General features: G+C 42.9%; 3 protein-coding genes across 3 annotated transcripts in view; 1 reads left to right on the top strand and 2 right to left on the bottom strand.

Moving 5' to 3' along the window:
• Positions 1 to 26,991, bottom strand: part of HLTF (helicase like transcription factor) — a 46,506-nt gene extending 19,515 nt beyond the window's left edge. The window contains exons 1-13 of the mRNA XM_063441680.1: positions 26,843 to 26,991; positions 21,309 to 21,519; positions 17,140 to 17,306; positions 11,494 to 11,627; positions 8,819 to 8,892; positions 8,090 to 8,164; positions 5,783 to 5,974; positions 5,400 to 5,489; positions 3,728 to 3,809; positions 1,972 to 2,053; positions 908 to 987; positions 576 to 668; positions 28 to 125 (exon numbers count right to left, since the gene is read on the bottom strand). Of these exons, the coding sequence (XP_063297750.1) occupies positions 28 to 125; positions 576 to 668; positions 908 to 987; positions 1,972 to 2,053; positions 3,728 to 3,809; positions 5,400 to 5,489; positions 5,783 to 5,974; positions 8,090 to 8,164; positions 8,819 to 8,892; positions 11,494 to 11,627; positions 17,140 to 17,306; positions 21,309 to 21,519; positions 26,843 to 26,868 (1,404 nt within the window). The 5' untranslated portion in view covers positions 26,869 to 26,991. The remainder of the gene's footprint in view (positions 1 to 27; positions 126 to 575; positions 669 to 907; positions 988 to 1,971; positions 2,054 to 3,727; positions 3,810 to 5,399; positions 5,490 to 5,782; positions 5,975 to 8,089; positions 8,165 to 8,818; positions 8,893 to 11,493; positions 11,628 to 17,139; positions 17,307 to 21,308; positions 21,520 to 26,842) is intronic.
• A 16,840-nt stretch (positions 26,992 to 43,831) lies between these two features.
• Positions 43,832 to 80,155, top strand: HPS3 (HPS3 biogenesis of lysosomal organelles complex 2 subunit 1). Its single transcript, XM_063442477.1, has 18 exons — positions 43,832 to 44,038; positions 44,260 to 44,643; positions 47,385 to 47,870; positions 48,595 to 48,778; positions 49,794 to 49,879; positions 52,907 to 53,096; positions 53,483 to 53,564; positions 55,145 to 55,299; positions 59,546 to 59,654; positions 61,113 to 61,294; positions 61,707 to 61,881; positions 64,684 to 64,914; positions 67,450 to 67,635; positions 67,989 to 68,186; positions 72,018 to 72,122; positions 74,746 to 74,952; positions 79,202 to 79,292; positions 79,964 to 80,155. Exons 2-18 carry the CDS (start codon positions 44,427 to 44,429, stop codon positions 80,083 to 80,085), a joined length of 3,006 nt encoding a protein of 1,001 aa, XP_063298547.1. The 5' UTR covers positions 43,832 to 44,038; positions 44,260 to 44,426; the 3' UTR covers positions 80,086 to 80,155.
• A 227-nt stretch (positions 80,156 to 80,382) lies between these two features.
• LOC134586726 (ceruloplasmin-like) lies at positions 80,383 to 223,205 on the bottom strand. The gene is given in 20 exon segments (XM_063442482.1): positions 80,383 to 80,473; positions 82,798 to 82,954; positions 83,524 to 83,663; positions 93,083 to 93,302; positions 102,704 to 102,813; positions 116,650 to 116,778; positions 117,845 to 117,984; positions 134,104 to 134,308; positions 138,221 to 138,433; positions 139,495 to 139,639; positions 141,368 to 141,574; positions 143,104 to 143,273; positions 153,044 to 153,183; positions 153,443 to 153,617; positions 160,516 to 160,770; positions 166,472 to 166,642; positions 175,482 to 175,694; positions 187,308 to 187,552; positions 209,568 to 209,960; positions 223,132 to 223,205. Coding segments are annotated over 19 exon segments (3,240 nt in total). The 5' UTR covers positions 209,723 to 209,960; positions 223,132 to 223,205; the 3' UTR covers positions 80,383 to 80,423.
• Between the last annotated feature and the right edge of the window lie 3,992 nt (positions 223,206 to 227,197).

The following is a 227,197-nucleotide window of genomic DNA, read 5'->3' as shown; positions in this document are numbered from 1 at the left end:
CATGCTAAAAAAATTAATCATACTCACAATCCAGTTGCTTAATACAGATAATGGACATATTATCAATGTTGTTCTGGGTAGCTCCTCAGATGGACCGCTTGAAAGAGTTTTTGGGATAGTAGTTCCTGTTGGGTAAGGTCTTTTTTAGATACAGATATTCAATAGAGGCGGCAGAGAAAGTGCAAAGTAGATACATAGCAGCCCTATCTTTACCTCTGAACTGTAGAACATCCTAAAAGGCAACGCATTAAAATGGGTTAAATTAAAGGAAGACACTGCTGGGGATTAAATCCCATCCCATTTTAAAAAAAAACAGAAAGCTTAAATTCAATTGGCTTAATTTTTTATTGGGTGGTATGAAATCAATGTGGTCTTGAAAGTCAATAAGAATTCGCAGCTTGTCACATAATTTTAAAAACAATCTGTGCAGGCAGTTATATTTTACAAATATACATTTTAAATATAAAACAAAGGAAAATAATGTATTACCTTAACAGCTGATAATCTAACAAACACATAAATACTTGCAATCTTGTGATTGCACTATATTGCGATGTGATCATGCAACAAGATACCTTTGTTCTTTGATATTTTCTTCGTAATTGGAGTTCCCCCAAATAAAGCCATAGCAAACTGATTGTCGTCTTGAAGGCTACAAGCTGAAGAGGCTGAATAAAAGTGAAAGACAATAGTAACAATTATAGCACAGTAATGTAAAAAAACAAACAAAAAAAAACAAAACAGTCAGGCCTTGAGTCTTCTCATATTCCCACTGCAATGACCTGTACAGCACCAAAAGGTTTTGCCCGTTAAGTAACAGGTCATTCCGATTTTAGTGAATAGCCTTTGGAATACCCTAACACAAACCAGACATAGGTAATTTTTTGTTTTTCTGTTTGTCACTTACCTTTGATTTTTCGAGGTATCGACTCGCCACCATCTTCAGAATCACTGCTAAAAGTATACTTGACCTTTCTGTGCTGTTCCCTGGAGAAAATTAACAGCACATTAAATACACAAGAGATTTGTAATCCAAAATACTGAGGAATAGGGTGATTTGAAAATAAATAATATAATCATCTTTTAGGTCGTTTAAACCTAACCTAAAATAATATTGAATATAACAAACCAAAGAAAATTTATAGAATATGGGTGGACTGGCACTAGTTACACACGTTAGAGTGCAGCTACCCTAGTGTCTACAGTCACGCACAAGACACTAAATACAATATCACAAAAATACTTAATCCAGGGTGCGTTATCATGACTTTAAAAACGTACTTTAATTTTTTTATTGTACATAGTTACCAGCTTTTATATGAAGTAAGGCAGCATCAGAAAGTTACATTGTCTTGTTAAGTTTCCACAAGGATCTTGAAAATACATTGCAAGTCCTTTGCCAATAAATCACAGGCTTTTAAACTACATCACAGGTTGAAGGCTACAGAACGTCAAGTGCACTGGCTATGCTAAAATATGACAAACTAATCAGAAGTGTACCATCAGGTTTTGCCTGTCATAAGTATATCTCACTGTGTGTTGGTGTTTACTTTTGTGCACCCTGGATTTTGCATTTTTGGTAAAATAATATTGAGTTTCAAAATTGTCCAAAGGTTTGATTAACAGCCCCCAAACTGAGGATCTCTCTATCAGTGCTCATCATTAAAATAATAGTATAATAAAATTCTAGCCCTTGAAAGTGTCTGGTGAGAATTTGAAAGTTGAATATGTGTTATTGGGATTATGTTGTGAATACAATTGAAAACAGAAAAGAAATAAAAGCTCGTATGTGCTGATTGGAATCACCCTGTTATTGAATCTTTATTAAAAAAATATATAATAATAATAAATAAATAAAAAATATATATATATAATAATCTATAGCAATATAATAATTGTAATGATCAATTTCATTAATAGGCTATTGCTATTTTGTTTTTTTTATTTGAGGAAAGATATAAAATGTCCCACCTTTTAGGACGACTGCTTGACTTATCAGATGGGCATGGATCCATTTTGTCTCTCCTGCTCATAAGACTTTCATTTTTTCCTGCTTTAAAAGAAAAATATGTTTAATGTGGAAATATAGAGGCAAGACATGAAACCTACAATAGGGAGACATAAGAACAGAAGTGTATTACACTATCTTAAAGGGACAATCCACTGACCAAATAAAAAAATACAAATATCTGTATAGCACATATACATCAAAATAAAAACATGTATGCATTTAACTGTGTATTTATTTAATTGGGGATACAAATAAAAACAGCTTGCAAAAGCTGCAGATCTTTTGTCTGCTGTCTTTGCAAGTCCTCCCCTTCTTTCTCATCCAGGCTTTCTGCAACTGTCCTATCACACACTTCCCTATGCAGTTCAATGAGAAGTCTTTGCAAGGCAGGTGATAAAAGCAATTGCCTGTCTCTTGAGTTTAGCTCCACTGAGCTAAACAAACCAGGAAGTAACAAAACATTTTGTCTGCTTGAAAGACAGGGGAGTGTAACAAGGTTAACTTATACAAGTCAACATTTTTATTTAAATCTACACTTTTTTTTTTTTTTTTTTTTTTTTTTTTCATTTTACAAAAAGAGTACACACAAGTCACACATAAAGCACTTCAGAAAATGAAAGTGCTTTAGGGGTCCAGAGCATCCCTTTAACAAGACCTGAGTATGAAGAGAAGCACAGTTTGCCTGCAGAACAGCTTCAGTGCTGTCATGCAAGTCATGAATAGGATTCAGTGGTATGTAACACAGCAGAGCCTTCAGCTCCTTGAAGGAAAATTTAAAAAAGGTCTGGTGACTGGAGGAGAAATTTGCCTTCATATTGCTATTATAAAGCAACTTGAATTTGTTTTATAGTGTCTATGGAGAATATGTTTCATATCCTGTAAAATGGCTTAATACTGACAAAAAAGGTAAAGTAATCATAGGATCTAAAGATTCTCACTACAAAGATGCAGAATACAGATGAACTACCACATTTAAAAGGACATTCATTCAGAGCATCATAAACACTACAGGTTTTTGTAGTGGTTATATTGCTGCAAAGCTGTATCTAAAGACATACCTACAAAAATATTTAAAGGAATAGGGTCAGGAAAACAAACATGTATTCCTGACCCTTTAGTGTTAAAACCACCATTTAGGTTGCTTGTTAAAACTTACCTTATTTCCAGCGCTGATGCGCCTCCTTGGTGACATCACCATAGGAAAAGCATTGGATTGGCTGGAATCGGCAGAAAAGTCTTGAGGAAAATTCAAAGTCTTAATGCAGAGCGTGGAGACGCTGAGCGGCAGCACTGCCCCAGGAAGCACCTCCATTGGCCATCTCAGGAGTGGCCACTAGAGGTGTCCCTAGCTTATAAAAAAAGCAGGGAATGATTAAGCTATAGTTGTTCTGGTGACTATAGTGTCCCATTAAATGAACAATCTATGCACCACAAATACTTCAGTCCACTGGTGCGATCATGCCTAGTTGATTGTTCTGTGTGAAATCCTTTTTGAGCAGTGTAATACAAACTGAGGGTCCCTCCGCTGCTTGTGGCCTGGCCCCTGGCTCAAAATACAGTTACACTTCCACAGTAGTAATATAAATTCCATCCATTGGTGGACTGCATTAGTTGGCTGAGTGCATCAGCTGACATGCTCAGTCAATAAATACTATAAAAGATTGGCCAAAAGAAAAAGTAACATTAAATAGTATACATAATGAACAATTTAGATACGTGTATAAAAATTTTGTGCCTTACCTTTACTCTGCTTTTGAGACGGTACACATTCTCCATACATCTCACCACAATGACTTTCCTGAGCACAAATTATACAACAAAAATTGTCATTATTATTGTTTTTTTCTTTCCTTTTTACTCGTGGGGAAAGCATTGGATTGACTGAAATTGGCAAGGGGGCGGGGCCAGAAACAGTTTTGGCCAATCAAAATAAAGATGCAGTGAGGAAGATTCAGCGTCCCCATACAGAGTGTGGAGACGCTGAACGGCACTATGTCCTACTGTGCAGCACTGAGCCAGGAAGCACCTCCAGTGGCCACCTGAGGAGTGGCCATTTGGAGGTGTCCCTAGGGGCAATGTAAACACTGCCTTTTCTCTGAATGCCTGAAGGCAATGATTATACTCACCAGAACAACTACATAAAGCTGTAGTTGTTCTGGTGACTATAGTGTCCCTTTCGTGGAACATCCCAAACACCATAACCGCTACTGCCCACAGTAGAGGAAATGGTGCCCGGAGAGCCATTGCGGCATATAACTGTAAGTAGTCAAACCATTTTATCAGTTTGACAAATTACCTAGGTCCTACAAGAAGCTTTCAGCCAGTGAGTCTGGTTCTCTATGGTCTATGACGAGCTAACTGGATTCTCCTGTAGGAGAAGACTAGATGCAAAGGCTGTGGCAAAAGAAGGGCCCTGTGGGACCCAGATAAGTTACCAAACTCTACTAAAATAGTTTAACTACTTACCATGGGAAGGTCCAGGGCACTTCTGACACCATATAACCAAAAGTACGCAACAAACAAGGACTTCATATAATATTAAGACGCTGCTATATAGCCACTGATTTAACCATTCAATTATTCCAAACTACGGGAGCATATAGACATCCAGGAGACCCGGAGTTTAAGCGTATTGATTTTAAATGTATGATATATTTCTGTGTGTAATAAATTTAAAGTGTTTATAAACTTGTTCCGCTGAAATGTTGCTTACTCTGATCCTTAATTAAGCATGCCATGGACATACTTTGTGTGCCAAGACCTTTGTTTGTGCATGTAAGATCCATCTGGTTTGTCCAGTGTGCCACATTGCGGTACCTGTAGCAGACATATCACACGTACATTGCGATCAGAGCCAAGATTAAGGGCTCTGTCTCTAGTAAGTGCATCTAAATATATCTACACAAAAGATCTTGCTATATTTGGGATCACCTGCTCTATATTTGTTTTCTTTCTTTTTGTTCCTTGGAATATACATTTGATTTAAGTACATCTCTCAGCACTCTGCGGTGGTTATGGTGCTTGGATTGTTCATTTAAATTGTAATTCCCAATGGACAAAACTCAAACATCCAAAGGGTTAATGTATGCTTCCTTTTCATCTTTGATAGTGGCTATACTATAATATTAGCTTGTATGTTTTTTTCCTTGTTTACATGATAGCTACCAACTATAATCCTATACAATTGGGTTTATTTACTAAACCAGGATTTGTGGAAAATTGACCAGGGAAATGAACATTCTCCAATTACGTATTGAAGATTAAATAAAAAGTGAAAATGGTTTATTTATTTTTTAAAAAGGGGGGGGGGGGGAGGGGTTCTCCAAAGCTGCCCCTAAAAGTGCAAGAGAGCAATAAACACATAAAGCTATGTATAAACCTTACCAACCTTTTTAAGTTGTCTGCTTTTCCCAGTTGGAAATGGTTGTCCATTGTGAAAATTTGTAAGAATTAAGGCAATGACTGAAAGAGTTTTGCCCTAGAATGAAAGAAAATGATTAACATTTAATATTCGTAACATCAAGTACTGTTTTAGAGCAGGATTATGTGAAAGTTCTGGAAAAGTGTTTAAGATTGTAACAGAGGAAGAGGCAAAGGATGAGACAGCTGCACTTTGCAAATATGTCAGTCTACGCAGTAGAGCAAGCTATGTATAGATCTATTACATAAATGATGGATAGCATTGTATTAAGTCATTGAAGAATAAAGCACACAGGACGTCTGCCATCTATACTGCAGTAAATTACACATTAGTCAAACTAGAATATATACCAGGCCCATGTCATCTGCGAGAATTCCTCCTCTGATACTTTCAGGCTTTTCTTTTTCAGCAAAATTAGTAAGTGTGTTGTAATAGAATTTATTTCTTTGTTCCCAAAATGGTGGCAAGTCATTACTGTTCTCACGTGAAACCATCCAAGATAGAGCCTGCTTTTGATGGGGGAGTAAGACTGTCCCTACAGCCTGCACCAAAAAAAAAAGAAAATAATAATAATGATAAGGAATCCAATTATGCAGATAACAATATTTTTTTTTAATTTTTTTTTTTAAATTCTTTATTTTTGCGGTGCGTATATTGGTTACATGCATACATATGGTACCCCAACGACATTCCATATGCTGATTTCAAGACATTAGTAACAGTGGTGGGTAGATAAACAATGCACTTTTTGTTTTTGTTTGATGTTACATAAAAATATCAAGCTAATCGATGTCGCTATATGGTATAACATGCTAAGATTGCGTTTGATTTAACTAGTTGCACACCAGACTGTAGTTATGTTGCCATGACAGTAATCTAATACAATCTAAGGCATAGAGGTTGCTTAATACATTGAAACAGAGCTTAAAGACAGGGTTTCTTCAAGACAGGTTATCAACTAACTTAAACTGAGTACAGCTATGTAGAGTGGACTGAAGAGAACATATAAATGCTTGTTCCTATATTAGAATCATGAGTGGGTCATATAAACAGAAAATATAGCAGACATGGTGATTGCATAGTCAGGATATGTCTTGTGTAGTACTAAGTCCTGTGTCACACTTTTAAGGTGCAGCACAGAGGCATGCTAGTGGTACTTATCAGGTAACATCGAATGAACAGTAAGCATATGAGTCCCAAGACTAGGCAGTAGCTCAACATTTGCAGGCTCACACAATTGGCTAAGTAAGGTATGCTTAAGAAAATAAAAGAAAATAAAAGGAAAGCAAGTGCTTAAGAATCAACGTAAAACCAAAAGAAAGTCACGTGAGTAGGCAGGTGCGGTGCACCTCGTTCAGATTGCAGTGGTAGGTATGTCAAGCTCGTCTCATCTGTCGGCCACCCGGTGACAGGCAGTCCCCTTGTCGTGGTGTCTTCACCCAATGCCCTGGCTGGGCTCCGCTCGGTGATAGCCGCTTATGCTCACCATCTGGGCCATGCAGATGTCTAGGGGGTTGCTTTCTGGGTTCCACTCAGGGCCTCCTCCATGTTGCAGCCTGTCTCCCTGTAGATGAGGGTCAGGGTGTTGTGACATGTAGATTTTCTTTCCGGGGCTCGACGCCACCAAGGGACCCCTTCTGCTGTGCCTAGTTTGGATGGCTTGCCTGAAGCCTGTGTGTGAGTGACTCTGCTGCACGTGAGGCTTGCTCGCCTTCCGTGGTGTTGCACGGGTGTCCTGGTGCTGGGCCACCGGCCGCGTGTTCGGTCGCGGGTTCTGTGTGCACGGCTCAGTGCTGCGTGGCAGGGCGGGTTGGCGTAGCCTGTGCTCCAGCCGCTTCCAGAACTGTGCAAAGTGTCCGTTGATCCTTTCTAGGACATCAGATACAGCGTCTGTGGGGCTCTCAGTGCCTGCAGTGTCCGCCATCTTGGGCAAAGCTCTGCACTCGCCTTTTGCTTGCGAGGTCTGGTTTGAGTTGTCTCCGCTGGGTGGACCGGGATCTCCCCCGCCGGTCCAGAGGGGGGGGTAGCAGGGCTTGTCGTCTGAGCGTCTCTGGGTTGGGAGAGCGGCCGTCTCTCCCGCCCGTTGTTTGCCAGGCCTCACGGTCGGTCGTCGCGTCGGCGGGTCTCGAGTGGGTCTCTCACCCTCTCCCTGCATGCCCTCAGTTGCAGGCAGCCTGTGGGTGTATTTTGCCTTCGTTTTTGCCGTGAGACACTGCTGTAGGTCGCTTGTTACGGTATCGTTGAGCGGGAGCTCCTGAGAGACACGTCTTGCCGCCATGACGGTTAGGCCCCGCCCCCCGATAACAATATTTTTTAAAACAGTGAACAAATGCAATAAACACAGAAACCCCCCCACAAAATTGCAACTTAGATAACAAATATTAATGACAAGTACTACTGAGCTAGTTGGAGTATTCATCTCCACAATACTGAAACATGGTTCATTCCCAACACATAAACTAAGCATATTTCTCATCACAACCTCTTCAAACCCTTGAGGATGACAAGTTAAAAAAAAGGATTGTAATTAATAGGATAGGGGTAACATTGCAGAAGAGTTTTCGAACACTTTAACACTTTTCAATGAGCGGCATCTCAGAGGCTACAGACAGACAAATGTTAATAAACAACTTACTGCACCACAACTGCAAAATTACCTTTGATGGTTCTAACATTTTAGTTTTGTCATCTTCCTTCAGATCTTCAAACATTTTATCAAACTCAGTCTTCAGCTACAAATAAAGACAAAAGGTTTTCTTTAATCATGCAAATATTGAGCAGCATAATCATGGAATAAGATTGTGTTCTTTAATTGGTCCAAAGAATAAAAAAATAAAATAAAAAAATGCCTTTCAAATGCAGTAACTCTAAGCAACAGAAGCACTATAGCTATGTTATAAAATGCTTAATATTATCAAACATTAAAGGACCACTCCACTCGCTGAAGTGCTTTATGGGTGAGGAGTATTTTAACCATAGTTTATAAAAGTGCTGATATCTATGAGAATCCATCTCACAGCCAGGAACTTCTGCTTCTTCCTTTTGTCACTAATGGAAGTGGCAGGCTCGTTCTACTTGAGTGTGCATGCCTTATCTGTATACTTTTTTGTCTGAAGCTCTCCTCAATGTGCGTCTGAGGTCTGAGGATTCTCAATGAGAAGCCACTTATAGGCTATTTTCCCATGAAGTGATTGCTAGTCTCTTCCAGGAAAAAAAGGGGAGGGATTGCAAGGGCTGGGGGTAAAAGATATACCCCAATGAATACATACATGAAAAACGCATGCATGGATTGGGTGTATGTATACTAAACAGTGAATAATACTTGTTTTTTGCCCATTCAAGCTGTAGAGTGTCCATTTAACAATGTAATTTAGAATTAAGCACACCTGTTCAGTAGTCATTTGCACAGCTTGAAGACCTGGCGCTTTGAAACTTGGGCCAGATGCAAAAGCTGGTGAACCTTAAAAGAGTAAAACATAAAAATTAATCAGACTGTGTACAGTGTAATTCCAATCTGGGAATAATGCATGAAATACCATAGATGGTTAAATGGACTCAAACACATGTGACTTCCATGTAACATTTACTCATAAAATAATCCCATCTTAATACAGGGCTTTTGTTATATACATATGTAATATCTCAAATACAACAGCAACCAGGTTTAAGCTCTGACACCAAGTCTACAATACTGCAAATCTGGGACTGCCTCGAAACAGTAGGGGGTGGTGGTCTCTATTTCAGCATATAGGAATGGGGTATATAATTCATTTTAGAATCTATAGACAAGGAGTACTTCTTACTTATAAATTACACTGAACTAAATTAAAAACGCAACACTTTCGTTTTTTTCCCCTATTTTTCATGAGCTGAACTCAAAGAGCTAAGACTTTTTCAATGTACCCAAAAGGCCTATTTCTCTCAAATATTGTTCAAAAATCTGTGTTAGTGAGCACTTCTCCTTTGCCGAGATAATTCATTCACATCCCAGATGTGGTATATCAAGATGCTGATTAGACAGCATGATTATTGCACAGGTGTGCCTTAGGCTGGCCACAATAAAAGGTCACTCTAAAATGTGCAGTTTTACTGTATTGGCAGGATTTAGGGGGTGGGTACGAAAACCAGTCAGTATCTGGTGTGACCACTATTTGCCTCACGCAGTGCAACACATCTCCTTCGCATAGAGTTGATCAAGTTGTTGATTGTGGCCTGTGGTATGTTGGTCCACTCCACTTCAACGGCTGTGCGAAGTTGCTGGACATTGGCGGGACCTGGAACACACTGTCGTATACATAGAACAGAATGTGACGGCAGATAAGAACCATTTCGGCCCATATAGTCTGCCCAATTTTCTAAATACTTTCATTAGTCCCTGGCCTTATCTTATAGTTAGGATAGCCTTATGCATATCCGACGCATGCTTAAACTCCTTCACTGTGTAAACCTATACCATTTCAACTGGAAGGCTATTCCATGCATCCACTACCCTCTCAGTAGAGTTATACCTTCTGATATTTTTAAACCTTTGCCCCTCTAATTTAAGACTGTCCTCTTGTTGTGGTAGTTACATTATATCACTATTTAAAAAAAGGAAGTGTAGGGATTTGTAGGGGAGCAGTGTGTTTGCATGAGGAGACAGTGTGTGCGAGAAGGGTGCAGTGTGGGTGTGAGAGGGGGCAGTGTGTGTGTGCGAGGAGGGTAGTGTGTGTGTGTGGTGTAAGGGGGGTAGTGTGTGTGGTGTAAGGGGGGCAGTGTGTATATGTGTGTGTGAGGAGTGTAGTGTGTGCATAGGGTCTATGTTTTGTATAGGTGGGTGAGATGTGCAAATCCATCTTAATGTCTCCCACATAACGTTGCAAGCCCTGGTGGTCCAGTGATGGCACTTTCACTTTAGTCTGCAGCTCCTCCGGATGAAGGCAGACTCCACTGTCGTCGTCCGTGCACAGCACTGTATCAGGGCGTTGCCATGGTAATGTGCGGCAACTCTCCGACTGCTCGCTGGAGGAACACAGGGCCCCCCAGGCCCTTCTTTTCCTTTGCTGGAGCCAACGGTGAGGGAGATCTTTGCTCCCCTCATCGGCCTAAGAGGGCTTACAGCAAGGTTGAAAGAATCTCCCCAGTTGGCATGCGCATCTTGGGCATTTTCCGCAGAATCCACCACCACCCACCTGAAGTCCCGAATCGTCCACTAGTAGGCGGTAGGGATCAGGGTGTAGACTTGTTGTTGAGCCTAGTTTCACAACTCATGGTACGCATGCTCTAGGTCGTACGCGCACCTAAGGCAGGAGGCATGCCAAGGGCCACCTTAGTTCCCCCTCAGGAGACAGCCGGTGGAGTGAGAATGGAGGTGGAGAGGCAGTTGTACTGTTCACGATCTTCCAGCACTGTTCCCTCACTGAGAGCCTGGTTATTACGTGACTCCAGTGTGTCAGTAAGTTTGTCTGTCAGTGTGTGTCAAATCAGTGAGTGTGTGTAAGTTTCCTGTGTGTAAATGTGTGTGTCAGTGTCTTCTGTCTGTAAATGTGTATGTATGTGTCAGTGTCCTCTGTGTGCAAATGTGTATGTCAGTTTCCTGTGTGTGTAAATGTGTGTCAGTGTCCTCTGTGTGTAAATGTGCATGCGTCTGTCAGTGTCCTCCGTGTGTAAATGTGTGCGTGCCAGTTTCCTTTGTGTGTAAATGTTTGTGGTGTTAGTTTCCATTGTGTGTGTATATAGATGTGTCAGTGTACGCTGGGTGTAAATATGTGTGTTTCAGTATATTCTGTGAGTTAATGTGTCAGTGTCCCCTGTATCTAACTCTGTCAGTGTCTTGTATGTGTCAGTGTGGAGGTAAGAAGGTATTTGGAGGATAGAATATCAAAAGTATCTGTATTAGGTTAGTTTACAAAATTGCTCGTCAATGAGATTAATTATGTTGGACGATAACTAGAGACTCTGTCTTAGACTAATGACTAGTGAAGCTACAGAGAATATGAAAAGCATGAACATGTAGAATCTTTACCAAATCGTGGGCTTAGTTTTAGATATTTAACAGTCCATCTATTAACATAGTTCTTACTTGCAGGAAGAGGTCCAAGCTTATATCCATGGATTTTCATTCTGTCTAAAACTGCCTGTTTGTTTTCTGGTTTTCCCCAAAAATTCAGATTCACTGGCATAGTGAATGCATTATTGGCTCCATATGGCACCACCCTAAAAATACAACAAACTCACTCAACACAAAACAGATCAATTTCATAATTCTCATCATTTTATGACCATAGTGATAACATGGGAGAAACACAGAACATACACTTGTCAAGAGACAGATGTATCGAACTGAGTATCCCTGGAAAGGATAATGTAGTCTAGGAAGAATCTATTAGTACATATATTATGAAAGGGCTAAATATAGAAAAATTAGAAAGTAGATAGAAAGAACATTAACCCTGGATGATGATAATATATCATTCTTAGTCAAAGCAATATTGCAGACAGCTACTATGAGCTAGTTTGGGGTTAAGCCCCTGGAGTCTCCCTTTGGTACAGGGAGAGTTTGTCTCTACTGGTAACGCCAATTCTGTTTGGTGTTGTACAGTGGAGATTAACTTTCCTTTAAGATATATTTTTCATAGTGATAACATGGCAGATATGAGAAGATGAAGAAGGCAGGTCTGTCATTGTTACAATAAGCTAGTGCTTTAAAACTATACTGAAAATCGCCATAGGCATTGAACGGCTCCCTCCGCCAGGATGCTGAACGTTGAAGAGATTTTCCAACGGCACATGTGTAAATCTGTCAGGTATGCTAAATACACTTGTCCAGCATCCCCAGGGATAGGACACTGATTGGTTAGATCAGAGACCACCCGGGAGCGGTTTTGGCAAGCATAATAAAAAAGCAGGTAAATATGGAGAAAAAAAAAACCAATCATATTTTGCTTCATAAATCAAAAATTTGTTCTTTTCAGTCTGTAGAGTGAGGCAAGTTAAAGCTTTTGAACTACCTATATATTTCTAATGGTATATAACAAAATCAGATCTGATTAACTGTTAAACTAATCTGAACATTTATTATTATAAGTATGAATCTTCATCTGGTTGCAAACATGAACGATTATAACAAGTAGCAAGAATTAATATTTCCATTTAAAAATCATTACTTAAATTCAGTCTTGTTGACTAGTGGTTTAAATCAAATCTACTCTAGCGCTAGCTATAAAAAAAAATGCTTTTGTTAAACAGAGACTGATTACAAGAATAATGTGATCTTAAAGGGACTCTCCAGTGCCAGTAAAAAAATCAGTTTTCCTGGCACTGCAGGTCCCCTCTCCCTCCCACCTCCCATCCCCGGTTGCTGAAGGGGTCAAAACCCCTTCAGTGACGTACCAGAGGCAGCGACTATGTCCCTCGGCACTGCTTCTTGGTCCGCCCACGCTCCTCCCCATCACCACGTCAGCCGGCGGGGAAGACTGATCATGCCGAACGCGCATTAGACCTCCCCATAGGAAAGCATTGAAAATGCTTTCAATGCTTTCCTATGGGGATTTTAGCGACGCTGGAGGTCCTCACCTCACAAAATCTGTGCTATAATCCCGTAACTTACCTTTCTTTAATCGATTCCTCTTCTCTCCCTCTGTCAGGATCTGTTCTTCAGCAGGTGGGGGCCCTAAATAAAAATCGGGGGGCTATTGTCCCCCCCCACCCCTGAGTGGCGGGTGGGGGCCCTAAATAACAATATGGGGGGGGGAGGAACCTATTGTCCTCCCCCGCAGCCTCCACCCCTGAGCAGCAGGTGGGGGCCCTAAATGAAAATGTAGGGGGACAACGACCTATTGTCCTTCCCCTAGCCCCCACCCCTGAGCGGCGGGTGGGGGCCCTAAATAAAAAAAAGAGAGGGAGGGGGTGTGGCTACTGTCCCCCAGGCCCCCACCCATGAGCAGTGGGTGGGAGCCCCATGAGCAGTGGGTGGGAGCCCTAAATGAAACCCTGAGCGCCAAAGAAAAAAAAACAAAAAAAACCAGACGCTAAAAAATAATCCATCTTCACCCATGGAGCTTGAAATCCAACCAGAGTTCTCTGTGTCATTTTACACAGCGTGGGAAAGTTCTTTGGAATTTGGTTGGATTTCAAGCCTGTCAGAGAACTCTGATTGGTTGGCTTAAACCAACCAATCAGAGCGCTCTAAGCCTAATTGCAGGGCATGGAAAGGCTTTATAAGCCTTTCAGCTCTCTGCGGAGCTCATTCTGCGCCGTGCCCTCCATGGGTGAAGATGGATTATTTTCTAGCATCAGGATTCCTCCCCCCCCCCTCTTTTTTTTTTTGTGCTCCAGTTTTTTTTATTTTATATGTCCCCCCCCCCCCCTTATGGTTGTTATTTAGGGCCCCACCCGCCGCTTAGGGGTGGGGGCCAATAGGTCCCCCGTTCAGTTTAATAGCCCCCACTAACGAGGCACGGGAGAGGAGATACTAAGTAATTTTTACGGTCATCCGAGCTGAGCGGTTCCCGCTTAATCTGGCACTTATCGGGGTAATCCCATGACAAACACGGCACAGCCACACACCGGAGATAAGCCATCGTGACGAGGACACCCGGGGAACCGCCAGATACCTAAACCAAGCCTGTAATCCCCCAGGACCCGACAAAACAACATGAGGCCCACCGGAGATCGAGCAGTGGGGAGGCGGCCGCTCCCCACGCTGTCTGACCTGAACACAGAACCTCCCCTCCAACCCCCCCCCTATGGACTGATAGGGGTCATCTCGGTCCACATCAAGCGAACGAAGAAGCGACCACAGGCTGAACACACAGCCCGGCGACCCGCAGCACCGGGGCAGCCGAGCGCGTGGCCTACTCAAAATGGCGGCGGCAAACGCACCAGATGAGACGACAGAATGCCACACGACAGTGCTGGATTTCACAGCCAGGCTCAATGCAGTCTTCTGGGCAAAGCTGGAGCTTCGGGCATGGCAGCCCACTCCAAGCGCACACATGAGTACCGAGACACCCAAGCAACCTAGCTGCAAGCGAATTACCACTCAAATACACAGCGCCCCAAGATGGCACCGCAGACGCAAATGTCCTCTGCCTGTACGCAAACACGCGAGAGGGAAACGACCACCGGAGCGAAGCCGCAGGGCGCTGCGAACCCTCCACACACCTAGTAAACAGCCTCACTCTTCTTCCGAGCTGGGAGCTCACCAGGAGGTAGCTCTCCACCACCACCCATACACCCAGGGAGAAAGCCGGGACCCGGTGGAACCCTGGGCCCACGGCCCTGACGATGGGGCTAATGGACATGTGGTGCGGGCCCCCGCCAAAGCCTCGGGCCGAAGACGAAAGGCATTCGAGCGACCTGGACCTAGGAGGAAAATCGCAGCACAACGGGCCAAGCGACCGGCTGGCCTGAACAGGCAAACAGGAGAAGCTGGACAGTATCCCAACCAAGCGCGAGAACAAGGAAGTCTCCCCACACATCTCGGGGCTACAGAGGACTTCTCCCCACAACCTGATGGACTGACTCTCATTCCTAGCAACGCCATCCCACCCAGTGGGGTAGGCTGAGGGCCCAAGTTGATAACTGAAATGCCCATCACCCTGGACTCCTACAGATCGATGCAAGTGTAACATCCTTCCCACACTGATGTTAGATATACAAATGCCATGCATTAACCTCACCACATAATGTTTAACACAGCCTTAATAACTGTATGTTTCCTCAGCTGCCACTTATGTATAACTTAGGCTAAATAACATGTTACCCTATGACTATATTTTACACCAAGCCTGCTCTCAGGGAGTCTGACACCTTATGGCCCTCCTGGGGTATGTCATGACAGTGAACGGGGCATGTATGGCTACCTTAACCCTCACCTGTTTAGCACACTTGTCACTGGACAAATGTTCAACCCTTTACCAAACTGGCGCTGGATTCGCTAATGACATGCCAAGCCTTAGCCTCATTGCATACTACATAGCAAACATTTTAATGATCAAATGTTTTCCTAGTTCACCAGTTACGTATAACCTAGGCTAATTAACATGTTACACTACAATACTCTCTCACACTAACCCTGTTGACAGGGAGTCCGACACCTTGTGGCCTACCTGGGGAATGTCATCGCAGAGAGCTGGCAGGACTGGTTAACCTAACTCTCAACTGCTTAACAACATCGCCACTAGAGGAAGCTAGTCACGCTTGATCTGGCGTGAACACATACCCCATAGCGATAGCCTTCACGTATGAATACCCTCTGCATCCAGGTTATTAGGAGGACCGGAAAGTTAGGCTATTGCTCAACCACACCATACTACAAGGCACACTGTTCCCCATGTTACATGCCTGTTATAACCCTGGTCGTTGATCTGCCTTTAACACATTTACTGAACTGGATAGCATTGTTACACACAGTGGGACTGTAAAGCTTAACTCATACCTGGACTCTCTCAAACACACTTGTACTCATCTCCTTGTTCACAATCGTTGCCAGGGGCTTCATAATCTGTTGTATTTGTGCTATTTAACAGTATAAAATGTGCACTGTTCTTCTGTCACACTTTGGACACACATATAGTATACAATGCACTGCATAGCCTTGTTTATATTAGGAATGTACATTTCAGGGTTTCCTTCTTTATCACTCCTCTGACTACTCCTACCTGACGTGTTCATCTTGTTAAACCATGTAAACTATACGAGAACATAAGCTGTCGAAATATCGATCTCATTAACCTAAACATGAACTTGACAAGCACTGTTAAGCATCAATTCCTTTCTTTTCTTTATTTTATTTTAATTTACTTCAGTTCACCAAGCTTGTACCATTCTGTTGTTCAGATGACGTTTAAAAAAAAAATAAAAAATATGGCAGTCTTTCTTAGGAGTGTACTACATATCTTGTTATTATTAACCTGTGTTACCCCACAATGCCTCCTCTTTCTATTCTGTACCCCATAATGCACGTGCCATAATAAAAGAAAGATTTACAAAATAAGTAATTTTTACTTTGTATAAGTAAATTTGGCTGAAAGTTTGGTCTTTAAAGGGACACTACAGGCACCCAGACCACTTTTGCCCATTGGAGTGGTCTGGGTGCCCACTACTCTTAATCCTGCAAGTGTAATTATTGCAGTTTGTTATAAACTGCAATAATTACCTTGCAGGGTTAACTCCACCTTTAGTGGTTGTCTACTAGACAGCCACTAGAGGGCCCTTCCTCCTTCATAGCTCAGAAAACCTGTGCTAGAGCGTCGCTGGACGTCCTCACGCTATGTGAGGACCTCCAGCGTCGCTCAATTCCCCATAGGAAAGCTTTGAAAAGCATTTTTAATGCTTTCCTATGGGGATGCCGAGGAGGAGCGGATGCAGAGGAGGAGCGGCGACGTGGTACATGTCGCTGCCTCTGGTAAGTCACTGAAGGGGTTTTCACCCCTTCAGCAACCGGGGATTGGGGGATGGGAGGGAGAGGGGACCTGCAGTGCCAGGAAAACTGATTGTTTTTCTGGCACTGGAGTTTCCCTTTAAGGGGTTAAAAGAAATATAATATAGGTTTTTTCTTGCTAACAATCCAAATAGAGTTAAAATTGTGGTACAAAAATCCTTAATTTATATATTTTATAGCATTTTGTCTAGAAGTCTAAAAAATAAAAATAAAACACAGATTGTGAATGCAGACAAAAAACAATTGATTCATAGAGAATTCCAAAATGATCTTGCTACTTACCCTTCAACCCTTGCTAACTTACTGTCCATGATATATGACAGAGCAGCAGCCAGTTCTTTCTTAACGTGGCCAACTTGTTCACCATTGATATTATTAACTTTGACTGCATTTCGGTCGTATTGGTTGTTTGGTTCTCTCTGAAGTGCAACCATTTCATTGTTGTTTACCTGAAAAAATGTATATATATAAAAAAAAAAAAAAAAACCAGGTAAATTTCAAGGAACATAATTTTTTATTCAGTTAATCTTTCCTTAAAAATGAGGCTTATTTTCGGGGGATGTCTTATTTTCTGAGAAACACGGTAGCAGAACAATAGTGCATAGCAGAATTATGATAATGTTATACTATAAATATACAGTCTTTTGTTGTTACCGTTTGTTTTTTAAACATTTTTTTTCTATCTTCTATAAAAATTTAAAGTTACTATTCTATCTATTTTACCATTTATTCACAGTGTGTCTAGACTTAGCTCTGCTGTATTGAGTAACTAATTTCAGCAGAGAGTATGCCTCTGAAATAGTGGTAAGTTTACAGTTATTGTTAGGGATAGCATTAGCTTAGGGCAAGGTTTAATGCTGGGTTAAATTTAAGGCTGTTTTAGGGTTAGCGATAGTATTAGGGTAGGGATAGGATTCACATTAGAGCTGAGATTAGGGTAGGTGTCTGGTTGGATTTAGTGTAATCACGGGGTTATGGCTAGAGATGTATGGGGAGGAGTGAAGTAGAGTTTGCAGTAACTGCCAAAGATTAATTTAGATACTAGACATACAAGACATTTTACAGGATTGATACGTATTTTGAGTTCTTTTTCATGATGTGTAAAATTATCAGCAAAATTGTGGGAACAAAAATGAATTTTTTTCAATTTTGTTCCAATTCGTAACATTGTATTCCTTACTAAATGCAAAAAAGTGTGAAATAATTCCCCCTCTCCCTTCCCCCGAAACAAATTTTTAACATTTTATTTACTATTAAATGAACACTATAGGGTCAGGAACACAAGCATGTATTCTGACCCTATGCAGTTAAAACCACCATTTAGCTCCACTAGCCCCTACTTGCCCCCCTAAATATAGCAATATCTTACATTTATTCCAGTCTGCTGCTGGCTCTGTCACTGAACTGCTTGCTTGGCTGACATCATCAGAAGTGGTGTTCTGAGCCGATTACAATGCTTTCACAAAGTAAAGCATTGGGTTAGCTGAGCTTGTCAAGGAGGCAGAGCTAGCACAAGCCAAACACAGCCCTGGCCAACCAGCATGTCCTCACAGAGATTTATTGAATCAGTGCATCTCTATAAGGTAAGTTCAGTGTCTCCATGCAGAGGGTGGAGACACTGAATGGCAGGAAGAACCTCTAGTAGCCATATTCGGAGTGGCCAGTGGAGGTATCCCTAGGCTGTAGTGTATACACTGCATTTTCTCTGAAAAGACAGTGTTTACTGCAAAAAGGAAATGATTATACTCACCAGAACACGGCCCACGGCCAAAAAACAATGGGAAAAAGATCTTAACACTGTATTGACTGATAAGGACTGGTGCACACCTATGAAACTATTGAGAAAACATATACATTGTTTAAACTTAATCGAAACTTTTTTTAAAGTTTTTCATAGGTGGTATTTAGTACCAACGAGATTAGCTAAAATATCTATATCTAATTCCTTCCTATGTTGGAGATGCCATAAGCATGAAGGAGATATGCTACACATTTGGTGGAGTTGCCCAATAAACTTATGGGATTCAATATATTGCTTTCTAGAGTTTTTTAATATCAAGATCAAAAAATGCCCACATATAGGTTTACTCCATCTTAAGTGGGATAGACTCCCAAAAGATCAGTTAATATTGACTATCCATTCTTTTATAGCAGCGAAGATATTAATCGCAAGAACCTGGAAACAAACTGTTATACCTGACAGTAAACAATTTATAACTCAATTATTATTCCAGCTCGAAATGGAAAGAGGAGTTGCATATTCTAATAATGATAGAAAGTATATTCATCACTTTGATAACTTGATATCTAAGATTAAAGATCGTTTTAGTTGACTTGGCCATTTCTCTCTTTTCTTATCTCATCCAAGTATTGTTAAATGTTTGTTATGTCGATACCATCTGAGTAAAGTATACAATGTATTTTACTTATATTGTAATCATAAATGTATGTAGATGTATGTATATGTATTTGTGAATATCTTCCTTTTTTTTTTTTTTTAAGTCCAGTTTATTCATTCACAATTAGTGATGACCCGAACAGTTCGCCGGGAACCGTTCGCCGGCGAACACGCGCGATGTTCGGTCCGCCCCCTATTCGTCCTCATTGAGTAAACTTTGACCCTGTACCTCACAGTCAGCAGACACATTCCAGCCAATCAGTAGCAGACCCTCCCTCCCAGACCCTCCCACCTCCATGACGAATAGGGGGCGGACCGAACACGCTATGTTCGCCAGCGAACGGTTCCCGGCGAACTGTTCGGGACATCACTATTCACAATGCCATGCTCTCCCATAGATTTCCATAAGATTATTTTGAACAGTTTTTCTACCTAGATGATACCACATATGCTTGGATTTGCAGTTCAAAAACTGTTCTCATGTCTCTTCTTTACAGCAAAAATGTTATAAAATAAGTATACAAAGTTAAAAAAAAAAAAAAGTAATCAATCCCATTGCAAATCTGTGAACACAGACTCAACACCTAACCTTTTAAGTGCTAAATTTCAAGATGTTTAATGAATAGAACAAAGATTGTTTGGAGTGGAATAAATATACAAGAAGCTAAGTGTGAGGAGGGAGGGGCGAGAAGTAAAAATGAAAGTAAAACATTCTGAGCAGAATACAAATCTTGGGATCTTTACGTATATAATCTGATGTTTATCTTCTCACTCTTGAGAAGAAAATATAAGGAAGCATTAGAAAAGAGACATAGTTTGGGAACATATTAAATTGACACTATAGATGCCAGAACCACAATTGCTTAATGTAGTAATTCTGGACCACAGAGACTGTCCCTGCAGCCTCAGCAATGTAAATGCTGCCTTTGCCAAGCAAAGGGAGCGTCATACGCCATCTCTAGTAGATGTCACTCTGATGGCCACTAGAGGGTCTTCCTGATAGATTGATAATCACACCTGCAGAGGAGGAGTGGTCTGGGCAAGACATTTACATCTGTAGTGAAGAAAAGAGGTTGTAATGCAGAGTATAAAATCCTGAGCTGCATATTCTGACACAATGTAGTTGCCAGTCCCCCACTTACTTAGGCTGCTCTTCAATCACTATGAAAATGAAACTGCTGCCTCCAAACAGAACAGTGAGCATAAAGTTGCAGTTCACCCTCACCAGGCCTGAATTTCAACTTTCTTAGTGCAATTGTAAGACATTGGAGAAACAATGGAAAATCCTAGGCTTTAGAAGTAAAAATGTTTGACTGCTGAAATTTATCATTTCCCATGAGTGGATTTCCAATTCTTCTACGGAGAGGCCTTGGCAGCTCTGGAAGATGTTTTCATTCTATCTATTCACCAATGACCTTGCAGTATTGCATTTTGCTTCCAATGTTTTGGAGAATGTCCCTTGAGAAAGGCACTATTGCTGATACCGAAACGTTGGAGAAATTTTAATGCACATGTCTAGCCCTTTGAAACTTTATGTAAGTGAGTTCTCATTCTGTTTTTGGTGCATTTTATTATTTATAGCCTCTATCACTATCACGGATAGATTGTAGTATTGTATTGTAATTGTTTTGTATAATAAAGTTGTCTGATCAGTTAGAACTGAGGTGTGTGTTCTTTTGTATATAGATATATAGTGGTTTGGCATGACACAGATGCCTCTTTAGGATAGCACCTGGATAAGATTTATTCTGGCAACCTTTACCAATTTTTAGCCATTAGCATTATGTTTCATACATGTGTGACATGACTATGCAAATTTTATGTATTGAGCACTAGGAAGGTTCAAAGCTATGTTAGCTGGCACTTGCACAATGTTCTCCTTTTTTATAAATGTGCTAACAATTGTACTATTAGATTTTTTAAAAGTGTGCATACACATGTACATTTGTTTCAATCAGCACATCAAATTCAACACATAATTTCAGATAATCGGCACATTTGTATACGTTGCCACTGGTAACACCTTTATTATAATTATTTACAACATACATACCACTCCAGCGTAGTAACGCAAGCCAACAACATTCCCTCTCAATGATCCAAATAAAACTAAAGAATCGAAATCTTCCTCTGCAGATGTAGAGTCATCACTTAAAATTACATCATCTATCTCAAAATTCAAAAAGAAATCAGGAGAAGAAAGCAGAGAGGGGTTTCCAGTTCTTCTGTACTGTGCAGACTGCAAAAACCTCCAAGAAGAGCCACTGTGTAGATAAGAGAAAAAAAAAAGAGTCAACAGTCAAGAAAAATATATTAATATTTGTAAATCAGAATTTAGCTGAGAATATTGACCTGTTGCCTTCAGCCAATAAACTAGTTCTGCATTGCAAGGCTGAGCTCAATAGCGCTAACAGAAGCTCTAAAGTAGGAGTTTCCACCTATCTAAAGGAATAGTGGAGGGATGTGGCACCCATCGGAGCCCAGGTAAAAAGTCAAACTGCTCAAAAAAGGTTTGACAACTTACATTAGAGAGGGGTTCAAGGGCACCATAGCCAGTATAGCACACTTTAGTGGTTATGTTGCGATGAGTGTTCCTATAATAGGACATTGGGCACCAATAAATGTTTTGCACAATGCTGCACCATAAGCCTGCCTACTTAACCATGCCCCCCTCATGCCATAAAAAAGTATGCTGCCAGTCTCAGGCTCAACAGCACTGAGTGAGCGGTTGGTTTGTTTTTACAACCGGTTGCAGACAGAGAAACTGCAAACAGGTAGGGATATCCTTACTATTTGTTGTTCAGATCATTCGGTACTGTCAGTGGTTGAGCTGTGTGCTTACCATTTTAATAAGAAATAAGGGGGCGTGGCTAAATAGGCAGGCTTATGGTGCAGCATTCTGCAAAACATTCATTGGTGCCTGGAGTTTCCCTTTAATACCAAGTAAACTGGGATATTACCCTACCCTGGCTATGGGTCACAATTCTAAGGTCATGACCCACTAATACAATATAACGGTGTATATATATAGTGGGGGGGAATTCATTAATGGGGTGCAACATCATCCATAACAGCGCATGCGCATTAGACCTCCCCATAGGAAAACATTATTTAATGCTTTCCTATAGGAATTCCGGCGACGCTGGAGGTCCGCATAGTGTGAGGACGTCCAGCATCATTTGTTACACTTTTCTGTAGTACCTCTAGTGGCTGTCTGATAGACAGCCTCTAGAGGAGGACTTAACCCTGCAAGGTAATTATTGCAGTTTATAAAAACTGCAATAATTAAACTTGCAGGGTTAAGGGTGGTGGGAGTTTGCACCCAGATCACTCCAATGGGCAGAAGTGGTCTATTTACAATATTACATGCAATGACTATTCAGCTGGTCGCTCTTGTTAACAGATGTTCCTGAGGACCACTACATAGGCGGAGTCATCCCTCCATACAACTCTTATAATGATCACAACAATTGTCATTTAGTTACACAGAAAAAGAGAAAAAAAAACAAATTGTTAGATGGGCAAAGCAAGTCTAAATGAAAGAACTACAAAAGAACAAGTGGATGAGTTCATTCTGTACTATATCTTGTGAACACTCAGTGGATATCAAGGACAAAGCATCTGAACTGGAAAATTTATCTAACTCAGATATGCTTTCAGTTCAGATCCTTTGGCCTTGAATTTAAAATTCGCTTTGAACTCCACACAATTCTCACATTTCTATGTAACCCTGAGAGTGTCTGCTGTTTTCTTATGCAGCCATGGGACTATTTCCTTTCAAGCCCAATGGTGTTTATTTCGTGCCAATTCTGCTTTCAATTTAGAGGTAATTTCGTATTACATTATTTTTGTAAAAGATTTGTAAAGAATTTCCAATTTAAAAATTCAGCTAAAAGGGGTTCTATAGTGTTTGGAATACAAAGTTGTATTCCTAACACTCTAGTTCCCTCTGTTTTCTAAGAGGGTTTTGTCACATCATAGTCTCTAGAGGAGAGTTTACTACATAAACTGCCAATACTAGTTCAATATAACGATCAGGCGTAATAGAGAAAATGGCACAAAATTAAAGATATCAATTTATCTCTGGGTCAGTATAAACTGACTGAAAGTGTCTTAAAACACTTAATTCATTGTGTGGTTTCCTATCAGAGTTTACATATGAACCACAAAAGAAGTGAAAATGTCCACTAACTTGCAAAAGCCATCAAAAGTAATGTTGATTATCAATATATGTAAGGCAATATCTGAGATCATTAAATTAAATATATAAAATAATTTACCGGGATTATTTTAGACTTTCTACTTGTAGACAGAGGATGCACTAAACACCCATAATCATATTTTGACCCGAGGCCATTGAGCGGCCCTTTCCTTCATGCATATAGGTTTCTCCCATAAATATTGTATATATATTTTAAAAAGTGTTCCTCTGGTTTGGATTGTGGAATTCTGCACATTATAAAAATGGGGAAAATATTTACATAGGTCAGACTTCAGGGACAAGGTCTATGTACCAAAACTATGTTCCTTCAAACGAATGATTTTTCATCAAACCTGATCGACACAAAAAAAAAAAATCAGAATAGCGCATATCAGAAATACAAGTCTGGGTTAAATTCGGGCAATTTCACTGAATTTTACAAATTGTTGGTATAATGGGAGCTTTAAAGGATCACTATAGTGCCAGGAAAACAAGCTTGTTTTCCTGGAACTATATAGTCCTTGGGTACTCCCAACCCTTAGAGCCCCCTCCTGCTGGGCTGGAGGAGTTAAAAACCCTTCAGCCACTTACCTTAATCCAGCGCTGGTGACCGCTCCTCCCCCTCCGACGTCAGCTCCCAAGTGGAGCTGAATGCGCATGCGCGGGCAGAGGCGCGCGCATTCAAACTGCCCATTAGAAAGCATTACTTAATGCTTTCCTATGGACGTTCTGCGTGCTCAATGCAATTTTTGCATTAAGCGTTGCGGAAGCACCTCAAGCAGCTGTGAGAAAGACAGCCACTAGAGGCTGGATTAACCTTACAATGTAAACATAGAGTTTCTCTAATACCATGGTCCTGGGATTTAGTATCATGTAGTAGCTTGAGGGCAACTATTTTTACCCTGTGTCTTTTAGTGTAATAAAAGTCTATCACTGGTCCTGGGATGGAGGGAAGTAGAAGAAACTGAATATAATGTGTACTATGGTCCTGGGATTTAGCAAGTAGTGACTGGATATAATATATAATAGTGAATGGTCCTGGGATTTAGTAGCAGTGACTGGGTATAATATGTACCATGGTCCTGGGATTTAGTAGCAGTGACTGGGTATAATATGTACCATGGTCTTGGGATTTAGTAGCAGTGACTGGGTATAATATGTACCATGGTCCTGGGATTTAGTAATAGTGACTGGGTATAATATGTACCATGGTCCTGGGATTTAGTATTAGTGAATGGGTATAATATGTGCCATGGTCCTGGGATTTAGTAGCAGTGACTGGGTATAATATGTACCATGGTCCTGGGATTTAGTAGCAGTGACTGGGTATAATATGTACCATGGTCCTGGGATTTAGTAGTAATGAATGGGTATAATATGTACCATGGTCCTGTGATTTAGTAGCAGTGACTGGGTATAATATGTACCATGGTCCTGGGATTTAGTAGTAGTGACTGGGTATAATATGTACCATGGTCCTGGGATTTAGTAGGAGTGACTGGGTATAATATGTACCATGGTCCTGGGATTTAGAAAGTAGCAGTGACTGGGTATAATATGTACCATGGTCCTGGGATTTAGTAGCAGTGACTGGGTATAATATGTACCATGGTCCTGGGATTTAGTAACAGTGACTGGGTATAATATGTACCATGGTCCTGTGATTTAGTAGCAGTGACTGGGTATAATATGTACCATGGTCCTGGGATTTAGTAGGAGTGACTGAGTATAATATGTACCATGGTCCTGGGATTTAGTAGGAGTGATTGGGTATAATATGTACCATGGTCCTGGGATTTAGTAGGAGTGACTGGGTATAATATGTACCATGGTCCTGGGATTTAGAAGGAGTGACTGGGTATAATATGTACCATGGTCCTGGGATTTAGTAGCAGTGACGGGGTATAATATGTACCATAATCCTGGGATATAGTAGCAGTGACTGGGTATAATATGTACCATGGTCCTGTGATTTAGTAGCAGTGACTGGGTATAATATGTACCATGGTCCTGGGATTTAGTAGTAGTAGTGACTGGGTATAATATGTACCATGGTCCTGTGATTTAGTAGCAGTGACTGGGTATAATATGTACCATGGTCCTGGGATTTAGTAGCAGTGACTGGGTATAATATGTACCATGGTCCTGGGATTTAGTAGCAGTGACTGGGTATAATATGTACCATGGTCCTGGGATTTAGTAGCAGTGACTGGGTATAATATGTACCATGGTCCTGGGATTTAGTAATAGTAGTGACTGGGTATAATATGTACCATGGTCCTGTGATTTAGTAGCAGTGACTGGGTATAATATGTACCATGGTCCTGGGATTTAGTAGCAGTGACTGGGTATAATATGTACCATGGTTCTGGGATTTAGTAGCAGTGACTGGGTATAATATGTACCATGGTCCTGGGATTTAGTAGCAGTGACTGGGTATAATATGCACCATGGTCCTGGGATTTAGTAGCAGTGACTGGGTATAATGTGCACCATGGTCCTGGGATTTAGTATCAGTGACTGGGTATAATATGTACCATGGTCCTGGGATTTAGTAGCAGTGACTGGGTATAATATGTACCATGGTCCTGGGAATTAGTAGCAGTGACTGGGTATAATATGTACCATGGTCCTGGGATTTAGTAGCAGTGACTGGGTATAATATGTACCATGGTCCTGGGATTTAGTAGCAGTGACTGGGTATAATATGTACCATGGTCCTGTGATTTAGTAGCAGTGACTGGGTATAATATGTACCATGGTCCTGTGATTTAGTAGCAGTGACTGGGTATAATATGTACCATGGTCCTGTGATTTAGTAGCAGTGACTGGGTATAATATGTACCATGGTCCTGTGATTTAGTAGCAGTGACTGGGTATAATATGTACCATGGTCCTGGGATTTAGTAGCAGTGACTGGGTATAATATGCACCATGGTCCTGTGATTTAGTAGCAGTGACTGGGTATAATATGCACCATGGTCCTGGGATTTAGTAGCAGTGACTGGGTATAATATGCACCATGGTCCTGTGATTTAGTAGCAGTGACTGGGTATAATATGCACCATGGTCCTGGGATTTAGTAGCAGTGACTGGGTATAATATGTACCATGGTCCTGGGATTTAGTAGCAGTGACTGGGTATAATATGTACCATGGTCTTGTGATTTAGTAGCAGTGACTGGGTATAATATGTACCATGGTCCTGGGATTTAGTAGCAGTGACTGGGTATAATATGTACCATGGTCCTGGGATTTAGTAGCAGTGACTGGGTATAATATGTACCATGGTCCTGGGATTCAGTAGCAGTGACTGGTTACTGGGTATAGTATGTATGTGGGGTGGGGGAGTTATGTTGTCAGTAGTGGGCAGGGTTGACCCTTTACCTGGACATGCTGACCCTCCAGGACATGTTGCTGTTATAACGGGCTCTGCGAGCGGTTACTGAACGCTCGGCCTGGCAGACATCCCCGCAGCTCGTGCACGGCTGTCGGATTCGCGCCCCATGGGCTCAACCAACGGGAAGCCCTTCCGGGCTACACGGCTGGGATCGCCAGCCAATCAGAGCAGCGCAGATTGGCTACATGCCTGGGTTCAACAGCCAATCAGAGCAGCGCTGCATGGCGCTCGCCGCGTTCCTTGTTGTGGACATAGACATTCTATGTCTAGGGTTGTGGTGGTCGCGGTTTAGTGGAGCTGTGGTTGACAGCTGGGCAGAGAGCATGATGGGAGAGCAGCCTACTACTCCATAATAACCCGGGGACATACCCCTCCCCAAATACAGTAACCCTATTCACGGCGATATACTAAATAAATAACATCCACCCCATAAATATCAGCACTATAAAAACCAAGCTCTGTGTCACTCAGTGACCACTATTATCCCCTGGATTACCAGGACCCATACATTTCATACATTTCAGTGGCAGTGTGCTGCCGCCTGGGTCCAAGGTTTAAATGATGCTGCCCCTCTCCGCCCAACAAATCAAGCCCTCATCCAATTAATTATTATTATTTTTTCGTTGTAGTATTGTCTGAATGTAGAGGTGTGTTTGAACGCAGGAGTGTGTGTGTATGTAGTGTTTGTATGTAGAGGCGTGTTGGTATGTAGTGTTTGTGTTTAAATGTAGAGGTGTGTTGGTATGTAGTGTTTGTGTTTAAATGTAGAGGTGTGTTTGTATGTAGTGTTTGTGTTTAAATGTAGAGGTGTGTTTGTATGTAGTGTTTGTGTTTAAATGTAGAGGTGTGTTTGTATGTAGTGTTTGCGTTTAAATGTAAAGGTGTCTTTGTATGTAGTGTTTGTGTTTAAATGTAGAGGTGTGTTTGTATGTAGTGTTTGTGTTTAAATGTAGAGGTGTGTTTGTATGTAGTGTTTGCGTTTAAATGTAGAGGTGTGTTTGTATGTAGTGTTTGTGTTTAAATGTAGAGGTGTATTTGTATGTAATGTTGGTGATTGATTACAACAGTGTGTTTGTGCGGTATGTAGTGTGGGAGTTTGTTGGCAGTGGTGTGTTTGCATATTGCGTTGGTGTTTGATTGCATGTAGTGTTCTTACAGAAATAATAAGAAAACTATAGGGGAGACTAGGAGAAGATAAATTGTCCACACTTCTCAAGTCTTCCCTCTAAAGAAAGGGGGAGAGCAACCCTTGGTAAAGTTTAAAACGTCACTTTTAATAGATTATTTAAAATTCCCAAAACAGGGATGTTCAAAAAAATTATTATAATAATTGTCAAATAAATCTTAGTGCATACTGATTCACAATATTAGTATGCAGGTATAAAAAAATAAAAACTATAGCAATGGTTGGAAAGCAAAACAAAGAGAAATGAAAATAAATGTAAAGGTGTGGTGGAATCTCGGTAAAAATAAATTTAGTAGGCCGAGATTGTGGTGGAATCTCGGTAAAAATAAATTTAGTAGGCCGAGATTACCACGTGCCATGTGTACGTGCATATGCTGACGTATCGATCAGTTGGTTGCACGAGGCAAGATACGATCAGTAGTGTACGGAGCATGTGCAAGAATACAGGATGTAGTATTCCCCTCCTCCATTGTGCTGGACAGGCCATGCGGTCAAGCAGGAAGTTAATTCTTATTTGTATTGATTGGTCAAGAGAATGTGCGGGTGGAGCTTAATATGGGAGGAGTTATGTGCCTATATAAGGAGCCTGCACTATTGTCCGGGGCTCAGAACTTGCTGTATTTTGGTGACGTTAGTCCCTCTGAGTCCCGATCGGTGATCCAATAAAGAATCTCTTCCTTCCTGAAGAAACCTGTGTCCATCTCTCTGTGCTTCGCTTCCGTCAGTTTCTCCGGTATCAAGATTACCACGTGGCATGCGTACGTGCATATGCTGACGTATCGGTCGGTTGGTTGCACGTGGTAAGATACGATCAGTAGTGTACTGAGCATGTGCAAGAATACCGGATGTAGTATTCCCCTCCTCCATTGTGCTGGACAAGCCATGCGGTCAAGCAGGAAGTTAATTCTTATTTGTTTTGATTGGTTAAGAGAATGTGCGGGTGGAGCTTAATATGGGAGGAGTTATGTGCTTATATAAGGAGCCTGCACTATTGTCCGGGGCTCAGAACTTGTTGTATTTTGGTGACATTAGTCCCTCTGAGTCCCGATCGGTGAACCGAATAAAGAATCTCTTCCTTCCTGAAGAAACCTGTGTCCATCTCTCTGTGCTTGGCTTCCGTCAGTTTCTCCGGTATCATTTGGTGCATTGGCCGGGAAGCTCATCGTTCAACGGTAGCTGAGAAGCAGAGGCGTGAGACGGTCTATCTTTGCCCACGTTCTCTACGGCTGCACCCCTGAACTTCTGCGTGGACCTCCCTTCGTCTCGGCGCCACTGGTCTGTTGTCCAGGAGATCATCGGCCTCTACGTAGTAAGTGCTGGGGTGTCCCCGTCGATGAGTGTGAACTCAGGTTCAGGAACGAGGAGGTAAGACGACCGCTGTTTTAGACGGCGGACCCACTAGGGGTATACCGATTGTGCGGTAGGCCCATAAGGGGTTATTTGTGTACGGAATCTGCCCCCTCTGTCGGAGGGAAGGAGCGAAGGTGCACCGCTCAATTGAACGCTCTTTAGTAAGACCGTTTAATTTGGTTTGGAGTCAGGCGGGGTTCTGTGTAAATAGCCCTAGCCGGACACCGGTGTCTTGTCTAGACTAGCGTTCTAGGGTGTATATTACGTTCGCTAGGTCGGAGGGACCGGGAGACTAAGCGGCGTCTGTGTAAATTCGGTCCGCTAGCTCTCAACCTATCTTGGCTAAGTGGGAAGGCGTGTAAATTTGGAACCCACTAGACTTTTGATAGAGTAGATAGACTAAAAGGGTTCTGTTGTAAATTCCGCCCTCTAGTTCGCTATATGCGGTGCTTGGGCAGTGTGGCTAACCAAAACGGATGTAGATAGTTTTAGGTAGTCCATCAAGGTACTGGCCAATAGATTAGTTGGGATTCATGATTGATACTGGTGCTGAACATTCGGTGGTGACTGATCTGGTTGCTCCTCCATCTGGAAGAACTATCACCGTAATAGGAGCAACTGGAAGAAGTGCTGCAAAACCGGTTCTTAAAAGTCGACAATGTGCATTGGGAGGCCACGTAGTGAAACATCAATTCCTTTATATGCCTGAATGTCCAGTCCAATTGCTGGGACGTGATTTGCTATCAAAATTACAAGCGCAGATAACGTTCCTACCAAATGGAACAACATCCTTAAAGTTTAATGGACCTTCAGGTATTATGACATTATCTGTACCAAAGGAAGAAGAGTGGCGACTTTATACAGCGTTGACTAGCCAAAACCCTAAGAGTGATGAATCCTTATTCAACATACCAGGAGTTTGGGCAGAGAACAACCCACCAGGACTGGCCCGCAATATTCCACCCATTCGAATTGAACTAAAACTTGGGGTTTATCCAGTGAGCCTACGGCAATATCATATCCCGCAGAAGGCTAAGAAGAATATTCAATCCTATCTGGATAAGTTCATACGGTATGGTATCCTAAAATTCTGTACTTCCCCCTGGAACACCCCATTGCTGCCTGTTCAAAAGCCCGGTACAGATGAGTATCGCCCTGTGCAGGACTTGAGAGCAGTCAATGATGCGGTTGTAAGTATACACCCAGTTGTGCCCAATCCATATAACCTGCTTGCTTTAATTCCGGGCGGGGCTACCTATTTTACAGTCTTAGACCTCAAAGATGCCTTCTTTTGCCTCCGAATTGCTGCAGAAAGCCAATGTATCTTCGCTTTCCAATGGGAAAATGCTGTAACGGGCTCGAAACGCCAGACGACTTGGACAAGACTGCCCCAAGGGTTTAAAAATGTACCTACCCTATTTGGTTCAGCTTTAAGTCAAGACTTACTGGATTTCAAGTCCATCCCAGGAGAGTGTGTATTATTACAATATGTAGATGACTTGTTGATAGCCGCAGTCACAAGAGAAATATGTCAGCAAGCAACACATGATCTACTATACATTCTCTGGAAGGCAGGATACAAGGTGTCTAGGAAGAAGGCTCAGTTGTGTCTGCCAACTGTCAAATATCTGGGATTCCATATCTCTGAAGGTCAAAGAATAATGGGGCCAGAGAGAAAAGAAGCTGTGTGCCAAATACCAATACCCAAGAATAGAAGACAAGTGCGAGAATTCCTGGGGGCAGCAGGCTTCTGTAGGATATGGATTCCCAGTTATGCGATACTGGCGAAACCACTGTATGCATCTATCAAAGGTACAGAACACGACCCCTTCTTATGGACTCAAGAACAGCAAAAGGCATTTGAAGATGTGAAGAAGGCTTTGATGAGTGCCCCAGCATTAGGTCTACCTGATCACACACGACCATTCTACTTGTATGTACACGAGCAAAGAAGAATGGCTGTGGGAGTATTGAAACAGTACTTGGGATCATGGCAAAGACCTGTTGCCTATATGTTTAAGCAACTGGATGCAGTGGCCAGTGGTCTTCCACCTTGTCTAAGAGCCGTAGCTGCAGCCGCCCTGCTGGTAGCTGAAGCCGACAAACTCACTCTGGGTCAAGAACTTTATGTACGAGTCCTACACGCAGTACAGACGTTGTTGGATTACAAAGGTAATCATTGGTTCAGTAACAGCCGTATGACCAAGTATCAAGCAATGTTGTGTGAGAACCCAAGAGTGCATTTAGAAACTGTCAATACCTTAAATCCAGCTACCCTTTTGCCGCAACCTACTGAAAGTCAACACGATTGTTTGGAGGTGATGGATGAAGTATTTTCAAGTAGACCAGATCTTCGTGACTTTCCCATCCAGAACCCTGATGTCCAATATTATACAGACGGCAGTAGTTATGTGAAAGAAGGGATTCGCTATGCAGGATATGCAGTAACAACAATAGACAAGGTGATAGAAGCTCGGCCACTGTCAAAAGGAACATCAGCGCAAAAGGCAGAATTGATAGCACTAACACGAGCGTTACAATTGGCTGAAGGTTTAAGAGTGAACATCTACACGGACTCCAAGTATGCGTTTTTAACCACTCATGCCCACGGAGCTTTGTATAAAGAAAGAGGACTATTGAATTCAGAGGGCAAAGAAATCAAGTACGCAGCTGAAATACTACAACTATTGGAAGGAGTATGGGAACCAAAAGAAGTTGGTATTATACATTGTCGAGCGCATCTGAGAGGCGATGGTGATGTAACCAAAGGAAATCGGATGGCAGATAATGCAGCTAAGCGTGCCGCTGAATCAGGAAGACAGGAATATGTGGAACATATAGCTGCTCTTATACCGACTCCACTGTCTCAATGGACTCCAGTTTATACAGCTCAAGAAGAGGAGTGGTTAAAGACTGAACCTGGAAAGTACCTGGAGAACAAATGGTATCAGTTAGAAGATGGGAGAATAGTTATTCCAGCATCACTAGCGGTAGAAATTGTCCAAAACTATCACAACGGGACACATTCTGGAAGAGATAGTACAGAAGAATCTCTCAGAAAACATTTCTACATACCAAGATTGTCCAACTTAACTCAAGCCATTGTACGAAGATGTGTAACATGTGCTAAAAATAATGCAAGGCAAGGACCAGTAAAACCACCAGGAGTTCAGTATATGGGGGGACTCCCTATGTCTGATCTACAAATTGACTATATAGTTATGCCTAAATCTGGTGGACATCGCTACCTACTAGTAGTTGTGTGCACCTATTCAGGCTGGGTAGAAGCATGTCCTACTCGTACAGAGAAAGCAGGAGAAGTTGTGAGATTCCTGCTACGAGAAATAATACCCCGATATGGACTACCCTGCTCTATAGGATCGGACAATGGTCCAGCCTTTGTTCATCAGTGCCTACAACAACTGACTCATATGCTTGGTATTAAGTGGAGACTTCATACAGCATATAGACCTCAGAGTTCTGGTAAAGTAGAAAGAATGAATAGAACTATTAAGAATCAGTTGGCAAAGATGTGTCAGGAAACCCAACTTAAGTGGAACGTTCTTTTGCCTATAGCTCTGTTGCGTATTCGAAGTACAACTACCAGAAGGATGGGTCTCTCTCCTTTTCAAATCATGTATGGGCGTCTACCTCCCGTACTTGGTAACTTAAGGGGGTATTTGAGTCAGTTGGGAGAAGGAATTACCCGGCAGCAGGTTGTAGAGTTGGGTAAAACTATGGAGGAGGTACAGAAATGGGTACAAGATAGATTACCTGTGAATATTTATCCCCCTGTTCATAGTTATCATCCAGGAGACCAAGTGTGGATTAAAGAATGGAATAATATACCGTTAGGGCCTAAGTGGAGGGGTCCTTATGTTGTTCTTTTGTCTACCCCTACAGCAATAAAAGTGGCCGAAGTGACTCTGTGGATTCATCACTCCAGGGTTAAACCAGCAGCAGTAGATTCTTGGCAAGCTATAACAGATCCAGAGAATCCCTGCAAGATCCGGTTAAAGCGCACAACTCAGTCGGAGTGACGAGGAAACCTTGTGGATTACAAATTTTATTGTTTCAGAGATTGGTAAGTGAGTGTTTAGACGGCCATAATAAGGCCTGTCCGCTCACCAACGTGTTATTAAAAGTCAGGAAAGTCTCGAAGGGACCCCTGTGAAGACGAGCAGAACTCCATTCCCTGCAGCCCTTACACCCTGGAAGCTGAGGTGCCATCGCACGGACGAAGACTGAGGATGCAGCCGACGAAAGATGTGCTAATGATAATGTTTATTTATATGTCTTTTTATATTCAGGAAGGTAGAGGTACCGACACTCCTAGCTGTGAGGTTTGCATTAAGACTACAAGAACAGGTAATCATATTTCCCAGACCCTAATTTGGCATTCGCAATATGAGTGTAAAGGAGAGGTGTAGATACTTAAATATAGAGTATAGTGTATGCCATTTAGGAGTAGGAGAACCTAAGTGCTTCAATCCAGAGTATCAGGCCCGTACAATTTGGTTGACCCTCAGGAATGGAGATCCTCAGGGGACCCTAATAAATAAAACAGTATTAGAATCCGTACATTCTTCGGGTGTTCTGCTATTTGATGCATGTAAAGCGATATCAAGTGGTAGAAAGCCGTGGAATGTATGTGGGGATCTTAGATGGGAGAGAACGTATGGGTCTAATGATAAATATATTTGTCCCAGTAGTAAAAATAAGTATGTGAGTCCAAAATGCCCAAATAGAGAATATAATTTTTGCCCATATTGGTCTTGTGTGGGGTGGGCAACTTGGGGACAGACAGCAGACAAGGATATGATTGTTACTAAGTTGCCTACCAATCCATATTGTAAGTCTATGGAATGCAATCCAGTCCATATTCTTATAAATAATCCTGACCAATTCTTAGATAAATATGGTAACTTATTTGGATTTCAAATATATGGGACGGGTTTGGACCCTGGGACAATATTATTTATAGGGATAGAGACCGATACTGTAACCTCCCAGACTCATCAGGTATTCCATTCTTTTTATGAAGAGATGAGTGTAGATAACAAGATCCCCCATAACGCTAAAAACCTGTTCATAGATTTAGCTGAGAGTATTGCGGGTAGTCTTAATGTAACCAACTGCTATGTGTGTGGAGGTACTAACATGGGAGACCAATGGCCTTGGGAAGCAAAGGAGGTAATGTCCGGTTCTGAGGCAGTTGAACAATTAATATCGTCACAAGCCGATTATCAGATGAGTGTTAGAGGTAAATCTGAGTGGAGATTGAAAACCTCCATCATAGGTTATGTTTGCATAGCAAGGAAAGGAATGATGTTTAATACTTCTGTGGGAGAATTAACTTGTCTAGGGCAAAAAGCTTATGATGATGATACAAAGAATACAACTTGGTGGTCGGCTTCAAATGTCTCAGAACCATCTAACCCGTTTGCAAGATATGCCAATTTAAAGGATGTATGGTTTGATTTATCTATCACATCTAGTTGGAAAGCCCCAGCAAATTTGTACTGGATCTGTGGTAAGAAGGCCTATTCGGAGTTGCCACAGGACTGGGAAGGGGCATGTGTGTTAGGTATGCTCAAACCATCCTTCTTCTTGTTACCTATTGAAACAGGTGAGACTTTGGGAGTTAAAGTGTATGATGTGAATCATAGGAAGAAAAGGGGACCCATAGAGATAGGCGCTTGGGAAGATGATGAATGGCCTCCCCAGCGTATTATAGACTATTATGGGCCAGCCACTTGGGCAGAGGATGGTACTTTCGGATATATAACCCCAATTTATATGCTCAACCGCATTATAAGGTTACAGGCGGTGGTTGAGATAATTACTAATGAGACTTCACAAGCGCTCAATCTTCTAGCGAAGCATAATACCAGAATGAGGACAGCAGTGTACCAAAACAGATTAGCCTTGGATTACTTATTGGCAGTAGAGGGAGGTGTATGTGGGAAGTTTAACCTGAGCAATTGCTGTCTTCAAATAGATGATGAAGGACAAGCAATAGCTGAGCTTACTAGCCATATGGTTAAACTAGCGCATGTGCCTACTCAGGTATGGAAAGGGTATAATCCAAGTAGGTTTGGTAACTGGTATGAGCAGTTTGGATGGCTTAAAGGACCACTCTAGTGCCAGGAAAGCATACTCGTTTTCCTGGCACTAGAGTGCCCTGAGGGCTCTGGAAAGGGGAAAGGGGTTAAATCTTACCTTTTTCCAGTGCTGGGCGGAGAGATCTCCTCCTGCTCTCCTCCTCCGATCCTCCTCTTCTCCTCCCCGTCGGCTGAATGCGCACGCGCGGCAAGAGCTGCGCGCGCATTCAGCCGGTCACATAGGAAAGCATTCATAATGCTTTCCTATGGACGCTGGCGTGCTCTCACTGTGAAAATCACAGTGAGAAGCACGCAAGCGCCTCTAGCGGCTGTCAATGAGACAGCCACTAGAGGACATAGGGGGAAGGCTTAACCCATTCATAAACATAGCAGTTTCTCTGAAACTGCTATGTTTATGAAAAAATGGGTTAATCCTAGAAGGACCTGGCACCCAGACCACCTAATTAAGCTGAAGTGGTCTGGGTGCCTAGAGTGGTCCTTTAAGGCATTGGTAGGCGGAGTCATACTGATTTTAATGTTGTGTCTACTCCTGCCATGTCTTATTCCTTTAGTAGTTAGGTCTGTGCAAAGCCTGATAGAAAATATAGCAGAGAGGAAGGCTGCAGCACAGATAATGGCCATATATAAATATGAGGCTCTAGATCAGGGAGAACCAATGCAGGAAGAGGAGTGTTGAGGGATTCACATCATGGAAAAGTCTGGTCTGATTCATGGTAACCTGAGGTGTATGCAAACCAAGGTTAAGTGATGCCTCAAGTAATTGTGAAATATCAGAGGCATCAAAGGGGGGAATGTGGTGGAATCTCGGTAAAAATAAATTTAGTAGGCCGAGATTACCACGTGGCATGCGTACGTGCATATGCTGACGTATCGGTCGGTTGGTTGCACGTGGTAAGATACGATCAGTAGTGTACTGAGCATGTGCAAGAATACCGGATGTAGTATTCCCCTCCTCCATTGTGCTGGACAAGCCATGCGGTCAAGCAGGAAGTTAATTCTTATTTGTTTTGATTGGTTAAGAGAATGTGCGGGTGGAGCTTAATATGGGAGGAGTTATGTGCCTATATAAGGAGCCTGCACTATTGTCCGGGGCTCAGAACTTGTTGTATTTTGGTGACATTAGTCCCTCTGAGTCCCGATCGGTGAACCGAATAAAGAATCTCTTCCTTCCTGAAGAAACCTGTGTCCATCTCTCTGTGCTTGGCTTCCGTCAGTTTCTCCGGTATCAAAGGTAGGGATCCGTGTATCTATTAGTGGGAATAGGAGAGCCCGGGACAAGTCCACCAATCCTAACCAGCTATAGCCCTATCGTGCCTTCGAGGGCACCCCTTATCAGAAATCTAAGGCTCAAACTTCCTCCCACATCCCTCCTGAGGGACTTCCAAATGAAAAAGGAGAGTCCTGCTTTCAAACACCCTCAGCGACACATAGCTAATAATAAGACAAAGAAAAATAAATAAAAATAAAATAGAACAAAGTAAATATAATGGTGGCTGATATAATCTGATGGAGGTACCAGTATAATATCCCTAATATAATTGTCATCACTTGGCGAAACACGCATCGGGAATCATTGGTAGAGGTTTTGGCAGCAGGGGGAGTGCCCGTAATTACAGGTAATCCCCCTGCTGCCTGTAAAATGTAAAAAAAAGTTAAAAAACACAGTTTAAAATAAAACAATATGACATTTTATATATGATCTAAGTATATATATATATATATATATATATATATATATACACATACACACACACACATAGATACACATACACTGTCTAAGTGTATATTAATTATATATAGTAATTGTCAAGGTTAGGTTCCCCAACACGCTAACTATAGGACTAACAGGCAACCCAAGCTAGACGTATTACCGGTCCTTAAAGTGGCCGGACTTAAAGCGGCACTGTCATGCCGAACTTACCTTTCCTCAATCTCTTCCTCTTCTCCCCCTCTCTCGGGATCTGTTCTTCTTTTCTTCCATTCTTCTTTAGTTTTCTTTAAAATCACAAGACAAAGTAGGGACTCTGTCTTATGGAGGATTCCTCCGCTTGACCAGCTCTGACCAGCGGAGGAGCAAAGTGTGCTTCATTTCCGCTGGTCAGAGCAATTTTCCCATGATCCCTAGCTTTCCTCCCAGTTCCCACAATGCTTCCTGTCAGTATTGCCGAAAGTCCTGTCACTTAGACAGAACGCCGGCCAAACTGCCGAATTGCATCCTAACAGAATGAGAAGAGTTTCTCCATTGGTGTTAGGATGCAATTCGGTACTTTGTTCGTATCGGAATTTCATTCTAATGAATGAAACTCCGATCCTATTCATTGCTGTGGCTGCATCTTGCAGCCGCTTAGTAGATAACTCCCTAATTCCCACGGTATCAGGGAGCTATCTACTAAAAGGCTGAAAGACCTGAATTGGTCTTGAAGCCAAATGTACTAATACTAAGTAAAGATTACTTAGTATTAGTAAATAATATGCCCCTACTCGCTATACCGCGAGTAGGGGCATGTCTAGTAAGCAGTGAGCAGCCTGTGGCTGCTCACTGTAAAAAAAAACAAAAAAACACCTAATAACCCCCCCCCCCCCCGCGCGGGGGTTAAAGATGGGGGGGACCTACTGTCCTCCCCCCTGGCCCCCACCCCTGCGCGGTGGGTGGGGGCCCTAACAAAATAATAAGGGGGGGGACCTACTGTCCTCCCCCCCTGGCCCCCACCCCTGCGCGATGGGTGGGGGCCCTAACAAAATAATAAGGGGGGGGACCTACTGTCCTCCCCCCCTGGCCCCCACCCCTGCGCTGTGGGTGGGGGCCCTAATAAAATAATAAGGGGGGGGGGGACCTACTGTCCTCCCCCCCCTGGCCCCCACCCCTGCGCTGTGGGTGGGGGCCCTAATAAAATAATAAGGGGGGGGACCTACTGTCCTCCCCCCCTGGCCCCCACCCCTGCGCTGTGGGTGGGGGCCCTAATAAAATAATAAGGGGGGGGACCTACTGTCCTCCCCCCTGGCCCCCACCCCTGCGCTGTGGGTGGGGGCCCTAACAAAATAATAAGGGGGGGGACCTACTGTCCTCCCCCCCTGGCCCCCACCCCTGCGCTGTGGGTGGGGGCCCTAATAAAATAATAAGGGGGGGGGACCTACTGTCCTCCCCCCCTGGCCCCCACCCCTGCGCTGTGGGTGGGGGCCCTAATAAAATAATAAGGGGGGGGACCTACTGTCTTCCCCCCCTGCGCTGTGGGTGGGGGCCCTAATAAAATAATAAGGGGGGGGGGACCTACTGTCCTCCCCCCCTGGCCCCCACCCCTGCGCGGTGGGTGGGGGCCCTAATAAAATAATAAGGGGGGGACCTACTGTCCTCCCCCCCTGGCCCCCACCCCTGCGCGGTGGGTGGGGGCCCTAGTAAAATAATAAGGGGGGGGACCTACTGTCCTCCCCCCCTGGCCCCCACCCCTGCGCGGTGGGTGGGGGCCCTAATAAAATAATAAGGGGGGGGACCTACTGTCCTCCCCCCCTGGCCCCCACCCCTGCGCGGTGGGTGGGGGCCCTAATAAAATAATAAGGGGGGGGACCTACTGTCCTCCCCCCCTGGCCCCCACCCCTGCGCGGTGGGTGGGGGCCCTAATAAAATAATAAGGGGGGGGGACCTACTGTCCTCCCCCCCTGGCCCCCACCCCTGCGCTGTGGGTGAGGGCCCTAATAAAATAATAAGGGGGGGGGACCTACTGTCCTCCCCCCCTGGCCCCCACCCCTGCGCGGTGGGTGGGGGCCCTAATAAAATAATAGGGGGGGGACCTACTGTCCTCCCCCCCTGGCCCCCACCCCTGCGCGGTGGGTGGGGGCCCTAATAAAATAATAAGGGGGGGGGACCTACTGTCCTCCCCCCCTGGCCCCCACCCCTGCGCTGTGGGTGGGGGCCTTAATAAAATAATAAGGGGGGGGACCTACTGTCCTCCCCCCCTGGCTCCCACCCCTGAGCGGTGGGTGGGGGCCCTAAATGAACCCCCCCCCATCAAGGTGACTAGGGGTCCCAAGCCCCTAGTCACCCCCCCCCACCCAAAACATTCTATCCCCTACCTACCCCCCTCACCCTAAAAATAGTGAGGGGGGAATAAAATAACTAACCTGTAAAAAAAAAAAAATTAAACTTACCATTTGACGTCTTCTTTTTTCTAAATTCTTCTTTCTTCAGCCCCCAAAAAAGCCAAATAAAAATCCATCATACCCGTCGCACTTTAAAAAAAAAACAAAAAAAAACGAGCGCAAAAAAAAATTAATCCATGTTCACCCATGGAGGGCACGCCGCGTACTGAGCTCCGCAGGGCGGATCAAGGCTTATATAGCCTTGCCCCGCCCTGCAATTAGGCTTAGAACACACTGATTGGTTGGTTTAAGCCAATCAGAGTGCTCTGTGTCATTTTACACAGCGTGGGAAAATTCAAAAGAACTTTCCCACGCTGTGTAAAATGACAGATCACTGTGATTGGATGGTTTTCAAGCCATCCAATCACAGTGCTCTGTGTCATTTTACAAGCGTGGGAAAATTCCAAAGAACTTTCCCACGCTTGTAAAATGACACAGAGCACTGTGATAGGATGGATTTCAAGCCATCCAATCACAGTGCTCTGTGTCATTTTACAAGCGTGGGAAAATTCCAAAGAACTTTCCCACGCTTGTAAAATGACACAGAGCACTGTGATAGGATGGATTTCAAGCCATCCAATCACAGTGCTCTGTGTCATTTTACAAGCGTGGGAAAGTTCTTTGGAATTTTCCCACGCTTGTAAAATGACACAGAGCACTCTGATTGGCTTAAACCAACCAATCAGTGTGTTCTAAGCCTAATTGCAGGGCGGGGCAAGGCTATATAAGCCTTGACCCGCCCTGCGGAGCTCAGTACGCGGCGTGCCCTCCATGGGTGAACATGGATTAATTTTTTTTTTGCGCTCATTTTTTTTTTTTTTTTTTTTTTAAAGTGCGACGGGTATGATGGATTTTTATTTGGCCTTTTTGGGGGCTGAAGAAAGAAGAATTTAGAAAAAAGAAGACGTCAAATGGTAAGTTTAATTATTTTTTTTACAGGTTAGTTATTTTATTCCCCCCTCACTATTTTTAGGGTGAGGGCGGTAGGTAGGGGTTAGAATGTTTTGGGGTGGGGGGGGGGGGGTGACTAGGGGCTTGGGACCCCTAGTCACCTTGATGGGGGGGGGGTTCATTTAGGGCCCCCACCCACCGCTCAGGGGTGGGGGCCAGGGGGGAGGACAGTAGGTCCCCCCCTATCTTTATTTAGGGCCCCCACCCACCACGCAGGGGTGGGGGCCAGGGGGGAGGACAGTAGGTCCCCCCCCATATCTTTATTTAGGGCCCCCACCCACCGCTCAGGGGTGGGGGCCAGGGGGGGGAGGACAGTAGGTCCCCCCCCCTTATTATTTTATTAGGGCCCCCACCCACCGCGCAGGGGTGGGGGCCGGGGGGAGGACAGTAGGTCCCCCCCCCCTTATTATTTTATTAGGGCCCCCACCCACCGTGCAGGGGTGGGGGCCGGGGGGGAGGACAGTAGGTCCCCCCCTTATTGTTTTATTAGGGCCCCCACCCACCGCGCAGGAGTGGGGGCCGGGGGGAGGACAGTAGGTCCCCCCCCCTTATTGTTTTATTAGGGCCCCCACCCACCGCGCAGGGGTGGGGGCCGGGGGGGAGGACAGTAGGTCCCCCCCCCCTTATTATTTTATTAGTGCCCCCACCCACCGCGCAGGGTGGGGGCCAGGGGGGAGGACAGTAGGTCCCCCCCCCTTATTACCATTTATGTTTTTACAGTGAGCAGCCACAGGCTGCTCACTGTTTAGTGGACATGCCCCTACTCGCGGTATAGCGAGTAGGGGCATTGGGGAGATTTTAATCTCCCTTGTGCTATTATGGGGGTCATATTGACCCCCATAGAGTGAGGGGGGGACCTGGGGGGCTTATGAAGTGGTGGGGAGCACAGCTCCCCACCGCTTCTGTCTTTACATATTACAAGGAGGGAGCTGCACGTCGGTAGCTCCCTCCTTGTAATAAACTGATCGAACAAACGAACACTGATACTCAGTGTCAGTTTGTTCGTCTGATTTTTTCTATTCATTCATTCGTCTGTCTGATGAATGAATGAATAGGTGAAATTCCCGTTCGCATGTCCAGGTGTTTCACTGGGCATGTGCGGGAATCTCACAGTCTGTGTAGTGTGGGTAGATGACGTGTCCCATAGGGACTTCACCTACCCACACAAAGATGGCGGCGCCCTGAATAAAGATCGGGGCAGAAGATACAGATTTAAAAATAGGTAATCTGGGGGGCTTAGGGGCATTTGGGGGTGACTAGGGGGGCAATTGGATGTAGTGGAGGCGGGAGGGGGGTTAAAAAAAAAACGGGATTCGGCATGACAGTGCCGCTTTAATAAAAGTAAGGAGAGTAACAGAATAATCAGACGAGCCGAGGTCAGGGCAGGAGAAGGAAGAATAAACGAGAAACAAAGCCAAGGGTCAAGGAAGCCAGATAATATGGATAACCAGAGACAAGCCGAAGTCAGATACCAGGAAAACACACAAGTATACAGTACGCACTCTCGGGCTACAATAGACCAAGACAGGGCAAGGAAGTGATGTAGGAGGGAGGTATAAATAGGGCTAAGAGAGATCTGATAGGCTAGGGAAGAGAATAGGAGAGATTATAAAAGGGTTACCAGGATTCATGCAATATTGGTAGTATCGCTTTAAGAGTTCAGCGGCATGCCGCGCGTGCACTGTCAGTCGGAAGCCGGCAGAGCCTGGAGGAGCAGAGCGGACGGCGGGACCGGAGCAGCGTGGGCCGTGAGGAGGTATGACAGTACTATCAAAATACACATAGAATGATATTGATTAAAGGAGCACTATAGGGTCAGGAACACAAACATGTATTCCTGACCCTATAGGGTTAAAACCACCTTCTAGCCACCCTAGGCCCCTCATGCCTCTAAAAATAAAGTAAAATCTTACTTGAATTCAAGCCTGACACTGCATAGTTTGTCCATGTTTCCTTTAGACCTGCCCACTGCCTACTGACATCATCAGAAGTGGTGGCCTGAGCCAATCACAATGCTTCCCCACAGGATTGGCTGAGACTGTGAAGGAGGCAGATCAGGGCCAGAGCCAGCACAATTCAAACACAGCCATGGTCAATCAGTATCTTCTCATAGAGATTAATTGAATCAATGAATCTCTATGAGGAAAGTTCAGTGTCTGCATGCAGAGGGAGAAGATACTGAATGTTTGGATGCATTTTAGGCAGCCATGACCTAGGAAGGCTCTGAGGAGTGGCTAGTGAAGTTATCACTAGGCTGTAATGTAAACACTGCATTTTCTCTCTCAGTGTTTACAGCAAAAAGCCTGAAGGTAATGATTCTACTCACCAGAACACATTCAATAAGCTGTAGTTGTTCTGGTGACTATAGTGTCCCTTTAAATATATATATCACTATAATTATATATATATATATATATATATATATATATAAATAAAATATAAAATAAATAAATATGTAAATACATACAAGTAGCGTACTACCCGGAAGTAGCGTACTGACATCACCGTTCTGTTTCCTGTACCCGGCCGGACTGACAGGAAGGTGCACACTCAGTGTGCACCTTCCTATCACTCCGGCCGGGCACCGCGGACCGGAGTGCAGCTCGGTCACGCTACAGGGGAGGTGAGAAGCTGCAGCCGCCTGAGGCTCTTAAGAGAGCGCTCAGGCGGCTGCAGCATTTAAAGGGGCGGCCGGGCCCCCTGATGGCGGGCCCCCCTCCCGGCCGGGCCCTCGGACCATGTCCGAAGTGCCCGACCGGTCAGTCCGCCCCTGGTTAATGATAAATTAAAGCCCTGTTTCTCCTGAACAAAATGATATATAATAAGCGTGGGTGCACTTAATGTGACAGCGGTGAATGACGGGTGAACAGACATATAGCGCAAATTCCAGTTTTTGTTTACGTTTTGTTTTGATCAGAATGTGCACTATTGACTCCGTCCTGAAGGGGTTAAAGTCATAATACAATTCTCTATCAGCTCACACTTTGAGTTCAGCTATTTTGGTCTTAAATTTAAACTTCAGTATTAGCTTATCATAGTTCAATTCGCTATAGATAATGAAAGTAAAACCAGAGATGCAAGATAAATAGAGTATGACAATCAATACATATAATGTGATACATTATAACCAGTCCAGTTCTAGGAACAATGTAACCCTTCGAGCGGCAGAGTGCTACACAACTCCCTCTATTGAACTGCATAGGGATCTGTGAGCTCTGTAACAGACCTGCATTGCTGTCGGGGTAATCCCTCCTCGAACATGTGATCTACTAATGACTGTCACATGCTGCAGCAGGAAGTGAGGTCTGCCTGTCCTTCGCTGTGTAAACACAGGCAAACACACAGCACATAACATCAATCTCTATTTTATATCTTCATGAAGTAATGCACAGCATCCTCAGCCACTAAATCAGGAGAGCCAGGATTTGCTGTGTTCGGTATTTTCATTAATATCAATGTCATCTTTAATGTAGACTTGTTTTTTTTTTCTTTTATCTCATGTATTGTTGCCCATTAATCTGCTGTAGTGCAATGTTGTTGCATTTATTTGGCTCTTATGCTAATATACTGTTATTAATATTTACAATATTTTAGTTGTTTACTAATTATGTAATATTAATTATAATCATATTTTCATTTTTTTTTTAATTATATACAGAAGGCATTGCATCCTGGTATCAATTTACATGGGCGCCACTATCTGTTGGAGCAGAGAGCAGTACCTAGTGTGGCCAGATGATAACCCAGAGAATACAGAGATAATAATGATGTGAAGGCATTTGCTTTATTCCTTGTACATAAGTGGAACTAGCACAAGCAAAGAAAATGGTCCGCCTATACAACTGCCACCCATACGGCTCCCAGCGGATTGTGCCCACCAAGCAAGTGCCAGAGGTGTTCTGTTGTGGTGGAGACAGTGTGTTTGTGACCTGTGCTGGTGGGTGTAAAGTGGAAGTATTCACCGTATGTAAGGACTTATGCCAGCCTCTATGCAGCTTTAACACTCTGGGCAAAGTGCTTGACATGAAGTATTGCGATATTGGTAAGTTGGTAAAGCCATTTGAATAAGCAGCAGAAAATATAGGCCAGGTGAAGCAATGTACACAATTTGTAATTGCAAACTAGAAGTTGCAGATGCAGTCCTATTTATTAAACAATGCGCTTCTTTGGAAGTCTGCTGATGCACAGTACACTGCCTGTAATTACTCCTTATTTGCCTTACTTACATGCTGATGATTTTTGTCAGCAGAGTGCTAGATAATATAACAGTGGTACTTTTTTTTTTTTGTTTGCCTGCAAATGTGCATAATTGCATAGAGAGCTGTTTGTATGTGGAGGGGTGTGCACCAATTAGGATTTTCTATAAAAAGGGACAGTGTCCGTCCATAATTATTTGTAAAGTATTAAAAAGGTTTCTTCTCTCAACCAGGAATAGTGGAGATTTTAGAATTTGTTTAAATTGAGTTGTTTTCTATTTAGATTATTTTGACCCAATATTTGTAGGTTTCTTGTTAGTTCTTCACGTTTACCTGTTTAGCAGATAAGCAGCACAGCTATTGTTGCTGTACATTTAATTAAAATGAAGCAATGAGGATAAAGTGCAGACTGCCAATCTTGTTTTGATGGTATATACATCCACATTTACTAATGTTTTGTTTTTTCCTTTGTAGTCCTGCCAATTTTGGCAACTACGCAAAGTTCTATATTTGTTTATAAGTTGTGTAGTGTTTTACCATATATCTTATATATTTTTTTTTTTTATGTATTATTTTGTTTGCAAAGATTATTTTCATGCACAAGCATTAACAAAACTCTAATTGTGATATTTGCAAATGGAGGCTGTTGCCATTTAGTAGAAGGCATCAATGTCTGTAAGGCTGACAAATTGGAACATATTGATCAGACATGGCAAAAACATTATTTGTGTCAAAAGCCGCTATGCACATTTTGTAAGCAGGATGAAAGTAGTCATGAGCATTGTTGTGACCAGTGATATGTTGGGCTGAAAACTACCAAAGTAGCTAAAACTGTACAATACCTCTTGTATAGAAAGCACTATTTTTAATGGTCAAACAGACCAAGAATACTCAAGGATTTAAGTATTGAATTTCTAAAGTGTAATGTAAAGAGAGAACCATCCTCAGAATTCTAGAACAAACATTTATTGACCAATAAAAGGTGTATAGACTTTTACCAAGGTGAATGAACAATGACTGTGTGTAATTAGAAAGTGTATCTTGCATTTTTTTTCATTTAGGGTATATCTCTAATCTGTAGCCTTTGCAAACCTTCCCACCTTTCATCTCCTTGAGAATGTTTGTTTGTTTTCCTGGCACTGGAGAATCCCTTTAACAAGGCTACTTAAAATCACCTATCTTGGCAAATAAATATGGGGATTCCGTTCCACCATATGGCCTCTATGAGAAGTTGGCACAGTGTGATGTTTTGACGCGTATGTTCAATAGTCTCCCAATGATTTTCTATGGGTTAGCATTGGATTGGCTGAGATCGTTAAGATTAATGATCTCAGCCATAGAGGTGGTTCCAGCCTCGGCGTCACCCAGTACGGCGTGAGTAAAAACACCTTTTACATGTGATTGGATGGCCGCAGGTCACCTAAACATGCACACTCACTGACACGCACTCCCTGGCAGACACACACTCACTGACAGACACACTTACTGATTTGAGACACACACTGATACTGCAATACTCACACTCTCTCACAAATGATTACTTTTCTTAAAATTTCAATCAACCCAACCTTCCTACCTTTAGTAGAGCTGGAATGGATCAGCTTTCCTTGGGGTCCAGTGGGGTTGCTGTCATCTCCCGCCTCCAGGGTAGGACTAACGTGATAACCCAGCATCACTGGAGGACAAGGGAGCATAGCAGGGATATTACAGCTCCCTCGCCACCGCTGCCACACACTGTCATCCACCCGCCTACTTGAGCCCTCCGTGAGCCGACTGTCCGGCTCCAATTTTAGGCAGCTGGTCAGCTCCGGGGTGATTTGGTCTTTAATTATAATTCTTAGTTTTATGTGAGATGGTGGATTTACAAATTCCTTTTTATATGTCTTGTTTTTACTTCCCGTATTTGCACAAAGCAAACATGAACTACATGCAAAAAAAATCCTCTTTTTTTTCTCTAATATAGTTGTGTGTAAATGTACTTTTTAAGGTGGTTTACATCCCTAATAATAATAATAATATTTTCCAGGGAGAAGTTTATACAATAATGGATCTTCTTTTTTTTTTTTTTTTTTAATTGGCCATGATTTTCTTACTTGTTGGCTATATTGATCAAAATCACAAATAAACACTATATGCATTGACCTTATGGCAACATATTTTTTATTTTTATTTTTTTAAATATGGTTATACTCTAATAATGTCACTTATCTTCTGATCAACCTTATTTAAATGGTCACTATAGTCAGGAACACCAACGTGTATTCTTGACACTATATAGTTTTAAAACCAAAGTTTAGGTGTTTGGCCCCCTTACCTCGGGTTAGAATATAAATACATTTATGGATCAGCTGTGGGACAACAGTGGGGATCAAACCTGATCCCCACTGCCATCCCACAGACTTGCAAATTATTATTATTTTTTTTTAAACCAAAAATAATGTTATGAATTATGTTACTGTAAGCACTTTTGACATTTTATTTCTGTAATTGTATACCTGTCTGATACACACAGATTGTTTTTACTTATATTTTTGCTCTATTATTGCAATTGAACTTTTGTTTACATTTCAACATTTCTATTCATCAGGAGACTATTTGGTTACTATTGAATCAAAAAATAACATTTCTGCATTGAGGACATATGTGAATTGGCGATGTCAGGCCACTGTATCCTCCCGCATCAGTGTGCGAATGCTTGGAATTAGACTGGAGTCTTGTCATTCTGGATCAGCAAAGGATCAGATGGAAATCATAGAAATGCCTCTTTCTGACCCTCCATTATCCCTTGCTTGCTGTCCCATGCGTGGAGACCTTCTTGTTGGATGCAAGTCTAAACTTATCATCTTCAGCTTAAAGTACATGTCAGTCCGTGATGTACCAGTGTTAGACTTTGAGCGTTCGCTGATTTTACACGTTATGGGTATTATTCCGACACACATTACTTTTTGTGCTGGGTATATAGGCATCTCTGCAGACTTAGAAGTATTGTTAATTAAATTAATGCCTACACCATCTGAATCACCTGAAACTACATCTCCAAATCAAAAAGAACTGGAAACAGTACCTGACAAAGGTGATGATAATTTATATAAATTCTTTATTTTAGATTTTTCCGTATTTTTTTTTTTTCTCTTCTTGCAACGTTATAGGTGAATGATAATTTAAAGACTAAATTTCTTTACCTTCTTTGCCATTTCTACATAAGACAAGTTCTTTAGAGTGTTACGGCAAGCATCATAACAACTATTACATTACAGTTTAGTTTTAGTCATGTTTTAGTTATCTGAATAATTTTAGTCAACTAAAATTGTTAGTCCACAAAATTAACACTGGCAAGAAGACTGTCTCACTGCTGGGGAAATTAAATAAAATTTTTAATTAAACTGTGGGCGTCCCTGTATCGACATTTAAAAAAAAAAAAAAAAAAAAAAGCACTATAAATACTGTTATAAATAGTGGGGGGGGAAGGGGGTTATTTGAGTTTTGAAAATTCTAAAATCATCATTGAGAATAGTGGGACTCCCGTTTTACATTATTGCACAGCTTTTTGGAACAGAACGCTTTAATAAACTCCCCCAATGTTCTGAAGGCTGTTTTGGGTTTTTCACTAAACTGGAAGTCATCTAAAATTTTAGACAGGAAGTTTTGTAATTTTTTTTTTTATTTATTTTTTTTAGCTCGAATTGTGGCATCTTCTTCTCAATTTTTCATAATTCCCAGTTAGGCTAATGTTACAAATAGTTATTAAGCTCACGGGACTTTCACAGTGCACAAACATTTTGCGAACTCTGTTTCAGAGCCTAAGAATCCTCTTCCACTGCAGTCCCACCTGCGAGAACTGGATGATTTTGTAATGTGTCAAAGGCCTGTGGAACTGGTAGGCGAGGAATGTAAATCCTGCAGCGTTTTAGTGACCCCAGAATCAACCGGACTCTCCACAGACTTAACAAGACCTTCCCAAGTATATCACGTACTCTACAGGTAATCAATATGATATCCTAGCTAAAACAGAAGAGACTTTTTTTTGCCTTAAAATATGTATGTACTCCAAGTGTTGCAAGCAGCAGCATGTTACATAACACATGTATCACTTGTTATATTCTTATGACAGAGTTTAGCTTCATACATACCCATATTAATACGTTTTTGTTTTTATCAGCTGTCCATTTTCTTGTACTGTAAGGGCTTTTTAAATTTCTTAAACAACTTCGTAGCCAGGCAACATTTTCATCAGTCTCACTCTTTGCTTGGTCATACTCTCTCCCACCTTAAATATATCTCTGTCTCGAAAAATCGGTCGGAAAATCATGGAGTCACCTGAAATCATGGAATTTCAATATTTTGATTGGATTATAGCATCTAATTGAATTAAACCTCTATTTTCTATTGGCTTGATTTAGTTTCTTTAGAAGTAGAAGAGTAAGAATCTAACTTCCTGGTTTTGTTTATTTAATCTTTAGGTGCACAATGATTTTCTCCAAAACTGCCACCAGAAACTCTGGGCAGTAGTCCTCCCAAAAGTAGTTGTGGGCAGGCATGTTTTGGGATTTAGGGATCAGCGCCAGGGCAGGGTGCTTGTGGCCTGCACCTCCTGTGGGTGCAGGCCACAGTAATCTCTCCCTCGCGATCTGGTACTCACCAATGAGTCAGTGTGTAAACTAAGAATCCAAGTTGCTGCGCTCTGACTTATTGAGTGCTAGACTGTGACGGAGTGATGACTGTGGTCTGCACCTGCTGTCCTGCAGGACTGTGGGTGGCTAAGAACAATTATTTAATGCTAAACCGCTTTAAAAATGTTTTACATTGAATAGTGGGACAGTGCCAGGGGACTCCAGCTGCTATAATCAATTCAATGAGATGGAATGGTTATAGAGCCTAAAATGTGCCTTTAATTGTTTTTTTTTTGGTTACCGGTACTTTAAATTATGCAGTTCCCATCACAAAGCATCATAATCTACTGTCCTTTCTTAACTAATGACCCATGGCTTTTTTCTAGGCGGTTTGCTCCAGACTTTTCCGAAGGACTATCTGTTGAAAACACCAGATTGCATTCTTTGCAGCTGCTGCCCATATATAAAACCGGTAAGTATAAATGGTAAATAATATACTAATTGTCAGATTTGTGCAAAACTGTCTGGAATTCAAAGTCACTTTAAAATGTAAGGCAAACATACCTGAATTGGAAAAGTCTGTTATGCTTCCAGATCAGCTATTTGGAATTCTCAACAATTCTTAATTTAGTAAATAACACTTTTAGTTTATCAAGGAGTGCGATTTATATAGAAATGTGAACAAATAATCTCTTGCAGAGCAACAGCTTATCAAATCTTAGTTTTTTGTATTTTCTAAACTGTCACCCCTTTAAGTATATCCATATGTCCCACACATTTTCAATATATGTTAATGATGATCCCTGTTGGCGGCGTAGCCAACAGCCAACTGAAGCAGACGTGCATCACCAGAGCTCCGCATCCAAAAGCCTGAAAACCGCAAATTAACTGATTATAACTTAACTATAGCAACTTAAAATACAGCCCACGAGATGGGAAAGAAATCCAGACACCAGGGGGTCGTAAAACCGACGGGGACCCGTGATATCGGAGCACTTCTCCTCCGACCCGCCAAGGCCGCAGAAACTCCCGCGCCAAACCAAGATGGCGACTCGGCCTCAGGCTCCTACGGAGAACAGATCCTCGACGAACTAGATGAATTCCCCGGCACAGGGGGCCTACACAACATATCTTCAGATGAAGACAACGAATTGCCCTCCACTAAGGGAGACCTAAAAGCCCTCCTAAGCAATATCCGCTCCCTCTTTGCGGCCGACATGGCGGTCCTGAGAGAAGAGATCCACACCGTGGAGGGGCGAGTGAAAAAGACAGAGGTGGATTTGCAGGGCCTCCCCGCACGTTGCATACAATTAGAGGCTCAAAGCGCAGAGCTGCAGCGCACCCAGATCCTGCTCACCAACCGACTGGATGCGGTAGAGGACCGGCACATAAGCCGGAATGTAAAGATAAGAGGGGTCCCCAAAACAGTGACCCAGGATGACCTACAGGGATATATTGGATGACTCCTCACCCTCCTACTCACGCCACAGCAGGCGAAGATGGCCCTTACAGACGGGATATACCGAATCCCGAGGGCCACTAGAGCCCCAGTGGACTACCCGAGAGATATCATCCTTCAATTTCAAACACGGACAGGCCAAGCAACTCATGGCGGCGGTATTTAGGTGTAACCCCACCTTAGGCCACCTCTTTGAGTCAGCCAGCCTGTCATTCTTTCGGGACCTATCTAGGCCTACGCTGCTGTGGAGAGGCCTCTTCAAACCTCTGACAGCCACTCTCCGCCAAACCTCAATCCCATACCGCTGGGCATTCCCCAGAAGCTTAATTATCACACACAAGGGCGCAACAACACGGGTCACTGACCCCTCGGAAATAGACTTAGTACTGGCAGCTCTGGGCCTGCCGCCGCGACAGGAACAAGGTACAACCTAACAGAGGCCAAAGTCCCATCACACCTGGGATGTAGCAAACGTAAGACCGTTTCAACCCGCAAACACCAACGCCGCGCCCTCCACTGCTTATAAGGCGCAACGGGTAAACCGACACCAAGCAGACACTTGAGGGGACAGGTACCCGAACTACAACAAACCCCCAGGCAGGACTAATGAAAAGTTGTATTTAGATTTTTAATTATTGACTCTACCCCCCACCTCTTATGGACACGACTCCCTGACAAACTTTACAGTGCTCTAATCGCACCAAGAAACCACCACCAGCAGAAGATGGGCACAAGCCAACCGGACGCCCCTCGAACTTGGCAACATTGGAGGGCAGATGATCGAGACTACCCCCGCATCACCAACAATAACGCTACTATTAAGCATATACAGAAAACCGGTTATAATATCTGTCTTCTTGCCCATATCTTCAACCTGCGTTGAAACTCTTGTTTTGTTCTGGCACTAATGTAGCCCTGATTAGATACTAGAGGTATTTTTAAACTTATACGAAGTGGCAGTCTTATACCAGTCAAAAGTGACTGAGCGCCGCACACTTTATTGACTTAGCTAGGAAAGATCTAAAGTCAGTAAAGAGGTCTCATACACACAGCCCAATGGCCTGTGCTAGCATACACTGACAGCTAACAGGTACATTTCTATATTTAGCCACACTGCAAGGTCAACCTGGCCAACTGCAGACACAGTTAATATGAACAAAATTTATTAACCTTGACGAAGAACACAGTATTTAGGTGTAACCCCACCTTAGGTTTAAGACCGAGCAGAGCTTACCACCTTGTCAAATTGTGCATTTATGTATACCATTAATGTAAATACTACACTAACCGATGGGCCGGCGCTGTCACCCGCAGACACGTGCACGACATGGCGAAACCATCAGCCTATGGGCCTCCATGACATAGGTCTATAGAAAAAGACTCACTCATACCACACGCAGGCGCCGGCAACAACTAAACTGTACGCTAAAATAAGAGCACGAAGCAACCAAGCTAGCGTAACCAACCACGGTTACATCACATAACACATACTTACCACTACTCTGAGAAAAATGTTTAGACAAGCTTGTCACTTATATATAACGAAGGGCGCATTCAAACGCCATGACTTACTACTTGGAATTCAGGTAACACACTTTTATAGCAGCGATTGAGAATCCTGCAACATCTTACTTAACAAGATACAAAATTAACAAATTCACAGATCAACATAAGTCCTAGATTACTAAAAACTCCGATCGGCAGAAATGTAGAACGGTACACTGCTCTATGTTTATTCGCATGACTCATTATATAACAAAAAGTGCTGAGTTTAATTATGCCACTAAACTGTTTTTATATGTTACATGTGATTGCGTCTGTTCTGGCTATTGTGGCTACGCAGACACTGTTGTAATCCTTGCATGACAAAAATAAAGAATATATAAAAAAAAAAAATGCTCTGTGACATTGCTATATACTATTCTCTGCATCCTTGCTATACAAATTTGAACTTCTTATCACATTGTTTAAATATGCCAAGGCTGGATATTACACAATAATTGTTTTTTTCTTTACTTTTTTGAAAAAAAAAAAAAATAGGCTTTGTTATTGATTCCGAAGAAACCACTCCCCAAAAAGAACTGCTAAGCTTGTTCTGTTTCTTTTCATTGCCACATACCGGCTATTTATACACTGTGGCAAATGAGGTCAAACAGATCTCTGTCTATCGGTACCCTGAAAGATCTCAGCAGGCAGTTTTGACTCCACAGTTTCTCCATGTCATTACAAGGTACGTTGAATCATACATTTATTACTGTACCTTTTTAGATGTCTCGAGTTAAAACCCTGTCATGGGATTTCAAGCTTATGATTGGATAATCATTTAATTAAATTACATTAATATTTTCTCTTGCATTTTATTTAGTTTCTTTAGAAGCAGAAGAGTAAGGATCTAACTCCCTAACTATAGTTTTATTTAATCTTGAGGTAATCTTGCACAGCGGACACTAGAAATTCTGGGCTTTCCGCCCCATTGCCTTTAGTTGCTAAAGGGAACAGAAAGACCAGAGATCATTTGAAGTTAGAAAGTTGTCTGATACAAGATTGTGACCTGTTACTGTTGGAATAATCAAGTGATTCTTGCAATTCCAGTTATAAGTGTCCTCTTGTTTGCAGTAACAACTTGCAGTGCTTCACTGTAAGATGCAGTGCAGCTGCAGCCCGAGACGAAGACCCATACATTGATACCACTATGAAGGTATATTATTTTATTACTGTTTAATGATGATTAAGCTGGTCTGCCAAGGGTTATCTTTCTGTATATTTTCATGGCATGTTTGTTAAAAGTGCAAACCAGGCAACTACATAACTGTAATGCATTTAATATTTTTTGTTTCTCATTAACATGCTGGAGTTTTTGCACATAAATAAATATTTTGCAGAATGTACCATTGTGAGCCTGCCTCCATAGCCAAGGCTCCAATATTCAAAAAATAAGACTCAGTTATCAGTGTAAGTAAACCTATCCACCATTAGCAGTGCTATGTGCAATGCAGTCTGCGTTACAAGGAGAGGATACTGAAGCAGACACATAGTATGCAGGCGAATGTCCGGTGGCCCGCAATAGGCATGGGCTAAGGCTGACCGAGGAGATCAAACGATCTCCACAGCCTGTAGTGAGATCAAAGATCTTCCTCACATGTCATTCCATGCTAATGTGGGAGGATGGAGAGATTGAGCTGCTCTGATACTCCCCCCACTTTCCTCCCCCAAATTGGTTCCAACTGTAGGTAGCTGTTTGCACCTGCTGGGAGTGCAGACAAATCCACTTTTCCACTAGATTGCACTGGGTGTGCAGACATAGGGCTTTTTCACAATTTTTTTGTTTTGTTTTGTAATAAGCCCCTGCAGCTCCTGTGTCTCGTCACACGTTGGCCTCTACCCCACATACACTACTGCCTATAGTCCCCCACACACAACACTGCAAATGGCTGCATTCAGACACACAATACCACAAGAAGCCTACCCCCTCAAGTAGTCTCCCCAACACATGTAACCCCAAATGAGAAATCTCCACACAAACGCAGTCTCTTCACACACATACACAACACCACAGGTAGTCTACACCACACATGCAACATCACAAGCAGCTTTCAAACACATATAAAGTCATTTATGAACTGCACACACAAATATCTTACAGCCCAACACAATTTCCTACAGTTCAGAGTTGTAGAATAATGCAAGTATCCCTTTCTTATCCCATTCAAGGGTTGTTTGGATTCTTAATTGTATGTTGTACTTATGTATTTGTTGTAGAGAAGGGGGGAAAAAAACCACACACTTCTCTTGATGCATTCCGATTCAACTTTTGTTCAAGAATCATGGCAGCTATAGTGTCTTAGCAGGTGGAAAGCTATCTGTAATGTTTGTAATTGTTACAATTAGTAAATAAAATAATATTTTTCACTCCTCTTTCATGTTCCAATTCAATATAAATTCCTGCTAAAATACTGTATCTTTAGGTTATTTGCTGGTTGTAAATCTGCATCACAGGCATTCAGTGGTGTTATCTTTGCATACTCTTTTCCTAGTTTTTCCTACTTACAAGTTTGACCTATTTGCAGCAGACTCCACTAGTTATCAAAGTGACACTGCTGCCTTTATTACGCATAAATAAAGAATAGGTTCCAGTTATGGACAAATGCCTTTGATGATATTAATATTTGGTCTGTAACCATGCAAATAAAAGCTAATACATATTTGTGACTATACCTGTTACAGCTCTAGTGTCTAACTATCTCTCTTTTTTTTTTTTCTTCACCCCCCCCCCCCCAGACTTGCCCACCTGTAACACTTGATGTTTGTACGCTAAGAATGCAGCTCTTTATAGGACTTAAAGCCATTGACCATTTTAAAAACTATATTATTATCTTGACAAAAGCTGATATTGAGGATGTGACAGTGAAAGGAAAAAGCCCCAAAACAATGCAGTAAGTTGATTGCATTTATTTTCTTATAATGACAATTTTAAAAACATTTTTTATAATTCTTTCTTTTTGAGTGCATAGATATACAGAGAGACTTACTCAGCCACAATAGCCTTTGCAAGCACATAGTGTCACATATGGAACATTTACATGGCTTTGATAAAGTTGCACATTTTTGAATAGTAAGATTAATACAGGCTAGATATGTTTTTCCTGGTAGTTAAACTGCTTTTGGATTGCTTAGTTAGATAAACTGGACATGAGGAATATGTTAAGTAAAAGAGTAAACACAAGTAATAGAACATGAGTAGTATCACTGGGTGAGGAATTGCTTAAGGATGTGGGTTGCAAAAGTGAACATAAGGAGCAAAAAAAAGTTAGACAAAACGGCATGATGACTATAAGTGCTCATACAGCTATGGTAGTTGAACACGCAGGAGAGTCCCATAGGATGAACTGTGTGAGGGTCTTGGGTCTTAACTGATTGTCAACCTACACCCAAGGCAGGGAAGCATGAGTCCTTGGCACGAAGGGTTAGAAAGGTAGCAGCCCCAGAGTTGCAACGCCTGCCCATCCTCCCGCCCCGAACCTGTGTGCAGGCCTGCAACCTCAAGCCACGGACTTGGGACCTTTCATGAGCCAAGTCCTTACCTGCAAGGGTTAGATGGGAGTCCGGGTGGCTCGTCGCCGTCATATGCGAGTTGTCTTCCGTCCGTGTGGCCGGTGTTGTGGGGCTGTGCCCCTGTTGACTTTCAGCCCAGGGGAGACCGTCGCTAGTACCATCGGTGCTTTCTTGAAGTGAGTCACCCGTCCGGTCCTCCTCTTGCTTTTGGTGCGGCATAGCCCGTTGCCGTGCTTCTAGTGAGGCCTAGAAACAGTTGAAAACCTCACCCAGCCGTTGCATAAAAGGGATATTGGGGTCGGGATGGTTCAATCCGGTTTGCTGTGTTGCGAGCATCTGCGCCATCTTGCGTGGCCACACTGCAGGCAGGTGCTGTTTCCACTACTCACGGTGGTGCTTTGTGTGAGCCAGTGGGGTTTGGGATAACCCCCCACCGGAGCAAAGGGGGGGGGGGGGGGGGAGAACAGGACCACAAGGAGTACTGCTATGACACTGGTTCAAGTGGAACGGGAGATCGGCCGTTTTCCCCCGTCCATCTAGATAGCTAGACCCCGCTGTAACCTCCTTCAGAATTGCAGGATGTTAATGCTCTACTGTGTTGGACGTAGACAATACAATTCCCGTCACAGGATATATGTTCAGCTGCAGACTTTGTCAGTGTCTCATATATGTGGAGACCAAAAAATAGGAATATCCAGTAGTGCAATTTGTATATCAAAGAGCTCTTCGTAGCTCTGTAAATTGTGAGTGAGCTTTTGTTATAGACAAAAAGAGAAGGAAAATCCAAAGAGTAAAGGAGAAACTCCACACCCTTATGTAGGATAAACCTATCAAGGAAACCCCGTCCTAGATGTAATGCTAAAACTTAACCTTTAATAATGATAGCATAAAACAATATAAACACCAAAATAAAAAAATATATATTAAACAAAAAAATGGAAAATAGGAGTGCTACCACAAAAACTGTGTGGATATGGACAGTGAAAATAATAACAAAAATGCAAAAAACTGTCCAGTAGAACCACCTATATACAGAGATCAAAATCGTCAGATCTGGTGACTAGATGGGGAGGGGAAAGAGGAAACAGCCTGAGTAATCCTCTCGGTCCCTGAAAACAAATCCTAGGCTATCAGCCTAGAGGTTACAGGGTATCTGGTGCATAGGGAAACAAAGTTGCACTTGGAACTGGATGCATTCCAATACTGGGATAGTTGATCAAGCAACCCCCCCAGAAGAATAAACGGAGGAGACCACCCACATAGAGAAGTATCTGTATAGAACCAACTTCGGCTAAAACCCTCGCCCAGAATGTTAAATGAATCAAACTATCCCCTCCTAGTAAACCAACAGAGTCCCAGAACTAGTAAAAGAAACTAGACTGACTAAGATCTCCACGAGTGGAGCAGCACCTAGCTAGACTACCTAACGCGCGTTTCAGCGCTAAAATGCGCCTTCGTCAGAGGTAAATTGTTCGTCTAACCCCTAGCCGGCTCTTTTATATGTGACGAGCCGGCAGAATTAAGTGGGAGTGGCGGACCCGTGCGTGCCGAAAAACGGCGTTCTGACTAGTACCGCCTCCCTGGATGAGTCATTACAGTGATTGACAGGGTATGTAAATCCATCCCAAGTGGTACATCACCTAAACGCTCAACTGGAAATGAGCTAGGTGTCATGAAAATCGTTGGAAAAGAACTCCTAACACAACAATAAACTCATAAGTAGCTAAATGGATTAAGGTCCATTCATAAATCATGTCTAATGCTGACAAAGTTATGATGTGAATAAAGAGAACCAAATAAACATAACCTATTTGCTTATGAGTCTTAAAGTGACAAAATCTTTATCTTAATTCCAAAAGGGGGATAGAACTGAAAACATCCATATAATCAAATGATAACAAAAGTATTTACAGAAAATCATAAACTTTATGTACAGATTAAGAAAAAAAGCATTACTTGTGATGTAAGATAATGCTCTCAATGTAACTCATTTGTCAATGAAGGGAGTAAATGTAAACCCCTCATTTAATCCATTGGGGGCCAGTGTGTTACAATTGTAAATCCAAAAGGATTCTCTTCTGAGGAGGGTACGGTCCAAGTCTCCTCCTCTGCGACCCAATTGTACTTTTTCGACCCCTGCAAACTTTATACCTCTCGTGTCCCCCTGGTGGTGGTTTCTCATGTGTCTAGCGACCGGGGTATCTCTGAGGTTTCTGACTGAATGTATGTGTTCCATGATTCGCCTTTTAAAGGGGCGAATAGTTTTCCCCACATACCTAAGTCCACAGGTACAGGTCAGCAAATAAATGATGCCCTTCGTGTTGCAGTTAAAGAAGTGTGTAACCTGACATATTGAGTTATCAATCAGGTTTGGAAGGACTTTCGAGTCTTTCATTATATATTGGCAGGCCACACACCTGCCACATTTGTAGGTGCCCTGTACTGATAGCCAATTTGTGGTGGCACATTTGGAGGACAGATGGCTGGAAACGAGAACCTCTTTTAAGTTTTTGCCTCTTCTTACTATTCTGGGCGAGGGTTTTAGCCGAAGTTGGTTCTATACAGATGCTTCTCTATGTGGGTGGTCTCCTCCGTTTATTCTTCTGGGGGGGTTGCTTGATCAACTATCCCAGTATTGGAATGCATCCAGTTCCAAGTGCAACTTTGTTTCCCTATGCACCAGATACTCTGTAACCTCTAGGCTGATAGCCTAGGATTTGTTTTCAGGGACCGAGAGGATTACTCAGGCTGTTTCCTCTTTCCCCTCCCCATCTAGTCACCAGATCTGACGATTTTGATCTCTGTATATAGGTGGTTCTACTGGACAGTTTTTTGCATTTTTGTTATTATTTTCACTGTCCATATCCACACAGTTTTTGTGGTAGCACTCCTATTTTCCATTTTTTTGTTTAATATATATTTTTTTATTTTGGTGTTTATATTGTTTTATGCTATCATTATTAAAGGTTAAGTTTTAGCATTACATCTAGGACGGGGTTTCCTTGATAGGTTTATCCTACATAAGGGTGTGGAGTTTCTCCTTTACTCTTTGGATTTTCCTTCTCTTTTTGTCTTTCTACACGTATGTAAGGGTTACCCCCTTTTAGGATTCCCCTGACACACTAACAAGCTGGTTGCCTTTGGCCACTGACTTTTTTCTCTTTGAGCTTTTGTTATAGCACTCTACTTCACTGTGTTAAGAGACAATGAATTTTTTTCTTCCTTCCTCTTTGAGATATCATAAACTGTATAACAGCCAAAGATCCCATAAAAAAGTACGTATATATGATCTATATGTGACTCCACTTATGGGAATCCTTGACTGCTGCCTTTAAGTATATAGTGAGCACCTAATTTCTGTGTTTTTCTAATATAGCTCAAATTCTAAGTTTTGTTTTTAGGTTTTGCTTAAGGACAATTGCAAGCTGTAAAACAGATTTAAAAAAAAAAAAAAACAACATTTTTTTTTTTACCCATATCTCCCCCTCTCACACTTGCTATTATCCTAATAGAAATTCTATGATATTGCCAGGTTGTTCCTGGTGTGTTTTTGATCTTGTATTATAAAATAAGATACTTTGAACATACATAATTGAAAAAAACATTTTTTTTTTTACTTCCATTTAGTTCGTGGAAAAGTGGAAGTGTTAAAAACAAGACCTTACCAGAAACTGGGCCTGGTTGGAACCTATATGTCGTGAGCACAATGTCAACAATCCAAATCTACAATGAACTGGTATTCAGTAGTTTGTTTTTATTTGTGTTCAACTATATATCAATGTCAAAACATATGTGTATATGTGTAGAAAAATATCTATACGATTATACCTTTTTAAAATTTGACACTCAAATGTTTTTCTGAATAATATTGACTAAGTAAGCGAACCGTATAGGGTTTGCATATACACAATGGGCAAGACGGTCATACACAGTTATGTGTGTATTTGAAAATTGAGCCTTTATGGTTTAAGCACACCACTTGGGGGCCACCTGTTTTAATGAAGCTGGCAGGGCCACTTGAAGGTTAGGGCCCAGAGCCATTGCTGGCTGCATAAAACACAGCCACCCAGAGCTGTGTTTGGCTAATTTTAAACAGTGCAGCTCTCTGTCATCTTGCTCTGTAATAATAGGTGACGACGTATCCAATGCAAATACTTCAATGACTTTAAACTCGCACACTGACCATTACACAAAAACTATTTTACATCCAGAAACAAATAGGAAAGGAAATTGGTGAGCACTTGTAATCTAAGAAATGCAAAATATAGATCAAAAGTTAATTGCACTTAAATAATACTATCCCGATACATTGGACTGTTGGTTTTATCCCTTCAATGTAAAATATTACAGTTTTTGCATTGCAGTGTGAAATCCACCTCTAATTGTTGTCTACCTGACAGCCACTAGAAGCGCTTCTTCTTCCAGAGTAAAACTCGGTCTGGCAATCAAGTGCTGCTTATAACCGCATTTGATTGGAGGAGTGTGCCATTTTGCCACGCATGTGTATCTCCAACCCATTTCTTCTCTACCAATAGCATGCCTATGTTCTTGAAGACGGAGTGAATGGCTGGAAAGAGGCCAGTAACGCAAACGATGGACAGAAGGGAACTTCTGAAATAATTATAATTTTCAGAACTCTAAGATCATTTTAAACTTAACTAAATACTGTAGTGATTCAAAGAAACACCCTGCATTCACAGACACTTTGTGCATCCAGGCATTATCAGACAAACTCACACACTGCACAAACTCCTGAATTCATACACACTAATGCATGCATGCGTTTCAGATAGCCAGCTAACCAAAGATTTATATGTGAAAAAATACAATCTACGAAGTGATGATTGGAATCTTATGTTTTTTGTCTTTGTTTTTTTCTTTCTTTCTTTTAAAATCCATGAGGAACATTTACACATGGATGAATGGATGAAAAGCATGTCCTTTGTCAGCTTGGAAATAAAATGTATATCACCTTAAAGCTGAGAGTCAAAATGTTAATATGAGAAACATACCAGTATCTTCTACCAGACAGCTTTTTATCACCTTATGAATCAGACCTAGCTGGTTTGGCCACTGTTGGAGTATTCCCACCAGTGGACTCATATTGGGACCAGTAGCAGTCACTCCTACTTGAAATGAACAATAGGAATCAATGCGATGTCTAAAACAAATTATCTGCATGTGCTTTTCCTAGGTAGAGTATAGCAGGAGATATGATACGATGAAGACCCATGGCAGCATTCACCTTCTGAGTGAAGCTCATTTATTGGTGAGGGCATCTCTAATGGCTCCAAATGTAGATGAAATCACAGAGAAGGCTGAACTGATAGCCGCATTCAAAGACAGTTGTGCAAGTCTAGGTCAGTGCTTCAGCAGGTATGCATTACCCATGGGGTTTATATTGCCATGTTCTAAATTTTAACAATTCATAATATCTTTCCACAGTTGGTCACATTGTATGGATATTCATTTTTACAAAGGAAAAATATAGCAATGCACCTGGAAAACAGATTCTGAATCCCTCTTAAACTGGCACTTTGGACACACAATTTATTCTTGTCAATACTGAAACCTATATGCCCTTAAACTGTATGCAGTATTTTAATACCTTTATAATTTCTAAGATACTTTAGATAAGCCAGATTGATCAAAAGAATAAGTTACTCTGTTATCAAAAATGTATTTTGAAAATGTAACTGAGTGAATTCTTAATTACAATTTCTTCATTCAATCACATACAATGCATGGGTTTCTTTAATTTATTTTTTAAATCTATTTTGTGTTTAAGGTTAGACACCAAGCATTCTCATCTGACTCTCCCTTACTTCAAGATGTCTGGCTTGTCTGTATCGAAAGTTATACAGAGAGTTTTGTCCAATGAATTTTCTCTGGATTATGGAAAAGGATTCATGTTTTATCTCAAGCATACTCTCTTTGAGGAACTGGATGAAGAGCTCAGTGAAGTAAGAACATCCTTTTTTTTTTATGCATACATTTACTTTTTATCCTTAAAGGGACAATATAGTCACTATAGTCACCGGAACAACTACAGCTTAATGTATTTGTTCAGGTGAGATCTATAGCTCCCTGCAGGCAATCTAATGTAAACACTGTATTTTCAGAGAAAATACAGTGTTTACATTGATTGATAGGAATACCTCCAGTGGCCGTCACTCAGACGGCCACCAGAGAGGGACTTCCTATCATGTAGGGCCCTAAAAAGGCCCTGTACACGTCAGACGTATTAAAATACGTCTGACGTGTGCAGGAGAGAGAAGGCACTGTGTGCGCGCCTTCTCTCTCCAGCCTGTCAGAGAGGAGAGGGGGCTGGCGAAGACCGCAAATAAATGGAAGCGTCTGATTGCTCCCTGCTCGCGCCCGCCTATTTCGTCATTTTGACGAAATAGGGGGCGCGGCTTCACGAGGCTCCCGGCGCTGGAACCAGGTGAGTAAAAAGGCTTGGCTGGAGAGTCCCTTTAAATATAAATTATTGTGAGTTTACAGACTTAATCCTGATGTATGGATTTACCCTCATTCTAGATGGTTTATTTGACAGTTTGAAGTGACCATTAACTCATGTTTTAACTGTCTGTGGACATTTACATGATTTACCCGGACCTCTCACACTTACACCTGGCATGTAATATAGTGGGTACATTCACCATAAACAGCAGACTGTACTCTAGCCAATCAAGTAGGCTGTTGGCAAGACGTAATTCACAATCTATCAGATCCTAAAAAGTCACTGAAAGCAAAGTGGTAATTGATGATCCGTGACATAATTAGACAACATGCTTCACATATGTATAACATAAAATGGCACGTGTCTCTGTTTGTTACATGAAAAAAAAAACATTTTTATTTAGTTATTTTAGTATTGAGAGGCTACCTCGGTTTACTCAGAAAAAATAGGATAGAGCACACAATAATGCCACATGTTGGGTGGGGAGTGTAGATTAGCATGTATCCCTAAGGATTCATATCTGTGAAACACTGCCCAGGCAGGAGCATAATAGTTTGAATATGTAAGTGTAGCAAAAGATTTAAATAAAATGTTGTTGTCATTTAGATCAGAGATTTGTAGGCTTTAGAAAATTACCATTTTGGGTATGTCCTTTGTGGCAGTGCATAGATCAGTATCTGCTCGGCTTATTGATCATGGCAGTGAGAACAAGAGTAGTGGTAAACTAAAGAGATGCAGTTCTCTGTCTCTCCCCTATCTTTATATTGAGTGCAGGGCCAGACTGGCCCACTGGGATACCGGGAAATTTCCCAGTGGGCCGTCGGCACCTGGGGCCGGGCAGACAGCTGGGTCTTCTGGCGGCCGCAGAGGGGGCTCTTTTGGGGGCCGCAGGGGGAGCTGGCTGTTCTGAAGGGAGCTGGCTGTTCTGAAGGGAGCTGGCTGTTCTGAAGGGAGCTGGCTGTTCTGAAGGGAGCTGGCTGTTCTGGAGGAGCTGGCTGTTCTGGAGGAGCTGGCTGTTCTGGAGGAGCTGGCTGTTCTGGAGGAGCTGGCTGTTCTGGAGGAGCTGGCTGTTCTGAAGGGAGCTGGCTGTTCTGGGGGAGCTGCCAGCTCCCTTCAGAACAGCCAGCTCTCCCTGCGGCCCCCAAAAGAGCTCCCTCTGTGGCCGCCAGCAGACCTCCCCCAGCCAGCGGCCGCCAGCAGACCTCCCCCTGCGGCCACTAGCCCACCCAGACGGTCACCCACAGGTAAAATGTGTAATTCTGTCAGTGTGAGTGTGTGTGTGTGTGTGTCTGTGTCATGGTGTGTGTCTGTGTCATGGTGTGTGTCTGTGTCATGGTGTGTGTCTGTGTCATGGTGTGTCTGTGTCATGGTGTGTCTGTGTCATGGTGTGTGTCTGTGTCATGGTGTGTGTGTGTATGTGTCATGGTGTGTGTGTGTATGTGTCATGGTGTGTGTGTGTATGTGTCATGGTGTATGTCTGTGTGTATGTGTCATGGTGTGTGTGTGTGTATGTGTCATGGTGTATGTCTGTGTGTCATGGTGTATGTCTGTGTGTATGTGTCATGGTGTGTGTCTGTGTCATGGTGTGTGTGTCGGTGTGTGTGTGTGTATGTGTCTGTGTCATGGTGTGTGTGTGTCTGTGTCATAGTGTATCTGTGTGTCTGTGTGTATTTAAAAAGTGTTTTTACTCACCTTCTTTTTCCTCCCCACGCCGTGCTGGTCTCCCCTTACATATTACATACGGCAATATATGGCGCAATGACTTATGGGGCTGGCATAGATTTTTTTTTTTTCCCAGGGCTGCTTTGTATCTCCAGTCCGGCCCTGATTGAGTGACTACATCACCAAAACATTAGGGTTTGGAGGCCACCCCTGTCTCCACAACCTTTCCAAGTTCGTTTGTCTTTTCTTTTCTTTTTTTCAGCTACTGATTTGTAGTAGTTTGGAGGAATGCCTTTGTATGTTTTTATCTGGACACAGAGGCATTTCCTTGACAGGGACCAGGTGGTTGTCATAAAACAGAATGTATTTCTCTCAATTCAATACAGGCTTTCTGGATTCCTCAGAACACTCTGGTACATCCAGAAAATATCCTGTTCAGTCTTCATTTTGAAAAATGTCCAGATAGTGTAGTATTAGAAATGGGGGTTTCCATCTGGGAACTTACAAAGTAGAATCCCCCTCCCATCCAAGTAAAGTAACCAATTGGAATGTTAATGTCTGTGTAGTTAATTACTGGAAAACTATACTTTTTGAGAGTTTTAAAATTAATTCAATATTTTTTTTTTATATTTTTTTTAAGGACATGGCTTTAAAAGCACTGCAGATCTTTAGCAACCGTGAGCCAAGTCATCTTCCTTATGTTTTGTGCAGTTCCTGCATGGCAAATGTGTGTCCCAAGAAAGCAATGGATTGCCTGCGAAAGTTAGAATCTAGTTCTCCATCGGCATTAATCTCCCTCACAAAGGCGTCCATGGCATTACGCATGCAGGACGCTAAGACGTGTGAAATTGAAATACAGCGCCACCCAGAGGTGAGAAGGATCTAACTTGTTAAGTGTGTATGTATGTACATTGGAAAAAGAAAGTACACCCTCTTTGAGTTCTCTGGTTTTACATACCAGGACATAACAATAATCTGCTCCTTTGAAGGTCTTAAAACTTGCTAAATACAACCTCAGATGAACACCACCACATATGATATATTATAATTTAACAAACAATGAAGCCAAAATGGAGAAGACGTGTTAAAATCTAAGCACACCCTTACTGCTTAAATAGAAATTAAGAGGCTAAGTAGCTGATAATCAAATACCCTTGATTAGTTGATTAATTGAGCATCCGCAAGTGTGAGAACCTGTATAAAAGCCAAGGTTTACTGATCTGGAGCATTCAGATGTGTGTTAACACAATGTCAAGGAGGAAATACATCCTCAATGATGTTAAAGAAGCAATTGTTGCTGCCCATCAAACTGGGATGGTTATAAGGCAATTTCCAAATTTAAATTCCATCATTCTACAGTGAGAAAAGTTATTCAAAAGTTGAAAACATTCAAGACCATTGCCAATCTTCTCAGCAAATTCGCCCAAAGGTCAGACTGCAATGCTCAGAGAAATTGCAAAAAACCCAAGAGATACATTTTAGACTTTACAGGTTTGAGTTAGCATGCTGAATTAGAAAAATACTTAACAAATATGGTTTATTTGGAAGAGTTGCCAGAAGAAAGCCTCTTCTCTCTAAAAAGTTAGCAAAGTTTCATCTGAACAAACCACCTGACTTTTGGAACAATGTCCTTAGGACATACTAGACAATAGTGGCCATAATGTACAGCACCACATTTCGCGAAAACACTGCATATCAGCAACAACACCTCATACCAACTGTCAAACAAGGTGATGGAGTGGTGATGACTTGGGCTTGTTTTGCAGTCACAGGACCTGGAAACCTTGCAGTCATTTTGTCGACTATAAACTCATCTGTCCCTGTAGACCAAAGTTTTCTAGAATCAAATGTGAGACCATCTGTCTGAGCTGACGCTTGGCCGAAATTGGCTCATGCAGGAGAACAATGATCTTAAGCAAACCAGCAAATCTACAACAGAATGGCTGAAAAAGAGAAGAACCAAGGTGTTGCAACGACCCAGTCAAAGTCCAGACCTCAACCCAATTGAAATGATGTGGCAGTGTCATGCCCTCGCCTGGCCCAACAATTACCTCCACTGCTCCTCATTGCCAAATGCCGGACCACCCTGCCCCAAAGGAAGCAGGGGTTGTGCCTGCACAATCAACAGACTAGACACAATAAGGATTTTTAAAGGAGAAGTAGACATTCCTAAAAGGAGGCAAGTACCACAACTAAGGGTGTGTGTTCCTTTTCTTAAATTCATAAACCTGCTCATACCTGCTACCTGTGCTCAGTATTCTGTGCTATTTGCTGTGATCAGTTACTCCTTGCGCCTGCTCTGAATATCCGGTACCTGAACTTTGGCTTGTCTTCTGTTGCAAATCTGTGCTGCCTGACCCAACCTATTGCTTGTCTGACCTAATCTTTGCTTTATCCTTTCCTGTACCTCGCTTCGGATATTCTCGGTTTATTACTGCATTCTTGACTATCTACTAAACCATGACATGCAGGACCTTAAGAGAGCCGTGCAAAAAGAAATGCACATCTCAATGATCGAAGCACCATTGTAAAGAAGAGTAGGCCAAAACTCCTCCACCATGATGTGAGAGACTGATAAAGCAATACAGAAAATGATTGCTTCAAATTATTGCTGCTAAAGGTGGTTCTACAAGCTATTGAAACTTAATTATTATTTTTTTCTTTCTGTTAAAAAAAAAAAAATCATGACACGGTGTAAAATGTCGCTTGTTGTTCTAATTTTAAGATCTCCTAAGGAACCGATGACTATTTTGTCCTGATATATAAAATCATGTATCCACACTTTAAAAGGAAAGCATGTCCTGTGATTTAAAAAGCCAATGAACAGAAACCGACCATTTACTGTATGATGTATATATTTTTTTTTTTTGTCTTTTTTGGGTCCAAGAAATCATGTTTGCACAATTCTCCTTTTCAATCCCATTTTAACAATGAAATGCTCCATTTAACAAATTAAGGGCTGTATAGAGCTTCAAATACCAAATTATGTAGTAGGTTCTTAAGGGGTTAAACCCTTAACAGCCCAACTTGATATCTGCTGGCAGCTGAATTCTGTGTGCTGTGTTATGAATCTTACTGACTGGTGAATTGAAAATTGCCTCTTGAAGCTATACTTGTGATTCTAGATCAGGGGTAGGCAACCGTCGGCACTCCAGATGTTTTGGACTACATGCCCCATAATGCTCTTTCAACCATAATGCTGGCAAAACATCATGGGAGGTATAGTCCAAAACATCTGGAGTGCCAAAGGTTGCCTATCCCTGTTCTAGATCTTTGCAGATAGAATATACTCTGATTCCATCTGGTCTCAGTTGATGTGTTCCAATGCTTATGATGATGTTGCTGCTAATTATAGTGTTGTCAATAGAGGTTTTCAACACCATATCCTGGTTTGTATTCTCTACAGATGCTGTTACTATGTGGCTTTGTGGATGAACCAAGGTTGCTTATGAGACACAGGAGTAAAGAAATGATTCCAACCCAGATGGCTTATCATTTCAAAGACATTCAACCTGGATTACTGGTGGCTTCTGCAGTAGCTTTACATGAAAATAGCAAGATTCATCTGAAAAATGCAGAGATATTTTTTAAGGTTCTATTTGTACAGAAAAAAACTAAACCCTGAATATTTCATTGTGTTTGTAAAATTACCAATACCAATCACCAGGAGATACTTGAAAATGAGAGAAATCTCCATGTGTCCTTTCTGGTAAAATATTTTATAAATAAATAAAATATTTCCCCATATACATGTCCTTTAGCCAGTGTTACTCTTATGGTGGGTCCTGCTGTGAACTTTCCATTCTTAAATTCACATACAATATTTGGCCCACTATATCTGCTGTAAGGCAAACATTTCTTCGTAAAATTACCCATGCATATCTTCCTTGTATACACATAATAAATGATTTGCATAATGTTTATTTGGCTTGTGTTGTTTTTCAGGTGCTGTGTGAGAAGATGGATGATGACGAGAACATTCCCCAGATGCTTGTAGACTTTTGGGAAGCATTACTTTCCACATATCCTACTGAGTCTATCTTACAGGATATTCTTTTCAAATTGTCTTCTCATTATGTGTGTAGAATACGCGATCTCCAACAACATACCTGTGTGAAACCATTAAAGAGCCCTGAAGATCTGGTAATTTTAAGTTTTTCCCCAGTTTTAGCTGATTTTATTGTAATGCATTGCAATTATCTTTAAATGAACACTCCAATTAAAACATAAATATCCTTCTTATGTTGGCATTTTTGGAAATGTGAACCTGTTAAAATAAGATAAACTGACTTTTATTCCAGCACCAGGAGACTCTCCTTTTTGCAGCATCAATCCTTTTTGCAGCTTCAATCATTCTCTGTACTGATAAGTTGTGTCCAATCAGAAGCATTTTAGGTTTTAATTGCCTGTCCATGTAAATTTATTATGTAAAAAGTATGATTCCAATCGAAACTTGGTAACACTTCCCAGCAGTCAAACAGACAGCCAGGGGGTTTCATGTCTTACTTGATTTGTATTCTAGTGCAAAGTGGAGGTAGGTTGTTTCTCTTAAAGAAGCATTGTTTTCAGTTCACATGGTTTGCTACACATGCTCGGTAAGTCCAAATTAAGTGATTGGACTGTTAATTTAAAGTGATGATGTCTACTAGTTTATTTTGTGTTTTTAAGGTTTTGTAATTTGGTATAAGAGTACAAAAAATGTGTATTAGAAAAAAAGTTCAACAGGAAAAAAAGAGGAGGAGTTACAGCGCAAACTCCAAAGGCAGCAGAATAGGGTCAATTACTTGGATACCCTAATAATCCAAGAGGAACTAGGAAAAAAATACAGAAAAAAACAGACTGTGCCAAATAAGAAATACTAGATAATCTTATACAGATATATATGTACAATATTATGCATACAAAATATTGAGATAGAACAATAGTAAAGAGTCCCAGCATACATACATACAGACAGAAACATACAGACATACATACATGCACATACATACTAAAATACATATACATACATACACATACATGCAGATACATACACATGCAGACAGACATACACAGACAGACACACACACACATACATACTGTCAGGGTACCTGTTGTCTCTACCTCGGAGGAGGTGAGACACTTAGACGTTCATCCTCTCAGAGGGGCTGACTCACTCATTCCTCGCAGTTCTCTCGGGCGTTTACACGCCGGCCGCGAGGGATCCGCTTCCTTTTATGACGCGGCGCTCAGTAGCCGACGTCATGACGACAATCCGTTCCGACCTGTCAATCAAGTCCCGAGCACGAATCAGGACTCGTCGGGGGCGTGATTCCTATCTAGAACCAGGGTATAAAGTAGGGCTTTCTGCATTTGTTCATTGCCCTGTCGTGGTTCTAGCTTGTCTAGTCACTCAGTGCTCTTGTTTTCTATTTGTCCCTTTTGGTTCTGACCCGGCTTGTTTGTTCTACCCTGCTTATCTCTATTACCCTTTGACTCGGCTTGTCTCTCGCTTACCTGCTCTCTCGTTCCCCCGACCTCGGCTTGTCTCTAGACCATTCTTTGCTTACTCCTTACGTTAGTCCGGCCATTCTAAGGTCCGGTATACGTACCTACCACCTGTTTGTACTCTGCGTGTTGGATCCCTGTCCCGATCCTGACACATACACACTGACAGACATACATACTGATATACATAGCTAATTTTGCTTACCCTTTTTTGCACAAGGGTGGCTGTGGCTGGTGGGAGTCGGCGTGGCTCCCGCGGCCTGGCTCTCTTCCCTCCCGCGTGGAGGGAGCTGGGAGGAAGTGACCACCGACTGCGATTTTGTATTTTTTTTTTTAAATGTGAATTTTTTTTTAAAGGGGCATGGTCGCGCTATTGCACGGCCGCAGCACTGACCGGGCCCCTGAAGCTATAGGGCCCATCGGGTGGCCCTGAGTGCTTGGGCAGGGTCCAGGACCCTAACGGGCCGGATCCGGCCCGCAGGCCGTAGTTTGAGGACCCCTGCTTTAGATTAATAAAATGCAGGATCGAAAATAAACATCAAATTTAGAGGATAAAAACAATGTTTATCTGTTTTTATTTAGTGTGGTATATTACAGTAAAGTCCTTCTATATAATCACAACGCGTTTCACCCATAGGCTTTTTCAAGTGATAATAAAATCAGGTCTTGCATGTAGCCCTATTTATAAGGCTTTGAGATAAATTATCATTGAAATATGACATCATGTAGATCACATGACCTTTATTCACATATATATATTGCATTTATCTACTGATTGCATATCATAAAAAAGCTCAGTTGTCCAAACATCTATTTAAAACATTGTGTGTGTGATCGATTAGTAAATAAAAAGTATGTTTAAAAAATCTGAATTATTTTACTGTATTTAAAGCTGCAAACTCGCTGATTCTAACGTGTAAGTTCCTTTTAGTCACCCCTATGTATTGATAGCCGCAAGGGCATTCTAGCAGATAAATGAAATTTTTTTTGTCTGTTATAAAATCCTTAATAAATAATTTTAGGGGGAATATTCGATGTAAAGGTAGTAATTTTTTTCTGAGTTAGTATACCTAAATACTGCACAATTTCTGCACCTAAAAAGTTTTGATCGGTTAAAGGGACACTATAGTCACCTGAACAACTTTAGCTTAAAGGGACACTCCAGGCACCCAGACCACTTCTGCTCATTGGAGTGGTCTGGGTGCCAACTCCCACTACCCTTAACCCTGCAAGTGTAATTATTGCAGTTTTTCATAAACTGCAATATTTACATTGCAGGGTTAACTCCACCTCTAGTGGCTGTCTATTAGACAGCCACTAGAGGTCACTTCCTGGGTTCTAGCACAGGTTTCCTGTGCTAGAGCGTCGCTGGACGTCCTCACGCTGTGTGAGGACCTCCAGCGTCGCTCAAAACCCCATAGGAAAGCATTGAAATGATTTTTCAATGCTTTCCTATGGGGAGACGTAATGCGCATGCGTGGAATTTCCGCGCATGCGCATTAGGTCTCCTCGGCCGGTGGGCGAGATTAGTCTCGCCCACCGGCCGACGTAATCACTGGGAGGAGCGTCGCGGAGGCGGAGACAGCGGCGAGGGACATCGCCGCTGTCCCAGGTAAGTGACTGAAGGGGTTTTCACCCCTTCAGTAACCGGGGATTGGTGGGTGGGAGGGAGAGGGACCCTCCAGTGCCAGAAAAACGGATCGTTTTTCTGGCACTGGAGTTTCCCTTTAATGAAACAGTTTTGGTGTATAGAACATGCCCCTGCAGCCTCACTGCTCAATCCTCTGCCATTTAGGAGTTAAATCCCTTTGTTTATGAACCCTAGTCACACCTCCCTGCATGTGACTTGCACAGCCTTCCATAAACACTTCCTGTAAAGAGAGCCCTATTTAGGCTTTCTTTATTGCAAGTTCTGTTTAATTAAGATGTTCTTATCCCCTGCTATGTTAATAGCTTGCTAGACCCTGTAAGAGCCTCATGTATGTGATTAAAGTTCAATTTAGAGATTGAGATACAATTATTTAAGGTAAATTACATCTGTTTGAAAGTGAAACCAGTTTTTTTCATGCAGGCTCTGTCAATCATAGCCAGGGGAGGTGTGGCTAGGGCTGCATAAACAGAAACAAAGTGATTTAACTCCTAAATGACAGTGAATTGAGCAGTGAAATTGCAGGGGAATGATCTATACACTAAAACTGTTTTATTTAGCTAAAGTAAGTTAGGTGACTATAGTGTTCCTTTAATGTGCCTGTGCAAAGTGCAAATAATTATCACTGCCACTGCAGTGCTGCTGGGCTGTGGGTGCCAAGAGAAACTCTGGTTATGTCAATCTTTTCACAAAGTGCAAAGAAACTGCACTCAAAAAACTATTTTTGCAAAATAACCACTAAAATACATTTACTGTGGGTATCTAAAACTTTGTATTTAGTAAACAAGCTCCGCATTCATTATCTGCATATTTAATGTGAATCTATCTTTTCATTCCAGAGAAATTCCTGCAGCCATTTTGGAATAATAAGCCCATGGATTTCAAGGCTGGTGTCCTCAGAGACTGCATCTTGTCTTGATTGTGGAGACCTGATGAAATTACAGGTAGAATTAAATGTCTGTTTTTAAAACGGCAGCAGTGTTAAAGGATCACTATAGGGTCAGGAACACAAACATGTATTCCTGACCCTATAGTGTTTAACCCACCATTTAGGGTTTGCCCCCACCCCCCTTTGCTCCCTCATTATGGGTTAAAACTCACCTTATTTTTAGCTCTCCACTGGTGCGCTAGTCCCGCCCCCTTGGTGACATCAAAATTGCCAATTTTTAGCCAATACAATGCTTTTCCATGGAAAGCACTGGATTGGCTAAAATCGGCAAGGGGGTGAGGCCAAACACAGTTTTGGCCAATCAGGACCTCCTCCTCATAGAGATGGATTGAATCAATGCATCTCTATGAGGAAAATTCAGCGCCCGCATGCATGCTCAATGGCATGGCTGCTTACTGTACAGGGGCAGTGTTTACATGCAAATACCTGAAGGGAGCTATTATACTCACCAGAACAACTACATTAAGCTGTAGTTGTTCTGGTGACTATAGTGTCCCTTTAAGTGTTGCATAAAATATGATTTGCAAAAGTGTGACTTATTCAGGGTTCAAAGTGAACTGGAAGGAAATTTTTACATTTTAGGTATGGGTTGACTGATTTTTTTCAATTTCAGCTATTTTGGCCTATACATAGAAATTCAATTTGATTTCCATGCAATTCACACTGCTCAAGGGGGTTATAGGATATGTACAATTATGCCAGATTATTTTCAACTGGAAGCTGTGTAGTAGTCACACATGCATTTCCTGATGCCATCACTTCAGTAGTTTCTTTAATCATGTAGTTTTTTTTCTAAACCAAGCTCCCATGAGCATGTTCCTTGCTCACTTGGTAGTTACTGTGCATCTTTTTTTTTTTTTCTTTTGTAGAAGGGTATGACTAAAATGTACACATCTCTTGAACACCTGTATACCGTTCAATCTTTGAAAACAATAAGTTTAAAAAGTGATAAGTGATTTCTATCCAATAAAGCAGCTTATTCACCAACAAGGAGTTCCTTTTACCGTGTGAACAATAGAACAAAACAAGCTAGTAAATAAGGTGGACTGTGCTAAAAATTATTATAATAAAATCATACATACAAAGGTAGCAGCAGATTTCGCAATTATGTTTCTTACTCTTAAAAAAGGGAAAGAAAAGTACAATGATAGTGCAGTATGTTATGAATAATATGGTGATAAAGATATATTCCAAAGGGGCACTCACGTTTTCCAGAGCTTAAAAAGCTCTATTTTATAATGGTGTCGTGACTCAAATATAACAATCTGTCACTCCAGACTCAAACATCATTTATCACGCTGATGTGTCATCTTAGGTTTAAACCTTTGTTGCCTAGGTTTGAGCATTGAGCTTATGTACTACTTGACTGCTTTATTCCCTTCTAAGCTTGCGTATTCAGCACTAGTATGTTTCTAACATAGGCCTAGTACACTATCGCATATAAGCCTGATAATCAAAGCATATGTGTCTATAATCCTGCACACAGATTAGTATAGAATCCTAATATATGCCTGTTCGAATCTTAAAACGTTTACCTACCTAACCTATGACTTTCCTACATCGTTATAAAATATAAATATAAAATGGTGCATGTACGATCAGTAACCCCTATTGTAAAGTTTGATATTACGCATGAGGAATGCCGTCGGGGTACCTCATGCTCACCTGTTGTATTCACTTGGACTGCAAAAAAAAAAAAAAAAAAAGCTCTATTTTAGGAGCCTGGATTTATTTTTGCTGGTATCAGATTCCCAAGGTAGTTCATCATATGAACAAAATAAGGATGTATACCAATAGTACAGTACGTATGTAAAAGTAGGATAAGTAAATAATATTAGACCTACTTACATTTGCTAGAGCAATGACCTGCTCTAGTATATGGAGCTGTAGGTGGAACAATCCCCACCTAGGGATATATGTAGATCCGGAACAGCAGAGTGATGGTGAGAGTATAAGGAGCTTAAGAGTGACTGGGTATTAAAACCAAATCTTTATTAATAAACAGAATGAATAAAACTATTTAAAAGTGAACGATATGGTAAAAAGAACTATAAATAAAACCAGTCCTTGTAGGCAATCCTTAATCTCCACTTGACATGTTTCGCTTGCAGCTTTCATTAACATTCACTTGTCTCACTACCTGAGCCACTTGTGTGGGTTGTAGACTCCGTCTCATGCTACCACTAGAGTGAAAACACCACCAGCATTCAAAAGTGACCAAATTATCAGCCAGGAAGCATAGGAACTGAGAAGTGGTCTGTGGTCACCACCTGCTAATTGCCTATAATTTCCACCTGTTGTCTATCCCATTTGCACAACAGCATGTGAACTTGATTGTCACTCAGTGTTGCTTCCTAAGTGGACAGTTTGATTTCACAGAAGTGTGATTGACTTGGAGTTACATTGTGTTGTTTAAGTGTTCCCTTTATTTTTTTTAGAATTTTATAAAAGTGGGGTAGTCACTCGTAACATTCCATTGAGTTCCATGAGAAATGTGCTCTAAAATTGCTATTTTATAAATAACCCCTGTAATGGCCATTGACTGTGAAATTTCTACTAGATATTCCATTATTGCAATTTCCACTGCAATTGAAGCATCTTGTTTATGTTTTCCCTAGTCTCTGCTCTGTGGGCCATCCATGGATATTCCATCGTTTCTTCCTCTTTTAAAGTTCATCCCAGAAGAGAACAACTCTAATTTAAGCATTCACATTATATGTGAAACACGCATGATGGAATATGAAAATGCAATAGAGAGACTTTTGGATCGGTGTCCTGAAGCTGTTATACAATATGCCAGACATGAGATAAAGAATGGGAGCCAGGTAATAGGTCTTGCTGTATAAATATTTGGATAGCTTGAAATTTAAATTTGACAGTCCCTTGTGTATTTTCATAAATTATAAAAAATAAACCTGTACAATGATAGGGTTGTTTACTTCCACATAAGTACATCCTCAAATAGAACAATATACACACACATTCATTACTGTATATACTGTATATACCGTATATACTCGAGTATAAGCCGAGTTTTTCAGCACATTTTTTGTGCTTAAAAACCCCAACTCGGCTTATACTCCAGTCAGAGTCTGTATTATGGCAATTTGCATTGCCATAATACAGACTGGGGGGAGAGGGGGGCTGGCAGAGCTGTACTTACCTTTCCTGCAGCTCCTGTCAGCTCTCTCCTCCTCCGTGCCGTCCGTTCAGCACCTCGGTCAGCTCCCAGTGTAAGTCTCGCGAGAGCCGCGGCTCTCGCGAGACTTACACTGGGAGCTGACAGAGGGAGCTGCACAGACCGCGCGGAGGAGGAGAGAGCTGACAGGAGCTGCAGGAAAGGTAAGTACAGCTCTGCCAGCACCCCTCTCCCCCCACTGAACTACCGATGACACTGGACCACCAGGGAAGGAGCCCCCCTCCCTGGCCAGCTAGCAAGCAGGGAGGGGGGACGAAAAAAAAAGATAATTAAAAAAAAATAAATAAATAATATTTAAATAATAATACAAAAAATAATAATTAAAAAAAAAAAAATTAATAATATATCAAATGCCCACCCCCACCAACACATACACAAACACACACTGCATCACACACTCACACTTCATTCATATACACACACTGCACTCATACACACACACTGCATTCATTATATACACACACTGAAAATAAATATTCAATTAATATATACGCACACACACTGCACTCATACACACACACTGCACTCATACACACACACTGCACTCATACACACACACTGCACTCATACACACACACTGCATTCATTATATACACACACTGGAAATAAATATTCAATTAATATATACGCGCACACACACTGCACTCATACACACACACACACACTGCACTCACACTGCACTCATACACACACACTGCACTCATACACACACACTGCACTCATACACACACACTGCACTCATACACACACACACTGCAGTCACACTGCACTCATACACACACACACACTGCACACATACACACACTGCACTCACGCACTGCACTCATACACGCACTGCACTCATACACGCACTGCACTCATACACGCACTGCACTCATACACGCACTGCACTCATACACGCACTGCACTCATACACGCACTGCACTCATACACGCACTGCACTCATACACACACACTACACTCATACACACACACTGCATTCATTATATACACACACTGAAAATAAATAAAGTGTTGAATGATTGTTTTTTTTACATTTTTATTTATTTTGGTCCAAGAAATGGCATATTTAAATAACGGACAATTTGCAAGTTGTCTACTTATTGGATTTGTAGTCAGAATACATTAACCAGGAAAATAAGCTCTACCTCATCTTTAAATTTTCCTTTTTTTTTTTTTTTTTTTTTCTTCCTTTCCTCTTAACTTCCTTTAGGTTTTCCCTACTTCTAACCTGCCCCTTCCTCTTGAATATGACAATAGTTTTGGCTCTACTATTGTTCTGCTTTTACATAGTTGTCTTGTTCTGTAACTGTATATGAAAAAAAACTACAGTATAATTAAAACAGCTGGTGTTCCAAGACTGGGTTTTCACAAAAAAGTAAAATGTTGGGAAATGATTAACGATTTGCAAACTTTAAAGGGATACTATAGTCAGCAGAACAACTACAGCTTAAAGTATTTTTTTGGGATTATACAGTTTATCCCGGCAGTGTTTTTAATGTAAACACTGCTTTTTCATAGAAAAGGAAGCGTTTACATTGCTGCCTAGGAACACCTCTAGTGGCGGTCACTCAGACGGACACCAAAGGGGCTTCCTGGGTCAGAGCTGCATAGTGTGCAACACTAGCATTCAGCATAGAAATGCTGAATGATCCGCACAGAGATGCATTGATTCATTGCATCTCTATAAGGAGATGCTGATTGGTGCAGCGCCGCGTTTTGCTGCTCATGTGCAATAGCGTCCATTGCTTTCCTATGGGAAAGCATTGGATTGTCTGAGATCATCAAATTAGATGATCTCCGTCAAGGAGGAGATGGGGCAGTCGTGACGAGACAGGCACGATGCTGGAAGAAATGTAAGTAAAATCACCTTTTTAAAGTAAGGGGTGAGGGTATCTAAAGAGTATTTTTACCAAAATAGTGTCAGGAATACATGTTTGTATTCCTGACATTACAGTGTTCCTTTACTCCCCAAATGGCAAATGATTTTGGTAAACTAGAAAAATGCATTGTGGCAACTGACATTTAATGAGGATAAGTGCAAAATAATGCATCTTTGACATAAAAACCCAAGGGTGGAGTGCATTTCGACCTGAACGGTCTTTGTCAAGCTTGACAAAGACCGTTCAGGTCGAAACGTTGTGAGTGGCAGTGGGTTCAATAAATTTGCCATTTGTATCCTGGAATGCCTGGACCGTTTTCTATTTTCTACCTATTCCAGTGTTTGGTTACTGGGACTGGCCTGTCTGCACCCAGAGATACATATTGTATGGAGATTGAGTGCATTTCCACACCCTTGTTTTTTGGTCATTGTCAGTGAAAGTGAAGTTTTTTTCATTTTTCACACACAAACAGCACTTTTACCGACGATATCATTGTTGTGATCCGTTGTACTGTTTTGTAGCCTGAGTATAACAGTACTCCCCAATGTACAGGTTTTATAGTGTTTTTGTCACTGGGTATAAGGCTTGATTTTCCTTTTTTTTTTAAAACCTTAAAATGTGCCAGGTTGGTTATGTTGCCTTTGAGAGCGTATGGTAGGGAATGAGAATTACCCCCATGATGGCATACCATTTGCAAAAGAAGACAACCCAAGGTATTGCAAATACCACAACACTGGCCAAAGCTAGCATTCATAATTGTGTTTTGCATTTTTAACAAACAAATATAAATGCTAACTTTGGCTAGTGTTTGTGACTAAGTGGCTACTAAACAAGACTGGATATACCACAAATTGAATACCCTGGGTTGTATACTTTTAAAAAAATATGTACATGTGGGGTGTGATTCAGAGATTTATGACAGATAACAGTGTTACAATGTCACTATTGATACATTTTAAAAATATATATTTTGAAACCGCAATTTCCTACTTGTACTGATAGCCCTATAACTTGCAAAAAAAAAAGCAGGTAAACTCAGGACAAAAATTTTAATCTATTTAGCAGTTGTTTTTTTCATTAGCTTTTGTAGATAAGTAAAAGCTTTTTCAAGTAAAAGTAAAAACAAAAGTTTTGGTTTTTTTTCACCGTATTTTATTATTGTTTTTAAAGTAAATTATACAACATGATACAAATAATGGTATTTAAAGAAAGCCCTTCTTGTCCTGAAAAAAACAATATAATAATTTGTATGGGAACAGTAAATGAGAGAGAAGAAAATTACAGCTAAACACAAACACCTCAAAAGTGTTAAAACAATTCTGGTCCTTAACGTGCAACATGGCCAAAACAGTCCGGTCCTGAAGGGGTTAAAAGAAGAAAAACTACCATAGCAAGAGGACATAGTCTTAAATTAGAGGGGCAAAGGTTTAAAAATGATATCAGGAAGCATTACTTTACTGAGAGGGTAGTGGATGCATGGAATAGCCTTCCAGCTGAAGTGGTAGAGGTTAACACAGTAAAGGAGTTTAAGCATGCGTGGGATAGGCATAAGGCTATCCTAACTATAAGATAAGGCCAGGGACTAATGAAAGTATTTAGAAAATTGGGCAGACTAGATGGGCCGAATGGAACTTATCTGCCATCACATTCTATGTTTTTAAGTAAAAAAAAAAAATAATAAATATTTAAAATCAGAATTTGGAAAAATTCTCCATTTGGCTATTCTGTACTGATATTTTCATCTCCGTTATATGATTTTCACAGTTCCCCCCTTAGTGATTAGACTAAACATAAGTATAATTTTCCCATTTTACAACATGGCTGAATCTGATATAATTAATTACATTAGCCACTCTTGTATAAAAGTGGCTTTGGAATAAGTTGCAAATGTGAATATTTTAGTAATTCTGGAATAAGTTGCAAGTTGTATTGGGGGGGGGGATTAATCTTGAACTCACTATGCTAATTATGTTTTGTTTGCTGCCGGGATAGGCTCTCTGGTGGAACAAGTTGCTTCCTGAACTGTGTCATCGAATCAGGCAGAGTGAAAGTGAAAACAAAACCTTAATCGCCTCTTTAAGAGGTAAGGCATTTTCATGTGACTGTGTGAAATCTCTGTACTGTTGGTTTATGAATACAGCACTCTTCTTTAGTGTTTCTATCTAATGTCCTACATGTATGTTAAATATTTAGTGATATCGACCCTCATGTTGGTGTCTGAGATTTTGCTCTGAACACAGATTCTGGAGTCCTATACCCTGTTCTAATAGCACCATTGTACATTCTCAGTGATTATAGAATTAGCAATAGCTACATTTTAACAGAAGTACGAAAAGTCCTGAACTGTTGGGTTTGCATTGAAGACTGGTTGGAGATCCACTTGTTTTTTTTTAGCCCTGTGCCCGCCACAAAATACATGTCACACATAGGAATTGATACACTTGATGATTTTGCAGCATAATTATATAATCTATAATTAACCTGCCACAAACTGGGAAATATCACACCTTCATATTTACATTTGATTTGTTACTATATAGTGCAACAGCTATGGTCTTCTAAGTAACACGTGGAATACCACACTTCACTGTAACACACTCATGATCATTCTTGAAAAACAAGATCCCAACAAACTTCCTTAAAATTTGGGGAAATATATTTTGATGTGGATTCTGAATCTGCATTTTATGCAGCCACCTTGATATAACCGTAAAGATGAGTCTTGATTACTAAGATTAAGTGTTTGTCTTGTAGACACTCTGGAGGTGATCAGCGTGGAGCTTGAGCTGCAGGACTTCCTGAATGTGCTTCCTGATGATGGAACTGCTGTGTTTTTCCTGCCTTATCTTCTAAACCAAAGAAAGCTGGATATTTAATTAATATGATTGTGTAAATTAGCAATCATCCCAAGTTTGGAATGTACAGTGAATAAAACCTCATCTGTGACTTTTGTTGTCTTTATTTTACAGAGAACCAGCTTTCTTCTGCAAAAGCAAAATGCTCTCTCCCTCCCCATATAATGGTTAGAAGAACAATTCTCTTGACATGACTTTTGTATGGTCTACAAATATCATTGTATGTAGTGTACTAATCAGGATTCTGTGACATAAGCTTTTAATACTTTGTTAAAAAAAACAAAAAATCTAAGAGAAAAATGCTAGAAAAATGAAGTGTATTTTTTTAGGCCATGCAGGATATTTAATTCTGAAATATTTTAAGATTTTGACAGTTGCTCAATCAATTTTCCAATTGTTCCTTTCTCTTCTGTAAAGTGAAACAGGAGAAAATTATTACTTATTATTGAACTAAATGATGGTAAAATAATTTTATATAATGCTCAGAAAAAAATTATCTGCACTATGTATTTACCGCTATCCCATCAATGACGCAAATCAATATGTGCTAGGTTTGCTAAAGGGAAACTCTAAGCACCATAACCACTACCGTTTAGAGTAATGGTTCTATTTTCTCAGTATCTGGGAGCCATTCCTGCTTTATTCCACTCTTTTAAAATTAAAGAATAAAATATCAAGAGTTTATGTTCTGTAACCCCACAACTCTGGACTGCAACCAAGGAAGTCTTATATGCAGAGAAAACAAACTTGCTTAAGTGAAACCACAGGGTGAATAAAGCCAATATTCTTAATAAAAAAAAAAATTCTATAATATCCAAAAGAAAAAACAGCATGTCACAAAAAAGAAGAAAATCAATTCTAGGGCAGCAAAAGGGTCAACTCACCGACAGCAAATTTAGTCATCAAACAGGGTGCCTACTCATAAGCAATTTGATTACAAGACTTCTCAATGAGACAGTGTCCAGGACAGACAACATATGCTACATAAAAAGGGGAGGGTTTACAGTAGTTACAGAAAGTAGTTCTGCAGCTTATGTAACCTAGATCTTTCATATCTCAAAAAAAATATTAAATGCATATTTATTTATATTTTTGAGGGAGGGGGGTTACATCTACTTAATGGTTTGAATTCTTATATGTATGTCCATTATCCGAACACTTGCACTAATCCTTAACCCCTATGCTAACTTCAATGTTCGAGAACTACCATAGCTTTTAAATATCATGAAATATATCAAATAGCTACTGGAACTCACCCTGACTTCTCAAGTGTATGTCCCAGAGCTGTGCTAACATTAATCTTTCCTTAACCCTTGCATTAAATGAAAACACTTATTCTTAACCAGTATGCTTATACACATATACACAATATATAAAGGAGGGGGGGGGGGACGACTGAGCATACAGCACACTTTCTACATACTGTCAGTCATTGAAGTGGTGCACAGTGAGACTGTGGCAGAGGTTGGGGCTATGTAGTCCCCTCTGCCTAGTCTGTCATTGAAGCTGCAAGCTCTATGCAGTAAGTGCAGAGGGCAGGAATATGGCATTCAGTCTTATCTCTACCTCTGTGGTTCTCATTGCACATCAATCACAGCATCAGCGACAGACCCGGGCAGAGGAGTATACCGAGTCTAATCCTCTACCTCAGTCCTGATCGCCGATGCGGCAATACAGGCAAGGGGGTAAGAGACACACAAGGGGTAAAGGATATGTGGATTAAGATGGGACTAGGTGACACAAAAGTAGTAAATGGGATTAAGAGACAAATGTACTGCTACTACTCTGTATATTGTACAAGTACAAAGCTTGCACACATCTGTTTGAAAACATGTTGTTCATTATTACCTATGGACAAGTAATTTAACCCCTTAAGGACCAAACTTCTGGAATAAAAGGGAATCATGACATGTCAGACATGTCATGTGTCCTTAAGGGGTTAAAGGGACACTGTAGTCACCAAAACAACTTTAGCTTAATGAAGCAGTTTTGGTGTATAGATTATGCCCCTGCAGTCTTACTGCTCAATTCTGTGCCACTTAGGCGTTAAATCACTTTGTTTGTGCAGCCCAAGGCACAGCTCCCTGCATGTGACTTACATAGCCGTTCTAAACACTTCCTGCAAAGAGTCATCTAACGTTTACACTTCCTTTATTGCAAATTCTGTTTAATTTTGAATTTTATATCTCCTATTTTGTTACTAGTTTGATAGACCCTGCACTTGCCTCCTGTGTGTGATTAAAGTACATTTTGCTGAGCAGGAGATAAGTAAGTTACATTTGATTGAAAGTGAACCATCTTTTTTTTTTTCATGCAGGCTGTGTCAGTCACAGCTGCACAGAGGTGTGGCTAGTGTTTCATAAACAAACAAAATTGATTTAACTCCTAAATGGCAGAGAATTCAGATGCATGATCTATACACAAAACCTGCTTCATAAAGCTAGTTACTTTAGTGACTATAGTGCCCCTTTAATTGGGGAAGTACCCTTACATACACATAGTAGTCGTACAGTGCAGACAAACTGTTCAAATTCCTTGATATATGTTCAAAATGCATTTTCTGTGTAAAATTCACTAATTAAGCAATTCCGTTGCAAAGTTTTGTAAATAACTCTACATATTTAATTAGATGCAAATGTATTTAAAGGTTTTGATTTTTTAATTTTTTTATTCTTATGTATAAATGTCTGTCGATGCATTCATGATTTTTATTCTATTCTTGATATCTCTTACCTTCCAGTACAGTGTACGTTATCTCCATTCCTCCGGTCATGTGGTCTGCCACATGACAATGCAGCAGCCAAGTGCCAGGAACAACTGCAATCATTTCAACAGTTTGAAATGTCCCAGGGAAAAGCCCAAACACGTCGGTCTGATACATGTAACCTCTCTGGTGGATAAAACAAAAAAAAGTGTGTCGGCAAAGAGAAAATAGTTATGTATCAACATTGTGTTACAGAGTTACAATAATCATTTTGAGAGTGCAAACGTGTCTGAAGATGCGTTCGTGCTGTGCTCATGGGAACAGTTCCCTGCTTTCATCAGATACAAGCCACCAGGTAACAAAATCAGGATGGTGGGACAGGATCCTGAAATATAGACTGTCCTACTGAAATTGGGTCAACAGGTATTCATTGAGAAAAAGATCTCACTGGCTGAAAGTTTACACTACTGCTCCCTCTGTTACCAATTAAATGTATCCATTTTCTTTGCATCTCTTTTTGTAATATATTTACTAGAAATGTATTTTTACTCCAGTCCATTAACTGGCTAACATGCTGAATGATCACTGCTATCATCTTCATTTGTGTAGGAGAGTCAGATGTTTTTCAAAACTCCTGTAAGAACAAAATAGTCACCTGATACATATTAATGCTCTAGAGATGACAGCCTAGCTGCATTTCTGTCTTCCATTTTGTATTTTGTTGACAAATCATGTGAATAAAAAAAAATGGTTACCTTATACTGAAAGCTGTGTGCATGGAAATGCACTGTGTGCAGATCCACTTCGTTTCCCATTCCGATCAGGTACCAAGTGATATGATCTCCAACTTGCATTGTGAGGCCGTGTAAATTTGCATACAATTTTCCATTTATACCTGGAATAAAGTTATTTATGATATTTCCGCTTAGTCACAAGCAACTCTTATGGTTGTGCATTAGAGATGTCCCGAATATTTCGCTGGCGAATAGTTCCTGGTGAACATATGCGTTGTTCGGTCCGCCCCCTATTTGTCATCATTGAGTAAACTTTGACCCTGTACCTCACAGCCAGCAGACACATTCCAGCCAATCAGAAGCAGACCCTCCCACCTCCTGGACAGCATCCATTTTAGATTCATTCGGAAGCTGCATTCTTTTCTTTTTTTTTTTTAGACAGAAGTGTGTTATATTTGAGCATGCTAGGCTGAACGTGCGTATATCATGGCTAGTTGCACTGCGGGTATGAGTATATAGCAGTACATTGTTGTGAAAGATGGCTGTCATGTTTAGGGTGTAGCTTGCACGTTATCAACTGTGTATTTATATTAGCAGCTCCACCACTAGTTATAAATCAAGTGTGAGTCGCCCCATGAGATGAGACTAGTGAATAACATAATACATGAACGGTTAAGGTAAAGGCATGTAAGGAACTATGACAATAAACTCTTTAGGAGGTGAAATAATGACATGTTTAAACGCTGGCTACTTTACAATTAGTTAATGTGGAGAGAGCAGTTCATGTGATCAAAGGCATGGTGTGGAGGATCGGCTATAGTGGGACATGCTTGGCAGGCTGCTGTTTACTGCTTGTGCTCATCCGATCCCTTCTGGGTGCCAGGTGCAGACCCTGGAACAACAAAGGCAAGTCTCTGGCTGAGTGACGGGTTCGCGGCTTGAGGTGGTGGAAGCTTGTTTTGTCGGGTGGTCGGATCTGTCCCGGTGGTGCTTCACGTCCGGTGCGGGATTGTGGTGGCTTAAGGTGGAGGCGACTGCTTGACGTGGGGCAGGCTCTGCATTTCTGTTTGTGCTTCCGGTCCTGTCTTCGACGCCTTTTGCGTTGGTAGATTTTAATGGGGACTGCTTCGCTTAGCTGTGGTGGAGCTTGTTGGGGCTGTGGTGGAGCTTGTTGGGGCTTCCTGCTTGTTATTTGCTTCCAAAATTGATTAAAGAGTCTGTCCAGCTTAGACTCAATATCCTGCCATGCTTTGCTGGTACCAGGAGGACACGCGGCTGCCGCCTTATTGGTAGAGTCGCAGATGAGTATGTCAGCCTGGGCGGCTGTGCTCTGTGCGTTCATTAGCTCCAGACAGCCTCTCAGGGGTGTACCGGGATAACCCCCACCGGTCCGGGGGGGTAACGGAGCTCCTGCCGGGAAGTAGCTGCTCCTGGGCATCCCAGGATCGGGAGATCGGCCGCCTCTCCCACCCGGTGAGCACCAGGCCACACTTGTCACGCGGAGGTAAGTAAGACTCTGTCGAGTTGCTGACCGCTATTAAGCATGTTGGGTCGGTCAGGTAGGAGCAACATTGCTGGGTCATCCCCTTCTGGGGTGAAATTTGCTTGTTGATAGTGAGATATTGAGGGAGCTCACACAATGTACGTCTTTCTTCCATGACAGCTAGGCCCCCCCCCCCCCCCCCCGGAAGCTGCATTCTTAGTGAGAGGAGGGACAGTGTAGCTGCTGCTGATTTAATAGGGAAATCGATAGCTAGGCTAGTGTATTCAGTGTCCACTACAGTCCTGAAGGACTCATCTGATCTCTGGTGTAAGGACAGCACCCCAATAAGCCCTTTTTAGGGCTAAAACATCAGTCTGCTTTTTTTTTTCTGTGTAATCTAATTGCAGTTGCCTGCCTGCCTGCCAGTGTGTGTGTCAGGCTCACAGCGTATACTGTGCCCACTTGCCCAGTGCCACCACTCATATCTGGTGTCACAATAGCTTGCATTTAAAAAAAAACAAAAACTTTTTTGACTGTAATATAATAGCAGTCAGTTTCCTTCACACGTGTGCGTTTCAGGGCCTGCCAAGGCACAGTGTCACACCAGTGCAACTCATATCTGGTGTAACAGTAGTGTACATTAAAAAAAAAAAACTATAAATTTGACTGTGAAATAATAGCAGTCAGTTTCCTTCACACGTGTGCGTTTCAGGGCCTGCCAGGGCACAGTGTCACACCAGTGCAACTCGTATCTGGTGTAACAGTAGTGTACATTTAAAAAATAAATACAATTTTGACTGTAATAGATTGAAAAGCAGTTAGTTGTCTGCAAGTGTGTGTGTCAGGCCTACAGCGTCTACTCTGCCAACCTCTGCCACTGCACAGTGCCACTCATATCTGGTCTCACAGTAGCTTGCACGCATAGTACCACTAATCCAAAAAAAAATGACAGGCATAGGCAAACCACCCCGCAGGGGCCGTCGTGGTCGTGGTGCTGTGATTCCCTTTTGCCCTAGAATAATGCCCAGTGTTCAGAGGCCACGTACCCTGAACTCGAAAAGTTCTGAGGACATAGTTGACTGGCTAACACAGGACACCCAATCTTCTACAACTTCCGCTCGGAACCTTGACACACCATCCTCCTCCAGCTTAGCTTTGGGCACCTCTCAAGTTACCACTCGCCCGCCTGCCGCCACCACCAACACTAGCACCACAGCCGCTTCACTTGATCTGTCAGAGGAGTTATTTACACATCAGTTGGAAGAAATGAGTGATGCGCAACCGTTATTGCCAGAGGATGTAGATAACAGGGATATGTCTCAGTCAGGCAGCATTACACACATGGACGTACGGTGTGATGATGATGATGTTGTACCCGCTGCTGCTTCCTTTGCTGAGTTGTCAGATACAAGTGAAGCGGTTAATGATGATGATGCGTCCATGGATGTCATGTGCATGCCCGCTCGGCAAGAAGAAGAACAGGGCGAAAGTTCAGATGGGGAGACAGAGAGGAGGAGGAGACGAGTTAGAAGCAGGGGAAGGTTGTCGCAAGGAGCTAGTGGCACAGTCAGACAGCATGCATCGGCACCCGGGGTCAGCCAGACAGCACGCCAATCAACGCATGCTGTTGCCACCACCAGAATGCCGTCATTGCAGAGCTCAGCAGTGTGGCATTTTTTTGGTGTGTCTGCATCTGACAACAGCGATGCCATTTGCAACCTGTGCCAAAAGAAACTGAGTCGTGGGAAGTCCAACACCCACCTAGGTACAACTGCTTTGCGAAGGCACAACACATGAGTACAAGCAGCACACAAACTCAAAGCCGCCATCCTCCTCCTGGTCCAGCATCTTCAGCCACGTCAACCACTGCTGTCATCCTTGCCGCCTCTCAACCATCCGCCACTCCGTCTCTCGCCTTGAGCAGTTCCTGCTCTTCTGCCCACAGTCAGGTGTCTGTCAAGGACATGTTTGAGCGTAAGAAGCCAATGTCACAAAGTCACCCCCTTGCCCGGCATCTGACAGCTGGCTTGTCTGAACTCTTAGCCCGCCAGCTTTTACCATACAAGCTTGTGGAGTCTGAGGCGTTCAAAACATTTGTAGCTATTGGGACACCGCAGTGGAAGGTAATCCAAAAGGCAATCCCAACCTGTACTCAATTGTGCAAAAGGAAGTAATGGCATGTCTGGCACACAGTGTTGGGGCAAGGGTCCATCTGACCACTGATACCTGGTCTGCAAAGCATGGTCAGGGCAGGTATATCACCTACACTGCGCATTGGGTAAACCTGCTGACGGCTGCCAAGCATGGAATGCGTGGCTCTGCAGAGGAGTTGGTGACACCGCTACGACTTGCAGGCAGGCCTGCTGCCACCTCCTCTACTCCTCCTACTCTATCCTCTTCGATAACCTCCTCGGCTGATTCCTCTTCTGCTGCTGCGTCTTGCTCCACATCAACGGCACCCCCCCAGCTCCCCAGGTACTATTCCACATCCTGGATACGGCAGTATCACGCCGTCTTGTGTTTGACTTGCTTGAAAGCAGAGAGTCACACCGGACAAGCACTCCTGTTGTGTTGGTGGTGGCGGCAGGCGGGTGAGTGGTATCTTGAGAGGTGCCCGAAGCTAAGCTGGAGGAGGATGGTGCGTCAAGGTTCCGAGCGGAAGCTGTAGAAGATTGGGTGTCCTGTGTTAGCCAGTCAACTATGTCCTCAGAACTTTTCAAGTTCAGGTTACGTGGCCTCTGAAAACTGGGCATTATTCTAGGGCAAAAGGGAATCACAGCACCACGACCACGTGGGGTGGCTTGCCTATGCCTGTCATTTTGTTTTGGATTAGTGGTACTATGCATGCAAGCTACTGTGAGACCAGATATGAGTGGCACTGTGCAGTGGCAGAGGTTGACAGAGTACATGCTGTAGGCCTGACACACCCGCTTGAAGACAACTAACTGCTATTCAATCTATAACAGTAAAAAAAGTTTTTGTGTTTTTAAATGCACGCTATTGTGACACCAGATATAAGTGGCAATGTGCACTGGCAGAGGTTGGCAGAGTAGACGTTGTAGGCCTGACACAACTGCTTGAAGACAACTAACTACTATTCAATCTATAACAGTGAAAAAAGTTTTGGGGTTTTTAAATGCACGCTATTGTGAGACCAGATATGAGTGGCACTGTGCAGTGGCAGAGGTTGGCAGAGTACACGCTGTAGGCCTGACACACACTCTTGAAGACAACTAAATGCTATTCAATCTATAACAGTGTAAAAAAAAATTGGGGTTTTAAATGCACGCTATTGTGACACCAGATATGAGTGGCAATGTGCACTGGCAGAGGTTGGCAGAGTACACGCTGTAGGCCTGACACCCGCTTGAAGACAACTAACTGCTATTCAATCTATAACAGTGAAAAAAGTTTTGGGGTTTTTATATGCAAGCTATTGTGACACCAGATATGAGTGGCATTGTGCACTGGCAGAGGTTGGCAGAGTACACGCTGTAGGCCTGACACCCGCTTGCAGACAACTAACTGCTTGTCGATCTATAACAGTGAAAAAAGTGTTTTGGTTTTTCAATGCAAACTATTGCGACACCAGATAAGAGTGGCACTGTGCACTGGCAGAGGTTGGCAGAGTACACACTGTAGGCCTGACACACACTTATGAAGGACACTGACTGCTATTATATTACAGTCAAAAAAGTTTTTTGGTTTTTAAATGCATGCTATTGTGACACCAGAAAGAGTGGCAATGTGCACTGGCAGAGGTTGGCAGAGTAGATGCTGTAGGCCTGACACACCCGCTTGAAGTCAACTAACTGCTATTCAATCTATAACAGTGAAAAAAGTTTTGGGGTTTTTAAATGCACGCTATTGTGACACCAGATAAGAGTGGCAATGTGCACTGGCAGAGGTTGGCAGCGTAGACGCTGTAGGCCTGACACACCCGCTTGAAGACAACTAACTGCTATTCAATCTATAACAGTGAAAAAAGTTTTGGGGTTTTTAAATGCACGCTATTGTGACACCAGATATTAGTGGCACTGTGCACTGGCAGAGGTTGGCAGAGTACACGCTGTAGGCCTGACACCCGCTTGCAGACAACTAACTGCTATTCAATCTATAACAGTGAAAAAAGTTTTTGGGTTTTTAAATGCACGCTATTGTGACACCAGATATGAATGGCACTGTGCACTGGCAGAGGGTGGCAGAGTACACGCTGTAGGCCTGACACCCGCTTGCAGACAACTAACTGCTGGTCAATCTATAACAGTGAAAAAAGTTTTTTGTTTTTTAAATGCAATCTATTGCGCCACCAGATAAGAGTGGCACTGTGCACTGGCAGAGGTTGGCAGAGTACACGCTGTAGGCCTGACACACACTTATGAAGGACACTGACTGCTATTATATTACAGTCAAAAAAGTGTTTTGGTTTTTAAATGCATGCTATTGTGACACCAGATAAGAGTGGCAATGTGCACTGGCAGAGGTTGGCAGAGTAGATGCTGTAGGCCTGACACACCCGCTTGAAGTCAACTAACTGCTATTCAATCTATAACAGTGAAAAAAGTTTTGGGGTTTTTAAATGCACGCTATTGTGACACCAGATAAGAGTGGCAATGTGCACTGGCAGAGGTTGGCAGCGTAGACGCTGTAGGCCTGACACACCCGCTTGAAGACAACTAACTGCTATTCAATCTATAACAGTGAAAAAAGTTTTGGGGTTTTTAAATGCATGCTATTGTGACACCAGATATTAGTGGCACTGTGCACTGGCAGAGGTTGGCAGAGTACACGCTGTAGGCCTGACACCCGCTTGCAGACAACTAACTGCTATTCAATCTATAACAGTGAAAAAAGTTTTTGGGTTTTTAAATGCAAACTATTGCGACACCAGAAAAGAGTGGCACTGTGCACTGGCAGAGGTTGGCAGAGTACACGCTGTAGGCCTGACACACACTTATGAAGGGCACTGACTGCTATTATATTACAGTCAAAAAGTTTTTTGTTTTTAAATGCAAGCTATTGTGACACCAGATATAAGTGGCACTGTGCACTGGCAGAGGTTGGCAGAGTACACACTGTAGGCCTGACACCCGCTTGAAGGACACTGACTGCTATTAGATTACAGTCAAAAATGTTTTGTTTTGTTTTTAAATGCAAGCTATTGTGACACCAGATATGAGTGGCACTGTGCACTGGCAGAGGTTGGGCAGAGTACACGCTGTAGGCCTGACACACACTTATGAAGGACACTGACTGCAATTATATTACAGTCAAAAACGTTTTTGTTTTAAAATGCAAACTATTGTGACACCAGATATGAGTGGCACTGTGCACTGGCAGAGGTTGGCAGAGTACACGCTGTAGGCCTGACACACACTTATGAAGGACACTGACTGCAATTATATTACAGTCAAAAAAATGTTTTTTGTTTTTAAATGCAAGCTATTGTGACACCAGATATGAGTGGCACTGTGCACTGGCAGAGGTTGGGCAGAGTACACGCTGTAGGCCTGACACCTGCTTGCAGACAACTAACTGCTATTCAATCTATAACAGTGAAAAAAGTTTCGGGGTTTTTAAATGCAATCTATTGCGACACCAGATATGAGTGGCACTGTGCACTGGCAGAGGCTGGCAGAGTACACGCTGTAGGCCTTACACCCGCTTGAAGGACACTGACTGCTATTAGATTACAGTCAAAAACTTTTTTTGTTTTTAAATGCACGCTATTGTGACACCAGATATGAGTGGCAATGTGCACTGGCAGAGGTTGGCAGAGTACACGCTGTAGGCCTGACACACAGACGCTTGCAGACAACTAACTGCTATTCAATCTATTACAGTGAAATTTTTTTTGTTTCTAAATGCAAGCTATTGTGACACCAGATATGAGTGGTGGCACTGGGCAAGTGAGCACAGTATCCACTGTGAGCCTGACACAGAAGCTGGCAGGCAGGCAACTACAATTAGATTACAGAGGAACAAAAGCAGACTGATGTTCTAGCCCTAAAAAGGCTTTTTGGGGTTCTGTCCTTACAGCAGAGATCAGATGAGTCCTTCAGGACTTTAGTGGACACTGAATACACTAGCCTAGCTATCAATTTCCCTATCAAATCAGCAGCAGCTACACTGTCCCTCCTCTCACTAAGAATGCAGCTTCACAATGAATGTAAAATGGATGCTGTACAGGAGGTGGGATGGTCTGGAAGGGAGCGTCTGCTGCTGATTGGCTGGAATGTGTCTGCTGACTGTGAGGCACAGGGTCAAAGTTTACTCAATGATGACGAATAGGGGGCAGATCGAATCGTGCATATGTTCGCCCGCCGTGGCGAACGCGAACACGCTATGTTCGCCAGGAACTATTCGCCAGCGAACCGCTCGGTACATCACTACTTAACACACCTTATAATAATGCAGAGAGAGGCAATGCAGAGAGAGGAGTCAGAAGAAGAGGAGTCAGAGGAGGAAGGTGGCTTTGAGGAGGTGGAAGACCAAACACAGCAGGCGTCCCAGGGGGCTTGTTGTCACCTTTCGGGGACCCTTGGTGTTGTACGTGGCTGGGTGGAGGAAGAGACCTTCAATGACATCAGTGAGGACAAGGAACGGGACATGGCTAGCTTGGTATCCAACCTTGTGCAAATGGGGAGTTTGCGGATGTGCAAATGGACTGTTTGCGGTTGTTTGCGGTGCGTTAAACTGGGAGTTTGGTCTGTCACTGTGAAGCGGGCATAACCCTTACACTACCTGATCAATACAACATCATACCTGATGTTTTAAAGCACGTTATTCCAAACAATTTAGGAATGTTAGGTGATTTATGCCTTTTATGGATTAAAACCAGACTCTGCATCAACTATGTAATTTTCCATGGGAGTTTTGCCATGGATTCCCCTCCGGCATGCCACAGTCCAGGTGTTAGTCCCCTTGAAACAACTTTTCCATCACTATTGTGGCCAGAAAGAGTCCCTGTGGGTTTTAAAATTCGCCTGCCTATTGAAATCTATGGCGGTTCGCCCGGTTCGTCCGTTCGTGAACATTTGCGGAAATTCGCGTTCGCTATTCGCGAACGGAAAATTTTATGTTCGCGACATCTCTCTTGTGCATATATTATGTGGTGTATATATGATAATTCTCCTTTTCTGCTGTACATTCAACACTAGTGAGACTAGGCACATGTTCTTACTAGGCAAGAACCACTAGTCAAACGAACCCTATCAGTGCCACAGTAGAGAGCACCCGGATTCATCATTAGAGATGCTGTCCCCTGTGGTACTGAAAGTTAATGGGACACTGTAGTCACTAGAACAACTACAGCTTAATGAAGTGGTTCTGGTGTCTATAGCCTGTCCCTGCAGGCTTTTTAATGTAAAGCTGCCTTTTCGGTGAAGTGTGCAGCACTGATGTTCAGCGTCTCCAGGCTGCGCATGATTCAACGCACCTCTATAAGGAGATGCTGATTGGGGCAGCACTACGGTTTGCTGCACATGTGCAATAGACTCCCAATGCTTTCCTATGGAAAAGCATTGGATTGGCTGAGATCGTCAAGTTTGATGATCTCAGCCAATGTGGTAAAGGCGGGGCCAGCCGCAAGGAAACCTGCACGGAGCTGCAAGAAGGTGAGTAAAATCACTTTTTACTTTCCTGACAAGGGGGCCTCTGATACCTAAACATTGCTTTCAGACCTATAGTGACAGGAATACATGTTTGTATTCCTGTCACTGTAGTGTTCCTTTAAATAAGTTGTACATGCTGAGTGGCGTGTAATAACAGTGAGCCCAACAACCAATATGCACACTCCAATAGAAAAAAAAAGTAAAACGCCTGGCATCTGCCTGAACCACAGTAATACCCTGAGTGAGTCTCTATGAGTGGCCAGTGTGCTGTGAGGTGAAGAAGAAAATGTTAATGTGGACACAGGAAATGCCCTCCTTGGCCCAAAAGGATTTATTCCATTAAAGATTAACCACATCTAGTTAATTTCCTGGGCCCTTAAATTGACGACTCTCTCCTCCCAGATGGCTCAGGGTCCCCAATCAGGGAGTAATTATATCAATGGATAAAATTAGAACAAAGTGATTCTTCCAAGAAAGGACCTACCATGCATTTTATTGCTTTCAATAAAATCTTCGTCTTCTTTATTGACGCTGTTGGGAACCTTGGCAAATGTTTGAATGTTTTCATCCAGGTACCAGGATTGATTTTCATCAAAAATCATAAAAAGGAGTGGGAATTCCAAATGTGACCTTTCCAGAGGTTGATTGTTGAAAGATGATTGCTTGCAAATCAGAAGAGCACCAATCAAACCACTATACGTATCCTGAGAATGTACAAAAACTACATTTTGTTATTGAAAATATTATTCAAAATCTGCATTTCTTCCTTACACTTACTTTAAGAATTGATTGCAATTTTTTTTAACTAACACTTTATCAAAATAAAAAAGTTCGGGTTCATACCGAACATTACGATTTTTTGGACCCCCGAACCCGAGCCCGGACATTTCAGTAACAGTTTGATTTCGAGTTCGGTGTTAATGATTTAAGTTTTTTTAAACCGTGCCCCCCTCCCGAGCCCCCACTCATGACGTGCGAGTGGGGGCTTTTAATCTAAAGGGGGGGACCTATTGCCTAAAGTAAAATAATGGGAGGACACCTATTGTCCTCCCCCCCCGGCCCCAACCCCTGAGCGGCAGGTGGGGGCCCTAAATAAAAATTGGGGGGGGGGGGGACCTAATGTCCTCCCACCTGGCCCCCACCCCTGAGCAGCGGGTGGGGGTCCTAAATAAAAATGTAACCCCCCCACCCAGGTGACTAGGAGTCCCCAAACCCCTAGTCTACCCCCCCCAAAAAAATTAACCCCTACCTACCCACCTCACCCTAAAAATAATGAAGAGGGGACCTTTAACTAAGTACCTGTAAAAATAAAATAAAACTTACCATTTGATGTTTTCTTTCTTCTAAAAACTTATTTTTTCAGCCCCAAAGAAGGCCAAATAAAAATCCATAATTACCGACGCACATAAAAAAAACAACAAAATAAAACGAGCGCAAAAAAAATCCATCTTTACCATAGAGGTCTCTGCGCAGACTGAGCTCTGCAGGGCAGGGGAAGGTTTATAAAGCCTTGTCCTGCCCTGCAATTAGGCTCAGAGCACTCTGATTGGTGGGTTTAAGCCATCAATCAGAGTGCTCTGACAGGTAAATGAAGAGACTGACAGGTAAGTCTCTACATTTACCTGTCACAGCACTCTGATTGGTTGGCTTGAAATCCACCAATCAGAGTGCTCTGTGTCATTTTACACAGCGTGGGAAAGTTCTTTGGAATTTTCCCATGCTGTGTAATTTGACTCATAACACTCTGATTGGTGGATTAAGTAACCAATCAGAGTGTTATGAGGTAGGGACCGAGGAGGGGGGGGGGGCAATAGGTCCCCCCTTTAGATTAAAAGCCCCCACTCGCACGTCACGAGTATGGGCTCGGGAGTTGGGCACGGTTTAAAAAAAATTAAATCATTAAATCGCTGAACACTGAACTCGAACCCGAACTGTTACTGAAATGACCGGGCTCGGGTTCGGGGTAAAAAATTCCTAATGTTCAGTACGAACCCGAACTTTACAGTTCTGGTTCGCTCAATTCTAATTATAACCACCTTCCTAATATCATGTAGGTCCTCCTGCCAAAACAGCTCTGATATGTTGAGGCATGGACTCCATAAGACCTCTGAACATGTCCTGTGGTATCTGTCCAACACACCTTATTTCTATTGTAAAAATACTCTTGGTACTGTATTATTCCTGCAACAAGAACTTTATCATAATTTACTATTAAGTAAAACTGGATGGCTCTCTCATTTACTGTTCCCATACAAATTATATATTGTTTTTTTCAGGACAAGAAGGGCTTTCTTTAAATACCATTATTTGTATCATGTCATATAATACACTTAAAAAAATAAAAACTTAAAAAATCTTTTACTCATCTACAAAAGCTAATGAAAAAAATGCTAAATAGATTCAAAATGTTGTATTGAGTTTAAAAACACCCAGTGTTTACATGCTTTTTTTTTTTTATGCAAGTTATAGGACTATAAGTACAAGTAGGCCATTGCTGTTTCAAAATATATATTTTAACAATTTATCAATAGTGACATTGTAACACTGCTATCTGTCATAAATCTCTGCAAATCACACCTCACATGTACATATTTTTTTAAAGTAGACAACCAAGGGTATTCAATACGGGGTATGTCCAGTCATTTTTAGCAGCCACTTAGTCACAAACACTGGCCAAAGTTAACATTTATATTTGTTTGTGTGTTAAAAATGCAAAAAACTATTATGAACGCTAGCTTTGGCCAGTGGCTACTAAAAAGACTGAACATACCCCATTTGCAATACCTTGGGTTGTCTTCTTTTGCAAATGGTATGCCATCATGGGGGTAATTCGCATTCCTGGGCTACCATATGCTCTCAAAGGCAACATAACCAATCTGGCAAATTTCAATGTGAAAAATTAGAAAATCAAGCCTTATATTTGACCCTATAACTTTCAAAAACACTAAAAACCTGTACATGGAGGGTACTGTTATACTCAGGAGACTTCGCTGAACACAAATATTAGTGTTTCAAAACAGTAAAATGTATCACAACAATGATATCATCAGTGAAAGTGCCATTTGTGTTAAAAATGAAAAAAAAAAATTTTCACTGACAATATCATCGCTGTGTTATGTTTTACTGTTTTGAAACACTAATATTTGTGTTCAGCAAAGTCTCCCGAGTAAAACAGTACTCCCATGTACAGGTTTTAGGGTGTCCTGGAAAGTTACAGGGTTAAATATAGTGCAAATATAGAGCAAATTCAATTCTCTGGACTTTCTGCCTGGGTTGTCAGACAGGTCCCCCAAATTGCAATCAATCAAATTACTTAATTATGTTTAAATATGACTTAAATATCCACATAGAATTTAAATATATTTATATATATATTAAAAGACTACATGTATATTTATGAAATTATTTATGTAATTATGTATAGGGACATATAAATATGTGTGTGTATATATATATTTGTGCTCGGAATTTAAATACGTAATGGATAGTAACTGTGAGCAAAGTTGGTTGTGGTGTGCCGAAACCAACGTACGAGTGGGCCTGTAAATAAAAGAGGGCCCACCAAGGAGAATGTAATTATAACAGGGTGTAGGTGGGTGGGGACAATCAGCTGAACGGCAGAGGTGAGTAGGGGCTGGGAGTTTAAGTAGGGGACTTACTCCTCCCACAAATTCAGGCGTCCACAAGTTCAGTCCTTTTAACTTGTTCTCGGAATTTAAATACGTAATGGATAGTAACTGTGAGCAAAGTTGGTTGTGGTGTGCCGAAACCAACGTACGAGTGGGCCTGTAAATAAAAGAGGGCAAAAAGATATATTCGAGAAATACACACTTTATTGCATTTTTTACAAGACCAAGTTCCTGAAAGCTTGGTGAAGCTCTTTCTCCGGCTGTGGAATATATGCAGTATATATGGAGGATTTCCACCGCCCCAGTCTCTTGATGATATGAACCGGTGTGTTGGTGCTAGAGGCTGCAGAGGCGGCTCCTATACAGAAGGAGTGCCCGGAGAATGCAGTCGGGTTGTGTCCGAACTTAGATAATAGAGTTCTGATATGAACCATCAATTTTGCTGTAGTTAACGGGTGCCCTTGTAGTGTTAAGAGCGGAGAGTCCGGTAGGTGACCGTGCAGAGTTGACCGTAGGTGGTCTAGTACTTTTACCGGACACCAGGCATTATCAGTAGGGAAGAGAGGGATTATAGTAGGGTGTAGTGACCGGTTGGTTTTAGTTGTAGGGATCGAAAGTAGGTAGTGATCCTCTATTTTAGTGAGATGTGATATTTTAAGACTTAGCTTGATATCTCCTTGACAAATTACGGTGAACTCTCTGGGTCTGAGAAAACCGTAGAAAGCGAGATATATGGCAGATTTGATCACCGTATTAGTGCCGATGTCGAATGGGGCTGTGTCAAGGAGATTGCTAAGTGACCTGAAGATAGGCCCATCTATAGGTAATCTAATGGAAGTGAGTGGAGGTGAAACCTTTGATATGCCTTTCAAAACCTTTTTGATGGGGTATGAAGACAGGAAAGGAGTGTTGTTAGGAAAATAGGTGAGGCTGTGGTGCTGGACCCCCGTGAGATAAAGTTTAATGGTGTTGTGAGATAGTTTAAGGTGTAGGGGCAAAAAGAGGCAAAAGCCACCATGGTTTGAATAGAGAAGTCACCTTGTAAACCGAACTCTGCAGTGAATTTATTAAATATATTAAGTGCCCTATTGTAAGTGATAGCCGTGTTTGGTGATAATGCTTGGTGAGTGAGTGCTCTAGCGTGGTTCAAGAGTGTGCTTAATCCAGGATTAGTTCGTGGAACCGTGGTGTCCTGGATGGTTGTAAGTGAGCCGTTGGGAGTGCCTGAGAGAATGCCTGAAATTGAGAACGAGAAAGAGCGTCAGCGGCCGTGTTGTGAATACCCGGGATGTGAAAACAAACTAAGTGAAACTGGCCGGATGCTGTCAACCAGGTCAGCGAATCAGCCGCATGATGGTCAGGGAAGATGATCGCCCTTTGTTAACGATTTCGCAAGCTGCCGAGTTATCTGAGTAGCATTTGACTGCCTTGCCAGACCAGAGATGACCCCGTGTGTGTGCGGCCGCCACAATGGGATAAATTTCAAATAGTGCTGAGGTCTCTCTGAATCCTGGCAAGGCATCCGTATCAATGGCCCCTGAACCAGTGGTTCCCGAAGATGGCTGCAAAACCGGTATTGGCTGCTGCATCTGTGTGGATGATGGGTGAAGAGGTGGAGAGAGGGGGGATAAACATGGAGATTCCATTCCAGTCCTTCAAAAACTTCCCCCACATAGCTAAGTCAGCCTTGGCGTGGTGGTCCAAAGAAACTGTGCCAGAGTCTGGAACTCCGTGCATCAGGCAAAGAAGTCTGGATATGAAAGATCTTCCCTGCGGAATGATGCGCATGACGAAGTTCAGGGATCCGAGAAGGGACTGAAGTTCCTTCCTAGTGCAAACATCATTCCGCAGGAACACGTCTATCTCCCCTCTCAAACGTGCCAGTTTGTCGTGAGGGAGGCTAGCTCTGAGGTTAACCGAGTCCAGTTCTATCCCCAGAAAGGTCAATTTAGTTGTGGGGCCTATAGTTTTGGCTGGGGACAAAGGGACTCCAAGTGTGGCAAATAGTGCAGTAGTGCTTTTGATTGCTGTGGGTGATGGTGACCCTGGCTCTATAAGTAAAAAGTAGTCGTGGTAGTGGATAACGGAGTGACACCTGGTGATGTTCAGAAGCAGCCAGCATAATGATTCTGCGAAAATGTCGAACAGTTTGGGGCTGCTACGAGAACCGAAAGTGAGTCGTGTAGAGAAGTAGTATTTCCCACGCCATTTAATACTGTGTAAGTGCCAGAGTGAGGGGTGCATGGGCAGTAATTTAAAAGCGTTTGTAATGTCCGTTTTGTTAAGCCAGGGTCGGTTACCAGATGATATGATGGACTGTATGGCGTCGTCGATGGTTACGTATTGAAGTGAAAATTCGTCTGCTGGAATGAGTGCGTTTATGCTAGGAACAAAAGAGGAGTGTGGTGCCGATAAATCAATAATTAGACGTTTTTTATTAGAATATTTGTGAATAGCAATACCAATGGGGTTAGTGCGCCAGGAGGAGAATGGTGAAGATGTGAAGGGGCCTATCATGAACCCGTTGGTGATCTCCGAGGCAATGAGGGTGACTGTGGAGACTGGGTCTAAACATGCTGACTGGAGATTAGGGCATTCTAGTGTACCTGGTGGAATGGCTACTATACCCGTGAGAAAACCTTTAGTGAACCCTGTGGTGAGATAATCCACCAGATGCCTGCTAGGGTGAGACCTGAGATAAAAAAACCAGGTTGTCGATGTTTATGTCAGTTAGTCATTTGTTTGGTGACAACCTGGCTGGGCGCATGGTCTTTGTATGTGCCCTGAAACATATGGAGCAGATGTGCAATAATCTACAGGCGCTGAAACTGCAGGAGCCTGCGTTGAAGTTATTGCACACCTGCGCCTTCCCTAGAAAGGAGATGGGCCTACCTAGCTTATCCCGAAGACCACCCGATGACTTGTTGTAGGGGGTGAAAGTGGAGTGAGGTGTGAAAGTAGAGTGAGAGGTGGAGGTGGAGGTGGTGGGATCTGCTTCGACTGGACATAAGTCCGCCATGTGGGAAGTCGAGTTGCATATGGCACAAGCCGGGGGCCTGAGTCCAGCGAAGTGGCGACAGAACAGTTCTGTGTCCATCTGACCCCAGTTCATTTTAATATTGAACTGCTTCAGATGGGTCGCCGCCTTCGCTGACACTGACTTGTGGTAGTCATAGAAAGAGGAGCCCCCGTACTTGATGCCTAGATCCACCACCTTGATAAAGGTCTAATTCTTCTCTCCTGTGGGGGTACACCATGCAAATAACGTCTCTATATATCCCGAAGGCTATCACAAACTGGGGTATTGACAATTTTTTGTTAAGCCTGGTATCCCTTGTCTTGAGCACCACAGAAATGTCACCATAGTTGAAAGCCTTGTTCTCAAGAACATCCTGAGAGGCTATGAGCAGAGACACCAGACACACGTCCTTTCCGTCTAGGATATCTTTCTTGATAGAGTCAGGGACGGAGTGTGCTGGTGACTCAAATGGTTTAATGGCTGTGCCTGGTGCTGTGGGGGGGGGGTATGGGAGGGCATGTTGGTATGTCGGGTACAGCCGTGATAGGGACTGGGACTACCGTGATAGGGGCTGGGACTACCGTGGTAGTACCTGGGGAGGAGATGGCGCTCTCCACCTTAGATAGCCTGTTATTGAGGGTCTGTAGATTGGCCAAGATCTCTGCCAGGGTATCCTGGTTGGACGTGCTGTAGCTTGGTGGTTGTCCTTGAGAGCTAGTGCCTGGCCTAGGCTCGGGGGCTTGGTGGGTCAGTAGCCTATAAAGTTCAGCTTTTCTGGCTGTGGCCGGAAAGGGGATTCCCCGGAGCCTAAGTTCGGCCGTAATTTTGGGAATAGTCCATGCTCTCAAGGACGTTGGGGTTGAAAGGGTGAGTGAATCGCCTGGAGACTCGGGTCTGGTTGGCGTGAACGGTATATCTTCTGTCAGTTCTTCGGTTGGCATTGGTTCTTGGGACATTCTAAAAAGGAATTATTATGTGAAGTTATATTAGTAAGGGAGTAAGGAAGTTGGGGGTGTGTGGGGGGTGGAGTAAATGGAAGAACTGGACTGTAATGCTAGATGCCGAAGCGAAGAGTTTGACTGTTGACTGTTTGGGTAGATGAGGCCCTGCTAATGCCAAGTGGCGGTGAGAGGCTCTACCTATGATTTGGCTTATGACGTAGTTGCCACAGACGTGGTGGTGGGATGTTGGCCTCTCGGTGACAGTAAAGAGATCAAAACGTGTGGCCGTGACAGGTGAGGACCTGACTAGAGCCCTATAGTAGGGCATGCGAGGCTTCTAACTATGATTTGGGCGTGGGGCCGTACCTCCGTGTTGAGGTGGGGTGGGGATGGAAGGCCTCGCGGGAAAGGATTTCCTAATAGGGTGATCTAAGGCATTGGCCTAGACCCTGTAGCCAGTTCTGTTGTATACTAAAGGGTATAATGTGTGGACTGGAGTGGTGTGTGGATACTAACCTTGACTGGTCGCAAATGGTCTCTGGAGCCTTTTGGTAGTTTAAATGTAGTGAGTCTTGCCTTCTTGTTGTCCTCGAGGAAAAATCCTGGGGATTTAAGACAGATGTTGATGTATTTATGCGTATCGTGGTGGCGTATGATTTGTATTGTGTTAGGGGCGCTACGTGTGATCCTGCGTTGAGGGATCTGGAAGGTTTATGGTGTGTAAATGGGATGATTTAGATATTTCAGAGAAGGCTGAATGAGGCCTTGGGTTGGACAATGGACGTATTTGGGAAAGGACGTAAGTACCTGAAGGTGAGGCTGAGTACCGGGTCAGGATTTGGTAAGCCTTTGAGAAATTAGTAATGAAAAATTGAGACCACGTGAGGTCTTGATATGAAAAGTTGTAAACAAAATAGAGAACTATACCTTGGTTTGACGTACAGAAATTATGTTAAACGTAGTAGGTTTTTAACAGTGTTGAAACCGGTGGAAGCCTAGGTTAATACTGGAGCTAAGGGTTAACCGAGGAAAATTTACATAGTTAACAACAGATGTGAAGGTATGTAATAAAACTTAAGAGTTAAAATGAATTTTTTAGGCCTAAACCTTTATGACTCAAGTGATAAAATACCATACCTGTTCCTATAAACAAAAGACGTTGAAAAACAACTTTAGCGCAGAAAGGCAAGAAACCGATGCAATCTGTAAAGCCAAAAATATGTAACAGCGTAATTTATATGGAAAAAAGAATAGTACAGATGTTGATGTAACTGATATTTCAGCACGTAGTGTTTAATGGCGTAATGTCTGTATGTAGAGGATTTTAAAATGTGTTTGGTGTATATTTAAAGAATTGTATAACCATTATTAGTGACGTATGGAGTGTGGTTGAAAGGATGAAGTTATGAGTTTATTATTATGTGTCTAAAAACCGTATGCATAGATAGATAAAGAAAGGACTGGTAGTTAGACCAGATTAGTGTAAACACATACTGGCATGTAAGTATCAGTATTTTAACTGACCAAATCAGGGAATATACTTTAAATAAACAAGAATTCGTGTAGATGAAGAAAGTGAATAGATTCTATGTTTAGAAATAGGATGTAACCGAATATGAATAGTATGAAGTGTTCGTTTTTAACCGTACGAAATAGGTTGGAACTTAAATGACCGAACAGAAATAAGGGAATACAAGAAATAACGTGAGTGCTATATTTGATATATAGATTCGGTAGTTTCCGTACGAATATGTTTAGTGAAGCGTAAATATGCCGTTTGGCGCGAACGCTAAATACGTTTAAACAAGCATGTATTTGTATGGAATAAGATAGAGGGAGCCTACCCCTTCCTTTTTTCAGGCCCGAACGGAGGGAAATAGCCGAACGCTATATTCCCTCGCTTTAGCTTACATGAACGTGCCGGTCTCGTGACCGGAAGCCGGGTACCTCGACCGGGGAAAAACCGAGTGGAAGGGCCTCCAACGGACGGAGGATTGCTCAGGACGTCTGACTGCTGGAAAACAGGAACAGTTCTGGCGGTAAGCCTGGACCGGAAGTGCTGGTTGCTATGGAGACAATCAGCTGAACGGCAGAGGTGAGTAGGGGCTGGGAGTTTAAGTAGGGGACTCCTCCCACAAATTCAGGCCTCCACATGGCCCGCGGGGGCCTAATTTGCCAAGGGTGAGCTGTCTGGGCTGTCAGGAAGCCCCCCCCAGACTGGGAGCAGTAAGAATCGCAGGCGGGGAATGGCGGTGATTGGGTAAGTAATAATTAACATTATGACGGTTCAGGACCGTCATCAGTCCTCAATGGGACCAGTATTGTGTACGTCCACCTCGTGCACCCAAAACAACTCTGATATGTCGAGGCATGGACTCCAAAAGACCTCTAAACGTGCCCTTTGGTATCTCTTACCAAGACATTTGCAGCAGATCCTTTAAGACCTATGCATACCTAACATTCACTTTAACAGAGATATTTTTATTTTGCTTGTAAAGGTGTTATGGAAAACTCACCTTTACTTGATTGACATTTGAATAGTAGGCCCACGTTATACAGCTTAAATCCCCTTTTCTGCTAGGCCCCGACCTTGCAGGTATGCTCCAGATGTAGGTTTTTGTTTCACCTAAGATTAATTATATCACAGTTTGTATCATCATTAGCCATTCAGTATATATTACAATATATAAAAACATTTAATCATATGAGAATCATGAGTATGTAAATTGTTATGGTTTTTGTGATAATCAGCAAAGCCATCTTCTGCTCTAACGATATATCATGTTTCTCCTAAATGTCCGCACAGCATTGCATGTAATGTCTAAGGCAGATGCAGCAGTGTTCATTTTACAACTATAGTAAAGTGTTACTATGCTTTAATAACCTTTGCAAAGTTTATAAAATATTACTTTAATATATTGCATCTGCCAACACCTTTTCCCAAAAAGGAGGAAATCAAAAGAGGAGAACCCTTCAATGAAAGTTACAGGAACAGGCAAAGACTATAATAACTACAGTAGTACCCTGGTACCCTCCCATTGTAAGTAGTCAAACCATTTTAGAATGGTTTCACTTTTTACCTGGGGTCCACAAGGTGCCACTCGCTGCTTCCACTACTTCCTACAGAGAGCTAGGAGCCCCTGTTAGGGGCTTCCATTAGTTCTACTAAGCTAAGCCCATTGGCTATGGGCATGTCAAATGTTTTAAAGGCGGATTTGTCCGGAATGTCGTCGTATTCTATGATTTTGTTGTTGTGGTATAAGTTGCCCAGTCTTTACATTTCCTTGTCTGCAAAGTTGGCAGGCGTGAAGCCCGGCGGAAATAATTTGTTCCTCCAGATGGGTGTCAGGGGAGACAGTAAGGATAATAATTCATATCTGTCCCTCAGTTTATCCCATAAGACAAACGAATAAGTGATCGTGGGAGATGTTGGTGGAGGTAGAGGCCGATGTGGTTTGGGTGGCCACATGTATAGGGAAGGGTGGTCCCAACCTAATATCATGTGTTCAAGGTCCACCAGTCATTTTTTAAGTGGTAGCAGGTGCCCTTGTTGAATTTGGGCCAGATGGGATGCCGCTAACTAATGAGCGAAATTGGGCAGGCCAAGTACTCCATATTGCCTAGGGACATAAAGGGACTCGGGGTTTGCATCCATGTGGGATAAATGAGTCTACTGCCGATTGTAGTGCTTTGAGGTCTGACTTGCGGAGAGGTAGTTGGAGGGTCTGAAATATATAGAGGATTTTGGGGAGGAGACTCACTTTGATAGAGGCCATACACCCCAGCCAGGATATCCCTATCTCTGCCCATCAGCGGAGGTCTGCATGTGCTTTCTTCAGAAGAGGGGTATAATTGTTTCATAAAGGGCTTTCACGTCGTTGGTGAGCTGGATACCCAGGTAGGTAATTGAGGAGTGGCAGATCTGGAATGGGAATTTTTGTTTCCAGTTGTAGTTTATCAATATTTATGGGTAAGAGTTCCAATTTTGAGAGATTGAGTCTGTACCCTGATATCGCAGAGTAGATCTGAATTAAGTTCAACTTCGCTTCTATGAATATTTCAGAGTCATCAAGGCCAATAATACATCGTCTGCGTATGAGGCGGCTTTAAATGTTTCATGTCGCACTTTTAATTCTTTCAACCTCTTGGCTGGAGCATAGGTAGAACTGGTTCGAGCGAGATTGCAAAGATAAGGGGGGGGTGGAGGGGGCAGCCCTGTCTTGTATCATTTGAGATGAGGAGCTTTGGCGGGGTTATGTTGGGGAGGAGGAGTTCTCCGTGTGGCTTATAGTAAATGGCGTGAAGGAAGGAGGTGAATTATCTGGGAAAATTCTAGTGTTTGAGGGTTTGGAATAGAAAAGGCCAGAGCAGGCGGTCAAATGCCTTATTTACGTCAAGCAATATGACTGTGCAAGCCACATCAGGTCTGTGCTCAGGCGGGTGTTATCCGATGCCTGCCTATTAGGGATAAAGAAACCTGATCCGGATGGATGAGTGTCACCAGTAACGGGTTAAGCCTGTTTGACATGATCTTAGTCATTAGTTTGAGATCCACGTTTAGGAGGGAGATAGGTCGGAAACAGGGCCACCACCAGAAATTTTGGGGCCCCTGACAAAGCACAAGGTCTCCTACCAAGTCCGCTGCAAAAGATGCAGGACTGAATGTGGTGTGTATAGTGGAAGTGAATTTGAATGTGTGTAATGGATGTAGTGTTTGTGTGTATTAGATACTGTTTGTGCAGTGAATGCAGAGTGTGTGTTTGTGTATCAGATGAAGTGTGTATAGTGAACGCAGAGTGTGTTTGAGTAGTGTATGTAGTGTGTGTTTGTGTAGTGGATGTAGTGTTTGTGTGTACTAGATGCAATGTGTTTAGTGGATGCAGTGTCTGTAGTGGATGTAGTGTGTATTGTATTAGACACAGTGTCTCTGTATAGTGAATGCAGAGTGTTTGAATGTGTGGTGGATGTAGTGTGTGTACTGTGAATACAGGATGTTTGTGTAGTGGATGCTGTGTGTTTAGTTAATGCAGAGTGTGTGTTAGTGTAGTGAATGCAGAGTGTGTGTCAGTGTAGTGGATGCAGAGTGTGTGTCAGTGTAATGAATGCATAGTGTGTGTCAGTGTAGTGAATGCAGAGTGTGTGTCAGTGTAGTGAATGCAGAGTGTGTGTCAGTGTAGTGGATGCAGAGTGTGTGTCAGTGTAATGAATGCAGCATGCGTGTCAGTGTAGTGCATGCAGAGTGTGTGTTAGTGTAGTGAATGCAGAGTGTGTGTGTGTTAGTGTAGTGAATGCAGAGTGTGTGTTAGTTCCGGGTAATGCAGAGTGTGTGTTAGTGTAGTGAATGCAGAGTGTGTGTGAGTGTAATGAATGCAGGGTGTGTGTCAGTGTAGTGGATGCAGAGTGTGTGTCAGTGTAGTGAAAGCAGAGCGTGTGTTATTGTAGTGTATGCAGAGTGTGTGTTAGTGTAGTGAATGCAGAGTGTGTGTCAGTGTAGTGAATGCAGAGTGTGTGTCAGTGTAGTGTATGCAGAGTGTGTGTCAGTGTAATGAATGCAGAGTGTGTGTTAGTGTAATGGTTGCAGAGTGTGTGTGTCAGTGTAGTGAAAGCAGAGTGTGTGTTATTGTAGTGTATGCAGAGTGTGTGTCAGTGTAGTGAATGCAGAGTGTGTGTTAGTGTAGTGTATGCAGAGTGTGTGTTAGTGTAGTGAATGCATAGTGTGTGTGTTAGTGTAGTGAATGCAGAGTGTGTGTTAGTGCAGTGAATACAGAGTGTGTGTTAGTGTAGTGAATGCAGAGTGTGTGTCAGTGTAGTGAATGCAGAGTGTGTGTGTGTGTGTCAGTGTAGTGAATGCAGAGTGTGTGTTAGTGTAGTGAATGCAGAGTGTGTGTTAGTGTAATGCAGGGCCGGACTGGGAAGAAAATTCGGCCCGGGCATTTTTTAATTACGCCGGCCCTCTAAAAAGGGGGCGGGGACAGATAGGGTGTGTTTTGTCATCACCAATGACAAGCACGCCCCATCACAAAGTGAGCATGTTGGTTCAATGCTCTTCCAGGCTAGACCACATGCAGAGCTCTGCTGAAGAGCTCTGGCATGAGAAAAAGACCCTGTATTTGTTCTGAACAGCGCAAGCACATTTAATAACATGCTTGCACTGTGTTGGCTTGAAATTTGTCTCTGGTGTCTCCATAATTGGGATACCAGGAGACAAAAATGCTTGGAAAGCACATTGTGCAGTGTGTGTGAGGGTGCTTTGTTTGTGTGTGTAAGGGGTGTAGTGTGTGTGCGAGAGGAGTGCAGTGTGTGTGAGTGATGGGTGCTGTGTTTGCGTGAGGGTGCTATGTGGGTAAGGGTGCTGTGTGTGTGATGGGTGCAGTGTGTGTATGCTGTGTGTGAGTGGGTGCTGTGTTTGCGTCATGGTGCTATGTGCGTGTGAGGAAGCTGTGTGTGAGGGTGCAGTGTGTGCATGTGAGGAAGCTGTGAGTGTCAGGGGTGCAGTGTGTGTGAGGGTGCTGTGGGTGTCAGGGGTGCAGTGTGTGTGTGTGTGCTGTGCGTGTCAGGGGTGCAGTGTGTGTGTGTGTGAGGGTGCTGTGAGTGTTAAGGGTGCATTGTAAGGGTGCTGTGAGTGTTAGGGGTGCAGTGTGTGTGTGAGGGTGCTGTGAGTGTCAGGAGTGCAGTATGTGTGTGCTGTGAGTGTCAGGGGTGCAGTGTGTGTGTGTGCTGTGAGTGTCAGAGGTGAAATGTGTGTGTGCTGTGAGTGTTAGGGGTGCAGTGTGTGTGTGAGGGTGCTGTGAGTGTCAGGAGTGCAGTGTGTGTGCTGTGAGTCAGGGGTGCAGTGTGTGTGTGTGCTGTGAGTGTCAGGGGTGCAGTGTGTGTGTGTGCTGTGAGTGTTAGGGGTGCAGTGTGTGTGTGTGTGTGTGTGTGTGTGTGTATGTGTGCTATGAGTGTCAGGGGTGCAGTGTGTGTGCTGTGAGTGTCATGGGTGCAGTGTGTGTGTTTGCTGTGAGTGTTAGGGATGCAGTGTGTGTGTGTGCTGTAAGTGTTAGGGGTGCAGTGTGTGTGCTGTGAGTGTTAGGGGTGCAGTGTGTGTGTGTGTGCTGTGAGTGTCAGGAGTGCAGTGTGTGTGTGCTGTGAGTGTCAGGGGTGCCAGTGTGTGTGTGTGCTGTGTCAGGGGTGCAGTGTGTGTGTGCTGTGAGTGTCAGGGGTGAAGTGTGTGTGTGTGTGTGTGCTGTGAGTGTTAGGGGTGCAGTGTGTGTGTGAGGGTGCTGTGAGTGTCAGGAGTGCAGTGTGTGTGCTGTGAGTGTCAGGGGTGCAGTGTGTGTGCTGTGAGTGTCAGGGGTGCAGTGTGTGTTTGTGTGCTGTGAGTGTTAGGGGTGCAGTGTGTATGTGTGTGCTGTGAGTGTCAGGGGTGCAGTCTCCGGGCCTAAGTGTAATGAATGCAGAGTGTGTTTTAGTGCAGTGAATGCAGAGTGTGTGTTAGTGTAGTGTATGCAGAGTGTGTGTGTGTTAGTGTAGTGTATGCAGAGTGTGTGTTAGTGTGGTGTATGCAGAGTGTGTGTTAGTGTGGTGTATGCAGAGTGTGTGTGTGTTAGTGTAGTGTAAATGGAGCATTCTCCCCCCCCAACTTTAAACGTAAAAAATGTTATTCCCCCCTGCCTGGTTCTTAACTGGTCCAGGGAGAGGGGAGATTCCATGATCCCTGGTGGTCCGGTGGAATTGTGGGCCCCCCGGCTCCCTGTACTTGCAGAGGGGGCCCAGCGGACTGCAAGTGTACTTACAAGCTCTTCCCTCTCTGTAACTCCCGCAAGCGCGCCGTGGCAACGCACTGACGGCCGCGTGTCTCACGGGAGTTACAGAGAGGGAAGAGCTTGTAAGTACACTTGCAGTCCGCTGGGCCCCCTCTGCAAGTATAGGGAGCCGGGGGGCCCACACAGCAAACACAGTGCAAGTATAGGGAGCCGGGGGCCCGCGACTGCACATGTATAGCGATCATCGCTATATATATGTGCAGAGAGGCAATGTGGGGCCCGGGACTGCCAAAGCAGTCCGGGCCCCCCAGGACCACCGGGCCCGTGACAACCGTTATGGTTGTCACCCCCTGATGGCGGCCCTGGTCGGAAATGTTCCGGTTCAGTAAGGTAGAACCCCCAATTTTTCTCTGGGCGTCTCTCTGTCGGCAGGGAAAGGAAGGGAGCGAGGAAAGGCCTTTTGTTTTTTCCCGTCCGGTGTTACCTTGGTACTTGGGGGCCAGTGCACTCCCAGACCCACAGATGCAATACATTTGAGCTAACAGTAAAGTTTGAACCAACATTGAACATATATATAATATATGTCATTTAAAACTTAAGATTAATATTGTACCGACTTTCTATGCGAGCCTGGGTAGGGGGTATGCGTCTGAGCTATGCAGTGGTGACATGGTGTGGTTTGTGTTCCACCCCCAGTGTTAGGAAGCCTGTTGTTAGTGCTTTACGGATGTTTATCAGGAGAAAAGGGTGACTCCATTCATGACACCGTCTCAAACCAAACTGGAGGGGAAGGTGGGTTGTGTCTTCATGGTCTGTCTAATGGGATTTGGGCTGCCTCCCAAGCTTTCTGCCCATGGACCCACTTTGTGTCTGTGCTATAGTGAGTGGTTATTGGGTATGAGATTACTCACACAGGCCCTCAATGAAAGCCCCCATTGGAGATACGGGGCCGCCATAGCGGGCGGGGTGAGTTGGTGGGAGGTGATTTGGTACGGTAGGATCTGCTGATGCTCTGTAAGAGCTGCAAAAGTATGTGAGTGGAGTGTGCGTGTCTTGTGGCTAACCTACGTGCCTCCATGGTGTTTTTCTAAGCATTCCATCCTTGAACAATATCCTAGCCAGAAAGTCTTTACCTGCAGCTAGTTTAAGTAGTGTTATCTCTAATTGAGCAACGTAAAAGGAACAGATAAGTAATATAGGACAAGGCATCAAAGCATTCAAGGTAGTATACATTGCTTTAGATGTGCACCTGCTATTTGCTTGTCGCCTTGGCGCTAAGGCTATACCCGAGATAGTTGCTGTCTATCATCTCCCCCTTTGATATGTACATTGCCCACAAAGTGTGCCTCCGCTTCGTTAAGTATGGGTAGCTTTTAGTATTTTGTTGGCATTGTGCCCATGGCATCTATCATACCTATGAGCAAGTCATTACGTTCGAGGCCAGTCTTGCAATGGGCCTTGTTGTGGCTTTTACTGGGGAGACCAGGGGGAGGGTGCCCTTACATGTTTATGATGTTGGGCTATAGTGCTTATTTTGAGGCTATAGGCACTTGTTTTGGGAATTCAATGGCATTATCCTGTGTCATTTTAGTAGGTGCACTTTCAGTAATCAATAGTATACATGCTATAGCCTCTTCTGGATTGCTACCTTGTGTGGCGAAGGGGTTTGTATACTTCAATGAAGCTATGAGATATACCATGTAGGGACACCCAAGATGGGCAGGTCATAGCAGAGAAGTCAGACAAATCGCGGTCCACTGGAGAAGGAACTAGCAACCCGCTCCAGTAACTTTGCTAAGATAACAAGACAAGCACAGCCAGAGAGATAACAATATGGCACTGGAAGATGAGCCCCTCAGGTCAGAAGGTCACTACCACATTAATGAGGAAGAGCAGAGGGCGAGTACGAGTATCACCAGATCTAATAAAGTATTTGGGCCAAAGCCAAAAGGACACCCAACTGATATGTTTGGAGGGGAAAGAAAAGTCAGCTGCTGCAAAGAACAATTTAACATAGGAACCTGGAATGTTAGAACTATGAACCAAGGCAAACTGGACGTGATCAAACATGGTTTGATCAACCAAACAAGGTTAAACATTGATATCCTGGGAATTAGTTAACTCAAATGGACTGGAATGGGACTTTCACATCAGACAACCATCACATCTCCTACTGTGGTCAAGAATCCTGCAGAAGAAATGGAGTAGCCATCATAGTATATAATCGGGTGGGCAAAGCAATGTTTGGCTACAACCCAATAAATGACAGAATGATTTCAATTCGAATTCAAGGCAAGCCATTTAACATCACAGTGATCCAAGTTTATGCTCCAACCATGGATGCTGAAGAGGCTGAAATTGTCCAGTTCTATGAAGATATTCAACAAATGATAGATATAACACCAAGAAAATATGTTACTATCCTCGTAGGAGACTGGAATGCTAAAGCAGGGAACCAAAGACACCTGGAATAACTGGCCTTAATAAGTTTGGCCTTGGAGTTCAAAATGAAGCAGGTCAGAGATTAGTAGAATTATGTCAAGATAATTCTCTGGTCATAGCAAACACCTTCTTCCAACAGCCTTCAAGACAACTCTACACATGGACATCACTAGATGGACAATATTGAAATCAGATGGACTATATACTTTGCAGCCAAAGATGGATGAGCTCTATACAGTCAGCAAAAACAAGACCTGGAGCTGACTGTGGCTCAGACCATGAGCTTCTTATTGCAAAGTTTAAAATTAAACTGAAGAAAAGAGGGAAACCCATCAGACCAATCAGATACAACATAAATAATATCCCTTGTGAATATGCAGTGGAAGTAAAGAATAAATTCGAGGGAATAGAAATGGACGATAGAATACCTGAAAAACTTTGGACCGAAATTTGCAATATTATCCATGTAACTGCAAGAAAAAATATCCCCCAAAAGAAAGAAATGTAAGAAGGCAAACTGGCTATCTGACAAAGCCTTAAAAAAATAGCCCAGGAAAGAAGGAAAGCGAAAGGTAGTGGAGAGAACGGAAAAAATGTGTCCAACTGAATGCAGAATTCCAAAGTATAGCAAGAAGACATTCTTCAATGAGACATTCTACAATGAGCAATGTAAAGAGATAGAAGAAGATAACAGAATGGAAAAAAAATGAAAGAGATCTATTCAAGAAAATTGGGGATCTAAAAGTTACCTTTCATGCCAAAGTGGGTGTGATAAAAGACAAAAATGGCAGGGACTTAACAGAAGAAGATCAGATAAAGAAGAGATGGCAGGAATACACTGAAGATCTATACAGGAATGATCTTAACAACAGTGATGACCTCAATAGTTGGTCCAATGAGATGGAACCAGAAATCTTGGAGAGCGAAGTGATATGGGCCCTAGGATGCCTTGCAGATAACAAGGCTGCAGGAGTTGATGAAATCCCAATTGAACTATTCAAAATTCTCCAAGATGATGCTGTGAAAATTCTGTTTGCCTTATGTCAACAAATTTGGAAAACTAAACAGTGGCCAAAAGACTGGAAAAGGTCAGTCTACTTCCCAATCCCCCAAAAAGGCAATGCCAAAGAGTGCTCCAATTGTTTGAACAATTGCACTAATTTCACATGCCAGAAAGGTAATGCTTAAGATCCTACAAGCTTGAATATATGGACCGGGAATTAACAGATGTACAAGCTGGGTTCCGCAGAGGATGAGGAACAAAAGATCAAATTGCCAATGTACAATGGATAATAGAGAAAGCCAGAGAGTTCCTTAAAAACATCTACTCCTGCTTCATAGACTATTCTAAAGCCCTTGACTGTGTGGATCACAACAGCAAGTGGCAAGTTCTTAAAGAGATGGGAGTAACAGATCATCTCATCCGCCTCCTGAGGAATCTGTATGTGGACCAAGAAGTCACAGTCAGAACCGAACAACAGAATGGTTCAAGATCGGGAAAGGAGTGTGACAAGGTTGTATATAGTCACTTTATTTATTCAACTTGTATGCGGAATACATAATACGTAAGGCTGGGCTGGAAGAATCCAAAGCTGAAATCAAAATTGCTGGAAGAAATATCAACAACCTCAGATATGCGGAGGATACTACTCTGATGGCTGAAAGTGAGGAAGAACTAAAAGAAAAAAGTGCAAAAGCTGACTTGCTGCTTAACGTTAAAAAGACTAAGATCATGGGGGGCGGGGCCGGGCCGCCGAGCTGAGCGGTCGCAGGACGGCTCGGCTCCTGCAAACAGAGGCACAAATAGCCCGAAAATCACGATTCCAGGGGAGAATTACCGGCAAAACTGCGACCCTCGACAGAACCGGGCTACCTGGGCTGGGGAGAGGCTTGCTCTCGCAGTTTAAGTCCCTCGGCGGATGGGGCCCGCTGCAACAGGCGGGACCTAGGCTGGCGGTGAGTGAAGCGGACGGCCGCCGCGACACTATCCTGCCCGACGGAGCCCGACAAGCGAGGAATACCCGCGGACCGAGTCCCGTTCCCCCCCCCGGGGGTGATCCCGGTCCAAGCCATGCTAAACTAAGCGGCATGCTGTGGAAGCAGTGACATGCAGTCCTGAGACCCGCGCACAAGATGGCGGAGACCATGTGCGCAGGGCCTGCACTCCAGAGCACAGGACGATCGGCAGCCAGCACCTGAGCTTGCACACAGGTAATGAAAGATAGAACCCGCACGTACAACCTGACCTGCCTACCACCCAGCGGTTCCTGCGAACCTTGACCGACACAAAGCCTCCCCGCACTTGAGACCTCACAAAGCCTACTGCACCGCAACTAGCCTGCTCACCGACGGGCAGAACAGACCAAAGAGTCCAACCATGGCCCACCGGAGACAGAACACTGAGGGGATACTGACCTTGCCACGCGGAGAGCTCCAACACCAGAGAGACTCACACACAGCGCCAGTAGCTCAGCAGAGCGGGCACCGGGAGGGCACTGCTTAAACTACACACAGAGGCTTAGTCCCCACTTCCAAGCACCGGAGGGGGCTCCTGAACAGCGGAACAGTGCGGACTCTCGGGACTCAGCGGACTCTGTATTACCTTACTGACTCTCTCTTCCTAATCCCTTCTGCAGCTATCGAAGAAAAGACGGGCGATCTCCACAGAACTCTCGCTATACATTTGGCTCTTATGTTTTTTGCATATTCTGATAATCTATGCTGATTGCATATACTTCTAATTTATGCTAGATAATAATATGTTTCCACATACCCACTAGCTGGCCCATAGACAGCAGGCAACCGGCGGGGACTTTAACACATAAAGTAATCTACTCGTGTGCTCTACACATACTACCACTGAACCATAGCCTGCTGCTCTGCTGACTAAATACCACAATAGGATATTCTTCATGTTTAGTTTATGACCAGACCTAGTAGTAAAATCGTAACCTATTAACGCTGATGCACTATCTCTATATATGGATAAGCAATCTCTATGTCATAGTCTGCCGTCATTGTAATATAACTACGACCTGATGCGTGACTAGTTGAGCTAAGCACAATTTTAGCCTAGCATTTTATACACTAATGCGATATTTATCAGCTTGTTATCTACGTACTATCAAAAAAAAAAAGTGCATTGTCCATCTACTACCCACTGTAACTTTAGAATTCAACGTATGGAATGCCGTTGGGGTACCATATGTTTGCCTGTAACCATCAAAAGCACTGCAAAAATAAAGAATTTAAAAAAAAAATAAAAAAATAAAAAAAAAAAGACTAAGATCATGGCAATCCGCAATCTTAGTTCCTGGCAAATAGATAGGGAATAAGTGGAGGCAGTGACAGATTTTATTTTCCTGGGATCCAAGATCTCTTCAGATGGTAACTGTAGTCATGAAATTAAAAGACATTTGCTTCTGGGGAGAAAAGCTATGGCAAGCTTGGACAAGCTGGTAAAAACTAAAGATATTACACTATCAACAAAGATCTGCATAGTCAGAACTATGGTATTCCCAGTAGTAACATACGGATGTGAAAGCTGGACTATAAAGAAGGCTAAGCCTCATAGAATTGATGCCTTTGAACTGTGGTATTGATGAAAACTGCTTAGAATCCCTTGGATTGCAAGAAGATCCAATAAATCTGTACTACAGGAAATCAAGGCAAACTGTTCACTGGAAGCTATGATCATGAGGCTGAAGCTCAAATATTTTGGCCATATAATGAGAAGGCAGGATTCTCTAGAAAAGACTCTGATGCCGGGATTGAAGGCACACCAAGAAGGGGACAACAGAGACGGAGATGGATAGATGAGGTCACTGAAGCCACGAACATGAAGTTGTTGGAGCTCAGAGGGGTAGTGACTAACAGATGTACCTGGCATGCTATGGTCCATATGGTCACGGAGAGTAGGACATGACTGAATGACTAAACAACAACAACAACATCCTGTGTCATTTCAGTAGGTGCACTTTCAGTAATCAATAGTATACATGTTATATACATTGTGAGGAGCGAGCAGCAAAACATAACTAATTTAACGAAGAGAATGCAAGAAAAGACTAAATAAATAAATATATAGAGAATGATTAATTTTAAAAAAGGGGGGAAGATGAATAAATAAAATAAAAAGTAAAAATAAAAAGGGAGGGATGGAGAAGAGAAGTAAGGGGGGTGCATCTTAGCTTAGTTTGATTCAGAGGAAAGTAACTCAAGATAGTGACAGCTATGTTTGGGTGTCAATGATTCTTATCTGAGCTTGACAGTTCTTTGTTCCCAGTAGCCGTTTTGAGTTGTAGGGGCCCATGGATCCATGCTTTGTAGGTATGGTAGGTTTCTCTGAGGTCGTGGTCTGGGTCTTGTCAGGGGCTAGTGTTAGTGAACTGCATAGCGTCCTGAGTCTTGGAAAGAATCAAAGGCTCAATAGCGTCGGTTGGTCCTGGAGTAGGTCTAAGTTGCTGCTTGTAATTCTCTGGTCCTGAGACAACGTCCAGATCCAGACGGCACATCTAATCCAGTGCAAGATGGTTGGGAAGGTTCCCCTGTTCTCTAGGGGTCACCAGTGTCCATTCTGGCTATGCGAAGCTGTTCTGCGAATCTGTGCATATCGGATGGTTGGTGGATTGTGAAGGTCTGATTGTTCCTTTCGAACTAGCAATTTGAATGGGTGCCCCCAGGCATAGTGGATCCTCCGCTGGGTGAGAGCCTGTGTGAGAGGTCTCAATTCTCTCCTCGTGCTTGGTGCTAGGTCTTGAAAGAATTGAATTTGATCTCCATCAATATGTAGTGGCATGTCCCTTGCCGCCCACATTATTGCTCCTTTTATGTGAAAGTAGTGCATATACACAATAAAATGTCTTAGTATTGTGGTGTTGAGGATGGGAGTGCGCAGGGCCCTGTGCACTCTATCCATGAGTAATTCTGCCAGGGGTGCCTTGGTGAGCAGGCTACAAAACGTTTTTCATAGGGTAGCAGTGAGGGTGTCAAATGTCACGGACTCAGGGAGCCCCCTGATCCTAATGTTTTCCTGTCTGGAACGATAATTAAGGTCTTCATGAGCATCTTCAAGTACTCTGACTTGGTCCTGAAGGTCTTGTATAGCTTTCTCATGAGTGGTGGAGGTGGAGGCAACTTTGTCCATTCTGTCCTCCATATCTGTGGTTCTTTTAGATAAGTCTGCCAGGTCTTCTCTGGTGTCTCTGGTGGGGGCCAGTTGATTCGTAAATTCTGAGGCCATGTTGGTTTTTATTTCTTTAAGAAGGCTTTGTAGATCTCTCCTTGTGATGGGGAGAGATCATGTGAGCGCCTGTGGTCACTGGTCACCGACTCAGATTCAGAGTCAGGACCGCCGGTACCAGGTGGCTGGTCTCATTCCCCATGGCCGTGGAAGATCGGGGCCACAGTGGAGTTGTGCCTTGATTTCCTACCTCCTCCCATGGTCTGTCGGATGGGAGTTGTGGAGGCTAAGCTCTCGCACCTCTTGGAGTGAAGATCGCGTAGGTTACACTGCCCTTGTGTGCTGTAGTGTCGCCTGCTTCAGTGGAGTTCTAGGAAAGTGCTGCCATCCTCACCGGAAGTCAGGCGCCGCCACCCACAGACCATTTCATATATATATTTATGCACAAACTCATTATACACCGGTACATATACAGAAATTACCTATATTAAAAACACCCATCTGTAAATCTGCACCTTTAGGCTGGTTAAGGATGTTGAAGTAGGAAATTGATAATCACCGTTATTGGTGACCTCATTTCCCTAGACTTTTGAAGACTATGGCCTTGAGGTAATATTTTTTAGATAAACGTTAAAATATTTTTTTCCGCATATTAAAATATTGAAAAATATATCATATAAAAATATATCAAAATATATCACATTATTAAAATTGTTTCAAAATATTACATACTTTTAAAAGTTTATCCAAAATTATTGAACCATTTGAAAAGCTTGTCCAAATATATTAAATCGAGGCCTGTGTTTCTTAATATGCCAATTATTGTGAAAGGAGTGAAGTATATAAAAGGTGTATGCTTATGAAAAATATGAAAAGGAAAGAGTAATTTAACTACATCCACATGAAGCTCTGAAAAGCCCTGTGCACAGCTGACCGTTGGCTCAGTTCAAGATATATATTTTATATTTCTTAAATATCATATGTTTTATTTTTCTTAAGGGGCAACGAGGACTTTTGTACATTAATTACATTTATTTTGTTAAATTATATTGAGTTTCAAAGAGGTTTGAAAAAAAAAAAAATCAGAACTTACCTGGTTCAGCTGCCTCTACGTAATCTCCATCAATTTTTACACCATGGGCATACATTGAATATGGTCTGCTTGCCTTGTTATAGAATATGATTTTAATTTTCTCTCCTACATTTGCTTTTATAAGTGGGCCTGTTAATAAATTAAAAAATAAGTCAGAAGTTTCAGGCAATGAACATCTATCTATCTATCTATCTATCTATCTATCTATCTATCTATCTATCTATCTATGTATCCTCTACTTCTGTGCTCTCTGCTGATTAGTCAGTCCATATCTATGTCTCTCTATCTATTTATCTACCTAACATATACCTATAACTATGTTCATATGTAGTAGATCTACAGAGTTTTGGAGCTGAAATGATAGAGTCACAACCATTCTTGGTAGAAAGACTGCCAGGATAGTTTGATCGCCAACACATATAACCCATGTAACCAAATACAGAATACCAGAATAACCTAAATCGCATTACTGGGCCTTACAGTGACCAGATTTAACATAAAAACGAAAATAAACAGGACAAGCTGAGGTCAGGAGAACAGAGAGGAGGTAAAAGATGAAACAAGCAAAGGTGAAGAATAATAGAAGTCAGAATACTCTAGGTACAAGCCAAAAGTAAATAACACAGATGAATTCATAGAAACATTCACTCTCAGATTTACTAGAAATGGAAATCATGACAGGGCACTGAACAAATGCCTAACTAAAGTTTAAATAGTGATTTGCTATGATGATCATATAACTTCAGAACGTGCGTGACATATCTGTGATATATGTAGGGGGAGCCTTTATAGGGTTCTGATGCGCAGCGGTCGGCATTAGTATGTATGCCAGACGCGAGTGTTGCCACCAGCGAGGGAGTCTGCTGCGGCTGGCGTTACAAATACATAGGGAAAATAATGAAAATAGAAAATGATAATGCAGTTGTGTGGAATTTTGATAAGTAACATGCTTCCTCAAAGAAAAAAAGATTTTTAGAAATGTTGGATCAAGAGCTGGAGTTAAGAGTTCCATTTAAGTATCCTCGGAGAAGTCTTGCTAAGAAATGTGGCAGATGCCCAGTACAGAAAAGTACTATCTCACTTTAACAGAAATACTAGCCCTGCATCCTGCAATAGTGATATTTTAATGACTTTTATTTTTTCCTTAAAATGATTTTTTTTTTTACCTCAATGTACATCAAGTGATTATAGTTACCTAAAAGTCCCATATGTTCTTTTGTCGTAGTTCTTTGTTTGGGTGTTGCAAATGTTTTATCAGTATATTCCTGATACAATGCCTTTATATACTTCGAACCAATAAATGAGTTGCCTTGGTTTAAAAATATATCTCCGGGACTGAAAAACAAAGACAAAAATAAACTTCTTGGTGCTATTCATTATGCAAAATGCATACAGAAATAATAATTACATTCATTTATACTATGAACAAGCATTATTGAAAGGCACAGGTGCAACATTTATCAGGGGAAGTCTGCTAGGTTGGTAGGTTATAGACCGGGGCACAGTGTTCTCATGGATGAGGGACCAAGTGTGGCAAAAAAAAAAAATCATTCTGATGTTAGCTCAACACTACTAACTAATTTTACACCTTTGCTGTTTTTCTCAAAATATTTTTTTTTCCATAATTCCTTTTTATTGGTAAAGTTTTCTTTTTCAAAACAGCACATTGCACAGCTCGCAGAATTATAAACAATAATGCATCACACAGTGTCATTGATGACCATACATTGAAGTATATACAGTTTGTTCATTAACATGTCGGATTATCAAATTTGCAGGTATTTATTGCTCTGTTATTTTCTGTGGTTGGGTTCCATACTTCACTTACTATGTTCAGTCTGTTGCTAAAGTACAGTGAGCCGTAAGTTTTCGTGTTGAAAAACATTACCAACTTTTTCACCCCTTTTGTTTAACCATGTTCAACACAACATAACCAAACATAACATAACGTAACATGAGTGCGCATGGAGTATGCATGATCCAAGGTACAGCATTGCGACCTGAACATAGCTGCATCACGGCTTTTGTATTTAGTTTTACTGTCCACTTTCCTGCCATTTAGCCCATCTTGGTGTAAATTTCTCAGCCGGGCTGGCCAGTCCGTATGATATAGCTTTGTACTCTTGAGTTCGGGATACTCTTTCTACAATTTGCGCTATATCTGGAATGTTTTCACTTTTCCACAGGCTAGCTATGCTTACTTTGGCTGCTATCAATATGTGAATTATTACAATGGACATAGTTGTAGATATGTCCTTTAGTAGAACATGCAGGAGATAAGTAACTGGTTCTAGGGGTATATTTTTCCCTACCTTCAATAAGATTAAGTGTTGGACCTGCTCCCAAAAAACATTTGAGCTGTTGACAATGTCAAAATATGTGGCCAATAGTGCCCACCTCCTTGTTGCATCTCCAACGTATTGGTGATGTTCCCTCAAAAATATGGGCTAATCTTTGAGGTGTTACGTACCACCTCATCCAAATTTTATTAGTGGCTTCCATGTGGTTCAAACTGTGTGTAGCTGCCCTGGTCATCCATAATGCACCATGCCAATGCTTTGGTTCTATCGTACAATGTAGTTCAAGTGCCCATTGCTGCATGTAGGGCAGTTTTGTAGATTTAACCAGTTGTAATAAGTTTTTGTAGCAAAGTATCTGAACGATCCGGGAGGGGAGAAATGCATTGCATCTGAACGATCCGGAAGTTTTTGCACCTACACCGTGTATCCATGAGGATTGAGCTGCGAGGAGGACACTCTGATTATAGACCTTCTCTCTCTTTCTCGGACTATCGGTAGCAGGTTGCAGGAGACTGGTGTTTTATATCTTTTTATGCATTGGTAATAAAGAAATTCTTGGTTTACACATATCCGGATTGGCCCACGTTCTTTCTACACTGAGTGGATCCCACGATCACTGGGGGCTGATCCTCCCTGGAGCCTGATAGTTTGGGGTGGTACTTCAACCACTCCACCATTGTGAGTGAGATACCTATTTATTTATTGTTAATTTTGCACTGTACAAACATATTGCACTAGGTGTTGTATTATTTGTATTACAGAGCCGTGTATTATTTGTTCCAGAAGCTCTGCAAGTATATCAGTCCTTTTTTTATTTATATTGGATATCCCTTGTCTGCACATATATGCACTTTGGCACTCCACATATTGTGTACATTTCTTAAAGCACTATAGCACTTTGGTATTATTGCATTGTAATCAAATGTGTTATATGCCCTTCAGATTTTTTAGGTGTGATTAACACTGTATTTTATTTATTGTAAGCGCACTCACTATTCCTTATTACCTTTTGTAGCAAAGTGACAATGGTCTAGCTTTTCTCAACCTTCCCCTTTGCAAAGCTTCCCGAACTCATCCAGTTCATGTTCCCGCATTACCCTGATCTTGTGTTTTGTGAGAATGTGTTTTATTCTTAAGTATGTAAAGACCTTACTCGACTTAAGGCCGTAGTCTGTGCAGAGAAACGCAAACTGGTGGACTCCTTCAGCATCCAACAATTGTTGCACTTTACTGATCCCCTGATTCTCCCATTGTGTGAGAGATAGGTCGCTGGACAGATATGTTAAGCTACCCAAGTCCGCGTAGGCCAGGTAAGCATTCTTCCCTGTCAGCCTCGGGGCCCATGTATTCCACACCTGCAAACAGAGGTGTGTTTAGGACATGGGGATGAGACTTTGGGGTTGTATCTGTGGGGCAACCCAGGTCAAGTCCAAGATCTTAGGTGGTTCCATCACAGATTGCTCTAATTTATGCCACAGGGGCGGATCTTTCTTCTGCAGAAATATCGGTGTTTGTGCTAATATTGAAGCAATGTAGTATTTGTGGATGTTGGGCACTCCCAGTCCACCCTCTTGCCATTTGAAACATATGATATTCAAGGATACCCTTGGGGGCTTTTTCTTCCAAATGTGAGTGTTAAAAACTCTTTGAAAGGAGGTTAAGATAGATTTAGGTAGTGCTATCGGTATAGTTCTGAATAAACACAGAATTGGGGTAAAAGCATAATTTTGACTGAGTTTATGCTCTCCAGCCATGAAGCTGTTCCCCCCTACCAGCGATTTGTGGTGTGCTGCAACTCGGAGATTAGCCTACAATGGTTTGCTTAGTTTTTGTTTGGATGAGGACAGTTGTATGCCCAAATACGCAAGGGTATCTTTCCTCCATTCAAATGGGTATAGTGTCTTTAAATGTGTTTGTCTGTCTCTGGGCATATGTACTGGCAGTACTTGCATTTTTGAGCTATTGTTCTTGTAGTAAGAGGCCTCTCTAGAGTCTTTTAGTAGTTCCGTTAGTGGGGGCAGAGACCTTTTGAGGTTGGGTTAAGGTTAAGAGGACATCGTCTGCGAAAAGGGCGATCTTTTCTACTCCAATATTGGTGGCTAGGCCCATTATTGTAGTAGCTTGTTAGATTTTCTTCACCAGTGGCTCCAGTGCCAAAATGAACATTAACGGTGATAAGGGGCACCCCTGACTCATCCCGTTGGAGATGGAGAATTTCCTGGACAAGTATCCTGTAGACATAATTCTTGCGGAGGAGGCAGAACATAAGGAGAGGACACTACCTCTGAATTTAGTTGGGAAATAAAATTTTTCCAGTACCGAGGCCATATATTGCCAAAGAAGGCGGTCGAAAGCCTTTTCTGCCTCTAGTGCCATGACCAGTCCAGGGACCCTTGTTTTATCCATCAGATGCAGAAGGTCTAGAAATCTTCTAATATTATCCTCAGCCTGCCTATCTGGGACGAATCCAGCCTGCTCTGGCGATACCAAAGCGGTCATAAGGAGTTTCAGCCAGGTGCAACTGGTCGAGGGCTTTCCTGGTTTGGGCAAATCCACTATTGTGGTCTCCAGCATTTCCGTTGGTATTTTGTCAGTGTCTAGTATACTGTTAAATAGGGCGGTAAGGTGTGGTATCAGAATTTCCTCATATTTTGTGTATTAAAGCACCAAAAACCCATCTGGGCCTGGTGCTTTGTTTTTAGGGGTGTTTTTAGGGCCTCTTTAACCTCTTCCCCTGAAAACAGTCTCTCCATCACTACTGCCTGATTGTAATGAATCTGTGGTTGCCTGATTGAATTTATAAACTGGTCAATGGACTATTGCTTGGGTTGTGTGATTGTGGTATCCTCCTTGAGTTTATAAAGTTTATCATAAAATTAGGTCAGTTTCTTCACTATCATTAATGGGTTGCTCAGTCTGGAGCCATCAGATGTCTCCAAGTACGGTATTTTAGATTTGGAGAAGTATTTTTTCAGCTGGGTTGCTAGAAGGTTTCCTGCCTTGTTACCTTGGGAATAGAAGCAATGCTTCAACTTCCTTAGGTACCTTTCCGTTATCTGAAGTTGCAGACAATCTAGTTCCCTTCTAGGTTTCCTGAGCTTCGTCTCCAGGCCAGCACTCAATGTGAGATTATGTCGTGCTTCCCAGACAGCTATGTTCCCTAGCTGAATTCTATTTGCATTTGTTCTCCGCTCCTTGCCTTATCAGCAGGCCAGAGATCACCGCCTTATGGGCTAACCATGTGCTCGCAATAGAGGTGTGCTCGTACGGGTTGTCCAGAAAGTAATTAACTATTGCTTCTCTGATTTTTATCTCTCCCTGCCTACCCTCAAGAAATGCAGCTCATTAAGACTCCACGTCCCCCTGTCCCTCACCGGGAATAGACATCTAAACTTCGAGCTGACTGGTGCGCGATCCGACCACAAGATCAGCGTTATATGGACCTCTTGGAGATTGTCTAAGGATGCAGCGTTTACTAGGCACATATCTATCCTGGAATACCTTGCATGTGCCTTGGACTAGAATGTATAATCCTTTGCCTATGGGTAGAGGGAGCGCCAGGTATCGTGTAACCCATGTTCCAGTAGGAGGGTTGTCAGCTTTGCGCTCTGGGACATCCTACTCGTCGATGGATCCCCTTCCAACATTGTGTCCATAGTCGGGTCGAGGACACAATTGAAGTCCCCGGTTATGTGCACTTGACCCACTCTGAGTTTTTTAATTTTGCCCAAAGCTTTTTGAAAAAGTCTAATTGGTGGTCATTTGGAGTCCACCAAAATCAGTAATCTGCCTGCCTTATCTATATATTCTCTGTCACATTTAAAAACCCAATCTGCATGTTATAATATGCTTACCCCCTTTGTTTTGTTAGGAGCAAAGAGTGATAGGCTACTGGGTATTTTGCTGACAGGGAGAATCATTTTACAGGAATATTCAAATAAATTACATACTGTATATAGTAAACGTTAGGTGACAGTAAATTTTCAACAGACCTTCACAAAGACTAGTGATTCAGCCGATTTGGTAAACTAAGATTCACTTTAAAAAATGACTTTCTGCATATGAAGAAGTCTTAAAAGGATATTTTATCAACACTAATGTTGACATAATGCCTTACAAGATTGGCAATGGATCTGGGTTCTTGGAGTTCAGAGACATATATTGCATGGTTAATAAATTAATTTTACTACGATGAACAATGTGCAAATTCAGGGTTTACTAATTTAAAGATGGCTTCTATAATTACAATAGGAGCAATCAAAGGAATAATCATTTTTAAAACTAATGGAGAGAGATGTGATTGTTTTTAAAAAAAGTGGCAGAAATCAAAGACTCTTACTAGTAAGGATTTTTTGGACCTACAACCTTTGAGAAATAAAAAAAAATAGTTGCTTATTAATAGACCTGAAGATTCATTTGTTATGAACTGCAATCCATCCGAATTTCAGCCAGTTGGGTATTTGTCCAAATTGCTCATTTACGAACCGCCATATAGACTAACTATGAAATAAACAACTTGCACAATGGACCAGCATGTTTGTTTGATTAGTAATTCAGAGTTTCGAGTTCAGTGCCGCCAAAAAAAAAGAGATGTTTGATGTTAATAAAGATGATTGATTTCTTGGAGACTGTCACATTTTTTTTAACAGATCAAGTGACCAATAGAGGGGAAAAAAGGGGGAACATTGAAAAATATATATTTATAAAGTATATATTTATAACATATATATAAATATAGGCTTAATACTGCTCCTCTTCTTTTTTCCCTCTATTGGCTAATTTTTCTAAAAGCTAACTTTTTTAGCCAGCTCCTAGATTCCAAGTAAATTTGTCAAGCCCTGTCCTGTGTGACACACTTGTTGTACTATAATCAGGGCCGGATTAACATAGGGGCCCATTACTTTTAGGTTTGCCACCTGACTGTGTTTTTTTACTGGCACAGCCGGTATTTGAGGCTGCCTGGCCGTGCCGGTATTGCAGCAATACCGGCAATTCAAATGCAGGTTATTTTCTCTGAATAAATGGAGATTACTCTGCAATACCAGCACCGGCCAGTAGGGGTCACTGTGTGTGGAGAGAGGCAGGGATAGGAAGTTACAGCATATCCCTGCCTCTTTCTACTACTCACTGATCCGTGGTCCAGACAGTCCAGACAGCAGCTCTACAGCTCAGGTAAGTGAGGGATGGGGGGAATGGCAGCAGGGACACATGGGGACACTGAGACACTAGGGGACACATGGGGACACTGAGACATTAGGGGACACTGAGACACTAGGGGACACAGACACTAGGGGACACAGACACTAGGGGACACAGACACGTGGGGACACAGACACGTGGGGACACAGACACATGGGGACACAGGAAAACATGGGGACACTGAGACACAGACACATGGGGACACAGACACATGGGGACACAGACACATGGGGCACAGACACATGGGGACACATGGGGACACAGGAAAATATGGGGACACAGGAAAATATGGGGACACAGACACTTGAAGACAATGGAAAACATGGGGACACTGGAAAACATGGGGACACTGAGACACTAGGGGACACTGGGACACATGGGGATGCTAAGACACTCAGGGACGCTGTGAGACATAGAGACATTGGGAAACACTGAGACATTGGGACACGGAGACACTATGTTCCCATGTCCCCCAGCCAGTGTCCCTAGTGTCTCAGTGTCTCCAAGTCTCCCAGTGTCTGTGTCCCATGTCTCTCAGTGTGCCTAGTGTCCCTATATGTCCCAGTGTCCCCATGTCTATGTCCACAACTGTCCCCATGTCTCCCCAAGTGTCTGTGTCCCTAGTGTCTCAGTGTCCCCATTTCTCCCAGTTTCCCTAAATATCTGTGTCCCCATGTGTCCCCATGTCTCCCAGTGTCCCCATGTCTCCCAGTGTCCCCGGGTCTCTGTGTCCCCGGGTCTCTGTGTCCCCGGGTCTCTGTGTCCCCGGGTCTCTGTGTCCCCGGGTCTCAGTGTCCCCATGTCTCTCAGTGTCCCCATGTCTCTCAGTGTCCCCAGTATCCTAGTGACATGTGGACACACTGAGACATTGGGACACTGGGAGAAATGGGGACACAGACACTGGGCGACATGGGGACACTGACACTGTGATACATAGGGACACTGAGACACTGGGTGACTTGCGTGACTGAGACACTGGGAGACAGGGAGACACTGGGAGCAATCCATCTATACAGCAGAATCAAACTGTGAGTAGTTTGTTGGTGATTTTACAGAATTTTCTCTGATGTCACTCCTTGTGATTTCCTTGTGATGTCACGCACAACTAATTAATTATACAAATGATTAAGGCTGGTATTTTTTTCCAAGAAAGGTGGCAACCTTAACTACTCGTCACATACTCTTGCTTAAAGGAGCACTATAGGGTCAGGAAAACAATTATGTATTTCTGACCCTATTATGTTAAAACCACCACCCTGGCCCCTTCTTGCCTCCCTAAATATAGTAAAATATTACTTGTATTCAAGTCTGCAGCTGCTGGCTCAGAAGTGGTGGTCTGGGCAAATTACAATACTTCCCCATAGGATTGGCTGAGACTGTCAACTAGGCAGATCAGGGGCAGAGCCAGCACAAGTCCAACATAGCACTGGCCAATCAGCATCTCCTCATAAATATAAATTGAATCAATGCATCTCTATGAGGAAAGTTCAGTGTCTGCATTCCGAGGGTGGAGACACTGAATGGCAGTGCTGCACACTAGGCAGTACTGCCCCAGGAAGCACCTCTAGCAGCCATCTAAGGTGCGGCCAGTGGAGTTATTTTCTCTGAAAAGACAGTGTTTACTGCAAAAAGCCTGAATGGAATGATTCTACTTACCAGTACAAATACAATAAGCTGTAGTTGTTCTGGTGACTATAGTGTTTGGAAGCTTAAGAGGGATGTATGGGAACAAAACTTGTGTGGACTGGCTGACATTAAAATTAGTTTAGGTAATGCCGACGACGTTGGTCTCTCTAACACTGTGGCATGTCCCCTTTCTTCTACACTAACTACATACACCTTTGCTCTGTCTCAGACTATATACCAGGAACTTCTGCCTGCTAGTAAGAAGGTAAGGAGGCAAGTGGACCAGCGAGTGCTAGGGGACAGTCCTTAGAAAGCATGGAGTGAGCGCATCATTAGACGCATTTATGTCAAGCTCAAGGTGATGCCCTTAGTTGGACAGCCTGCAGGATTGGCAGGCAGCCTGACATACATTCATGCCAGGCTAGCCTTCCAATTCTTTGGACAAACATGTCCCCTTTTTGGGCATGTTCACCCCTTTTGGCAGGTCTTGTCACGTGATTTGAGCCAGTGGCACAACCTTTTACCCCGCCCATTGACTTCCTGCTTCACTGCTGTTAGGGGTTATGGATTAACTTGAAAGATGAAAGCATAAATTAGTGAGAGATTAGCATAGAGTATGTGTTTTCTTATAGCTGCATCCTATGAGTTTCCCTCCAGCACCATCTCCATCAGATACATGACGCTTGGGAGGTATGACTGTTTTAGTGTTTTTGGTCGATAAGATTCTGTAATTAGGCCCATCATAATTGTCAGCACCAGACCCACTGTGCTCTTAATCCGGCCCTGACTATAATTATTTATACCTCTCTACGTTCACTAGACGCTAAAGTGTATTCTTCAGTAATGTGTATGTACTACCTTTAAACAATTTAAATTCCACATTCTGATACTATGTGTAAACAGTAAAATATACTCTATATTCTTTGCCCTATAGTGATACCATATACTCTGTCTGTTTTCTAACTGGAATGTACATAAATATAACAATATAACTATATATATATATATATATATATATATATATATATATATATATATTTATTAAGGTATTAATGATTATAACAATTACATCTGAGGTATTGTCCACGAGACTGGGATACAGCTTCTGATTATATCCAAAGGTTGAGGTAAAAAGGAGAAGCCTCTGACCTATTAAGATTGGAAATGACAAAGGTAGTACATTTCATGCGGAGACCATCCAACATTGGGTTATTACTGTATGTAGTTTTCATTTCCCTTTAACCCCTTAAGGACCAAACTTCTGGAATAAAAGGGAATCATGACGTGTCACACATGTCATGTGTCCTTAAGGGGTTAAATAAATTAGAATTCACATTTGTAATTATTGTGTATGAAGGGTTGTTCTTTAAGTTAGGTGACAGCTTGGTGCCTTTTTGTGAAGAAAGTATTGAAGAGCATCAATGAAGGAACCAAAAGAAAATCTGAGGTGACAGCCTTTGATAGTCCTACCTAGGGAATATACATTAAACCATGAAGTACACCAGATTTTTTGGGGGGGATTCCTCCCTTCCATATCCACTGTTTCCTACACCGAGGTGCAGAGGTTAAATGATTCATTAGTAAGTGTTGTAATATAGGAGCCGATTTCATGGATAAACAGTGAAATGCTAATTTAAGCATACTACTGCAGCTTTACTTTTTTTATGGGTATTCATGAAATAAAATCAATCATCGAAGATAAAGGAGATATGCTGATTTTAAGGAATTTATATGAAATTGTATTATTTTTTTTTCTTTTGCAACATTTTTTTTTACCAATAAATAACTAATATAGGTCTTTTAACCTCAATAAGAGAAGCGTTGACCTGTTAACAAATGGTGTTACTTGTGTGGGGTGTGTTTGAATGTATTTATACATGAATTGTGGTTTGATGAAGAGCAAGCATCCTTTGGAGACATGATATGTGTCCAGCTTTGGTGTGTGGTCTGCCTATCCCCCCCACCCCCTTAATTAAAAAGAAGCCAATGTATCTCTGACATATATTTTGATATTTTTGGGAAACTCAATTATTGTGATTTTTATATTACTTTGTTTATTAAATGGCTTTTTGGTTATTACCCAATCTATGCTTACTCATTCGAGTGCATTAAATATATTTGCTTTTCATGGAAAGCTGAACCTTAAGGGATTTGTTTTTTTTGCACCTGTTGGAACACAATGTTGAAAAATAGTCTGCGCTCTATATTGGCTGCAGAAAGAGTGTATTTTTCCCTTGAGTATTACCTTAGCAGTTTCATGTTTTAAGGATCTGGAAATACTTTCAATTATGGGTATATGTGTAGATACACTGATCAGCCACAACATTAAAACCACTGACAGATAAAGTGAATAACATTGATTATATTATTATTATTTTTTTTTATTATTTATATAGCGCCAGCAAATTCCATAGATGGACTAACAGACAGGTAATTGTAACCAGACAAATGGATGCACAGGAACAGAGGGGTTGAGGGCCCTGCTCAATGAGCTTACATGCTAGAGGCAGTGGGTTATAGTGACACAAAGGGTATAAGTATGGGTAATGAAATGGATTGCTAGAAAAGTATTCACTGGGAACTTAGTAGGTTATTTTTGACAGTTGCTGGAGAGGAGTCATGGGGGGACGGGGGATGAAAACCCGCTAACAGTTTAAATGATATGCTTTCCTTAAAAAGTGTGCTTTCAAAGATTTTTTGAAGGAATGGAGACTGGGTGAAAGTCAAACAGAGAAGGGAAGGGAGTTCCACAGAAAAGGTGCAGCCCTGGAGAAGCCTTGGAGGTGAGCATCAGATGTGGGAGTATGGACAGAGGATAGACGTAGGTCTTCAGCAGAGCGCAGGGGCCTCGACAGGACAAACTTGTGTATTAGGGAGGATAGGTAGGTTGGAGCAGCATTCAGTAGGGACTTGTAAGCAAGCACCAGAATCTTAAATTGAGCCCTATATCTAACTGGAAGCCAATGTAGGGACTGACAGAGGGAAGAGGCGTGGGAGGTGCGGGCAGACAGGAAAATGAGCCTCGCCGCCGCCTCCTTCATTATAGATTGCTGCAGTGCAATCTTGGAACACATAAGACCACTGAGAAGGGGATTACAGTAGTCAAGGCGAGAAAGAACAACTGCATGTTTTTTAGATGGAAGCGGCAGGATTTGGCGAACGACTGGACGTGAGGGGTGAAGGAGAAGTCAGAGTCAAAGAGAATACTGAGGCAGCGAGCCTGCAAGGTAGAGGTGATGGGGGCGTCGTTGACTTGGAGGGAGACAGACACAGGATTAGCAACACTTGAGGGAGGAAAGACCAGAAGATCTGTTTTGGACAGGTTGAGTTTAAGGAAGTGAGCAGCCATCCAGTTGGAAATCACGGAGAGGCAGTCACAGACATGAGTCAAGATGGGCGGAGAGAGATCAGGAGAGGACAGGTAGATTTGTGTATCATCTGGCTATAAATGATAATGGAAGCCAAAAGAGCTGATTTTACCAAGGGAGGCAGTGTAGACTGGGAACAATAGAGGACCAAGGACAGAACCTTTGGGAACTCCAACAGAGAGGAGTTGGAGGAGAAGAGGCAGAGCCAGAGAAAGAAACACTGAAAAAGCTCTGGGAGAGGTAGGAGGAGCACTGAGAGCGAGCAGTATCTCGTAGACCGAGATTACAAAGAATGAGAAGAAGTTGTTGATGATCAACAGTGTCAAAGGCAGCAGAAAGATCAAGGAGAATAAGGATAGAGTAATGGACGTGAGATTTAACAGCGATTAAATCGTTGGATACTTTGGTCACAGCTATTTCAACATAGTGACGAGCACAGAATACAGACTGAAGCGGTCAAGCAGAGAGTTGGATTCTAGGAAGTCTTTGAATATCGCATGCACAACTCTCTCAAGGATCTTGGAGGCAAAAAGCAGTAGCGATATAGGGCGGTAGTTGGATGGGGAGTTGGGCTTTTTCAGAATCACCGTTATAGTTGCATGCTTGAAGGGTGAAGGAAATGTGCCGGAGAAAAGGGAGAGATTGAAAATTTTAGTGAGAGGAAGAGCAAGAGAGGGAGACAGAGTGCGGATGAGATATGAGGGAATTGGATATTATAACAATGACAATGTTCCAAGGAGTGGGATATATATTAGGCAGCAAGTGAACAGTCAATTCTTGATTTTTATGTGTTGGATGGGTCAAAATAATGATGGCTAGGTGACTGGGTCAGAGCATTTCCAAAACAGCAAATCATGTGGGGGTGTGCCCAGTATGCAATTGTTATTGCCTACCAAAAGTGGTGCACTGAAGTACAAACAGGTAAGGGATACAGGTGCCCAAAACTCACTAATGCACGTGGGGAACAAAGGCTAGATTGTCAGATCTAATCACACTGAAGAGCTACTGTAACTCAAATTGCTGAAAAGAGTAATGTGTGTCATGACACAAAGGTGTCACAACACACAGTGCATCACAGTTTTGTGCATAGGGGCTGCATAGCTGCAGATGGGTCAGAGTCAGGGGCGGGCTGGCAAGGGGGGCAGGGAGGCAATTGCCCCCCAGGCCGCCCTAAACCCAGGGCCACCCACACCCAGCAAAAAAAGGAAAAATCTGAATCTCCTGCCTCTGGCTGAGGACTCAGATTTCTCAATTTACCTCACTCTCCCTGAAGCCAGTGGAGTTGGCCGGCCTCTCCTGATGATGTCAGGAGGAAGGGGCGTGACTTTCACTGATTTCTCACAGGACCGCTGGGGAGTATGGGAGAAGAGCAGAGGAAGTCACGCCCCCTCCTCCTGACATCATCAGGAGAGGCCGACTTCACTGGCTGCTACTGTATGCTGGTTGCTGCTCCTGCTGGCTGCTGCCCACCCCTCCCTGGCCTAAGGTAAGACTCAGGGAGCGGGGAAATACACAGTTTTATTTTTATTCCCCTCCTCAGTCCTGTTCCCTTAGTCAGCCCCTACCCCACCTCCTCAGCCCTGTCCCCTTAGTCAGCCCCTGTCCCCCCTCCTCAGCCCTGTCCCCTTAGTCAGCCCCTGTCCCCTACCTCAGCCCCTGCCCCCCTTCCTCAGCCCCTGTCCCCTTAGTCAGCCCCTTTCACCATTCCTCAGCCCTTGTCCCCTTAGTCAGCCCCTGTCCCCTACCTCAGCCCCTGCCCCCCTTCCTCAGCCCTTGTCCCCTTAGTCAGCCCCTTTCAGCCTTCCTCAGCCCTTGTCCCCTTAGTCAGCCCCTGTCCCCTTAGTCAGCCCCTTTCACCATTCTTCAGCCCTTGTCCCATTGCTCAGCCCCTGCCCCCCCTCCTCAGCCCTGTCCCCTTAGTCAGCCCCTTTCCCCCTCCTCAGCCCTGTCCCCTTAGTCAGCTTCTGTCCCCCCTCCTCAGCCCTGTCCCCTTAGTCAGCCTCTGTCCCCCCTCCTCAGCCCTGTCCCCTTAGTCAGTCCCTGTCCCCCCTCCTCAGCCCCTGTCCCCCCGCTCAACCTCAACCTGTCCCCTTGCTAAGCCCCTGTCCCCCCTCGTCAGCCCTGTCCCCTTAGTCAGCCCTTGTCCCCTTGCTCAGCCCCTGTCCCCCTCGTCAGCTCTGTCCCCTTAGTCAGCCCTTGTCCCCTTGCTCAGCCCCTGTCCCCCCTGCTCAGCCCTGTCCCCTTAGTCAGCCCCTGCCCCCCCCTCCTCAGCCCTGTCCCCTTAGTCAGCCCCTGTCCCCTCCTCAGCCATTGTCCCCTTGCTCGGCCCCTGTCCCCCCTCCTCAGCCCTCTCCCCTTAGTCAGCCCCTGTCCCCCTCTCCTCAGTCCTGTCCCCTTAGTCAGCACCTGCCCCCCCCTCCTCAGGCCCTTCCCCCTTAGTCAGCCCCTGGCCCCTCCTCAGCCCTTGTCCCCTTGCTCAGCCCCTGTCCCCTTGCTCAGCCCCTGTCCCTTTCCATTTCTTCGCCTCTGTCCCCCTTCCTCAGCCCCTGTCCTCCTTCCTCAACCCCTGCCTTCCTTCCTCAACCCCTGTCCTCTTTTGCCCAGCCCCTGTCCCTTTCCTCAGCCCCTATCCCCTTCCTCAACCCCTGTCCCCCTTCCTCAGCCCCTGTCCTCCTTCCTCAACCCCTGTCCTCTTTTGCCCAGCCCCTGTCCCTTTCCTTCAGCCCCTATCCCCTTCCTCAGCCCCTGGCCCCCTCTAAGCCCCTGTCCCACCCTTTCAGCCCCTGTCCCACCCTTTCCCTGCTCCTTTCACCTCTCTCAGCTCCTGCCCCCCTTCCTCAGCCCCATGCCCCCCACCACAGCCCCATAACATCCCACTACAGCTCCTCTCCCCCAATTGCAACCCATATCACCCACACCACAGCCCCTTTCCCAAATTGTAGCCATCAACCTGCTTCAGCCCCTATCCCCCCTACATTTCCTAAACCCCCAATTGTAGCTTATACCCTCCACTACAGCCCCTGTCCCCCCCACTACAGCCCTGTCCCCTTACTCAGTCCCTGTCAACTGGTTTTAAAAGTGTAAAGTTTGGGTGTATGTCTGTGTGTGTCAGTATGTCTCTCTGTGTGTGTGTGTGTGTGTCAGTATGTCTGTGTGTGTGTGTGTGCGCCAGTATGTCTATCTGTGTGTGTGCCAGTATGTCTGTCTGTGTGTGTGCAAGTATGTCTCTGTGTGTGTGTCAGCCAGTATGCCTGTGTGTGTGTGTCAGTATGTCTGTCTATCTGAGTTGATATTTCTGTAACAGTGTGTCTTTCTGTGTGTGTCTGTGTGTTTTTTAGTGTGTGCCAAATCAGCAAGTGTGTATGTGTGCCTGTCATTGAGTGTCTGTTTAGGTGACTGCTCCTCCCCGCCCCCCCTCTTTAATCACATGGGAAAGTTGTTTTTACTCTCCTCTTGGTGCAATGGGCCACTTGACTGGATTTGCCCCCCAAGCCTAAGGCTGCCAGCCCTCCCCTGGTCAGAGTGCCCATGATGATGACCCCCGTTCCCTGATGAAAGCGCCTTCAATGGGGACGTGAGCTTCAGAACTGGACCATGGAGAAATGGAAGAAAGTTTTTTTTTTTTTTTTAATGAGGAACAAACTGTTTTATATATTCAATTCCATGAGTAGTTTAAGGTCAGTTTTGCTTAATGATTATTCTTTGTTGTATCAATTGTATCATTGTATCAGTTGTATCAATATATTATTATTATTATTTTTATTATTATTATTATTATATTTATATACCACCAACAAATTCTGTAGTGCTTTACAATGGGTGGTGTGGTGAACAGAACCTCACCACGGGCTCCTGGAGGAGCCTGCTTTCCAGTGTCCTGCCTCAGAACTATACGTGTGATTGGGATTATATGGTTCGGGAACCGAACAGCCGCGCAAGCCAGAGACAACCCGGGAGCTTGTTAAGCCCAATTGATACTTTGTAGCAATTTCCACCGCAGTGTTTTAAGTGCTTGTCTGGCGGCCATCTTGTTCCCACGAACGCAGGCAGCGGTGTTTGGGCATAAATCTAATGAAACTAAAATCGGACACAGGTGGAGGACAGCGAGACCCCAGCCAAGCTGCGGCGGCTAAGGATCTACAGTACTGATGGTGTCTGGTGGAGTGCATGGAGTACTCGGTTGGCACTAGGAAGTAGCAATTGGCGGAGGTACCCAGTCAGGGTGCCAGGCGGTCCACCACAGGTGGGTTAACAAACATGTAATTGTAACCAGACAAGTTTGACGCACTGATACAGAGGGGTTGAGGACCCTGCTCAATGAGCTTACATGCTAGATTGAGTGGAGTAAAGTTACACAAAAGGTAAGGGAAGTATTAGGGAAGTAGATTGGTAGAATAGTATTCAATGAAGACTTAGTGTGGGTTATTTCTTTTTTTTTTATGACAGTTGCATGAGATGATTCAGTTGGGAGCCATTCACAGTTTAATTGATATATAACATATAAGAGTTTCTTCTACCATGGTTAAGGTGCATCTCCTACCATAATTTTCCTTTGTCATGCACTGGGAGTGAGAAGGGAGCCCTAGGGCAATCAATACAAAAGCATAATCTGACTAATTGAAACAAATATTTTTTTATGCCCTGGAATCCACAACCCCATCTAAAATTAACGGTGAGGTGATATATATTGTTTGCTGTAGAGTGCTTTAATTCTGGTTGGAAGCCTTTGTATTTATAGTGGCAGAGATACTCCAGCAAGTAAATAGCTGGTAAATGCCCATTTGCTGTAAACTTGCTTTAACACCAATAAAAAGGGTTGACCAAAACCTTACATGTTTCATTTATTTACACAGACTTCTTACACGAAAAGTTAATAAACGTTTTAAACAAAAATAAGCAATACGAGAAGTAACATAAACATGCAATCAATCGGTTACTGCAAATATAGGTTTTATGAATACCTCTTATCGTGATTCTTATAAAGCTCATGCTCCCAGGTGCGATTTGGAGAGTAGTCCCATTCTACTTCTTCAGCCGAAATGTAATAGGTTTGTGTAACTTTGTTTGAAAAGTCTGGTATCGGCAGCCGACATGCTTTAACTCCATAATGCTGCTTCATTCCTGCTACAAAATGGTCTACGGTCATGCACTCCACATCAAAGATACCTGAGAAAATATGTAGTTTTTTTGTTTGTTTTTTAAACGTTTGGTCAACTCGTCTGTACATATAGAACACAAACAGTTTTAAATTCTTTCATAAATTCTTTTTTTGGTGTGCGTGAAATCTAGCTGAAGCACGTTCTGAAATCCATGTGCTCCCATTGCAGCCACATGTGGATACACAACTCAAGCACAGAGAGATTTCCATAAATATATAGGTTTATTCACTAAAATGTGAACGGTCAGGAATTCAAAGTGAGTTTCGAGTTTTAAACCAGAATAGCCGAACTGAAAACAAAGTTAATTGTAGATTTTTTTTATTTATTTATCTTTTATGGCCTAAAATATGAGATTTACTTTGAATTCACTTAGTATAATTCACTCTTTGATGAAAATTTGTATTAATTTACTTGCCTAAGCTGTTTGTATTACTCTCCTTAAGTGAAGGAAGTTCCAGTTGTGGTATTTTTGTGCATGTATACATACTTTTTCTGTTATTCTATCAAAAAAAAAAAAAGGCAGCTGGCTGTGATATTCGTGGTGAATCTAGGCTACATTTTGTTATTGTGTGGGATTTTTGCAACAGTTACGAATTTATGTATGTGAAAGAAAAACAGGATTATAGTCTTACTGTCAGATGCCTCAATTCTGTTTTGTTTTACTGGCTGCATTAAAGCATTAATCGCTTTTCTCATTTTTGTTTATCTCAGTATCAGAATTGTTTGTGGAGGACTTGTGGGAAAGTCTGCAATTAAAGGGACACTATAGTCACCTGAACAACTTTAGCTTAATGAAGCAGTTTTGGTGTATAGAACATGCCCCTGCAGCCTCACTGCTCAATCCTCTGCCATTTAGGAGTTAAATCCCTTTGTTTGTGAACCCTAGTCACACCTTCCTGCATGTGACTTGCTCAGCCTTCCATAAACACTTCCTGTAAAGAGAGCCCTATTTATGCTTTCTTTATTGCAAGTACTGTTTAATTAACCCCTTAACACCGCAGCCAAATGTACAAGTTGTGAACGATACAAAATTTAAACAAAACCTGGCATTTGCGCTATATGTCTGTCAAACCGTAATTCACCTCTTTCATATTAAATGCACCCCCCCTTATTATATATCATTTTATTCAGGGGAAACAGGGCTTTCATTTAATATCAAATATTTAGCTATGAAACATAATTTAATATGAAAAACATGGGAGAAAATAAGATTTTTTTAGTTCTACATGACATTTTAACTGTCAATGTCATGATACTGTTTGCTTTAACTGCAATAAAATACACATATTTGTATTCAGCAAAGTCTCACGTGTAAAACAGTACCCCCTATGTACAGGTTTTATGGTGTTTTGGGAAGTTACAGGGTCAAATATAGCGTGTTACATTTGAAATTGAAATTTGTCAGATTGGTTACGTTGCCTTTGAGACTGTATAGTAGCCCAGGAAATAAATTTACACCCATAATGGCATACCATTTGCAATAGTAGACGACCCAAGGTATTGCAAATGGGGTATGTCCAGTCTTTTTTAGTAGCCATTTGGTCACAAACACTGGCCAAAGTTAGCGTTAGTATTTGTTTGTGTGTGAAAAATGCAAAAAACGCAAATTTTGGCCAGTGTTTGTGACTAAGTGGCTACTAAAAAAGACTGGACATACCCCATTTGCAATACCTTGGGTTGTCTACTATTGCAAATAGTATGTCATCATAGGGGTAATCTTCATTCTTGGGCTACCATAGGGTCATAAAGGCAACGTAAGCAATCTGGCGAATTTTAATGTGAAAAAAATGACACAAGCCTTATATTTGACTCTGTAATTTTTGAAAACACCATAAAACCTGTACATGAGGGGTACTGTTGTACTCGGGAGACTTCGCTGAACGCAAATATTTGTGTTTCAAAACAGTAAAAAGTATTGCAGCAGTAATATCGTCCGTGTAAGTGCTGTTTGTGCGTGAAAAATCCAAAAATGTCACTTTTACTGGCGATATCATCGTTGTAATACATTTTACTGTTTTGAAACACTAATATTTGTGTTTAGCGAAGTCTCCTGAGTAAAACAGTACCCCCCATGTACAGGTTTTATGGTGTCTTGGAAAGTTATAGGGTTAAATATAGTGCTAGCAAATTAAATTCCTTATACTTTCGGCATGGGTTGTCAGGCAGGTCCCGCTAATTGTAATTAATTAGGATACTTAATTATGTAAAATTATTACATAAATATATGTGTAGAATTAATATATGTATATATATACATATGTGTATATATACGTATATATATATATATTTTTTTTAAATATTTTTATTTATATATAGGTATATATATAGTAATATATATGTATATATTTATGTATATAGATATATATATTATTGCGTTCTACGTGTATTTTGATATAAATATATATATATTAATATCACAATACAGTTAGAACGAAATAAAACACATCTATATATTTGATATTTTATTTTTAATTATTTTTTTTATTTAATTTTTTTACGTATTTACATATTTTTTTTGTATATTATTTATAAATATATATATAACAATAATTATATATATATTTAATCAGTATCAGTCTACGTGTAATTTGATATTAATATATATATATATAATTATATATATTAATATTAAAATACACCTAGACGGTGTATGTGTATGTGTGTATATGTGTATATATACTTAGATCATATATATATAATATATATATATGATCTAAGTATATATATATATATTTTTTTTTTACACTTTTAACTTTATTTTATTTTATTTTCAGCCAGCAGGGGGACCAACTGTCATTACAGTTGGTCCCCCTGCTGGCAATGCCTGAGCCAGCTATACCGGCCATGTGATTGTGAGGTCCTCGCAAGGACCTCACTCTCACATGACCGGGAGGGACCGGAGGAGGCAGATCTGCCGCGGGGGGGCTCCCTGGGAGTCCCCCCAACCGCGATCGCCGGCGTGGGACCACCGGCGACCGGGTAAGTTAAAAAAAACGGCGGGCGTATATTTACGTCCTGCGCCGTTTAGAGCCGCTTTTAAAAGGACGTAAATATACGTCCGCCGGACTTAAGAGGTTAAGATTTTCTTATCCCCTGCTATGTTAATAGCTTGCTAGACCCTGCAAGAACCTCCTGTATGTGATTAAAGTTCAATTTAGAGATTGAGATACAATTGTTTAAGGTAAATTATATCTGTTTGAAAGTGAAACCAGGTTTTTTTTCATGCAGGCTCTGTAAATCATAGCCAGGGGAGGTGTGGCTAGGGCTGCAAAAACAGAAACAAAGTGATTTAACCCCTAAATGGCAGTGAATTGAGCAGTGAAATTGTATGGGAATGATCTATACACTAAAACTGCTTTATTTAGCTAAAGTAATTTAGGTGACTATAGTGTTCCTTTAAGTAAAAACTTGTTTTCCTGGCACTATAGGGTCTTAAGGTCCCCCCGACCCTCAGGGTCCCACTCCCGCTGGGCTGAAGGGGTTAAACACTTACCTTTCTCCAGCGCCGGGCTCCCTCGGCGCTGGGGAACTCTCCTCCCTCTGCCGACATCATCGCCGAATGCGCATGCGAGGCAAGTTGGAGAGTTAAAAAGACATGGGCATGGCGGCCAGAACACTTAACTGAGATTAGGTGGTCTTTAGAGGCCTTTTAAAAATGTGTTATAAAACTTATTGCCTGTTTGATAAATTAATTACAGAAGGGTTTGCGTTAGATGGATGTTTTCGAATTCCCTTATAAAAAAAATCTAAGCAAGAGATGTATCCATATCATAACTCCCTGCACAGATTAGTGAGTTATGCACAGCTGTATTCTTCATTCGTTATTTCACCACTATTACTTGGAGGTGATTGACATGGACAGGCCATCACTGTAAATGCTTTTTTAATAATGCCCATAAGAAAAAAACATGCCATTTACCTTCATTGTCTGGTTTCATGGTAACAGAATACGAGATGTGTGGGAATATGCTTGCTGTATCTCTTCTTCCTGAATGATCTTTAAAGGTATTTCCAGTAAAATGGATTCCATGCATGTCTACTTCATTCCCAATGCCCATCATATGCCAAAGGACTGTATCTCCGACACACATATCCAGACCAGGCTGATTTCCAAACATATACCCATTTATAGCTGATAGAGTATGTAAAAAACATTAGAAAATAGTTAACAGTAGACTGCACAAGCATTGCGGATTTCAGAGCATTGAACATAAGATTCAGATCATCATATTATTCTTTATCACATCATTTCCTTTAGAAGAAGGATGAAATAAGTGAACAGTATAACCATTTTTAGGTGTTTGTCGATTTTGACCCCCACCTATTTTCCTAACAAATTCCTTATAAAATAACTCATTACGTGATCCAGTACAGAGACTACTCCTTTGTAGTCATCAAATTTGATGACTTTTCATCCATTAAAATACTTCTCATAGAGAAGCATTGGAGAAGTATGAGCGTTGACTAGTGGAAAACTGAATGACAGCGAGTCTTTCCATTAAGTGTCAGACCGCCTCCCACTGGCCATTGAAAGGTCTTCATTGACAGATAATCTCATCTTTTTAACTGTCACCTCTGGCAGGGAAAAGGGAGTGGTGCATGCACTCAGGCATGTGCGCAGGTCTTGGGGGATACTGGAGACAATGCAGGTGCACACATCGAAGACTGCATTGAACTAAGCGAACGTTTGGTGTCATCATGCAGAGATCATCGTTGTGATGACACTGAATATGAAGACTCTGAAGGAATTAGGTCTCCAGCACAAAAACCCACGAGAGTTGAGGTTTCTGAAAATTGGTGTTTCTCTGAATCTGCAATGATTTACTGCAGAAGTGAAATGACAGGGTCACTGTATCAAGGCTACTTCCCTAAAATCAAGTAGTTTTAGTGCTTAGAGTACTCGTTTACCAGAATTAAAGCAGTGACCGTATGCAGTACATCATGTAGGGTGTAACATTGAAATCCCACACTACTAGATAGGTATTCAAGTACAAGCCTGAAGGACCCATGGCACACTCACTATGGGTGAATTTGTACTAGCCAGGGTTGAATGTTTATTCACTGTGGGCTAATGATCAAGTGAAAATTTTGAGCTCTGCTACATGCTTAAATATTACTGGGAGAAGCTAAGGGAATATTCAGCTTTTTTTTTTTTTTTTTTTTACCAACCAAAGGTACTCAATTATCGCTTACAGTGCATCTTGTTAGACTCCTGGAACTCTGGGTCTTCCTTGTCCACATTATCAGAATTGTTTGTGAAAAACTTTATATTTTCATCAAGTAGCCAACTCTTGTTCTCATCAAATATAGTCGCCAACATAAAGAAATTGTGACTTATCTGCAAAGACAGAAATAAGAAGTGGGCAGAAATACACTAAACTCAAACAATTCGTGCCTCAGTATATATTAATACAGGTAGTCATAATGTAATAATGTTACAAAAGCGTAAAATACAAATTAAATAAAAAATCATGTAGAAAATGAAATACTAACCTTATCTAGATGATATTAACCTATTCACTAACAAAGTATATATTGCCGATATAATCTAGCTGCAGTTTCTAGCATATTCTTATTCACTAATGTTTGAATTGTAGATATTACAAAATGTATGGTAAATAAGTTACAAATTTTAGGCCAAAATAACCAAATTTCAAGTCATTTTGCAGAATGGCAATGTTTTTAGCTGCAGTGTTAAACCTATGTGAGGGGAAGAGACATGGTACCCAGACCACTTTATTGAGAGTTATTGAAATAACAGCTCTCTGAAACTGTGTAAGAAAAATACCAAAATTAAGGAAAAACTGAATAACAGTATGAAAGATACACTGATCAGCAACAACATTAACACCACCTGCCTAATATGGCATAGGTCTCCTGAATGTGTCCTGTGGTATCATTTAGGTAGTGCGAGGTGGGGGTCTCCATGTATTGAATTTGTTGTTCCAGCACATCCCACAGATACTCAGTCGGATTGAGATCTGTGGAATTTGGAGGCTAAGATATCACATTGAACTCTTTGTCATTTGCAGTGTGGCAGGGTGCATTATCCTGCTGAAAGAGGCCACAGCCACCAGTGAATACCATTGCCATGAAGGAGTGTCAGAGGTCTGCAACAATCTCAAGGTAGGTGATACATTTCTAAGTAACATCCACATGAATGCCAGGACCCAAGGTTTTCCAGCGGAACATTGCCCAGAGACTAACATTGCATCCGTTAACCTGCCTTCTTCCCATAGTGCATCCTGCTGTCATCTCTTCCCCACGTAACTGAGGCACATGCACCCAGCCATCCACCTGATCTAAAAGAAAATGTGATTCGTCAGACCAGGCAACCTTCTTCCATTGCTTCATGGTCCAGGTCAGATGCTCAAGTCCTCATTGAAGGCACTTTTGGTAGTAAACAGTGGTCTTCGTGGGCACCTACGCAGCCACATACACAGCAAACTGCAGTGCACTGTGTGTTGTGGCACCTTTCTATTATGGCCAGCATAATTTTTTATTTTTTTAGCAATTTGAGGTACATTAGCTTTTCTGTGTGATTGAACTGGACGGGCACGCTTCCCATGTGCATCAATGAGCCATGGACTGGTTGTACTTCCTTGCACCACTTTTGGTAGGTACTAACCACTAGATACCAGGAACACCCCACAATACTTGCCAGTTTGGAGATGCTTTGACCATGTCGTCTAGCCCTCACTATTTGGTCCATGTCAAAGTCACTCAGTTCATTTCACTTACCCATTTTTATTGCTTCCAACATGCACTTGGCTAGTTACTATAATGAACTGTAATGGATCATTGCACTTACTTTATGATAAGCTCAGATCAACTTTTGACTTTTTAGTATGCTTTTTCTAAACTACAGTTGGTCATTTGTTTCTGTTTTCATTAATTTGTTTTATTTCTACTGTACCATATTGGGTGATCTAGCTACTATTTTGTATGCGTTGATTCATGAAACTCAATATTCCTTGCTTAAACAACAATTTAACATATGAACATAAAACTTCATAAAAATGTTTTTTTTTATTTACTTCTATTTTTATTAAAGTGTGATATTTACCTGTTTGTTTCCAATTAAGTTGTTGCATACTAATAAAGGACCCACAAGGCCCGTATTGCTGTCTTTGATAGGATCCACAGATGAGAAGTAAATCCAGGGTAAGCAGTTTAGATCATTAGCATCCGGGCCAACAGATTCTGGTATATCCCATTCATATGTGAATGTACCTCCAGGAGCAACATGGGAAGCAGCAGTGGAAGCATCATTCTCTGCAGTGAATGGTAAGCAAACAACAAAGAAAATGTAGTGTTTTATATATATATATATACACAATTCACCCAGTGCAGCAAAAGTGTATAATGCTGCTATGGTTTATCAGCAACAAAATGTAACAGTAAAAACAGCTGTTACATACCTTTTAGGTGAGATCAGTCTTATAGGTAAATTGACCTGGTTCTGTTTGTAATGGTAAAAGATGAGCTAAAACTAGCTTGAGATCTGAGCGGGGACCCTCTCTTTTTGCTCTCCCTAAGTTAAAAGGGTAATCCAGACGTGGATCCCTTGCTCACGGTGCCTAGAGGGGTATCAGCTATATCTTCCTGACAATGCCTAACAAGGGTTATATGAGTATCTGGGGTTGCTGTATCTCTCGTGCAGGGAGAGCCTGCCTGCATTTCGGTTCTGGACTGCCCTTTTGGGTGGGATTAGTCTGATATGCAAATGGTACAAGATGAGCTAAAATCAGCTTGAGATCTGAGCGGGGACCCACCGAAGGGCAGGTTATGCAAGCTGTTGTACATTCTCAGTGCTCTCTTGCAACTTGTTTTTTGCTCTCCCTAAGTTAAAAGGGTAATTCAAATGTGGACCCCTTGCTCACGGTGCCTAGAGGGGTATCAGCTATACCTCACTGACAAGGCCTACCGAGGCCGATTGTCTGGGCTTGCTGTATCTCTCGTGCAGAGAGAGCAGGCCTTCATTTTGGTTCTGGACCCCGTTTTAGGTAAGATAAGTATGATATGCATATGGCCCGGGTTCTTTTTGTAATGGCATAAGATGAGCTAAAACCAGCTTGAGATCTGAGTGGGGATCCACCCAAGGACAGGCTATTTGAGCTGTTGTCCATTTTCAGTACTTTCTTAGTACTTTCAGTACTTTTGCTTAGCAAAAACAGGTGGTAACAAAATGCGCAGCGTAGTAGATAAAACCTACTATGGAACTATACTTTTCTTTTAAGAGGAAATGTAAGACAAACATTTCAGGACCCCTGTCGCTTGCTCAGTGTCCAAATGCCTATTTGTACACTGAGGAATGGAAAGGGGTCCCAACGAGTTTGTCTTTCATATGCTCTTCAAAAAAAAGTATGGTTCCATGAGTTGGTTTTATTTACTAAGCTGCGCATTGTGTTACCTCCTGTTTTTTTTCTGCTGTGAATGGGATAGGAATTAATTAAGTTCTTTCAGAAACTTTTTGACCATCAAAAGTTTTGCCTGAAGAATATATGGGCTCTACTTAGTAGTATCATTGATTTTAATCAAGACCTCTCCACCATTAAAGTCATATCTTCTCTACATCACTGTGAATGAACATAATAGGATCCACTAAGCATCAAAAAGTGAATAAATTAAACCTGCATTCTGTTCTGTGGAGCCTTCATCTGACTGAAAATGAGACTATAAATTAATATTTAAAATCTCCAAGTCTGGAGATATGGTGCGCCACTAATGTATGTATATTACTGCATCCAAAGCTCATCCTTTTACTGCATTTTTCTAAAGAATTAAAGCCGATATTAAAACGTTTAAACAAAAACTTTATTCACCTTCAGCATCTTCACTGGTTCTGTATGAAGCACCTTCCATGGTTTTGGTGTAGCTCACTCCATGTGCCTGGATACTGTATGGTCGCTTTGCATTGTTTCTAAATGTTACCCTTACTACATCTCCTACTTGTGCTTGGATGACAGGTCCTGTTTTGTTTCAAGAAACATGATGGGAACAATATTACTTTTAGCCAGGACGTTGTACAGAGACATTCTTATCAAGATGCTACTGATGTGTATATATATACAATTTGTAATTGATAGCTATCCGTATAAAGTAGTATCCTGAGTCCTGAGTACCATTCTCTTGCACGGGGGGCAGAGCCTGACCGTGCCAGAGAATGGCAGGATAATCACTGTGCTCAGTTGAGACCTTGCTGAAATCCAAACCATCAAGAGCACCTGCGCCAGCTGCACCTTGCTCACCCTTACCCTATTACCCTCAAAACGACAACAACTCTTTACCCCATGGGTGGTGGTAGAAAATCATGCAAATCCTTGGTGTCACCTAAGGCCCCTGCATCATCTTTGGAACACTCACTATCTGAATCTGACTCGAAGGTGAGCAGTACAGATACCTCTGAGTGCGCTGATGCCCCTCTCAACGGACGGGACCTGTAAGGCTTTCTCAGAGTTTAAATCCTATGTGGCAGACAAACTGCACAAAAGCCTGCAACCTCTAACAGAAGGAGTGGCAGGCAGCATGACCCATGCTCATATGGTAGAAGAAAAGATAGACAAAGTGGTAGATGTCATGATGAATAGCCACGATACTGACCTTTAAGACCTCAAGGAACAACTTTGCCTTAGAAGAAGCTCATGAGGACTTGGGTAACAGAACCGCCAGAACAATATCCAGGTAAGGGTCCCATGAGAGATGGTGTACACAGAACTCCTCCACAGCATACACGCAGAAAATTCAGACGCCTTTTACCTGACGCCTCCAATGCCGACTTATTCTGCTACCCCACAAAAAGTGATAGTGCAAATGCACTTTTTTCATATTGAAGAACCCCTGATGCCAACAGCTAGAGGCTGTCCTGTACCTGACGCCTCCAATGCTGACTTATTCTGCTACCCCACAAAAAGTGATAGTGCAAATGCACTTTTTTCATATTGAAGAACCTCTGATGCCAACAGCTAGAGGCTGTCCTGTTGAGGGGCCTCAGTGAAGTTCTACAAAGATTTTGTGCCTAATGCCTTTATGTCCATTGACCCAGCTTCTCACTTGACATGGCCTGCACTATACTTGGGCACTTTTCTTTTAAATTCATAACTTTTAAGGATAACAAATTCCATACTATAACACAGATCTCTAAAGTGTCAGCTCTCCTGGAAAAACGGTGACCGGGTTCGCCTTGTGACATTCCCAAAGACCCATACAGCAAACACAGCTGGACCCAAGGAAGAGTCACCCTTCAATCTTTGACCGACCCAATGATCTACCTACTGATTCCTAATATCTTGGCTTCATCTTTCATGATCGCAAACGGCACCAGACAGTGATAACCACTCTTTCCTCTACTCTTTTCCATTTCCCTAGAACCCCTTCTAAAGGCCATAAGCCTCTACCCAGGTATTCATGGTATACAGATTAGACAGGAGGCCTAGAAAGTCACGGAATATACCAATGACATACCCCTTACACTGTCGAATGCCATGGACTCTCGCTAGGCCACATTGACCCTGATAGACAAATACTTGACCCTCTCCAGGTATAAGAAAATTTTTTTCCAAATCAGAGCTCATGCTTTTAGCCCTGGATGACAAGCAGTTGCACACTATCACCTATCAGGGTATCCGCATCTCATCTAACCTCAATGATCTCTGAACTATACGCAATACAGCCTTTGCGGACCTACGGAGATTAAACTTGTTTGGTGTATCCTTGCTAGGGAAAGTGACCACAATAACAATGAATTTACTTTTCATTTCCTGTATCTGTTTCAAACCCTACAAATCTCTTTAAACGTTCTGACATCAAACTATTACAAGCGGCAATAGACAAATTTGTTTAACCCCTTAAGGACACATGACGTGTGTGACATGTCATGATTCCCTTTTATTCCAGAAGTTTGGTCCTTAAGGGGTTAAAGGTATGGCAGAATCTATACTGCACTAACTACATATACCACACAAATTAACATCACTTATGTCACTGCCTGGGAACAGGACCTGAGACCCCCAAAGGAGTCTGGTGATTGGTTGGGAATCTGGGAGACTCTGAGTTCCCTAATCGTATGTGTCACTCACAAAGGACAGTCGTATTAGACACACTTTCAGTGGTACTGGTACCTCCTCCTGTACAGACTTCAAAAAATGGGAAGACTCCCTCACAAGCTTGGCTGTAAACTATGTCATGAAATGGACTTCTATTCACATTGCTGATGGCTCTGCCCTAAAGTGAAGCTGTGCTCCACATAAGTACAGTCACTCATTGAAAAAGTCATTACAAAATCAGTTCCAACAGATCACTGGATGTTGCTACTTTCTAAACCAACTGCCTCCCTCACTAGGAGCAAAAACAAGCTCACTGCCAGAATCACCCTGGTGGAATGTCGAGAAATAGGTAAAATATAGGCAGATCAGTGTATTCCCATAATGACAACCATGAAATACAAAATCAGTGAGACGTATTACCTTGATAAATTGATTACATATTTGATTATAACAAATCTTTTATAAAGTTGGGATCACAAGTCTGGATCACAAGCGACATATAACCTGACAAACCTAGCCCCAAACCTGCTACACTACCACCATGTAACTCTTCCTCGGATTGGCCTACCTACAGGGCCGGACTGGCCCACCGGGATACCGGGAAATGTCACGGTGGTCCGTCGGCACCTGGGGCAGGGCAGACACCTTGGTGTGCTGGCGGCTGCAGAGGGAGGTCTGATGGCGGCCGCAGAGGGATGTCTGATGGCGGCCGCAGAGGGATGTCTGATGGCGGCCGCAGAGGGATGTCTGATGGCGGCCGCAGAGGGATGTCTGATGGCGGCCGCAGGGGGGAGCTGTTCTGTCTCTGCTCCCCAGCGCGCAGCTTAATGAGACCGGGGCCGGAATATGATGTCATATTCCGGCCCCGGTCTCATTAAGTAGCGCGCGAGGGTGGGGGAGCAGAGACAGAACAGCTCCCCCCTGCGGTCGTCATCAGACATCCCTCTGTGGCCGCCATCAGACCTCCCTCTGCAGCCATCAGTCCTCCTCAGCAGCCGCCATCAGAGCTCCCCTGCGGCCACTGGCACACCCAACCGGTCACCCACAGGTAATATGTGTCATTCTGTCAGTGTGAGTGTATGTGTGTATGTCTGTCTGTCATGGTGTGTGTCTGTGTCATGGTGTGTGTGTCTGTGTCATGGTGTGTGTGTGTGTCTGTGCCATGGTGTGTGTGTGTGTCTGTGTTATGGTATGTGTGTGTGTGTGCCTGTGTCTGTGTCATGGTGTGTGTGTGTCTTTGTCATGGTGTGTCTGTGTCATGGTGTGTCTGTGTCATGGGGTGTGTGTGTCTTTCATGGTGTATATGTGTGTCTGTGTCTGTCATGGTGTATGTGTGTGTCTGTGTGTATTTAAAAAGTGTTTTTACTCACCTTTTTTTTTCCACGCCGTGCTGGTCTCCCTTCGACTGGCCCTGCCTCTCTGGCTGAGATCATCAAGCTTGATGATCTCAGCCAATCCAATGCTCTGCCATAGGATTGGCTGCAAAGGCCCTGAAGCAATGTAAACACTGCCATTTCTCTGAAAAGTGAATGTTTACATTGAAAAGCCTGCAGGGACAGGCTATAGACACCAGAACCACTACATTAAGCTGTGTGCGTGCACGGCCGCCGTCACGGGTTGTCACGGGCGGGCCCCACTTTCCCTCTCTGCATACATAGATAGCGAATATCGCTATCTATGTGCGCAGCCGCGGTCCCCCGGCTCCCTGTTACTGCAGAGGGGGCCCAGGCAGCACACAGCCTCTTCTCCTCTCTGCTAATAACTCTCGCGAGACCCGGTTGCCATGGCAACGCTCCGCGGGTCTCGCGAAAGTTATTGGAGGAGAGAAGAGAAGAGGCTGTGTGCTGCCTGGGTCCCCTCTGCGGTAACAGGGAAGCCAGGGGGCCCCCCACCGGACCACCAGGGATGTAATCTCCCCCCTCCCTGGACAAAGGTAAGCAGGGAGGGGGGAGAAACAATGTAATTATTTTTTATTTTTTTAATTATGTTAAAATGCCCCTTCCTCCCCCTCCCCCAGATTGGACATTTACACACACACTACATACACTGACACAACACACACACACACACTACATACACACTGACACAACACACACACACACACTACATGCCAGTACACAACACACACACACTACATACACTAACACAACACACACACACACTAACACAACACACACACTGCATACACTCACACAACACACACACTATATACACTAACACAACACACACGCTACATACACTAACACAACACACACACACACTACATACACTAACACAACACACACACACTACATTCACTGACACAACACACACACACACTGCATACACTGACACAACACACACCGCATACACTAACACAACACACACTCTGCATACACTGACACAACACACACACTGCATACACTAACACAACACACACTGCATACACTAATACAACACAAACTGCATACACTAATACAACACACACTGCATACACTAATACAAAACACACTGCATACACTAACACACACACTGCATACACTAACACACACACTGCATACACTAACACACACACTGCATACACTAACACAACACACATACTGCATACACTAACACAATACACACACTGCATACACTAATACAACACTCACACTGCATACACTAACACACACAGTGCATACACTAATACACTAATACAATACACACACTGCATTCACTAATACAACATGCACTCTGCATACACTACACACTAACACACTCACCGCATCCACTATACTGACACACACTCTACATTCGCTACACATTAACACACTCTGCATTCACTACACTAACACACACTCTGCATCCGCTACACACTAACACACTCTCTGCATTCACTACACATTAACACTTTGCATTCACTACACTAACACACACTCTGCATCCGCTACACACTAACACACTCTCTGCATTCACTACACATTAGCACACTCTCTGCATTCACTACACTAACACACTCTCTGCATTCACTACACATTAACACACACTCTGCATTCACTACAAGATTTACACACACACTACATTCATTACACTGACACACTCTGCATTCATTACACCCTAACACACACTCTGCATTTATTACACACTAACACACACTCTGCATTCACTAAACTATGCACACACTCTGGATTCACTATACTAACACACACTCTGCATTCTCTACACTAACATACACTCTGCATCAACTGTACACACAGCATCCACTACACAAACATCCTGTATTCACAGTACACACACTACATCCACCACAAATTGAAACACTCTGCATTCACTATACACAGTCACTGTGTCTAATACACACACTACATCCACTACAGACACTGCATCCACTAAACACATTTCATCTAGTACATACAAACACTACATCCACTACACAAACACACACTACATCACTGTACACAAACTACATCCACTACTCAAACACTCTCTGCATTCACTACACATTAACACTCTGCATTCACTACACTAACTCTGTACACACTCTGTACACACTAACACATCCTCTGCATTCACTACACATTAACACGCTGCATTCACTACACTAACACACACTCTGCACCCGCTACACACTAACACACTCTCTGCGTTTACTACACATTAACACACACTCTGCATTCACTACACACTAACACACACTCTGCATTTATTACACACTAACACGCACTCTGCATTCACTAAACTATGGACACACTCTGGATTCACTGCACTAACACACACACTACATTCATTACACTGACACACTCTGCAATCACTACACACTAACACACACTCTGCATTCATTACACACTAACACACACTCTGCATTTATTACACACTAACATGCACTCTGCATTCACTAAACTATGGACACACTCTGGATTCACTATACTGACACACACTCTGCATTAACTGTACACACAGCGTCCACTACACAAACATCATGTATTCACAGTACACACACTACATCCACCACAAATTGAAACACTCTGCATTCACTATACACAGACACTGCGTCTAATACACACACTACATCCACTACAGACACTGCATCCACTAAACACATTTAATCTAGTACATACAAACACTACATCCACTACACAAACACACACTACATCACTGTACACACACTACATCCACTACTCAAACACACTCTGCGTTCACTATACACATTGCATCCGCTACGCAAACACACACTCTGCATTCACTGCACAAACAGTATCTAATACACACAAACACTACATCCATTACACACATTCTAATTCACTTCCGCTATACACACCACATTCAGTACCGCATCATTGTCAGCGGACTAGGTAGGGCGTGGGCGGGCCTGGGAGGGAGGGGGCGGGGGGCCCCAGACCTTGTGCTTTGTCAAGGGCCCCAAAATTTATGATGGCAGCCCTGTGTGTGTGTGTGTGCGTGTCTGCTAGTGAGTGAGCTTGCTTGCATGTGTGTGTGTGTGTGCCTGCTAGTGAGTGAGCTTGTGTTTTTATGCCAATGAGCTTATGTATATCAGTATACAACTTCCACCTAAACACCCGTGGAAAACAAAATAAAATATTAACTTAGCTTTGGGTACTTGCTTCCCTTGAGTTACCTCCCAACACGGTAACTATATACAAAATCTTATAAAGTACAAAACGATCAGGGATCCAGCTTGTACCACTAAAATGGGGAACTTCCTCAGGGACCAAAAATAAGCCTGGCTTATTTGTGCATTTGTCATTTTGTTGGCAGTGTATGTGATTATATATTTTATTGTTATTTTTAATTTTGGTCCCTGAGGAAGTTCCCCGAGGGGAACGAAACACCTAGGACCGTTATTTTTTATTTAAGTGTGTATATATATAATAATTTTTAAAAGCCAATAAATCTTTTTTGTACCCGACCATTGGGAGTGTGTGGACTTCCTGATAATCGGATTTGGTGTGGTAACCAGCAAAGGAAAAAAAAACCTAACCTAAGGGGAGGCACCTTGAGGGCCTGACTTAATTAGTCAACTTGTGAGTGTAACCTTGAAATGTGAAGCGAGTGTTCAAAGTTGTAACTTTATTACACTATGTTGTATTTCATGTTTCCATTTTAGTGGTACAAGCTGGATCCCTGATCGTTTTGTATTTCATAAGATTATGTATATCAGTGATATTGTTTGTCTATGAGGCTGTGTATCAATGAGCTTGTGTGTGTCTCAGTGAGATTGTCTGTCTGTGTCTGCATGTGAGTATGCTTACTGTATAATTAAAAGTTTTACTCTGAAAGGACCAATATTATATATTAGAAAAAGCAATATATATTTGATATATAAGAAGAACAACGCTGGGGTAGGATGGACAAAAATCCATCCACCAGAGTTGTGGTGGTTAAAGGATATGATGGGGCATAACCCCTGGAAATAGAGAAAAAAGATAGGACTAGTGGTTGGCAGAGTTACAGCACACTACCACACCAAAAGACCTTATATCCTTATATGAAAGGCTGTTTCTGCAAATACCCTGTAGGGGAACCCTTATGAGCAGGTAGCCAAAGAAAACAAAAAAACTATTTAATGGTCCCTCTTGGGGAGAAAAAATAATAGTTAAACATACAAACATATAAATTAAAATTGGGACCTAGTGGGGAATAGTTATGACTAAACCAGAAAACAATGTTTCAAAAGCAAATAACCATGGGTTTATCTATAGCTTACAGTGTGCCAAGGATTGTAACAGTTTACTAATATCACAGAAAACCAAGTGCAATAAATGTATTCAAGTTGCAACTTGCGAGTCAAATGGTTCCTGGAAATGCCTTGGCTGATATCCCATGTATTTAATGCTAATCTAGGCTGAACCAGATAAAGATGTATAAAGTATCTAAAGTAATAGCAAACTTCAAATTCCACTGACTTGAACGATGTCAGACCTTTGTAGTAGGTTACTTATACGTTTAAGCAGAAAAACACCATAACAAAAATGCAGCGAACTATTTTAGATTAAGTAGAAAGAGGAATAGTTCTTATAAATGCCAATTTTATATCCCGTGCGTTGAAGCACATGTAGATTTGTGGCAAAAGTAGAAAGAAACAATTCCTCGTTGTCAGAAAAAACAGCGTTGTTCCAAATATGTAACAGGATGCCTAAACAGCTATGTGAGATTTGGGGGTAGGAGTCCCTAGCATCCTGTTCATATAGACACCGATCTTAGGCAGAGCCCAGAAATTTTTTTTTTTGTTTCCTTAGTCAAACCCCAGAACTGTCCCAAAGTAAAGTTTAAAAGTTTAGAAAATCATCCGCTCTATGTCGGTAGCTCAACGCGCGTTTCGGCGATACAAGTCGCCTTTGTCAAGAGCTCTTTCCAGGAACCATTTGACTCGCAAGTTGCAACTTGAATACATTTATTGCACTTGGTTTTCTGTGATATTAGTAAACTGTTACAATCCTTGGCACACTGTAAGCTATAGATAAACCCATGGTTATTTGCTTTTAAAAAATTGTTTTCTGGTTTAGTCATAACTATTCCCCACTAGGTCCCAATTTTAATTTATATGTTTGTATGTTTAACTATTATTTTTTCTCCCCAAGAGGGACCATTAAAGAGTTTTTTTGTTTTCTTTGGCTACCTGCTCATAAGGGTTCCCCTACAGGGTATTTGCAGAAACAGCCTTTCATATAAGGATATAAGGTCTTTTGGTGTGGTAGTGTGCTGTAACTCTGCCAACCACTAGTCCTATCTTTTTTCTATATTTGATATATATATATATATATATTACTCAATCATCTGGGGTGGCAAGACATTGCCTTACATATTACATACGCAATATATGGCACAATGATGCAATGATGTATGGGGCTGGCATAGATTTTTTTTCCAGGGCTGCTTTGTATCCCCAGTCCGGCCCTGCCTACCTATAATGGTGTCCTTACCTTACACGTTTTTCACAAACACATAAACTATTCCTTCTCCTCCACATCTCCCGTTTTTTTCCCTTTCTCTCCCCTTCTCCCCACATTCTCTCCACCTTCTCTCTGCTCTCTCCCTACCCTTCTTCCCACTCTAATATACCCCTCCCCCTCTCCTCCAGATGGGGGGCGGGACAGGGGAACCCGGCTCCTCTATTACTCCCCTTGCACTTCTTTAGTCACTACTCTTACACTTACCTCACACCTACTCTTAAAGTTTGTGACTACCCTGAAACACCGCCTGCCTTAGGGACCATCCCCAACAAACTACTATTGGCATTTTTTTCAATTACACGCTTTCATATTGGAAACACCATGGGAGGGCATTGTAAATCCTTGAACATTTGGGACTCAAACTCTTAACCACAGCATCTCTCTTGGTAACACTGTCATTGACCATAGACATTCCACATGTCTTATTAGTTGTTTTTTTCCCCTATTTTTCTTTTCCTTTCTGTTGTTTACCTATCCCAGCACTCACACTCTCGTAGCACTCCTTCCGATAGAGACCACCACCAATCCCAGATTTGGAGGGTTTGTGGATACCCTGTCAGAGGGGTTGCCACATTTCTTGTGCACTGCTTGATTGAATTTACAATCTTTGAGGATACCTCAACCACCTTGAGCATTGGTATACAATAGACATCCACATTAGTGGAAACCTGAGCACCCACCGAATGCACGTACTGATGTTAAGTTTTGTATCCACACCCTCCCTCTAACCCATGGACAATAAAAAAAAAAAAAGAGACATCTATTTACCCAGGATTCCAAGATGTTTTTCTTCAGCAGACCTTTTTTTGCGTTTTGTAAATGTCGCGTCTTCGTATTCCACATATACAATTTTCTTGTAGGACCCTCCAATTCGCATTTCATTTTGCTCAAAATATATTGCTGAGTCACTGTTACATTTCAAGGATACATAATTGAAAGTTTATTTTTACATCCATAACAAATTATAATATTTCCAAATTAATATATGGTTACAGATTACTCGATCTGTTACTTGACTATTGCAAAATAGTAAGCGGATAACTAGTTTAGATGCTGCTAAATAAATTGGTTTAAGATGTGTCTCTAATAAATGGCAAGCTTATGTCTCCATCCAGACAAATAAAATGTCATGTCTTTACTTATGGACACAGTACAAGTGCAAATTACCTTTCAGGATCGTCTAATTTCTCTCCCGTAAATTGGTTTGTTAATGATGGACCATAATTCCATAGAACCTGTTCAGCAGCAATGTAATAGTGCCTTACATATGCTTGTGGACTATATTTGCTTTGCCTTGTAGGTTCTGTGCAACTTCTCACTTCATAAATTGCCTGCATACCACCTACAACCAGAACCAACATTTATACATCCACAATGTGAACACAAGACAACAAAAGGGTCCTCAAACAAAAAAAAAACTAAAAAAGTTAATGCTCTATGTCTTCTCTATTGCATGTAACAGGAAATTAAAGGAGCTATGTGATTGGCAGGGATTGTTAAAACGGAACATGATATTCATGCTGGTAAACAATTGTCTCACAGAATATTTGCATACACAAACAAATGTTTCAAGAAAACACATTAAATGATAATTAACATGTGATATCTCGCAAACCCATGGTTTCAGATTTATTGATTTTTTGCAGATAGAAACCAAGGCAGTTAAGCTCTATTCACCCTCAAATCTCTTTCCTGCTCAGTTTCACCCTCTGTATAATAACTTTCTCTTTCTTGTCTCTAAATACTAAAAGGAAGGATTTGAACTTCCTTAATTTGAACTAAAATGCAAATGTCTGTAATATTAAAAAAATAAAAAAAACATTATTGCACTTGGGGTTGGCAGAAAAGAAAATCTAGCTTAAAGTCTATGTTTTTGAGAATTGAAGTTAGCAGATTAGATTGATTAAAAGGCTCTTTGGTGGGAACAAAAAGGTGAATGGTCAGCTATTTTGATGTTAGCTAGTAGCAAACGTGCATGTTTTTGTCCATTCTGGTGATTGTGATTGAATATGTGCATATGGGTAGCCAATTCAGAGTTTAGCAAACCATTTTCTTTAGCTGTTATTTATTTATTTAGCTGACTCAAGGAACTATTATTCCAGAAGAATATACAGGTTAGCATGAGTTATTGCTGAAATATACTAACAGAAGTATTCACTAAAGTGGAAATTTTCAGGAGTGAATCCATATGTAAATTCAAGACGAATTTCAATTTTTTGAACTGGAAGCATAACAGACTTTGAGATTTTTAACAATTTAGCATTTTAAATTCACTTTGAATTCCAGACAATTCTTACTTTAGGAAATGAAGCTGAAATCATGGATGGAGATTAATGTAAAGTAATCTCCTCATTATCTAACATTAAGCCACTTACAATGTTTCTGCTGGTTTTTGAGTTTCGATTGACCATGTAATTGTCAGCAATAACTCAATACACAGTCATTAGCTGGTTTTGACTTTCATGGGAGCTCAAAAATGCAAAGCAGATTTGAACCTGAAGGAGAAAGGCTGGAGATGAATTCAGCAGGAGTTATTGTGTTCCAGAAAAATGCCTTTGGCATGCTCATCCCCTAAAACAAGGACTGTCCAACCCAGATGGGGACTGCTGAGAGGGTTGCCATAGGTTTGGTTACATTATAGGGGCATGCTGCATAACCACCACAGCTGAATAATCTGGATGCTACAGATAGTACTAAAGCAGAAGTCCCATTTCCTCTTTAGCAATATAAATTTTGTTTATCTTTTGACAAAATAAATACAAATAATGCAGAAAGAGAATTTGGAGGAGCCAGACTGCAGACTCTGGAGGACCAAGGTAATTGTCAAACAGTTTTAAAACAGTTTGACTCATAATAGTGGTATGGTGCCAAGTCACTCCTGGCTCTGTTAACCAATATAGAGTTTTTCTATAGCACCAGTTCTGAAAAAGTTCTGAAAGAGGTCCTACACGTAACACTTGATATCTATACAAATAAGAGAGGTCCGGGCAGGAGAGGTATATCTGAGTGTCATCAGCGTACATGTGGTATTGGAATCCAAATGAGATAATAAGTTTGCCAAGAGATTTGGCAGTATAAAGAGAAAATAGAAGGGGACCAAGTACAGAGCCTTGTGGGACTCCAACCGAGACAGGACAAAGAGAGGAGGTATCATTAGAAAAGGATACACTGAATGAGCGTTGGGAGAGATAGGAGGAAAACCAAGAGAGGATAGTGTCACAGAGATTGAGTGATTGAAGAGTTTGGAGAAAGAGAACATGGTCAACAGTGTCATAGGCAGCAGAGAGGTCAAGAAGAATTAGTCTGGAGTAGTGCCCTTTGGATTTAGCTGCGATTAGGTTGTTAGTGACTTTAACCCCTTAAGGACCAAACTTCTGGAATAAAAGGGAATCATGACGTGTCAGACATGTCATGTGTCCTTAAGGGGTTAATAAGAGCAATTTCAGTAAAGTGGAGGGCGCTGAAGCCAGACTGAAGAGGGTCAAGGAGAGAGTTGGAATTGAGGAAACAAGTAAAGACCAGTCTTTCCAGAAGCTTTGAAAAAAATGGAAGCAGGGATATGGGACGTTAATTAAAAGGGGATAACGGGTCAAGAGATTTTTTTTTTAAGATGGTATTACAATAGCATGTTTAAGGGCAGAAGGGACAACACCAGAAGAAAGAGAGCAGTTGAAGATGTGTGTTAAGGAAGGTACAAGACAAGAGGAGAGAGATCTGATAAGGTGAGACGGGACAGGATCAAGTGGGCAAGTAGTAGGGCGAGAGGAAAAGGAGAAGTGCAGCCACCTCTTGTTCAGTAGCATGGGATGAAGTCTGAAGGGTAGGAAAGGCATGATCCAGGTGTGGTTGAGAAATAGAGGGGCAAGGTGGTGATAATTATTTCCTTAGCTGTTCAATCTTGTCAGTAAAGTAGCATGCAAAGCTATTGGCTGTAAGGTTAGTTTGGTGGATGGCAAAGAAGAGGGTTAAAGGTATTAAAAAGATGCCAGGGATTGCGGGAGCATGAGCTAATGGGGGAGGAAAAGTATGACTGTTTGGCAAGGGCAAGGGCTGTGCTTTATGAACGCAACATGAATTTGTAGCGAAGGAAGTCCGACTGGGTGCATAACTTCCTCCAGCAGCATTTAGCAGAACGGGAGCATCTCTACAGGTAGCGTGTTGATTTACTGTGCCACGGTTGGGGGCGTGTTCTCCTTTAGGTGCATGTTTGGAGCGGGGCTGCAGCGTCCTGGGCAGAGGTCAGGGTAGTGTAATATGAGGAGATGGCCAGTGAGGGACAGGAGAAAGTAGGGATGGATAGACGTTGGGAATCAATATTAGCGGATAGCTGCTGGAGGTCAATATAATTCAGATTTCTTATTAGTTGAGGGGGGTTAGTTTGAGGATGATGGGGTAAGGGGCTATTGAGAGCAAATAATAAGAGGTGGTGATCTGAGAGAGGAAATGGAGTGTTGCAGAGATTAGATATTGTACATTCATGAGAGAAAATAAGATCAAGGGTATTGCCAGCTACATGGTCCTGCAATAGCCCAAGGGAGGAGGTCATTAAAAGTAGATTTGAGGCTACTGAGGACAAGGGCAGGTTAATGGGAATGTTGAAGTCCCCAAGAATTAGGGATGGAATATTAGAGGATAGGAAGTAGGGAAGCCAAGCAGTAAAGTGGTCAAGGAAGAGGAGAGGGGAACTAGGGGGACGATAGATAACGGCAATGTTAGCAGAGATGTTTTTGAAAAGGCAAATTGAATGAATTTCATATGATGAGAAAGAGAGGGAAGAGGGGGAGGGAAGAGGTTTGAAGGAGCAGTGAGGTGAGAGCAGAAACCCTACACCACCACCTTTGCTTTCTGAGTGTCATGGGTTGTGGGAAAATTGAAGACCACCAAAGGATAGAGAGGCAAGGGTAGCGGTGTCAGAGGGAGAGAGACATGTTTCAGTTAAGGCTAGTAAGACTAGGGAACAAGAGATAAAAAGGTTGTGCACAGCAGTGGATTTAGTAACACTGCAAACAGAGCGTGCATTCCAGAGCGCAGAATGGAAGAATGATTTAAAGGAAGAGTGACATGAGATGGGTATGAGATTATAGTGTTAGCACATGGTGGGTTAGCAGTGGTGGGACCGGGATTTGGAGAGACATCTCCAGCTGCTAGGAGCAGAAGGATATAAAGTAAGAGAAGGTGGGAGTAGGATTTAAAGGGTTTTGTGAGAGGGTTTGTATTTAGAGGTTTTAGAAAGGGTTGGTGGAGATAGGCTTGAAAGGTATAAGTAGAGTGAATGGAATTAATAGAAAGGGGAGGGAAGTAAAGTGGGAGCAATGAAAATGGTGTCAGTTTGGACAGGTGAGCAGACGGATAAAGAGATTTTGCTAATTAGAGAGGTGAGAGTGAAAGTAAAGAATATAAGGGAAAGCATTTTATAATGAGAATAAAGGAGTTTATATTATAAAGAAGGAAAATTAGGATTTTTAGTTATGCAAAATTAGATGAGGTGGGATCTTAAAGTCACATGAGAGATGAAAGGGGTCAGGGGTTGCAGGTAGGGAGTGTGATAGTTGAGCAGGTGATTAGGGTTTGAGAGACATAATTAGTGTGTTTGGAAAGTCAGGTAATTTGTGCTATCTATAAATGTAGTGAGTTCCATGGGGTGGGGTGGGGTGGCTGGGAAGCCATCCAAAAGAGCTACCTCTGCTTAAGGCTGTAGCTTGTCTTGGTAGCTGTGAATCCTGTGAGCTAATGTTCTGTTTGGGACCCAGGCTGCAAGAAAGGATCTATGTTAGATCAAACAGCAAATTAAGGTTGGGGAAAATACAGATATTGAGGTGAGAAATGGAAGTTAATGAGAAAAGAAAATATAGAACAAAAAAAAGTAATTGAGATTTAAAGATATAAGGGTAGATCATAAATGGTTAGCATAAATGTACATGACTATCAGCACAATAACTCTAAACTAACAAATTTGGGTAGGTCATAAATGGTGGCCATAAATTGACAAGACTATTAGCACAATACTAACCAAATAAACAATTATCAAAAGAAGGGTTGAGCATGGAAGGTACAAAGTTAACAATTAAGCAGTAATATTGTAGGGTAGAGAAGTAAAATAAAAAACTAAGAAATAGAAGAATAAAATAAAATAAGTGCTGCAGGTATTTTTAGGTAGACCATCCAAAAGAGCTACCTCTGCATCAGGCTGTAGCTTGTCTTGGTATTCGTGAATCCTTGGAGCTAATGTTCTGTTTGGGACCCAGGCTCTGCTTAAGGCTTGTCTTGGTAGTTGTGAACCCTGGGAGCTAATGTTCTGTTTGGGACTCTGTCTTCTACCCTAATCCGCTTATGCATCCAGAGATTCAGATGCCATTAAATTAACTTACTAGATCATGAACTTCATTGTTATCCTTAAATAAATACAAATGCAGTACAGGTAGTCCTCACTTAGAGACTTACCCGTTTACCGACTGCTCGGACATATGAACAGCTCTCTAACGCAGGGAATCCGCCAAATATGAGTCTCTGGAATTCCCCTGACCATAGATTTGAGGGATTCCCTACACTAGTGAGCTGGTCTTTGTTTTGAGAATTTCCCCTGAACATAGATTTGAGGGATTCCCTACTCCAGTGAGCTAGTCTATGTTTGGGGAATTTTCCCCAAACATAGGTCCAAGCAGGGCCGGACTGGGAACAAAATTAGGCCCGGGCATTTTTCAATCAGCGCGGCCCCCTAAGAAGGGGGCGGGGCCAGAGAGGGTGTGTTTTCTCATCACTAATGACAAGCACGCCCCCTCTCAAAGTGAGCATGTTAGTTCAATGTTAGTTCAATGCGCATAGCCCCCCTGAAGAGCTCTAGCATTAGAAAAAGGCCCTGTATTTGTTCTGCGCAGCGCAAGCAAATGTAATAACATGCTTGCGCTGTGTTTGCTTTTAAATTGTCTCTGGTGTCTCCACAAGTGGGATACCAGAGGACAAAAGGGCCAGGAAAGTGTATGGTGCATGTGTTTGGAGCCTGCTTGTGGGATTGCGTGTGTGTAGAGTGTGGTGTGGTATTGTGGTATTGTGTAAATAGGTCAATTTAATTTGTGTTTGTGGTGTAATATGTGTGGCTAGGGGCTGTAGAGAGTGTGTGTATAGGGGGCATAGTGTTATAGGGGATGTAGCGAGTGAGTGCATACGGGCTGTAGTGTGAGTGTATAGGTGACGTAGTGTGTGCAGGGGTTGTAGAGAGGGTGTGTGGGGGGGGCGGGGGGTGCTGTGTGTGTGTGCCTGGGGGTGCTGTGTGTGTCTGTGTCTGGGGGTGCTGTGTGTGTGTCTGGGGGTGATGTGTGTGTGTCTGGGGGTGATGTGTGTGTGTGTGTTTGGGGGTGATGTGTGTGTGTGTTTGGGGGTGATGTGTGTGTGTGTGTTTGGGGGTGGTGTGTGTGTGTTTGGTGGTGATGTGTGTGTGTGTGTTTGGGGGTGATGTGTGTGTGTGTTTGGGGGTGATGTGTGTGCGTGTGTTTGGGGGTGATGTGTGTGTGTGTGAGGGGGCTGTTAGTGTGATTTTTGTAAATTTAAATTTAAATATTTTTTTGTTAATAATTAAAAAAAAAATTATATCCCCCCCCCTCCCCTTCTTACCTTTAGCCTGGGAGGGAGGGGAGGGGGGGGTGAGGTGCCGTTGAAGCAGCCATGCTGGAGGTGGGGCAGTTGCTTAATATCCCCCCTCCCTTCTTAGATCATGCCTGGGAGGGGGGATTATTTTTGCAGCTTCCTTCCCTGGTGGTCCAGTGGTGAGAGTGAACTCTAACCTGCAGGCTAGAGTTCACTCTCGCGAGATCTGAGCGTTGCCACAGTTACCGCGGCAACGCTCAGACCTCGCGAGAGATCCTGTGATCTCCCCTGCCGGCCTCGGCCCCACGGCCATCGCGGCCCACCGGGCATTTGCCCGGTGTGCCCGATGGCCAGTCCGGGCCTGGGTCCAAGGGATTCCCTACACTAGTAAGCTGGTCTATGCTTAGGGAATTTCCCCCAGACATAGATTCAAGGGGTTCCCTGCGCTAGTGAGCTGTTCTACGTTTGGGTGAATTTCCCCAAACATAGACCTGCTCTCTAGCACATGCTTTACCAACCAATTTGTTTTAAGACCAAGTTGTAGGAACGGAACTCGGCCTGTAAGTGAGGAGTGTCTGTAATAGAAAAATGGAATAGCTAACCTTTATATAACTACAAAATTAGACAATTAATTTAAAACAAAGAAAATAAAGAAATACCTTCTAAGTGATCATTAACTTGGCAGGTGAGAAGCCATTTTCCAATGTTGTCTGTTAACATTTCACCCTGGACCATTGTTGCAGGAAATAGATTAATAGTATCCACACGATAATGCTGTAGGGTTAAAACTTGTCCATAAAAGTATACAGAATGAATATCTACTTCATTTCCCATGCCAAACAAATACCATTTAACTTTTTTGTTGTTACACATGGACAGCCCAGGGAGGTTCCCAAACATGTATCCATTGATTGCTGGAAATATAGAAAAAAAAAGAGAACTTTAAAAATTATTAAATATATATGTTATTTTTTAGTTCTCTGTTCTTAGAATCGTATTCACACTTGTAATCAGATTGTTACAGAACATCTGAGTATATAACTAGGCTGTTGATAGAAGCCAAGTATATATGCTAGTTTTTGCTGTTTATCTTGCTGTATGCCAGTGACCCTAACTACATGTAGACTCCTTCCATGCATAATGAAGCAAGATAAACAGGGTTATTCACTAGTCACTAGATTTTTGTCTGGATGGATAAAATCAGTTGAAAATGGGTGAATTCCAACTGGAATGGAAATGCTTATATTTACTAAAGCCAAATCCGGTCAGAATGCAGTCAGTCCAAGCAAATCTGCAATAATTGCAGAGATGCACTCAGTGATTAAAATCAGTGCTTTTTGCATCTGAACCCGAAACAAAGCATAGGGTTTGGACTATTGATAAAACACAGGCTTTATACAAAATCAGATCTGAATGCATCAGGTGGGATACACGATTGCAAATTATTAATAACTGTGCAAGTGAATGATAATTGTAAGTACTATTTGCCCGCTGGCAGTATCAGCAATCAAATAGTTTGATTTTTTTCGGCAATGCATGGGTTAGCTATTTGGTGGCTGCATAAAATTGTTTTAAAAAAAATCCTAAGGGGGTCAATATGAGTGCAGCAGGTGGGAACCACCCAGCCCTCCACCTACAGGTGTAAGAGCAAAAGCAGGAGATAACACAATGCAGAGCATTGTAGATAAGGCCCACCCGATGAACCATACTTTTATTTGAAGAGCATATGAAAGAAACATTTTGGGACCCTTGTCCCTTCTTCAGTGTGCAAATACCCTTAAACCCACTATAATCCTTGCTCCATGCTAAGGGATTCGCTTAGCAACTGTTGTTTAATAACGAGACCCACCCAATCAAAATCTTGTGTGAGGTCATCCAGTCTCCCAATGGGTCTGGAATCTGGAGTTGGAGACTCTAGGGTTTAGTTGGTGGAGGGTCTGGAGGCTGCTAAAGTTACATCTTCAGGGGGTGTAACTAGCTCCCAACACCAAAAATGCAAATATGTAAGTATGTACCGCGTTTCAAGTAGAAACACTGCACATACAGACCCCTACCACCATGATCACTTCTACAAGCAGAAGTGGTCATGTTGGTTGGAGTAACCCTTTAAAGATAATGCTAAAAGCAGTTACAGTAAAAGAGGTTTCAGGTTTCAGAGGAGAAAACCAGGTATAGATTATATAGGGTATTTTTAAGAGGATGAAAAGTTTGAGATGGGTTATAGTTGTTGCATAAGGGGTGTTAGTGTTAGAGTTGGGTTTAATTTAGTTGTTTGTTTGTTTTTTAAGATACATTACACCTAGGATTAAAGTAAAGTTTTTTGTTTTTGGGGGGCTAATGATTTGAGTGATTATATAAGAAATAAGTAAAGAGTTTGTTTAGGTTTGGGGGAATAAATTCTGAGTTAAGAAAGAGGATGTATAGGGAATACAGAGATTGAAAGGTCATTGGCAAACTTCGCAGCTTTGTTTGTCTCCTGTAGTCCAGTCGGTCTCCTATTTTTTTGTTTGTTTGTTTGTTGAACTGCTTGAGCTGCACAGAGTGCATCACTCATAGCTGTCCCTGTTCTCCCTGCAAGGCATTTCCTGTGTAAGAGGCTGTTATTGGGCAAATGGGAAGTGATCCCTTACACTTCCTGTATAGCCCCTCACACGCAGACACTGGTACTGCTGGGACACTCTCTATAACTGTTTCTGCAGCTCTACTATGAAGCATAGGACTACTGAGGACACAAGCCAAGGCTCCTGTTATCTATTGTGTCAAGTCCAAAAATACACAATATAAGGGCCGAAAACAGATACTCCCTACATGACATCACCTGTAGGCAAAATAACTTCCTAATAGAAAATATGTCCCTTTCTCTATTGGACTTGTTTTTTGTATTTCTACCTTTTATGTACCACATTCCCTAGATTGGAAGCTTGTTGAGCAGGGTTGAGCAATATATTACTGCTTTAAACTTGATATTAATTAATATTTATCTAGTACTTTAAAAACTGTCCATACATTGCATTGTTTTTTAAAATTGTTTTACAATTTGTTATAGAAATATTAGAAATAATATTTCTGGATAACACTTGCATTGGGCATGGCAGGAGTTGGCATTATCAGGGGGTTCAATAAAATATTCTGCTTTTTTGCACATTAAAATTCTGTGAGCTATTCTAAGAATTATTTCTATTATCTCTATTAAACATGCATATAAAATATATGTATTATTATTATTATTATTGGCATTTTTATAGCGCCAACAAATTCCGTAGTGCTTTACAATATTATAGGAAGGGGAGATTTAACAATAAATGAGACAATTACAAAACTTACAGGAACAATAGGTTGAAGAGGACCCTTCTCAAACGAGCTTACAGTCTAGAGGAGGTGGGATATAAATCACAGTAGGACTGGATATAGCAATCAAACAAGTTGGGAGTGAGACAGAGCTGGAGGAGAGAATAAAGTGCTGCCCCTTAGGAGAGAGCAAGAGACAGGTATGTGAAGTACAGGTTACTCTGGGAGGCCATAAGAATTCCTAAAGAGATGAGTTTTAAGGCACTTTTTAAATGATTGAAGACTAGGGGAGTGTCTGAAGGTGGTAGGAAGGCTATTCCAAAAGAAGGAAGAAGTCCTGCAAGTGTGAGTTGACCACACAGCGGACAGGAGAAGGTCACGGATAGAACGGAGAGACCGAGAAGGGGCATACTTATCAGTGAAGGAGGGGCTAGAATTGTTCAGTGCTTTATAGGTGTGGTTTAGTATTTTTTAATTGACTCCTTTAGGATACAGAAAGCCAATGTAAAGAATGACAGAGGGGTGAGGTGTGAGAAGAGCGACTGGAGAGGAAAATAAGTCTGCAGGGCAATGCGGCTTCTGGGAAGACCAATTAGGAGTGGCTTACAATAATCCATGCAAGAGATTACTGGAGCAAGGTTTCCCAATGATTTTTCCCTTGGAACCCTTTGACATGGTATAGCAAAACTTTGGAACCCCAAGAAAAAAAATGTGTGCCATAGAGTAGCGCAGCACAAACCTTTCAATTAGTCTTTCAATGCCCCTGACAGAGTCTTTTAATGTCCCTTACAGAGCCTTTTTTATGTCCCTAACAGAAAATTTCACTGACTGTCAGAGAACGCCTCTGACTGTCAGGATTACTATATGATCCAGCACGTAGAATTGTGTAACACAGATGACTAATAGGTAATGTATTACCGGGCCTTAGAATGGCAGGACTAATGTACCAAAGAATAGTCAGGGTGCTAGCCGAGGTCAGGGGACACAGATAGAGACACAACGATAAAGGAAAGCCAGAGGTCAGGGATAATAGAAATATATGGAAGTTAAAATCAAAGCCAAAGTCAAAAACCAGAAGAAACTTGAATCAGGAACGCGCTCTCGGACAACCACTAGGGAAACCACGACAGGGCAATGAGGAAAGGTAATTTTAGGTTTAAATACCTGCTTTACCTTTCCAATTGGCTGAGATCGCTCTTTGACCTCGGGAACAGCAGGTAGTGGTGGCCATCTTGAATGTGGCGAAATGTTGTGGAACAAAAATTTTGTTCTCGGAACGCCAACTGGGAAATGCTGTACTAGAGCATGGACAACAGCCTTACCATTACTAGTATCTTGTGTAAAAAAAGGGGTGGATGCGGAAATGATTTTAAGGTGGAATCAACAGGATTTGGTGACAGACTGGAAGGAATGCTCAAAGTTGAGGCCAGAGTCAAGTATAACTCCAAGACAGCGTGCTTGCAAGGATGGGCTAATGTGTGTACCACTAACCTGAAAGGAGAGTGAAAGAGGAGGATCGGTATTAGGAGGAGGGAAGACAAGGAGCTCAGTTTTAGAGAAATTGAGTTTCAGAAAGCGGGAGGACATCCAGTCAGAGATGGAAGAAAGGCAATGGGTAACACGTTGTAGGACAGCAGTGGAGAGGTCAAGGGAGGAGAGATATATCTGAGTGTCATCAGCGTACTGGTGTTAGATGAATCCAAGCAAATAATGAGTTTGCCAAAAGAAGCAGTATAAAGAGAGAAGAAAAGGGGACCAAGAACTGAATCTTGAGGGACTCTGACTGAGACCTGATGAGGGGAGGAGATGTCATTGGAAAGGGAGACACTGAATGAACATTGGGAGAGATAGGAGGAGAACCATGAGAGGGCTGTGTCACAGGGACCAAGAGATTGAAGAGTTTGGAGAAGGAGGCCATGATCAACAGTGTAAAAGACAGCAGAGAGGTCGAGAAGAATTAGTATGGAGTAGTAGTCTTTGGATTTAGCTGCAATTAGATCATTTGTAACTTTAATTAGAGTGGACTCTGGAGTAGAGGGGGCAGAGTCCAGACTGAAGGGGGACGAGGAGATGGTTAGAATTGAGGAAGCAAATCAGATGGGTAAGGACATGTCTTTCCAGAAGCTTTGAGGAAAATGGGAGCAGGGATATCGTACGATAGTTGGAAGGGGAAGTTGGGTCAAGACATGGCTTTTTCAGGACAGGTACAACAGTAGCATGCTTAAGAGGAGCAGGGAGCAGTTGAAAATGTGCGTTAAGGATGGCACAAGACAAGGGGTGAGAGATCTGATGAGGTGAGACTGGATGGGATCAAGCGGACATGTGGTGGGACGGAAGGAATGGAGAAGTGCAGCCACCTCCTGTTCAGTAGTTGGAGAAAAGGCTTGGAGAGTAGGGATGGTACAGTCCAAGTAATGTTGAGATAGAGAGGAGTGAAGGGAGGAGAATAAATCCCTGTTTCATCTTGTCAGTAAAGTAACATGCAAAACTATCAGCTGAACAAGCTGCGTGCTTGGAGTGGGGCTGCAGCTTCTAGGGCAGAGGTGAGGGTAGCATTATATTAGCAGATAGACAGAGAGGGATAGGAGAAGGTAAGGATGGATGAGAGTTCAGAATTGATATCAGTTGAGAGCTGCTGGATGTTAAGAGAATTCAGGTTCCTCTTGGGTTAAGGGCAGTTAGGCTGAGGATGCTGGGTGTGGGTGTACTCAAGAACAAATGATAAGAGGTGGTAGTCAGATAGAGGAAATGGAGTGTTACAGAGATTGGAGACCATGCATGTGTTTAAAAAAATAAGATCTAGGGTATTGCGAGCTACATGTGTTGGAGAATTAGTCCACCGCGATAGTCCGAGTGAGGAGGTGATTGAAATATGTTTTTTTGTTTTTTATTTAAACACTTTATTTTGCTTTGATTTAAATATGTTTTGAGGCTACTGAGGTCATGAGTGGGTTAATGAGAATGTTAAAATCCCTGAGAAATAGGGATGGGATATTGCTTGGATGGAAGTAAGGAAGCCAGGCAGCAAAATGGTCAAGGAAGAGACAAGGGGAACCGATGTATACCTGCAATGTTTGCAGATATGGGTTTGAACAAGCGAATTGAGTAAATTTTGAAAGGGGAAAAAGAGAGGAAAGAGGGGGTGGGTAGAGATTTGAAGGAGCAGTGGGGTGAAAGCATGAATATGTTGCTTTTTTGAAATGCACACAGAACTCTTTATTTCTATTGGTATTTGTATTTATTTGTGATAACATGGAATGTAATAGAATAACATGGAATGTAATAGAAGACAGACTATTATACTGTTCATTTAAAAAGTAAACTCACAATGCATTTTATTGCTCTCCTGGAAGCTCTCATCTTCTTTGTCCACCGAGTCTGGGTCAGTACAAAATGTTTTAATATTATCATCCAAATACCAACTAAGATTCTCATCTACCACAGAAAACATCATGACAAACTCCTCAAATGATTTGTACGTTCCTTTATCAAGGAAACCTGAAGTGAAATAAGAAGAAAAATATGGAATGAAGCAGTTCTGCTCATGAAGAAAACAGAAGTTCATCATTTGGTGTTCTCTCGCAGTTCACAGGATTTAGAAATATATTCTCTAAATCATGATTCGTCCAAATTCATCCTGCTTTAAAGCTATCACATCCTGCATTTATTCAAGTGTACTTGGCATAATTGGTTCCTCAATTGGTGTAGTTCCAGAAAACATGGAAAACCACTATCAACCATTGAGTTTGGCAGGAACTCACTGCAAACTAGACGTGCAATTCTTTTCGTGCCAAATCAAATTTTGGTCAGATTTGTCAATTCGGAAGAGTCTGAATTTCCAAATTATTTATAAAATGAAACAAACTGAAAATTAACAAAGCTGGAATTAATAGAATCAAATTATTTCAGTTTCATTCATTTTCCTAAGGATAGAAGATAAGGAACTGAAACAGCAAAATTAAGAAAAAAAATGTTTCCCCTAAAGTTTGACCTTTTAGCAGTTCAGTAGATGGTTCCCTACTTTCTTATATAGGATTGCCATAATTAAGGGTACCAAATTAGGAACTTCTTTAATAAGCAACTAAAACAGCACAATTAATTAGGATTTTTCTTATTTTTGCTCTTTTATCTATTTAGTAGACAACTCCCTAATTGTGTATCCTTAAGTGGGATTGCCATAATTAAGGGCACCAAATTAGGGATTTATGTAAAATCTACTAAGCAAATGAAACAGCTGAAAGTTACCAAACTAGGAAGTTAGCTACTAAACACAACATCTCCCTAATTTGGTACCCTTATGTGAGATTGTACTATTTAAAGGTACCAAATGAGGAGTTTTTTTTAGTAGATAGCTCACTAATTTATCATATTTAAGGGTACACAATTATTGAGTTGTTTAGCAGATAGCTTCCTTATTTGGTATCCTAAATATGGTAATGCCACATAAGAATAGAAAATCAGGGAGCTATGTACTAAACAGCTGATAGATCAAAATTAAGAAAAAAAAGCCCTCTTATTAATTTTGATCTTTCAGCTGTTTTAGTAGATAGCTCCCAAATTTGGTACACTAATGTGGGATAACAATTTTACATCTACTCAATTAGGAAGCTATCTCTTAAACAGCACTCTAACTTGGAATCTGTTGGAATACGTTTACAATGCTATAAGTAGCACAACAAACATAGCTGAATGTAAGCTGACTTGGTATCAACACTTCTTTTAATTGTCCATCCTAGTTGTAATTTCTGACATTTAAAAAAATAATAATCCTACTTTGTGACGTTTACTTGAATTTCATGAAAACTTCAGAAAGTCAGCATTAAAGCTGGCAAAGCATCATGGAAGATATTTCTATTTCAGTTGGGTATCTACCTTTTGGCCATTGCTGCCCTAAATAGTCCATGTAAGTAACAATAGGGGATGACTATAATTTACAAAGAAAAGCCACACAACCCAATATTATAACTATGTGTCTAGTTCTTTCACATGCATGTTTGTTTTTCCTTTCTCTTAGAATACAGTTGTTTTTAATTCTTTCCAATTAAATCAGCTACAAACAAGACAGTTGATTTTGATGAATGTTTTGGATATTTATTCTTGTTCTTTAATGCAAGATGTTTTATACAAGATGTTATCAGAAGTGATTGTAGACATGGTTCTAACAAATTGATACGATTCGGATTTTCAGTTGTGTATCATATCTGTAGCGGAGAGCCGATCTTGCACAGCTATTCTCCACTAGAGATTCCAGTGAGGCTCAGGAACAAGGTGATGTTAAGTCCATAGGCAAGGTTTCCAGCAGGTAAAGTAATACAGCAGTATCCCCATCGCAATCCCAATAACTGGACGACACACAGTTTCAGGAGTAGACTGACAAGCTTTATTCCACAGTTCCTTATAAAGCCCTCTCCCATGCAAGGGAGGAGGTTCTATCACTTAAGACATTATCCAATCTCTAAGTAGTAACCTCCCACAGATCTCCTCCCCTCCTCTAGCATCATAATCCCCTTATTGTGTACACAGTTTTCCCCGAGTTTTGGATGTACCCTAAATACTTGGGGTACATCCACAAATCCAACATCCCCAGATAGCTCTATTCTGGGGGACCAACATACTTAAAAATTAGCCCATTCGGATGAATGGTTCGTGAGATATGGGGTTCCAAAGATTTGACCGACCGCATGGGTAAAGTATCCGAAAACAGTTCCATGCATTTTGGCCCTGCGGTCGGTCACAAACAAGGGAATGAAAACAGGCGAATTGCCTGTGTTATAGAGCCTGGAGAGGGTTTGAATGAATTCCCTTGTTTATGGGGCTCTTTCTACCGAACGGCGGGTCATTCGGTAGTTTCCATACGAATTTCTGGAAGTATGGAGGTCTCAGCGGTGTTTGCCTAGTCAAGTGTCCGATTTTAGTTCCAGACACTCGACGGCAAAACACCGCTGTTCGGTAGTTTAAGATGGCCGCCGCCACGTGTTTGTTTCCCGAATGGCGGCCACCCAGAGGACAAAGACCACACTGCACTGATTGCCAATTACCTGTTTGCAACATTGTTGCAAACGGTAATTGGAGGCACACTCATTCCTGGGTGGTCTGGTTGTTCGGTAGTTTCATTCCCTTGTTTTATTTGAATGATTCTACCGAACAACTAGAGGAATACAATTCTTTACATACATTTAACTGTCATTATACCCGGATACCATGCTTTCTATACATGTACATACACATTAAACCAGCCATATGACCAAATACACTTATTCTCATACATGTCGTGGGACAGCCCGGTACCAATCCGCTACACTGCTCCCCCTTGCCCACAAGCCGGCATACACAGTCTGATCCAACACGGATCGGCTTGGGGATGTCCGGGGGCTCACGGATCATTTCTCTAAGTCAGTTTGTCTTGACAACCCGTCAGCATTTCCATTCTGCTTACCCGGCCGGTACTGGATATTAAAGTCAAAAGGCTGTAGCGCCAAACTCCAGCGCAGCAGCCTGGCGTTGTCTCCAGCCACCCGGTTCAGCCAGACTAACGAGTTGTGATCCGTGAGCAAGGAAAAGGGCTGTCCATATAAATAGGGTTGTAGCTTCTTTAGGGCCCACACCACAGCCAGGCATTCCTTTTCGATGGCGGCGTAGCTTACTTCTCGAGGTAACAGTTTGCGACTGATGTAAGCCACTGGATGTTCCCCGCCATCGGCCCCGACTTGACTCAGTACTGCCCCCAATCCAAACATAGAAGCGTCTGTGTGAACAAGAAAACGTTTAGTTGGATTGGGAGCTGCCAAGACAGGGGCATTTATCAGTGCATTTTTCAATTGTTGGAATGCCTGCTCACACTCCGGGGTCCAGTTTACTTGGCGGGGAAGGTTCTTACGGGTCAGGTCAGTGAGGGGTTTGGCCAGGGCGCTATAATTGGGAACAAACTTCCGGTAATACCCTGCTGTCCCTAGAAACGCTAAAACCTGGGTCTTAGTCCTAGGGGTGGGCCACTGGGCTACAGCCTCTACTTTGGCGGGTTCGGGTTTCTGTTTACCGCACCCTACTCTATGTCCCAGGTATTGTACCTCAGCCATGCCGATACTACACTTGGCCGGCTTCAAGGTCAGACCTGCTTCCCTTATCCTATCTAGTACAGCTCCGATGTGAGCTAAGTGTTCCTGCCACGTATTGCTAAAAATAGCAATATCGTCCAGGTAGGCACATGTATAGTCCTGGAATCCATCTAGGAGTCGATCCACCATCCTTTGGAAGGTGGCTGGGGCGTTTTTCATCCCAAATGGCATGACCTTAAACTGGTACAAGCCAAATGGGGTGACAAAGGCCGACTTCGGGATGGCGTCTGGGGCCAGGGGGATTTGCCAATACCCTTTACACAAGTCAATAGTGGTGAGGTATTGGCCCCTGGCCATTCTGTCCAGTAACTCGTCTATCCGGGGCATCGGATAGGCGTCAGATACAGTCTTCTCGTTCAATCTCCTATAGTCCACGCAGAAGCGGGTCGTACCGTCTCGCTTTGGTACGAGGACTACAGGAGATGCCCAAGGACTGTCTGAGGGTTCAATCACCCCCAGTTGGAGCATTTCGTCGATCTCCTTACGCATGTTTGCCCGTACCGCTTCTGGAATGCGGTATGGCGTCTGGCGCATGGGTAGTTGCCCTGGGGTCTCGACCCGGTGAGTTGCCAGAGGCGTGTATCCAGGTACATTAGAGAACGTGTCGCGTTTCTCTTCCAATAGTTGCTGTACCTCGATCCGCTCCTGTGGGCTCAGCCGATCTCCCAGCGTAACCTCCCCTAAATCTCCGGACAGCTGCCCATCCCCCAGCAAATCGGGGAGGGGTAAGCTGTCAAACTCTTCCGTGTTAGGGGCACAGATGGCGGTTACCTCCTCAGTACGCTCGTGGTAGGGCTTCAGCATGTTCACATGGAGCATGCGTCGCCCCCCAGTCCCTGTGCAGGGGCCGATAATATAGGTGGTATCGCATCTTTGCTCCACCACCTTATATGGGCCCTGCCAGGCGGCCTGTAACTTATCATGTCGGACAGGTTTTAAAATTAGTACCTTCTGCCCGACCTGAAAGCTACGGTCCCTGGCTCCCCGATCATACCATGTACGCTGGCGGGTCTGGGCCTCCTGAAGGTTTTCCCGTACCGTCTTGGTCAACGCTTCTAGGCGGTCCCGAAAGGCCAACACATATGGTAGGATGGGAGTGCCATCTGTGCTCCGGTCTCCCTCCCAATGCTCTCTAATAAGATCCAATGGGCCTCGGACCCTCCTTCCAAACAATAATTCAAACGGGGAGAACCCTGTGGATTCCTGCGGCACCTCCCGGTATGCAAATAGGAGGTGCGGCAGGAATCGTTCCCAGTCCTTGTGGGTCTCTGCGAAGGTTCGGAGCATCTGCTTCAAGGTACCATTGAATCGTTCGCAGAGCCCGTTCGTCTGGGGGTGGTAAGGGGCGCTGATAATAGGCTTAATGCCACAGATCCTCCAGAGGTGTTGGGTGAATTCTGCGGTAAACTGGGTACCCTGATCCGAGATAATCTCCCTGGGTAATCCCATCCGGGAGAATATCCGCATGAGGGCATCCGCGACCGTCTCAGCGTGGATGTTGGTCAGAGCCACTGCTTCTGGATACCTGGTGGCATAATCTACGACCGTTAAAATATACCGTTTTCCTGACGGGCTAACTTTATTGAGGGGGCCTATCAGATCCACCGCTATTCGGCTAAAAGGTTCCTCTATTATGGGTAAGGGGTGAAGTTTAGCCTTCCTGCGATCCCCCCTTTTTCCCACTCTCTGGCAGGTATCGCAAGTCGTGCAATATCTGCGTACTTCCTGGCTAATCCCTGGCCAGAAGAAACTCTGGGTTAGTCTGTACCTGGTGCGACTAACCCCTAGATGTCCGGATAGCGGAATATCATGCGCTATCCGGAGTAATTCAGCCCGGTACCGCTGTGGTACCACTAATTGTCTCCTCGCTATCGGGTCTAACCCCGTAATCTGTTTGGTTGTTTCCCTGTATAAAAGTTGTTTATCCCAGATAAACTTCTCTCCCTCCGCCCCGGGGGAACCCGTGCCAACCTTGTCCCTATACACCTGAAGCGTGGGGTCTGTTGCGACTTCAGCTACAAATTCATTAGGTGGAGCCCAGGGGACACATTCTAGAGGGGGGGTAGGGTTGCTTACCTGGACCTCCGGCAGTGTGTTGTGGTCCTGGGTGCGGGCCTGTTGTCGGGTGACTACAGGGTTGACCTCTCCTGTGGTGGGTGACTGGGGCTCAAAAGCAGAAGTGAGCCTCCCCAGATCGTTCCCCAATAAAACCTCCGCCGGTAAATGTGGCATCAACCCCACCTCCACTTCCCCTGCCCCCGCTCCCCAATGTAAATGTACCCTTGCTGTAGGTAGCCGGTACACTGCTCCCCCAGCTACCCGGACGGCAACAGTTTTGTTCAGTTTTGCCTGATCTGAAATCAGGTGGCTCTGTACCAAAGTGATGGTGGCTCCCGAATCTCGTAATCCCCGGACTGCTGTACCATTCAGATATACCGTCTGTCGATGGTGCCGTAGATTATCCACATTGGCCTGGACCGGATCTGCCTCGTGCAGTACCTCCCATTGTTCCACAGTAGTAATGGGGACTGCGGAACCATATGGGGTGGTGACTAGGTCCTGGTAGTGGTGGGCTGCGGCCGCCCTGGGTGGAGGTGGGCCTGGACGAATCCAGGTGGAACGGTCCCGTAGCTGTGGGCATTCCCTTTTATAATGTCCCCACTTCTGGCAGTGATGACAGGGGCCAGCGGTGGGTTGTCGGAACCGGGGCTGTGCAGCGGGTGGTGGAGGTGGTGGTAGCGGTCTCGGTGGAGCTGGGGTGTAGTTGTTTCCCCCGAATGTTTTAAAGGTTGCTTTTGGAGCTGCAGGTTTTTGTGACCTGCGTGCATCCAGGTAGTCATCCGCTTTCCTAGCCGCCTCGGTAAGGGAAGTAGGGTTTCTGTCCCTTACCCATTCCTGGACCTCATTGGTTACTCCCTCATAGAACTGCTCCATCAGCAACATTTGTATTACATCCTCCATAGAACGTGCCTTGCTAGCTTGCACCCACCCGAGCACTGCCCCCTGTAATTGGCATGCCCACTCTGCGTGCGAGTCCTTCTCTGTTTTCTTTAGATCCCGGAACCTCCGCCGGTATGCCTCGGGTGTTATAGCATACCTGGCGAGTATAATTTCTTTCACTTTACTGTAATTCCTTATTTCGTCATTAGGTACAGTCCGATATGCCTCTGCTGCCCTCCCGGTTAACCTTCCGGCCAAAATAGGTACCCAGTCCTCTGCGTTAATTTTATGCAGTGCACACAGTCTTTCAAAGTCTTGCAGGAAAGCGTCTATATCTTCCTCTGCCTCCACATATGTTTTAAAAGCCTGGTATGGTATTTTAGGCTTACCTTCCTGTGGCACATTAATTGCAGAGCTTTGTTCTGGTGCCTGTGTCCTTAGGATGAATTCTTGTACCTCGGCCATTGTCCTGGTAACAATTTCTGTTGGGGGGTTTTCCCCATAAAAGGATAGCCTGAACTGAACCTGCCTCTGGAATTCCGATCCTTGTGGTGTTCCTCCCGGCTCCCTCTGTGCCGGAACTGAATCGCCCTCCATTCTGTACTCTGCCATGAGTTCTGTAACAAGTACTGCTTTCTTCTTATTGCTGGCTTGTATACCCCTTGCCTCTAGGAGGTCCTTTAGCGTGGAGCGTTTTAGCGCAGAAAAATCAATCTCCATCCGTACTCCATTTACGCTTGTTCCTCTGTGAGTTTGGATCCCAGCGCTGCCAACCAATGTAGCGGAGAGCCGATCTTGCACAGCTATTCTCCACTAGAGATTCCAGTGAGGCTCAGGAACAAGGTGATGTTAAGTCCATAGGCAAGGTTTCCAGCAGGTAAAGTAATACAGCAGTATCCCCATCGCAATCCCAATAACTGGACGACACACAGTTTCAGGAGTAGACTGACAAGCTTTATTCCACAGTTCCTTATAAAGCCCTCTCCCATGCAAGGGAGGAGGTTCTATCACTTAAGACATTATCCAATCTCTAAGTAGTAACCTCCCACAGATCTCCTCCCCTCCTCTAGCATCATAATCCCCTTATTGTGTACACAGTTTTCCCCGAGTTTTGGATGTACCCTAAATACTTGGGGTACATCCACAAATCCAACATCCCCAGATAGCTCTATTCTGGGGGACCAACATACTTAAAAATTAGCCCATTCGGATGAATGGTTCGTGAGATATGGGGTTCCAAAGATTTGACCGACCGCATGGGTAAAGTATCCGAAAACAGTTCCATGCATTTTGGCCCTGCGGTCGGTCACAAACAAGGGAATGAAAACAGGCGAATTGCCTGTGTTATAGAGCCTGGAGAGGGTTTGAATGAATTCCCTTGTTTATGGGGCTCTTTCTACCGAACGGCGGGTCATTCGGTAGTTTCCATACGAATTTCTGGAAGTATGGAGGTCTCAGCGGTGTTTGCCTAGTCAAGTGTCCGATTTTAGTTCCAGACACTCGACGGCAAAACACCGCTGTTCGGTAGTTTAAGATGGCCGCCGCCACGTGTTTGTTTCCCGAATGGCGGCCACCCAGAGGACAAAGACCACACTGCACTGATTGCCAATTACCTGTTTGCAACATTGTTGCAAACGGTAATTGGAGGCACACTCATTCCTGGGTGGTCTGGTTGTTCGGTAGTTTCATTCCCTTGTTTTATTTGAATGATTCTACCGAACAACTAGAGGAATACAATTCTTTACATACATTTAACTGTCATTATACCCGGATACCATGCTTTCTATACATGTACATACACATTAAACCAGCCATATGACCAAATACACTTATTCTCATACATGTCGTGGGACAGCCCGGTACCAATCCGCTACAATATCTATTTGAAATTCTGTGATTAAAAAGGACACTAAATTAGTTCAAATTGTGACTAATTTAGATTCTGGCCAATCCAAATATCAATGTCTAGTAATTGTCAAACTATTATTATTTTAAAAGTGATAACATATCCCATGTTAATAATGGAATGTGTTACAGTTTACTTTTAGGTAGGGACAATCAATGTCAACCATATCTGGCCAAAATTCTCCACGAGGAAATCAGCAAGCAAAGGGCTAGGCAATCCTGTTGGTTCTAAGCAGTGGCATACACACGATCCGTGGGGCCCCGGTTCGAAAACTGATCCGTGGCCCCCTGTGTTTACACAGCATGGGTCGGGGCCGCAACACATGGCAATTACATGTTAAAAACATAATGTCAATGGTACCCAATAAGTATCTTACCTTCTTTGCAAATTAGCAAGCCTCCAACAAGGCCTGAGTAAACATCATGAGTGGTTTCTATATGAGAATGATATGCTCTTATCACACAATCATCCTCCATTTCTGTCGGCCCTTGGCTCAACACGGCATCCCATTTGTAAGTATAAGATTCACCGGGCTTGACATATGCACCTTTCTTAAGCGCCTCTGGATTGTTATCAGGGTACAGTGCACCTGCAAAGGAAATGCGGTTATTCCTATTGTTAATATTTCATTTTATGGCCATGTAAAGTCAGACATGTCGATTCACTAGAACTCGATGCTGAAAATATTGTGGTTGCAGCAAATTTATGCTAACAATGCGTCAATAAAATGAATCTTTTGTTAGCCATGACCTCTAGTGGTGGCATTAAAAGTGAAAGTAAACTTACAAGCTAATAAAGGCTTGGCTCTACGGGACCGCAGCATTTACTGTAATGAAAGAGAGATGACTAGCAATTGACTCTCTTACCTATAAATAAATAAAATAAGGATGAAAGAGGCCATGAGAGTCCGGTCAAGTGTTGACTTCTCTTTCTCCACTCCATGTCCTGTAGGACCGAGAGTAATTATAATAAATGGGCCAATCCATGCTCAATTAAGGGATTAACCTGTACAATTGTGATGAGCCCAGGAGCTTGGATTTTTAGTTTGCTTGGATTTTTAAACACAGTCTGACCAAAGGTGCATTTATATGGATAGAAGATCTTGTCATATTCTAAAGGTAGGGCTGGGTTGTTCTCTCATTTTGTTTACATATACAGTTGCAAGAAAAAGTATGTGAACCCTTTGGAATGATATGGATTTCTGCACAAATTGGTCATAAAATGTGATCTGATCATCATCTAAGTCACAACAATAGACAATCACAGTCTGCTTAAACTAATAACACACAAAGAATGAAATGTTGCCATGTTTTTATTGAACACACCATGTAAACATTCACAGTGCAGGTGGAAAAAGTATGTGAACCCTTGGATTTAATAACTGGTTGAACCTCCTTTAGCAGCAATAACTTCAACCAAACCTTTCCTGTAGTTGCAGATCAGACGTGCACAACGGTCAGGAGTAATTCTTGACCATTCCTCTTTACAGAACTGTTTCAGTTCAGCAATATTCTTGGGATGTCTGGTGTGAATCGCTTTCTTGAGATCGTGAGGCCCCTATCACGTGGTCTGCAGCTCACACCCGGCGGAGCTGCAGACTGGAAAGGAAGCCCACCAGACCACAGGGAGCCAGGACACTGGACCACCAGGAAAAGAAAAGGTATTACTATTAACACACTGCCACTTGTCACCCCCCACTCTGGGATCTGGCTTAAGTAAGTTAAGGTTGTTTTGGTGACTATATTATACCTTTAAGGTGATAGGGAAACACTTTTTGTTACAGCTATATACTAAAAACCTTTATTTGTAGCGCCATCACATGTTATTCCTGTTTTTCATTGAGACGATACTCTTGTGACTGTATTATTCCTGCAGCAAGGACTTTATCATGATTTATTATTAGGTAAAAATTGGATAGTTCTTTCTGCTGTTATATGATGTATCTCTTAGCCAGACTACCCTGGTCAGCCACAACATTAAAATCATCTGACTAGTATCGTGTAGGTCCCCCTTGTGCTGCCAAATCACCATTGCCATGAACGGGTGTACGTGGTCTGCAACAATCTCTTGGTAGGTGGTACGTGTCAAATTAACATCCACATGAATTCCAGTACCCAAATTTCCCAGAATAATATTGCCCAGAGCATAACATGCCTCCACCAGCCAGCCTGCTTCCCTGAGTGAATCCTGCGGTCATCTCTTCCCCATGTTAATACTGCCCATACACCCAGCCATCCATCTGATCGAAAATAAAATGTTATTCATCAGACACCTTCTTCTGCAGCTCCATGGGCCAGTTCTGACTCTCACATCCCAATGAAGGTGATTTTGGAGGTGGACAGACGTAATCAATGAGCCTTGGGTGCCCATGACCCTGACGTTGGTTCACAGCATCATACCACATAAGAATTGCCGTTTTAGAGATTCTCTGACCCAGTTGTCCAGTAATCACTATTTGTCCCTTTGTCAAAGTCACTCTGATCTTTTTGCTTGCCCATTTTTCTGCTTCCAGCACATGAAATTCAAGAACTGACTGTTCCCTTACTGCCTAATATATCCCACTCTTTGACATGGGCCATTGTAATGATATAATCAAAGTTATTGACTTCACCTGTCAGTGGTTTTAAAGCTTTGACTGACGAGTATACAGTTTGCATTTCCATGTCTGTAGGCATCTCATGTCTCAGAGTTATTCAGTGGGGCGGGTACCCCATAAATAGAAGTTGCACTGAGTGAAGGCTCTGCGTCAAAACAATATGTCCAATCTACCAACTATAGCAGAGGCTCAGGATCCCTGTTAACATCACAAGAACATGTAATTGCTGCTCACTACTGCATGTCTCCAGGAGCAGGGGAAAAGATGTTAAAAAAATTCATATAATTGCCTTTCAGACCTTTGAGGTGTTTTTACTATTTTATTATTCAGTATGTTTTTGTTTATTTGTGCTCATATCTTGGTCACAATGCATAAATGTAATATTTTCTCATGTGTGCTTATCTATCTATATATCTTTCTATATATTTGTATGTGGATTTTATGTTATTCTGTCTGAGCTTTATTAACAAGATCCTTTTTGCCTCCTCATTTTATGACAATTTAGAACTTGAACTCAGCAACTCTTCATCTGCATTATTTATTTCTTTCTTTCTTTTTTTTTTTTTTTTCAATTCTTTATTTTTGCACTCGACAGGTAAGGCAGATGTATCACGAGTATGAGGCTTGCGCAGAAGCCAGATTACATAATGATCATACTTAGACACACAAGGATTGACAGCCAACGTAATTTCAAATCACTATTAAACTTATACATAATCTGCCTCCTACCAAGGTTTTTGTCTGGCGGAGCAAGTGTACTTTAACTGTGATGCTTGCGCAGAAGCCACTTCATTACATACCGTCATGAGGCTATCAATCTGGTATCTAGTCAATCATAACGGTAATCCCCACTATAACCCGGTCCCGGGCCTCTCATGGGTTGCCTCCTATCGAGGAAATTTTTAACTTTGAACTTTATGAGCCTAATATCAGGGTTGCCAATGTACGATGGCACCCCAGTGAGGTAGCCTAGAGGCTCTGCTGCTCCTTCAAACCCTTTAATCAGGCTAGAGAGGAGAGAGTGAAGAAAAAGAATAATAAAAAACAGAGACATAGGAAAAGTGAAAAAGAGAGGTCAAAGAGGGGGGGGAGAGAGGAGAAGAAAGAGATAAGGGTGGAAAGCCACAGCTCGCAGCGAAGAAGCTATAAGTGGTAGAGGGGGAGGGGAGGAGGGAGGAGGGGGGCCCACCGAGAAGCGATCAATGTTCGGTTATCATCCTGGATACTCCTGGATACACCTGGTCACAGGCCATGGGTCTGTCCACTTCCGCCCCTGTTCGATCCCAGGGTACAGTTGTCCCACGGTTCCCATATCTTCACGAATTTCTCTACAGATCCTTTCACCCTTGCCGTCAACTCATCCATTATTCTGCAGTCCCTTATTTTAGGTACAACTGTTAGCATGTCGGGGCCTTCCGGCGACAGCCATGCGGTAGCAATTGCTCTGCGAGCACATAGGGTCACCTTGTTTATTAAGGTCTGTTCTCTTCTGGGCCAGCCCTCCACAGATCTATTAAGTAGATATGTCCATGGATTCAGAGGTAAGGGCCTGCCGAAGATGCTTGTCAGAATATCTTTGACCGATGTCCAGAAGACCTGGACCTTCGGGCATTCCCACCACATATGTAGATAAGTGCCGCGCGATCCACAGCCCCTCCAGCAATTGTCGGTATCTGTTTTGTGCATATGGTAGAGTTGTACGGGCGTAGTATACCAACGTAGCATGGTTTTCCACGACTGCTCTTGAAATGTGGTACAAATGGAAGCTTTGGTGTTCGCTTCCCACATCTCCTGCCATTTGATCCCTTCTAGTACTTCTCCCAGGTCCGATTCCCATTTATCCGTGTATGGTAAGTTTCCCCATTCCTTGTTCTTCTCGCTGAGGTGGGCGTATAAGAGCGTTATTGATCCCTTGGGGGTTACACCGTGTAAGCACATAGACTCATAAAAGGTCATCCGTCTCATAGCTGCTTCTTTGATATGTGGTTGTCTGGCGAAATCCCGGATCTGAAGGTATCGAAAGAAATCCGCAGGGGTCAAGTGGGTGCCTTGTTGGAGATCAGTAAATAGGATTATACTTCCATTCAGGTATAGCTGGTGGATCCGTTGTAGTCCGGTCCTTTCAATTTGCCGGAAATCCCTAGGAGCCATTCCCGGGGGGAAGTCACGGTTTCTTAGTATTGGGGTGAGGGGGGATGGCGATGATGCAAGACTGTATCTGGATCTGCTGCGGTCCCAAATTTGGATGGAGTTAAGAACGGCCGGGCACGTCGTCCTTATTATTGGTCTGCTTTCTTTCGAGGCCCACATGGTGAATTGAGGGGCGTCTGAGCCGACCATCATGGACTCTATGTGGGTGGGGAGTGCCACATCGCCACTTGTGTCAGTTGTGCAGACAGGTAATAAAATACAAGTTTGGTAGGCCTAGTCCGCCTCTATCTTTGCGTCTGTAAAGCACTTGCCTGGATATTCTATGCCGCTTGTTGTGCCAAATGAAATCTCCTATTGATTTTTGTAACGGGCCTAGTTGAGATTTAGCAACATGGATTGGTAGGGCCTGAAACAAGAACAGTATACGCGGGAGGATGTTCATTTTCACTGCATATATCCTACCTATCCAGGATATAGGTTTATCGGTCCAATTTTCCATGTCGTTGATCAATGATCGTATCATGGGGGTGTAATTGGCAGCGTAAAGGCGACTCGTGTCCTCCGTCAGATGAACCCCTAAGTATGTCAAGGTCTCTGTTTCTATCCGGATCTTGTGGGTATCCTGTATCTTCCTTGTCTCATCTGCTGTCATACCTATCGGCAAGGCGCTTGATTTCTGCATGTTGGCTTTGTAGCCTGAGGATTTCCCGTACTCCGTTATCACGGTCCGCAAGGCTGTTATGGATTCTCCTGGGTTCGTTAGTGTCAGGAGGATATCATCTGCGTACGCCGATACGGTAAATTCTTTATCGCCCAATTTAACTCCGCAGATCCCCGGGTGGCGGCGTATAGCTTGCAGAAGAGGTTCCAATGCCAATGTAAAGAGTAGGGGGGATAGAGGGCATCCCTGTCTAGTCCCATTAAAAAGTCTGAAGGGGGACAATGGGGCACCTGCTATCTGTATTTGGGCCTTCACATTGTGGTACATCGCTCTCGTCATTGCAATATATTCTAGAGGGAATCCCAAGTGTTTCATGACCGTAAACAGGAATGGCCACCGGACCCTGTCGAAGGCCTTTTTGGCGTCAATAGACACCACCAATGTCGGGGCAGCTACAGTTGTTTGTTTCCATATTAAGTCGATATTCCTCCTGGTGTTCTCAAACAGCTGCCTGCCCTGTATAAAGCCAACCTGGTCTGCATGAATGAGCGAGTTCATGAGTGGATTTAACCTATCTGCTTGTACCTTAGCTAAAATTTTCAGATCGTGGTTGATCAATGAAATGGGTCGAAAATTCTCGGGATAAAGGGGGTCCTTATTCGGTTTGGGCAATAAAATTATGGTGGCCAAGGTCATGTCAGGATTTAAGTGTCCACCCTGGCGTAGGTCTGCAAATAGGCGTACTAAATGTGGGGTTAGCTCTTCCCTAAAGGATTTATAATAGGAACCATCAAATCCGTCAGGGCCCGGTGCCTTGTTGCCTTTCAAACTGGAGATGGCCTTGTCCACGTCTTCTTCCGTGATGTCCATGGCCAGGCTAGATGCGGCCTCCCTGTCCAGTCCAGACATCTCTAGTCCATTAAGGTAAGCGAGGATGTTCTGTTCTTCAGCTAAACCGGTTGCTTCAGTTTCTGGTGTGTGGTTATAAAGTCGCTTGTAAAAGTCCTCGAAGACCCTGGCGATCTCCCTGGGTTCGGACGTGGTCGTTCCATCCGGGCGTTTGATTGTCGTGATATGTGGCCTGTTGTGCCTAGGTCGTAGTGTTCTGGCCAGGAATGTGTCCAGTTTGTTTGCGGTTTCAAAGTAAGTGCGTCTGGTCCAGGTCATGGACTTAGCCGCGTCATCTAGCAATAGCGTTCGAATAGACCTTCGCACTGAGCCGAGCTGTGCAAGTGTATCTCCATCAGGCGCAGATTGGTGTTTTTGTTCCAATGTTCGCAGTTGGCTCAATAGGATTTCTAATTGTTGGTGTTTCAGCTTTTTCTTTCTGGTGGCCAATTTAATTAAGGTTCCTCTTATTACTGCCTTATGTGCCGCCCACACCGTGCCGGGGTTCACTTCTGGGGTGTCATTCGTGGCAAAATATTCTGTTATCTCTCTCCGAACCTGCTCCGTGATTTGAGGGTCCCGCAGGAGGGACGTGTTTAGTTTCCACGTCCATGGTGAGGCTATGCATAAGTTCCCTAGGACTATGGATACATCTGCGTGGTCAGACCACGAGATATCACCCACCATCGACTTTACGACGCGTGCCATTCCGGTACCATTGGTCAGAAAGAAATCTATCCGGGAATAAGTTCCATGGGGAGCGGAGTAGAAAGAGTAATCTTTAGTATCCGGGTGGTGGGCACGCCATACATCCATCAATCCAGTCACATCCATGAATTGCTTGAGAAGGCGGTCCTGACCGCCTCGTCCCTGCGAACGTGGCCCCCCGTCCCTGGAGCTCCTATCCACAGCTGGGCATGGGGTAGCGTTAAAATCGCCCCCCCATGAACACCATACCATGCGGTAATCCTGATATCTTTTCCCGTAGTACTGTCCAGAACTCAGCCTCAGCTCTGTTCGGAGCATATATGTTCAAAAGGTGCACGGTATGGGAGTGCAGAGTGCCTGAAACTGTAATATAGCGACCTTCTGGGTCAACCTCATGAGATGTCACTTGAAAGGGGCAACTGCGCCTGATCAGAACGGCCACCCCATTACATTTTCGGTGAGATCTAGCCTCATACGTTCCAGCGTACGTTTGGTCTCTCAATTTAAACTGTGCCTGTTTTGGTAAATGGGTCTCCTGTATGAAAGCTATATCCGCCTTCATTCTTTTCAATTCCTTAAACATGAGGCGGCACTTCTTAGGGGCATTGAGCCCTTTAACATTCAGGGAAACTATCTTGATCTCCATCATGAGGTGTTGTAGTTACTCGCGCCAATTGGAGGTTGCGTCCGGTAGCCCATCATCCGCACGCCCGTAGTCTCGGTGGGACCCCCATCCCATCCCCCCCAGCCCCTCAGGGTGAAATAGAAGAAAGGAGGAAAGAGCAAAAGACCAGAAGGTAGAAAGAAGTATAAAAAGAAGAGTAGGAAAGAAGAGATGTAAGGAGTGGCTTCTGGACAGAGTCCATTGCCATAGGATTCTGGACTTACCATCAGCCAGAATAGTGTGTGGAGCACGATCCCACTTCCCAGCCACGATCAACGTCGGAAGGAACAGCGGGATCCAGGCTCCGACTCCCATGCGCCCTGTCAAATGTAATAAGGACCATATATTTTATATCTTGGGACCAAAGAGGTTATCCGGCACCAGGGAGGCCCTTCAGTCCCCCCACCCATATCAAGAACCGAGGGTATTCTCTCCAATTTCTGCTACCTAGCGGGAAATTCAGGGTTCAGCCCTGGATCCAGAGGTCGAGCCTCTCCAAGCCTTGGCCGCCCCCCCGCATCCCTGGCCGCCCGGTCCCCCCGACACCCCCCCACCCCCGTGTTTAAGTAAATAACAGGAATTTGAAACATTCAAAACAGAGTAAAAAACATACCGATAGTACATTCTAATCACCGATTTCTAACCATGTGTGCATCATTCCCACAATACTGCAAAGCTATCTAGTGTACATTAGGTGAACTATGTTAAATGGGCCTGGGGCGGTGTGGTGGTTCCTTCATCCCTCCCTGTCGGGCTATTTAGTGAGTAGGGTCAGGCCCCATCCTGCGTCAAATCGAAGACCCCTCCATATGGCCGTGGGCATCCCCGGTGAGAGGGAGAAACGGGAGATCCTCATAATTACCATTTTACGAGCTTCCCCTGATGCTACATCCCATATAGGTTTGGCTGTTTGATGAGGTAATTGGCCCCATAGCCCCCCTCTCCCAGTGGTCCCCGTAAGCAACAAGTGAAATCGCATGGGTCTCAGAGGGTATGGTCACTACCCCTAACTTCCTCTTATGTTACAAACCAGTCCCTCCCAGTTATGTCTTTATTAGTCCAGTGCTGTCTGCTGGGGAATACACATGTGTTTACACATGTGTTACGGGAGTCCTCCCCCCTGATTGTACTGCAGTAGGACTAAACTCCTCCGTGAGGAGTCAATGGAGGGGGGTGTAGGTTATATTACGAGAGCTCCATGTCTTCAGACCCCGTACCTCCCCTTATCTGCTTATCTCCCTCCCCCAGTCAAGATAACATATCCCTTGCGGAAAACTCTAAAAACTATGCAGATTGCCATTTATCAACTTCATGTGTAATAAAGGAGCTGCTGCACAATATCACACAGGAACAAAAAAAGAAAACTTAACACGCATAAGTATGCCGTATACCTCCCATACATGTAGCATGTGAGAGGTGTCTCACATAAGCGTCCATTATAGTCAAGGTGTCCCCGTACGGGAAGTCCTTTTAGATATGTCGACCTCGTCGGTTCCCCGTCCCAATCTCTCCCCCCACCCAAATGATGCGTTTACCCTCAGAAAAAAGAAGCGGAGTATGTCACCAAACGTAAGGGGTGGAATCCCCTCTCCCGTCCCCCCCACCCAAGGGCACACAAGCGGGATTCCCTCTCACCCAGTCTCCCACTGTATTCTCAGCCGTGTGAGGTAAAAAAGAAAACTTACGGCTCCCGGGTGCGTCATCAGCGGTCAGCGGATCCCAGTCGGTGCGCAGCTGTGAAAGTTCCTCCGGGTAAGGGGTTACAGTTGGGAGATCCAGTGGCGGTTGGACGTCCAGCCCTTGAAAGAAACAAAGAGGATCACCTCCAGGCATGAGGGTGTGCATTCGGTCTCTGTGGAAGACATTTAATTTGAAGCGGTACCCCCAGGCATATCTGAGGCCTGCTCCTCGCAGGGTCCCAGTGATAGGCCGCCAGTCCCTCCTTCTTTGTAAGGTGGAGGGCGACAGGTCTTGGTAGAGGGACAATACAGTGTTCTTATAGCGTATAGGGCCGTCTCGGCTTCTCTTAATGACCGCTTCCTTAGTTGTGAAATAGAGGAATCGGACGACGACATCTCTTGGGGTGTTGGAATCAGGCCTCTGCTTTCTCATAGCCCTGTGGGCCCGCTCAAGGATCCAGTGGTCCTCCGGTATTGTAGGTAGAAGCGGCTTTAATATAGTTAGCAGGAGCCCCTGCAGATCTTCGCCCCTCTCCTCCGGTAGGCCCCTTATTCGGAGGTTGTTCCTCCTGGAGCGGTTCTCAATATCCTCCAGGGCCATTTCAGAGTCCACCATGTGTCTCGTAACGTGGTTCACCCTGTCGATCAGGTCATTGTGGGCCCGAGATGAATCATCCATGCGCTCCTCCAGGGGCGCCGTGCGCTCTCCCAGAGCCCCGATGTCGGCTTGGAGGACAGCTGTGGATCTTGCTATCTCCCCCGCCAGGTATGTCTTGACTTCGGCGAGTTTTGCCAGTACAAGGTCCTGGTCTGTAGGGGGTGTCCTGGTAGTTGCACGAGGCGAGCCCTGTGGGGAGGCTCCGTCGCCATCTTGGGTCCCGGCCCTGCATGGCCTGTGGGACGTGAGGAGGTCGAGAACGGTGCCCCCGGACTCCGTGGCCCGCCTCAATTGTTTCTTGGGGGCTTTCTTGTCCATGTTGGTTGTCCCAGGTGGGGGAAATTCTGTACAGTTGGTCGCTTTTTGTTGCTTTTGGGCGCTAGGGTAGCGGAGCTCTAGCAAGGCACGTCTATTCCCATCGACGGCCAAACCACGCCCCTCGCTATCTTTCTTTTTTAATCTGAGATTGAAGCTACATTGACAAATATTTCCAACTCTTGACATACATCTGGCAAATATGCCTTTAGGCTTATGAAAATGTTTACTAAGTAACCGTTGCATATATACCCTGTTCCAAATTAAGTGTCACAAAGATTAAATATTTGTTTTTTCAGTTTCTCATGGATGGCATTGTGTCTCAGGGCTCTTTTGATCACTAAAAACAATCTCGGACACCTGTGATAATTAGATTGCCAGGTAAGCCCAATATAAGGAAAAACTACTAAAGAAGGGTGTTCCACATTATTAAGCAGAGCTCCATTTTAATGCAATATGGGGAAGAAAAAGGATCTATCTGCTGCCGAAAAGAGTGAAATAGTTCAATGCCTTGGACGAGGTATGAAAACATTAGATATTTCATGAAAACGTAAGCGAGATCATCGCACTATTAAGAGATTTGTGGCTGATACAGAGCACAGACGGGTTCGTGCAGATAAAGGCACATTGAGGAAGATTTCTGCCAGATCCATGCATCGGATCAAGAGAGCAGCTGCTAAAATACCATTACATAGCAGCAAACAGATATTTGAAGCTGCTGGTGCCTCTGGAGTCCCACGGACATCTAGGTGTAGAGTCCTCCAGAGTCTTGCAACTGTGCATAAACCTTCTATTCGGCCACCACTAACCAATGCTCACAAGCAGAAACGGCTGCATTGGGCAGAAAAATACACGAAGACTAATTTTCATTCATTGATCACTGATCACTGTTTACTGATGAGTGCCGTGCAGCCCTGGATGGTCCTGATGGATGGAGTAGTGGATGGTTGGTGGACGGCCACCCTGATTCAACAAGGCTGTGATGTCAGCAAGGCGGTGGTGAAGTCATGTTTTGGGCCGGAATCAAGGGAAGAGAGCTGGTCAGCCCCTTTAGGGTCCCCGAAGGTGTAAAGATGACCTCTGCAAAGTATGTGGAGTTTCTGACTGACCACTTTCTTCCCTGGTACAAAAGGAAGAACCATGCTTTCCGTAATAAAATCATCTTCATGCATGACAATGCACCATCTCATGCTGCAAAGAATACATCTGCATCAATGGCTGCTATGGGTATAAAAGGAGAGAAAGTCATGGTGTGGCCTCCATCCTCTAGCAAAAGATCTATGAGGGTGGGATCCTGAGTTTACATCCAAACAGAAGCTCTGGGAGGCTATTCTGACATCTTGCAAACAAATTCAAGCAGAAACTGTCCAAAAACTCACAAGTTCAATGGATGCAAGACTTGTGAAGCTGCTATCAAACAAGGGGTTCTATGTTAAAATGTAACGTGACCTGTTAAATTGTTTAAAAAGTTAAAATGTTGTTATAAGTTTGATTGAAATAGCTTTTGATTTCAGGAAATATGCAGCAAACACAACAAATGACAATTTTCAGTTCTTTACAACCTATAAAGTGTTTTGAAACTTACTGTGCGTAATAATTTGGAACAGTGCATTGTAAGTTTTTTATGTTTAAAAAAAATACTGTTATCATTAGGAGGTTTGTTCAATAAAATTTGAATTGTACTCTTCATAGTTGATAACATGAGAATTATGCTGACTGTTATTTACATCAATTATTTAGGTAAATGAGAAAAATATAATTTGCATAATAATTTGGAACAGGGTGTATATATATTTTTTCATTTTAGTCTTTCATTGTTATAGTCTATGAATTTTTTATATTTATTAGAAATACTTTGAGTATGTTCTTATGGCAGAATTACCTTCTTTCTCTTTTGTGTACTCAACCCCATGTGGGTGCAAACTGTATGCTCTAGATGCAAAGTTCTTAAGATGAACAATGATGGTATCTCCAACTTCTGCTCTGAAAATAGGTCCCAGAAATCCCAGCCAGTTTGGTTTTTTAATTTCTACTTTATAGGTGTCGTCAGTGTATTGTAGGTAAACAGCTTTCTTATAAATTTGTCCAATTCTGTTTGTATTATTCAATAAAAATATGGATGCGTGTCTGAAATGGAAGAGACAAAATCACAACTGATTGTTTTTTGTTTTTTTAAATCATTTCATGGCAATTTTGTTCAATATGTATAGCAACCACTACTATCTACTATTTATCCACTATCTATCTACTATATCTACTATTTCTAGGAAATTTAGAAGTTGAGGCTGCAAGTGCCATATAGTTGATTTTTAGATAACTCTCCTTTGGAAAAAAAAATGAGAAGAGCCATCACTTACAAGACCTCTCTATTTAAAGATGGTCCTCTGCTTGCTTGCTGTTTTTGCATTAGGTTCAGGATTGTTAGATTCCTGCTAAAGTTAAAGTCAGTGGTGGGACTACATCAGGTTCGTCTGCACTGGAGTCCGCACACTGAGTGGGCCCACAGTGTGGCCCATGCACTTAGGCTATACTGTGTCCCCTCTCACATTATCAGCCAGTGCTGGGAGGAATTGAGAGGTGGAGCGGAGGGTGGCTAGCAAATTACCAGCATGAGTGTCATCGCATGTTTCTGTGTGTCTGTGTATATGTATGTTTTTTAGTGTTTGTATCTATGTGTCTGTGTATCTGTATATGTATATGTGTCATTGTTTGTATCTATGTGTTTGTGTCATTGTGTGTGTCTGTGTATCTGCATGTGTACCAGTCTGTGTATCTGTGTGCCTGTGAATCTGCATGTGTGTGTATCTGTGAATAAGTGTATCTGTTTGTTATTGGGTGTGTCTGTGTATCTTCATGTGTGTGAGTGTTTGTATCGGACTGTCTATTGATCTGCATGTGTGTCTGTGTATCTGAATGTGATTCAGTTCGTGTGTATCTGTATGTGTGTTAGTGTCTGTACATGCATGTGTGTGTGTAACAGTGTGTGTGGCCGTGTATGTGTATATGTGCATACAAATGAATATTACAAGTTTGTGTATTTTGCATTGCCTGTTTATTAATAAAACAATCTGTAACATTGTGCCACTCGGGGGAGTATGTTTTAATTACACCTTCTTAAATGTTACTGTTTCTTTTTAGTCTCTCACGTTCTATGGAGTTGAATACTTAGGAGGGTTGCATTTAAAATGTTTTTCTTTCATTTGCTTATGAAAGTTTTCTGTTAGAGATTTTACTAGATGCATTATTTTTGTGATTCAGTGCTCCAATTTTTAATTGTTTGCCAAGAAACATAACAACCCAAAACATTTCATAAATACGAAAATCACTCTCCAGTTTTCTCCTTTTTCCTTCTATGGAAACCCATTACAAAATCTCTAAATGAGATTGATAAATGAGAAAATGTGATAGCAACTCGTGGAATTAATCTAAGAATACATCAATTATGCAAATTAACTTTCAAATGCTGTTGAAGTGTAAACATTTGCTTTTAATCTCATGATAAAAATGACTGCCAAAACTTTTAGTCTAATTAAAGAAGAGTAAATAAGAATTGAAGTAAGAGATGATTGATATAGAAAATTATAATAGAATATTAGAAACTTTTTGTTACTTGCTTCCTTTTATGTGATGTGGATTTGGTTCATCCTGTGATGGCTGTGTCTTGCCAAGGTTCATTATGAGTTAATATGAGGCTCAGTGAGTGTTGTTCTAAGATGTTTCAAACGTCATAGTCAGTCATAGTCAGTGATTTCAAACAATGTACTGGATAGGTTAACAAAGTACAAGGTTGAGGACCATTGTTAATGACCTCTACCAAGACCATTGTTAATGACCTGGACCTTTACATTTAACAATTTGGCAAAAACAAGTTTAATTCATGACATCACGGTAAAGTCTTACCCAGGTGCTTGATAAACACCCGATAGGATCGAAACGTTGCTGCTTTTGCCCCCAATAAAGCTGATATTTATCCTGGAGTGCTTGAACCATTATTTATTCTGCATATCTTCGAAGGGAGGCCTGGCCAGCCCTGACTTCAGAGCACCTGGGTATTTGGTGAGTGTGAGTATGTCTTTAATGCCAAGGTGCTTGTCCAAAATGTGATCATGGCATACTTTTGACATGTAAGTAATATTGATTATGTGATATTGTTTCAAGGGTATAAAACAAAGCAAGACCTTCTATTAGGTAGAATATTACTAAGACTGCTTGAATATTCCATGTAACCCATTGTTGTCTGTACTAGCATATTCTCATTCATTGACTGTTTGGACAGGTGCTAATAAATATCACAGTGAGAAAAAGCAAACATTTGTTTCTCTGCATATTTCTGTAACAAGATTGACTAATGGGAATAGGCAGGAACCACTGGGTTCCATGCAAGATCTACAGAGGGACCTCTGTGCTAACAATGCTGCTGACTGTCTGATAACAAACAGCAAAATAAGTTCTAATAGGTTAGATCATTCCTATTAGGGAGGGGGGAGTGACTGGACTCTACCATTTCTTAATATTACATTAAGCAAAAGTTGTTTTGATGCCTCTAGTATCCCTTTAACATTTCAGACAGAAAGATTTCCATAGCAGTTTTAAATATCTTTTTTTCTAGAAAAATATGTTTTAATTGTATGTACTGTGTAGGTATTTTGCTCAAATGCAGACAGTCTTTTTACATTCTGTTGCACATTTTCAGTAAGCTATACTGCTAGTAATACCGTTAGGGTCCTTACAAATACTAATAAGCAAGGTATTTCACCATTTTTATTTGTCTATTTTTGTCACACCTTCTGTATGTGAGAACAAGCGCATTTTTGCTTTTATACTAACATTTCAGATCTTTTGTGACTTATGCAAAATGATGACCACTGTTTATGGTTAAAAACTTTAATTCCTCAAATATTTTTTACAGGTTGAATGAATCAGTGAAAAATTTTAATTTTGAAGATTGTTTTTAATCTGTACACCAAATTGCTTTGATATGATTTGTTTATATGCTATCTATGCATCTCTTTTGCAAATATTTTTACAATTAAAAAGTTTGTGCTTGGTAGTGAAGGGGTTAAAGAGCTATGTAAAACGTGTCAAATTACCCTTAAGTAGGTACCCAGACATACAGTGGTGGAACTACTGCCGGAGCCCCGGTGGCCTGCACCGGGGCTCAGGGCCGTCTTTAATGCTGACTGGACCCTGGGCAAGCATTGGCTTGGGCCCCCTGGTCCCCTCCCGTCCACCTTCTAACATGAAAACAAGCCTTCCACCCAAAGACACACACAAAAAAACCCCACACACATAGATCGTAGACTTAGCCACACTTATTTTTTTTTTTTTTGAATTCTTTATTTTTGTTGTGCATTGTATAACAATCGGCTTGATCAGCCACAATAGCAGTCGTAACGTGGCATATATGAATACAGTACATTTTTAGTTACGTAATAGAAACTAAGACACATTAATTGAGCTTCTCTGGCATATAGGTGTCGGCACATTTTTAAGTGTGTATTACTTGGAGAACAGGTTAGTCAAGAAGGTAAAACAGGTTAATAACAAATTAACAACAAGATAAGGTCTATAGCCCTACAGAATACAGAGCGGTCTCGCTTGTCCAGTGCGCGGGCCAGAATAAGGTCAACACACTTGTCTCGCTAAACACGTCGTGGGTCCACTATGTGTGTAATTTACTAAACTGGTCGGACTAGACTTATGATAAACAAAAAAACAAAAACAAAAATGCGAGTCTACAGATATCGGATCGTATAGGTGTTTGGTTTACTGTGCGGAGTACGATACGCTATCACACTACCTTTGTCTGCGCTGGGGTGTAGTTGAGCAGTGGCTTATAGACGCGGTATAAAAATGCAATGGGGCTGCGCGTGCATAGTCTAAAGCATGACATGTGGTGCATACTGGAGCCTTTGTGGCGGGTGTGTCCCCGGGACGCATCCCCCAAACATTCGCTTAAATCATAATACTTTATACAGAGTACATAATTAAAATGCTATCTGAAAGCAGTAATTAGGATAGAAGAGATAGGTAAATGCGAAAAATAAGGCAGCCAGTCCCCTTCTGAAGGATTCAGGTGGTGGTTACAGTCTACGTAGTGCGGGTGGGTCCGCCTGCAACAAAGGGTTCGGAGGTAGCAGGATTCCACTTGTGTGGCTTGTGGGTCGTGCGATGTCGCCGCATGGCATCCGCTGGAAGGCCCAGGGTGGGGAGGAGGGCTTCAGCCTCCTGTAAGTCCACTACTAGGTGCGTGGCCTCTCCATGCAGCACTTGGAGTTTACAGGGTGAGCGCCATCTGTATTGGACGTTGCGCTCGCGGAGCAGGGTGGTGAAAGGCCTGAGGGTAGAGCGCCAGGCCATAGTTCCCCTTGATAGGTCAGAGTAAATTGATAATGTCATGTCCTCAAAGACGATCGGCGCTGTGTGTCGGATTGCGGCCAGTATGGTTTCTCTGTCCTGTCGCTTCTGGAATTTGATGATTAAGTCCCTGGTTGCTGCTGGTGGGGCCGTTGGTGGTTTAGGGATCCTAAATATGCCCTCGAGGCCCACTCCTTTGGCCTGCTTTGGCGGCAGTATTGTGCTCACCAGACGCCTCACGAGGTGGGGGAGTTCAGCTTCAGGGACTGATTCAGCTATGCCTCTGACCTTGAGGTTCTGGGCGCGTCTGGAGTCTTCCATTGCTGCCATGGCCTGTTCCACCTTTATTTGTTGTTGTTGCATCAGTTTCGTCTCCTGTTGGAGTGAGGCTATCTGCCTGGTATGCGTGTGGGAGTAGTGCTCCACGGTTGCCACACAGTCGGTGAGGCCTTTTATGTCCCTCTGCATGTCCGCCACGTCCTCCTGAAAGTTCCGTCGGAGTTCTGCCAGCAGCTCCTTCATTTCCAATTTCGTGACCGGAGCTGTGTCGGGCTGCGTAGCAGGTTTTACGGTAGGTTTCTCCGGTGCCTGCATCGTGGGCAAGCAGGTCTCGTCCGGCTCAGAGAGCAAGTCGTCGGAATCTTCAAAGCCGTCCATGTAGGCGTCATGACAGGCTCGGGGGCGCCTTGCGCTCGCCGCCACAGATCTCCTATGCTGGTGCCCTGTCGGGGTGGATCGGGCTTAGGTTTCTTACTTTTCCTGCCCATAACCGCTGCCCACTTGGGTGGCTGGTCCGCTTTTGGGGGGTGATATTTCGGGTTTTTGGGGTCTTTTAGGTCGATTTCCTTGGGAGCTCACTGTGGATGCAACCTGTCGGTTCGGCAGTTGGCTCCGCCCCCCCACACTTATTTTTTACCTAGTGAAAATACACACACAGACACACATGCAGATGCAAACACTGACACAAATGCAGACTCACACATGCACAGGCTTAGACATACACAGGTACATACATCTAAATACACAGACAGATACACAGACACACAGGTGCATACACAGATACACACTGGCACACATACAGATATACAGATACTCACTAACAAACATGCAGACACACACTAAAAGACAGATACACAGACAAAAACACCCTGACATATATGCATATACACACAATAACACACATACAGATATATACACGGACACACATGTAGTTACACAAACACACACTAAGACATACAGACACACATACTGACACATATTCAGATACAGAGACAGATACACAGGGGCACACACTGACACACATGCAGATACACAGACACAAATACAGACACACTGGCACACATGCAGGTACACATACACAAATACACATACAGAGACTCATACAGACACAAAGATACACATATAGACCGATACACACAGATACACAGACACATGCATACACACATAAAGACAGCTATAAACACAGAAACATACATACAGATATACAGATATACATACAGATAGATATACACAGAGACACACAGACCCGCATGCATATACACATACAGACAGATACACACACAAACAGACACATGCACAGACAGATATACACACAGAAACACACAGATACACATACAGTCAGATACACACACAGACTGATAAACATGCAGACAGATATACACACACAGACACACAGACCCACATGCATATACACATACAGAAAGATACACACACAAACAGACACATGCACAGACAGATATACACACAGAAACACACAGATACACATACAGTCAGATACACACACAGACTGATAAACATGCAGACAGATACACACACACAGACACACACACACACACAGACCCACATGCATATACACATACAGACAGATACACAAACAAACACATCCACATACAGACAGATATACACACAGAAACACACAGATACATACACAGACTGATAAACATGCAGACAGATATACACACAGACACACAGACCCACATGCATATACACATACAGACAGATATACACACACAGACTGATACACATGGAGACAGATATACACACACAAACAGACATACATGGAAAATATACAATTCAGTCACCCTCCTGTTTTCTACCTTTTGGCTGCAGGAGGGTGACTTACCTGTGGTCCAGTGGCTGTCTGAGGCTGTTGGGAGTTGAGCTCTCTCCCAGTCCGCGCTCCTCCTCTCTTCCTCCCTCCCGCGTGGCATTCTCTGTGTTAGCTAGGAGGAAGTGACTGCACTTCCTCCTAGCGCTGACCTCATCACTGGGGGCCCGGTCGCGCTGTTAAAGCGCTGCAGCACTGACCGGGCGCCTGCAGACTCATTGCCATCGGGTGGCCCTAAGAGCATGGGCCACCCGATGGGGCCCATCATCGTGTGGCCCGCAGTGGTCTGCCCGCACGTACCACAGCGACCGGCGGGCTCAAGGGGCAGCTGCTTTGGGCCCCCTAGGAATGACAGGGCCCGGGGCAGTTGCCCCTTTTGCCCCGCATTAAAGACAGCCCTGCCGGGGCTCATCAGATGGCCCATATCATTTGGGCCCCGGTGATATCTGTTGGCTGAGAGGCAGTGGTGTACATACCGCGGTCGCAGGGGTCGTAGCTGCGCCTGGGCCAAGGGGCCCGGCCTGCAGGCCCCCGCGACCGGGTACCAGCTGCCACGTTTTGCGGCCCTGGCCCGCGCGGGAAACCGCTGGGGCTGCATGTTAAGGGGTCCATCGGGTAGCCCATGCTGTCAGGGCCACCCAATGGAGATGGATTTTCAGGGGGCCCGGTCAGCGCTGGGCGCGTTAACAGCGCGACCAGTCCCCCTATGACGACGTCATCACTGCTGGGAAGAAGTGACTCCCCGGTCACTCCTCCCAGCAATCAGAGCCCGTGTGGGAGGAAGGAGGAGGGAGTCAGAGTGGGAACTCTGACTCCCATCAGGCTGGGCCCCACTGGACCCCAGGGAAAGTCACAAAAGGTAGGAAACATTTTGTATATGTATGTGTCTGTATGTGTGTGTCTGTATGTGTGTGTCTGTGTCTATGTGTGTGTGTCTCTGTATGTGTGTCTGTGTCTCTCTGTATGTGTGTGTGTGTCTGTGTCTCTGTATGTATCTCTGTATGTGTGTGTCTATGTATGTGTGTGTGTGTCTCTCTGTGTGTATGTCTGTGTCTCTGTATGTGTGTGTCTGTGCCTCTGTATGTGTATGTCTCTGTATGTGTGTGTGTCTGTGTGTATGTATGTGTCTGTATGTGTGTGTCTGTCTGTGTCTCTGTATGTGTGTGTATGTTTCTGTGTGTGTGTGTGTCTGTGTGTATGTATGTGTCTGTTGGGGGGTGTATGTGTGTGTGTCTGTCTGTGTGTATGTGTGTGTGTGTGTTTCTGTATGTATGTGTCTGGGGGGGTTGGGGATCAGTTTTTCACCGGGCCCCATGGATTGTGTGTACGCCACTGCTGAGAGGAAGTGATAGCCATTTACTTCCTCTCAGCTTCTTACTGAAAGACCACGCAGGAAAATAGGTAGGGAGGAGGCACAGGCAGCATGGGGGAGAGAGACAGTAGCTGCAGCAGATAACTGCTGTTGCTCCCCTCAGCCAAGCAGCAGCTAAATTCCAAGCAAGCCACCCTCCTGGAAACAAAAGGTATTTTAACTGAAGGGTGGCAGCAAATATTAAAATTAACATGTATGTGTTTATGTCAGATTGTGTGTGTCTGAGTGAGTGTGTGTGTGTGTGTGTGAATGTGTCTGAGTTTGTGTGTATATATATGAGTGCCACAGTCTGTGTGGCACAGTGTGTGTATCTGTGAGTGTTTAGGTCACAGTGTGTGTGTGTGTGTATCTTTCTGTGTGTCAGGGTGTGCATCTGTGTATGTGTGTGTGCATCTGTTTGTCAGGCTGTACATCTGTGTCCCAGGGGGCATGTGTGTCAGCGTGCATATATCTGTGTGCCAGGGTGTGCATCCGTGTGTGTATGTATACATGTCCGTGTGTATGCTTCTGTGTGTCAGGCTTTGCATCTGTGTGTCGGGGTGCATGTGTCAGTGTGTGTGTGTTTTTTATGTCAGTGTGTATCTGTGTGTCAAGGTGTGTGCATGTGTCGGAGTGTACATAAATTTGTGTCTATGCGACAATGTGTTTTTATGGGTGTATCTGTGTGTATATCTTTTTTTATTCATCTACTTTTGTCACACCTTCTGTATGTGAGAACAAGCGCATTTATATCTGTGTAAGTATGTATTTATGTGGCAGAGTATGTGCATGCATCCAAGCAATTAAACACCAACACAACATGCAAACACACTCCTGCAGTCTAACACAAACATTATATACAAACACACCCCTGCATTCAGACTACATAATTATATACAAACACTCCTTCACTCAAACACCAATACTACATACAAATGTACACCCATATTTAAAAGCCAACATTACATACAAACACCCCCCTGCAATCAAATGCAAATATTACATACAAACACACTCCTGCATTCAAACACCAACACTACACACAAGAGCACACTACATTTAAAAGCCAATACAAATACAATACAAACAAACCCCTGCATTAAAATGCAAACACTACACAAAAGTACACCATAGCATTTCAATGACAACAGTACATATAAATACACGCCTACATGCACACATAGATTCTGTACAAAAACATGCCTACATTTAAATGCACAAACACTGCTCACAAATACAGCCCTGCAAGGATGGGAAAATGGTAGTTACCCAGCTGGCATAGCATCATTGGAGTTGTACGACAGATGGGGATCTAACTTTTGACCACTCTTGCACTAGAGGAAGCCCAAAAATATTTTTTGCACCAGGGCCTTTTCTACATTAATTCCTCCACTGCTGACATGTCTACTTTACATAAATGTATACTTTTGGGTGGTAATTTATTTTCTGTGATGGCTATAATGCGTACTAGATAAAATACCAAATTCCAAAATTATTTTGTGACCTGTAAATACCAAAAATTGAACTCAAATCCTAGATTTAAATCAGGACAAATACATTTTAGTCTACTTTGCTTCAGCAACATTAATTATGCACAAGTTTTTATTACCAAAACTGGGGGGAAAAAGAGAGAACTCATGGGTGGGCCATGTAGGTGGATTTGTGCGTGGGCCTTGTAGGCATAGTCACGATCTACCTTGAGCTGTGTAATGGACCCCAAAAAATGGAGCTGCTTCCTGTTCGTTAATTGTTGTGAGCACTGTTACAAACAGTCTCCAGAGAGCCTGATCTACACCAGACCTGTGGAGCAAGACTGCAGCCTGAGCTCATCACCATCCTCTTGTCCTCATCTGGTGGTAAGTAGGCAATCTAATATATTATTAGTGGCTCTAATCTGTAATTTACCTCACAATAAAGGGCCACTATAGTCACCAGAAGCACTACAGCTAAATGTAGTGGTTCTAGTGTCTATAGCCTGTCCCTGCAGGCTTTTTAATGTAAACACACTGCCTTTTCAGATAAAAGACACTTTGTGCAGAACTGGCATTGGCCCAAATGGCAGAACATATGGGTAGGGCATTGTGATGTCACATGGTGGGCAGGATATGTGGAGGGGGGTAATTTTTTGTTTTGCCTACGGCGGCAAAAATCCTTGACCGGCCCTGCCTTTGCACCTCTAATTTAAGACTATGTCCTCTTGTTTTGGTAGGTTTTCTTCTTTTAAATATAGTCTCCTCCTTTATTGTGTTGATTACCTTTATGTTTCTGTCATATCCCCCCTGTCTCGTCTTTCCTCCAAGCTATACATGTTAAGATCCTTTAACCTTTCCTGGTAAGTTTTCTCCTGTAATCCATGTACCAGTTTAGTAGCCCTTCTCTGAACTCTCTCTAAAGTATCAATATCCTTCTGAAGATACGGTCTCCGGTAGTGCGTACAATACTCCAAGTGAGGTCTCACCAGTGTTCTGTACAATGGCATGAGCACTTCCCTCTTTCTACTGCTAATACCTCTCCCTATACAACCAAACACTATTCTAGCATTTCCTGCTGCTCTATTACATTGTCTACCTACCTTTAAGTCATCTAAAATAATTACCTGTAAATCCCTTTCCTCAGATTTTGAGGTTAGGACTCTATCAAATATACTATATTCTGCCCTTGGGTTTTTATGTCCAAGATGCATTGTCTTGCTCTTATCCATATTAAATGTCAATTGCCACAACTCTGACCAATTTTCTAGTTTACCTAAATCATTTGCCATTTGGCTTATCCCTCCTGGAACATCAACCCTTTTACATGTCTTAGTATCATCAGCAAAAAGACATCCCTTACCATTAAGACCTTCTGGAATATCACTAATAAAAATATTAAAGAGAATGGGTCCAAGTACAGATCCCTGAGATACCCCACTGGTGACAAGCCCATGCTTTGAATTTACCCCATTGACTACAACCCTCTGTTGCCTGCCGCTGCCATACCCATTCAACAATATTGGAATCCAGACTTAAAGATTGCAGTTTATTGATAAGCCCTCTATGTGCAACAGTGTCAAAAGCCTTACTGAAATCTAGGTATGCATAGAAACATAGAAACATAGAATGTGATGGCAGATAAGAACCACTTGGCCCATCTAGTCTGTCTACTGCACCACCCTGATGTATTATTTTAGTTACAAGAAATCAAGAAAATCAATAAGATTAGTTTGGCATGATCTCCCTGAGGTAAACGCTCGTCTAAACTTGAAATCCATGTGATTTTAGGTATTTAACAATCCTATCCTTTAACATGATTTCCATTACTTTCCCTACTATTGAAGTAAGGTTTACTGGCCTATACTAGCCTGACTCCTCCCTACTACCTTTCTTGTAAATTGGCACAACATTTGCTAACTTCCAATCTTCTGGGACTTAACAATGATTGGTTAAATAAATATGTTAATGTTTTTGCTAGTACACCACTAAGCTCTTTTAATTGCTTTGGGTGTATTCCACCAGGTCCCATTGACTTATTTGTCTTTATTTTTGACAGTTGAAATATAACCTCCACCTCTTCCTCTATAAACTCACATGTAACAAATGACTCATTTGTCATTTTTCCTAACTAAGCCCCTTTCCTTCATTTACTAAACAAAAATATTCATTGAGGCAGTCAGCTAGACCTTTATCCTCTTCTACATACCTTCCTTCTTTTGTTTTTAATCTAACTAATCCTTGTTTTACTTTCGTTTTCTCATTTATGTATCTAAAAAATGCTTTGTCCCCTTTTTTTTACTGACTGCTATTTTCTCTTTTGTGTGTAATTTGGAAGCTCTTATAACTTGCCCAGCCTCTTTTTGCCTAATCTTATAGATCTGTCTATGTTCCTCACTCTGTTTTTTTTTTTTAATTACTAAATGCAAATTTTTTTACTATTATGGCCACATCTGCGGAGTACCACAGTGGCTTCTTTAATTTTTTGCTTTTACTGACAAGCCTAATGCAATTTTCTGTTGCGTTCAGTAGTGCAATTTTTAAATAATTCAATTTCTCTTGGACTCCATTTAAGCTGCCCCAGTCTGACAATGACTCCCTTACACATATTGTAATTTTAGAAAAGTCTGTTTTTCTAAAGTCTAAAACTTTTGTTTTTGTGTGGTGTAACTCAGTTACTGTTCTTATCTTAACCCCTTCAGGACCGCTCACGGTTCAGGACCGTCAGCGGTAAAACGTGCATTTGGACCGCTGACGGTCCTGAACCGTCATAGCAAAAAACGGGCTGCGGGAAGCGATCAGTATAACGCTGTAACTATCTGCCAGACATCCCAGGCAGATAGTAACAGCCAATTACGGCGTGTGAGCGATCCATGATCGCTCACAATTGGCTGCTGTCAAAGTGGGTGTTACAAACACTCACTTTGACAGTGATCTCTGCCCCTCTCTCCTCTGTAGCGTTTTGTGAGGCGAGAGAGACAGAGATCGTGATAGTTTGTTGCAGCAGAAGTGTTCCAGAGCTTTATACAGTATCTAAAGTGAATAAAAAATCCTTTGTAACCCCTTCCCTGCCAGATCTGTTACAGCAGTGCATTTGTACTGTCTGTATTTTTTTTTTGCCCTTAAAGGCTTAAATTTGTTTTAAAAATCTGTGTCTTGGTCTGTCTTGGTCTGTTTTGTTCTGTCTAGTTCTGTCTTGGTCTGTCTTAGTCAGTCAGTTTCCTTCCCCCAAATCTCCATTAGATTTTTGTGACAGGAGTTAGTTTAGGGATTGCTGTTTAGTCTGTTTTAGTAAAAAAAAAAAAAGTATAATTTTTTTTGTGTGTGTTTGTAATTTGATTTAGTCGTGTGTAAAACATGAAGCGTATGTATAACTTGCAGGAGGCATATGCCTTCTTGGCGTCAGACTCTGACACCACTGACACTGCGTCAGATTTTGACCCAGGTCAGTTTTCTGACACGTCTAGTCAAGACGACATGTCATCTGTGTGTGAGCCAGCTGAAGAAAGAAGCTGTGCTTCCTCTGCTACGCCGAATGTGGAGGAGGACTGGGTACCTCCACAGTTAGCTGAGCCCAACGTCCCCCCTTTTAGTGCCAAAGCAGGCATTAATGTTAATGTGGATGGCTTCTCCCCAATGAAGTATGTAGAACTATTTTTAGGGGATACCATCTGGGAGGAGATTGCTTCCCAGACTAACTTGTATGCTACCCAATTTATTGATAACAATCCAAGTAGCTATACAGTCAGGGAGCATGACTGGCATCCCACAGATGTCCCAGAGCTTAAAAAATTCTGGGCTCTTACAATGCTCATGGGGATTATAAAGAAGCTATCAATTCGCTCATACTGGAGCACCAACCCAATGTCTAGTCCAGTATTCTCCCAAACCATGCCTAGAGCCAGATACGAATTACTGCTGAGATTTTTACATTTCAGTTACAATACCCTCTGTCACCCTAGAGATCACCCCCAATACGATAGGCTTTTTAAAATATGCCCACTGCTAGACCATTTTCAGGACAAATTTTTCGGATGTTTATACCCCCCAACAAAATGTATCCATAGATGAATCTCACCATAGATGAAAACTGTACAAACTGTGCGAGAACGAAAGTGGATACACGTTTGCCTTTCGTGTACATGAGGGGAAAGATGGTCAACTGAACCCTCCTGGCTGTCCTGACTCCCTGGGAACAAGTGGGAAACTTGTATGGGACCTACTAAACCCCTTGTTTAATAAAGGTTACCACTTTTATGTGGATAATTTTTATAGTAGTGTCCGTCTGTTTAAAACACTTTATGGTTTACAGACACTGGCCTGTGGCACTGCCAGAAAAAAATCCAAAGACTTTACACGATCTTTCAAAATTAAAAAAAGGCAAATGTAAAGCACTTCGCAAAGCTGAAGTGCTTGCACTAAAATTTAGGGACAGGAAGGATGTCAACATGCTAACCACCATCCATGACGAACGCATGTCAGACGTCTCTGTCTGGGGCAGAGTAGAGTCCAAACCGGTTTGCATCAAGGCGTATAATAAGTTCATGGGGGTGTGTTGATTTGGCTGATCAGCTGATGCAGCCATATTTTATTTTACGAAAAACCAAAGCATGGTATAAAAAGGTGGCTATCTATACATGGGGGGTATCCCTGTACTCGGGAGATGTTGCTGAACACATATCGGGGTGTTGTTTGGCAGTGACACCTAACAGAATCTGTGAATTTATACCTGAATTGCAATGTATGTGAAAAAAAATAAAAAAAATAAACTACCTATGCAAGGTTTGGCAAAGGTTTATGGTAAAATGGCTGCATAGAAAGTATCAAAATATTCTTAGATGAATACCCTCGGTTTTCTAGTTTAAGAAAATGTTATACATGTGGGCTGTTTTCTGGAGATTTATGACATAATAGTGTTGAAAAATGTACATTTTGAAACAGCAATTTCCTACTTGTACTTATAGCCCTATAACTTGCAAATAAAAGCAAAAAACACATAAACATTGGGTGTTTTTAAACTCAGGACAACATTTTGAATCTATTTAGCAGTTTGTTTCATTCGATTTTGTAGATCAGTAAAAGATTTTTTAGGCAAAAGTCAAACAAATGTGTTTTTTTTTTAATTTTTCACCATATTTTATTATTATTTTTTTCATTAAATTATATGACATGATAAAAATAATAGTATGTAAAGAAAGCCCTTTTTGTCCTGAAAAAAACAATATATAATTTGTATCGGAACAGTAAATGAGAGAGCGGAAAATTACAGCTAAACACAAACACCACAAAAGTGTTAAAATAGCTCTGGTCCTTAACGTACAAACATCTCAAAAACAGTCCGGTCCTGAAGGAGTTAAAGCAAACTGACTGATGCTCACTGGATCCTAAACGTTCACCCAGGGCCGGCCTTAGGGGTGTGCGAGCTGTGCGGCCGCACAGGGCGCCATGAAGCAGGGGGCGCCGTGCGGCCGCACAGCCGGCCGGGATTAAAAAATAAAATAAAAAATTCCGGCGGGGGCGGAGCTTACCATGCGGCGGGGGCGGAGCTAAAAGCGCCGGAAAACTGATGCAGGGGAAGCAGGAAGGAGTCCCTGCTTCCCTACCAAACAGTCACCAGGAGCTGCACTGCCTCCACAATGAACTCCACAGGTAACTGTGTGATTGTCAGGTGAGTGTGACTCTCTGTCTGTGTGTATTACTGTCTGTGTGTGTATGACTGTCTGCCTCTGTGTGTCTGTGTGTATGACTGCCTGTGTGTGTGTATTACTGTCTGTGTGTGTGTGTGTGTGTGTGTGTATGACTGTCTGCCTCTGTGTGTCTGTGTGTATGACTGTCTGCCTGTGTGTGTGTGTATTACTGTCTGTGTGTATGACTGTCTGCCTCTGTGTGTGTGTGTGTGTATGACTGTCTGCCTGTGTGTGTGTGTGTGTATGACTGTCTGCCTGTGTGTGTGTGTGTGTATTACTGTCTGTGTGTGTGTGTGTATGACTGTCTGCCTCTGTGTGTGTGTGTGTGTGTATGACTGTCTGCCTCTGTGTGTCTGTGTGTATGACTGTCTGCCTGTGTGTCTGTGTGTATGACTGTCTGCGTGTGTGTGTGTGTGTGTGTATGACTGTCTGCCTCTGTGTGTGTCTGTGTGTATGACTGTGTGTGTGTATGTGTGTATTACTGTCTGCCTCTGTGTGTGTCTGTGTGTATTACTGTCTGTGTCTGTGTGCATGACTGACTGTCTGCCTGTGTGTGTCTGTGTGTGTGTGTGAGACTGTCTGCCTTTGTGTGTCTGTGTGTGTGTGTGTATGACTGTCTGCCTGTGTGTGTGTGTGTGGATGTCTTCCTGTGTGTGTGTATGGCCGTCTGACTCTGTGTGTGTGTGTGTGTGTGTTTGTGTGTGTGTGTCACATGCAACCAATACACGCATATCACACACTGTTAATACACCCATTACAAATATCACACATAGCATACATATCACACACAGTCATCACACCTACACAGACAACACAAACATTACAGCATACATGGATGACAGGGGGGGGGGGGGGGGGCGCTGTGAAGATTTTTCGCACAGGGCGTCTAAATGCTTAAGGCCGGCCCTGTGTTCACCTACAGTAATATCTAATACCAAATCTCTATTTGTTAACACTAAATCTAGTATTCCCTCTTTACGAGTTGGTTCCTCAACGGGTTGTTTTAGATACAATCCCAGTAGGGAGTTTAGAATATGTGTGCTCCTAACACAAGCAGCTATTTTGTCCAGTTCACACTATTTGCATAGTGAATATCAGATGTTGGCTAGCGATTTACTGGCAGATTTCTTCACTCTCTATAGTGCATTAATTTGCACCTGTAACTGTTACGATTAACTGTTACCTTTTAAACAACATTGAGAGCAGTGAGGATCCAAGGAACACTCTTTGTCACTGGTTTGGTGGTAGTATTTCAATGCTGATACATGTACGACTTTCACACCTCTTTGTGTTTGTTCATATTTACTTTTGTTGCTATGCCTTCCACGTGGGTCTAAAAAATTATGAAAGCTCAAACTGCTTTTTTTAATTGATGTTTGCTTAACTATATTACACTTTGTACACAGCATTCAAGTTGTGTCATTCCCTAATTTATCAATATATATTTAAAGGAATACTCCAAGCGCCATCACCATTACAGCAAGGTGTAGTGCTTGTGGTGCAGGTAACACACTGGTTCCTCTCAATGTAAGTAGTCATCTATGTGGTAATGGTTTGACTTCTTAACTGGGTTCTGTTGAGTCCCACTCCTTACCTCTCTCCTTCTAGTGCTGAAAGACATGCAGTGTGTAAGGCTAGCTCATTGGCTGAGAGTGTCAGATGATCACTTTCAGGATATGAGCGAAGCCCTGCACTGCCAGACTTGGCTCAGGCAGAGAGCTTCTGGCTACTGAATAGGCAGGGATCAGTGCTTGACAGACACCAGGGAAAAAACGAAACAGTTCTAAAATAGTTGCTTACACTTTGGGCATCAGAGCATTCTTTGCATCAGCGTACTGTAATATTTACGGTGCTTGGCGTCAGGCCCAGATTGGCCATTGGGCAAACCTGGCAAATATCTGGTAGGCCCGATTTTTATGAGCTGAGGCCAACAAGGGAGGTCAAAGGATCTCCACTGCTGGCCCATGCAGAGCTGGCATTGCTGTCTGTCCCCTCTGGCAGATGGAGAAATCAAAGCTCTCCCTCACTTTCCCACTAGCACTTTGTTAAGGAAAGGAGTAACAGTGAGGCTGAACAGTCTTCTCATGAGTGGCAAGTGTTGCCGCATACCACGGCAATCCTCTGACACAGCACATAGCCAAAGCTCGCGAGAGGCAGAGTCACTCAGTAATGTCCCCCCTCCCTGGCAAAAAGTAAGAAAAGAGAGAGGAAATATAGTTTATAGTTTGTTATTTTTTGTTTTACATAAACATAATAAATCTAAATTCTTTTAGACCACCAAACACTGTGCACCCCTCAAACACACTGCACCCCCACACACTACACCCCTTATATACAATCTGGATCCTCTAAGCACACTCGATCCCCTTTATACACACACTGCACAACCTATATACAAACTACATTCCTGACATACACATCACATTCCTTATAGTCACCTCTGGAACCTCCATGCACACGCTAGATCCTCTGTATGCAAACACAGACACTATAATCTCTAAATACACACTTTCTACAGCCACTAGCCACACACAGTACAGCCCCTAGCTGCATATATTACTCCTCAAACACAACACAACTGAAACGTATATATACAAAAAAAAACAGCACACCACAATCAGCTCACTCTACACACACGCAATCTTACAAACACATGTACAATATGCTTTCTTGGCCCTTTTGTCCTCTGGTAGCCCACTTATGGAGGCACTAGAGACAAATCACAAACAAATGCAGCACAAGCATGTCATTAAATTTGCTTGCACTGTGCAGAACAAAAAACACTGCCTTTTTCTTATGTAAGAGCTGTTCAGCAGGGCTGTGTGCATGGTCTGCCCTGAAAGAGCATTAAACAAACATGCTCACTTTGAGGTGGGATGTGCTTGTTATTGGTAATGACACAACAAACACCCTCTCTGGCCTTGCACCTTTCCCACTGGCCGGTGTTTTTAAAAGTGCCTAGGCCCAATTTTTCCCAGTCCAGTCTTGAATGGCATGCTCTTTTAAACATTACACTAGGAGAACAATGAAAGAGGGATCTGCGTCCCCCCTTAGTATAATAAATATGTAATCATTGAGCGGCAAAGTATACATTTTATATAGATAGATTTATTTTTGCATACAGGATACAATCAAAAATGAATGCAAAATGTTGGCCTATCTGACCTTAGTCTTTCATAATGAACATTAACAAATAAACAGTATAAATGCATGAAAATCAGCACCAAAATTACAATAAGCCCTGCCCACTCACAGGTGGTAGCTCTTACCATAGAAATGAGTATAACAAACATAAGTCCATATAGGAGTTATATATTGGATATAAAGCTGGAATACCCAAAAAAGCCTTTATTGGTGGGGGTAGTTAAGTTGCAATGGAGAGCTTAAATGTATGGCTGTACGTAAACAGTCTGTAAGTTACAGAGGCTATGTGTCTCCGTATGTCTCAGGCAGATATACTCAAAGATGTAGGAGTGGATTCCAACAAATCATAAGGGATGGATACATCCAGAAGGGGAAGGAAAAAGGGGAGGAGGAAAGAGAGGAGGAAGGGGAAAATTCACATACATGTATATACAAGTTTTCACAAGGATTTATGACTTGACAAATGGTCCTTCGTCCTCATTGTTTTACAAGCTATATAGATTATTCCACATGAACATTTGAGGAGGTACACAGTAGATCTGTCACATGTGTAATCATTTTTGTTTTGTAATTCCAACTTGTTCTTGGGTGGCTGAAGGTGTCCCCTTTTATTACATTATTACATGATCCATAATTGAGGCAGGGAAAGGTGTCACATTTACGCATGGTGAGAAATGTTCACGTCCTCTTTTTGAGAGGTCCAATTGACCAGAGATTCTTGAATATTCTTATTGTGTCTAGAGGCAAACTGCAGAGGTAGCTGAAATTCTGGAATCGATGGACACATGTCCCTCATCACTTTCTAATGTTTTGGTAGAACATGGTTAAAGCTGCTACTGATAGAGTTATACATGGTGATGAACAGAAACCTGCCCTTGATATTGATTGTGGTATGCTTCCTAATCAGTATAGCCTCATGTTTCAGTCAGAGTGCTCTTGACTGCTAACACGTACCCCATTCCCTGTTGCCCAATAAACACATGAGAATAATATCAGGTAGGGGCAATGGCTACAGCTTTAATGATAACTTCAATTGCCAGCAAATTCTAAACTCTGTCAGCAGTTGGGATGCTTCACCAACAGACAGCTATATCCAGTATAAACCAAGAGCACTCAGCAGGCAGTGACTACCCAAGCCGACTCTGCACCTTCTTCCACTTAGAACTGCGCTGGCCAGGAATAACACGAGCTGTGACAAAACAAAAGAATAATAGCAGCCATAACCTCCAACACAGACAGACCCACATAAATTTTAGGGCGGGCGAGTGGGAAAAGTTAGGATCCCTACACTTCTACCAGGAGACTGGTAAGTTCCCTCCCTCTTCACCCCCATTTATCTAATCCCCATTGTATCCCCCAAATTGAGCACCTTATCACTGTCATTAGTAATATCTTCCTTTCCTTACCAGTCCAGGGAGGTTCTTGACTGCCGACAAGTACCCCATTCCCTGTTGCCCAATAAACACACAAGAATAATATCAGTTGGGTAAGGGCAACGGCCACAGCTTTATTGATAACTTCAATTGCCAGCAAATCCGTAGCTGTTGGGATGCTTCACCAACAGACAGCTCTATCCAGTATAAACCAAGAGTCTGGAGCAGCCTGCCCCCGCCATCAGCTCTCAGCAGGCTAAGACTTCCCAAGCCGACTCTGCACCTTCTTCCACTTGTTACTGCACTGGCCAGGAATACCACCACCGTGATGACGACCTAATTGCCTTCCCTGTCGGCATCATGCCCCGCCCCCTACAAAGGGCAGCCTCAATACCAGCTTTAAGATCTGTATTGAAGATATCCAACCCAATTAAAGTCAGATGCACTCCATCGTTCCATATCAGATTAGAATTATCCCCTGCCGAATGACAAAACCCCCGGTGGCGCACAAGTTTGGCAACTGTCACATTAAGCTTGCACTGACTATGTTTAATACCCCGTTCAATGTTCGCCAACAAGGTCTGGGGACTATTTCAGACCAAATTAAATTAAGTCCCGAAACAAAGCAAAGCAACAGGCCAAATTGGGCCTAATCGCATGGATCAGATATACAGGTCTAACGCGCCCTAAATTGTTCCTACCCGCGTGAATTAACAAAGTGCCGGGTCTGACACAAACATATGTAATGCTACACACTCCAGATAAATTTGCTGCCATAGAAGTCCCTTAAAACCCCTCCATCTAGCTCTGGCTACTTTGTACAGGAGACCCAAATTTCTTACATAAGTGCGCTCCTCCGCTCGCCACACAGCCCAGTAAATGAATGAGTGCCCCAAAATCCAGATATAGCGAGGACCTGGGCCAAACTGTCGAGTAGCTGCAGCCACACGCTCTCCTGGACTCTCCTGCTCTCCCTCCTCATCCGAACCAGACACTGACAGGAGCCGCTGTCTTCCGACCCCAGCGGTAAAGCCGGCTTCCATCTTGCTGTCCGGTATCTCCTCCAGCTCCACGTCTCCAGACTGTGCCGGTGTCCTGGAGTCCCTTCTCTGCCCCAATGATGCCCTCCTGTGTGTGGCACCCTGGTGCATTTACAGTGCTTCCAGGGCACCGATGTTGCACGTAACTTCCGGCATTTCCCGCCGCCACTGCCGCCACCACAGGAAGAGAAGGCAGGCTTCTGCATCTTCCCTCCAAAACTCCTCCAACTTCGGCCCTCTCCCCAGCTCCAACAACAGGCCACCAATTCCTCCTCGACTCCCTGGTAGGCACTGTGTACACCATGCCACGGATGCCACTCCTCTCCACTTTACCTCCTCGCTGTCCACCGCTGCTCCTCCGCACAGGGTCTCGATCGCCTAACCCAGTGGTACCCAACTCAGTCCTTAAGTACCCCCTAACAGTCCAGGATTTAAGGATTTCCCCAGTCATGTCCTTCCTTCCTTACCAGTCTAGGGAGGTTCCTTCCTCTTCATGATGCATGAATTCATCAGGATACCCTGCTTTTTTTAAACTCAGATACCATTTCGCTCATATGTTTTAGTTTCATGGGATACATTCCATTTCATTCTCATATATTACCCCAGTAAAATACCAACTGAAACATTTTACTGGGGTCTCTTTGCTAACACTCCAGATTTTAATGATGGGAAACCTCATGAGATTTAGTGGGTAAACATTTAGTTAATACACCTCCTAATTTAATCTGTGGTTCATTTGCTTGTTTACTAAGTGTAAGGCTGGGTGAGCATTGTAAGGCTCCACATCTAGCAGAAGCTTCGGAGCCTTTTTTTTTTGTGACAGAGGTTTACTATAGGTATTTCACTAAACACATTTAATTCATGTCTATTCATGGAATGTGAAACTGTCTTGTATGTAAGTCCACGTGTTCTCTTTTTTTTCTTCCGTTTGATGTAAAGTTGTCTGAATAAAGATTTCAGTAATTTGTAGTTTCTTTTCTCCCTACAATCCAGACTTTGTTCTGGTGTAGCTATTTACACATTTTCTACGTGTTTTCTTTTCTCTTCTTGCTTAGATTGATGCATGCTGCTCCCCTATATCATTGACCTCCTCTCTGCACTCTGTTGTGCTGTGTTTTGTCTACTTATATTTTAACTTCATTTTTCTATAAAACCAGTCCATAAACAAGAATCATCAAGCATATCGTTCTATCAATAAATTGTGTTTATGTTTACAAATGAGCAATCTGTAGATACTGATATCAATAATCATTTTACATGTTACTTTGCAGAACACACACAAAAAAACATAGTGTTACTATTTTTTTTCAAATTATTTGGTAGTGAATGGGTTAATTATTTTGCTGAAACTGTACAAAAAATATTTACATTTTATCACGTTACACCCCCTAAATATGCCTACAAAGGATTTGTTCATTTTCTGCAAACAGGTAAACAAACTTTCGGAAATGTATAAAATTGTAATTATTTAGATAACTAAACAAACTGCTTTCATGCAAATAACTCTGTAGGGAAGGGGTTAACAGGCCTTGTGCTTGTATAATCTAAGTAATTAAAAAAAAAAAAAAGTATGATTCATATTAACATTTTAACAAGTAACTGAAATTTACTTACTCATCATCAGCTATTGATTTTCCTGATATGTTGTTCATCTTAGAAGGGGCATAGTCCCAATATATTTCTTTAATTGCAACATAAAATGTTTTAATTCTTCCAGCTTTGCAGATGACCCCGAAAAAGAACAGTACGGATATTGCAACGAGCTTCATCTTGAACTTTGCTTTCCAGAATAATGTTGAGACAGTGACTACACCTCATATATATATAGCTAGAACAGACTTGCCAGCAATGAGCATTTGCATAACCATAATCTTATTATGACATCTTCCTCTCTAATGTGCACAAATTAAAATAACCTTCCATGTCAGTGATCAGGTATATTTTCTATTCTTGATGGAACAGCATTCATTCTGCTTATGGTAAAAAGTTTGATCTCTCTGCAATGACCTGTAAATAGATATACACACAAATTACCAGATGTAGCAAATAATATAAGAACTAGTGCTTCTCAGCTATCATTTATTCACCCCTTAAGGACCAAACTTCTGGAATAAAAGGTAATCATGACATGTCACACATGTCATGTGTCCTTAAGGGGTTAAAGGGATCCATAAAGCACATTAGTTTGCTGAAGTGCTAGATGTGTGAACCGTATCCATTTTTAATCAATGATGATAATCTCAGCCAATCCACTACTACGCATGCGTGTCAATTACTGTTCTAAATCAATGTGCATCTTACCCTAGTCATGCATTGGCTTAATACATCTCTATGGGAGCATTCAGTATTTTCATGCAGCGCATGAAGATAGCTAGCATCAGTTCTGCACAGATTGCAGGGCCGCAAGAAATGCCTCTAGTGTAGAACTAATCAATCTTTTGGTCGAGCTGTGCCAAATAAAAAACTGAACATCCTGAGTGTGCCAGTCCTATTTTTTTTTTTCTTTAAAGAGACCTTCATGCATGCTGAGAAATTCTCTTGTGTTATCTGTGGGTGTGTCAGATGCTATAGGGGTTGTATATGTGTGTGGGCTCTTTGTATGTATGTGGAATATCTGTGGTGTTCTATAGTGTAAATATAGGCTAGGGATAGTGCGATTAGTGGTTCAGCTGATCATTAGAGCCAATATATGGCACATTTCTGATAATCCCTTCCTGTGACTCCCAGCATGTGGAGTGCAGCTGAAGGAAGGGGGGTTAGACCATGAATACTATACTGTAATGTACTGTCACTGAGAATGACTGACCAATGTAACCATTTTGATTTTAGAGAAATGTAGAAAAACATGGTCTGTTGTGGTGGAATCTCGGTAAAAATTAATTTAGTAGGCCGAGATTACCACGTGGCATGTGTACGTGCATATGCTGACGTATCGATCAGTTGGTTGCACGAGGCAAGATACGATCAGTAGTGTACGGAGCATGTGCAAGAATACAGGATGTAGTATTCCCCCTCCTCCATTGTGCTGGACAAGCCATGCGGTCAAACAGGAAGTTAATTCTTATTTGTGTTGATTGGTTAAGAGAATGTGCGGGTGGAGCTTAATATGGGAGGAGTTATGTGCCTATATAAGGAGCCTGCACTATTGTCCGGGGCTCAGAATTTGCTGTATTTTGGTGACGTTAGTCCCTCTGAGTCCCGATCGGTGATCCAATAAAGAATCTCTTCCTTCCTGAAGAAACCTGTGTCCATCTCTCTGTGCTTGGCTTCCGTCAGTTTCTCCGGTATCATTTGGTGCATTGGCCGGGAAGCTCATCGTTCAACGGTAGCTGAGAGGCAGAGGCGTGAGACGGTCTATCTTTGCCCACGTTCTCTACGGCTGCACCCCTGAACTTCTGCGTGGACCTCCCTTCGTCTCGGCGCCACTGGTCTGTTGTCCAGGAGATCATCGGCCTCTACGTGAGAAGTGCTGGGGTGTCCCCGTCGATGAGTGTGAACTCAGGTTCAGGAACGAGGAGGTAAGACAACTGCTGTTTTAGACGGCAGGACCCACTAGGGGTATACCGATTGTGCGGTAGGCCCAAAGGGGTTTGAATCTGTGTATCTGCCCCCTCTGTCGGAGGGAAGGAGCGAAGGCGCACCGCTCGATCGAACGCTCTTTAGTCAGACCGTTTGATTTTGTTAGTCAGGCGGGGTCCTGGTGTAAATAGCCCTAGCCGGACACCGGTGTCTTGTCTAGACTAGCGTTCTAGGGTGTATATTACGTTCGCTAGGTCGGAGGGACCGGGAGACTAAGTGGCGCCTGTGTAAATTCGGTTCGCTAGCTCTCAACCTATCTGGGCTAAGTGGGAAGGCGTGTAAATTTGGAACCCACTAGACTTTTGATAGTGCGACTAAGAGGCGCCTGTGTAAATTCGGTTCTCTAGCTCGCTATATGTGGTGATTGGGCAGTGTGGCTAACCAAAACGGGTGTATATAGTTTTAGGTAGTCCATTCAAGGTACTGGCCAATAGTTTAGTTGGGAATTGTAAATGTGTTAACGATTGTTTAGTAAAGTGTATATCTTGTTAGATAGCGCGAGCTCAGCCGTCTAGCGAGAGTGTTAATAGTGTGTTGCTGTATTATAGTGCACGGTACCATAACCCTGTATATTTACTGACACTGTATATAAGTACTAATCATTGTCGTCCATTGCATGTTTAACACCATAACCACTAATAATTGTATTGTGACCTTAACTTGTGCTTTGACCTACGCTATTTGTAAAAGACGATGTTACTGGGGTGTGTTATAGACGGGTAATTCGTATATAGAGAATTATAGCGTGGGTGACTGTATAGTTACGCCAAAGGGCATAATATTGATTATATAGTGACTGGTGTAGCAGCTGTGTGTGTACGGGAATTCCCTGAGTGTTTATTGTTATTGTGTACGTTTCACTTGGTAACCGTACCACGTGGTGCTGTTGCCAGAGGAAACGGGTGTGACTGTTGAACAGTACGCGTGTATAGTATTCGTTGTCGACGACGTTCCATTGTTAAGTATGGGTGCGTCGCAGTCAACGATTCCGGATCCCTTAGGTTGTATGGTGAAGAATTTTAAAAAGGGATTCAAAACTTGTGATTTTGGGGTTAAAATGTCTCCTGTACGTTTGGTCACTTTGTGTACTAGGGAGTGGCCTACTTTGGTTGCGGCATGGCCGCCACGTGGCAGTTTGGATCCAACTCTGGTACAGCGCTTACACGTGGCTGTATCGGGTAGGCCTGAACTTTACGGCCAGTTTCCTTATATTGATTGTTGGAGACAGGCCGTAAATGACTCGCCAAAATGGCTCCGGACATGCCACGAGGAGCAGTGTCGCCTCATGGTAGCTAGGACTTGTTCGTCCACTAGGACTGGTGCTAGGCCCATTTTGGACACGCCCCCTGAGTCCGAGATCCCTTTGCCGCCCCCTTACTTTCCGTTAAGAGGAAGTGACGCGAATGCAGGAAGTCCTGCAACCCTCCCCTCATTACCCCCATCCACTTCCGCTTCCTCCTCCAGTACGGGATCCACCCCCCCTCGTACTAAATCTCCCCTTCCGGAATCAGAACCAACCCCCATTAAAAACGAATATCCTGATTTGGCGCCACTTCAGACTTCCGGTCAAGCTTCATCTAGCTCGGCTCGAAGTGTTTTATTTACAACCTTTTCCCAAAACCAAGCTCCCATATCCCCATACCCTATTTCTCCCCGACTGGAACCTATGACTGACGCCCCTCCACGTAGCCCCATACAGACCCGACAGTTGACCAGTGCCCAACAATTAAGACACTATCAGATGCCTCTTCGTCTGAATCCTGGGTCAGCCTATATCGATGCCGCAGGCCAAATGGCACATGCTGACCCAGTCTTTGTATATGTCCCATTCACGACAACCGATCTTTTAAACTGGAAGACCCACAATTCCTCGTATACTGAGAAACCACAAGCTATGACTGATCTGTTCACCTCAATAGTACAGACACATAACCCGACATGGGCTGATTGCCAGCAGTTATTAATGACTTTGTTTAACAATGAGGAAAGGACAAGAATAAATCAAGCAGCCATTAAGGCACTAGAGGATAAAGCCCGTACTTTGAACCAAGCTAATCCAGCAGCATGGGCCGCAACACATTATCCCAACACCGATCCCGATTGGAATGTAAATGGTGCTGATATGGTTCAACTCAGAGCCTATAGAGACGCTATAATTGCTGGCATGAAAGCCGGAGGAAAGAAAGCTATTAACATGTCGAAGACAGTTGAGGTGATTCAGAAAAGCGATGAAGCGCCCAGTGTCTTTTATGACCGATTATTGGAGGCATACCGCTTGTATACCCCCTTTAATCCGGAAGACGCAGACAATTCCCGAATGGTGAACTCCGCCTTTGTCAGCCAAGCTTACGGAGATATTAAGCGCAAGCTACAAAAGTTAGAAGGGTTTGCAGGTATGTCAATCACCCAACTAATGGAGGTAGCGAATAAGGTTTATATGAATAGGGAAACAGAAAGTAAGAAAGAGGAAGAGCGCAAGATGCGTAAAAAGGCTGATATGCTAGCGGTAGCGATCGCAGGCGTAGATAGACGGGGCCCAGATAGAGGCGATAGTAGATGGAGTAGGGAGCCTTTGAGTAGGAATCAGTGCGCGTATTGCAAGGAAGAAGGGCATTGGAGGAACGAATGTCCGCAAAGAGAGCAGTACGAGAGAGACCTACCCAGGGCAGGCTACGGAAACTTTAGAGGCAGAGCGAGAGGTAGAGGAGGCCCCGGAGGGAGTAATGGTAATAGAGGGAGTAATGGGAACAGAGGAAGTGTTAGGGAAGACAGGTATATTCCAGCAGCGCAAAGGTCCCGCGATAGAGAAGGTAGGGACTTTGTAGGATTGGCTGACACGGTCATGGAGGACTATTGATACCGACCGGGCTCCATCCCCCTTGGTCGAGCGGAGCCTATGGTCGATGTATCAATAGGGGGAAAAAGGAGTGCGTTCATGATCGACACTGGTGCTGAACATTCAGTGGTGACTAATCTAGTTGCTCCTCCATCTGGAAGGACTATTACTGTGATAGGAGCAACTGGAAGAAGTGCTGAAAAACCGGTTCTTAAAAGTCGACTCTGTACATTGGGAGGCCACGTAGTAAAACATCAATTCCTTTATATGCCTGAATGTCCAGTCCAATTGCTGGGACGTGATATGCTATCAAAATTACAAGCGCAGATTACGTTCCTACCAAATGGAACAACATCCTTAAAGTTTAATGGACCTTCAGGTATCATGACATTATCCGTACCAAAGGAAGAAGAGTGGCGACTTTATACAGTGTTGACTAGCCAAAACCCTAGGAGTGATGAGACATTATTTAACATACCAGGAGTTTGGGCAGAGAACAACCCACCAGGACTGGCCCGCAATATTCCACCTATAAAAATTGAACTAAAACTTGGGGTTTATCCAGTGAGCCTGAGACAATACCACATCCCGCAGAAGGCTAAGAAGAACATCCAATCTTATCTGGATAAGTTCATACGGTATGGTATCCTAAAATTCTGTACTTCCCCCTGGAACACCCCATTGCTGCCTGTTCAAAAGCCCGGTACAGATGAGTATCGACCTGTGCAGGACTTGAGAGCAGTCAATGATGCGGTTGTTAGTATACATCCAGTTGTACCCAATCCATATAACCTGCTTGCTTTAATTCCGGGCGGGGCTACTTACTTCACAGTCTTAGATCTCAAAGATGCCTTCTTTTGCCTCCGAATTGCCGCAGAAAGTCAATGTATTTTCGCTTTCCAATGGGAGAACGCTGTAACGGGCTCAAAACGCCAGATGACTTGGACAAGACTGCCCCAAGGGTTTAAAAATTCACCTACCCTATTTGGTTCAGCCCTAAGTCAAGATCTACTGGATTTCGAGTCCATCCCAGGAGAGTGTGTATTGTTACAATATGTAGATGACTTGTTGATAGCAGCAGTTACAAAAGAGATCTGTCAGCAAGCAACGCAGGATCTACTACACATTCTCTGGAAGGCAGGATACAAGGTGTCTAGAAAGAAGGCTCAGTTGTGTTTGCCAACTGTCAAATATCTGGGATTCCATATCTCTGAAGGTCAAAGAATTATGGGGCCAGAGAGAAAAGAAGCTGTCTGCCAAATACCAATACCCAAGAATAGAAGACAAGTGCGAGAATTCTTGGGGGCAGCAGGCTTCTGTAGGATATGGATTCCCAGCTATGCGATACTGGCAAAACCTCTGTACGCAGCTATCAAAGGTACAGAGCACGACCCCTTCTTATGGACCCAAGAACAGCAAACGGCATTTGAAGATGTGAAGAAGGCTTTGATGAGTGCCCCAGCATTAGGTCTACCTGATCACACACGACCATTCTACTTATATGTACATGAGCAAAGAAGAATGGCTGTGGGAGTATTGACACAGTACTTGGGATCATGGCAAAGACCTGTTGCCTATATGTCTAAGCAATTGGATGCAGTGGCCAGCGGACTTCCACCTTGTCTAAGAGCCGTAGCTGCAGCCGCCCTGCTAGTAGCTGAAGCCGATAAACTCACTCTGGGTCAAGAACTTTATGTACGAGTCCCACATGCAGTACAGACGTTGTTGGATTACAAAGGAAATCATTGGTTTAGTAACAGCCGTATGACCAAGTATCAAGCAATGTTGTGTGAAAACCCAAGAGTGCATTTAGAGACTGTAAACACCTTAAATCCAGCTACCCTTTTGCCACAACCTACTGAGAGTCAACATGATTGTTTGGAAGTAATGGATGAAGTATTCTCAAGTAGACCAGATCTTCGTGATTTTCCCATCCAGAACCCCGATGTTCAATATTATACCGACGGCAGTAGTTATGTGAAAGAAGGGATCCGCTATGCAGGATATGCAGTAACAACAATAGACAAGGTGATAGAAGCTCGGCCACTGGCGAAAGGAACATCAGCACAAAAGGCAGAATTAATAGCACTAACACGAGCGTTACAATTGGCTGAAGGTTTAAGAGTGAACATCTATACGGACTCCAAATATGCGTTTTTAACCACTCATGCCCACGGAGCTTTGTATAAAGAAAGAGGACTACTGAATTCAGAAGGCAAAGAAATCAAATACGCAGCTGAAATCCTACAACTATTGGAAGCAGTGTGGGAGCCGAAAGAAGTCGGTATCATACATTGTCGAGCGCATCTGAGAGGAGATGGTGATGTAACCAAGGGAAATCGGATGGCAGATAGTGCAGCTAAGCGTGCTGCTGAATCAGGAAGACAGGAGTATGTGGGGCATATAGCTGCTCTTATACCAACTCCACTGTCCCAATGGACTCCAGTTTATACAGCTCAAGAAGAGGAGTGGTTAAAGACTGAACCAGGAAAGTATTTGGAGAACAAGTGGTATCAGCTAGAAGATGGAAGAATAGTCATACCAGCATCACTAGCGGTAGAAATTGTCCAAAATTATCATAACGGGACACATTCTGGGAGAGATAGTACTGAAGAATCTCTTAGAAAACATTTCTACATACCAAGATTGTCCAACTTGACTCAGGCCATTGTACGAAGATGTGTAACGTGTGCTAAAAATAATGCAAGACAAGGACCAGTAAAGCCACCAGGAGTCCAGTTTATGGGGGGACTCCCCATGTCCGATCTACAAATAGACTTTACAGTGATGCCTAAATCGGGTGGACATCGTTACCTGTTGGTAATTGTGTGCACCTATTCAGGCTGGGTAGAAGCATGTCCTACTCGTACAGAGAAAGCAGGAGAAGTTGTAAGATTCCTGCTACGAGAAATAATACCCCGATATGGACTACCCTGTTCTATAGGATCGGACAATGGTCCAGCTTTTGTTCATCAGTGCCTACAACAACTGACTCATATGCTTGGTATAAAGTGGAGGCTTCATACTGCATATAGACCCCAGAGTTCTGGTAAGGTAGAGAGAATGAATAGAACTATTAAGAACCAGTTGGCTAAAATGTGTCAGGAAACCCAACTTAAGTGGAACGTTCTCTTACCCATAGCTCTATTGCGAATCCGCAGTACCCCTACCAGAAGGATGGGCCTCTCTCCTTTTGAAATCATGTATGGGCGACCACCTCCCGTACTTGGTAACTTAAGGGGGGACTTGAGTCAGTTGGGAGAAGGAATTACCCGGCAGCAGGTTGTAGAGTTGGGTAAGACTATGGAGGAGGTACAGAAATGGGTACAAGATAGATTACCTGTGAATATTTATCCCCCAGTTCATAGTTATCATCCAGGAGATCAAGTGTGGATTAAAGAGTGGAATAATGTACCGTTAGGGCCCAAGTGGAGAGGTCCTTATGTTGTTCTTTTGTCTACCCCTACAGCGATAAAAGTAGCCGAAGTGACTCCGTGGATACATCACTCCAGGGTTAAACCAGCAGCAGTCGATTCTTGGCAAGTTACAGCAGATCCAGAGAATCCCGGCAAGATCCGGTTAAAACGCACTACTCAGTCGGAGTAACGAGGAATCGTGTGGATTACAAATTTTATTGTTACAGGGATTTGGTGCGTGAGTGAGAAGGCCATAATAAAGCCTGTCCGCTTACCAACACATAGTATATAAGCCAGGAAAGTCTCGAAGGGACACCTGTGAAGACGAGCAGAACTCCATTCCCTGCAGCCCTCACATCCTGGAAGCTGAGGCGCCTTCGCACGGACGAAGACTGAGGATGACGGCGAAAGATGTGCTTTTGATAGTGTTTATTTATATGTGTTTTTATATTCAGGAAGGTAGAGGTACCGACACTCCTAGCTGTGAGGTATGCATTAAGACTACGAGAACAGGTAACCATATTTCCCAAACCCTAATTTGGCATTCACAATACGAGTGTAAAGGAGATGTATCGAGATGTAGATACTTAAATATAGACTATAGTGTGTGCCATTTAGGAGTAGGAGAACCTAAGTGCTTCAGTCCAGAGTATCAACCTCGTACAATCTGGTTGACTCTCAGGAATGGAGATCCTCAGGGGACCCTAATTAATAAGACGGTGTTAGAATCCGTACATTCTTCGGGTGTTCTGCTATTTGATGCGTGTAAAGCGATATCGAGTGGTAGAAAGCCGTGGAATGTATGTGGGGATCTTAGATGGGAGAGGACGTATGGGTCTAATGATAAATATATTTGTCCCAGTAGTAAAAATAAATATGTAAGTCCTAGATGCCCAAATAAAGACTATAACTTTTGCCCATATTGGTCTTGTGTGGGGTGGGCGACTTGGGGACAGACAGTAGACAAAGACATGATAGTGACTAAGTTGCCGACTAGCCCATATTGTAAGTCTATGGAATGTAATCCCATCCATATACTTATAAATAACCCCGATAAGTTCTTAGACAAATATGGCAATTTATTTGGGTTTCAGATATACGGGACGGGTTTAGATCCTGGGACATTATTGTTTATAGGGATAGAGACTGATACGGTATCCTCCCAAACTCATCAAGTATACCATTCCTTTTATGAAGAGATGAGTATAGATAATAAGATCCCCCATAATGCTAAAAACCTGTTTATTGATTTAGCCGAAAGTATTGCCGGTAGTCTTAATGTTACCAACTGCTATGTGTGTGGAGGTACTAACATGGGAGACCAATGGCCTTGGGAAGCAAAGGAGGTAATGTCCGGTTCTGAGGCAGTTGACCAATTAATATCTACACAAGCCGATTATCATATGAGTGTTAGAGGTAAATCTGAGTGGAGATTAAAGACCTCCATCATAGGTTATGTTTGCATAGCAAGGAAAGGAATAATGTATAACACTTCTGTAGGAGAATTAACTTGTCTAGGGCAAAAAGCTTATGATGATGATACAAAGAATACAACTTGGTGGTCGGCTTCAAATGTCTCAGAACCATCTAACCCGTTTGCTAGATACGCCAATTTAAAGGATGTGTGGTTTGATTTATCCATCACATCTACCTGGAGAGCCCCAGCAAATTTGTACTGGATCTGTGGTAAGAAAGCCTATTCGGAGTTGCCACAGGACTGGGAAGGGGCATGTGTGTTGGGTATGCTCAAACCATCCTTCTTCTTGTTACCAATTGAAACAGGTGAGACTTTAGGTGTTAAAGTGTATGATGTGAATCATAGGAAGAAAAGGGGACCCGTAGAGATAGGCGCCTGGGAAGATGATGAATGGCCTCCCCAGCGTATCATAGATTATTATGGGCCAGCCACGTGGGCTGAGGACGGTACCTTTGGTTACAGAACCCCTATTTATATGCTCAACCGTATTATAAGATTACAGGCGGTGGTTGAGATTATCACCAACGAGACGTCACAAGCGCTCAATCTTCTAGCGAAGCATAACACCAGGATGAGGACGGCAGTCTACCAAAAAAGATTAGCCTTGGATTACCTTTTGGCAGTAGAGGGAGGTGTATGTGGGAAGTTTAACCTGAGCAATTGCTGTCTTCAAATAGATGACGAAGGGCAAGCAATAGCTGAGCTTACTAGCCATATGGTTAAACTAGCGCATGTGCCTACTCAGGTATGGAAAGGGTATAATCCAAGTAGTTGGTTTGGTAGCTGGTATGAGTGGTTTGGAGGGCTTAAGGCAGTGGTAGGTGGAGTCCTACTGATTTTAATGTTGTGTCTACTCCTGCCGTGTCTTATACCCTTAGTAGTTAGGTCTGTGCAAAGCCTGATAGAAAATATAGCAGAGAGGAAGGCTGCTGCACAGATAATGGCGATTTATAAGTATAAGGCTCTAAATCAGGGAGAACCAATGCAAGAAGATGAGTGTTGAAGATTCACATCATAAGATAAGTCTGGTCTGGTTCAAGGTAACTTGCGGTGTATGCAAACCAAGGTTAAGTGATGCCTCAAGTAATTGTGAAATATCAAGAGGCATCAAAGGGGGGAATGTGGTGGAATCTCGGTAAAAATAAATTTAGTAGGCCGAGATTACCACGTGGCATGTGTACGTGCATATGCTGACGTATCGATCAGTTGGTTGCACGAGGCAAGATACGATCAGTAGTGTACGGAGCATGTGCAAGAATACAGGATGTAGTATTCCCCCTCCTCCATTGTGCTGGACAAGCCATGCGGTCAAACAGGAAGTTAATTCTTATTTGTGTTGATTGGTTAAGAGAATGTGCGGGTGGAGCTTAATATGGGAGGAGTTATGTGCCTATATAAGGAGCCTGCACTATTGTCCGGGGCTCAGAATTTGCTGTATTTTGGTGACGTTAGTCCCTCTGAGTCCCGATCGGTGATCCAATAAAGAATCTCTTCCTTCCTGAAGAAACCTGTGTCCATCTCTCTGTGCTTGGCTTCCGTCAGTTTCTCCGGTATCACTGTCTGCTTGACCAGAATTCCAATCTTAAGTCTGATACCAGTTTTAAAGAGAGTTGTCAACAAAAGGTATTTCTGCCCTCATGGTAAACAATGAAATATGGTATCTGATTTAGAGGAATATCACTAAACCAAGGAACTCTTGAGATCCACACAATACAGAGAACATTGTGCGCTTTTTTTTTTTCTTGACAGTTCATTAAAAGGACACTCTAACCTCCTAAAGCACTTTAGCTTGCTGAAATGCTATAAATGTGAAGAGTGTGTCCTCTTTATTAATTTTAGAAAAAGTGTAGATTTCAAAATAAATTTACTCTTTTATACATTAACCTGACTTCACGCAAATAAAAGGTCCTGTTACTTCCTGGTTTGGTTAGATCAGTGAAGCTAAACTCAAGAGGCAGCAATTATCCAAAGCACCTTGCAAATATTACTTATTGAGCTACATTTAAAAGTCTGTGATTGAACTGCAACAGACAGTTTGGATGGTCTTGCGAAGGCATAAGGCAACAGATCTGCAGCGTTTGAAAGCTATTTTTAGATATACCAAAATTAAAAATGTATAATTAAATGCATGCATGTTTTCATTGGGGTATATAAACTAAACCGTTTTTTTTGACACATACACACATGCACCCTGACATACACAAACATTGATACACCTTGGCACAGATACAAACACTGACATAAAAATGCACACCCTGACACACATATGCACATACACAGAGGCACACTGACCTATATAGATTTTTATATATACACACACAGATGCACACCCTGACACACACACACATACTCACACACATACATACACTAATACACATACACACACTCATACTCACAATCCAGCCCCCTTCCTGTTCCCTTCAGCTTACCTTATGTGCCAGTAGGGTGGCTTGGAGTCCTGCTGATGTGGGACTCCTCACGCTGTGGCTGCCTCCTCCCGCGTTGTCTCCCTGCAGGATGCTGACAGTGGCGGATACAAAGCCTTAAACCGGGAGGGGCACTCATAGATTAACTAAAGAAACAATCCAGGCACAATAACCACTACAGCTCTCTGTAGTTGTTATGGCGACAGGAGTGCCGTGGCGCCTTTTCAGAGTAAATAGTCAAGCTGTTTAAGAAAAATCCTGCCCTTCAACTGTGCCACACTCACCCCAAACTCTGTCACACTCTCCCCCACAACCCTGCCACACTCACCCTGTCACATTAACCCTCCCTTAATCTTGTCACACTCCCTCCTCCAAATATAGCACATTCACCCCAAACCTGTGATACACCTCCCAACTATGCCACATGCACCCTGTCACATTAACCCCCCTTAATCTTGTCAACCTCCCTCCTCACAACCCCAATCATTCTCACCCTCCCTTATTTTGTCACACTCACCTTCCCAACCCTGTGTTATTTACCCCGCTTATCATGTCAAACTCACCCTGTCACACTCACCAACTTAAGACATTATTCATTCGCACACACACAGACATGAAACATAGCTGTGCCATAACACAATGCACAAAGGCAGCCCCCATAAACACAGCACACCACAAGCAACTACCCCACACACACAGGTCCCATACACATGCTCACAAAGACATACATTCACACACAAGGATACTTTCTGTCAGACATACACAGGTAGGCAATGTCAGACACACTCAGAAATACACACACCTGCACTTATGTAAACACGACTGCCAGGCTATGTAACCATACCCCACAATCGTGTATAAACGATTAGCATAATTGCTATTTAAATTTATTATAAATTATTTTGTTAGCAAATTATGCCATAACTTCAGTCAGAGAGCTCACAACGCAGCAGCACAGGGATCTGCGACACTGCAAGCCTCTATTCAGTGCTACAAGCCCATCCTTCAATATAACTACAGCACCTTATAGACACAGACACCTTTGGGTGTTAGTGGGGGCCTCATGTTTGAGTTTTGCCTAAGGCTTCACAAAGTTTAGAGCCACCACTGCATAGGGATTTGGGATAGTATGCAGGTAACTTTTTCTTTGGCTTCTGTTATAAAATAGATCATATTTATGACTCTATCTAGTAAATCAAAACTGTCGTCATTTTACTTTTTCTTGACCTTGTTATAACAAGTTCTACACTGACAATTCACCTTGCTGCTTTCAGCTAAAAAAATAAAATCTCTAATGAGACAAAGTGGGGTGTTTTTCTAAATCTCTACACACTTATTAATGCTTCATAGGCAACACATGGGCTGGGTGGAAGCACTAACATGGCTGTGTAATACAAAAGGCAAATAAAAACATTCAAAATTAATACAAGATATGCTTACTTACCTCTTCCCTGGAACTAAATAGCAGCTCAGCACACCAAAGAGATCATGTTCAGTTGACATCAGATGGGGAGAAACTCGTTACTACCCAAACAACTGGTTTTACTAGTTGGAAAAAAAAAAGTAGCTACTTTTGAAACAAAAATGTAAATTGTCTTCTTGTCATTCCTTTTTCAGAACTTCTCATAAAATGTTTTTTTGGTTAATCAGTAGAGATGTCGCAAACATAACATTTTCAGTTCGCGGATGGCGAACGCGAATTTCCGCAAATGTTCGCGAACGTGCGAACCGGGCGAACCACCATAGACTTCAATAGGCTGGCAAATTTTAAAACCCACAGGGACTCTTTCTGGCCACAATAGTGATGGAAAAGTTGTTTCAAGGGGACTAACACATGGACTGTGGCATGCCGTAGGGGGATCCATGGCAAAACTCTCATGGAAAATTACACAGTTGATGCAGAGTCTGGTTTTAATCCATAAAGGGCATAAATCACCTAACATTTCTAAATTGTTTGGAATAACGTGCTTGAAAACATCAGGTATGATGTTGTATCGATCAGGTAGTGTAAGGGTTACGCACGCTTCAGAGTGACAGACCAAACTCCCCGTTTAACACACCGCAAACAACCGCAAACAGTCCATTTGCACAAACGCAAACTCCCCATTTGCACAAGGTTGGATACCAAGCTAGCCATGTCCCGTTCCTTGTCCTCACTGATGTCATTGAAGGTCTCTTCCTCCACCCAGCCACGTACAACACCAAGGGTCCCCGAAAGGTGACAACAAGCCCCCTGGGACGCCTGCTGTGTTTGGTCTTCCACCTCCTCAAAGCCACCTTCCCCCTCTGACTGCTATTATTTCACAGTCAAAAAAATATTTTTTTTAATGTACACTACTGTTACACCAGATATGAGTTGCACTGTTGTGACACTGTGCCCTGGCAGGCCCTGAAACGCACACGTGTGAAGTAAACTGACTGCTATTATTTCACAGTCAAATTTCTAGTTTTTTGTTTTTATGTACACTACTGTTACACCAGATATGAGTTGCACTGGTGTGACACTGTGCCCTGGCAGGCCCTGAAATGCACACGTGTGAAGGAAACTGACTGCTATTATTTCACAGTCAAAAAAGTGTTTTGTTTTTTTAATGTACACTACTGTTACACCAGATATGAGTTGCACTGGTGTGACACTGTGCCCTGGCAGGCCCTGAAACGCACACGTGTGAAGGAAACTGACTGCTATTATATTACAGTCAAAAAAGTTTTTTGTTTTTTTTAAATGCAAGCTATTGTGACACCAGATATGAGTGGTGGCACTGGGCAAGTGGGCACTGTATATGCTGTGAGCCTGACACACACACTGGCAGGCAGGCAACTGCAATTAGATTACACAGGAAAAAAAAAAAAAACAGACTGATGTTCTAGCCCTAAAAAGGGCTTTTTGGGGTGCTGTCCTTACAGCAGAGATCAGATGAGTCCTTCAGGACTGTAGTGGACACTGAATACACTAGCCTAGCTATCAATTTCCCTATTAAATCAGCAGCAGCTACACTGTACCTCCTCTCACTAAGAATGCAGCTTCCGAATGAATCTAAAATGGATGCTGTCCAGGAGGTGGGAGGGTCTGGGAGGGAGGGTCTGCTGCTGATTGGCTGGAATGTGTCTGCTGACTGTGAGGTACAGGGTCAAAGTTTACTCAATGATGACGAATAGGGGGCGGGTCGAACCGCGCATATGTTCACCCGCCGTGGCGAACGCAAACAAGCTATGTTCGCCGGGAACTATTTGCCAGCGAACTATTCGGGACATCGCTATGGATCAGCAAAGGGTTAGTTTTTTTTTTTTTTAACTCTATACCTTATTTTTTAAGATTTAAAGGGACACTCCATTGCAAAATAAATAAAAACACTGTTTAGTAGATTTGCCCCAAATGAAAACTTGCATGCAAATAATTATAAATTTTTTTGTTGGCGTTACATCTACAAACAGCTTGCAAAACCTGCAGTTATCTTGTCTACTGCCTTTGTAAGCTCTCCCTTTCTTACCCCCCCAGATTTTCTCTCGCTGTCCAATCACTCCCAATGTAGCTCAATGAGAAGTCTTTTCAAGGCAGGTGCTCTGGGCAATGTCTGCATCTTGAGTTTAGCTCCACTGAGCTAACCAAACCAGGAAGTAACAGGAAACATGGTCTGCTTGAAAGCCATGGGGTGTAACTAGGTCAATTTATAAAAGTGTCAATATCTACAGAAATCTGAACTTTTGCAAAACGAAAATATATTTTGCATTCTTCACACATAAAGTTTTTCAGCAAGTTAAAGTTCTTTAGGGGTCTGGAGTGTCCCTTTAACAGAAAATTACACAGTCATATTTTTGTGACCACAATACAGCATTTATAAGAATTTCAATGAGGTGTGTTTTGAGTCTTTACTTTTTCCTGTGCTTTGGAGACTATGGGAAATTTCCCTCAACTAAATTGACAATAGTTCTTGCATGGTGATGAGTACTGCATTGTGATTGGCTACATGTACCTTTAAATTAGAATAATTCCACTTGAGAGAGGAACGTTCTACACAGCAGTAGTTACAACCATTTGGAACTTGGATATTCTTGGCATTATATATAGCGATGTACCGAACGGTTCGCTGGCGAATATACACATAGCGTGTTCGCGTTCGCCACGGCGGGTGAACATATGCGCGGTTCGATCCGCCACCCATTCGTCATCATTGAGTAAACTTTGACCCTGTACCTCACAGTCAGCAGACACATTCCAGCCAATTAGCAGCAGACCCTCCCTTCCAGACCCTCCTACCTCCTGTACAGCATCCATTTTAGATTCATTCTGAAGCTGCATTCTTAGTGAGAGGAGGGACAGTGTAGCTGCTGCTGATTTGATAGGGAAATGGATAGCTAGGCTAGGGTATTCAGTGTCCACTACAGTCATGAAGGACTCATCTGATCTCTGCTTTAAGGACAGCACCCCAAAAAGCCCTTTTCAGGGCTAGAACATCAGTCTGCTTTTTGTTCCTGTGTAATCTAATTGCAGTTGCCTGCCTGCCTGCCAGCTTCTGTGTCAGGCTCACAGTGGATACTGTGCCCACTTGACCAGTGCCAGCACTCATATCTGGTGTCACAATAGCTTGCATTTAAAAAAAAAAAAGTTTTTGACTGTAATCTAATAGCAGTCAGTGTCCTTCAAGCGGGTGTCAGGCCTTCAGCGTGTACTCTGCCAACCTCTGCCACTGCACGTTGCCACTCATATCTGGTGTCACAATAGCATGCCTTTAAAAACAAAAAAAGTTTTTGACTGTAATCTAATAGCAGTCAGTGTCCTTCAAGCGGGTGTCAGGCCTTCAGCGTGTACTCTGCCAACCTCTGCCACTGCACTTTGCCACTCATATCTGGTGTCACAGTAGCTTACATTTAAAAACAAAATATTTTTTTCACTGTTATAGATTGAATAGCAGTTAGTTGTCTTCAAGCGGGTGTGTCAGGCCTACCGCGTGTACTCTGCCAACCTCTGCCACTGCACTTTGCCACTCATATCTGGTGTCACAATAGCGTGCCTTTAAAAAGAAAAAAAGTTTTTGACTGTAATCTAATAGCAGTCAGTGTCCTTCAAGCGGGTGTCAGGCCTTCAGCGTGTACTCTGCCAACCTCTGCCACTGCACTTTGCCACTCATCTCTGGTGTCACAATAGCGTGCCTTTAAAAAGAAAAAAAGTTTTTGACTGTAATCTAATAGCAGTCAGTGTCCTTCAAGCGGGTGTCAGGCCTTCAGCGTGTACTCTGCCAACCTCTGCCACTGCACTTTACTACTCATATCTGGTGTCACAGTAGCTTGCATTTAAAAACAAAATATTTTTTTCACTGTTATAGATTGAATAGCAGTTAGTTGTCTTCAAGCGGGTGTCAGGCCTTCAGCGTGTACTCTGCCAACCTCTGCCACTGCACTTTGCCACTCATATCTGGTGTCACAATAGCGTGCCTTTAAAAACAAAAAAACGTTTTTCACTGTAATCTAATAGCAGTCAGTGTCCTTCAAGCAGGTGTCAGGCCTTCAGC

This window comes from Pelobates fuscus, chromosome 2 (genome assembly GCF_036172605.1).
Source record: "Pelobates fuscus isolate aPelFus1 chromosome 2, aPelFus1.pri, whole genome shotgun sequence".
In the NCBI taxonomy this organism is placed as follows: Eukaryota; Metazoa; Chordata; class Amphibia; order Anura; family Pelobatidae; genus Pelobates; species Pelobates fuscus.
Note: the sequence above shows the minus strand (reverse complement) of the source record. Positions and strands in the feature narration are given on the sequence as shown.

Excerpts from the sequence above, each read along its gene's own strand:
- HPS3 (XM_063442477.1), top strand. The coding sequence starts at position 44,427 with ATGGTCCGCCTATACAACTGCCACCCATACGGCTCCCAGCGGATTGTG. Across the intron at positions 47,871-48,594 it reads GGAAACAGTACCTGACAAAG|AGCCTAAGAATCCTCTTCCA; the intron begins GTGATGATAATT and ends ACTCTGTTTCAG. Across the intron at positions 64,915-67,449 it reads AAATACAGCGCCACCCAGAG|ATGCTGTTACTATGTGGCTT; the intron begins GTGAGAAGGATC and ends TATTCTCTACAG.